Consider the following 227,837-nt stretch of genomic DNA (forward strand, 5'->3'; position numbering starts at 1 on the left):
CACTGGGATTAAGGCCAGAAAATGAATGTTGGGTCACAGGAAGGGAGCTCTGCGGGAAAACAATTAGCAAGCAGGCAGCCCAATTAGTACTCTTACTGTTAATCATTAAGGACCCAGGTTCCTGACGTTCTCTCTCCCTCTTCTTTCTCTTTTGCTTTCACTCTCTCTTTATCTTTCTTTCTCTCTTGCTTTGTCTTTCTTTCTCTTTCTGTCTCTTTCTCTTTCACTCTTTCTCTCTCTCACCGTTCTGGGTCTGAGAATCTGTAAAAACGAGCCCCCCAGCTCCTCCTGGCTGCTAACTCTGATTAATATCACTTCAGCACACTGTAATTTCAGAGGAAAGTGCTGCTGTTCATGTCAAAATCTTTCACAAAACCATGTGTATTGTCTGGACTCCGGCTCTGCTGCGTGTTTTGGAAAAAGAGTGAAGCTTATGATCAAGAAAATTGCCTTAAAAAGACTAAAGTATTCTTTTTTTAAAAGAATATCTATATATTTTTAGCATTTGACAGTTTAAACAGGCACGTTGGCCTTGCAGACAGCAGAAGTATTTAAAAGCTCTTAATTTTAAATGCATATTTGGCACATTTAGGAAACATCTGCCTTGTAATACTCAGCTTGACAAAGAGAGAAAATAGCTTTTACCAACCTGTAACAGTAGGTGGCGCACTGATCATATAACAGGAGTGTGAATTCCCAGGAGCAGTTTAGTGAACAGAATCCTCTGGAATTCTCAGGAGCAGTTTAGTGAACAGAATCCTCTGGAATTCCCAGGAGCAGTTTAGTGAACAGAATCCTCGGGGGCTTCAGCGCTCCTTTCAAGAACTGAGGGCTGGTTCCACTCATGGACCCTTTCCATTCTTAATTCCACTTTCATTTTACCCAGTGGAAAGATCTCTTGATGTCGCTCTGCTTTCCTAGCAGAAAGGTCAAATACAAAACTGGTGCAAAGAATGAAATCTAAATCCCTGGTAGTGATTCGAGCCTGGCAGGAATTTCTTGCTTCGAGTGATCAGTATTTCGAAAGTATTCAGCAAGTGAGAATAATTTGTATTAGTTGTTTATTAGAGCAATATGCAAGGCAGAGGAATTAGGATTTCAAACACAAGCTGAACCATAATCTTTTACTATGGGTCAGTGTTTCCAAGATTGTGGGATGAGGTGGAAATATCTGCACCCATTGCTCATTAATACAAAGGCTATTAGTGCCTCCGTGCTGTTAATTTAGGGTTCGACAGCTGTGTGTTACACCAGTGGAATCAACATTCCTCCAGGCAGCACTGTTGACATGACAAGGTGTTCGGTTCATTAGAGATGTTTACAAATCTGTCTCTGACAAATGAATAGCATTTTTAGAAATCATTTTACTGTACATTCTGTGTTTTTTGTATATGATATTGAAATGATTTGTGTTCCGCGTGTTGTAAAGGTTGTCATGATGTTTTAAACACAACAGCGTTTGGCAGACTACAGGAGCTGGAAAACACGTTGACAGTAGAAATGTAGAAACATGAATTTTTTAACACTTACTGCTGAGATTGATTTTCCTGATACACAAGTAATTACCAGTGCAATTTATTACCGGTACATAGCCCTAAATTGGAACATCAGAAAATAAATCAAGCTACTACTGTAGAATCTCCTTGGGGTTTTTTTTTTCATTTAACTCAGACAGGAGGGGGTGTAGCGTAACGGTTAGAGCTGTGGATTGGGAGCCTGCAGATAGATTTGAGTTTCGGTGCCAAACACTTGGCCTCCTGGTGCCCCGGTCCCATCCAGCAGGGAGACTTTTTCGTTCAAGAAACAGGATGTTGCATCTCAGCTGGAACAATTCTGCTACATAAAATAAATAACTGCAGTAGGGGGTCTTAGAAGTGAAAAGAAATATAGCAACGATATCAATGAGAGGACTGTGCCGGGCTGTCCAAGACAAATACATTCCTTCGACTCCTCTCTCAGTATTCCACTAACGTTGCTCTTCACTAGAATCTTGTAAGACTTTGATGTGGAAGTCCTCCTGTATCCCACGCTGCTCTGCACAGCCGGAGGTTTTGCATCCTCCCCCATATCCCTCAGGAAGTGAAACTGAGGTGGCGTGTCTCTGATTGAGGCAGGGCAGATTCAATCAAATAGGGAGGCATTGAGCTCGGCTCAGTATGAGGATCTGTCACAAACGCAGTACTTACCCTTATTGTGTCAGTTAGCAGTAGGTTAACGTTTTAATTTTGCACATTATATAAGTTAGTATAATTGACCATGTCTATTAGATAGCTTGTGAGGTTCTATCACCCAAGGTGTGCTCTTCTAGACAGCTGTACATATCTTTAAAGAACAGTTCACATGGGCGCTCTAATGGGAAACGTCTGCCTTTGAACACAGACCAACTCGCAGTGTTTGCTTTTGTTACAGTTTGTTTGAGATTGAAATTCCTGTAGAGTTTTAAATTCCTGAGATATGGATCACTTCCTTGAAGATGGTCCGATTGTTGCTGTTTTAGGTGTATTTATTCCGAGCATTCACCAGGTATCAATACCCTGACTTTCTTGCCTGTCTGGATAAAGCACAGAACTGTGAGCCCTTGCGTGGCATCACCTGAGTTTTGCCTGAGCGGTTCAATGCATATAGTGTTGTCACATTGGACATTATCCGTAATTTAATAATATATTACTAATCATTTCTCTGTACTGCGGTCATCCTTGCTTTCCTTTTACTGATCAGGTCCGATGCACAGTAAGAAACACTGTTTGGTCAGGCCTGACCAGTGCTGATCTGATCTCAGAAGCTAAGCAGTGTCAGGCCTGGTTATGTATTGGCTGTCCAGTTGTGATTGCTTTTCTTTACCTGCCGGGAGGATAAAACAAGCAATTGATTTTCCAGCTCTGTCAATCCAACGCTTTCTGTGAGACCCAGTTCCACCCCCATCGCTGTATTTAAGAAAGCATTCTCGGTGCCCGGATAATATTTATTCCGGCTGTTGGTTTTCCGTTCTGGCTCCTCTGCAGTTCGCAGGTCCTGTGTGAGGCTGTGCTGCCTAATCACACGCTTATCCAGGTCCAAGGAAAACAGAGTAACTCTGAACTCGGAGTCATTCAAGGAGAAAGAGCTCCCTCCCCGTCTCTCGCTGCCATTTTCAGAATTAGTATGTTTAGTCTCTGGTTCTGCAACAAACAAGTCTGTGTTTGACGTTGAGTATTCATTAAAGCACAGAGACTCTCATACTGCTGAGTGCAGTGGACTCAAGGACATGGATGAGAATCGGGCTCCACCTTATTCAACTTAATCTCGCATGACGGCATTAGCATTTTAGGTAAAATCTCTTACTGTTTTTTTTTTTTTTATTTCACGTTATACTGCACTCCTCCTCGTATTATATTGCAGATTCATGAACTCTAGCTTCTAAACCACAGTAAGCACTCCTCGGTTTCACCGTGACTCAGTGGCTGCACTGCAGGATTCAGACCCTGCTTGATCTCCTGGCTCCCAGCCTCTCAGCTCTAGCCTTCAGAGTCTGACTCAGCTGGGGTTAAAATTTAGGATCGCAAGGTCACTGCTCCACACAACAGATCTCCGCATATTGGATCATGTCATGTTTCTAAAGCATGTCATATATATTGTAGGGACGCGTTTGGAGCTAGCCAGCTTCATTAGCATCTGGCCAGCCTGTTTGTTGTTCTGGATTTTTCGGGATGGGGGGGTGGGGGTGCCAGGAATCAGCTGGGGAAACACACCCCCCACCCAGGACGTCCTGGCAAACCTTGCCCCCTCCCCGGAATGTGACTTGAGTGAGGGCAGGGAGTGCCAGGCAGAGACAGGAATGCTCTTTCCTCAATCAGTTTATTAATGAGTAATCCAGAACCACAATGATTAGGGGTGAATCTTCTTAAATGAACTTCTTGCATTCTGTGTTTTTAGTTTTTATATTTAAGGTTTATTTTTGTATCTGCACATTGCGTGCATGCAAACGTGTGGGAATCAATATCAACCTTTAATAGAGCAGTTGGCCCAAACGTTCCCCAAACTTTTCTTGCTTTCTTATGGTTTTATGCTTTTTATTTCCACAAACTGTGCAACGGTTTGGCATAAAGACCAAGTCCATGAAGAGTGGTGCTGTTTTGCACTCAGTATTGCTGTCATTAATAAATCTATTACATCTGGATCTCCGATAGATCAGCACCCTTTAACCAGGATTATCTTTATTTGACAATATTAATATGTGAGGCACAGTGGTTTCTGCAGATCCAGACAGATATTCTTTATTAATAGAAGGCTCTGGAATTGGTTTTAACTGGATCAGCCCGTCAGTAATTAACTTGGGAGGAGACAGTTTGAGTTGATTCAGACGTCTTGTCTAAAAGCATCTCAAAGAACTGACTGTGCCTCTGATGACGATGGAAAATGAATTCTCAAACTGGAACAACCAACAAACCACCAACATTTCTACACTCCAGTTTCCGAATGGCGTCCCCTGCACGGGTCATGTGACTTCCACTAACACTCTCTGAATCCATGTGTTTTTAATGGTCGCAACTGTCAAAAAGGTATTAAAAGGTGATTGCGCAGGCAGTTGGAATCCATTAGTCCGCAGTTCTGTCTGGCAGGGTTCCAGGGCTTGACTTGCTGTTTATTTATCACAGCGGGACTTTGTTGGAGCCAACCCAAGCCAAGCTACTGTGCTGGAATGAGGGGCTTCTCACAACAGCCAGGAGACTTGCAAAGCATGAAGCAAAATATTTACTGAATGCAGAGCTGGGGCAGGTTTATGTAGCTGTATTTCAGACAGGGATGCTCATGTAAGCACTGGAGTCCATGGCTGTGCGTTGTTGCTGTGGCAGTCAGTTCTGTGAAGCAGGCTGTAGAGAAAAGTTATTGTGCCCCCCAACCATACTGGGGGTCCAGTGATTAGAGAAAAGGGCTTGCTACCAGGAGGTTCCCGGCTCAGCCACCGACTCACTGTGTGTGTCCCTGAGCAAGTCACTTAACCTTGTGCTCCGTCCTTTGGATGGGACGTAAAACAAACAAGGTCCTATTGGAAGTGACTCTGCAGCAGCAGTAGTTGTTGATGCATAGTTCACCCCCTAGTCTCTGTAAGACTTTTAAAAACAGACAGCTGTAAAACAAAGATGCTTTTTAAAATTTTGACAGGGGGCAGCTGAGCGGCCGCCGTAAAAGGCTTTGAACGTCCAGCACGGTCTGCACAAACGCCCGCTGACCACAGCAATACCATGGGTGTGTGTGTGACAGGACACTCTGCTTGACCCTGGGGCAGTGGTCACTTGGAGGGCTGTCACGTTTTGGGACAGGGGAAGAGTTGAAAGAACAAGTGTCTTTGCAATCAAAAAATTAGACCCCTGACAGCCAGTAGGAGATCTCGAAAGCACAAGCCTGGGTCTGGTCTGTGAATCCGGTGCTGTAACATATGAAGTGCAATCGGCTCCATCCTGAAGGAGGTGAGACATTAAACCCAGGTCCTGCCAGCTCTGTAACAGCATGCCTTTTGATACAAGGCTTCATTTCGGGCATGCAGTGCGTGTCGTGATTTACATGCATAGTCTATGTGCCATGTGGCTGTGCCATGTTTATAGCACTGTTTGATCTTTGTGATTCATGGCAAATAAAAAAAAAATATTTATATATTTAACTGTTATTTTTATTGTGTAGAATTATATGAGCTTTACACTATATAGCTCAAAGCAGGGAAATGAAACCATCTTGTGATTGCAGGAGAATTTCAGAGCTCCCAGCCAGGAGCGCTAGCAGCTCCAATATCTGCCAAGTCCATCTGAAAGTAATGAATTCCATACGTCCAGCTTCATAGAGAGCAGGCTGTGTCTCTGAAGCAGCTCCTATGAAACTTATGTTGCATTAGAAACCGGTTGATGAAATAGATCTAAGAATATTTTTGGCCACTTATATTTATTCCAACCCCAGTCCACTAAATACACAATAATCTAAGACTGGTTATAGTTCAAGCCAGGCTGTAACACAAATAATGTGTGTCCATCTCAGATCTCACTGGCTCTCCTGGGTCAGACGCCTATATCCAAATCGACTTCCAGGGCAGTACAGGGTTACAATGCAAGATTCATATTTAAATACAGTATAGTTTACAGTAAGTACAAATAATACTACTAAAATAAGAACTAGGATGCAACAAGTTAGGATTACAACAAGTTATATCTACAATGACATAGGTAGGTCAAAAGTGCAAGTCTAGTGTAATTGCACTGAAAAGCCATTCAGAGTTTTAAGGAGTGTTTTGGGGCCCTGGCTGGAACAAAGACACAAGCTGTGTGGGACTTGAAGGACTGGGGCTTTGCAAACCACAAGACCCAGTTGCTAGGATGCCACCTGGAAAGGGCTAGCAGTGCCCCAGTCACAATTGGAATGTTGCCTTAGAGGAGTCATTCTTGTGTCTCCATGACAATAGAACATGTGCTCACCTCATTGTTCTTGGGGCTCCACTTGTCTCTGCTAACCACCGTCCTGATAATGCGCCACTAATCTGAGTCTTAACTGGCAGCCTGGTTAATACTTTTCCAATAAATGCCTTTGCACTTTCAGGCGTGTTGAAAGAGGGACGGTGCTGGGTGTTGTGGACGCGCGTTTTCAGTTCTGTTGCTAAAGAAATTCAAAGCAAACAAACCAAAAACTGCCGTCTTTGTCGACAGAAGTGGGCATTAAAATGATATTATTCATTTAGTGGTTTATTTCGTTTTGTAGAACCCTGTCAATTGAGAACCGAGGTGGTAAAGTGGTAAAGCTTTAAATATAGCTTTGTGTCATGGCTCATTTACCCCAGATGGGTGAAAGTGAAGTACAAGACACTATTATGTGATTTCCACAGTTGGGCCACAGATGAGGGATAAAGTTACAGCCGCACGTGTGGCGATTATAACTGGGGTACCGAACTGACCCTGATGGAACTAATCTTTAGGGTGGGTGTTTTAAATAATGCCCTCCTTGATCTCTTCAGTATCTGCTTGTGCTGGCTGCGGGTTCATTCAATTATTGCTTCCTACTTCTTTACCAGAGCTTTCACAGATCTGTGGCAGAACAGCCTGTGTGTTGTACAGCAGTCACAGGTGGGGGGGGGGGGGGGGGGTGACTAAGACAGTTTTAATATTGGCGCTCACCTCACTGTAGAGTCACATTCCTTCCACTAGAGGGAACCATTTCTCAGACTGGCATCTCTGTACAGTAGTCTGCACATTGAAAGAAGCTTATTACTGTGCACACAGTACAGTACTTACTGCTGTATACAAGGAATTCCATGCACAGTGGGGTTCGTAAGGGATTTAATCGAAACAAGTGAAGTGGTGTTGTGTATTGACAGCGTCCGCTCAGCATGATCGGTCACCCTGTCTTGCTTCGCACAAACCCGGCTTGGCACCTGAACTCTTCCCAGGATGCACCAGTGTCCAGTGGGATCTGTGTGTGATTAGTCGTGTCTTCAAAGGGGACGTCAACACTGCTCTTATTGTCCGAAGGCACATTCCAGGATACAAATCACCGGGCTGCTCTTCTCGTTTACTGCAATCCTCTTTCTATTTATTTTGATTTTCTTTTAGAAGCAGCAAGTTTTCCAAGAGAGAGAGTCCCAGGGAGGGAGTGAAGACCGTCGCGATAAAACTAAAACCACATTTACAATTATTATTGTGTATTGGAGCACCATCTAAAATAACACTATTTAATAAAAAAACACTTCATCTCTCTCTCTCTCTCTCTCTCTCTGGACAATTACTCAAACACAGTCACACACTGGTGCTGAAAGGATAAACAAACCATCACACGGAGCTCAATAGACTTTTTTAAAAGCTGTGACAAGAAGCGACATTCCTCACTTTAGGAGAAAGGGAATTGTAAGAGCGAAAGGCTGACAAAACTAAATAACATTCCGCCCCCAATCCATACCCCAGCTTGTTCGTGGGTTGATGAGATTGTGGGTTGTTTGCACCTGTGCAGATCCCGTTTTTAAGGGCTGAATATTTTACAATCCTGTAGTTTTGTTTTGGGGATAGTATCGCATGTTTTTTTTCTCTGAGTAGGTTTGCACTATGGTCTCCTTTCCAGGTTTAGTTTTGAGTTTCACGAAGCCCAAGGGCATTGTACTTCAATACAAAAAGATGAGGGGGGCTTATAGAATTACTGAAAAAGCTCTGTGTGTGAGACAGTGAGTGAGTGAGCGAGTGAGCGAGCGCCACACAGAGGCTGCCTGCACTGCTCCAGCTCACTCTCATAAACAAAGGATCTGCAGTGTCGTGAGCAGAACGCTGGACACATTGCAAGCAAGAAATATACATACACTGAAGGGAGAAACGCTGTGCAAAACTAGTTTTAAGATCTGCATTAATAGCTGACATTTCTCCAACAATAAACAAGCGGTTCTTCAGTTTCCACACAAACTGATCCAGCTGGTCAGGTGTCCCCCCCCTTCTTGAGGCCATGAAAATAAGTATGAACCTCTGACCCAATACACTTCAAAAGCACCCAGTCATCAATTCCAGGGTAGAAACTCAAGAGAGGCCGTAATCCGCAGAGCGCTTTTCAAGGAATGAAATCAAGTCTTCAGAAAGCAAATATATGTGTTTATATGTTTTCAGCCCAACCGTTTTAAAAGTTGATTTTGTGTTGCATTAAACTGCGGGTTCCTTCAGTTCATGAGAGGAACCCCTTCAGTTCACAAGAGGATCTGCTGTGCAAGTTATAATCAGGCTCGTAAGAAAACACAGCCCATATGGTTCCTGCATTATTATTAGACGGGGTCCACACGCTGTGAGAGAGGGAACCTCCTGCTGACTTTGAGCCACAGCAGCTCTGGGGTACGGTCCTGCTTTTAAAACAATACAAATACAAAACCACTACTGTATATTTTCAGCTTTTATTTATTTATCTGTTTATAATTTATCATTTAAAATTCAACATGTAATGTTGTCATACTGCAGTCATAATCACCTAAGACACTGCCCTCTAGTGTATAATGCAGTTAATGACACTGATATTTGCATGCTGACTGTGTGCTCATAGTATACTTAGCATACTATAAATGTATTTATAATAGTATGCATCAATGGATTACCTGAATATTCAAAAAACTATCACTAGACAATGGTGATAGTTTTTTTTTTTTTTTTGCATATTCCATATTCGTGCCAAACTCGTAATTACTCATCATTAACTTTTTTACATTCTTGGAAAAATAATGAGAAAGGTCCCCCCCCCCCCAAAAAAAAAAGAAAAGTGTTGTGCCTCCTAAACCCAGGCACCCTCTAGACCTCTGGAGCCTCGCTGCTCTGGTGAAGTGGTGAAGGAGCTGCACCACCCCCCCGACCCTGCCATTTCACAGCATTCCTGAGCCCGGCACACAGAGAAGCTCATTGTGTGTGCAGAGAGAGAGCACACTGTGAGAGCACACACTCGCAGACCCGTCGGGATCACCTTCGGATGCCACGCATGGAAGCTGGAATTTTTTTTTTTTTTCCTCCTGCGACGCCAGCTTTTGGAAACTGGCCACTGTAAACACAGGCTGGCTACCAAACCCGGTCATTTCAAAGAAAGGGTATTTTTTTTTTGGAGGGGTAGGGGGTTAGAATTAGAAGGAAGGATGAGAGGGTTGTACCCTCTGCTCAATGGACCTGTATTTCTGCTGTTTAAAAAAAAAAATCCTCTCTGTCGATCTTCCTTTTTAAAAAAGTCTTTAAATAGCTGCCAAAGATAGATAGGGTAGCTTAGTGTGGGGGTGCAGGGCAAGGAGCCAGGATCTGGAAGTGCAATTCTTTATAATTCCCTTCTGTACATGGGGAGCCAGTACTGGTCCTGGGAGGCCACTGACACACTAGTTTCGTTGGACTGTTTGGTTAACCATTGGATTAATTGATACTAGATTGACATTTAATTTTTATTTGATTCAGTTAATCAGTATATATGAATGGTCAAGTACATGCCAAGCAGTTTGATTGAAATCAACTACTAATCAATAATCAACTTGATCAGATTAGAATATTGATCATTTTTAGTATTACAGCTAAACTAGTTTCTCTCGCTCTCTCTCTCTCTCTCTCTTTCTCTCTCTCTCGTTCTCTCTCTCTCTCTCTCTATATATATATATATACACACACTTCTTTTCTTTATAAGAATGCTAACTGAGTAATGCCTAGTTTGGCACTGTTTAATATATGTTGCAGCTAAACAGCCAAATTTGATAATTTGCTGAATAACTTGCACATTCGAAGACTGTCTGAACATCTAATTGAATTGCGCCTGTGTCTGTGAGCAGCACTGTGAAGTTTTTAATCTTTGTGACAATGGCGTGGAATACAGGTCCCAGCTTGATTCATTGTTTGAGAGGAATAGGTGTTCGGTTAGCAGACACACACAGGGCTGCACGACTGGGATCTACTGTTGAGTGAGAGGCTGAGGTAGCAGCAGCGTTTCTGTACAGCGCTCTGCTCTTGGTGGTTGGTGGTTTGTATCCACTGTGTCTCATCTCCTCACTTCTATTGTGCACACCTCACCCGGAGTGTTTGCAGCTAATTTATACAATGCAAATAGATAGCAGCCTTTAAGAATCTGGACAGACGGCCCAGTGTTTGAAGTACTGCATGAACTGAGAAAGAACATTGGCAGTTTTGCACATGTCTTGAGCGCTGTGAAGGCTGGAGATGAGTGGAAAGCGTCCAGTGGCAGCGTGGGGAGCCCTGCTTGGCTCCGCAGCTCCGCTCCTGCGCTGGTGGAAGAAGAGACTTATTGTTCCCCAGCTCTCCGGTTACCCCAGGAAGCAGGACGGCCGCGGACATCAATAACTCTCCTCTGAGAACCCAGGGAAACCGCAGGGCTGAGTTATTGAGGGCTTTTAATAAGCCCACCCGACAGCGAAGCTACATCAGTGCCAGTCAATGAGGAACAGCTGTGCAGTATAAGACAGGACCCTCATTAGAAATGTATACAGTTTAATACCCAAGAAGAAGGAGAACTCTTACCATGATCCACTATGCCTTTACCATGTGTACAGGGAAAGGGGGGGTTATTGTAATCCTTATCATGATGTATTGCGCAATTACGATATAGTATAGGGCCAGGTAGACTGAGATTAGTACTAATGTGTGAAACCAGCTTTTCATTACTATTATTTTTTTTATATTGATTTTCTTTTAGCATGCTGTCTCTATACAGGCCTCCCCACTTTGTTTGTTTCCTAAAGCGTGGCCCATGCTGCCGTGTGACGTCATGAGGGGCTGCTTGCTGTGTTAATTCTCTGTGGAGCTGAAGCGCAGAGTGAGAGTCAGAAGGGCCAGTCTGTATCTGAGAAAGCTGCAAGAATGCTTGGCCACTCCCCCCTCCAGAATGTCATGGAAGGCCTGCCTCTTGATTGGCTCCTGGTAGAGTTCTGCTCCTGTGCCTCTGCTTTCAATTAGAACGCATTATTACACTCGCATGTGTAAACTGCTGCTCCTCTGGCACACTGCAAGCTCTGTGGCTGGAATTAAAGGGCCAGTGTCCGATATTAACGTGTATCTATAAGTACATAAATTCAGCTATGAAGGCATTCGTGTTAGTTATAGACGGTATTTTGTGTTAAGTTTGTTGCGTTCCTATAAATATTAAAGCCAAGTTTGAAACACAGTAACACAGACAACGGCCAAGGACAAACCTGTGAACAGCATGAGTTTGCATGTATTGTTTGGACTCCTCTCTTAAATCTATGCTGATAATCCCTTGCCCTGTGAGTAAGTGGGCATGTTTCTGAATCAGGCTTCTCTCTCCTTATGTTGTGTGAAAGTGAAGCAGGGTGCCGAGTTTAGAAGTCAATTTCCACCCCGCCATTAACACAAGCAATATGAGTGGAGTGACGCTGCAGACGTTGATAAGAGAGAGAGACTGTTGATTTGAAAGAAAATTACAGTGAGTCAAAATAGATCCAAGCTTATCCCGAAATGACAGTTTCCCTCACCTCCTCCTCTCCCACCTTCTCTGTGCAGCTGGGTCATTACGCCCCTCCCAAGACTCTACTAGGACTGCCTGGATTCCTGAATGAACAAACTGCCTGTTGTGAATCCGTCGCTCCCTCTAATCCAGTCTAACAGCAGGGTGTGGTGTGGTGGTGGGGGGGGGGGGGGGGTTAGGGGCTCATCAGCTACTCAGAACCTGAACCAAAAAACAGAAATATTGCAAACATGAACAGCTCAGGAATAACCGCTTGTATCAGGCGTGTCAAACTCAGCTCCTGAAGGGCCGCAGTGTCTTCTGGCTTTCGTTCCACCCCGAGCTCGCAATTACTTAATGGGTCTGATTATTCGATTAATTTGACTCATTTTATCACTTCTCTAGGCCTCAAAATGTTTTATAGCTAGTGTACCTTGAATCAAATACATTTTTTAAATCATCAACTGGAAAAAAAAACCTTGGAACAAATATTTAATTAGATCAATTAAGCCAGAAGGCCCTGCGGCCCTCAAGGACTGGAGTTTGACACCCCTGGCTTAGATTTCACTTTGAGAGGAATTTCTCATTCATTTAGAGTGGTGAGCAGCAAAGCAATGAAAGCCAAGGGTTTACAATGACAACCTTTACAATGAAAACCGGGCATTGTGCTGGTGCTTCTGATTCAGTTTGCACCACTCATCCGTTTTATGGCTTACAAATACAGTTGTGCAAACTTGAGAGTTGTTCTGCATCCTCACTTATTCAACTCTTTAAAAAAAAAAAAAAAAAAAAAAGAAAGAAACTGATAGTTTGTAATCCTGCCGAGTCTGAATCTGTTTGCAATTCGGAGAGCTGTAAATAACATCATGCTAGTAGCAAAGACTTTACAAAACAGCCTTTCTGATTAGCATCAATCCCCATCCCATTGCTGGTTTTATTGCATGAGTAGTTTTCTCAGATCAGTACAGATGTTGCACAGATTCCATGCAGAACGTACTGCACATTCCTAAGAGGTTTTTAACAATGAGAGAAGCGTTCCTCTTTCTCGCAGACAGTGGCACATTGTTAACTGCAGTTCCCGCAATTCCTCCCTGTTGACTCGTTGACATTTATGGAGCTCGCTGCTGTAACCACCTCATAATGTATTTCCTTGCCCAGTTGGAATCTCGTCAGTGGTTTAATCAGACATGTTAATGGGGATGCAACTACAAAACAAAACCAAATGTCCTTGCTTTTCCACAGCACTGCAGAGACTGCCGTTCTGAAAGCGTGTTTATTTAATTGAGAAGAATGACAGATAAAGATCTTGAGATATCCTGCTGTGGCAACTAAAAGAGAGACAGAGAGCAATGCAAGGAATATACTCAGATCACACGCAGTAGTGTGCAAATTAATTAGAACACCTCAAGATGTATATCCTTTGTATAACTACCTGCATGAAAATCTCTGGGTGTGAGAATTTCAATTTTCGCTCAGTAATCAGTAGAAACAATAGGTACTCGTGTGTGAAAATGTCAGACCATTTTGTGTTTTAATTGAGGCATCTTGAACAACTTCTAAAAATTCTCATCCATTTTACCATTTGTGGCTCTGTGTTCCTTTTACTATTTTGAATTAATTACACGTGTGGCCTATTAAAGTCATCGATTAAATTAGACTCACTAATTTGTTTCATGTTGCACAATTCAAAACTACAGAAGCAGCGGGGTGCTCTAATCAGTCTGCACACTGCTGTGCATTATTTAACTTCTTCTGATTTGAGGATTGGTGATTACAAAGCTGTGGAGGGCGATATAATCAGGAGCTGTTAAAACCAGGGCCTGGTTTTCTACGCGGATCCAAGGCTGTATGGACAATGCTGGCGATTCCTGAGTGAAGCAATGGCAGCTGATTAAGTGGAGGTACATCGTTACCATGGAGAGCAGGGCTCTCAGTGGAGGAATGTGCTGCACAATGCTGGCATTGAGAGTGCAGGGGAATGTGGGCTGCAGGGGTGAGCGTCTCTGCTCTCCTCACTGAGCAGGAGAGGGGTGAGGGGTCAGTGCGGAGGGACATGCCTTGAAAAAGACATGGCAGTGGACGAGCCTGTAGTCAACATTCCAGCCATCTACATATAGACATGGAGCACCTGTCTGCTCCCTGCAGCAGGGCAGCGATTCAGGAGCCTTTAATCCTGATTAAAAAGGCAAACCGGATGCTTGGTTATATAGTCCCAATATTATTATTATTATTATTATTATTATTATTATTATTATTATTATTATTATTATTTATTTCTTAGCAGACACCCTTATCCAGGGCGACTTACAATCGTAAGCAAATACAAACAGTGGAGTTCTACAGGTGCTGTTTGAAGAGGTGAGTCTTAAGGAGGTGCCGGAATGTGGTCAGGGACTGGGCAGTCCTGACATCTGTGGGAAGGTCATTCCACCACTGTGGAGCAAGGGTGGAGAAGGAGCGGGCTCTGGAGGCGGGGGAGCGTAGCGGAGGTAGAGCCCGAATAGTACGAATCAAAGGATGCTGTGATGAGGTTGTTTGATGCACTGGTGTGGAATGGGTTACCTAGCCATCCTGATGATGCTGAATCATTGGGATCCTTTAAGAACCCATCCTTGTTTTTTGATGTCAACCAGCTACAAGGAACCAGACAGGCATTAATGGGACGAATGGACTCCTCTCGTAAATGTTCTTACTGTCTTACGGCAGTCTGGCTCGGGTGCTATGTGGAGCATAGCGGTGGTGTTTAGTAAGGGGCTTGAGAGCAGTCTTGTGACTCGGCACAGAGAGAGGTTCAGGGAGAGTACAGAGAGGAGCATTGATCCAGCACTGCCTCTCACACACACAGCATCCCAGGAACCTCACTCTTCCAATCCAGGTCAATTCAATCTAGTCACTTATCAAGAGAGAAACAAACTTAAAAAAGGGTTCATTTACAAGGGAGTCCCGGCAACACAGCAGCATTTGGGACCAGTTACACAAACTTGGATAACTGTGTGTGTGTGTGTGTGTGGTAGGCAAATAAATAGTTAAGGGAATGGTCACGGCATAGCAACGCATTGTTCAAATGAGTGTGCTTGGAGAGAGACATCAAGAGTTACTGCCAGACGAGGGCCTCTATTCATCTACGGCTTTAGCCTAGCATTGTGACGACTCCAGAGATCCCAACAAAGGGGCCCATTCATCCCCCTCACCTGAATCGGCTTCATTAGGAGAGCGGGAATCAAACCCCCCATTCACTGCGGCAGGTATTGCATTTCACTGGATGGACGATCCCAAAGCTGGGGGCGATGCTTCAGAGTCCCTTTATCATAAGCGGGGATCCAAAAAACGATTTTCAAGCAGCCCCTTGCAAACCCGTGCCTGTTTTAGAACGTCGTCTTCATGACCTCTGCGTGGTGGTTCTGAAGACTGTATGATTTGGAGTTACAGAGCGGCTGTTGTAGTGCTCTGAATAGTCTTAAAAGCTGAATAAAGCCTGACTGTGACAGATGAGCTCTTGACACCTTTCAATCATATTCCTCACGGTGTTACAACTAGACATAGCTAATAGCATAACCATGCAGATTACTTATGCATCATTATTTACTGTATTTTAGAGGGGACCATTTTGCTCGCTAGTATAAAAAAAGAATTGACTTTTTATCTCATTCGTACACTTGATGTACCATGTAGTTATTCCTGGAGTTAAGCATCTAGCACTAAGACTGAACTCTCTATTGAAAATGTCTTCAGTCCCCCTGCACTCTACTGTCGTATGATTGTGCTGTATTATTAATTCCGGTGGAACATCTGCTTGCTGGAGTCTGTGAGCATGTTTGTTTGGATTTGCTGTCACCCACAAAGCTGTGTTGTTGTGGACGAACAAGGCTGTGTTTTTTAAAGCTCATGTTACCAGCAGTCGTAGGCGCTGCTGGCTCCCAGCACAGTGATCAGGACTGAGAGAGTTCCTGTCTGAGCTCCGCTGAGATGGTGCCTCCCTTACAAATCGTGGCAGATCATTCCACAACTTTGGGGCTCCAGAGCTGAACGCTGTGCCACCTGCCTTCTCTGTATCCATGGAATAGTTAGCAAACCTCATAGTAAATACACCAGCAAATATGTTTTCATACTTCTCATTTGTAAAAGCCCCAGTAGTGATATGACCAACTCGCGGCTGTGCAGGTGTGTGCTGCTTGTGAAAGCCTTAGACGAGTTGAATTAACAGATTGCCTGCACTGTGTGGACATACCGGTCTGAAATACTGCAAAGATGTTTTATCTTTCTGCCGACAGTAAGATTTCCAAACCGTTTCCAGTTTGTCCACAGCAGCTCCTGTTGTCTTGGGCTCGTCTCAAGTAATGAGAGTCTCGGCTAATCCGAAAAAGCTTTTTTTTTTTTTTTTTAATCAGTCATCAGCAGTAGCAACCTTTCTGCACACATTACAGTCCCTGTTGGAGTCTCACTCACCTACTTGGAAAGCTAGTTAGTGGGACCTGAGGCCCAGGGGGGTACTGCGCAGCTCTCAAGGAGAGCGTTATCAGTGCCTTGCCATCCTCTTCCACACTCTTGTAATGCGAGCTGTCGTCTGTCCGGTGCCCCCTTGCAGACCCCTTTGTTGTTACCCTGCGCTTTCTCTTCTGATGGGTTTAGCAGACGTTCTCTTTCTCACTCTCTCACATTGTTCTTTCACCCTGAGTCTGCTGTTTAATTGTATTTAACATACTGTTCCAGGATAGAGCAGCCACTATCAAGTTTTCTTATGGTGGATGAAGTGCTTTGAATTAGGTTCCTTGTACAACAAGAGGGGTGTTAAATTAAATTGGGGGGGGGGGGGGTATTGCAAATTGCAGGTTAGCTGGTGATTCTTTCAAAGGCAATCTGGGGCAGAGGAGCTGTACTCTATTAGTTCTAAGCAGTGGCACTTGTGCACATGAAAAACATTTTTACCTGAGCGCTCTTATTCTGAGAACTGTTGAACTTCCTGTAGAATGTGAATCTCCCTTGTACACCCCCCCCCCCCCACACCTTCTCAATCTATAACATCTGCTCCAGTCGCACCCGATCCCAGTCAATGAGGCCCTTTGTCAGGAGCCCCCCTCCCTTCTTCAAATGCATTTGATCGTTTATTTATTCCCGGTCTCTAAGGTGTACCACAGCAGCTTTCCATCTCTCTCTCTCCCTCTCTCACACACACTCGGACACACATATGTTGGTTTATAGAGGATTTTGCATTGATTCCCAATCTAAACTCCATCATTCAAGTTAAAGTTGGGGCGAAAGGAAATCCTGGTAACGCATTGAAAGTTTTCTTTAAAAAAACAAAATCCTTAAGTTACCTTGTGTTGATTTTTTTTTTTCGCTTTCCTTATTCCTAACCTTGTCCATTTATACACCCCAAACCGTGACCCTCAATTCTCACCGTTTCCTCTCTCGTCACGTTTAGATTTCTGCGTTTTTTTTTCCTTCACGTCACACACAGGCGCTCCGGCTCTGTCATGATTTTTCTTTTGCCAGTTCCCAGTATTAGCCCCCTGCTGCCTGACAAGACTCTTGTAAACGGAAGGAGCCCTTTCACTTTACCAGGTAAATTACCTGGTAAAGTGTGGTGCGTGGGGCCTCTGAAAAGCTTTATTTACATCAGCCTTGCTGTTTCAGATTCCTGACTGTCACTCTTATTTTTCAGTAGCTATTTCACTCCTCTCATTCTCGAAACAGTAGTATACAATCTCTCTCTCTCATTTTTTCTGCTGTTCTCTGGGAAGTCTGAAGTGCTTGAAATTGTAACTCAATCCACAGTAACACGCTGCGAGATCAGGCTGGACAGTCAAACCTAAGACGAACCAGGAGACACTGGGTGTGTGACATTTTTTTATTCCCTTAAAAATTCCAGTATAATCCTGCTGTTGCCAAAAGGCTTAAAAGCCCCACTTTAGCCTACTTCTCTCTCGCTCTCTCTCTGAGTTTGTTACCTGATATCACACTGACTGCTTTGCACAGATCCAGCCCTCTGCTCTCTCCAAAAAAAAAAGATTCAAGTGAAGCCAATGTTTCTGTAAAGCTGTAAAGAAAGCTAGCGTTGCGGTTGAGAAATCAGCTTTTTCGCTGGTCAGTTACAAAAAAACGTATCCACGCTTTAAACCTGCTTTTTGCAGCACCTTACACAATGGCAGGTTTAACCAGTGCAGGGCTGGAGAATTGCAAGTGATGGCAATGTCATTTCACCGCTCCGATGCAGTCTCACTGCCACGCTATTTTCCATCTGACTGTTAACTCCCCCATATTGAAACAAGGACAGTCTCCCCTAAACATTTAATAACCTGTCTAAACACCACACTGAAGTGCTGTTGATTTAAATAGGCCGTGACAAGAGGCTTTGGGTCTCAACATCTGGGTCCGCTGGCCTGTTAGCCAGCATGGCTGTGTGTGTGTCTGTGTGTGTGGGGGGGGGGGGGTCACATCTCACGTCTCTTAGTTGCAAACAGCCCAGAACTTCATTTAAAAAGCATTTTGTTGGTTTAACTTGCTGAAATGGGACTCGGCCTCAAAGACTATGCGATTGTCGGGGTTCGTGTGTATAAAGTTAGTACGGCCTTGGGATATTCAAAACAAACCGTGTGTTCACCCTTTCTGCATTACCCGTGTTCCGTGATGTCACTTCTTCCACTGTTCGCTCTCTCTCTCTCTCTCTCTCTCTCTCTCTCTCTCTCTCTCTGTCGCTCGCTCTCTCTCTTTCTCGTCCTCCTCTTGCGTTCTCTTTGATTACCTTTCCAGATACTCCCCTGGTACCCTTTGTGGAGCAGCGTGAGTGTGGTTCTCCAGGAGCTGTGAAAACAAAACGCTCAAACCGGCTGCCCTCCGTCCCAGCATACCTTCTCCTCCGTCCTCTGTTCCACGCTTACCCTGCTAGGGAAAAAACATTGAGACTAATGGTTCAGATTCCTCAGATTAGCCAAACCCATTTAGTACGCATCATTGCTTCGGAAAAGCTGTCTTTTAAAGTCCAAAAGCAGAGATTACTTCAGATGTGATTGAGGGGCGATTGCTGACAAGAAGTCTCCACCCAGTGGAAATTACCAGGGTAAATAAACAAACAAATACAATAAAAGACAGTGTAGAGAATGTCCAGTACCATATAAAGAGTGTAGAGACTCCCTCTATCTGACCCTCGATAGCTCACTGGCATGCTTCCCAGGTATCATTATAAAGGGGTTGAAAGCATTCTCCATTGTGCACACAGTCTTCATCTGTTATCAGCTGTCCTCACCTGCTTTCTGGAATTTCTTTGCTTTTTAATCTTTCTGATTAGCCCTCCCTTTGGACTGCGAGCCAGGAGATTCTTTTTTTTTTTTTAATTGCTTCTCGCTCATCGACTGTGTGGCTTTGAGACCCTGCTTTACTGAGGCAGTACTTCAGACACTGGCTTGTAAAAAGTTTTTGCACGACTTTTTTTTATGTATTGTGATCTTGCCTTGTTGCACCCAGTGACTGTCATTGTAGACACAAATTGTCTTCATCCTAAATTGTTACTTCTTACCTCGTATTGTATTCAAGTAGTATTTGCACTCACTGTAAACTACACTGTATTTAAATATTGTTTTTTGCATTGTAACCCTGCACTGCCCTGTAACACCTGTAAGTCGCCTTGGATAAAAGCGTCTGCCAAATAAACTCATTATAATAAACTAAAAATGGTGACTTGGGGTGGAGGAGGGGGTCCTGACGAAGGTGAGATCAGCAAGGGGGAGCCCGGCCCCTCTCCCCCACACTGCGCTGTTTAGTAAGCCGACGACACAGCTGAAGAAAGGGCCCTTATCCAATCTGGTGCCAGGGAGAGAGGGGCTTTCATGCAGCACTTCTCCCGCAACCAAAAAAAAAAAGAAAGGAAATACTCAAAATAAGCTGTGGGACTCGAATACTACATGTGTCACCCCTGGTAGCAGCTTAAAATAAGCAATGATACTGTTAGTGCATTTCTCAGTGCTTGAATCTGAATTGGCTTTTTCATGCACACCACTGAATCTGTGGGGAACACAACGTTATGGAATTGATAAGACGCACTGTAAATACTGTTGAGTTGCTGCTGTGTACTAGATTAACGATGTTATATATTAAGACCATGCTCCTGTGATGTCTCCCGTTTGAAGTGGGGTTGTTTTTAAAGGCTTCACGCAGGTGTACCTTGAAAGCTCGTTCTGCAGCAGGTGCTTCACGGGTGGTTTGTGGCAGTGAGAGAGCGGCTGTGCTCCCGTTCTGTCTCCATCTTCTAGATCTCACTGTCTGCATGGTGCTGCATCTCACAGTGCAGGTGAGGCAGGAGGTGCACCTGAGGAATGCACAAGGAACAGCCCACCTAAGCTGCACAGGTAAGTCTGCACAGGTAACACAGCACAGGTAAGTCTGCACAGCTAACACAGCACAAGTAAATCTGCCAGCTAACACAGCACAGGTAACTCTGCACAGGTAAATCTGCACAGGTAACTCTGCACAGCTAACAGCACCGGTAAATCTGCACAGGTAACACAGCACAGGTAAATCTGCACAGGTAACACAGCACAGGTAACACAGCACAGGTAAATCTGCACAGGTAACACAGCACAGGTAAATCTGCACAGGTAACACAGCACAGGTAAATCTGCCAGCTAACACAGCACAGGTAACACAGCACAGGTAAATCTGCACAGGTAACACAGCTCTGCAAAAAACAATCGCACAGAGCAGAAACGGCATTTACTATGTGTTTGTATTACAGCCAAGTAGTAAACATAAGATCTGCATGCATTGTAATATTATCTCACTATATATCCTACTTCAACTGTCCCCTGCGGCTAATGAATATTTTACTATTTAAGAGGGCCAAAGTTGCTAAGTGCAATTGCATTGAAAAGTGAAACTGCATTTACTGATTGGGTTCTGACTGTGAGGACAGGTACAGTGTTTAGCAGTGCAGCAATCTAGTGGCTTGGAAGTACTTGGCATGTATAATGCCGGGTTCGACACTGTGAAAGAAGGCTTTATACCTGGGGACTCCACACAGGCACGGCTGCAGTGGATCTCAGAGGAGACTTGACCCTCGTCTCCAGCAGCTACCCTCTGCACGGAAGATAAATGACCACAGGAGTTACAGTAGGTATACTCTTCACATCCTACTGAGGACCAGCCTGCACGGTTTCCTCATTGCCCTAACAAAGGAGGTACTTGTTTAATAGATCTAATTGGACAAGCAGATTCCGTAAAGAGGTTTATTTTAGGTCTAGACTATTTTGAAAGGCAGGTCCTGTCTTGTCTAATTTACTGTAGTCCTACCTTGTTGCTTAAAATGAATTTTTTAACACCTGGATTAGTTACATAAACAGTTCCCTGAATCCCTGTGTGTGTGTTTCTGCTGGAAAGTGCGAACTTAAAAATCCAATGTGACCTTCGTGTGGAACTCCTGTACACAACTGCAGTCGATTTTCCGCAACTTGGTATTCTGTTCTCGAGAGCTTTTCAACTTGCTTTTCTAGCTCCGTAGCTCTGATTTCAACTTGTTTGGAATAACATTGGGGATAATCAAATAAGCATGTGACTTATCTTGTGAGCCGCATCTCCCAGCCTTTGCAAGCAACGAGCAGTCGCTGTGTCTCCTAGGAGTCGCAGAACTCTCCCATGATTCCAAACCGCTTTCTATTGCCCCTGCTTTACGGGAGCCAGGTAGGGCAGTGCAGCAATGATAGTAAGCCTTCCATACCAACAAAACTAGCGAGTGCCAAATATTTTATCTGCAGTGTTGATGTTGGCAGAAATAAACGTGAGCAGATGAAGTTATGTAGCTTCTTGAATCTATGTCTTTGCACGGACAGGCTACCTCTGTGTGTGTGTGTGTGACAGCTACTCCTGGCTGATCACGAAGAAACCCAGCTTTACACCTGCACTGTGGGATTAGGAGCAGGGAAAGAATTCCGGTGTCGGCAAATCACTCCTTTCAAACACAGTGGCTGGGATTTGTTACTGGAGACCTTTTCAGGACACGATAGGAAGTGATTGCCACTCCAGCCTAAATAAATGAGATGCCTCTCGAAACGTTTGCCTGCTTCATATTTTATTGTCATAATAACAATAACGCACCCTTTAATAGGTTCATAACGTCACCAACCTGCTGCTCACTCTGCTATCCATTGTGAGCTTGTCTCTTTTTCTCTTGTGTGCCCCTCCCTCCCACTCTCTCCATAAACCTGCCACTTCAGAATGCCTGCCCTCCAGGCACGTCCCAACACTCTCCTGTCACTCTCGTTTTCTCAAACTGTTTGCCCCCGAGTCTAGGTATATTCAAACTCCTCAGTTCTGTTACTCATTGCGTGTGACAGCTGTTGTTGTGACTTTTTAAACATTTTACTGGATATTACAAAAGTGCAGTTACAACACTCTGCCACCTAGCTGCGCTGTGTGCTATGCAAATAAACCCATCTTGCTATAAATATTAACTAATTTTACTGTGGATACTAGATCACACAGGTTGCACCAAGTCCTGAGAAACAATAGGCATGCTTCACCTTGTCTCTTCCACTGGTCCCGAATGACTGCTGCAGTTACAGAAGTGTCTGGCCGCAGAAAAACTATATTAAGAGAAGGGAGCACCCACGCTACAAAAGACCTCTGTAGTATCGCAACTATTTTCGTCCAAGTTATGGCAGGCGTGGTGAGTACAGAGCTGCTCTTTTGAAATTGCTGCTTTCTGCCTGTTCTTTCTCTCTTATTTGCCAAAGTGGTTTTCTTTTCAGGGTTTGGGATTACAGAGTGCTAGCAGCCTGTGCCAACCATGTGCCGGCACGCTGTGTTTATGTGGCGGGTTTGCCATCGGACAGAAGAAAATAACAGCATGCCACATGAAAAGCGGTTTTGACATTCGTCTCGTTTGACAAACTAGTTTGTAAAACTTTTTAGAGGCTTGCAAAGTGTTCCTTTCACTGCAGCGACCTGGTCGTCAGCCAGGAGAATGATTTCTTTAAGGAACTTGCTACAAGGCCCATAGCTGCATTGTGTTTGTGATGTGCAATACTGTACATTAATCCATAGCTGCACTGTGGAGGCTTGGTTGTCCAGAGGTTAAAGAAAGGGGCTTGTTACCAGGAGGTTCAATCCCAGCTCAGTCACTGACGCACTGTGTGTGACCCTGAGCAAGTCACTGAACCTCCTTGTGTTCCGTCCGTAAAACCGAGGTCCTATTGGAAGTGCCTCTGCAGCAGCAGTTGTGATGCACAGTTAGCTCCCAAGTCTCTGTAAATTGGTTTGGATAAAAGCCTCTGCTAAATGACTAATTAATAATAATAATAATAATAATAATAATAATAATAATAATATATTGTATAATATTGGCCCTGGCACACTGCAAGCTGCAATGCATGGCCCTGTGTAATTGTGTAATGATGTGCCCTTGTGGCTAAGCTGTGTGATTATCAGCTTGGGCTGCAGTGCTGGGAATGGTTGCCTTGTGATGTCGTACAGCTCTGTGAATGTCGAGGCGGAGGTTGAGCCGGGTTAACTAGTGGAACTGTGGAATGGTCGTTTCTTTTTATGAATGAAAATGTTTCGAGCTGCCTGAGGAATGCAAGCTCTGTGCTGGGTTCATCTTGAATAAACAAAGCTGGATGCCAGATATTGTGCTGCAGTTACTAAAATATATATATATATATTTGCAGCTGATCTGTATATAGACTGGAGAAGTGGCTTAATATATGGATTTTATTAATTATACAGGGTCTTGTCTCCTGTGTGTGTATAGAGTAGCCCCATAGAACAGTTTGATATGGGCAGGGTAGTGACGTTTCACATGCTCATTAAGGCTACCCTATCACCCTTATCATGGACATCAATGGAAATCCATGATTTGTCGTAGCAAGAGGAAGGCAGTTGTGGTGCTGCATCGCCCCCTATTGACAGTGTTGGGGTTATTGCTAAACAGCACGGCGCCCCCTACAGGCAGTACTGGGAGTCGGTCCAGGCTGTCCCTCAACACCCCCACGCCCAGGTACTTTTTTTTGGCCCAAAAGAGAATATTTTCTAAACTGGTCCAGTGATGTCAAGCCAGCACCCTGGCGAGCCCCCTTCCAGGCGCGTCGTGTCGGGGGCAGCCTTCGCTGTTCTGACTTCTTGTGGGATGGCAACTACAAGTGATGGATCGTGTGATTTGGATGCAGTGTTCACGGCTGGTGCAACATTTGCAACGCGTTCATTCTCCATGCCATTCCAACCCTCCAGTCCACACTGGCACCTGTACCTACCAATCTGTGAGTGCTTCTGTTACATAGACACCTGCCTGCTAGACAGGACCCCACATATATACAGATAGAGGAATCTGCATTCCACTGGAGACGCACTGAACCAGCACTGTGAGACACTAGCCCAACATTACAAGATCGCCCCGATTTCCAGCACGGCTGAGATGACCTGGGGTCCTCCTCTTTAAGAAGAAGCAGCGACTCAAACCCGTTCTGTACCGGTGGCCACTTCAAGAACCTCACCCCTCACAAGAGGCAGCACCAGTTTACTGTCCGAGAGAGTCAGGAATTGTGGCAGCCTGCTCGGGGCTTGACAGCCCGTTGTGAATGCCCCAAACCTGATCCTCAGAGTTGGGATGAGAAGGAAGCAGTAAAGCCGTCCAGTCTCCAGCTTCTCTGCTATCAGCGCTGAGGCCTGGAATCTCCTCCAGCTCTCATTTATATAGACATCAGGCCACACTCTCCGCCTCTCAGCGACGGGAGGGGATGACGGACAGGTTCTGGCTCCGCCTACCTTCCACCTTCCACTCCTCCCCCCTCTATCCCCTGTGAGCCAATCAGGAGGGCTGGTTTTCTAGGTTATGTTGAAACTGTTAAATTGATCTTAAAATTTGCAACTTTTTTTTTTTTTTTAAGAAGGTTGACTGTTCATTTTTTTAGAAGCAGAGGCAGAGGATTTCTTAGAGAGAATGCTGTGTGTAAAGTATGTATGAGTTTGAACTAGATTGCTTAGTTTAGTTGAGTAAATTGTACCACAGGGCCAAACTCTAGATGCAAATATTTACCCCACTGAAAGCAACTGCACTGTTATAATGCCAGACCCCACCTGTGCAATAAAATCTCAGACTATAAACTACTTCAATCACTTTTTATATCACGCTAGACTCATTAAGGCTGTGGATTGAACTGGGTGGGAAATTCACCCTTGGACATACAACTATTACACTCCTAAAGTTTGGAAAGCAGTCTGTAAGCAAATCTAATAACTAGACGACCAAGAGGCATCTAGTGAAGGGCTTTTATCAATTTAGAAAACGTGTTTGAATGTGTTCTGATTTACACAACAGTATATGGACCAGATCGTTTCTGTTCCTGTATAGGGATAGCTTGTACAGGTTTCGGGTCTGGCTGTAATTATAAGGTATTTTAATCGTTGATTGCGTACTGTATTTTACAAGGCGTTTATTTATAGAGAAGGCAGCTCTACCGCCCTAAATTCACTTTAATAATCCGCCGTGTAATCTGTATCAAAGAGTACAACTTTAACATTTTAGAAATCACAGACTTTTGAATAATGAATCGCTCAGCGTTACAATACCGTTACTTTGTCATTAACCCAACTGGTTACATAAATAAAAACATTAAAAAAACGAATTTATTAACACAGTCCGATACGAATGTGGTGAGGTTTGACTAAACATAAGTGTTTTTCTCGGGGGGGGTGGGGGGGTAACATTTTCCAAAAATGTTACACAAATGATAAGCTATTATATTTTCACTCAAGTGTGAGCTGAAAAGTCTCTAAAAATGACAAGTTTACAGACGCGTAAAACGAGTTAACCTGTGAATTGTCTATGGTTCTGAGAAAGGCTATTGCAGAGATACGGGGTCCTGGGTCCCACACTCCCTCACAGCACTTAGAGCCCAAGTTAACAGAACTATCAAAACAAACAACTTTTTATATGTACATAGATCGATTTATATGTGATCGGTTGCATTTTTTTTTTAAACCAAAAACCAAACCGCTTCTCTCTTTTTCTCACCAACAGTACTGCTCACCAATTTTTTTTTTTTTTTTTCTCTCCAGGAAATTCAAAAGCAAGAAAAATCTAAGATACCGGTACCCATCAAATCCAACAAAGACATTTGACCAGACCGAACGAGAGATATTATGAAAAACATAATAAATATAAGCGAGTGTCTCTCAGGCAAGGTAATTGCCGCTAATTCCTCAACGTACATCAACTATATGCTATGCAATCCCACGAACATTTTTTTTTAAACAGAAACATTACAAACAGCTCTCTCTTTACAAACATCTATAGTATTAAATAATTTTGTATTATTATTATTTTGGAACGTATATTCAATAAATTCTAAACTAAACATTACAAAAAAATGCCATACAGTTTGGAACGATTTTTCAGCGCTGGAAAGACTTGTGTTTAAAATAATTTATTGTGTAAAAAATAAAATAAAAAAAACAAAGAAGATTTTAAAATACACTTGAATCTGATGCACGAGTTTTCTCTTCCCCTGCTAAGTGGATTCTACACCTTTGCAGCCGCAGACCCGGTCCCAGAACGGACCATCGCATTTGAAATGAACAAACCGCAGCCATTTACCAAAGACGCGCACAAGTTCTTATTGAGAAGAACCAAAACAGAATAATAATAATAAAAAGTTCTGAATCTCTGAAATGTATTCCTGTAAAAGAACAAGAACTTTTGAACGAAGTTTTGGGCAAGTTTGCAGAGACGGTCAGAGAGAGAGAAGGGGGGGTGCAAATTTTTTTGGGAGGGGGTACCCCCTCTGCGCTAGCTCTATGGATCGGAGAAGGAGGGGTCTGATATAATGGGGAGAGAAGGGAGACGGGGAGGGAGGTAAAGGCTCGGATTTCAGCTCGACTGGGGGGTAGGGGCTGGCTTCTATTCGGAGATATACGAAGACCATTGAAGGAGAGCAGACATAAAACCGAGGTGCCTGGGCGAGAGCGGACAGTACTGAGTTTCTGCTGGGGCCTGGTGCTGGATTCTCCCGTCGTCTTCTTGCGATTGACTGTATGAAGGCTCGGCAGTGACTGGGGGGAAAAAAAACACTCTTCTTTCGTCCTTTCTTCATTTCTTCCTCAAAGGCCCTGCGTGTCTAATATTTAGACATGTTCAGCTTTGTGGATTCAAGGACTGTTCTGCTTCTTGCAGCGACTCAGCTCTGTCTATTAGCAGTTGTCAAATGTCAGGACGTGGAAGTCCGTAAGTTGCATCTTATTTTAACTTTTTAACCGCAAAAGAAAAAAAAAAGTTTGGGGTTCCTTTTTTTTCTACTTTTTTTAAAAATGTAAATCTATCTTGCGGAAAACCTGGCAAACGGAGAAAAATAACCTTGGAGCCTGCTGCTGAGAAATGATGTGGTTCTCACACGTTTGTACGATAACTTTTCATGCACTTATTCCAGCAATTCTGTGTGCCAGAAATGCACTTGATAAAAGTTTCAGTGGTTGATGCATAGTTATTTTTTTAACTTTACTCGCATTAGAACTATGTATGTATTTATTTAGTTTGTTTGTACAGAGTTTGCTGAAGTTGAAAAAAAACTAACTATTATATTTAAAAAAGGAACACCTGTAACGATGGGGCTGGCTTATAAAATAATTGAAAATTATTTAGTTATCTACTGATAGGGTAACAACAAAATCTGTAGAAAGTAATCGCTACGCACTGGGGTGTCTGAAGGTATAGGTTATAGGGTTTAACCGCAGCAGTTTGAGTGCTTTCCTGTCTATTAGAAACTTCTGGAATGTTTGCTATACGTTTGATGAAAATGAACAGCTTTTAAAAAGTTGCCCCGGTTTACTAGCGTGCGGGGATACCCCAGTCTCTGCTCTGGGGCAGTTTCCAAGCGTCTCAGAGTATGATAAGTAGTTGCTAAGACGGCTCAGAGTGTTGGAAAGGAATGCGGGTATTAGAATCAGCGCGCTCCAGTGCGGGCAGGATTCCGATCTTATTAAAGTTCCATAGGCATTTTTTTTTGGTTCGTGGCGGATGCTGTACAGCTGGAGCAGAGTTGCTAGCTGAACGATAGACGAGCCTGCCCTGCAAACCCTTTGAATTCCAGAGCAGAGATTGATAGATGGGGAGGGGTAGGAGGTTGGAGTGCACGTTTGGAGACCACCTGCGGGTTTTTTACTATACATTCCGAAAGCGTTTGGACAGGCTCGTACTGCACACAACCCTCTTAAAAATAGACTTCAGACTAAAAAGCGATCCGGGCTGAAGGCCCTTTATGTGAGCGTTAAGTATTCAAGTGCAGCGGGGCAGATCGGGTCTTGTTGTGGAGTCGAGCATCGCCCTCAGCAGCGTGCCGGCTGTGCGAGGCTGTGTGGATAGGGATAAGTGGGTATAGCAGTATAAATGTTTTGTGATGTAAACATCATAAGCATGTGTTTGCACCGCTGCTCGGTGTGAGGGCACTGTTCCAGTTCTATGACTTAATTAATTGATTCATAATATTTCATTTTTTTAAATGCAGTGCTGAGAAGGAGCTGCTTGCGGTGGAGTCAGGCCAGCATTAATATTCCATATGCTTTTTTTTTTTTACTGTTTCCATCTGTTTTCTAGATTGAGAGAGAGAGGAGGGGAGAGAGGAATGTGAGCATTTTTTCTTTGTTTTTTTCCCCCTTTGAAATCCTTATACCGGTACGTCTAGACCTCGGCGTCGGTGTCATCATTTGGCTCGTCTTTTAGAGTAGAATAACGCCTGTAAGCTTAGGATTCCCCCCCTTTGCAGCGGCCCCTAGTCATAAGAATAAGCCTTTCTTCCTGAAAACTGCTGAAAGATATGTGCCGACGTGCAGAATTGTCGAGAGCTCAGCTGGTAGCGGTCACGTGACCCCAGGGTGCCAGGCTCAAAGGGCAACACGTCTTGATTGATAGATTGACAGGTGTGGCTCTTGGACCAGGTATAATAATAGTGATGGGTTGGTTCGTTTGAAATGTTTTGGTTTTTTTTTCTGAATTGTCAACTTCTGTTTTTTTGTGGGTTTATTTTTGTTCCACAGTAAAAACATGAAATACTCGTGAGTTATATGAAGTAAGTGCAGTATAAATGTAATATATTCATAAATCCGTGTGCCACGTGACGTGCACAGCGCACATTTCTCAGTAGTACAGCTCCCGGTCAAAGCTGCGCATTCTCCATTGTTCAACGCCTCTTGGCTGACAGTCTTGGGAGCGATGCTTTCCAGATGGGGTACAACGCGCCCCCTGTTTGTTTAAGCAGGTACCTGTGAATCGCGGCCTCAGTCCCGCTGAGAAAGAGCCCATTCATAAACCCGGAGGTCCGCTGGGTTACCCGAGGGTGACCTGGCCGCTAAGGTAAACAGCGGGACGGCAGGCTCCTCTTCTGTAGAATCAATACCAGTGCTGTAAGGGCTCAGGCGTTCTCCAGGCAGGAGAAGTTAAATATCCTTCATGCGATTCGCATTTCGTCGAGCTTTTTATATATTTAAATACTACCCTCCCATTTTTATTGGCAAGACTTCTGTCATGCACTTAAATTGCCCTTTCTTGATTTAGTTCCAGATTCAAATCGAATACCCCCAACAGTTCTAGGACTTTTATTGTAAATGTCAGTACTATTGCTATAAAACTATATAGCATTCACGCCTGTAAACTGTTATAGTTCCTTCGTTTAATAATCTGCAGTGTATCCTGTTTTGTAGTCTAGTTGCACGCGTTGTGTGTATATTTATACTCACTTTGTATATATAATTATAGTGAAAGGACAGTACAGCTTCTATTAGACCCAGACTGATGGTCCTTTGATGTGAATGAAAGGCTTGAGAGTAAGTAAACGAGTGCCGCCGTAGCCGACAACACTGCTCTCTGTGATAACAAAAAAAAACAAAACAAAAAAAAAACACAAGCACCAGAGACAGCTGGCATCTTCAAAGTTGCGTATGCAGCTTCCTGATCCCGCTATCGGTGCAATGGGGAAAAGCAACACGATACAAATACGGGGCAATACTGCCTCCGCGCGGCAGGCTTTAAAATTGCATCCTTTCAAAAATCCAGATATTAAACGCTTTTTTTAATTTAGTTTATTGCTTTTTTAAGGGGGGGGGGGGGGGGGGGTACTTTTTGCATTTATTGTTTTCTTTCAGGATTTTTTTTTCCTATTTACAAAACTAGGAGACAGGGATGGGAAAGGAGGAGGGGAAAGTGGGAAGAATCATAACTGTTATTTTTCTAGCTGTCTGACTGGTGATGATGATGACACACACACATATATATATATATATATATATATATATATATATATATATATATATATATATATCAGAAAGATGATGCTAACGCCATGACCTCTCTTTTTCACCCCCTCAAACCCGTGTGCTTGTCGCGCCTCGCCAGCTGGCAGCTGCACGCAGGACGGGCAGAGCTATAGCGATAAGGATGTGTGGAAGCCCGAGCCGTGTCGAATCTGTGTGTGTGACACCGGGACCATCCTCTGCGACGAGATCATCTGCGAGGACATTAAAGACTGCCCTAACCCCGAAATACCTTTCGGAGAATGCTGCCCCATCTGCCCCGCCGGCGAGACCTCCCCCGGTGGTCGTAATTTATTTATTTACTATCCATAAATAAATTACTGTCGTTTTCTGTTGTATAAATAAACACCCGTGGATGACCGGACTCCAAACTCACGAGTCCTGACAATCCACGGCGTTGTATACAAACTAAGAAACCAAAAAGACACTTCTAACTTCACTTTATACACGCATTGGTTTATTATTATTATTATTATTATTATTATGACAGTCTTGGATTCATAGTACAGTTCTCAATTGGCCTTGGATATAATTGTTATTTATTTATTTACCAGACGCCTTTATCCAAGGTGACTTCCAGGTGTTACAGGACAGTACAGGGTTACAATGCAAGCTTCATATTTTAAATACAGTGTGTTGGCAGAATCATATAGGACTGTGCGCATGTGGGATCTATTATGGAAACGCCTGGGTTTAAGACGTGGGCCAGTTTCTTCCCACAGCGGTGTCTGGTGCTTTAGACAGAATACCTCGGGCCTGATTTAAGAGAGGAAAATACAAAGAAATGAAACACATGTTGGGCTCGAGGGACATTTCTGCGCATGCATTTCCATGTGCCCAATAAGAGAACGCGACTCCGGTATCCGTGCATTGGCGCAGGCCCCCAGTATTGATGGCATGGCCCGGGGAATTCGTGCTTTAAGACACTCCTTTGCAGAATTGTTAATTATTCTGCGCTGAAAGAATGCGGGCGAATTCAAAAGGTTCCAGAGACGTTTTAATATATTTATTAGTTTTACTTTAAAGCCAAAGACGATGTATAAAGGAGCTCACAGTGAACTCTAGAATTAGAAGTGGTCTTTTTAAACCCTTTCCGACACCAGTTTTATTATTATTATTATTATTATTATTATTATTATTATTATTATTATTATTATTATTATTATTATATAAAGAATGCCTTGACATTGTGACCGTCAGTCCCTTTATATAAACGGTCTGTAGAATATTCCCTAGAAATCTAAATGAACTTGGACGGTCTTTGCGAGCCTGCAGAAACCACCCCAAGCATTCCTGTCGCTTTTTTTTTTTTTTAACCAACAGGCTCAAACTGGTGTACGGAACGGGTGAACTGAAAGCATTCATTTAAGTGTACACTCTAATGCAATTTACTGTTTACTGCACGCACGCTAGCTCATGCTTTCAACTTGCTTTATAAAATGTATTATTACTAGATATTGTCTTTTGCATATTCTCCTCACACATGCTAGCAATTCTGTTACCTGCTTCAATAACAACCCCTTTCTGTCTTATTCAGACAGTGGCTGGCGTATTATTATTATTATTTTTATTATATTATCATTTGACACTATTTGTTCAAGCCTCATAGCCTGCTTTGCACAGCCGCTGCTAGCAGGACGTGCACCCCATCAAAGATAACGCAGCTCCGCATCTCCATGGCTACCGCTGGGCTCGCTCTTCAGGGTAGATGGGTCCCCACCTCTAATTCAGTTAGTTTGTATTGAGGCCCCAGTCACTCCTTCCCTCTCTTCTGTCCTCGATTAGGTTGTTCCTGTCCTGTCTCTTAGGTAGTCGACGTGTTAACGGGTGATTTGTGTCTTTACTCTGCTTTTAAAAAAACAGGCGAGCGTTATTAACTTAATCTGTGTGTTTTGTTTTTGTTTTTTTCCCCGACTACAGAGCAACCTGGTCGTAAGGTGAGATGATTTGAACGGTTTTTTGGTTTACTTTAAATCTTCTAAGTGTTTATATTACAATAAGGAATCATACAACAACAAGATTATTATTATTATTATTATTATTATTATTATTATTATTATTATTATTATTATTATTATTATTATTATTACATGTTCTTATGTAGTAGTAGTATTTGGTATTATAAATAAATCAAGGAAATTAGTTAAAACTGTAACCTTTTTTTTCTGCTACAGGGACAGAAGGGTGAACCAGGAGATATAACCGATGTAAGTGTGTTTTTCAATCTGGAACAATTCATAAATACACCAGTTTTAAAAAACAGACCAAGAATCAACAATGCAGCTGTAGAACTCCTCTCCCCAATGAGCTCATTTGCAAATGCAGGATCCCTAGCAGTGCGCACCTTTCTATATTTTGTCTACACAAACTATAATAAGCATCACTGTAAACACCAGATATATTTCTAAGACCTGGCTGAAGCTCTAGATGGACCCCCACCGCCTCTCTTTACTGTGTGAGAGACCCGCTCCTCCTTTCTCATTAGCTCTTTTTATTTGGCTCTGCAGGTTGTGGGACCGAGAGGACCAGGAGGCCCAATGGTACGAGTATTTTCAATCATTTCGTCCTTTTTTTAATACATTTTTGTTTCAGCTTTTCCAGCCTCGAGGCTGAACCCCAGTGCCTGATGCTTTTCTCGTTATTATCTTTACAGGGACCTCCAGGAGAACAAGGACCAAGAGGCGAGAGAGGAGACAAAGGTGACAAAGTGAGTATTAAAAACCATCGAAGCTGTCAAAAAAAAAAAATATATATATATATTAAACTGGGATTCTAATGACTGGCAATCTACATGGCCACTGCATCCCTGTAATACAACAGTGGATTCACAGTAGTAGATAAACTCTTTGCAAGCCTTATAAGCAAGGTGAGCAAGGTACCAATGACCCTCCGAAACATGAGCATGAGAACTCATCACATCCAAACTGTTCTTTAGTTATTTCCTGTCTGACTGATTTGCATGGTCTGATTCAGAGCGTGACTGCCGCTGCTGCTTTCCTAACCCCTCTCCCTCTCCTCCTCCTCCTCCTCCTCCTCCTCCTCTCCAGGGCGGTCCCGGCCCTCGTGGCAGAGATGGTGAACCCGGCACCCCTGGGAACCCCGGACCCCCTGGACCACCCGGACCCAACGGTCCCCCTGGCCTTGGCGGAGTAAGTACTGACCCACACCCAGCAGAGAGCCTCCGCAGGCAGTGTGACTGCCTGGAGCGAGGCTGGCGAGGGCAGGAGAGCCCCGTGAGCCGCAGCGCTCCAGTCCACAGACATGCTGTAGGAAACAGTGGATCCTCATCACCTGCTCTTCTGCTGTTATTAGTGAGACACCACAGACTGGGGTTCATACCTAAACCGGACTGGAGCTTAAAGATCTCAAACATTAAAATGCGTGCTTGTAGCCACCTGGTGGTAATATATTTAAATTGCACTATTACATTATTAGCAGCTGTTTTTTTTTTTTTTTTTCAATAATGTGCAAACTCATACCCAAGTCCCAAATAGGATACTGTGGGACTGCCAATAGTTTGGCAGTAGCACCCACTGCCTTCCTGTCCCATGACGGTGCAGGCTAGCATTGTAAACAGCAACGGTTGCTGTGGAGACGTCCTCTGACCTAACGTTGACATCTTCCTCCCCTTCTCTCCTGCAGAACTTTGCTGCTCAGATGGCAGGAGGTTTTGATGAGAAAGCTGGTGGTGCTCAAATGGGCGTGATGCAAGGACCAATGGTAAGATCATCCCTATCACAGACTGCTGCCCTCTACAGGAAGGGAGGGGAGTCTCTCCGTTTTAAACTGGCCAGCTGGAAGCCCAAAGCCTTGCGTCTGAGTTTGTTAAGCCAGGAGAGTTTCATGTGATGCCAACAGCGCATCCCGGGGAACTGACAGCCCCTTCTGCACAGTGAAGCTTGTTTGTGTTCAAACAGATATTTAATATTTGGACTCAGTGTTGCTCTCAGTAAACACTGAATTAGCCACACAAAGTAGCAGTTTACTCCAGTTAACCCTCATGTGTTAGTCTTGAAAAGAGGCCAGTGGGCCCTGTTCCAGCAGCAGCTTTCAGTGCTGAGAATGCCTTTGTCCAAACCAGGCTTGGCAGCCACTAAATGGGAAGGCCTGATGACTTAACCCATATCTGCCTGCCACTCCTCGGCTGTATTGGGTTTGCAGTTCAGGGATCTGTGGTGAAAGAGGCTTCCCAGTCAGCCATGCCCAGCACTGCATTGTTTCTTTAAGAGAGCACCAGAAAAAAAACAATAAACACTTTGCAGACAGATCTGCAAAGGATGTCTCATAAAGATTCTAATGCAGTGAAATTATATTTCCCGTATCCTTGCTTCCTTGGCTAATGCACACTTGTTTGGACAGACCCTGTGGATTGTAGGATACAGGTTCTGCGGAAGGAGTCGATGTAGCACAGTATTGCTCTTTGTCTCTAACCTGGATTCTTGTTTTGTTTTTTAGGGCCCCATGGGTCCCCGAGGGCCACCCGGCCCCACTGGCGCTCCTGTAAGTACTTCCATTCTTTACAAAACAAAAAGCCACACATCTTTGTATTCAGAGTACACGTCTGAGGAGTGTGCTAAAAAAGCAATGGATGTAAAATGCTGAATTATTTGTATGAGAAACAGCTGCTATTGTGTTGTATTTCAAACACATGCAGTCTAAACAAAGCTTACATACCACTTCGAGATCGTCCCGACCCAACGTGTTATTTTGACCCTTTTATCTTGTGTGTGGTTTAGACAGTCCCTGGCAGTTTTTAGTTTCAGAATAGTCACTGGAGGGCATGTCATTACAGCGTTCCACACTGAAATAGGGGCTTGTTTGACTTGATAAAAAAAAAACCTTGCTGATAATCTTCTAAAGAAGCCTGGGTAGGTCACACACATGCACACTGCTTCATTAAACTGGCACAGCCCAGGTTGTTTGACCGCTGGAGATCCCAGCTTGCTGGCCTCTGCCTGTGCTTGGGGAGCTGACGAGTGTAACGGTTTGTCTCCTGTCTGTGGATTTCAGGGCCCACAAGGTTTCCAAGGCAACCCCGGAGAGCCTGGTGAACCCGGAGCTGCTGTGAGTATCAAAGCCGCGGCTCTGAGCCGCTGAAATAAAGACGAAATGACAGGAGCTCTAGTGAAGCGAGCCATTGCAATCGTGTCATGTGCAAATCAATTAGGAATTGGCAGGGAAAGGAATGGCCGTATTAAAATACCAGTCTAACAGCTGGAGGTGGCACAGGATTCATGTACCTGTAAATCCCTATTGCAGTGCTAATCTCACCAGACACTGCCAAGTTGTATGAACAATTACACAACATGCAATATTTATTATGACTGTGCTTTATGTAAGTGCAACATTTACTAATACTGCATCAGAATAACTAGCTAACAAACTGCATACATTTAAAACGGCTAATATGAAATGAGATAGAGCCGTACAGTAACACAGATGCAATGTTCTGCAGCTCATGAATTCTACAGTGGAATCCCAGTGCAGAGTGATATAGTGTTCCTGACAGTGACTGCCCCCTGCTGGCAATGCCCTCTTACAACAAATTTGTTTTTCTTTAGGGCCCCCTTGGTCCCCGTGGCCCCCCTGGACCTTCTGGCAAACCTGGTGAAGATGTGAGTACCTTCCTTGGCATGATTATGATCAACATTGTCATGTAGCTTGTTTCTTTAAAGAGCCATGCAAACTGAACCTGCAGTTCTACCATTTGGCCACCAGGTGGCACATTTGCTATGAAGTTTTCAGAGAAACCGCATTTGCTTCATTTGTCCACCAAGTGGTGCTATGCTCTAAATTTTTTCAAACCGATTACAATTAAAGTGATTAATTACAATGGGCAGGAGATACGATTCTGGGTTATATTTTGCATGCTCCTCCCTAGTAAAATGTTTGGAATATAATCTTCCAGTACTAGCCAGGACTGCATAAAGTGTTTCAGTGTCTGACATGTGAGTTTTCTCTCTCTCTCATTCAGGGTGAAGCTGGCAAGCCTGGCAAATCTGGAGAGCGTGGCTCACCTGGCCCCCAGGTAACGATCTCAACAGTTCAACCATTCCTGATGACTCTTCTTCTTAAACATTCATTATTATTATTATTATTATTATTATTATTGATGCTGAAACTCACCCTCTACCTTCTTTCTCTTTCCTCCCCCAGGGTGCACGTGGTTTCCCAGGAACCCCTGGACTCCCCGGGATCAAAGGTCACAGAGTGAGTGTTTCCGGACGGCCGTTTTGGATGTGTTATTGCATTGCTCAGCGTTTGCAGATCTGTGCACTCCAGCCAAAGCAAACCTCTTGCTAACCCTCTCTCTGTGTGTCTCTCTCTCTCCTCTGCAGGGTTACCCAGGTCTAGACGGGGCGAAGGGAGAGGCTGGAGCTGCAGGCTCAAAGGTAGGAAGAGCACAGTCACTTATACCCATTAGTGATCTTCTTTTTTCTTTTCTCCATTATGCATGAGTCCTTCCTTGCCCTGTCTCTCACACTCTCTCTCCCTCTCCCTCTCCCCTCCTGCAGGGTGAAGCTGGTTCTCCTGGTGAGAATGGAGCTCCCGGTCCCATGGTGAGTAAAAAGATCATTTCAGTACCAGTCCTGCCAGGCCTGGCTTCAGAAAGTCGGGTCTCCTGCTTCATGAACCCGCCTCTCGTTGGGAGCCAATAGGAATCGGCACAAACCAATAGGAAGTCTTACCGGAGTGGAATACTGCCACCCAGTGCAGTGCATTGGTATTGCAGTGTTGATAAGTTGACGGTTTTTCTTTTAGAACTTGGACCGCTGTCTAGTGGTCTTTTAGAAGAAGACAGTATTCAAACCCAACAGATCTGTAGTAACGTGTGTTTCTCTCTCCTCTTCTTTCAGGGTCCACGCGGTCTTCCCGGCGAGAGAGGGCGTAATGGACCTTCTGGTGCTGCTGTGAGTGTCTCACTGTCCCATTCTCCACTCCTCCACTCCCCTCTCCCCTCTCCCCTCCTCATACTCCCCTCCCCACACTCCTCCCCTCACCTCCCTACAGTCCTCCCATCCCCTCCCCATACTCCTCCCATCCCCTCCCCATACTCTCCTCTCCCCTCCCCATTCTCCACTCCCCTCTCCCCTCCCCATTCTCCACTCCCCTCTCCCCTCCCCATTCTCCCCTCTCCCCTCCCCATTCTCCACTCCCCTCTCCCCTCCCCATTCTCCACTCCCCTCTCCCCTCCCCATTCTCCACTCCTCCACTTCCCTCTCCCATCATCAACGTCTCCCCACTCCTCTCCCCATTCTCCCCTCCCCATCCTCGAGTAACCTGGCACAGCCGATCCGATCAGAACAGACTCTCCCCTCCCCCAGACAGACAGATAGATCTCCCCACTCCTCAGAGAGATGAGACCTGGGCAGCGTCAAAGCTCCCAGTCACTTTGACTAACCACTGAGCCACACGACTGTGGCAAATACAGGTTACACATACACAAAGCTGTCAGTCATCTACACAGCCCTGTAGTTTTAAAAAGCGCTTTTCATTTGGCTGTGTGTCTGCATTAAATTGGATGCAAGCTAAGCCCTTAAACAGCATTATATCAGAATCCCAGCAGCCAGTGTGCAGGGTGCAGCAGAAACCAGGAAGGAAGCAGCTGTGCTGAATGCAAGGAGTTCTGGTTGTAGTTGTAGTTTTTAGTTTACTTCCTGGCCCAGTGTAGACTACAGTTCTGCATCACGCAATATTCAGCGTTTATAACGTGCAACCTAATTTAACTGTGTGTCTCTGCCTCCCCCTACAGGGTGCTCGTGGTAACGACGGTCTGCCTGGTCCCGCTGGTCCTCCCGTAAGTATAAAAATAAAAATAACGAAATTAAAACCGTGAATGCATTACCAGCCATCGATAAATACAACATGTGCAGATTATTATCCCAAAGGATTCACTCCATACCGAAGGACTGCAGATCTTAGAGAATCACATTAAACCTTGCATTGTTCAAGTTCGGCATTTGCTGTTGTATTGCGACATGAATGCAACGTGCCGGTACAGTTAGTGCTCTTAGCTGTAGATAGATACATTTTACTGCAGTGTGTTTCAGCTTTTATTGTGTGTCTTATACACTAAGTATCAACTATGTCAACACTGCAAACCTGTATACAGGTCTAGCAAAGATAACTCCTTTGAAAATGTAAGTTCCTTTGCTGATGCATGAAAGAATGCCACAGTGAATGTTCAGAGTGGGAGCCCCTGCCTCATTTCTCTCTCCCCCCCCCCCTCTCTCTCTCTCTCTCTCAGGGCCCCGTGGGTCCCGCTGGTGCCCCTGGCTTCCCCGGATCTCCAGGTTCTAAGGTATGTGTCAGCTCAGGCAGAGCCAGCCAGCCAGCCTGCAGCGCTGCAGAGAGGGAGCGGGCAGAGCCAATGACATCCCCCTGAGAGCTTTCACTGTCTAGCCACAGCGACCCAGGGAAGGGACAGAAAGGGAAGCACATATTCAAAGGGGCACATGCTGAGAAGGAATGGCTGATTCGGAGAGAGATAAGCTGTTGTAGGATGACTAGCCAGAGGCTGCTGTTTTTTTTTTTTTTGTGCAGAAGAGTCTGCTGAATTAAGTTGCGGAGCTGCATTCTTTCGGCCGATCTTGGTGGTTGTTTTTCAGAGTTTTCAGAGAGGCAGTGAAGGGAGGGGTGGGGTTGAGAAGTAAGATGCAGTGTGAAAGTTTGTTAGGGGCTTTTGAGTTGACGAGAGTGAGGAAAGGTTTTTCTTGGAGAAAGGGGTAAAAATAAAGATATGTGTATCACCCTCTGGAATTAACTAATTTTTGCTTCATAAATAAATAATGTCACGTTAACATTCCAGAAAATGACTCACCGCTTTGTACTTCCCCATGTACTTAATGAAAAACTGAGAAAGATCAAACGTGACATTTTGAAATCTAACATGAAATAATGCACTACTATTATGACTTCCGGTAGACTTCTTTTTGCGATATCATTTTGTAGTTTCTTGGATTACATGATATGTAATAAAATATCAAAATTTTGTTTATATATATATATATATATATTTTTGTTTTAATGATGTCTCAATCCTAAAATTGTGATACTAAATGTTTGGCTGTCGCTGTAGCCCTAAAGTTCAGTTCTCTATTCTGAAAAAAGCCCTGTCAGGTGTGTGTGTGTTTGTGTGTGTGTGTGTGTGTGTGTGTGTGTGTGTGTGTGTGTTCAGTACTAATTGGTTGTGATGTTTGGCTCCAGGAATCTTTTAATTAAGAGCTTGTTAAGTTTACAGGGAATCTCAGGTCAGGGGTGGGAGGGGAAGGGATTAACCGGCTGTTTCTCTCTCCTAATTCCACAAGTTTTCAGCTGGGAAACTTAGATACCAATTCAGGTTGAGTTCCAGCCATTACCATGGTGACCAGACAGCCCAGAGGTCTAAAGAAAAAAAGAAAAAAAAAACACAAAACAATCAAATGAAACAGGACAAGAGCTTTTTGTAAGAGCGAGCGGGGAGTCATCGAGGGGACAAAAGAGCTGCCATGTGACTTCTTTGTTTCCGGATAATCAGTAATAGCTGCCCCCTTGTTCCTCCTGAATGTACTTATTCAGGTTGCTCCCCCCCTCCCCCCTCACGTCTTCCACCAATGAGAAGCAGTGACAGAGCAGCCAATCCGTACGAAGCTCAGAGGAATGAAAGAGGCGGACAGCGGGCACTATTGGCCGAGCCAGTTGGTTCAAGTGTTTCATTGGTGGCTCAAATTAAAAGGAAATCGCCAGCTAACCGCTCGGCCCCATAGCTCTCCACCTGCGAAAAACGTTTCTTGGTCATGTGATCTCGGTGATGTCACACACACAAACAAACTAAAACCCTGCAAAGGAATTCCATTCACATACTTTTATAGGCAGTCTGCCCCAAGTTGAGGCAATGACCTTTCCCGTGGGCTCTGATTGGCTGGCCATGTTATGACTTCAGAGTGGGCGTGACCTACAGAATCATAATATTTAGATGAGTTGCTGAGTGTATTGGCACCGATCCCTTATTGCAGGTCTGGGGCCAATTATACACTTGGCTGAAAGTACTGCACTTTTGGGACAGCCCCTTCCTAACCACATGCCCAGCCTCTCACATGTATAAGTGTCTGAGGAAATATGTATGGCTATTAATCAGAATTGAATTGGTTTCCATGGCATAAAACAGGTGTTACTGAATAAGTCCAGTTAATTAATTGGCTTAAAAATACAATGAGAAATGAAAATAATACAAGCGGTGCCTAATTTAACCTGATGACTTGATGAATGTAGGCTTGACTGTTCTACTTAATTTAACAACAGATGATTTACTATTATACTTAATTCAACAAGCAGAGACACTAGCCAGGCACTGGAGGCGATCTTGAACAACAGCAGCACCTAATCCCTTTTCCTCTGGACCGCTGACAGCGCCTCATTGCCAGCGAACACCACAGTGTGTGATCCGAGCCTGCATGCTCCTGCTTCTGTGCCTGGATGAATGAAGTGATGACTAACCCCCTGCGTGTGTCTCTCTCTCTCTCTTTCTCTCTCGCCCCCTGCAGGGTGAAGCTGGTCCCACAGGTGCACGTGGTCCCGAGGGAGCTCAGGGCCCAAGAGGCGAGTCTGGTACCCCCGGCTCTCCGGGCCCCTCCGGCGCTTCTGTGAGTCTCTTAAAGGACAAGATATCTGCATCTTCATCGCTGTGACGTTCCGGCTTTTCCTCTGACTCTGTGTGTCTCTCTTCCCTCTTTAGGGTAACCCCGGTACTGATGGGATCCCCGGAGCTAAAGGTTCAGCTGTAAGTATTATTAATGAGTCATTTAGCGACTTACAGAGACCAGGGGGTGAACTGTGCATCAACAACAGCTGCTGCAGAGTCACTTGCAATAGGACCTATTGAGTTGCAATACTACTAATAGAATACAATATGAAATAGCAACAATTTAGGGTTACAGCAAGTTCTGTCTACAGTGACACAGCAGTGCAATAATGCATTAGCTGAGGATCCAGTAACATGGTGCTGAGGTTCAGGCAAGGCCAGTGCAGAGTAGAAAGGGGTAGATCAAGAAGCGTTTGTTTAAAATTGTGAGAAAAAAAGGTAGCAGTAATTTTAGCTGTAATCAAAGGTAGCTGTAATTTTAAATCACAATGGCTTTGGAAGAAAGTAATGAAAAAGGTCCCAGCCAGTGCAACACAAAGGAATTTAAGAAATCCAATCCGCCATAAGCGATTGCATTCGCTCTGGGAATCTGAATAAGTGGCTCCCTGACTCTTAAACAGGGGAGCAGCAGCTGCCTGGGCTGGATGTGTCCAGGCAAGTCATACCTTCCAGGGAATTAGCAACCGTAGGCAAAGGCTGTATCAGCAGTGGCGTGTGCTGCCACCTTCAGGCCAGGACTGGAACTGTGAAAGAGATTGTGACTGGTGAATAATTGTGTCTCTGCTTCCCTCTATAGGGTGCTCCTGGTATTGCTGGTGCTCCCGGCTTCCCTGGTCCACGTGGACCCCCAGGACCTCAGGGTGCAACTGGGCCTCTCGGGCCAAAAGGTCAACAGGTAGGTAACCCCCCAAAACTGTGCCAGAGCCCCCTCTGAACTATTCTCACTCGGGACTGATTGCTTGTCATTGCACTCCACTGTGTTGCGCCACTGAAGACATGCAATACTCTTATAAACTAAATAGATAAGAGAGTAGATGTACTGAACAGAAGAGAGAAGCAGATGTAACAGCTGCACCCGCAACATGGGATCTTTTCATAAAGAATCACAGGAAGGTTATACATTGAAATACAGATCCAAGTACGCCGGCATTATCCTCCAATTGCTTCGGTGTATCACACAGCTGAACCCTTCATCTTCTAGATGCATCAGAGGAAATGGTCACATAGAAACAGGGTCACTTCAGAACTCTGGTGTGGAGCTCCATGGTAACACCCGTCTCTCTCTCTCTCTCTCTCTCTCTCTCTCTCTCTCTCTCTCTCTCTCTCTCTCTCTCTCTCTCTCCCTCTCTCTCTCTCGCAGGGTGACCCCGGTATTCCAGGATTCAAGGGTGAACATGGTCCCAAAGGCGAGCACGTAAGTACACCTGCACTCCTTTTACTGTCTCCTCGGAAGGGCTGGGTGGATTGAGAAGAAACATAAGATTTCACATCCCCTCCCCAAGAAATAATTCAGCAGAAATGATGCAATTTCAATATGTAGCCACAAGGTGGGGGTCATGTGTTTCTAAGCACAGTTGGTGCCGCCTAATCAGTATCATGATAATCAGGGTTTCTGCTTAAATGGGAGACGGTTCTTCCCCATGCTATTTATGTTGTCTAATTGGGACGTCACTTCGTTTAATTGGGATATAGTATTTTCAAATGATGAACAGAGATCGCTTTTCAGAGCAAGACAGGTTCGCGTAGAGCAGTGCAGGGAGTACGTGATTACACTGTGACTTGCCTAAATTACTTAAACCATGTTGATCTCTTGAAGAAGAAGGAGTCTCCTGTGGTTTCTCAGGCTGCTGTTGCAAAGAAAGTTGGCTTGTCAACATCGCAGGTGTCTCACCTTGTGATAAGATGTTTCATCAGTTTTCATTTCATGTAAAAATAAAAAACAGCGATTTAATTTTATTTAGCATTAAAAAAAAAAAAAAAAATTGGGACAGCCGCTTATTCGGGGTATTTTTACTTCTCCTGAGGCGTCCCGATAAAGAAGCGCCGACTAGATCTCGTTTAAAGAACATGACACTCCCAAATTCTGAGAAGCCAAGTTTACAGCGATTGACCACACGGTGGTGCTGTGCACTACATTGAAATCCAGTTAGAATTAATCGTGCAAGCAAAACAATTAAATGGGAAATTAAGAGATCCCTGACCGGATCTCTATTACACCTAGAATTTAATTAACAGGATGTTGGCGTCGGGTGGTGGTTGTGTTTGTTTGTGACTAATCAGGCTTTGTTCTGGACGCCCCACACAGGGCCCTGCTGGTCCTCAAGGTGCCCCCGGCCCGGCTGGAGAGGAAGGAAAGAGAGGCGCCCGAGGAGAGCCTGGCGCTGCTGGCCCACTCGGACCCCCCGGAGAGAGAGTGAGTTAAACTGAACACTGACACCAGAACCAGAGCTAGGAACACAGGATTCAGAGCACAGCTAAACTGAGCTGGACTCCCAGCTGGAACACAGGATTCAGAGCACAGCTAAACTGAGCTGGACTCCCAGCTGGAACACAGGATTCAGAGCACAGCTAAACTGAGCTGGACTCCCAGCTGGAACACAGGCTTCAGAGCACAGCTAAACTGAGCTGGACTCCCAGCTGGAACACAGGCTTCAGAGCACAGCTAAACTGAGCTGGACTCCCAGCTGGAACACAGGCTTCAGAGCACAGCTAAACTGAGCTGAACTCCCAGCTGGAACACAGGCTTCAGAGCACAGCTAAACTGGGCTGCACTGCCAGCTGGAACTATAGCTTTAAACTCAGTAATATCTATTGAGAACTACAGCTTAAAAGCCAAGCCCCTGGTTTTTCACTAGACTACAATACTGTATCATTCTCTCATATCAACTTCAAACACTTGATCCTAATTGAGAATCTGTATAAAACAGAACAGAGTCCTCCCTGTTAGAGTTTTATGTTGGTTTACCAATGCTAATCTCTCTCTATCCTTGTTGCTAGGGTGCTCCCGGTAACCGTGGTTTCCCAGGTCAAGATGGTCTTGCAGGTCCCAAGGTAAGTGTCGCCATGGCAACTTGTAGAACATTTCTAATCCAGGATTGCACCCAAACTTTCTTATTGGAAATACTATAAAGTGCAATTACAACCCTTGGCCACCGGGTGGCATGTGCGCTACTCTAGAATACATCCCTAAGACGCAGTTACAGCATGTGACCACCAGGTGGTGGTCATGTTGAACAATAATAATTTAAATCAGCAATTATAAATACGTAAGAGGGGATGACAATGTACAATTTATCATAAAATATAATTCTTTTTTTATGTACATATCCTTACCCTTTGTGGTACGTACTTGGAGAATGTGTCTCTATCCTAACAGAAAGCTCTCATTCTGCACACAGAGTGCATCAGGATGATGAGAGCTGATCAGAACCAATGTGCCGCAGAGCCTGGTGTGTGCAGTGACTGACTCCCTCTCTCCCTCTCCCTCCCTCCCTCTCTCTCACAGGGTGCCCCTGGCGAGCGTGGTCAGCCCGGTGTTGGCGGTCCCAAAGGTGCCAACGGTGATCCCGGCCGCCCCGGAGAGCCTGGCCTGCCCGGTGCCAGAGTAAGTACCCACCTGTATACTTGGTGGTCCGGTGGTTAAAGAAAGGGGCTTGATACCAGGAGGTTCAAATCGCAGCTCAGCCACTAACTCACTGTGTGTGTGACCCTGAGCAAGTCACTTCACCTCCTTGTGCTCCGTCCTTCAGATGAGACGTAAAACAAACAAGGTCCTATTGGAAGCTGGATTCAGAAGTCCTCTCCGATTCCTCCTTTACCGGTGTCTCTGCAGTGAATTGGGTGGCTGATGGCTGGGGCGGGTTTAGCTAGTTGAGATCCGGATGGCGTGGGAGATGATCCAGACCTCACCAGTCAAGCCAAAGCAATGGATCCCTTGGACTGCAGCTTGCTAACCTCTTTTTCTCTGTGCTCTGCCTGTAGGGTCTTACTGGTCGCCCTGGTGATGCTGGTCCTCAAGGCAAAGGTGGTCCATCTGTAAGTATTCTCTTTCTAATGGACATACGAGATATGTAAACATATACACCTGTTAGATTAGTCAAAAACTAACATGGAAATGCATTTACGTGCATGCCTACTCTAGGAGTCAAAACAACATGAATACACACTAATCCTCTTAATGTAAAAGATACCATGAATTCACCCCTAAGAATCAGCAAGCAAAACTGAGCTACAGTAAACCTGTATTGGGGGTTTATAAAGCTGCAGGATAGGGAGCCAGCCATCTCTGAGTGGTGAGAGCCAGCTTACTCACACTTAAATGCGCAGTGCCATGAACACACAGACAGAGACAGACACACATCTATATATATCTCTGCTTGATTGTGATTGTGTTCTGATCTCTCTCTCGCTCTCTCCCTGCCCGCCTATAGGGTGCCGCTGGTGAGGATGGTAGACCAGGACCCCCCGGCCCCCAGGGTGCCCGCGGTCAGCCTGGTGTTATGGGATTCCCCGGACCTAAAGGAGCCAACGTAAGTGTGCCACTTCGACCCACCTGTGCTGAAGATTGTTAATACTGTACTGATAGTATTGCAACAGATTAATAAAACAAAACTGCTTGTAAGCTTTGTTGAAACGATGTGGTTTAACTCCTCTCTGTGTCCTTTCTGTTTCTGTCCAGGGTGAGCCCGGAAAGGCTGGCGAGAAGGGATTGGTTGGCCCTCCAGGTCTAAGAGTAAGTCATTAACCTGTTTTTACACGAAGACTGCGCATTCAGAGCGCACATTACCCTGTGCAAACACCGGGGGGCACTGTTCACTATGTGAAAAAACAGTGAGCTGCGAAACTAGCTGAGGATTGAAAAGCCCTGACACTGCGAGATGAGAAGAAAGCAGAAAGCTAATGAAGAGGCACATTCCATACTGTGCCATGAGAGAAAGCATCCCTTCTAAAAACTAACCATAGCCAAGTGCATTGAATCCTAGCATGGTAAAGCATAGGCAATCATTGTAAAGAATAGCGAGGTATGGTAAAGCATATTAATAAACATGGTACGCTATGGGAAATGCATAAGGCATGGTAAAAACTGCAAAAATACCATGTTTTTACTACAAACTTCCAGACATTAGAACAGGAGCGACTGCAGCTAGCAAACTCATCAGGGCCTTCCATATCTGCTTACACTTGCTCACAGCCAGCACGTCACTACTGCAGTCTGTAATGCTTCGTATTCAGCTGTGGCTGTTGAAGGAGTCTGTGATGACAGTGCACACTGGTACTACTCCCTGTGAACCCTAGCTAGCGAGGGAGGGAGGAGAGGCTCAGTGGTGAACAGGGCCGTGTCTCCTTTGCTCTCGTCTCTTGCCCAGGACTCACGGATCTTTGTCTTCTTGCACGCAGGGTCTGTCTGGTAAAGATGGTGAGACCGGAGCTGCAGGACCCCCAGGCCCGTCTGTAAGTATCCTCCTCACTCTGCAGATTTCATTACACAGTCATTTTATTACAAGGGCAACGAGAAAGAGGTCATCGAAATCCCACGTGTGAGAACCGGTGTCGTCTTTTGATATTTAAGAGGGTTTCAAGCCAGTGCAGAACAGCAGTGAGTCAGTTTAAATATGGGACCTGTTTCTGATAAAGATGCATTTGAAAAGCGCCCATGCATTGAGCAGTTGAACTGAACTGTAATATATAATAATATGTTTTAATATGCCAGACCTGTTGTGAAACTAAGATGTTTCATTCCATATTGTTCTATGTTCAATTATTTAAAAAAAAACACCTATGAAATAATTAACCATTACTTGTTTATACAGTTTTGTCAAATAAACTAAACTGAATTTACGATGACAGTCATCGTATTTTAAATGATATAGTGCATTGGACTGACAATTGTGGGAGCAATTCCAGCCCTGTCCACTAGATTGTGCTCACACTAATGCTGCTCTACAGTGATGACGGTGAAGGTCATGTGAATCCATGTCCCTTTTCTCTCATTAGGGCCCAGCTGGCGAGAGAGGAGAGCAAGGTCCCCCAGGTCCTTCCGGATTCCAGGTGAGTGTTTTAATAACCAGATATCCTTTAATTGCACTCAGTGGTGTATTTTAACACACTCTTTGTCCTGCACCCAAACTGATGGAAGCCTTTTCCTCTCCTGTCTGATTGCAGGGTCTGCCCGGACCTCCCGGCCCCCCAGGTGAAGGTGGCAAGCCAGGTGACCAGGTGAGTGACCAGCCCTGGAGCAGCTGAAGAGCCAGCCCAGCCTCGCTCACATAGTGGTTAATATAGAGAGATATATCTAGGGATAGGGTTGATCGAGACACATCTGGATCTGAAGCCTACTAAAGCTTAACAGTGTAGCTAGCATCTGATGCATTTTATTGGACCACTATCATATGTTTTAATAAGATTAGTTCTTATTTTTCCATGTATTTGAGGACAACAGTGCAGAATTAAAAAAAAAACAGAAAAAAACCCTTTGCTGTTTTAATATTGCATTGGATATTTGTAGAGTTTGTAGGTTCCTGATTCCTGAGACTGCAGTCGGTGACACAGTGCAGTACCTGTATTAAACTGGACCTCTCTCTCTCTCTCTCTCTCTCTCTCTCTCTCTCTCTCTCTCTCTCTCTCTCGCTCTCTCTCTCTCTCCAGGGTGTTCCCGGAGAAGCTGGTGCTGCAGGCAGAGCTGGTCCCAGAGTGAGTTTCCTCCGAGCCTCCTGCCTCCTCATTCACTCCCCATCACACGCCATAGCCAGCAGCTTCCACTGAGAGCAAAAGACATCTCCTTTAATACGCAGCCAGTCCATGTGCTGGGAACTGTACCAGAGCCTCTCGAGATACAAGCTTCTACAGACACTTTATAATGCACTAGAGGCTCTTTATAAAAAAAGCAGCAGGCATGCCATGAGAATGGGGCTGTGCTTAAACCTTACCTTAAGCAGGGGGTTTGCTTGTTACCCAAGTATAAGGAAACATTGAGTTAAAAAAAAACATTCTAAGAAACCGCAGTTACACCACACGTCCATCAGATGGCACTGTGTGCTATGGCGGGGGACTATTGTAAGTGAAGGGACAGTGAATTAAAATAAGACAAATGTTTCCAGCTTCAGTATCATAAGTGACTCCTACATGTGCATACACACCAGCATTGCTCCTGACTAACCCCCTCTCCCCTTCTCTCTCCTGGGCAGGGTGAGCGTGGTTTCCCTGGCGAGCGTGGATCTCCAGGTGCTCAGGGTCTTCAGGGACCCCGAGGTTTGCCAGGAACTCCTGGAACTGACGGTCCCAAGGTGGGTACCCCCTGTCCCCATCTCCTTCGCCATGCAGTGGCATTCAACAAACACCCCTACAAACTGGACTGGGAGAGCCACTCTGATAGATCACCTAGCTGATGGAGGCATTCTTCTCCATCTCCTTCAACTTCTCATTATTATTATTATTATTATTATTATTATTATTATTATTATTATTATTATTATTATTCCATACTGTTATATGTCATTTAAAAGTCTTCAGCTCAAAGGGATTGATGTCCTCTCAGTGTCTGAGCAGTATTGTAAAACTTGTTGCAATGCCCTCTGTGTTCTTGTCTGCAGGGTGCGACCGGCCCATCTGGTGCACTAGGAGCCCAGGGACCCCCCGGCCTGCAGGGAATGCCCGGTGAGAGAGGCGCTTCTGGGATTGCCGGCGCCAAGGGTGACAGAGTGAGTACCCCAGGCACACCTGATACCCGCTATGGGGGCATTATCAGCAACCAGCGTGCCCGCTAACACAGCCCGGGAACTCATACGTTTTATCCCAAAACCAAACAGCAGCACAAAAAGAAGTTCACAAAACAAAGCAAAATTATAATGGCAGTAAGACCCCCATGTACTGGCACGACAGCGCCCCCACGTGGACAGCGTAATAATAACAACAGGAGTTAACGAATGAGTCGTTGTTAGTAGTTCTGTGCAAGGTGACCTGGCTGGGCTCTGTTCGGTGTTAACCCTTGCTTTGCTCCTCTCTCTCTCTGACAGGGTGACGTTGGTGAGAAGGGACCCGAGGGAGCTTCCGGTAAAGATGGTTCACGAGTGAGTATCCGCCTGCTGACAATGCAGGCCGACGCTGCACTTTCATACCCAGTGCTATTGAACTGATCGCTCACCGAGTTTCTCTCCCTCTCTCAGGGTCTGACCGGTCCAATTGGTCCCCCCGGCCCAGCTGGTCCTAATGGCGAGAAGGTAAGAACAGAAACAGAAATCCAGCAATAAATATATATATATATATATATATATATACATACATACACTGCTGTGCAAAAGTCTTAGACACATTGAGGAGTTGCAGTATATATCGATCAACGAGCATCAACAATTTACTCAAAGCCTCCACTAGTGTTTTCCACTATTATAACAATTCTGACTGTTATTAAAACAGCATAGTTTGGGTGAGAAGACACCAAGCTTGTCATTTAGCAATCTTTAATTCACATTGATCAGAAGAATCTTCAAAAACTTGTGATCCCAACAACTCAAAGTAAACTATACATGAGCAGCTAATATGAAGTGTTGTAGTAGCTAATCCATCCCATTTAGCTAGTGGTTCTCAACAGAGGGCGGGCGTGCCCCCCATAGCAATCCAAGGGGGGGGCACGAGAAGCGTCACAGCATTATATATACATAGAGATAGATAGATATACATACATCTCGTAGTCCTTGATAAATCATTTGATACCAGCAGCACAGCCCCTAATAGTGCATGCCCAAACAAAATATTAGAAACTGAGCAGCTAGTGTGGTATGATAAATATTCACACCCACAGTACACATAACTCCCACTGCCCACACCCACTCACTCACACCCTTACTTGTAACAGTGCCTGGTAGTCTGCTGTGCCACGATTGCCCTCTTCATGACCACTGGTCCAAGCTGAAGGGCTAACAGCCCCACTCCTCCCTCCAGGGGTTTCGTCCTTGTCCTTAATGACAATGTGCAGGGTGATGCTTGCATCCACATGTCAACCTTGACAGCTCTATCAGCCAATGACAGCCCCTCTCCACAAGCTGCTGTTGCACAGAGTGATGAGTATATAATACATGCTGACCTGCTGCTTCTTCTTCTCCTCCTCCTCCAGGGTGAATCTGGTCCCTCTGGTCCTCCCGGAGCTGCTGGAACCCGCGGTGCTCCTGTAAGATTTACTGTCTGTTTTTATACAACCGGTACAATGTATTTACAAAAAAAAAAGAAGTGTTTTTGTCTACATTTCAAGATACTTCTTTTAAAAAAAAAAAAAGACTACGCATTGGCCTAGTGACTCCCTGGTTCCTGAAGCAAATCCTGAGACTCGAGTAGAACCTCAAGCCTGGAATAAGCTGATGAACAGGGGATGGAACTGATGCTGTAGGTTGCAGCACGGTGCTGTTTTCGATTTAAGTTCAATTCGCTTAAAATAATAGAATAACATTTACAGTCGTTGTTTGGGAAGCTAACTTTTCTAGATCTTCTTTTTTTTTTACTGAAAGTCCAAGGCCTTGCAGTTGTGGGAAAGCCTGAGTCTTGAGTATGACCTCTTCCCTTTCTCCTTTAGGGTGACCGTGGTGAGAATGGTCCCCCTGGCCCTGCTGGATTTGCTGGTCCCCCTGTAAGTATCTTTCTGTGAAACACACTTAAGGTTCAGTCTTTTAAAAACTGAAGACAGCCGGAATCAAGTCTTCTCATGTAGTCAAGGCAGCCTTGTCAAAACCCTTCAGTTATCTTTGACTCTGCAGATAACATTCATAAATACCAGATTTGCATTCAGTTAGAGTCCCAGATAAAAAGAAATTAAATAGCATTTCCTGTACCAGGCTTGGCTCTGTACTATGAGAGTGATGCACTTGATGCAATGATGTTTACGGGTAGCAAGCAGAACGTCAAGTAACATTATCATCTAGCTCAAATAGACGATACTGCCTATAAGCAGTTTACTGTTATTATCTTGCCTGGAAGGTTGGAGTGGATGGCTCAGCTCTGTCTCTCTTTCCCCCCTGCAGGGTGCTGATGGTCAGCCTGGTGCTAAAGGAGAGCAAGGAGAAGGTGGACAGAAGGGAGATGCAGGTGCCCCCGGCCCACAGGGTCCTTCTGGAGCTCCTGGCCCACAGGTAAGAGCTCAAGACCCTCGCACAAGCACAGAGTGCCATGCGGTCTTAAAGGAGAGCCGTGGTTTCACACTGGAGTGGGCGCTGAGGGCTGTGTAACAGTACAGTAGCAAACTGCAATGTGACGTCAAGGGATCTCCCTGTTCAGGACTATTGCTGTAACCGAATCAGTGGTCTTACCTGTTCTGTTCTGTTCTGTTTAGGGCCCAACTGGCGTGTCCGGACCTAAAGGTGCCCGTGGTGCCCAGGGACCTCCTGTAAGTATTTTATAAAGAAATGATGCACACAATAGCTAGCTGAAAATACTTCCACTCTTGTAGTAAAAAATACATTTGAGATGTCTGCAGCTGCAGATCAGCAAGCCGCTTGCAAGATCTATCTTTATGGGTGGTTGTGCGCTGGTAATGAATATGATCTCAAGAATGTGATGCATCAGTCCACATGCAGCCGTTTGGAGAGGGGCTGGTCTCTTTGTGGACTGCTCTAAAAAGGAATCTAGCTCTTAGTTAAGTGAGAATTGTTGCAGCACCGTTCTGAAGCAGCATGGTAGCTCAATGCTACCGTAAGCGGTTTCAGGACCAAGGACAGAGCTGTGGACCTGCTACAGCTTGGCAGACTGTGAGCGGAATTGTAACTCTTAATATTTCAGTACAAATAGTTGCTTTTTAAACAGATACGGTAAGTAGCTGTACGTTCTCTAACAGTGTCTGTTTCCTCTCGTTCCCACTATAGGGTGCAACTGGTTTCCCTGGTGCTGCTGGCAGAGTTGGTCCTCCCGGCCCCAACGTAAGAAAACATTTCTGATCCGGGTTCGAACGGGGTACAGCTCAGTCATTTCAGGGTTCAGTCCCTTTGGACGCAAACCAGAATGGCCTACAAATGAGTAGAAAGAAAATACCACACAGCTCTCCTTGAGAGAGAGAAGAGATAGGGACACCAAGCAGAATACACATTATAGACTCAGAGTGGAGTTGGTTTAGCCACTCTGTCCCCATTCTAAAACTGGGGATTGGGATGGTAGGATGATTTATACTGTACAGTGTTGACCTGACATTTGAAAGCAAGCATACCTGTCATATGGTACTATCTAAATAGAGCTGATAGACTTGGAGACTTGTGCACAGGGACTTGTGTATTATACGCATATCCTAGTCCTGGTTTGTAAAGGCGTAGCTCAGTGGGTTTAAGCATGTTCCAAGGCTGTGGTTCAATGGCAGGTCCTCATGTCTCTGGTTCCTCTCCCCCACCGCAGGGTAACCCCGGACCCGCTGGTCCTGCTGGATCTGCTGGTAAAGATGGCCCCAAGGGCGTGCGTGGCGACGCGGGTCCCCCCGGTCGTGCTGGAGATGCTGGTCTGCAGGGTGCCGCTGGACCCCCTGGAGAGAAGGGCGAGCCTGGCGAGGATGGTCCCCCTGTGAGTACCCCCCAAAACAACCCCCCTGTCCTCTTGCACTGCCCCAGCCCCGGTCTGTACCTGACCACTCTCTCTCTGTGTCTCTCCTGTGCAGGGTCCCGATGGCCCCTCCGGTCCTCAGGGTCTGGCTGGCAATCGTGGTATTGTTGGTCTTCCCGGACAGCGTGGTGAGAGAGGCTTCCCCGGACTTCCCGGCCCATCTGTGAGTATCCCGAAACCCAGTGGGGTGTAGGAGCAACATCACACCCACAGTACAGGGACAGCACCACAACCTGACCACAACAACCACCACCACAATAATAATAGTCCTCTAGAGCAGTCCATGTTTGGCCTCCAGTTAGCTCACACATAACGTACATCTGTACTGCCACAGCAGTCCAGTTATTCCATTAATTGACCGCGTGAAGAAGATGACTTTGATATGACAGTATGCATAAGGACTTGGCGTTTTCTATCTCAGGAACAGCAGCTCTGGCGAGTTTTTACATTATAGAGGGTAAGCTTATTTTATAATGTGTAAACTGCACAATAAAAGGGTTTGTATAAAAATCTATAAGAGTGTGCAGATGAATAATCAAATCCAAGCTCAGCCTTAGTGGAAAACACACTCGCTTCTGACCAGCTGTAAAACTGTGGCGTTAGGACTCCCATCCACCGATGAGAAGCTGTGTGTCAGCTAGGCTAGGCCAGGTGCACATGTGTATAACATGCTCCTCTCTGATATCTTAGGGTGAACCTGGCAAACAAGGAGCTCCTGGTGGTGCTGGAGACCGGGGACCCCCTGGACCTGTCGGACCCCCAGGTCTGTCTGGACCTTCCGGAGAACCTGGCAGAGAGGTGAGTACAGAGACCCCGGCCGCTTCGACACACTGTGCTCTGTCTGAGACTGCAGCGGCACTGTAGTACAGTAGAGATATGCTGCTGCTGACTGTAGTTACAGAAATGTGCAGTAATACTATACAAAATACATCTGTCTGAGTGGGAATGCATGGCTTGACTGTAGCTATGAACATTACACTGTCTGACTGTAGCTATGAACATTACACTGTCTGACTGTAGCTATGAACATTACAGTGTCTGACTGTAGCTATGAACATTACACTGTCTGACTGTAGCTATGAACATTACAGTGTCTGACTGTAGCTATGAACATTACACTGTCTGACTGTAGCTATGAACATTACACTGTCTGACTGTAGCTATGAACATTACACTGTCTGACTGTAGCTATGAACATTACACTGTCTGACTGTAACTATGAACATTACACTGTCTGACTGTAGCTCCGTAAAACTGAACAGTCTAACTTCTGTACTTGCAAAAATATATTTTGAGTGTAGCTACGAAAATGCATGTCCTGACTGTAGCTGCATAGTAACACCATGACTGACTGTAACAATGAAAATATGTTGTCTGACTGTAGCTACCAACACACACACTGGGTCTGCCTGAATAGCTACAAACACACAGTGTCTGTCTGGAGCTTGAATCGCACACACTGTGTCTCACTGTAGCTGTAAACATACACTGTCTGGCTGTAGCTCTGTACTAACTGTTGCTACAAAAACACATTGTCTTTGCTTTGACTGTTTACTCTGAATGTACAGCAGGAGTAAACATACACTGCGTGTAGCTGTATACTCTGACGGTAGCTTCAGTCGAAAACCCTCTCTCTAAAAGCCTGACTGTAGCTACAAACATATACTCTGACTGTTGCTACACACATACATTGTCTGACTGTAGCTTCAATCGCGCACACTGTGTCTAACTGCAGCTGTATACTTTGACTGTTTACTCTGACTGTAGCTGTACACTGCGTCCGACTGTAGCTTCAATCACACACTGACTGAAGTTGTACGTTGTCTGGCTGTAGCTACAAACATACAAACTGTAGCGTCAGAAATACTAACTTCAATCGCACACACGGTGTCTGACTGTAGTTACAAATACTCTGACTGTAGTTACAAATACTCTGACTGTAGTTACAAATACTCTGACTGTAGCTGTACACTGTCTGACTGTAGTTGTACACTGTCTGACTGTAGTTACAAATACTCTGACTGTAGCTGTACACTGTCTGACTGTAGTTGTACACTGTCTGACTGTAGTTACAAATACTCTGACTGTAGCTGTATACTGTCTGACTGTAGTTACAAATACTCTGACTGTAGCTGTACACTGTCTGACTGTAGCTACAAATACTCTGACTGTAGTTGTATACTGTCTGACTGTAGTTACAAATACTCTGACTGTAGCTGTACACTGTCTGACTGTAGTTGTATACTGTCTGACTGTAGTTACAAATACTCTGACTGTAGTTGTATACTATCTGACTGTAGTTACAAATACTCTGACTGTAGTTGTATACTGTCTGACTGTAGTTACAGACATAAAGACATAAAGTCTGATTGTAGCTGTATACCAAATGCACGCACTGCTTATTTCAAAATAGATTTGCATACTCTGTGGTGTAATATTTCTAATGTTGCCCCTTTTCTCCTTACAGGGCAACCCTGGATCGGATGGTCCTCCAGGTAGAGATGGTTCCGCTGGCATCAAGGTGAGCTTCCCAGCTTGGGGTGTGGGGGAGATCTGCCCTAACTGCAGCTAGAGACCATGGTTTAACTTGCTGGACACTCCACAGGCATAGATCACAGACACTAGTACAAGGACATTGGGATGATAATGCCTGCATTACAGTAACTCAATTAAAATACAATCCTGATTTTTAATGGTTTGTAGTTTTTAGCGAGGTTGCCTGTGTGCAGTGCACAGGGCTGGGTGGGTGTGGTCTGCAGGGGTCTTGACGGTGTGCTTTGTCTCCCCCTACAGGGTGACCGTGGTCAGACAGGCCCAGCTGGTGCTCCCGGTGCCCCTGGCGCCCCAGGATCCCCCGGACCCGTTGGCCCAACTGGCAAACAAGGAGACAGAGGAGAGTCTGTGAGTGCCACCCTTAACCACGCCATCGCTGTGGCACAGGATGTCATACGCTGTGCATTGAAAACTACAGCAGAGGATTTTGTAACCGGTTCTCTTTCCTTTACTCCAGGGCGCACAAGGACCTGCTGGACCTCCTGGCCCCGCTGGCGCTAGAGGAATGGCTGTAAGTGTCACCTTCCTAGACAGAGATCCATCTGTCTGTGGTATCTAGCTCTGTATAAGAATACTGTACCACTTTGTGAGCTGACGGGAGTGTGTGTCTTTGCCTCAGGGACCCCAAGGACCCCGTGGAGACAAGGGTGAGGCCGGAGAGACTGGAGAGAGAGGACAGAAGGGTCACCGTGGCTTCACTGGCCTGCAGGGTCTTCCCGGACCTCCAGTAAGTCACCCCCTTTCGCTGCCGTCCGCAGGGCGTGCTTCTGAAACATTCAGGTATCGTCATGCTCCACTGCCTGCTGTGAGTGACCCCCCCTCCCCCGTCTCTCTCTGTCTCTCTCTCTGCCTCTCTTCGTAGGGTACTGCTGGAGACCAAGGTGCTGCTGGTCCTGCTGGCCCAACTGGTGCAAGAGTGAGTACCGACCTGCGCGTTCCCAATTGACGTCGTATTGATGGGCAAGCTGAGATAGGGGCAAGGTGTAATGCACAACACACATAAATACAACACATGTTAAACGGGTGAAATGGTAGGCGAGAGGATGTAACTGCAGTAAGCAATCTCAGCACAACCCAGTCTTTCACCGAAGGAAAAAAACAAGCATCAGGAACAGGGCATTAAACAGTAAAACAGCAAACCTCGTCAAGCAAGCTCTGCAATGATGTCCTTGGTTCACACGCACACACGCCACACGTGGACTGGGCTCTCTGTTCCACTACCCATACTGGTGTACCGGGCTCTTAGACCCAGATAAGCCTCCGGCGATTAACCTTTTGTTTTTGCCCCCTTCTCTAGGGCCCACCCGGCCCCGTCGGTCCCCATGGTAAGGACGGTTCTAACGGCCAGCCAGGTCCTATTGGCCCACCTGGTCCTCGTGGTCGTTCTGGAGAAGTTGGCCCAGCTGTAAGTACCCCTCTATAAAACTCTTGTACAAGAAAGTCCTATTCACAGTGTCTCTTACAACAGGAGGTGTGCCCCCCTGCTTTCCTGACGTCTCTTCCCCCTTCTCCCCTGCAGGGTCCCCCTGGTAATGCCGGACCCCCTGGCCCACCTGGTCCTCCCGGCCCCGGAATCGACATGTCCGCCTTCGCCGGGCTTGCCGCTCCTGAGAAAGCCCCGGATCCCATGAGGTACATGCGGGCCGACGAGGCCTCCAGCTCCCTGAGGCAGCACGACGCCGAGGTCGACGCCACCCTCAAATCCCTCAACAACCAGATCGAAAACATCCGCAGCCCCGAGGGCTCCAAGAAGAACCCAGCCCGTACCTGCAGAGACCTGAAACTGTGCCACCCCGACTGGAAGAGCGGTGAGAAACGCTCTCCCAATCACATTGCTGTCTGCACTGTCAGTGCTATTGCCTGTGAAGTTCCTACTGGAAATCCAACCCCTTGAGTGAATCTCGCTTCTCACTATAATCGTTAACATTAATCAGTGATTTTAGCAGACGCTTTTATCCAAAGAGACTAGGCCGTGAACTATGCATCACAACTGCTGCTGCTGCAGAGTCACTTACAATAAGACCTTGGTTTTACGCCTCATCGAAAGGATGAGATTGTGGTTAGCCTATGTTTTAATTGCACTGACTATACCTGTAGCACTATAACCACGGTCAGATTGGGGTTACTGTTATAATAAGGGATCTTGGTGCAGTTACGGTACAGTAGATGTGCAGTGAAACTGAAGCTAGCAGGGAACCTCCTTGTTATGGAGTCCTATTCCGAGCCCTTGTCCCTCCCTCTCCGCTCTGCAGGAGACTACTGGATCGATCCCAACCAGGGCTGCGCGGTCGATGCCATCAAGGTGTTCTGCAACATGGAGAGCGGGGAGACCTGCGTGTACCCCAACCCAGCCAGCATCCCCCGCAAGAACTGGTGGACCAGCAAGAGCGCGGACCGCAAACACGTCTGGTTCGGAGAGACCATGAATGGAGGATTCCATGTAAGTGCCTCGTTTGACTTGCTGCTTAAACTGTCTCAATCACAGAGGTGTCCCCAGGTCCTAGTAAAATAACTGCCTTCAATAATTACAGATATACAGTTGTTTCATTGACATTACAAGCTCCTAGCGTGACACCTTGCTGAAGCTTCAGTCAAGGTTGGAGAGCGAATGGGTCACACACACACATAGCATGATCCTGTCTCTCTGCTAGAAGCATTCTGAATACATGTGAGCCCGGAATGAGCATCACCCACCCTGACCATCTCTCTGTCTCCTCCTGCAGTTCAGCTATGGTGATGACAGCCTGGCCCCCAACACTGCCAGCATCCAGATGACGTTCCTGAGACTGCTGTCCACAGAGGCTTCCCAGAACCTCACCTACCACTGCAAGAACAGCATCGCCTACATGGACCAGAGCGCCGGCAACCTGAAGAAGGCCGTCCTGCTGCAGGGCTCCAACGATGTGGAGATCAGAGCCGAGGGGAACAGCCGCTTCACCTACAACGTGCTGGAGGACGGCTGCACGGTGAGTCAACAGCGCTGGGGGGATCAGCCCGGGCTGTGTGAGCCCAGGAGCAAGAACAGCCCTGTGCAGTGCAACACTTCTGTCTTCAAATACCAGCTTTTAATTTGGTCTTTAATAATAATACTAATAAAATACATTTGCAAGATGATACTTCTTGCACACCACATTATCAGTACGCAGAAACCTAGTGAAGTCGGCTCTGTTTGCGGGAGCTGTCCTCTGAAGTGTCTGGTACCACGTGCTCTTAGTTCCTGAGTCGGCCAGCATGTAATTCACAACGAACACATTTGCAGCTAGATAGCTGTTCTTGTTTCTTGCACAGGAGAGCTCTGTGAACAGATTCCAGCCCCACAGCTTTTAACACGCTTGTTTTCTCCTCTTGCAGAAACACACTGACCGATGGGGCAAGACGGTAATCGAGTACAAATCCCAGAAGACGTCCCGCCTGCCCATTGTGGACATTGCACCTCTAGATATCGGAGGGTCAGACCAGGAATTTGGCGTCGACATTGGCCCAGTCTGCTACTTGTAAAATAACTTAATAAGAAGCAAGAAAAAGTTCAAACAAAACTCACTCACACTCAAAAAGAAAGCAAAACAATCTAATTTTTTTTTTTTTTTTTAACGGACGTTTAAGTACTTTCCAGTCACTCCTAGGACTTCTGCACTGAATGGCTCCACGAAATCCCACCCGCGATCCTCACAGCTTCCAGACTTCCCAACACCGGGGCTGGGCAGACGACCTACGAACAAACGCTAACGAGCAAAAAAAAAAAAAAAAAAAACTAAAAAAAACTTGGTGTTATTTATTTATTGTCTTCCTGTAAGATTCAAAGGGGTGAGAGGTGTGTTATGAAATGGTTTGTTAAGAAGTAGCCCCCTCTCTAGAAACCCGCCATATCAGTGTCCCTCGTCCCGCCCCCACCCCCCCCCCCCCGTCCGAGCAAGTGCAGGCGTTCCTACTGAGAGCAACGTCACAGTGTGTATCTGCAGAAGTGCTGTGTGTTATAATAAAACAATGGTGCTATTGTTGTAAAACGGTCTGTAATTTTTCAACAATTGATATAAAAAATGTTTTTTTGGAAAGTACATTTCGATCTGGGCTTTGTTTAATATATATATTTTTTTCCAAATATTTTTTTTTTCAGTGCGTTCGCCATCCTTTTACCTGTCCTTTTTTTTTATAAATTCGCCTCTTCAGTACCTTTTTAAAAGACAACAGGAAGTGTAGGTCCTTCCATATATATATAGTATATATATATATATGTGTGTGTGTGTCTGTGTGTGTATATATAATATATATGTGTGTATATATATATATATATATATATATAAATACATCTGCAAACTTGCTTCTTCCTTGGTTGAATTTGTTTTCTCTCTTCTTTTTGAAAGCTACCTCACACTAAGTTACCTTGAAGCACAAACCCCCAGGCTGTGTGTGTGTGTGACTCCTGAGCTTGGTGGGTTTGTTAATGACTTTCCCACTCATCAGAAGGTGCTACACGCTCTCGGACCCCCTCCTCACCTCCTCCCCACTCACACCACCGCGCACCTCCCCTCCCCTCCCCTCCCCTCTCCTCTCCTCTCCTCTCCTCTCCTCTCCTCCCCTCCCCTCTCCTCCCCTCTCCTCTCCTCCCAGGCCCGTAGCATCGCGTCAGGTCGCCCAGTGGCTGAGCAATGAGTTGAGAAGCATTCCACCCCTGCTGCTGTGCAATCACGGTTTTCTGAGCATGCTGAAGACAGAGTCTTTGGATGGATAAGATATCCCTCGGGCTGCAATCAGGTGCCTCTGTGTGCGTGCGTGTGTTTGGTGGTGGTGATAGTTTTTAATTAATGTAAATTGGAAAAAATAAATAAATCAACAGGCGAGTTGGGTGTCGGCCATTCAAAAGCTCCACCCGTAAAAGGTGTGTCAGAGAACTCTCTCTCTTCGTCTTTATTTCCTTTCTTTTTTGTTTGAATATCCCTGATTTTACTTTTTGATGATTTATGTGCATTACCGGTTTGTTTAACATTTTTTTTTTTTTTTTTTTTTTGTATAAAGGGGGGAGAACGATAAGAGGTAGATTTTGGGGGGCAAATGACAATTTTATTTTCATTTTTTTTTTTTTTTTTTGAGAAAAAAAAGTAAGTAAAGCGGAAATGAAATCCTGTACTATTTTGTATATGTAAAATAGCTGTTTTTAAATATTTGCAATACTGGTTTTGAGCATGGTAGAGTAGAACTTGACACAGTACCCGTCTTCACTGACTTAGCCTCTTCTTGTGAAGTGATTCTGTCACTGTAATTTTCTGTTGTTATTTTTCCTCTCCAGTCCCACCCCTCCCCTCCTTAGCAATAAAAGGTAGAAGCTTTTCTATAAACAAAAAAAAAAAAAGTTTGTTTTGATTTGATTTCATTTGTAATTTTTCCTGACCTATGATGATGTAATCTCTGTTGAATGATGTTTAATCTGGGGTATTTTCTTGACAGAAACCCCCCTCCCAAAATAAAAAAAAAACAACACCGAATAAAAATTAATTAAACAAAAAAAAAAAAAACACAAACCAACATCAGAAGTATCTCTATTCCTGGTTCTTGTTGTCTTAAAGCAGGTTACGCCCGCGGGAGAGAGGGCTGATCCTCAGGGTGGCGCTTTAGCACCGAGGGTCCCCTGGCTGTGAGCTGGCCTGGGACAAGAGAGGGGCACGGCTCTACCGAGCTGGGAATCCCAAAATCTGGGTCAAAAAGTGGAAAAGCATAATAGCTGCCTGGAAGTTTTCTAGAAGTGGGCTCAGCTTCTCGGAGATTTTTTTGACTAACGGCTGCAGTTGCGAATCAAATTTATTTTTTTTAAAGTCTTGAGAAATATCAACCCGCTGTCGAGTCAAGATAATTAGATAAATGTGAGCTGTCAAAAATATAATCACGTCACCCTTAAAATAATAACATCAATAAATAAATAAAATAAAAACACCGTCAAGCACATTAAGAAACTAACAAATGTATTTTATTTTATCAAAGGTTATTTTACAGTGAAGCAATAACTCTGAAGAGCAGGTTTAGAATCATTTTTACAAGAGTATATATAGAAACATAAATGAGATCAAGGAGCAGAACCTCATCAGAGATGCAGCCACCTTGAAGCTCTCTGAAACACACCCTGTTTAGTGGCTCCATCTCTGCTTAACTATGTACAGACAACTGCAGCATTACCAGGTCCTTATGCAACACAAATAACTACGACATACAGTCGTGTGCCAATGTATCAGAACACCTCCAGTCATTGATATCCTCTATATACCTGCCTGCATGAAAACCTCTGGGTGCGAGAATTTCAATTTCCACTCGGCCATATAGAATTAATAATAGGCACTCGTGTGAAAATGTTAGACCGCTTAATCAGGCGTCTTAAATACACTTCTAAGAAGTCTCCTGCGTTTCACCACGTGTGGCTCTGTGTTCCTTTTCTCTTATTGTTTTTAATTGCACGGGTGGCCTATTAAAGTCATCAATTCAATTAGACAATCACAAATTTGCCTATTTTGACATTTTCCAAGATTCTCAGTTCCAGTGGTTTGATTTCATCCGCACAGCCAATCAAAACCAGGGTGCTCCGATACATTTGCACACTAATAAATACTTTTTTGTGTTGCTAAATATATCTTAAACTTCTCATAGACATTAATTAAATTCACAAGGTCCCTGTATAGTTGGAGGCTTTAAATAAATCAATTTCTCTAATATATCAACTCCTGAACAAATATGAACCCTTTCTGGTTCATCCAGCACCAGCTTTTAATACAAAAAAAACTATAACAGAGAGGTCAAAACCAACTCAACAACCCCTCCCACTAAAATATGAATGAAGATAAAACAAACTAGGAAGCATAAGGCATTCGTGACGTAGACAGCCCTTCTTCTCAACCGAAATGATCTGGTTGCAAGTTTTGCTTTCTTTACAGCAAGAGGAGAGGGAGAGATGACTCGACTCTCACCATAACAGCGACCTCAACCCTTTCCTTCATTTAAAGCCTCAAAAAATATTAATCCGTTTGCGGCTAGATGTCTAGGTTGTTTACAAGCGTGTATGAAAAGCACGGTCTGCAGAGTCGCTGGGTGAGTGTTTTTAGTCTGTACTGGGTGTACTGGGTGTACTGGTTTTCCGTGCTCACAACGCCCCGAGCTGCAGGACCAGTGCTCGGTGCACAGTGGAGTTGGAGCCGCAGTCGATGTACCGATAAGATTCCAGGGAGTTCTGCGCAGAGCGGACCATGTAGGAGGTCTTCACCGAGGTCCTGGAGCGAGAGAGAGAGAGAGCGAGAGAGAGAGAGAGAGAGCGAGAGAGAGAGAGAGAGAGAGAGAGAGAGAGAGAGAGAGAGAGCGAGAGAGAGAGGCCCGTCACACACACACACACACAGTCAGGTACAGCCGTTTCACTTTAAAAACACGACAAGAAAGATATGCTAGCTGTTCCTGCATTGTCTAGTTACTGCTTTTAGAAAGACTGGACCATTTAAACAAACGTGCATTTAAAACTACTAAGAGAAGGGAGAACTGCAGCCGTGAATCTAGAGACCCTCTAGAGCTGTGGCCAAAGGGTTTGCATCCCCCTACAGAATGAACTCATTCCGCTTCGTAAGAGTCCAATGAAAGCTGCTGAATAACATTAACATACTGAATTACAGACCGCCGCTTTGTAGTTTTCCCAGATACTTTAAATTTCTAGGCGATGCTAAACGTTTGGCTGTAGCTCTAGATGCAAAAGGGTATGTTTGCTGTCCGGACCCCCCTCCACGATATCCCCGTGGCCAGCGATCAGGCAGGAGAAGGAAATGACTGGAAGCAGCAGACAGGACTTACTGCATGAAGACCACGATGTTGTGCACCTTGATGGTTGCCATGGTGCAGAAAGTGCTGTGAAGGGACGACAAAAGCAGCTTTTAAAATCCTGATCCGAGTACCCCCTTGATCCACTCCTGGTTTTACTAGGAGTGTAATCAAACACACCTGAGCTTGTTACCTGTACACACTGTGGCTAATGAAGCTCCTAGAAACCCTATCGATATCAATCTGCCCTCACCCTGATCTCACAGCATCACACAGCCTGCTAATCTCAGCAGTCCTAGGCTAGCAGAGCAAAGTGCACTGTGCTTTATCAGCAGTTTACCGGCTCCAAGCAGCAATAAAACTGCAAAAATAGAACGATTCTTCACTTACTAGACGTAGGACAGGCTGCCGCTGATCTCCATGGCGACGGTGAAATTCACCTGAACAGCAAACAGAAAGGAGAGGAGAGAGAGGTCATGGAGAGGGCCAGCTCAGCAGGGCTGGGATTACACCCACACAGAGGGAGGTTTAGAACCAGATCAGCTGCAGCGAAACCTAGGGGGAGGGGATTTTTAACAGAACCATGCCTCGGCTGTCACATCAGCGACGCGCGCACCTGTACGCCTTCAATGCGAGGCGAAGGAAAAAGCAGTGCCTTCTTTTTATTGTTATTTAGTCACCTGGCGGACGCTTTTATCCAAAGCGACTTGCAGAGACTTGGGGTTGAACTGCGCATCTCAACTGCTGCTGCTGCTGCAGAGTGGCTTACAACAGGCCCTCGGTTTTGACAGCGTGCCAGGGGGAGGGGTTACCTGTCTCTGGCTGAGGGGCTGGATCTGCAGCACGTTGCTGAGCTGCTGGGTCCCGATCACGGTCTTCATGTAGAGGACCTGGCTGGTCAGGCTGTCCACTGACACGGTGTAGAAGTTTGGGTTGCTGATGTTCAGGGTGCTCTGCAAACAGGAGGAGGAGAAGCTGAAATGAGTGTGGCACCCTCACCGACCCTGCTCGCCCCAAACCCTGACCCATCACCCCCAACGCTGACCCTGCTCACCCCCAAACCCTGACCCATCACCCCCAACGCTGACCCATCACCCCCAACCCTGACCCATCACCCCCCCAAACCTGACTTATCTCCCCCAACCCTGACCCAATCACCCCCAACCCATCACCCCTAAGCCTGACCCATCACCCCCAACCCTGACCCATCACCCCCCCATACCTGGCCCAATCACCCCCAACCCTGACCCATCACCCCCTGCAACCCTGACCCAATCACCCCCGACCCTGACCCATCGCCCCTGACCCCTGACCCTGACCCACACTCTCACCGTCATGTTGATGAAGACCTTGCTGTTGTTGCGGTCGAATTGCACCGTCACCACCTTGATGCCGTCGTCGCTGACCAGCACTGACCGGGGGAAGAGGAAGAACGCCACAAGCGCCGAGGCCAGCAGGCACAGGACCACCGAGAGGACCACGTAGAGCTTCCTGCAAGCAGCAGGGGGAGCCAGAGAGAGAGAGAGCGCGCTTAGCCCAAGCAACGTGTGTGCGCGTATGTGTGCGTGTGTGCGTGTGTCTGAGATTCCTGAAGACTGGTTTTGTTTTTCAGATATTGCGTGCGTGTCTGTGTGTGCTAGTGTGCGTGCGTGCGTCTGTGTGTGCGTGCCTGCGTGACTGGATAATGCTGCTTGCACCTGTTTAGTGTTTCTGGGGTCAGAGCAGAGCTCCAGAGCTCGAACCCTTACGCCCGCACTCACGTTCTCTGCGGCCGCAGTCTCTGATCGCTGTAGGGGATCAATGCGACCAACTCGTTCACCTGCCCTGTGGGAAGAGAACCAAAAAAAAAAAAACTTAACGCAGGGATGGAAATAAGACTCCCATTGCACAGCAGTGAGATCCACTCCTGGTTTTGCTTTGAGTTTAATAAGACACGCCTGAGCTTGTTACCTCTACACTGGGGCTAATGAAGCTTGTAGTAAAACCTGGAATGGGTGGAACTGCTGTGCAATAGGAGTCTTATTTTCATGTCTGTTATAAGACATGGGGTCTGTATCTCTGATCTGTTAAATTAAGATGATCAAGTTCATCTAACTGATCCCAAAATAACACCCTGTCCCACTGCTCTGGTCTCGTTTATTTTGCTTAGCTTTCCATAAGGCAGTCCCAAATCAATGCCTGTATTCTCTCAGTTACCAAGCTGGTCCAAATACTAAAATATATTAAGAGAGAGATATATACAAATGATGGATATTTCCAATCCATGTTTCAGCTGGCCCTGTTAAAAGGGCATCGCCAAAATAAACGTGTCCATGCAACTTAAACCCCCACAGAAACGGCTTGATGCCGAGACGCCAGCTAGGCAGTCCGGCGTGTCAGCGTCGGGCTCCCCGCACTCACCGGTGGGGATCCGGCCGGTGCCCTGGCAGGTGGGACACGTGATGCTGTCCCTCCCGGTGAACTCCACATACGGGAACTGCGCGATGTCGTCCTGCCTGTCCTGTCCGTCCAGCGAATCGTCGTCTTTGTCCCCCTCCGTGCGGCTGCTCTCCGCCAGGGGCCGGAACACTCCGTGGGACTGACACGATCCCATGGCGGGACGCTGCACCATTTAAACAGCCGGCTGCTGCTCCTGCAAGGAAAACATTACCGCTATGGCCAAAAGGTTTTGCATGACGCATCTATATGAATAATGTTACGCTGACGTGACATTTCGAAATCTAACATGACTGTACTGCTATTGTAGTTTCCGTGAGATACCACTGTGTAGTTTCTTAGATTGCATGACGTTAAATAAAATATCGAAATTATGTTCATATAGGTCTTAAAAAGAAAAACTACAACTATGCATGCAGTGGTCTGTAGCTTGCTGCTACTGAATTTAAACGAGTTGTTTTAAGACACGATAACTGCCCTTGTTCTTGTGAGCGGTGCTATACAGTTACCTCCTTGCACAGTACAGATCTAGTTGCAGAGACGCGGTCTCGATTCAGCACGATGTGTTCTGTGCTTGCTGCATCCCCCCCGTTCCGTTCAGACTCTTGAAGCGGCGAGGTATCTCTCATAATCCGTCACTTCGCTTATTGACTGCGCGGATGGTGCAGACAGTCCCCTCGCTGTATGTTTACCAGCGCTGCGTATTCTTCTGGAACGTCGCTTCCGAAGCTTGGGGAGCGGCGGAGGCGGAGTCACCTCTCTCACGTGACAGGGGTCTCTGTGCTCGCTTTCCACGCCTCCTGTGCGTTTCAAAGCAGCGCTCGCTGGCTGTGCTCTTTTCTGCCATTACCCGCATTAGAATGACTGCACCTTATTCGTGTTGTTGTGCGTGTGTGTGGCAGGAAAAGCTCCAGCCTGCATCAAAAGAGCAAACAAAAAAGCACAGTAGGAGCTTCTCAGAGTCTGCAGCCTGCGCTGTAGAGTATTGGACGTGCGTGTGTCTATACCAGTTGTGCCCAGCAGGGGTCAGCATTGTCCTTCGTTTCGCCTTTCTATCTTCAGGGGGCAGAGAAAGCCGGCAGGGGTGTAGCATTCTGTGCGCGTCTGTGTGTGTGTGTGTCTGTGTGTGTGTGTATCAGTGTGTGTGCACTGTGCGCGTCTGTGTGCGCGTCTGTGAGTGTGTGTAGTGTGTGTGTGTGCACTGTGCGCGTCTGTGTGTGTGTGTGTGTGCACTGTGCGGGTCTGTGTGTGTGTGTGCACTGTGCGCGTCTGTGTGTGTGTAGTGTGTGTGTATCAGTGTGTGTGCACTGTGCGCGTCTGTGAGTGTGTGTAGTGTGTGTGTGTGTGCACTGTGCGCGTCTGTGAGTGTGTGTAGTGTGTGTGTGTGCACTGTGCGCGTCTGTGTGTGTGTGTGCACTGTGCGCGTCTGTGTGTGTGTGTAGTGTGTGTGTGTGCACTGTGCGCTTCTGTGTGTGTGTGTAGTGTGTGTGTGTGCACTGTGCGCTTCTGTGTGTGTGTGTGCACTGTGCGCGTCTGTGAGTGTGTGTAGTGTGTGTGTGTGCACTGTGCGCGTCTGTGAGTGTGTGTAGTGTGTGTGTGTGCACTGTGCGCTTCTGTGTGTGTGTGTGCACTGTGCGCGTCTGTGAGTGTGTGTAGTGTGTGTGTGTGCACTGTGCGCTTCTGTGTGTGTGTGTGCACTGTGCGCGTCTGTGAGTGTGTGTAGTGTGTGTGTGTGCACTGTGCGCGTCTGTGTGTGTGTGTGCACTGTGCGCGTCTGTGTGTGTGTAGTGTGTGTGTATCAGTGTGTGTGCACTGTGCGCGTCTGTGAGTGTGTGTGTGTGTGTGTGTGCACTGTGCGCGTCTGTGTGTGTGTAGTGTGTGTGTATCAGTGTGTGTGCACTGTGCGCGTCTGTGAGTGTGTGTGTGTGTGTGTGTGCACTGTGCGCGTCTGTGAGTGTGTGTAGTGTGTGTGTGTGCACTGTGCGCGTCTGTGAGTGTGTGTGTCAGTGTCAGTGCAAGAATGCATTGCGTCGGCTTTCCAGAGAGTCACGAGCGCTTCGAGAGACGTGGCTGTCTTCTCATTCAGTAAGCAAGCCTGGACAGGAACGTTTTATTGATTGTTTATCTATGTCTTTTACTGTGAAAGATAATTTAAAAACAGGGGGACCGGATTCACAGCATAAACTGTACGAATCTGTGGCGCTGGTACTTTCACATGTGTTAGCTGTTAGTAAAGCAGTGACGCAGCTAGCTACCGTAAGGCAAAGGCAGGTCAATCCATTAGGAAGAAAATAAAACGATCTCTAAAGTATTGCATGATTTTTTTTTCTTTCCACTTGTCCATTTGACCTCCTCTGTGTATTTACAGTACCTCGCGCAGGTCAACAGCAGGAAGGACGTCACAGGTGACCGTGTCGGGTTTCTGATTGAGTTAGTAGTGTCAGCTATACTTAAAAAATATATATATATATATATATATATATATATATATATATATATATATATATATAATACGGTGTCTGTCTATCTATCTATCTATCTATCTATTTATTTGTTTGATGCTGTAACTTTTTAAGACTTGTGTGGTAGAAAGTTCGTGAGGTATTAAAAGCTACCGTCAAATAATATAATTGAACCGGATCCGCACCACCGTGCCAGTACTAAAGTGACATGAGAGAGAGAGAGAGAGAGAGAGAGAGAGAGAGAGAGAGAGAGAGAGAGAGAGAGAGAGAGAGAGAGAGAGAGAGAGAGAGAGAGAGAGAGAGAGAGAGAGAGAGAGAGAGAGAGAGAGAGAGAGAGAGAGAGAGAGAGAGAGAGAGAGAGAGAGAAGAATGACATGGATCAACACTAACAATCGAGGAAGAGCGGAATGCAATGAAGATAAACTAGGGAGGGAGAGCGATAAACAAGAAAAAACTCGTTCTGCTGTGAGAGGAAAACGATCGTTTTTTTTTTTTTTTTAAAAGAGGGGAGAGATACTGAAGAGAAACGGTTCAATCTATAGCTAAAGAATATTCATTTGAAAAGTCGGTCTGTAGTGCTCACAGCGCGAAAGATCAAACGTTATCAATAAACGGAGTTATTTTGGGTTGACATTGACAAGAAGGTACCGCAAGAACTTTTAAACGGTTGAGAAATAGAATTAAATAAATAAGACTTGGATTCAGAAAGTTGCCAGGGATTTAAGAAATCAAGAAGTAAACGTGGATTGAAACAGGAGCACAGTGCGGGAGACGAGAGACTCTGCATTACCAGAGGATCCAGAGAAACAGCACTGGGACTCAGATAACTGACTGAGGTAAATATGTGAATGCTGTTTCTGCAGAAGGATTATTATTATTATTATTATTATTATTATTATTATTATTATTATTATTATTATTATTATTATTATTATTATTTGGCAGCTGTCCTGTATGTAGGTCCATGTATCAGCGAAGGAAACGACAGCTGCTCAGTTTTAAAATATATAATGTTGGTGGTTTTATTTCATGTGGATTTTTCATGAAGTTGAATTTTAAGCTCAGCGATTGCGGCTCTACTGAATAATTACCTGGTATTTATTATTACTTAATGCTTTATGCCGAACAGCGTATGGACAGCTATGGAAACAGACGGTGTGCAGTACAACGCAGCTCGGGTTCAATAGCACAACCATGGCAATGATCATTGCAAACAGAATTGATAATTATCAGTGAATCCCTTTAATGCGCGTCATGCGCTTAATTCCATCTCAGCAATGACATAACTGTTATTTTTACAGCATAATCTGTGCAGCAAAGCCTTCTCACTGTATAATCATTACACCCACGCACCGTACAGCTGTCTGCTATTATTATTATTATTATTATTATTAGTTTATTTGGCAGACTGCCTCCAGGTGTTACAGGGCAGTGCAGGGTTACGATGCAAGCTCAATATTTAAATACAGTGTAGTTTACAGTAGATATTACATTGTTTGTTACCGTGTGTTAAAGATGCAGGATTGCCATTTAACAGATGTGTAGCAGCTGAAGGCTTGCTCCTAACTGATCGGCAGTGTCCCTGCATTGTTTAATCTTTGCAATGCATTTTTCTTAACTTTGCTGAACGGGTTTTAGAAGCAGGGGGAAGCAGGTGGCGTTTCTGTGGATTCTTTTCTGGCAGAGGTTCTGGAGCTCTACAAACGGCAGTGAAGACACAGAGAAATCATCCAAATCCTAATCACATTGAGAAGTCTGCATTGCACATGAATGGTATCGCAGCACAGCCCGTGGGAGCCCATCTGGGTTGCATCAGCCAGCTATTTTTAGTGGGATAGCGGTGATGTCCAGGCTGTGGTTCCCCGGCGCTGTAAAATGCCCTCAATAAAACCCAGCTGCGGACAGGATATAGTTTGACCACACTGCCCCCCCCCCCCCCCGTGTTAGATTTAAACTGTATACAGGTCAGGAGGGGCTCTTGAGAAAGCAAACACAGTTTGAGAGGACTCAGACGCTCAGACTTGAACGCATTTATATTGTATAAACTGTGTGCGCTGTGTGTTTGATTTGAGCCCAAGTGAGTGTTTCCGGCGTGCGTTTTAAACAGTACAGAAATAAACAGAGCCAGGACAGTCGGTTCAGGCCAGGGCTGGACAGCTCAGCTCTTCCTCAGGGGGGCGCCAGAGGGGTCTTTTTAAATGTCCACAAGTGGGACGTGTCCCCGGTTTAATCCCTCATCTGTTTAACAGTCAGAATTGGAGCTGGTGTGGCTGCACGCATGAGACAACCGAAGAACCAAAAACAGAAAGGTTGGGTTACAGTTTTTTCCACGCGCTGATTAGCTAAACATTAACAAAGCACGCATCTGCACGGAGCTGCACAGCTCCATTTGGCCGTAATCTGAGAATACGCGGGCACTTGTAAAAATGTAAATATTTCAGTTTACATATTTCAGTTCTATCAGGACGTTTCGGACTACAAACCTTCAGCTGGATGGAAGAAACGTGTGTGTGTTTGTGTGTGTGTGTGTGTGTGTCTGTGTCTCTGTGTGTTGGTGTGTGTGTGTGTCTCTGTGTGTTGGTGTGTGTGTCTGTGTCTACCCCCATCGCTATCATCTCACTGAAGGGTTACCCCCATCGCTATCATCTCACTGAAGGGTTACCCCCATCGCTATCATCTCATTGAAGGGTTACCCCGCTTCTGATTCCTGCTTGTCAGTGTGCTGATGGAGAACAATTGAAATCAATTTTCACAGCTGATTCTTTCCATTACATTGGGTAATGATGTGTTTCATCCACCAGCATCAGCAGCTTAAAACGACGCAGCCACAATGCTGGAACTGAAACCTTACCAGCTCCTGGAAGATCATTTTTCACTGGGGGGGGGGGGGGGGTGCTATACAGTCACATCGTTGAAATATTGATTTGTGAAACAGGTAGACTGAAGAGCCATGAGATGTTTTGTTGCTGTACAGTAGAATGGATGGTTTATTTTTTTTCAGACCCCATGTATGCACTGGCTTGCTTTGCATGGATGTGGGGTTCAGTGGTTCACACGATCGCTCGGGTAATTATAATTAAGAGGTCGGATCAGGGCAGGACTTTTGTTAAAGAGTTAGCGATGAGAAAAACAATCCAACAACACACACACACACACGCACAAAAACAAAAAAAAGAAATAGTATTGTTGTTTTTACTGAGGTGTCCGGGCCTGTGGCTCCGAGGGGAAGCAGTGGCTGGCTAGCATCATTGTCCCTGAAAACATTCTCACAAGCCGTGGGATGTCAGACAATGGGAAATATTTTTAGATGCTGGAAGAGTGGAAGAGGCCGTTTCCTGAGGAACTGCTGCGGTTCACAACTTCTTGAAAAACAACCTGATGTCTTTTTACAGAAGTCGGGGCAACTAATCTGGTTCAATCTGCTCAAAGCAAACACAGACACAAAAAGAAAACCAGAACATGCTGTTTCAGAATGAAAAAACCCTCAATAAGACTCCTGTTGCATAGCGGTTTCACCCATTCCAGGTTTTAATACGAGCTTGATTAGTGTGTACAGGTAACAAGCTCAGTGTGTGTCTTATTAAGCTCCTAGTAATACCAGGAATGGATCAAACTGCTATGCAACAGGAGTTTGCATCCCTGGATTTCATTTGAATCAGCTACTGCCTTTATCTGTGTATCTCGCCTTCAGAAAGGTCAGGTTATTAACACTTTTGAGTGTGAGGGTTGGGACTGTGAAAGATGCCAGCGTGGAGCGCTCTGTTATCTGCTTCCTCACACGCTATCTAGTCCAGTACGTGAGGGAGCCTGGACCTCGTGACCCCGCTCTGACCTCTCCCTGTGAATGGTTTCCCCCCCTGGTCCATGGCAGCTCTGTTTGACGTTTGCAGTCTGCTATTGTGCGTTACCGGACGGACAAGCTCAGCACATTTAGGAAACGTGTCTGGCTGCTGTTCATATAAAACTCAGCTTTATTTATAACATTTCCATTTGACTTGACTCACTCGGAGTTGTGTGTGTGTGTGTTTGTAATTTGACTTTGAAATGCTGTGCGTTTTGTTTGTATCTCCTTGAGCTGATCAGGGTTTTCCTGAGCTGCCCGCAGGGGTGATTTGACTGCATCATTTTGCTAATCAAATGTTAAACCAAGTCATGTGAGGCTCAACCTGAGCAGAAGAAAAAAGATTTGTTTAAAAAAACAGGATGTTGGATCCCAGCATGGTCGTCAATGTTTTGTTTCCAGCTCTAGTTTTTGCATGATGAGTTCAAAAAGATGTACAGCTATTTCCCTTGCATGGTGCAATGTGCCGGACAAAGAAAATGCCATCCAAATGCACTGGAGCACAACAGCATGCCGAATGTCATCTTACAGGAGGCTGTGTGGTGCTTAAAGAAAAGGGCTTGTAACCAGAAGGTCCCCGGTTCAAATCCCAGCTCACTCACTGTGTGTGACCCTGAGCAAGTCACTTAACCTCCTTGTGCTCCGTCTTTCGGGTGAGACGTAGTTGTAAGTGACTCTGCAGCTGATGCATAGTTCACACACCCTCTGTAAGCCACCTTGGATAAAGGCGTCTGCTAAATAAACAAATCATATTAAGAAGTTAGATACTTTTAGTTAGCGCTGAGCTGAATTTAACCCTTATCATTGTTCTCGGCTGGCGTCACATTTACAAGACCAGTCACGTCTGCAATAAAATCAAGTGTGTGTGTGTTTTAACCCACGTTGATCCACTCCTGGTTTTACTAGGAGTTTGATAACACACCTGAGCTTGTTACCTGTACACACTGTGACTATTCAAGCTGGTAGTAAAACCTGGAACGGGTGAAACGCTGCGTGCCCCGCTTGGTGTTAATAAATGCAGGTGGATACTGCTGCTCTGGTGAACAGTCCTGATCTGGCTCGCTTCTACAGATTCAAAGAAAGCGATTGAGGCAAACCACAGCAGGGCTTCTCAGATAATAGGGTTATAATGTGTTAAAGAAAAGGGCTTTGATACCAGGAGGTTCAAATCCTGGCTCAGCCACTGACTCCCTGTGTGTGACCCTGAGCAAGTCACTGAACCTCCTTGTGCTCCGTCCTTCGGATGAAACAAACGAGCTCCTATTGGAAGTGACTTAATACGTTCCTTAGGAATGAATCAAAAGAAACTAAAGAAAACCTTTTTTTTCCCTTCTTGTGTGGCTCCCCTGAGCGCGGCAGGCTCTTGCTGTATAACAAAGCACAGAGTTGGCTCTGGTCACTGGGAAAGTGCTATTTGTGACTTGGCCACAGTGTGTTCACAGACTCAAGCTTCAACTCCAAGCATGCAAAGTTTATAACAACAGGGTTGATGCAGTTCACATGGCTTCCTTCACAGGCCTGACTGAGGTCCCCCAGGCTCTGGGTATCTGTATTTATCCAGTGCGGAGTAAAATCTGGTGTCTGTGTGATTGTCGCTGGGAATGTTGCTTCAGCAAGACCCTGAGCTGAAACAGAAACAGGCTTTGTAACCCAAGACAGCTGAAACCAGGGCAGAAGGACATTGCGATTAAGGGATGCACGGACTGCAAGCTGATTGCTTACAGATGTTAGAGGTGTGGTGCTCATATAGACTCTATGCTTCAGAATAACTGGAGTAGTAAAACCTGGAATGGATGAAACTGCTATGCAACAGGAGTCTTATTTCCGTCCTTGTTGCTAGTGAACCTGGCCCTTTTTCTTGTCTGGTTTAAGCTGGTGTCCTGATCTGTCGTGGTGCTTGTTTCAGAGTTTACTGATGCACAAGCCTGCCGTCTCTGGGAGCGCCACTTAGCTGCACCATGGAGAGAGGACAGCTGCTGTGGATTCTGTTGTTGCCGCTGGTAACAGAGGTAGGGGGAAGTGACGCAGAAACCTGAACAAAATCCATGATGCCCACCCTGTAGTTGCAATTGTCGAAAAACATTACAAACCTTTAGGAAACATGTCAAAGCATAGGGAAGCATTGCAAAGTTCAGCTTTATGGTTAACAAATATTAAAGATTACAAATCATGGTAAATGCATAGGAAAACTGCAAAATTACTGTACAAATTGACTTTTATTAAAACATTAACAAAGTCTAGAATACAGTACTGCTTTTTCGTAATTACACATTGTTACACAGTATTAGTGGCTGGGTGTATGATTCCAGTCAAACTCCCACCAGGTGAAATAAAAGCGTCTCTTCTTGCTGTTCCAGCAGGTTCCTGCGGGGGCGCTGGTGTCCTTGGAGCCACTGTCAGCCGTGTCTGCCACCCCCCAGTCTGTGGTGCCCATGGGGGTGTCGAGGGCACAGATCCTGTCTGCCCAGTTCGAGTGCTACCTGAAGATCCTCAGGGACCCCCCCTACCGGGGAGACGGTAACGACCCCCCCCCCCAACCCCCCCCTCCCGAGTCCCGCTGGGCTGCCCCCCCCAGGGCTAGTGTTAGCAGAAGAGTTTCTCAGTGCATGTTCTCAGTGAAGTAGCGTTATTATGGGGAGGTCTTCGAGCAACACCCCTGTTAAATTGAGTCCGTCCTGGCTGTGTGAAGCTGCCAGTCTCTGCTGGGTGATTTCACAGGGAGGTGTTCTGCAGCGCACCCTACTGGCCAGGCACCCCTTGATCTCAAAGCAGACACCTGCTGGGCTCCAGGGGGCGCTGTGGAGCTCCTGGGTGTAAAGAGGTGATTGGCTTGTGGAATGAAGGACTCTGTCCTGAGCTGGCATTCTAAACCGATTTGGGGAGGGGGTGTGTGAAATAGTTTCCATACTGAACGAGCGCTCCCTGTCCCAGGACCCTACTGTAACCGCACGTGGGACGGCTGGATGTGCTGGGAGGACACCCCGCCCGGGAACAAGGCTGTCCAGTTCTGCCCTCAATACTTCCAGGACTTCGATCCCTTGGGTGAGTGATGTCCTCATCGCGATTGTAATGAATCTTGTGAAGTGAATCTCTTACTGTTATCAATGCGATTTTGCCCGCAGACTGTATACTGTGCATGAGTTTTAATGAAAGCCTTGGGGAGCAGAATTCCACACTTCCAGATCGCTGGTTTATATCATGACTTTCAGGGTTGGAAATAAGACTCTTGTTGCATGGCAAAACTCCAGGTTTTACTACCAGCTTGATTAGCCCACAGTGTGTCTAGCTAACAGGCTCAGGTGGGTCTTATTATTAAACTCCTAGTAAAACCAGGCGTGGATCACACCGCTATGGAGCGGGAGTCTTATTTCCATCCCTGTGAGCTGGTTGTGACTGTGTTTTTTTCGCTGTGCTTGCAGAAAAGGTGACGAAGGTTTGTAATGAAGACGGACAGTGGTTTCGTCACCCGGAGAGTAACCGCACCTGGTCCAATTACACCCTGTGTTCTGCCTTCACCAGGGCCAAACTCAAGGCAAGACCACCCCCCCCCCAGCCCCCCCCCCAGAACCCTGAATGAAATAGCTTTAACAGATATGCAGGGATCTACTATAAAACCACTCAACCAAAAAACGAAATCAATTCAATGACACGTTTCAAAGATATTAAAAAAATACTTCTAGTCGAAACGTTCCAGGGATGGTAATAGGACTCCTATTGCAGAGCAGTTTCACCCATTCCAGGTTTTACTAGGAGCTTGATCACCCCACAGTGTGTATAGCTAATAACAAGCTCAGGTGTTTCTTATTGAACTCCTAGCAAAACCAGGACCGGATCAAATCACTGCTGTGCAATGGGAGTGTTACGTTTCGTTTGGTGTTGCCACATTTAAAATCTGGTTTGAATCGTGATTAGGATGTAATATTGAGCTCAGATTCCCGCGTACTGTACCTGGTCAGTAGACTTCTGTAAGCCAGTAGTCTTCAGGGTTTCCTGCATGTCAGACAGTGGAGAATCGAGGGAGTCTCTTCAGTCTGCAGTGTGGTGAATGCCTCTTCAGTCCCAGCAGTTCTGCTAATGCAGTCTCTTCTCTTTTTGAGCAGATGGCATACAGCAAGTACTACCTGGCCATTACCGGACACTGCCTCTCTCTGGTATCCCTCTTCATCTCGCTCTGCATCTTCTTCTACTTCAAGTGAGTGTGTTTTAAAATTATTATTATTATTATTATTATTATTATTATTATTATTATTATTATTATTATTATTATTATTGTTGTTGTTGTTTTCCTTGGCAGGAGTTTGAGTTGCCAGCGCATCTCTCTTCACAAGAACCTGTTCCTGTCCTTCATCCTCGACTCCATCGTCACCATCATCTGCCTTTCTGCCGTGGCTAATAACCACGAGCACGAGACTCACAACACAGTACGGGCTTCCTGTTTACAGTCTCGCTGTCTTCCTGTGCCGGGCTCGACAGCACTGAAAGAGTTAAACACTGCAGCACTGAAAGAGTTAAACACTCCAGCACTGAAAGAGTTAAACACTCCAGCACTGAAAGAGTTCAACACTAAGCCAGCGATGCTAGCTGCCTGGTTTGCTTGTGTGTAAAGTGTGGCTCCTCCTGTCTCTGCAGGCCGGCTGTAAGGTGCTGCAGTTTCTGTATCTCTACACCATGGGCTGTAACTACTTCTGGATGCTGTGTGAGGGGATCTACCTGCACACCCTCATCATCGTGGCCGTGTTCGTGGAGGAGCAGCAGATGTGCTGGTACTATATCCTGGGCTGGGGTGAGTGCACGCCACGCTGTACACAGAAAACACAGAACACAAACCGTTGCAAAGGTCAAATCACATTTAAAGCCTCCCAAAGCCTACATCTTGAATGTGTGCTGCAGTCCTGTGATGCACACAGAACACGTCCCACAGCTGGTCTGTCTGCGAGTGTTGTATCGGACAGCCCTGCACATTTAAAACACTCCTGGATGAATGAAGCCACTCCTGTGATACAGCCTGGTTTCAGCCTGGCTGTAGCGGTGCTCCCTGCGTCTGTAAATCAGGAACACGGGAGGTTCTGGAATTAACGCAGCTGTTTCCCTCTGTGTGTCCCAGGATTCCCTCTGATCCCAGCCGTCATCCATGCAGTGGCCAGACTGCTTTTCTTCAATGACAAGTAAGAACGATCACCTGTGAAACAAGACTGCTCAAAACACACACACACACACACTCACGCATGCACACTGTCACACACACACACACACACACACACACACTATAATAATCATTAAAAAAAGAAGGTTCTTTCTCTCTCTCTCTCTCTCTCTCTCTCTCTCTCTCTCTCTCTCTCTCTCTCTCTCTCTCTCTCTCTCTCTCTCTCCCTCCACAGCTGCTGGATCAGCGCTGCCACTCATCTCCTGTACATCATCCACGGACCGATCTGCGTGGCCCTGTTGGTAAGCACCAGCACGTTACCACAGAGTCCAAGGGGAGGGGAGGGCTGTTGTACAGAGAAGCGGGTTCATGTCAGACACACAGAGCAGGGAGAGAGGCACTGAACGGTCAAATACACCTGCAGTGATGTGAATCTCACCATCAAAACGGGGCACACCTTGATCCAGTTAGAATGAACTGTGCGCAGGGTTTGGTGCGCAACAGGCTCCTGCTTTTCATAGTGTTCTCGATTTTTTAATATTTTCAATGCTAATAAGAGATTAGATTCATTTGCATGCAGTATTTGTGTAGATGTTCGTTTTAAACGGCACACATTTGATGAAAGATACCCTACATTGTTTGTTTTAATAACATGCTGTAGATTATTCTGCTGTATAGGAATCTAGTCGCATGTGTAAACGTGTATATAAAGTATTTATCTTGTCCCGATTCGGTTTTCCTGAATGACAGCTTGATGCTCCCCTGGGGGCTGTCTGCTCACTAGCAGAGCAGCAAACCTGCACCCCCATTCCTCACTGCAGTGAGTTGATTACTGCACCCCCATTCCTCGTTGCAGTGCGTTGATCACTGCACCCCCATTCCCCACTGCAGTGCGTTGATCACTGCACCCCCATTCCCCGCTGCAGTGCGTTGATCACTGCACCCCCATTCCTCGTTGCAGTGCGTTGATCACTGCCTCTCTCCCCCTCTCTGCAGGTGAACCTGTTTTTCCTGCTCAATATCGTGCGGGTCCTCATCACCAAGCTCAAGGTCACTCACCAGGCTGAGTCCAGCACTTACATGAAGGCTGTGCGAGCCACGCTCATCCTGGTACCCCTGCTGGGGATCCAGTTCGTCCTGTTGCCATGGAAACCGGAGTGGCGACTGGCCGAGGAGATCTACGAGTACATCATGCACATCTTCATGCACTACCAGGTACGCAGCGGCCTGGAGAGAGACAGGGGGTCGTCCTCAATACCGTTTACCATACCCTTACCAATGTAGTGCCCATGTCTGTATCCCATCATGCAACGCTGGCACGAGAAACGGAATCCAGCTCCACGAATAAGTAAATAAAGTAGATGTTCTCATTTCATTTGGGCATCACAGGGTTAAACGCGTTTCGTTGTTTGCAACAGATTACATTGACCTCTGTATTCGACAGGCACGTGGAAGTCGTTTTCAAACTGCTCCATTTAAAAGACTAACTAAACCTGTGTGCGTTTTCGAAGCTGTTCTATGTTGTTGTTGAATGAATGTCAAACTTTTGAACCGGTTTTGTGTGTCTCTTCAGGGCCTGCTGGTCGCCACTATCTTCTGCTTCTGTAACGGAGAGGTAAGCTGTGCCAGCTGCACGTGTTTCTCAACATGTTTGAGTTTGATCCAAAGCTATTTACAGAGACTAGGGGGTGAACTATGCATCACAACTGCTTCCAATAGGAGCGTGTTTGTTTTACGTCTTATCTGAAGGACGGAGCACAAGGAGGTGAAGTGACTTGCTCAGGGTCACGCACAGGGAGTCAGTGGCTGAGCCAGGATTTGAACCTCCTGGTATCAAGCCTCTCTCTCACCCCATCTCCCCCGCACAGGTCCAGGCAGCTCTGAAGAGGGAGTGGCTGCATTATAAAGATCAGTGCAGTGGAAGGCTGATGAGCAATGACTTGCACTCCAGCTACCACACCTCATCCGTGGTGGAGCTGAGCAGGAGCCACGGCACCAAACACAGCACCAACGGCAAGAACTGTCCCGCGGGGGAGAGCGTGGCACTGAAACCTGACAGGACCCTCACCTGACCGCGCAGCCCCGCCCCCACTGTACCCTCGCACTGAGCACGGAGAGACTCAAGCTATCCGTCCACTTTGAAGATGTCCCCTTGGACTTTTCTTCTGTTGCATCGGCAAAATGGCTTATACTGTATATGGGCACTTCAGCACCTGGGTGGAAATCTCAGCGTTGCATTGTGTAGCAATGTCTTTGACAGATATTTGATCCGGTTTTGCATTGATGCAGTGTCTTTATATATATATATATATATATATATATATATATATATATATATATATATATATATATATATATATATATATATATATCCTTTGCACTGGTAGTTAAGCCCCCTGCGTTGCTGCACTGAGTGCCACACAGATTAGTGATGCACTGAAATGCTTTGAAAGGCTGTGCAGAATCTCCCTGGATCTCCAGCGTCTTGTGAACTGAGGGCAGTGGAGCGCGTGTTCTCTAGTGAGGTTAGGGACAATGGCTGTGCACATCTGTGACAAAACATTCCAGCGATGGGAATAAACACGCTATATATATATATATATATATATGTTAAGGATGATATTGATGTTGTTGATGCTATATTATTTTTTATTGTCTGTATTAATTGTTACTTGAAGATTGCACTATAGAAAACTGTCGTAATAATATTTATGATAAATAAAATGAATTCATGGCAGCGTTCAGTCTTCTGAGATGATTTCGTCTGGTGCATTTCGGTCTGTGTCTGTTAGTGATTGTGGGAGAAAAAACTAGATGACTGTGTCTCAAGATTCCCTGCCTCAAGATGGCTTCCCATGTACCCGCATGGACCTCTCAGGACAACATTTCCCATCATCCTCCTGCTCACATGTGCAACAGAGATGGATTTACCAGTGAGCAGGAGGATGATGGGAAATGTAGTCCTGAGAGGTCCACGCGGGTACTTTTGAAGCCGTCTTGAGGTTCAGGCAGTATTAACTTGCGATTAAATACTAATAAAATGCCATGTGACTTCAGATTCTATGCGTGGAATAAACCAGGAACATAGAAATGCACATGCATTGAGTCAGACCCCCCTTCTCAGCATGGCAGTGAAGTGGAAACTCAAACTGTTCTCATCACACTGGAGTCTTGATGTCCCTGTGGTCCTTCGCTATAATTTAATCAGCTAAATGAGGGATGAGTTCTCATCCGTCGTTTTACAAAAAAAAAAAAAACATTTTTGCTTCCCAGTGGAGTGTTCTAATGGCCGCCTCTTCATTCGATTCCAGCCCTCGGATTTCTTTGCCGGACTCTTTTGCTCTCTCTCTCTCTCTCTCTCTCTCCCCCACAGACCCCTGCTAGTTTCTTGCTCCTCCTTGGAATACATTTGCTGGCCAGATGTGCATTGCATGAAGTAGGGTATGATTGAAAACAGGACACCACACAGTGCATGCAGTGCAGCCTCATCTTAATATATAAAGAAAGTTTGTGTGTCTGTCTGTTCCTTTCTGCATTCGGACCCTGCAGGAGCCAGTGCAACCAAACTCTGCATGGCCACCAGCGTGGAAGGCAGTGGGTTGAGTAGCTCAGTGGTTAGAGTGCTGGGCTGCAGCGTGGAAGGCAGTGGGTTTGAGTAGCTCAGTGGTTAGAGTGCTGGGCTGCAGCGTGGAAGGCAGTGGGTTTGAGTAGCTCAGTGGTTTGAGTGCTGGGCTGCAGCGTGGAAGGCAGTGGGTTTGAGTAGCTCAGTGGTTCGAGTGCTGGGCTGCAGCGTGGAAGGCAGTGGGTTTGAGTAGCTCAGTGGTTAGAGTGCTGGGCTGCAGCGTGGAAGGCAGTGGGTTGAGTAGCTCAGTGGTTTGAGTGCTGGGCTGCAGCGTGGAAGGCAGTGGGTTTGAGTAGCTCAGTGGTTAGAGTGCTGGGCTGCAGCGTGGAAGGCAGTGGGTTTGAGTAGCTCAGTGGTTTGAGTGCTGGGCTGCAGCGTGGAAGGCAGTGGGTTTGAGTAGCTCAGTGGTTAGAGTGCGGGGCTGCAGCGTGGAAGGCAGTGGGTTTGAGTAGCTCAGTGGTTGCACTGTATATGTCTCTGTATCTCTCAGTATCTCTGGCTCAGTGCCTCTCATTCCCTCTCTCCTTGTGAAATATTTTTCCCACAGCGTGGCCCGGCATCCACAGCCCTCGTTTCCTGTCCCGGGCATTGTTCCCCTTCCCAGAGGGCCGAGTGGCGGCACTGGGCCTGTTCTCCATGGGAGTGCCTTCCTGCGTTGCAAAGTCTTTCCTTCAGAACTGCCTCATGGACCCTGCAGGGACCCTGTCAGCCACTCACCGGTCCGCACCCTGCCCTGCAGCCGTTATCCAGCTGCTGCTGTTTATAGATACGCTCGCTTTTCTATTTCTACTGGGGCTTTGAGCTGTAAACAGCTTGTTCAGTGATTTTTTGTTTACTGTTATTAACAAATATATTGTCCTGGTGTTACCAAATATTGCTTCCCCCGAATATTTGTACCCCCCCCCCCATGGGGAACAAACATTTGTTCCCGCCTACATGTTTTTTTTTTTTTTATTCCTATCTTTATGTAAATGCTGCATGTACAATGCTAGTAAATGCGAGCTATGTTTGCAGGCTGTTACTGTGTATTATTGTAAGTGAGACTGGAGCTGTCGGAGGGGGGGCTGGGTGGTTTAGGGTTAGGGAAAGAGGTCTTAAAATTCAGGTTTTAGTTGCAAATGCATGGATATAGACCAACATGGAAAGATTACTTTGTCGCAGAAAAAAATAAATAAAAGGGGCTACAAATATTCTTGAATATTGGTTCCTAGGGGGGATAGGTGTGATCAAAATGCACTCAAGGTTTGTCAGAAGGCGTGTGTGTGTTTGAGTTTACAGTCACGCTATGTCAGTCCGCTGCTGGAATTTACAGCAAACACTCCCCCCTACCGGCGAGTTTCCGAACTGAACTGAAATAAAAAAAGTGTAACTGAGGTACAACCAATCGGGACAGCGGAACAGAAGAGCGGTTATTACGGGTAAAGCGTGTACAAACTCTCTAGAAACAGTCTTCAAAGGGGTAGGACAGTGTTCGTATTACAATTATAGAATTGACCATCAATTAATATCGTGCGTTTATAAATGTAATATTGCTGTTCTAAGATTACGGGACTGGTTTTGCGGTTTAATCTGCATGGATTTGTTAGCAGACCATTAAAAAAAACGGGATATTTAGTGTCCTGGGAAAGGATATTGAAATCCTGGGACATCTTCCTCAAAACCGGAAACGATCCATGAAAAACAGGGACAGCTGGGAAGACTATTGATTAAGGTACTGTGCTGTGTGTTCGAAAATATTGAAAATTAAGGCGCAATTAAAAAATACAGTCTTATTTATTAATCTATTAATTTTTTAGACCATAAAAATTAAAACGAACAGCAAAAAAAAATTTTGAGGTCCCACCGAGATTTGAACTCGGATCGCTGGATTCAAAGTCCAGAGTGCTAACCATTACACCATGGGACCGGGTACCTGCTACCGCGCTGCAAAGTACACTTAAAAACCAACGCACCTTCGGTACATGCATTTAAAACTGCTGCAGCGAAACACATCCGTGTCTAAAAAACGTAGATAAATAGACATTACGCAATGCTTCCCAACGACATGCGGGTAATCAACTGCACAACAACACGAACACACACAATGCGCATCCCAGTTTTCCCCCCCGTTTTTGACTGCAGTGGAAGCGATACAAATAAAACATATATATATATATATATATATATATATATATATATATATATATATATGAATTCGCCTACATCAGTCTCACGGCAGGACCTGAAAGTAAAACCGAGGCCTACGTCATTAAAGCCAACACTTCCTCGCTGTGAATGTATGTTTGCCGCTGTAGACTTCACCTTCCAGGTTATAAAAACTAAATACTTGCTTGTGCACCCGTACTGCTTCCTAAAATGAATATATTATAGGCAGTCGTGCGATAGTTTTTTGGTTTTGTTTTAATTCCAGCGGCGTGTTACAGTAACGCAATTGCACAGGCTGCAGGGCTGCAGACTCGTGTTCAGGCACATCCGGGGTTTCGAATACCTCACCGGTCCCGCCCATTGATAGGGCCGATTGGTCTACATTGCTGCCAATCAAAGAGCTCCAGTGCCATCACGTGATGTACAGTTGTGTGCAAATGTATCGGAACACTTGAAGATCAGTAATTGATATCATTTATAAGCATAAACCCCCGGGTGTGAGAATAACACATAGACAATATGCACTTGTGAGTAAAAAAATATTCGACCACTTTGCGCTGTATGTGTTCCTTTTCTCTTACCGTTTCAAATCAGTTCCATGTTGTGGCCTATTAAACAAGTCGTGAAATAAATTAGACAGTCGCTGATCTGCCTGTTTTCTAAGATTTTCAGTTCCGGTGGTTTGATTTCATCCGCGCAACAAATCAAAACCACAGAAGCAGTGTGGTGCTCTGATACAGAAGCAATGGGGTGCTCTGATACAGAAGCAATGGGGTGCTCTGATACAGAAGCAATGGGGTGCTCTGATACAGGAGCAATGGGGTGCTCTGATACAGAAGCAATGGGGTGCTCTGATACAGGAGCAATGGGGTGCTCTGATACAGAAGCAATGGGGTGCTCTGATACAGAAGCAGTGGGGTGCTCTGATACAGAAGCAATGGGGTGCTCTGATACAGGAGCATTGGGGTGCTCCGATACAGAAGCAATGGGGTGCTCCGATACAGAAGCAACGGGGTGCTCTGATACAGGAGCAATGGGGTGCTCTGACACAGAAGCAATGGGGTGCTCTGATACAGAAGCAATGGGATGCTCTGATACAGAAGCAGTGGGGTGCTCTAATACAGAAGCAGTGGGATGCTCTGATACAGAAGCAGTGGGGTGCTCTAATACAGAAGCAGTGGGGTGCTCTGATACAGAAGCAATGGGGTGCTCTGATACAGGAGCAATGGGGTGCTCTGACACAGAAGCAATGGGGTGTTCTGATACAGAAGCACACCGCTGCATTACAAGGAAGAGATCTGTCTGAATTATACAAGTTAACCAATGCGACACGTGTAATTCATAAGCACGTTATGACGGCAGATTACACTGTACCGCACGACGCGAGGTGACGTCATCTCCTATTTCTAGCACGGGAAGAGCGAGGGCACAGCTACCTTAGTCTAGGGCGCCGTCTAGTGGAAGCTGCGGAGTGTGACAGACCTTGAGGGAGTGCAGCTGCTTTCTTTCAGTGCAAAGACCTATATCTGCTGGATCACAGCGTCGTTTATATATAAAACACTATATATAAAATAAACAGAACATCAAATTCACAACGATCAGAAAAGTTTTAAAACGCTTCCGATTCTAATTGGGCAGGCTTCGGAACTGTCCCAATCTCTAGCCAAGTCATTGGCTAACAGGCTACCTGCCTTTTCTGTGTTCAACCAATGACAGAGCTATGCCTCAATACGACGTGTTCTTTGTTTTGATTGGCCGAGGAAGCTCGCGTAGCGTAACGTACTGTGGAAGAAGTCAGAAAGTCCAGTCAGGGTAATGTTGTGTTTATTTGTATTTAAATTATTTGATCTTATTCATCCGCATTGCATAATAGATACACGTTTTCCAAAACATTTAGAAATAAATCAGTTATATAGCGCTGTCATTAATTTCGTGTTTTAGTTTTGACATGTACTATCCATCTCGGCATGTTTTTAATGGGATATTTCCCTGAAGAAAAAAAAAGGTGTATTTGTTTATGGTCTCAATCTGTCTTATTTAGTTAAAACAAGTTATTCTGTTAATTTGAACGTGTGTTTTAATTTTGTTTTTATTTTTTTTTATTCAAATATATACCGGTTGCGAGTCGTCTTATCAAAGCCGAATTCTAACATGACGGTACATAATTCCAATATAGATCGACTCCTGTATCTTGTATGTGGACCAGCATGGCTGTTCGTGTGTTAGGGTTACTGTGAAAGACACCATGCAGCCAAATCCTACAGAAAAGACATGAGGGGAGCCCAGGCCAGCAGCCAATCACACGGGAGCATGTTCAGTCGTGGATGTGAGGCACGGCGTTGTGAATGCATGATAGTATTACAAACACAGCGTATAAAACACGTTTCCTGCTGTTTACCATTCATCATGGCGCATTTCTCATGCTTGAATTATACGTCCAGTGACGGTGGGAGGCGAGCACTGCCAGCACAGACCAGACCTGCAGCGCCGGGGCAGCCCTGCAGGGGGCAGCAGAGTGGAACTATGACTGACAGTTTTGCATGGCCAAGAATCTTATGATTAAGACATTCATTAAAAAAAATACTGTATATGAGCATAATTTAGATCATTTATTTAACATCATGTAAGCAAAGAAACTACAAAATGATATCGCCAAAAAAAAAAAGCCATTGTTGTAAATATTACGGTATTTCATGTTAGATTTCGAAATCTCCCAAGTTGTTTGTTAAGTATCTGGGAAAGCTAAAAAGCGGTGGTGTGTAATTCAATATGTTAACGTCACGTTATTCAACAGCTTTCATTCGGCTTTATGAAGCAAAATGACTAGCCTGTCCTTAAACGAGGACAATGGCACTTAATGGGTTAACTAACTTGTCCTCATAATCAGTTATTTTTTTTGCCCTGCAGGGTCATGTTGAGGGTCCAGGCTTCTCTCGCCTGCTGGAAAGTTCATCTGCAAGTAAACTCCGAGATCAGAAAACAGTTTGAACTCTCAGTACAGAGTGCGGGTGTCTATCTACCCTTGTGCTGCAGCCCCTGGGTGTGTTAACTGCCAGTTAAGGATCGGATCATTGTAAGTCTATTCTAACTGCAGTGGTTAAATAAAGGGGCTTGATACCAGGAGGTTCAAATCCCAGCTCAGCCACTGACTCCCTGCGTGTGACCCTGAGCGAGTCACTGAACCTCCTTGTGCTCCGTCCTTCAGATGAGACGTAAAACAAACGAGGTTCTGGAAGTGACTCTGCAGCAGCAGCAGCAGTTGTGATGCATAGTTCACCCCCTAGTCTGTGTAAGTCACTTTGGATAAAAGCATTTTCTAAATGACTAATTAATAATAATAATAATAATAATAATAATAATAATAATAATAATAATTAGCACTGCTCTTTTCTTCACCGCAGAGCTAGTACGCCCGCATTTAAGAGTTTGTCCGGATGGATTTTGAAGAGGAGCCCCCTCCAAAAGAATGGGGGCTGGATCCCTTTTTCTTTATGTTTGCCAAACTTTATATCAAAGACATTCTGGAACTGAAACCGTCCAAACTAGGTCGAAAAATTCATTTCTATAAATCGCATCCAGTAACCAAAGTGGAAATCCTGGGAGCTGTGGTCTTCAAGCAGGAACGGGAGAAGTTCACTTGCTATGGAGTGGACGACAGCACTGGAGTCATTAAGTGCTTTTGCTGGAAAAACAGCCGGCAGAATAAGGCTTCCGACTCGGGTCAGTCCATCGGGGGCTTGCCCATGGCCAGACAGCAGCAGGAGCTGCAGGAGCGCTCCACCCTGGAGCTCGGGGACCTAATCCGTGCCAGAGGACGCGTGAAAACTTACAGGGAGCAGATGGAAGTCTCGGCTTTTTCCTACTGCAAAGTGGACGACCCGACGCTTGAAGTTCAGATCTCCTGGATGAGGGAGGTTCCGCGGCTCTACAGGAAGTATTACGACAAGCCCTGCCTGGGTTCAAGCGCTGGGAAGAGACCGGGCGACACAGGCTCGGACGGACCTCTGACCTTGAGCAAGCTGGTGGCTTTGATGGTGGAGCAGCTCAGGGAGTTCCTGAGGGAAAGCAAAGTGTCCACGTTTAGTCTACAGGATCTGGAGACCGTGGACTCTCTGGTGTCGGTGGCCTGCCGCCCTCTTGAGAGCACCCCCACGGAGGAGGAAGCCGAAATAGCCGCCTCTAACGCGAAGCGAGTGCGCCACGTTTTCACGCACGCCGCTCAGAAACTGGAAGAAGAGGGTCTGGCCTTCGTGAAAAAATGCTACCCGGTGAAAGTCTACCAGGTCACAGTGAAGGACCAGGAACTTCTGAGAGTGACTCGGCAGATCATTCTCGCAGACTGCAAGCTGCCTCACAACGCTGACCAGGGCTGTCACTTCCTCTCTGTTTTCAGGAGCGTGACCGAACGGTTCCGGTCCGTGAACAAGGCCGCGCTGCGCCAGGTCCTCGACGCTCTGGAGCTGAGCAGTGACATCGTCAGCTCCACAGGCAGCCACTACGTGGCTTTCTGAGGATCCCTGCTTTGTAGAAACCCAGGAGCTGCGCGCGGGTGTGCTGGCTTCCCAATGCTTGTGGTTCTGAAACTCCAGCCTCTAGTCGATGCATTAGCAGAAAGGTTTTGGGATGCCCTCTTATGGGTGGAAGATATTCTCAAGGATTGTTACAAAAACCAGCAACAAACCTTTTCATACTGGATAAGCTTCGATGGGTTGAACGACCTCCTCTTGTTACTAAACTTTCTCGTGTTCAGTGTAAGCCCCAATCTGGTGTTTTCCAGACCAGTTTTGAGACAGAGAGAGGCAGTCCAGCACACTAAAGGCTCGTCCCTTGCATCGTTTGGTGCTGTGTCGCAGGTGATTGTATTTGAGCGACTCACGTTCATTCTTCCCTCGCTCGCCTTCACAGAAAGCTTGGCAAACCGGAATTTCCAGTGTGTTCCGGTATGGACAAGTATCTCCTTTCTCTGTAAATAACATGAAACGTTTGTATTCAGTTTGACTGCACCCATAAAGATCAGGGGACACATTCAATAAATATCATGTCACTGTAATATCATACACCACTGTGTCATGTAACACTCTGAATTCCACCATTTGAATTGCTTCCTTATTTTAGTGGTGCTGGTACTTTACACTTCAACACTTCAAGTGCACAGTGATCGTGGGAGCAGTGGAAATGCCACAGGACTAAAGCTAATGAGGGGAGAGGGAGAAATGCACAGTCAGCTTTGCCATGTCCCCTCCAGATCCCTCACAATGCGGCTGCTGATCTGCTTATTTTTCGGGCATCGCTTTGAACATCATTGTGAGATGTTGCAGCCTCAGGGTATTTAAATCAACTTATCTTGCCAAAAAAAAAAAAAAAAAACGAAAATCTGTCTTTGTAAGCTCTTAACCTGTTTAGTCTACTGATTCCTAACCCTAACGTAATTACCCTCCGCCCCACACACCCACACACATAGATACTGACACACACACACGCGTCAGAAACACACAGATACTGACACACACGCACACACACGCTCCTGACCAGTATTGTTCTGTTTGTTTACACTGAGCTCCTCAGCCAGACCATCAAAACCTGTTTTCATTTTTTTTCTTTTTTCAAATATTTGTGTTCATTGTCCAGAGCTCTTTCCAAAAGAACCTGGGTCCCTCCCTCCTCTCCGGTTACATAACCCCCCCTCTGTTTGTCTCGGCTCTCTCAGCCCCATGAAACTCCAGAGAGCTTTTAGGAGGCTGACTGTTCAGGCACGTTGCTTTGAAGCGGTGCTGAAATTAAAAAGGGTGCAAACAGAATGCTTGCTTTCACTGTGGGTTTTTTTTTGCTGTGTTGCAACACATAAGACCTGTATTCCTTGCACAGCACTTTATACAGTAGTTACCAGATTCATAAAGAGAATTTTATTCTGTTTTTTTATTCAATTTGCAACCTTTTTTCAGTTCCGTTTGCTGAGTTTTATTCAGTTTTTCCCACAGCTGCCATGCTTTCTGTGTCACGCTGTCGTCTGCACAGCACATTCTAAACAGGCGGAGCCAGCGGAACTCGGAACTCCGCGCTCCGTGATGCAATAAAGGTGTCTGCTGGGGGCCAATAGGTACAGAATGGCCTTCAAAAACAAAAAAAAAAAACAACTTGTTTTTATTGCATTGATCCATTTTCCGATTTCCTGACAACCCCGGGCAGCACAAACACATGTCCAGGCCACCTGAAGGTCTGATAAAAACGAATGACACACGGAGGCAGAGTGGAAGTTATTAAGTTAGTGTGGAGTGAACGATCACTTAGCGAGCTGCTGAAACCCAGGGTGCATCTTCCCTCTCGCTCTGCTGTGCAAATGGATTTCTTTTGGATTAAGTCGATCAGCCTGCACGTGTCCTGGGAGGGCAGCCCATTACTGAGAAAGGGTTGAAAACAACAGAAAGTGACCCCAGTGGTGAACGGACTCATTTAAAAGCGCAGAATCTAGTCGTTTTTTTTTTGTAAATGTTCCTGGAGATCTTACTGCTTCACCTGGTAGGATGTTCCATGCAGTGTTTCCCCTCTTGTTCTTCTCTGAGCTCAGTGTGAAAGTGGTGTCTACCATTTTACCTTCTCTTTACGTTTGCATTACTTCAGTTTGCTTTTACCATGCTGTGCCCCAGTAAAGGGCGACCTGCCACCCAACGCCAACCCCTCCGCCTGCAGCCCAGCTTCGTTGACTCATCAGAAGAGATAATGTTGCACAAGGCAGAGTTATTTCTGGGCTGTGGCGCTGCAGCGTGACAAGCACTGTGCCTTATTTTTCTAATGCTGCCATAAACGTGGCACTTAACGTGGAGTCTGAAGCCAGTGCTGTAACTCAATTAAAGGTTAACTTCGAATCAAGAGCTGGTTAGTTTAGAAAGAACAGACATTAGGGGAATGACCGGAGGTGATGAGAGCCAGCATATATATATATATATATATATATATATATATATATATATAGGTTAGATGGTCATTTTTTTCCCCCTGAACCTTCTAATGCCCCCCCACCCCCAGGATAAATTCCCAGTTTGAGAACCACTGCCTTAGAGGAGCAGACTTTGCATTGGACACAAAAGCAGGTTGCTGGACACGCAAGGAAAAGCCGCCTGTATTCCAGCACCGATGCAGCCCCTGCTTCAGTTAACCCGACAATCCCGCAAATAGCCCTGGCCTGTGCTGAACCCTGGCACATTCGAAAAGCAGCCACAACTGCAGCTTGTTCAGAGCGTTATTACACAGAGACATCGGGGCTCTGTACAGACGAGTGTGTGTGTGTGTGTGTGTGTGTGTGTGTGTGTGTGTGAGAGAGAGAGAGAGAGTGGGAGTGCTTTGTATTAAGCAGTTGCTGTCATCATGAGAACATTTTGTCATAGTCCTTGAAAGATCCCCCCCCCCCCCCCCCACACCCACACTTTTTACCTGTGAAAGCAAGACGCACATTCTTCTAAATGAATCATTCACCATGTTTACTGAGTGTGAAGATGCTTTGCTGTGTATTTGACATGGGGAACACAAGAGGACGCTTTTCCAAGGCGATATTTGAGGTCTCATTGCGTTAAACTAGGCACAGACACACACACACACACGTGTACAGCTTATGTGTGGAGTGCGGGCTGGCTGATCTGGTGTACAGGGAATCAGTTTTAGCAAGGGGAGAAGAGCCTTCTCTGCAGGGAAACGGGGAATGGGGCTGAGGGATCTCTACAAGCAAGTACTGTACGGCTATGTGCAGTATTTTATTAACTCTCTTTAAAGTAATGACGCACAGACTCAGGTTGTTTACTGAGCCAGCATACCAATGACGTCATGACACACCCCCGAATTCTACTGGTGGGGCGTTTCTTGCGTCGTTGTATTGGCGCGCACAGCAGCCAATTGGAACTCGATTTTAAAGACATCTGGCCAATAAGCGACTGAGAGGCGGATAGCTACTCAAAGCTGGATTGGCTGAACGAGGGTGTGGTTAACCCGGGAGACTACGCAGTACACGGAGGGTCGAGTAGAAATTGAGTCCGGGGCTGCAAGCAGACCCGAGCTGGTCAGCTGAACTGGAGACCAGTTTGCTAGCGTAGTTTAGCTTAGCTTAGCATTGGAGAGGCATTTTGACACACGGTTTTGTTTTTTTTTGCGGCTTGTCAGTTCCACCAAAAAATACATATCGAAGTTACAAATAAAATGTATATATATATATGTAAAAATAAATCGTTGTTTTTGAGGTAGTTCAGTACTAGTAGCGACCCTTCTGTCGCTTTCTCTGGTTCTGTATTATTACCAGGCTGTCGGCGTTTGACAGGCTCTATATACTGTGTGACAGCAACAGTAACGTGTCATTTGCGATTGGTTTATCCGCAGAAATATATTGGCATACCTCCAACGTTAAAAACGTACTTTTAAAGTAACAAAAAACAAAAAAAATCTATGTGCATTCACTGTATTTACTGTTTACTGTTTACTGTTACTATTTACTGTTTTAGTTCATAAACTGTTGCACAAGAAGACGATTAACACCCGACAGAATCGTTTTGAAAATCGCGACCAAAAAAAATAAATACAAGACACAGGAAGCAGAACTCAAGACGAGGACGAGGGATTGCGTTTGAGGATCAACTCCATATATACTTCAAGAGAAGGTCATGCTTGTAATCCAGGTCAGTTGCTTTATTTAATAAATCACAACCTGCGCGCTGATGCACACAGCATTAAGACTTGTATTTCAAAGTGTCCTGTGCCGTGTGCGTGTGTGTGTTGATGTTTAAATTATCTGACAACTTCAAAGCTAAACAACGCTGCGTTCATTATGATCCGGACCCAGTGCCAAAGTTAGTCGGAAACAGTGTCTGCGCGGTTCAGTCACAAAAAAAACTAAACTAAACAAACATAGTCGATACTAAGTTTTATTTTGCCCAGCAATATATATATATATATTTGTAAGTACTGTTACAAAACCTAAGTGAAAGCTAAATCTCTCTCTCTCTCTCTCTCTCTCTCTCTGTCTGTCTGAATATTAGGTCCTATCTCGTTCGTATTGATTCCAAAGTGATCGGTTTTACTGGTGTGCATTACTTCGTAGTGTAGGCGACGTACCACGAACTTGTTGGCTGTTCAGTTTGTTTATGTTGTTGCGAGGCAGTCTTGACCGCGTGCTACCCAGTCCTGGAAGCCCCCCTGTCACTTGGGGGAAGCTGTGCATTGCGTTTCACAGCAGACCCTGCCTGGACTGGAGAGAACAGTTTCACCACATGCATGAGAATGGCCTGACGAATAAGGAACGAGGTTCACAGCCGCCCCTGTTGTGGGCACAATCCGAAGACCGGCTGTCTGTCAAACCTGTCCAGGTAATCTGTCCCTATACCCAGGTAATCTGTCCCTATGCCCAGGTAATCTGTCCTTGCATGCAGGTAATAGTCTCTTGTTTGCGATGCGTCTTTGCTGTCGTCCGTACGTGCGCGTGGCACGCTTTGCAGTTTTCCATGCAGCAGATCCAATGAAGTGCATCATGGTCATGCTCATCCAGGCTCTAATTGTTAGTCTAAAGCCGTGGCGATGGGGGATGTGTTACAGATAGTGGATTCCTTGACACACAGGAGTCTTTTATGGGTTAATCAGGCCTGCTGATAAATGCGAGCCTTGTTTATTTATAGCCACTTGAAGGGGAGTTTCGTTGTTATTTGAAAGGGGCTTCGTCGGAGCCTGGAGGCTATTGGATAAGGCAGAACCACCCCTCCGGCTTTGCACGCTCTAGAAACAGAATGTACTGACCTGGAATGCAGAGCAGCATCTGCACCGGCTCGCCGCATCCTCATCATTTTTGACATAGCTCTGAAGCTCCCTGTCTAGAACCAAAACGTCCTTCAATCCTGGAAAGCCTCCAGCATTCACCTTCCTCTTAACACCCCCCCCCCAGTAATAAAGCAAAGCGAAAGCATGGTAAAGCACAGGACCGGTAAGCATTGGAAGGGATAGCGAGGTGTGGTCTTCTCCTAATGCGATCAAACTAGTTCAGGACGTTCTTGAGCACGCGCTCTTGGGAGAGAGAGTCTGGGTGCGTCAGTGGGCGTCTGGTCGTTCGTTCTCGCTGCCCACACCAAGCCCTTCACTTGTATAGAGAACTTCTTCAGTTCAATGGCAATGAAGCTTGGGTTAGTACCTGCTCTGAGGTATTGAGAGTATTGGAAACTGGGTATATGCATTATATATATAAGCTTGAACGGTCACACTTTTTAATTGTAGAGCACTATTTTTTCATAATGCTGATCTCTGTACTGTTCCATACACAGGATGTTCTGCATGCCAATAGCAAACACCCAACCTTCTCTGCAATCATAATGCATGAAGGATATATATAATGTGTGCTAATGCTTCTGAATTTCTATTTCAAATTCAGAAACGTGAGAACATTGAAAGGCTTAACACTTGCACATACCTACAGTTGCTAAGCAAGTTCTGTAGTTAGGGTGGGGTAGGTGGGGTGTAATGGGCTTTGCTCTGGAGCAGAGGTTTAGTAAATCTGTCTGGAAGGTTGTTTACACAGTTCTTGCAGACGTGTGTCTCTGTATGTATCGCTCTCTCTCTCTCTGTCTCTCTCTCTCTCTTGCTCTCTCTCTCTCTCTCTCTCTCTCTCTCGCTCTCTCTCTCTCTCTCTCTCTCTCACTCTGAACATGAGCTTGTCTTAAGAGGGGCCCGTTGTGAGGTATGGAAGTCGTCTGGACAGTCAAATGCGTGCGATTGTTAGTCTTCAAGCCTGCAGTGTTCAGAAACATGTCTTCCGTGGTTCGGTTCTCTGAACTTGAAGCATTTCTTTCTTATTTAGGGACTGTTTGAATGGAGGGAGGAGTGGGTCAAACAGCAGCGTTCAGTGTCTCTCTGAACTGTGAGTTTGTGGTTTTAGAAACTGCTCGCTTTTTAATCCTGAAACTGTCCCCCAAGAGTTAACAGTACAGTACGATGTGCAGGGAGGCTTGGTGCTCCAGCGGTTAAAGAAAAGGGGCTTTGATACCAGGAGGTTCAAATCCCGGCTCAGCCACTGACTCCCTGTGTGTGTGACCCTGAGCAAGTCACTGAACCTCCTTGTGCTCCGTTCTTCAGATGAGACGTAAAACAAACGAGGTCCTCTTGGAAGTGAATAATAATAATAAATAAAATAATAATAATGATCAGATGGATGTGAAAATGTGCACATCGAAGATAGAAGGCTCTTCAGTACCGCACAGAATAGCCAGTCCTGTCCTGGTGCTTGAGTGAGGATTGTGTGCATGTCTAGTGGTTTTCTGCAGTCATATCTTCACCCTGACTAATATTCGCTATTCCATATTGAGCAGCTTAATCGACCACAGAGTTGTAGGCTCAAGGGGATTTTTTTTTTTGTAAACGTATTTTGCAATGCTGGACTTCTGTGCAAAAATCCTGTTTAAAGGTTATAATGTGCGTAATTAGAATCGAAGTGGCTGACTGGCTGTTTCTCATACAGTTCAGTAACTACATTTGTTTGACTGTGAAAACAGTACCGTGGGGTGGGGTGGGGTGGGGTGGGGTGGGGTGGGGGTTGTGTGTCTGTGCTGCTACACTTATGGGAATGCAGACTGTGTGAATCCTGTAAGTCTGGGTGTCTTTCTGTACTGTACGGAGTAAAAAACTGTGTTAAAGATCAGACAGCGACCATACTGCCTCCGTCCCTCCCTCCCTCCCCCCCTAACCCTAACCCTTAGGCTAAGCTCCCACCCAATCCCTCAGCTCTAACCACTACACCACACAGATTCTAAAAACATCTTCAAACTTCTCCAACAGAGATGCACTGAAAGCATGTTTTTTGCCAGAGCACAACATAACTTTTCAGCGGCCACGAGGCAATTTGTTTTTGTCGGAATGTGGTTTTAAAAAAAAAAATTCCATATGGAAACAAACTTCCTAATTTTGGACAGTGAGCTATCCAGAGCTACTGCAGAGTAAGAGGCCTCTCACGCCCAGGATCGTCTCTCCCAGTCTCTCCCCAAACTCGCCCCTAACACGCTGGCTGTCTTCTGCTGAAGCCCGCTTGCGTCGCTAACTGCGCGATCGCATTTTTGGCACAAGCGCTCTGCCCCACTGCAGGGGGAGCGCTTTGTTAAAACGGGATTCTGAGCTGCCGTGGCTGCTGCACTGTAAAGATGGCAAGTGGAAGCCACATCAGAAGGGCTGGAATCGGGCGTGTCAGACTCAGCCCCTGGAGAGGGACGCCGTGTCTTCTGGCTTTCGTTCCACCCAGAGCTCTCCGTTACTTAACAGGTCTGATTATTTGATTTTAATTGGACTCATTTTAACACCTCTCTCCAGGCCTCAAAATGTTTCATAGGTAGTGTGCCTGGAATCAAATGCATTGTTGCAATCAGCTGTAAAAGACCTTGAACAAATAAAAAGATCAATTATGTTAATTGAGGACTTAAGTTGCCATGAAAACCAGAAGACCCTGCGGTCCTCGGACTGGAGTCTGACACTCCTGGGCTAGATGAAGAGAATAATAATAATAATAATAATAATAATAATAATAATAATAATAATAATAATAATAATAGTGACCATGTCTTCTGAAGTCAAAGACAATGTCTTGAATTTGGTTTTGCTTTTTGAAGTCTTGAGTCTACAGTAAGGTTTTTTTGTGTGTGTGTATAAGTTATTTTATCTTTGCAGAATTCCTCTGTGTGGAATGCTGCGTGTAAAATGATTTATGACCTGAGAGTATTTTGCATCTCTGTTTCAACACCGTGTTCAGCTGAAATAGTGATTTTTAAAAAAGATAGATAAATAGGAAAAATGTATGACCTGCGATACCAGTTTAGTAAAATCCCGTGTTAAAGATCAGGCATGATCCCCTGCTCTTGCACGAGTTTTGGTTTCTAAGAATTAAGTTTATTTTTTTACTTTTAATAACAGTGTGAATTATACGCATGTTTTCCAGCAAGGCTAATTTAAAATGAAAAAAAAAAAAAAATGTTTTTGAAATTTGGAAACGATATTTAAACATGAAAAACCTGTGTTGCTCCCGGCGCTAGTTATCACCATCCCCAAGGTAGCTGCAAAACCATCAATAAGTCTGGTATTATAATATATCTCTATGTCTCACACAGATACAGCAACATTTTAGAAGGACACTGCAGTCCATTCAGCCTGGGACTAGAGTAATTCTTTTAACTCTGAGCTGCTAACTTGTTTCCCTTGCTGGGACACACGTAGATGAAGTGTTTATTTGTGATGGAGGCACGTCTGGGAATTCATGTTTAAATTAAACAAATGAGTGAAGGCTGGAGAGCTTGTGTTGCTAATTGAGCTGCTCAACCTCGAACCACAGGCTAGATCTCAGCAGCTCCAGGGCGCTGGGTTTCGTTTTGCTGCATGTTTACTGGAATAGCATGCTAAATGATTGGGGACGCTGCCAAAGAGCCACTTCCACAGAATTATTGATCCTGAGGTATTGCATCTCCGTCGCTCAGCAGCACTATAAATTAGAGTGGAGCGCTACGAAACTGCGGGATTAAGGAACCTCGTGTGTGGTTTGCTGAGCTGGTGGTCTCAGACTGCTAATAGTCACACACAGTGAGTCAGCGGCTGAGCTGGGATTGAACCGGGGACCTCCTGGACCACCGGACCCCCAAGCCTCCAAGAATTAAAGAAAAGACGAAGCACAGATCTTAATGGGGTCTTGTCGAGCCTCTCCGTGCACGCTTAGTTACCCTCAAAAACACAGTGCCCTAAGACCCCCATTAGGAATCTCAGTGTGTCACAATGCCTTCTTCATCCTGCCTTCAGTAACGTCACAGCAGAGTCAGGGAGTTCAAGGCCTGTCCTGCTCTGTGCAGTGTGTGTCTGTGTGTTCAGGTTCTGAACACGCTCTCCCTCGGAGTTTGTTTTGTTCTCTCTTTTTCTCCAAAGTGTTGTTGTTTGTTTGTTTTGTTTTTTTTCCAAGGAATCTCTGGGATGAGTTAATGGACAGATCGCTGGCTGTTTATCACGCGATCAGACCACATGTGCAGTCTCCTCTGCCCCGGCTTGCCTGAAACCACGTGCTTTACGTGCCACACCACATGAGTTTTTACTTACATCTGGATGCAGTCTTACCCAGTGGTGATGCAGAAATTGGGAGTGTCCGATTGTCCGGACATTTTTGCGTTATTTCACTCAATGTAAGTTGGTCATTTGTGATATGCTTTACAGCGACACCAACACTTCGTTTGCTTCTGGCAAGCTTGTCCATACAGCACAGTGCCCACCCAGTCCAGTCCAGTCTTTTTTTTTTATATATTTCTGCTGTATTTGGTTTTACGGTATGCCGTGTGTAGTGGGGTTCGTGCACAGAGAACATCATCCAGCAATCGCGTGCCCCGAGACTTCATTACTGTGCGCGAGGGTGCCCGATTAGACAGCGTCACGAATGGTAAATGGATTCATATGGATTTTGCAGACGTTTATTAAACCTGGAGTTTGTTTTTTGGAAACGGTGCTCTTGAAGAGGCTTTTAGAATAGGTTGGTGCGGTTCAGAGCCCTGTGCTCTACGCTGTGTCTGACCAGTACCTCAATCAGCACAAACCAAATGAACCAAATGAAAAGGATTAAGAGAACACAGGGGAATAAGTATACTGCTGAGACAGCAGGTTCTCAAGGGCTTTTTAGTTCTGCAGTCTGAAGATATGTATATCATGTTACAGCTCTGGCCAAAAGTTTTGCATCATCACCCTATAGAATGAACTCCTTTTTGCTATTACGGCTTCTGCTTTATAATTTTATAGTGTCTTCGGATTTACATGACGGTACGTACGTATATGGAAATATATTGGGTCACAAGCGCAATGGGTTCAGTGCTAGTCTCCCCTTGGCCCCGATTGAAACCTCCTTGCAGCGTCACGGGTTATGATAGCTCTGAACTCTGCCTCTCTTGTGATTTGGAGAACACTCCAGCTGTTGAAGTTCTGTGTAGTATTGCTTTGTGTGGCGGGAGGTTTAGCCACGCTGCTGTTGAAACAGATAGCTGTTGAAATAGTGTTGGAAATATGTAATGAATGCAACTTGCTTGCATTCCGTGGCTGATAACGCTGTTTGGTAGCAGTTAAACCACACTGAGGCGTGCGCCTGTACGCTGCGAGACCCGACGCCCTTTCATTTATTCATTCTTTCTTTCTTTCTTTCTTTCTTTCTTGTTGGCTCCATTCCAAATTGAATGGGGGGGGGGGGGGGGAGAAAAGTTGCTCTGTTCAGTTTTAAAATATTCATCTCAGCCTCCGCATTAGTAAGAGAACCCGCGGTTCCTGGCCCTTCCGTTTTGGAACGTCGGAACAGCGATTTGTCGTTGTGTGGAATGGACCCGAACAATCGGCAAGGTTCCGGAGTTCTAAAGGTTAAAATTGAGGGCACAGCAACCTTAAGGGAAGGGTATGCTCTCTGTAATCTGAGTGCAGGTGTGGGGGTGTGGGGGTGTGGGGGTGTTCTTCAACACTAATTCATGTGTAACTCCCCCCACTCCCTACGATCTGAAATTCCAGCTTTATAACATTAATACCTCAGCTGTATTTGAATTCTTATTTTTTTTTGTGGAGTAAATGGCTTGATGTGTGTTTGAGATTGTGTCTGAGCCCTCTCTGTGTGTGAGATGTGGTCACACTGAGTTGCTCATGCATACACGATGCCTCTTCCCTTTCCTGTTTCATGCACTATTTAAAGATCTCAAGGTGGCTTTATTCTTGGAAACGGACCGGCAGTGCTCGTGAAGTGTTCGGTTTTCAGCATGGTGAGAAACGATGAGCTCTGCACCCGATTGGTAGAACGAAGACAAATTATTGGAAACTTCCAAGGAGTGCAGCGTTTGGTTTCCTTTTGAAGGCTTATCTTTTTGATACGATCCTTTTTATGAATTCTGTTATACAGTATGAAGGAACTGGAACTTGTTTTCAAGCAGCGTTTGTTTGGCTGTGCATCCCAACACTGCAAGAGATCAAAGCAGCCAAGGAGGGAAAAGCATTCCCAGGGATGGGACCTGTCTCTTGTGGCTCCTTGCTCTTTTCAGTAGCAGATCTCCGCTCTGAGCCATCACGGGGCAGGGCAAGCGGGCTTGTCCACTCCGCTGTGTAACTGTATCTCTTTTGCTGTGCGTCTATTAATATCCAGGGCAGCTTGTGCTGCATTCCTGTCCGCGTCCTGGAGACGGGGCGCAGGCTGCTGTGGATGTTTTTCAGGAAGATATTTTCTCCCCTTGTAAAAGTTTCCCCACTGTATTTTTGCATCCCCCCCCCCCCACATTGCTTTTCCTATGGTTATGCATTTATCATAGTGTTATCCTGGTTTGCTTTGTATATTAATAAGCTTTTACCAGGCGTTGCTGTTCTTTTTATAGAGCTTACCCAGGCCTTGCCAGCCTTTCACTGTGCTTCATTACACTTTGCTGTGCTTTTACTCTGGGCACACTGACTTTAAGCACATCTGCTTGCATCTCACACAGGACCCGATGCCTGTATGCCTGTATGGCATCAGTATCAGGGGTTGCCTCTATATTATAGATGGCGTTATGCAGGGTCTGCAATGTTTTTCTGTCACAGCTAAAGGAGGGTTGCGCTAGTACAGTGTGTCTATGAGCAACAAGCTCAGGTGCGTCTTCTTATTAACTCGTAGTGTGACCAGGAATGCAACTGTTATGCAACGGGAGTCTTATTTCCTTCCCTGACTTTGCCCTGTGGCCAGTCTGTAGAGCTGGAGGGGCAGGTTTCCCGTGCTGTATCCCTTGACTGTGGTGCTGTATCACAAATAAATATCTCGGCTTGTGAAACCTGATATTCCTGTAGTCCCAGCAAACTCAGTTTGGCACGATACCTGCAAGTGCGTATGCAGCAGCAGCAGCAGCAGCAGTACTACGCTAGAGGTAACGAGAGAGGTTTGAAAACCTCTGTGGAAAAATAATTATTTTGATCAGTGCAGTCGATGCAGTTTGAATGGAAAATTGGCTCATTTTATTTTTATTTTTTTCCAGCCTGCATGAAACCAGTGGAAATTTGCTAGGCTTGTCAAAAAAACAACCATCAGTCGGATTTCTGATAAAGGTGGGCAAAGTCCGAGGGGTGAAGTTCTTTTTTACAGCACTGTAAAAAAAAAATCTCCTTGGAGCTCTGCCAGGCTCGCCGTGTGAAAATGCAGAGCTGCAGGCTGCTGAGCCCCCAAACCGCCCCTAGCATGCCTCTAAAAGGCGGCCAGCGAAATCGGTTTCAAATTGCTGGAAGAACATTTACTATTGATCTGAGCAGTTCTGCTTGCAGTGTTAGATACAGAAGCCTTGTGTTGGTGATTTTTTTAGGGATGGAAATAAGGCTCCTTTTGCATAGCAGTTTGATTCATTCCTGGTTTTACTAGGAGTTGTGACCTATACACTGTGGCTAATCAAGCTTGTAGTAAAACCTGGAGTGGGGGAAACTGCTGTGTAATAGGAGTCTTATATCCATCCCTGGTGATTTTTATGAGGAAAGTGGAAAGTATATTTATCACTTTATAATTGAGCAACTCCAAAGAGGATTTCTCATTTTCTTCCTTTTTGAGGGATAAGTCTGCAGCAGTGACGGGTTATCAATGTAATTTGGAGAGCGCTGTACCTTGGGAAGCAGCGCAGTGGGAATTAAAAAAAAAACAGATTGCCTCTTTGTTTTATTTTTTTGTTTATACAGTTTTAAAAAAAAAATGTAACGCGTATAACCCTGTTTGTTTTTTTGTCTTATTTCCAAGGTATTTTTGCTTTCCAGTGTTTGAAAGCAAATAGCGAGCATTGCACGGACTGTGCGAGAACAGACGAGAAATAGCTTGGTAATAAAAACCGGCTGAACATTTTGTTTGGGGGAAAAAGAAACAATTTGAGCAAATATAAAGGGATGAAGTGTCCCTGAGCGTTCTGAAGAATCTGATTTGTTGGACAGGTGCTGTGCAGTACAGATTGTTTTTGTGTGGAAGCCTTGTACTTCACCTGCTCTGCGGACATCACTGCATGTTTAAAAAGAGATTTTTTTTTTCCAGTCTTTAATTAGCCAGGCACTTTTTTTTTTCGATATTTTTGCTTCCAAGCCAACACTTTCATACATTTTCAACTCCATGCATTTACCATCATTTTGAGTTTTGCCTTTTAATTTTATCCACCCTTCTGCCTGTGCATTTTCCAGAGCTTTCGGTTTGCTTCGCTGTAATTTGCTGTAACCGTAAATAACTCTCCTCTCTCTTCCTCGGCCCTTTCACCTCTGTGGTGGTTGAACATTAACCAGAGCCAGCTCAGCTATCGGAGAGTCCCAGTGCTGAGCAAACAGCAAGGATGTCACACGAATAAGCAATCTGCTTACTGCTGCAAGGGAAAACTGAAAAACACAGAGCGAGCGACTGTGTGTGTGTGTGCTGGGCACTCGTGCCAGGATTACTGTAAATAAAAAAGGACAAACAGCGGGGCAATGCACTGAGTATTGACCTGCAATACCTGGGTGTCCGGAGCCTTTTATAAAGGTAGGAGAAGCCGGTGGACGGTAGTGTTTCTAATCAGTTCTCTTACACAACCCAATTCCTGTGGTTTGGGAGCCCTTGATAGACAGACTTTGATAAACTCGCTGTCTGTCTCTGTTGGTTGTGAAATACAGAAACAAGGTCCGATTGCTCTGATAACAGAACTCGCTTCTTTTAGGGTCTCTGAACATTTTAAAAAGTTTGGCTGTGGGTTTGGCTGTTGCATTGTTTCCAGTGTGGAGTAGTGGGTAGGGCTCTGGACTCTTGAGCGGAGGATCGTGGGTTCAATCCCAGGTGGGGCACACTGCTGCTGTACCCTTGAGCAAGGTACTTTACCTAGATTGCTCCAGTAAAAACCCAACTGTATAAATGGGTAATTGTATGTAAAAATAATGTGATATCTTGTAACAATTGCAAGTCGCCCTGGATAAGGGTGTCTGCTAAGAAATTAATAATAATAATAATAATAATAATAATAATAATAATAATAATAACACAATCGTGGTTTCAAAATGAAATTGCAGATCAAAACCACTTATTGTTTCCTTTCTATTCTTATCTAATCTTATTCAGTGTACAAAAAGGGAGAAACAAAAAGTTCCCTTTTCAACATGTGATTTTACACAGAATCGGAATCTCTGAACAAATAACCCATAAGACTGTGTTTCTATTTTAATGAATGGCGCTAACACAGCCAAATGGATTGCTTTGCTGTTTTAACTTGCTGAGCACACTGATGCAGTTTTGTGAAAGCAACTGTAAAACAGGGATGCTCTATTCATTTTACCGTTTCCAAACAGGACAAAACCTGAAGGCTGAAAGCTGGGACAGTGTTTGCGTGGACCTCCAGAGTGACTCGCTCGTATGGTCTTTTACATATTTAAAGGTAGCAGCTGGTTCTTTCAGAGTCGGGTTACTGTATTGCAACATGTTGTGCTGAATTAATCATTTCTTCTGTGCCTCGGGACTGAAAAACAAGTGGTTTTGTGAGCAATACCCCTGATTTTTTAATTTTATAATATACAACAGCAAAACCAATTAAAAAATCAACGGTAAACGTGGTTCCAGGAAGGCGATTTCAAAAGCGAGTTCTCATTGTGACTTGAAGTGCTCCCGGACGCACACATCCCTCACAATAGCTAATACCAGTGACCTTTTTAAACTCCAGTGGGATGCAGCCCTGTGCTGTACCAGCCCCCTGCCCTGCAGACAGCACACCGTGGGCAGCAGGAAGGATCCCAGTACAGGGCGAATGGAAACTGCTTGCTTGCTCTCTGTACGGTTCCCAGCCAACGCTTCTAGTTTGTCACTGGTGTTTTCTTGCAGTATTTCCAAAAAAAAATCCCAGACAACCACATTCACAGAACAATAAGGGCTTGGTGACAGTGGCTGTAATTCAGCTGGTTTTGAGAGTAAATCGGGAGCTTATTTTAATGAATGATGATTTTTTTTTTTATTACAATTTTTGTTTCTGTCCCTTTTTATTTTTTTCTATGGTGTTTTGAAATCACCCAGTATTTTTGTTTATTTTTAATTACATTTTTTTTATTTGGGGAACATACGTATAAAACTAGTATTTCTAGTAGTATAGGAAAGAGAACTCCACTCTCAACACTGCAGAGCGCTCTAGCAGTATAGGAAAGAGAACTCCACTCTCAACACTACAGAGCGCTCTAGTAGTATAGGAAAGAGAACTCCACTCTCAGCACTGCAGAGCGCTCTAGCAGTATAGGAAAGAGAACTCCACTCTCAACACTGCAGAGCACTCTAGTAGTATAGGAAAGAGAACTCCACTCTCAGCACTGCAGAGCGCTCTAGCAGTATAGGAAAGAGAACTCCACTCTCAACACTGCAGAGCGCTCTAGCAGTATAGGAAAGAGAACTCCACTCTCAACACTGCAGAGCGCTCTAGCAGTATAGGAAAGAAAACTCCACTCTCAGCACTGCAGAGCGCTCTAGTAGTATAGGAAAGAGAACTCCACTCTCAACACTGCAGAGTGCTGTAGCAGTATAGGAAAGAGAACTCCACTCTCAACACTGCAGAGCGCTCTAGTAGTATAGAAAAGAGAACTCCACTCTCAACACTGCAGAGCGCTCTAGCAGTATAGGAAAGAGAACTCCACTCTCCACACTGCAGAGCGCTCTAGCAGTATAGGAAAGAGAACTCCACTCTCAACACTGCAGAGCGCTCTAGTAGTATAGGAAAGAGAACTCCACTCAACACTAATCTAGTGTACTGTAGTTGAAGCTGAAGTTCATTCCAAATTGAAATTGCAAGGTTTTAGTCCTGGGCAAGTTGAGGTTTAAAATATTACTGCTATTGAGTTAGCCTAGGGTGTTCTTTCTGTAAAGTTCCCAAGTGCTGGAGGATTCAATAAGCTTCCTTGCCAAGCTGTTTTTCTGCAGTGGTTCCAGCAGGATTGTGTTTGTGGCTGTGCACACACATTGGACTTGAATGGAAGGCAGATCTCTCCCTCCCTTGTTTAGTGCTGCAGTGTACCGATGCGCACGATAAAAACGTGTCCTGATTTCTTTTTTTTTAAAGCCGTGGCGTCCCGCTACGATCCGGAGTCCTCTGGTATTCCTTTACTGTGTTCTTTCCACGGCTTATCTTCCCTTGCGCTCGGCTGTATCAGAACGCTGACCTTTGTGATGTTTGTATTGCGTAGAGGTTAAAGGACTGGGCTGAGCGCCTTCAATGTGAAAACCTGCTCGCCACTGCATCGCTCTGCTCGCCACATGGCTCCTACTTGCAGCGGTAGGGTGTTATAGACTTCATGCTTCAGCTGTGTAAGCAAGACCTGAAATATAAAAAAGGGGGATTTTATCACGCTGATTTTAATAACTGTTTTAGAGGTAACACATCTTGAACTGGTCATTTTAAACATCACATAGGTCACTGGGTAGTTCTTTTGAATATTAAGTCAGAATTTTAAAGCTGCAACGTAGGGAAAAAAACAAAAAAACAGCAACTATTGGGTCACAAAAAGAGCTGTTTGTTGTTGAAGCTAATTAAGTGGCATTGAAATCTCTCTTGGTTTATCGTGTTACCTGAACCCCTGGATGGAATTAAAGCCTTATTAAGCACAGCAGGGTGTGCGGTATATTGTTCTTGATGTCGCACTGCTAAGTAATAGTGAGTGGGCGACACAGACGGCATTTGCAGGTACTGAGCACTCTGCAGCTCTGTTGCATACCAAAAAAAAAAAACATGTATTCATTTTACAATGCAGGTGATTTGTAAAGGAAATAGTTCTGGTACACCTGGAGCAGCAGCTGTGTCCATGAAGGATAATGGAGAAGCAGAACGAGTCGGCATTGAGACGAAGTCCAAGGCTATTCGCACACAAAAAAAGAAAATCCTTTCACCCACCCACAGCTTTGAACTCTGAACTCTCTCCCCAATAACCATTCATACAGTAGAATGGCACAGAGCACTGCGGCAAAGTGCTCAGCCCCTCAGCGTGTGTGTGTGTGTGTTTTGTTTTGTTGTTGGCTTCAAGTACCATTTTCACTGCTCCCCTCATCATTGCGTGGGTGAGCTCTTCCTTTCTAATATAATGCCGTGGTGTTTAGGTCTCTGCCAGCGAGTCTGTAAAGGGACTTCATACAGTGAAGTACAGTCCACTGTCAACAGGGTCTAACCGTCCATTAACCAAATCTGTGAAACTTGCTGTCTGCTGGGCTGGGCTCGTTTTTTTAAATAACTTTCACCTGGGAAAGACTATCGGTAGCTGTTTCCTTTGAGAAGCTGAATGCTGGTACAGCGTGCAGGGTGGATATGCAAGAGGCCAGAGCAGCCTGGGGGTAGTGCAGCGTTTGGAAAGCAGCCTGAAGTTTGAGAAGGGATGAAGTGCCGTTGGCTGAAAGAGTGTCCAGCAGTTGCTTTTAATGCTGTGACAGTTTCATCTTCTATCAAGGAGGGTAACATTATTATTTCTTATTTAGTCTCCTGCTAATGTACTGTATTTTACACCCGGAAATGTACACCTTTGTGAAAGCAAAACCACCTTTTTTTTTTTTAAAATAATGTTACTGGTAACAAAACATCATGGGGCAGGACAGAGCACTTGGAAAGAGTGGAGATTAGATAAAGGGGCATTCAGAACAGAAAATAGGAGGCACTTTTTTTTTACACAGAGAATTGTGAGGGTCTGGAACCAACTCCCCAGTAATGTTGTTGAAGCTGACACCCTGGGATCCTTCAAGAAGCTGCTTGATGAGATTCTGGGATCAATAAGCTACTAACAACCAAACGAGCAAGATTATTATTATTATTATTATTATTATTATTATTATTATTATTTATTAGCAGACGCCCTTATCCAGGGCGACTTACAATCGTAAGCAAATACATTTTAAGAATCACAGTACAAGTAATAATACAAGATGGGCTGAATGGCCTCCTCTCGTTTGTAAACCTTTCTTATGTTCAGTCCGTCCCTCCCTAATTCTCTCTCTCTCTCTCTCTCCGCAGCCATGGAAGCAATGGCAGTGAGTACCTCGGTTAGCCCAGCGGACGAGTTTGACCGCAATGTGCCGCGGATCTGCGGGGTGTGTGGAGACAAGGCCACTGGCTTTCACTTCAATGCCATGACCTGCGAGGGCTGCAAGGGCTTCTTCAGGTAGGCCCAGGGCACAGAGGAGAGGCCGTCCAGATCTGCGGGAAAATATGCAAAAACCTGCTGGGTTAGATACATGTGTCTGTGGTGTGTTCTGCGGGGCGTGTTCTTGGGTGTTTTAGTACTTGTGTTAATAAGGGCTTCTAAAAACGCAACTCAAGTGAGCATAATCATATCAGACAATTAGGGAAGTACTTCCAGTTTGTTATGTCAAGCACTGTTGTCAGCTAAATCTTTCTGAAACTGTCGAACCAAAAAACATCACATGAGATTTCTTATCGGGACGCGCTTTCAAAGCCTCTACTCTTTAATCAGTCCCTACTTCTTTTTTCAAGGAGTCCAAAACATCTGTTTAACAGAAGTAGAACACGAACAGGTACGTTTTATATATTTTAGGTCACTTCAGCGGTCTGTTTATGTTCATTTAGGATGACGACGTAGCTCCAGGATATGGTGAATCTGTGGAAGACTCTGAATTCCGCGATTTCCGAGGAATTCCGCTCTCTGCAGATTTGGACTGGTTCAAGCAGCCATTTTTTAATATATATATTTTTTTGCTTCATGTCTGTAATTGGGTCTGATCCTGCACTGCTAACGTCAAACCCTGATGCAGATGCCAAGGGTAGGGAGGAAAGGTGAAGCTTGCTGTATTCCTGACCGACCGGCTGAACTTTGTGTTCAAATCTGTTTTGTCGTTTTTTTCTTCCTGTGGATAAGCAGACTGTGTGCAACAGTTATGAAACGTGCTGGCTTCGGCTCAGCTGGCATAAGAAGTCGTGGGCACAGCAGTTCTGAAGTCATCGAGTGCATGAACCCGGTCTCGATTTTGCAGTGTCTTGCTCCCTGTCTGGGTCTTTTGCTTGTTAAATCCAGTAAGTCTCACCGGCCCCCTTGCACCCCTGTCTCCTCCCTCCAGGCGCAGTATGAAGCGGAAGGCCATGTTCACCTGCCCCTTCAGCGGCAGCTGCACCATCACCAAGGACAACCGCCGGCACTGCCAGGCGTGCCGTCTGAAGCGCTGCGTGGAGATCGGAATGATGAAGGAGTGTGAGTGCCTGACCCCTGACCCCCGTGACCCCCCCCCAGTCCGTTCCAAATGACTTGATTGAGCCTCATCCCAGATCTTAAATCACTCAGTTATTAAATGATTTTTTTTTTTTTTTTTTTACTATACTTAACAGTACCTCTCTGTTCTTTTTTTTACAATGCTTACCCATGCTTTCACTGTGCTTTATTCCACTTTGCAGTGCTTTTCGTATAGTTCACTTTTATAAGGGCGTGCGCCCCCTGCCTGCTCACTGTTACTGTGTCCAGATGCAGCTCTTCATCTGAGCACAGAGTTTATTCTGCGGTTGCTTGGCTCCAGTTTTAACAGCAGGCTTGGGAACAGGGTTACAGCAGTTTGGTCGTTGTGTGTGTGTTTTTTTTAAATATATAACTAAGACACTCTCATTGAATGATGTTTCCTGGACTACATGTATAAAAATCTTTCCCTGTATTTAGCGGTGTGGTCACCTCGCTCACGCTGTTCCTGGCACTGTTTTATAAACACACTGCCGCACTGATAACCCTGGAGGGGAGGAGGGGGCAGGGTAAGGGGTCCTCCACTGCAGCCGTGCACAGAGACCTCCGACTGGGGTGTTAATAATAATAATTAATAATAATAATAATAATAATAATATTATTATTATTATTATTATTATTATTATTATTATTATTATTATTAATACAGCTCAATGTTTTTGCTACTGTTAAACATGCAGGCCAAGTAGAGGTGTTAGGGTTGGTGTTTATAAAGCAGAAAGTATATCGTGTAAGCCAATTTGTTTGGTATTTTATATTTCTATTAATTAAATGCATGCACACGGAGAGAGATTATATATAATGTGTGTGTGTGACAGTGCATTGAAATGTTTTAAGTGCGATCTCGCAGTTCTGCGTCAGGCCAGTGAGGCATCGCAGTTCGATCCCTGAGCAGTTCGTTAATCAGAAAGCTCAAGTGAAGGTCGTTTTGAAAAGGCACGCTTTGTCTCCTGTTCTCTGGAGCTGTGCTGCGCTTCGCTCCGAGGCTGCCTGCTTGAACTTTGCACTCTTGTGTTCTGTTCTCTGGAGTTGTGTGTTTCCCGAGGGGGTCACACTGAGATGTGTTTGTTTGCCTCGTCGATGCCGGAGTCCTCGGGACCGGGGACCGGGTTATTTTGGAATAACAAGGAATTATTTCTCAAAGCAAAAAACAACAACAAACAACAAACAGCATGGCAATTAGTTTAGCAAGGGAATGGAAAGCCGCGTGCTGCGTCTCGGACGCACATGCTGTAGCTGGAGGTCATTCTTCACTTGTTTGTTTTTCCATTTTGCCAGATCAGTGTCAGAAGTCTTATCAACTAGAGCTGACCTGCAAACACAACTGTGTCGACCCAGAAAAACACAGACACACACACACACACACACACTCACTCACTCACTCACTCACTCACTCACTCACTCACTCACTCACTCACTCACTCACTCACTCACTCACTCACTCACACACACACACACACACACACACAGACACTATCACACACACACACACACACACACTCACTCACTCACTCGCACACACACACACAGACACTCACTCGCACACACACACACACACAAGTAAAAAAATACTAAAATAAACGTAATGATATACAGGAACCCACAGCTATATAAAGTGTTCTCCTCTATCCTTGAAGCCCCCCCCCCCCCCCCCCCCTCTCTCTCTCTCTCTCTCTCTCTCTCTCTCTCTCTCTGCTTGTTTTCTTTATCTCTGGTAGCTCGGTTCCTCGTGTGTTGCTGTGTCTAGACGTGTTGGATGATGAAATCATTGTTTCCAGCTGTTGGGGGGGGGGGGGGGGATCTGTATGATGCATTTAAGAAACAGAATAGTGGAATCGATGACTCGGAGCGTTAGTCTCTTCTTTACAGACCTGGAAAGAAAGAGTTCCTCACAGTGTCACTTGCGCAGCGCACTGCTTTCTAATCCTCCTGCGTGGGTTTGGCTGTGCTTTTTCATGTTCCTGTCTTTTCACTTTGCTGCCTTTTTTTGTATTGATATTGAAAGGCGTGGCGGAATGCAGGGAAGTTAGCTTCTGTTTTAAAAGTATTTAAACTATAGGAAAGTCACATTATATCTGGTTTGGGGTCTTCGGAATACGCAGCAAACCGCAGCATCCTCACACAGCCCGATTTGCCCTCAGAGTGAGTTTGACCTACAGCAGTGACTGGGCACCAGGGAGTAGCGAGGCCTTTTGAAATCGGCTGCATATCCCCCCCAAAAAAAACAGACCAGTGGTATCATTGCTAGTGCTAACAAGACTAAATGTGTATGTGTGTTGTTTTTTTTTTGTAAACCTTTGCTTGGCACGCCTACAACGGGGGTGTACTGCAGGACGGATTAGCAGAGCAGGCAGGCGCGGTGCCCCGCGGATATGAGGTTGCTATTACACAGGGCAGAGCTGCGGGTGCCAGTTCTTTTTTGGGGAGAGGAAGGCAGGGTGCCAAGCCAGGAGAGAGACAGGGGCCTGGCTGTCGCACTGATCAGCGGTTCCTGTTGCTCGGACCTGACGTGATGCCAATGGGACCGGGCGGCATTGATGAATGAACACCACAAAAAACAAACGCAGACATCGGCAGCAATGCACTCTGTGTCTGAACATCACCTTCAGCTAAACCATTAGCTCTGCGCCGCGGAGACAGCAGTGAAACAGAGGCCTCCCAGCCAAGGTTTTCAAATCAACCTGCTAGGACTAGCAGGGATGGAAATGGGTCTCCCGCTGCATAGCAGTTCGGTCCACTCCTGGTTTTCCTCAGAGTTTTAGTAAGACGCATCTGAGCTTGTGCCCTATACATACTGCGGCTGATCAAGCTTGTGGGTGAAACGGCTTTGCATTGGGAGTCTTGGTCACTGAATAGGGTTACTGGTCGACTTTTCTTCTGTTTTTTTTGTTTGTAGCTTCTTTGTTGATCAGTAGATAGATCAGTCTTGGTCCAATTGCGGTAGCGGCACATTTTAATAAGCGGTCCCAAAAATAAAATCAAGCTAGCCCTTTGCTTACCTGTTTGTTCAAACTAACGAGCCTGGGTCACAGTGACTCAAAGCCTGGCCCTGGTCTCCAGGACAACGATGCTGGAGGAGGAGTGAAACTGCAGGAGAGCACCTTCTCGTTATCCAGGGTGTCGTTTGACATGCTGCTCAGCAGCTGGTTACTCATTGCCCTTTTGAGTCCAATTATAAAAAGCTGATTGGAGTTGAGTCACCGCTGTGGTGGTCGTGCTGGGGTTGAGCAATGCCTTCTGGGATTCGGTGCAAGCAACAGGCTGCTCCCTGGGACGCGTTTGCGTGCTGCTCTTGTGTCTGTTAGACCTTTGTCTGGTTCCGTCTGCATCAGTCAGACATGCTGGTTTAAATGACTACCTAAACCGCATCGATGTCGGACCTTTTTCTGTCGTCCCCGTCCGTGCTTGATTTTTTTTTGTTTTGCTGCTCGTCTCCTGCAACACTTCCCAAGGGATGGGAGTAAGACTCCCATTGCGTAGCAGTTTGACCCAGTCCTGGTTTTGCTATGGCTAATCAAGCTCGTAGTAAAACCCGGAATGGGTGACACTGCACTGCAATAAGAGTCTTATTATCATACCTGGTCTGGAGCTTTACATCTAGAGGAGCCATCACTCCGCTGAGATTAGGGGCTGTCAGAATAAAGATTTACGAAGCCCAGCGTATATCTCTCTGTCTCTCTCTCTCTCTGCCTCTCTCTCTCTCTCTCTCTCTCTCTCTCTCTCTCAGCCTCTCCTCTCCTCTAAGTAATGCCGGTGCCTTCACTGTCTCTCTCTCAGTTATCCTGACGGACGCGGAGGTCCAGCGGAAGAAGGACCTGATCCTGAAGCGCAAGGAAGAGGAGTCCCTGAGAGAGGCCCAGCGAGAGGCCCTGCAGCCCAGGCTGACTGAGGAGCAGTCCAGGGTCATCGCCCTGCTGCTGGAGGCGCACCACAAGACCTACGACGACTCGTACTCCGACTTCCAGCAGTTCAGGGTGAGCCTCTCCACCGCACGTCACAGTTCCTCCCTCATAAAAGTACACCACAGTATCTTTTCAGAGCAATTGTGCTTTTTCCCCATGATTTATGCTGTGCATTTGCCATAGTTTATCCTAGTTTACCATTTTTTTTTATTTGTATGCTTTACCATACCTCTCTGTGCTTTACCATTCTTTCACTGTGCATTATTACACTTTGCTATGCTTTTACTATGGGACACTTCTTTTACACAGGTTCGCTCTGTTGCAGTGGGTGTGTGTGTGTGTGTGTGTGTGTCAGTCTCTGACGGCTCCTCTCTCCCTGTGTTCCAGCCCCCAGTGCGCCAGGGCCCCATCACACGCAGTGTGACCCGCGCCTCTTCAGTGTACTCTGTCCAGAACCTGTCCTCTGAGGACTCCTCCGACTCCTTCAACCCACCCTCAGGTGAGCCAGAGCAGGAACAACCCACTGCAGTAGCAGGAGGAGGAGGATGAGGATGAGGAGGAGGAGGATGAGGATGAGGAGGAGGAGGATGAGGATGAGGAGGAGGAGGAGGATGATGAGGAGGATGATGATGATGAGGAGGAGGAGGAGGAGGAGGAGGAGGATGATGATGAGGAGGAGGAGGAGGATGATGATGATGATGATGAGGAGGAGGATGATGATGATGAGGAGGAGGATGATGAGGAGGAGGAGGATGAGGAGGAGGATGATGATGATGATGAGGAGGAGGATGATGATGATGATGAGGAGGAGGATGATGAGGAGGAGGATGATGATGATGATGATGAGGAGGAGGATGATGAGGAGGAGGATGATGATGATGATGATGAGGAGGAGGATGATGATGATGATGAGGAGGAGGATGATGATGAGGAGGATTAGGAGGATGATGAGGATGATGAGGAGGAGGAGGATGATGAGGATGAGGATCAGGATGAGGATGATGGATGATCCAGTGCTCCAGGGTTTGTGAATTCCAGGTTCGGCAATGTTGACGTGAAATAATGTGCATATACTGTACTTATTGATTTGTGCGCTGATGAAGGCTCTAGCTGAAAGAAAGTCTACTTCATTTTTATGTACTTTAGTGTGTGAGGACCCTTCACAGCCCTTCCTGTCACCAGGTGGAATGAGAGTGTGCTTTAGTAACGGGGTGTGTGTGTGTATGTGTGCGCCTCTCTTCTGCAGACCCCATGGACTCGAAGCTGTTGAATTTCAGCAGCCTCCTGATGAGTCAGTCCAGCAGCGGCTCGGACTCCAGCCTGAACTCTCAGAGCGCCTCCATGCTGCCGCACCTTGCAGACCTGGTCAGCTACAGCATCCAGAAGGTCATCGGCTTCGCGAAGATGGTTCCCGGCTTCAAGTGAGTCCGCCTCCCCTTCCTGCAGGCTCTGCTGCTGTGTTCAGAACCAGAGAGCGGAGGAACGTGCATGCTAAGTCCTTGTCTTTTTTCTTTTCTTCTCGGTGACCACAGAGAGCTGACAGCTGACGACCAGATTGCCCTGCTCAAGTCGAGTGCCATAGAGATCATCATGCTGCGCTCGAACCAGTCCTTCAACCTGGACGACATGTCCTGGACCTGTGGGAGCCAGGACTTCAAGTACCAGGTCAAAGACGTCGAGCAGGGTGAGGGGCTCCGAGACCAGGGGGCAGGGAAGTCTAACCAGCGGGTAGCACACTGCTGCTGGGGAGTGTGGAGTGTGTTTTTTTCCAGTGCCTCCTTTGTAATTATGCCTGTGTAGCTTCGATGGGTCCATTAATTGAAACTCTGATACAACAGGAATGGAAGTAAGACTCTGATTGCATAGCAGTTTTCATCCGTTCCAGGTTTTGCTACTTGATTAGCCAAGGTGTGTATAGGTAACAAGCTCAGGCGAGTCTTAGCAAACTCCAGGAATGGATCAAACTGCTATGCAGCAGGAGTCTTCTTCCCATCCCTGATGTAATGTGAATCTGTACTGACCGCTGCACCTCTCCCCTCCCCCCCAGCTGGTCATACTGTGGAACTCCTGGAGCCGCTGGTCAAGTTCCAGGTGGGACTGAAGAAGCTCTGTATGCATGAAGAGGAGCATGTGCTGCTAATGGCAATCTGCCTGCTGTCCCCTGGTAAGAGACTAGAGCAGGGAGGCAGGGCTCAGTCAGCACCCAGTGCAGAGACACCCCCAGTGGGGGCTTGAGCAGCCTGGCCCACCCCTGGAGATGCAGGACCTGGTTCCTTCACATTCTGGAGAGATTGCTTCTAGCATAGTCGTTCTGTAAGAACCAAAACAACCCAGGTGTGTGTGCGTGCGTGCGTGAGAACGTTTTGCATCCCCCCCTACAGAATGAATTCCTTTCCTAACGTCGAATGAAACCTGCTGAATAATGTTAACATATTGAATTGCACACCGTTATGTGGTTTTCCCAGATACTTAACGAAAAACTGACATTTGGAAAAATGTGACATTTTGAAATCTAACATGAAATACTGTACTACTATCATGGCTTCCGGTAGACTTAAATAAAAGCGCTACAATTGTACAGTAGGTGATACAAAACTTTTGGCCATAGCTGTGTCTCCCTTGTTAACGCTGCCCCCCCCCCGTGTGCACCCCTTGTTAACGCTGCCCCCCCCCGTGTGTGTTTCAGACCGGCCCGGGGTGCAGGAGAGGGCTCGGATCGAGGCTTTCCAGGACCGGATCTCGGACGTCCTGCAGGCTTACATCCGCGTGCGTCACCCCGGCGGCCGCCTCCTCTACGCCAAGATGATCCAGAAGCTGGCGGACCTGCGCAGCCTGAACGAGGAGCATTCCAAGCAGTACCGCAGCATCTCCTTCCAGCCCGAGCACAGCATGCAGCTCACCCCCCTGGTGCTGGAGGTGTTCGGCAATGAGGTGTCCTAGAGCCCCAGGGCCTGGGGGGGAGGGCCGGGGGCGGTGGGGGGGTCCCTGTGTCTGCTGCAATCAGCACCGGTATTTCTAATCCACGTTTTAAGAACCTGCTGTCGTTTTGGGGGAGACCTAGGAAGGGCTTGAGTTTAGGGACACTTGACTGATTTGATGTCCGTTCCGTTACACCCTCCCTCCCTCCCTCCTTCAGTCTAATGCTGCCTGTACTATCACTACCCCCCTCCACGGAACCCCTTGCTTGTGTTTCAGTTGCAGATCTTGTTCAGTATTGTCAAGTTGTCCTCATAAGGAGGGCAGAGGCTGCATGGTCCTGTGCTATGTGCACATTGTACTGTACTGCAGAGGGGGGGTGCTGTACTGGGTTAGTCTCTTTCAGAATGTACTCTCACCGCACTGGGGCCTTTTGGTCACTCGTTTAGCACACAGAAAGGGGTGACAAGTTTTTATTTTTTTTTAAAGCATGAAGATTTAGTACCCTTTGCAGACCGCATTGGAGTATGAAATTTAGTGTTGCTCGTTTGAACACTAAAGGCCTGTGATGAGTAAAACAAAGTGCCACTACAGTAAAGTGCCAAATCTCTGATCACCGTGGACAATTATTTAACTATAGCAGAGCTGTAACTTAAAAAGCCTCTTAAAGTGACACGGTGGTTGGTTTTGAAGTTTTTGCAGGAATCGCAATGGAAGAGCAGCTTGTGCTTGAGCTTATCTTGGGTTCAGTTGGAAACCTTGCAAGCCTGGTCCGTCCCTCCCTCCTTCCGGCACTCCGTCTGAGTAACTAAATTACAACAAACTCCCCCCGAAACATCCCGCCTCGCCCCCTCTCCCTCTCTCGACCTCCCCGTTCAGTTTGATCTACCGTGGACCACTTGCAGGCTAAGAAATTCAAGCTGCATCAGAATGTGCCATTACAGCATAGAAACCAAAACTTCTCTCGAATGTGGTTTGTAGTCCACAGTCTCACTCTCACAGGTGTTTTTAAGAATGTTTGTTCCACGCTAATTTTACTATCAAGGTAAAAACTCTGAGACGGTGTAAAGTTTGTCTGTTTGACTTGGTTTCTTGTAGTTTTCTCCTTTTAAAGTATTCTGATCTGCGTTTTTAAAATGTTATGGATAATTAAATGTAATTTAATTTGAATCTGGGTTCAGATTTCAGGGTTTCTTGTGTAGGCGACCCTTCTTTACACAGGCGTGTGAACACGCTCAGGGTCTCTGTGTGTACCATATAAATTAGCTGGGAACAAATCTTCAATGGGCAGAATGATTCATTTTACGTACAGAGAATTGTGAAAAATGGCATATATATATTCTAGACATATTAACTATTTCTATTATGTTAAAGATTTTAAAAAAAATGTAATCATATATATGTATAAATATATCCCTCCTTCTGTTTTTTTAAAGTTTGTATATTGTGATCTGTGAAGTGTCTCTCAGTAGCTGAAATCTGCACTCATATCCTTGCTGAATAGAAAAGGTCTGACTGCTCAAATCTGAGGGTTTAAACTACCAGCTGCTGGACTCTGGTGACCTGGTCAAACATTCAGAAACTCTAGTCCTGCTTTTTTCAGAATTGTTTTTTATTGTAAAGTTATTTTTTTAAGCGAGCGGATAAAGGTGACAGGAGTTGCAGCTATCGTTGCCCAGCTAGATCTGAAGTGACTCTCCTCCTCATCGCTAGCTTTACTATGAGAAGAGGTGTTCAGTATCTACCACAGTGGTTCATTCAACGCCCCCTCGGGGTTAACCAAAGTATTTCTGGTTTGATTGGAACAAACCCCTGAACTGGAACACACCACTGCTCTGCCACGTCCTGGGGAGAGCCCCGCGGGTATTGTAGGGGTCTACGGTGTTTTTTGTTCACTCGCTTTAGTCCTGCTTGTTTTTATTCTGCAGCTCTCCACACAAGCATGTGTACAGGACAAGCCAAAAAAAAAGAGGAAAAAAAAAAGATTATGTAGGTCCTTTCTTAAAATAAAATGCGCTTCTCTGTCTGGTCCATAGCATAAATCCAGGACCCCATCTCCATTACCAGTATCCTGTCGATGGTTTGATTCAGGTGTGGCTGTGCTGCCACTGCAGTGCCTGGGTTAGGGATATATATATATTTTTGGGTGGGGTAATGGTGCCATCTTGTGGTATTTAGCTGTAAATACATATATTGATATATTTTTTAAAAATCCTACCTCACACAGTCAGAGTAATATGAATAAGTTCCCACGGTAAAGAATAGGAAAGTGTTTCTTCAGATGACACTTTGCAGTAATGCTTCTTTTTCTTATGCAATGCGCATATATATATGCGCATATACCGCTCTTCAATACGGACCAGCAGCGAGGCTTTCAAATGAATGGAGATTTCGAAAAGAATCCGATACAGAGGCATACGATTTGGATTGGCGTGTCTGTTCATGTATAGATTTTTCTTGGCAGTGCGCTTTATATGCCGGAGGATTAGAAATGATATCACGAGGATGCTGCATTGTGTTTTAAACATACAAACACAAAATGTAACCGTCATCACCAAAGTAGTACATTTAATAATATAAAAATAATAATAAAGAAGGAAAAAAATAATAGGGGTACCTTTTATTGGTTTGGCAGGGAATTAACACTAGACTTGTTTGTCTGTCTGTCTGTCTGTTTATCAGTCTGTCTCAACACTCTAACAGTTCCATGCTGGCTTGATGCATGATAAGGGTTAATAATATTGTTGTTTATTATTATCCTTGTGTTTCATTTTATTATTACGTTTTTTCCTTCTTAAAATTATTTTGTGTTTTTTTGATTTCTGTACATTGGATGCAAATGCAAACCGTAAATAAATGCATATACTGTTTCTGGAAAAGAGTGGTGATTGTGTATGCTTGTTTTTTTTGTTTTGTTTTATTTATTCGTTTAATTAAAATCAAATCCTAGTGTCGTTGTGACATTTTGTTTGGAAACTCGCATTCATTTGTGATCAGCTGGCTTGCACGACCTTGAACCGATTCAGTGCTGGTAAACTGTAATGCCGTCGTTGTTCCACAGGGCGGCAGTGTTGCCTAACTTGTGTTGACAATCGCGTTCAGATCACAAGTGCAGCGTTTGCCACTGACGAAGTCGTCTTTGGGGAAATAGAAAGAGCGCCACATAGTTTTGAGTTATGAACCCCATGGGTGGCGTTTCTCAAGTACAGTGTGAAATGTAGACCCTTTTTTTCCCTTCTCTTCCCTCCTAATTTGAACCAGCTATTCATTTCACTGAAGGGTCCCCCGGTATATAAGATTTTCACAGCGCACAGTTCATGTAAACACAGTGAAATGTTTTCTCAAGAGCAGACTGACGTGTACTTCGTGCATTAAAGCAGGGACACAAGTGGGAAACCGCCAGGTCTCTCTTCAAATTATAAAAACAAAACTGTATTAAAACAAATATATACATATTGGTTGGTTGCTTTTTATTGCAATGTGTTAAAAAAATATATCATTAATATTGTATAAGGTTTCTTAACTTGTTATTAAAAGGTTATACAGTCATATATGCTTCATGACCGCACAAGAAACTGTGAGCTAAAAATTGACGTGACTCTAAGTGGTGACGTCATCGTGGAAACCTCCTCTCCCCTCTCCCCCCCCCTCTCTCCCCTCCTCCCCCCCTCCTCCCCTCCTCCCCCCCTCTCCCCTCCTCCCCCCCTCTCCCCTCCTCTCCCCTCCTCTCCCCTCTCCCCTCCTCTCTCCCCTCCTCTCCCCTCTCCCCCTCTCCTCCTCTCCCTTCCTCTCCCCTCTCCCCCCCTCCAGGTCGGGACAGGTCGAGAGTGTTTGACACGGTCAACGACAAACCGCCTCGCACGCTGTGTTGCGCATCCCGAGTTACTTTGCATCGCTAATCACGTCTCTTTCCACACGTGTGTTATTAATCAAGCCTAATTGCGAACAGAAATTAACTTTACAGCCGCTTCATGTGGATTCAATTAAGCGCCCTGCTGTCACATGCCCGGGGGGGGGGGGGTGCTGACTAACCCCGCTCCTTGTGTCTCGTTTTTAATTTTTTTTTAGATTTACGCCCCCTTTCCTCTACGTCGCATTAGTTGTCACAGTCCTGTGAATCTGGACATGACCGTCTAGCGGGCTCTCCGAGACAACGTCTTTATTATTAAGGTAAGAGAAAATAAACCAGCGGACGCGTACCGGTCACTGTCCGGGCTGTCGAATTACACCCGGATCCTGCCGTGCAACCGGCTCACTAATTCAAGCTGTCACCCCTGTGTAAACCCGGGAGTGTTACTCATACAGAGCGTGTGGTTCACAAACAATGACTTTACTCAGGATGTTGATTATGAGTGAGTGTAATCACGCTGTCAGCCGTTCTGCCTTTTAAAACATGTTAACTAATATATATAATTGTATTAATATAGATAAATACACATTAATTTATGAGAATGTATCAAATATAACTTACAAGCTGTATATCTAGTTAATAATAATAATAATAATGTTAGTCAGTACAGTACATTGCAGTGTGTAGTGCAGTGTTGCATGCAGTACATTGCAGTGTGTAGTGCAGTGTTGCATGCAGTGCAGTGCAGTGCAGTGCAGTACAGTGCAGTGTGTAGTGCAGTGTTGCATGTAGTACAGTGCAGTACAGTGCAGTGTGTAGTGCAGTGTTGCATGTAGTACAGTGCAGTACAGTGCAGTGCAGTACAGTGCATGCCACGCTCATGGTTTAAGTGGGTGTTTTTCCGGGACACACAGCAGCTAATCCTGCAGCAGCATTGAGCATCTCCGTGCTCACTGGTCACTTTTAAAGGGTCCTTCGTGGATGGCCAGATTTCTTTTGCATGACTGATCGGGTCATGCTGTTCAAGGAGAGCCAGGGCTGCTGCGGCAAAAAAAGAACGAAGTCGAAGTTCTTGGACCACAAGAACCCCCCGGGTGCCTTTACTGAGCTGGTGTAGTTCAGCCCAGTCTACAGGTCACTTCAGATAAGAGAGCCTGCGGAATGACTAATTCATGATAATAATAATAATAGTCATGCTTTTACCATCGTAGCGATTGGTGTAACTTACCCCTGTGCTCCACCATGCTTTTCCCAGTGCTTTTACTATGCTTTCCTGTGCTGTATTTCCTATGCTTTTACCCGGGTATCCCCCCAGTGCTGTAATACTTCTAGCAGGCTGATTCGGGGGTAAGGAAACTGGACCGTCCCAGCGCAGAGATCTGAGATCCTAATGCTATCCTATCACAGTAACGACCATTCAGAGCAAGGCGTGCTTCAGACTCCCCTCGCAAACACGCACGAAACCAAGGGGCTGCGGTTTCAGCATGCCAGTGATACCAGGGGAGGGCAGGAGTGTTTGCAGAGACAACAGGCTAAATGCACGCTGAAGACACAGGGAGCAGTCAGCAGAGAAAGACAAGAGCAATCTTATCAGCACATCAGTACGGTTAGTGAGAGAGAGAGAGAGACAGTTAATTGTCAGCTGAGGGAGAGGGAGAGGGAGAAGGGGCTGGTTGTTGAGATAAGCAGGATCCTTGTAATAGGCAGGGCAAGCCGTTGGGGAGGGAAGGGGTTTGGAGCGGATGGGCTGTCTTCCAGCACCTCTTGTCCCCCCCACTTTCTTGGCATCAGGTCTAATTATTTGATTAATTGGACACATTAGCACTTCTCTCCAGGCCTCAACATGTTTTTATAGGGTAGTGTACCTTGAATCATCAAGTGCATTTTTTTAAAATCCATCAACTGCAAAAGACCTTGGGGGGTGGGGGGGAGGGGAAATTTGTTGATCTGTACAACTGAAAAAATAATTTGATCAATGAAGTGCCTCTCTGCTCTTCTCTCTTATCTCTCAGAGCCTTGCACAGCGGCTCACCTCCATCTCCAAACCACCAAGCCCAACAGAAACGGCTCAACCGAAGGGACCGCTCCCTGTTATCAGCGTGAGCCTGCGCGCTGCGGGGGGATTCTAGGAATTCTCCGTCTCACTGGAGTCTTACTCTTAATGTTCCAGACAGCGGATACCAGCGACGGCACGCGTGTCCTGATAGACTCTCAAAACGCTTGTGTTGTGTTATTTGATTTGTTCGGTGTTGCAGGTTATCAGATTGCCAGTGCTATCCGCTTGCTGGGGCGAGAGATAGTCAGGCGCACTGTAAAAGCACAGAGACCTGATGCTTGGGGTCTTTTTTAAAAAACAGCTTTTATTAGAAACAGTTATTAGAGTTCTGTGTTAATAAAACAAACAGAGCCTTTGCTGTTGATGCCCGTGGCTCTCAGAGACCCCCTCCCTCTCCAGAGTGTTTGTCTCTGATGTAAACAGGCTCTGAGAGCCACTTGTATATTCTCCAGAGCTTAGTTTTCACTGCCGGATCCTGGAAGGCATTTCAGCTTCACTGTTGACCTTAAGTCTTTTTTATTTGTACGTATTTCTGTCTTGAACTGGTCTGAGTCTGAGGACTGACTAATTGACTCATTTTAAACTGCTATGTGATTTGTGCCTTTTACTGGTGCTGTGCAGAGACTGGTTGGTCTCTGGTGAAAAAAAGTTAGCATATGTTTTTATTTTTTTATTTTCTCAAATAAAAACTATTTTTAGATCGTCTGGAACTGGAACTCCTTCGAGGTAAAGATTCCGGAGAGAATGCCACAGGTTCTGTTCTGGAATCCCCGAAGCGCACTGACACTTTCCAGGCCACAGGTGGTGCTGTTGCTCAGCGCACGTGGCTGCTTCATTTTTATCTGTTAGTCGTGTATCAGGGAACATCTGGTGTCGGTCCTATTTTTTTAAATTTTTTATTGTGGTTTTCACATTAAGTACTAAACTAACGTGCAAACAGTAACACAGTAAATAGATAATTACACAAACGCATACAGCTGTAACGTGTGTGAATGCATAAGACTTCAGGCTACTTCCCAGCACTGGTTGTGAGCAAGGGGAAGGCTGTAGGGATTTGCTGGGTAACGATCGTACACGGCTCTCCACCACGAAGAGCTTGCTTTCATCACTTTCGATAACGCGTGCATATTAACAGTACAGCCAACAGCGTTTCATTCCATGGCGTTTCATTATCCAACCAAAAACCCAGTTGGAAGCAGTCAGCATGTTCTTAAGGTTTGTTTTTATTGGAACGCCTGCAGTACCTCTTTTTATAGCTTCAAAAAGCAAACAGCTAGTCGCTTGGTTTCCGCGACACAAAAGCAAGGATATATCCGAGAAGCCGGCCGACCCTTTGTTTCAAGAAAAGGAAAACTTTCCATTCAAGTGGAGAAAGTCTCCCCCTCTCTCTCTCTCTCTGTCTTTGAGAAAATAATAGAAAAAGGCACGCATTGCACAAACAGAATATTTCCTGAGAGGAAACGGGTTGTTTTAAATGTATGCCCCCCCCCCCCCCCCCTTTGCTTGGTTGCTTTGTAAGAAGTCCTCACAGGGGGAGAGTTGCGCTCATGTTCTGAGCTCAGAGTGCTAGGGCAGGGCAGGCTGGATCACACAGCTGGATCACAGGGCTGGATTGCACAGGCTGGGAGCAGCAGCTGGCACAGGGTAGAAAAGCTGCTCAAATAATTCAGTAAAGTCTTGCCCTTCCATTCATTTATCTCACAAGGACCTAGAATGTTAGGGTTGAGACGTCCTTTAAAACATATATAATATATATAATCAACATCGTTTTGATCTTTTTTCTTTTATTTAGCAAAGAAACTTCAAAATGATATCGCAAGTCTACCGGCAGCCATCATAGTAGTCCAGTAGTATTTCATATTAGATCTCTAAAATGTCACATTTTTTCATTTGTCAAGTGTGTGTGTGTAATGTAGAGGGGCGGCTCTCTCTATCAGCTGTAGATGCAAGAGGGGCCTGCTAGCCACAGTTTTCTCTCTCTCTCCCTCTCTCTCCTCTCTCTCTCTCTCTCTCTCTCTCCCCTTCCTTTCCTCTCCTCCCTCTCCCTCTCTCTCTCTCTCGTCCTCTCTGTCTCTCTCTCTTTCTCTCCCTCTCCCTCTCCCTCTCCTCTCTCCCTCTCCCTCTCTCTCTCTCGCCCTCTCACTCTCTCTCTCTCCCCCCTTCCTTTCCTCTCCTCTCTCTCTTTCTCTCCCTCTTTCTTTCTTTCTTTCTTTCCTCTCCTCTCCTCTCCCGGTTTTCTGTGAGTGTCTTGGAGCCGGGCCAGGCTGGATATTTTTATCCAGGCTGTCGCAGCGAGCACAAGTCAGACCGTGGGAATGCGGTGAAGCAGTTCTGTGGTATTTTTAATGTTTGTTATAAAATATTTCCACACGGGACCATGACCAAACCCAGAGGAGAGGACAGCTCACCAGGATCACATTACAACACACAAACTGTCCCGGGACCCTTTTAACACACTTTAATATAATCGAGACAGCTTCGGGTCTCTTTTCAAACGGTTCGTTTGGTAAAGGCAATGGATTTGTCCAACTGTGCTCAGACCTGGTCAGGGCATTCTTAAGCACAGTGCTATTGAATGTATTAGCCTGGGAGTGCATGTACTCACTCTGTACCCTTCCGTATGTCAAACTTTCAAGGCGCAGGCAAACGTGTTCTGTGCAGAGATGCCCAGTCGATTACACATGCCTGTCCGTTTCTAGGGGCTGTGCAGAATTGTGGTTTGGAGGTTTGAAGGTTGACCGCACATCGGAACACCCCTCGGCTTTAACCCTTGACAGAGCCAGGGTTTGCTTATCACAGGAGAGCAGGAGCGAGCGAACGCTGTTCCTTAAAAGAGAAGCAGGTCGCCTCGGCTCACCCGTGTTTACCCTGAACCACACTGCTGGTGTCCAGCCAGCCCGCCCTGCGCTTCCCCTTGGCAGAACCAGGTGAGCGTGGAGGAGCCTGATTAGCTGGAATAGTGGAATTTCTTTTTTTTATGGGAAAATCTGGAAGTTTACTACGAGCGAGTCTTAAAATCGGGAGGAATTCGTGTGTGTGTGTTTTCATCCTAAATGCTTCCATATGTTTCCAGCTGGGAAGGGGAGAGGCTGGGGAGTGTGGCAGCTGGCTCTGGCGTTGTGATACGAGAGGGGAGGGGAGGGGAGGGGAGGGGAATTCACTGTAGGCCACGGTGTCGTGTCATTGACGCAGATAATAAACAAATGTAATTAAAATCAAATGACTCCGCCAGGTCAAACCCAACTGCCCTGTCTGCTCCTCATTATAACAAACTGAATTGTATTATTTTCTGGGTTGCATGTGATTCTGGAACTTGCATTCGATCAGAGACCCGGACTTGTACTCTCATATAATACCAACATTGGCAAATACTGACTATACAGCTAACCCTGCTCACTGTGACTGCTGGACTATACAGCTAACCCTGCTCACTGTGACTGCTGGACTATACAGCTAACCCTGCTCGCTGTGACTGGACTGTACAGCTAACCCTGCTCACTGTGACTGGACTATACAGCTAACCCTGCTCACTGTGACTGCTGGACTATACAGCTAACCCTGCTCACTGTGACTGCTGGACTATACAGCTAACCCTGCTCACTGTGACTGCTGGACTATACAGCTAACCCTTCTCACTGTGACTGGACTGTACAGCTAACCCTGCTCACTGTGACTGGACTATACAGCTAACCCTGCTCACTGTGACTGGACTATACAGCTAACCCTGCTCACTGTGACTGGACTGTACAGCTAACCCTGCTCACTGTGACTGGACTATACAGCTAACCCTGCTCACTGTGACTGGACTGTACAGCTAACCCTGCTCACTGTGACTGGACTATACAGCTAACCCTGCTCACTGTGACTGCTGGACTATACAGCTAACCCTGCTCACTGTGACTGGACTATACAGCTAACCCTGCTCACTGTGACTGTACACTTTATCACATGTCTTTTGCAGAGTGTAAAGCATTTGGGATGTGTTCAAATGAAGGGCCCAATATGTACAGATCTTTGTATTGTTTTGCATTGCACTGTATTGTATTGTATTGTATTGTATTGTATTGTATTGCACTGTATTGTATTGTATTGTGTTGCTATCCCTGCACTGCGCAGAAAAGAAAGACTGCATTCTGTGTTTTATTTTTCAGGACTCACGGCGTGGAAAGAGACGGAAGAAGGGACAGCCACGTGGACAGGGTCTGTATGGGAGCACCCAGGCGAGGCAGCCCGGCAGGTGAGTTTCTGAGCGGATGCGTTCTCTCTCTCTCTCTCTCTCTTTCTCTCTCCATGCCCTGTTTGATTTGACCTCCTGATTGCGATCGGGACACCCCCTCGCCCCGCTCCCCACTGCTTCTGGTAACAGCTGGCTCCTCACTCAGGACACCTGCGCTCGTGGCCTCGTGTGACACTCTGTGGTCGAGGTGACCTACTTTCATGTAGTAGCTGTGGTCTCGTGAGAGAGTCACGAGGATGACAAGGCTATGGGTGGGGGGTGGGGGGGTGGGGGGGTGGGGGGGGGGGGGGGGTGCTGACAGGTCCTGAATCGGAGTCTCTGATCGACGTGTATAATGAAGTGGGGAAACTCGCTGTATTGGTGTTGTGAGCGCCAGTAACTCACCCCATGTGCCGGGCTGTGTTTGCGTCGTGTGCTGCTGAGCTGAGTTGCTCTGTATCTGCTTATGCTAACCAGCCTGGCTGCTGCGCACAGTGGTTAAGGTGCTCGTTTGGGGAGAGCGAGGTTGCTGGCCTGTAGACTGAGCTGTAGTCTGGTCCTTCTTCCACAGCGAAGGAGAGATAGTCTGTCGTGTGTGTGTGTCAGGGCTGTTTCTAAACCGCGGTCAGAGCTGGGTTACTCTGTCCCCAGAGATCTCTCTGATCGGATCTCGTTGGCTTCAAGTATTTCAAGTGAAAGTGATAAGAAGGGCAAGCGGAACACAGCCAGTCACACAAACTCCCAAAAATAGCTTGTGGGTTTTTTTTTTTTTTTTGCGGTTTGTTTATTTTTATACAAGATAGTTTAGTCTTTAAAATAAATATTTAGCTTTCGTTTCCTTTTGAGGGTAAAAAAAATAAAATAAGATCTTGATTGGCCAAACTTTTAAAAGTAAAGTTTCCTGATATTGAGTCTTTTAGAAGGTTCCATTATCTACAGTTTCACCCATTCCAGGTTTTACTACAAGCTTGATTAGCCCCAGTGTCCAGACAAACAAGGTCAAATGTGTTCTAAAGTAAAACCAGGAATGGATCACACTGCTATGCAATGGGTGTTCTTTCCTCCCTAAGGTTGCTGTGAGGCAGTGTGAGTTTGCCTCCCTCTGCAGCTCTGTCTGAGTGGAGGCAGCACTGTGTGAGGGTGATTCGAGGCAGGGAGAGTCTGTGTTGTGAGGCTGCCTGCCTCTCTCTCCGAGTCCCAGAGGAAGGCTGCTTGGCCAGGAGAGACTGGGAGGAAGTGTGTGGGGGGGAGATAGGAATCCTGGAATAGGAAAAAACTACTCGGGCTGTGATTTTCAGCGCAGCGCAAACACAATCGCCAGCAGACCTCCGTCGCTCGCGCCAGAAAAAACTTTCTGTTTTAGTGAAATGAAAAAAGTCAACTCTGTTTGTGTTTAAAACAAAGGGCCGGATTTACTGAGCTTTTTACTTCACCAAACATAATGTTGCAAATTTAAAATGAGAAACAACCGGGTGAGTTTTATTGCAATGTGCTAATTGCCGGAAACTTCAGCATTTTCAGTTAGCATTGCAAAAGCACCGCCCAGAGTCTCTTAGCCTCGGTTTGGGTTTTAATACTGTGTATAGTTCTGAATCACCTAGAATTTAAAGAATTGAGACATTTTTAATTTCGACCTTTTATTTAACATCAAAGAAATCTCAAAAGTCTACCGGAAGCCATAATAGTAGTACAGTATTTCGTGTTAGATTTCCGTGGAGTCACTGCCTGCAGTGTTGAGGTGTTGGTGGGAGTATGGGGGGCCGGGGGTGTGAGAAAGCAGCCAGTCTCGCAGCCGTGCGAGTTGGGGAGAGAGAGTCAGTGAACCGCAGGGCGTGATGTGCACACACAGAGCTGCTTCTCACACACAGCTTGCTCTTCCACCTCCTGCAGGTGTACCCTGGCAGCGCCTCTCCTGTATGAGACCTCAAACCACAGCGATCGACAGATAAACACAGCGACACTGTAAACAGGCACAACACTGAACACACACACACACACACACACACACACACTTGGGTATTCCCACCTGAAAAGGTATGAAATAACTTTCTGAAGCACGCTGTTGACAGTCCAGTTTGTTTACAATAGCATTTTTTTTGTTGTTGCCCCCAAACGGTGCGTTTCTGAAGCTGTTGTTTGTCTGTTATGAAGACCAGCGCGGTATTAAGCCGGTGGCTTGTGCTCTCTAGCTGAATATACAATGATTTCGCCTCCTGTAATCTGTCCGTCGCAGCACAGCACTTTGCAATACAATGTCGTGCTGGATCATGAAAGCCGGTTGCTGCAGCCTCTCACGAGAGGAGACTTCAAGTTTATATAACAAGGCTGCCTCGGATGCACAGGTGCTGAGCCGTATCTCACCGCGAGCTTGCTGAGCACTCGCAGTGTGGTTTGATCTCCCCTGATCGGCACAGCCCCGTTTCACAGTAAAAACCCTTGTGTCTCTCTGAACTCCGGGGTGCGAATCCTGGGGGGGGTGGGGGGGGGTGGGGGGGATGGGACGTTGCTGCACCTGTTAGTACGATCACTATCACACTCTAGACCACCAGCTTAACCCCTCGGCGACTGGAGAACTTTGAGTGCGTTGCCTGCAGTGTCAGGGCTTTCTAGCACACACAAAAGCAGTAGCTGCTGTTTGCTAGTGGTAGTGGAACTCTAAAGCAATAGGCTGGGTTTGATCATTGAAGGTGAGCTGGTGTATTGATTGAATCTATAAGAAACCGTACGAAGGGAACCAGACAAACGTTTCGCTCCGTGCCGCCTTCTTCAGTGAACTGCTGTCTCAGCTCCGTGCCTGACCAGCTCCCCAGCACGACGCTGGTGGCGTCGCGCACTGGCTCTCAAGCCCCAGGTTACTGGTGACTGCAGGCTGCTATACTGGTCCTGAGAAGGGATCATATGAAGCAGCAGCAGTGAGACGGGCTGAATGACCAAGTAACTGGACACTTCGAATGTCTCTGTCTGGACATCCCTGTAACCAACTCCAGTGGATCCGTCCAGCAATAAATCTCTTCCCAGGTGTGTCAATAAAACTCCTGTTGCGTAGCAGTGCCACCCATTCCAGGTTTTTCTACAAGCTTGATCAGCCACAGCGGGGTTGCGTCCGAGTTTAAACTCCTAGTAAACCAGGAATGGGTGAAGCTGCTATGCAGCGGGAGTCTTATTTCCATCCCTGCTTCAAATACTTTGAAACACGGTTCTTGTGTGTCAAGGCGCTCCAGGGATTTGAAGCATGTTAAAGGCAGTGTGTGTCTGTTTGTTTTAAGGGAATGGTGCAGTGTGCAGTTATAGATGATTCAAGAGGTGAAGGGGTTGAGGACGGCTAGGTGCCAGGAATGTTACAAGCGCTCCCCCACTGAGCTCATCTTCAGATAATTAAAAAAGAAAACGGGAAGTGATCAAACCTGTTCCAGCTCTCCTGACTTCCACTGCTTCTGCGGTCTCTTATTTTGTTGTTTCATTATTTATTCTGCTGGGACATCAGCACCATTCCTAATTAAATCCATGCCTCCCTCCCTCCCCCTCCTGCTGTGAATAACTCCAGCCGCCCCCCCCACCCCCCTTCCATCTCTGTGAAATGTTTCCTGTATGTTTTGGAGTCGTTCTCCCCCTCTGGGAGAATCTCATTCCCTCGTTCATTCATCCAGCTGCTCTGTCTTTTCACAAAGTCGCATTCTTCACAGGACGATACTGGCAACCGCGGAACAATGTAATCCAGCCTGGCACTGGCTTAGTGAGGGTGTGTGTGATAGTGAGAGAGTGCGTGCGAGCGGGGGTGTGTGCAGGGGGGGGGGGGGGGGAATCAACAGCTGCAGAAAATGGATGGGACCCCCCCCCCCATCCTTCTGCCCATTCATCCCAACCCTTGCTCCCTCCCTTTTTACCATCGCTATTTATAGTTACAGACAGACCAAATAGCGACAAGGACATGTGGGGCTTAGAAACCAAGATCTTGTGTTCCTGAACGGCGCTGGCTTGTTTTCATGTGACCGGGGGAGAGAGGGGTAGCAGGGTCTGTCATCGGTCCTGTTTGTCTGGTCGCACGCTCTCCGCATGTGGACCAGTTTAGAGCAATCCCAAACGAGCCTGCCACCTCCTGACCTCCTGAAGCACTTTCCACTCAGGTCAACCCTTAACCTTTAACCTCCTTTTTAAAATCAACAGTATAATTATATTATTGATTTACTTTTTCTAAGATTTCTCCTGAACTGCGTTGGATGCTGTACTAGAAACCTGTTTATGAAAGTCACTCCATCTGCATTGGAAGGAATGAAACATATTGGGGTCGCTCTGCACTTGTGAGCTGGGTGGCTGTGTAAAATCATTTGCATGTATATGAAGATGATGATAATCAGATCGCCTGTCAATCAGGAGTCTGAGTGTAGTAAATCCTCATCATGTTACAGCTCTGGTCAAAAGTTTTGCATCACCCTATAGGATGAACTCATTGTGCTTCATAAAGTCGAATGAAACCTACATTTCAGAATCTAACATGAAATACTGTATTGCTGTTATGGCTTCCGGTAGACTTGTTTGCGATATCGTTTTCTTCGATTACATGATGTTGAGTAAAAGATCTCGGTTATGTTCATGTAGTTTCTGGATCCTAAAATTCGAGTTCTGCATCACCTGTTGAACGTGTTTAGGAGAGAGGGGGTCTCAGAGCCCAGATTGCCTGTGATAGAGCGTGCAACACCCAAACCCTGGCGGCAGTGTGGAGTAGTGGTTAGGGCTCTGGACTCTTGACCGGAGGGTTGTGGGTTCAATCCCAGGTGGGGGACACTGCTGCTGTACCCTTGAGCAAGGTACTTTACCTAGATTGCTCCAGTAAAAACCCAACTGTATAAATGGGTAATTGTATGTAAAAATAATGTGATATCTTGTAACAATTGTAAGTCGCCCTGGATAAGGGCGTCTGCTAAAAAATAAATAATAATAATAATAATAACAGCAGCTCACTTTGATCGGACAGGTTAATAGAGAACAGCGAGGGGATCAGCGAAAAAAAAAAATAATTCAAGTGTAGAGAAACGTTCAGTGTTATCATACTTCTGTCTTTTTTTTTAGTTTATTATTAGAAAGTGAGATCAGAAAAAAATAAATGACAAATGCTTGTCCAAGTCCTGGTCATAGTGGATTGAGCTAAAAACTTTGTCAAGCATCCACAACATAGCCAGGTAACCCATTCCACACCCTCACCACTCTCTGTGTGAAGAAGTGTCTCCCATCCTCTGAGGGTTCAATTGTGTCGAAACTTGGTACGGACATTCCTTGGCGCATTTTCTCTGAGGAGTCTCAGAATCTGGGTCGCAGGTCGGACCCCTTGCGTTCTGTAAGCCCCCTGGGGTTCCAAGAAGATATAGCCATTGTTTATTCTCTCTTGACTATTGGGAAGCGATGGCGCCTCTTTAAGACTGTCACATGACTCCTGTCTTTCCCTGCATTCCAATTCTGTGCCTGCCAAGAAAGAGAGAGAGAAATATTGGAAGGGATCAGAAATATTTCCCAGTGAATTCCTTCTCTGTGAAAATAGACGATAATAGAATAAAAATGTGTATCCAATTGTGTGTGTGGTTTTGTTTTTTTTAGGTCAGTCCTGAACTCATTTTTAGCAATAGTCTGTCATCATTTTTTTTACTGTTATGTTGATTAGCACTGAGGAGGGGGAATGACAAACAAACGGTCTGAATATTAAACGAGAGAATCGCAGTCCTGTCTTGAGTTTGCAGCTCTCTGTTCTTTGAAGGAGGCTCGGGGGTCCAGTGGTTCAAGATAGGAGCTTGGTCCCAGGAGGTTCAAATCCCAGCCATCGACTCCCTGTGCGTGTCCCTGAGCAAGTCACTGAACCTCCTTGTGCTCCGTCCTTCAGATGAGACGTAAAACAAACAAGCTCCTATTGGAAGTGACTCTGCAGCATGTTGGTCTCTTTGGATAAAAGCCTCTGCTAAATGACCTAATTAATAAAGACTGCAGTGTATTCACCTTGATCTGCAGAACCTTTTAAAAGCGGCATTGCATTTCGGTTATTATTTTTTTCCTATTTTCGTGATTTATATTACCCTTGAAGGAGTTCTTCCCAGTAGTCGTGACTCACTCTGACTGGAAACAAGCAAACCTGGTACGCAGAGTTACAATGTGCAGGACCGCCACACAGAGGAAAAAAACACTTCAGAAGAGTCCGAGCAGTTCACATTTGACATTACAAATTGTTATTTATTTTTCAGATTCAAGCTTTTCACTTTAAATTCTTAAAACACACACGCACGCACACGCACGCACGCACACGCACGCACACACACACACACACGCACACGCACGCACACACACCAGTGATTAGCTGTTCAATGACTTTCTCTGGTGATGCTCGTTCTAGAGGTTGTTAAAAGCAGTTCAAACCTCACGTGGGAGTCGGGGATCTTGCTCCCAGACCCTGGTTATCAGAAAGCAGCTCTCTGTTTTTTTGCTTGCAAGTTTTCCAGTAATTTTACCTGCAATGATTCGGGATGGAAATAAGACTCCCGTTGCATAGCAGTTGGATCCACTCCTGGTTTCACACTGAGTTTGATAAGACACACCAGAGCTTGTTACCTTTGAGCAAGCTGGTAGTAAAACCTGGAATGGGTGAAAATGCTGTGCAATAGGAGTCTTATTTCCATCGTCGTTGTTGTTGTTATCATCATCCTCATTATCATAATTAAAAATTCCCACTTTGTCATAGATCTCCACCAGCTTAAATTTAAAAAAATATACTTTTTTTGCAATTTGTTTTACATAGACTTTAAGGTTGAAGACTCATCGGGTAGCTCTTTTCAAGCTGCATTTCAGCTGTTTACCAGTTTATGCGCTGGCAGATGAAGCGGGTTCAAGCGGCGCAGCACAGCGCCTCCTGCACTTCACACTGGGGTACTGCTGGCTCTGAAAAAGTCTCGGTCAGTGATTTTTAATTGTATTTAAAGTCGTTGTGGTGTATATACAGAGCAGGGGCCGTCCTGTGTTTCTTTTCTTTTTTTTTTTTAATATTTTTTTTCGCTTCCTGCCATTGTCTTGCACAGACTGCCTCCGGGCACTTTTGAGACGGTCCCTCCCCCTTTCCCTCTGTGCTCTGCTTCTCTGACAGCCAGACGTGCTTCAGTGATAGACGAGAGCAACTGTGCGCTTTCCTAACTAACGCCTGGGACATGAAAAGAAGCTTTTAACAACTTGCCGGGTTGCCCTTAAACTGGATGTTGAAGCTAAGAGCTGGTAAGACCCTCGCGGCTTTTCTGTTTATCTTTCTTTGACTGTTTTTTTTTAGTTTGCTCATTTAAAAGCCGGCAGGCAGTCCGTTTGCAAGAGCTCCACAGTTTACTCTTGAGTGAGAAACTTTCTATCTGTAAAATAAAAGTAGGCTAGAAATATTAAACCGATGCTAAGTTTTGGTGGCTGAGAGGGCTAGCTGACAAACTGGTGCCCCCCCCCCCCCCCCCCCCCCTTCCTCCTTATTTCTTTTTCATTCTTTCTTTTCTTTTCCATCATTCCTTCCTTCCTTCCTTTCCTGACCTACACAAGCCCACCGGGTGGTTGAGATATCTATCAAGTGGGATCATGGGTGGATTTTCAATTATTATTTTTTTTTTACAAAACCTGCATCCCTTAAAACTCGGTTTTCCTGTCTGCTGCTCAATGCTGTTAAGCGTAGCGTCCCGGTGAAGCTGCACAAACACTTGCTTTTGTGGGAACTTTGGGAGCAAATTGAAAACAGACATACCCACCCAAAATCCTGTGCAGCCGGGAGGGGAAAACACTACTACTTATTATTATTATTATTATTATTATTATTATTATTATTATTATTATTATTATTATTATTATTATTATTATTATTCCAGGAGCCCCCGATCGATCTGTTTTAGTGTTTTGTGTTCTTGCAGGTTAACCCTTGCATGGAAAGGGGATCTATGATGTTTAAGGGCACGGTGCAGCGTGGGGTCTGTGCTGCTCAGTTTGTGACTCTCTCTTTTTTTTCTTACTTTTTGAATTGTTTTGAACCACCTGAGGAAGGCGGAAGAGAAGCTGCCTGTGTGTGTGTTTGTGCCGCTGCAGGAAGGGTTTTAGATCTCAGGCTAGGACGCTGTGCTGCACTTTTAAAAGTGTATCTGCTGCTTTTGAACACTCAAAGAAGAGTAACGTACACATTTATCATCATGGTGAACTCCAAGTTATATTATATTGCACCTCGCCCCCCCCCCGACCCATAGCCAGACTTTTTGCATCGCTGCGTGTGTAACTGTGTTCAGTTTCCTATCTGTCCTGTTCTTTATAATGCATGCATGTTTTTTTCAATCTTGAAACTTTTTGTACCCCAGAGAGTTCTCGTGAATGATTCGTATTTATTTTTTTTTTTAAATAAATAAAAAATGTGGCAGAATTGTATATCAATAAAATACAACCCCTTCCTCTCCATGTATAGTTCATTTATTTAGGTGATCTTGTATTTTGCTCTCGGGGGTCTGTCTCTTTGTATCTGTGGTTGTGCTGGAATGTACTGCAACTAAATATGTGTGTGTGTGTGAGTGAGTGAAGTTATCAGTTGTTAAAGGTGTTTGGATTGCTTTTTCCTGTATTTAATTTTTTTTTTTAAATGTCAGATCCACTCCTCATCTGATCACTGCCTAGCTGAAGTTATCATTTTTCGAGGTGTCTTTTTTTCGCCCCTTTCTCCCTGGCTTAAGGAAACGTGCAACTGCAGCAGCATGTGGGTGGGAGTGTAACTCTGATCAGCAGGGCAGTACAGGGAGTCTGGTCTCTGTCTGTGGGACTGAGCTCCACGCTGGAGCTCCGCTCAGGAGCCTGGTCTCTGTGGGACTGAGCTCCACGCTGGAGCTCCGCTCAGGAGCCTGGTCTCTGTGTCTGTGGGACTGAGCTCCACGCTGGAGCTCCGCTCAGGAGTCTGGTCTCTGTGTCTGTGGGATTGAGCTCCACGCTGGAGCTCCGCTCAGGAGCCTGGTCTCTGTGGGACTGAGCTCCACGCTGGAGCTCCGCTCAGGAGCCTGGTCTCTGTGGGACTGAGCTCCACGCTGGAGCTCCGCTCAGGAGTCTGGTCTCTGTGTCTGTGGGACTGAGCTCCACGCTGGAGCTCCGCTCAGGTGTCTGTCTCTTTCCTGCTGGGAGATAAGCCTTGAGCTTCCTGGCCTCAGTCTCAGCCTCTCTCTGTCTCTCCCTCCCCCCATCTCGGACGTGATACAGTCCTAGAAGGACTTGGCAGAGTTAGCCCAAGCCAGTACTTTAAGTGCAGCACAGAAACCATGACCAGAGGACACCGACAGAATTAGTGGAGATGGGTAGGAGACACAGAGTGTGGTGAGGGGATGGAATGGGTTACCAAGGGTTACCGAGCCACGTTGTTGATGCTGAATCACTTGGATCGCTAGAAGACCCGACTTGACCAAGTTTTGAGATCGCTGAGCTACTGGGAACCGGACAAGCGCTGATGGGCTGAATGGCCTCCTCTCTTTCTTGTTCTTCTCTCTCTCTCCCTCCCTCTCCCTCTCTCTCTCTCTCTGTCTCTGATCTGTTTTCGATTGGAAGCTCTAGATGGAGCACTTCCTCCCCTGGCAGGAAGCGGTGATTTCCGGTTACCACGGCGACTGACCTGACCTGAAAGGAAGCCTGTCTACAGAGAGGCATATTTAGAGCTTGTTTTTATTGTGTGTGTGTGTGTGGTGTGTTTTTTTTTTTTTTTTTACTTTTACAGATGTAGCTTTTTATGCTCACCGTAGCCCCCCCCCCCTCTATAAATACTCATTCTACATGACAGCCTTGACCAGATTTGTCCCCAATAGCGCTGTGCTGGCAGTGTAACGGCCGTGGCAACACAGAGCACCAGTGGCTGGAGGCTGCAGTGCCACTGCAATGTATTCACATCATCCCAGAGATGGGCCCCACTGCACTTCCTAAACAGAGAGAGGGAGAGTGTGCATTCGTTTCCCAGGAAAGTTTTCTCCCTGACCCCAGAACGCTAGATCAGAATTCTCCTCTTTCTTTTTTTTTAGCGGACTTGGTGGAGACGACGCCCTCCAGTGGCAGGACAGGGTCCCTGTTGCCTCGGACCTCATCGTTGCGCCGCAGAGGGTGTAGTTTTATAATCGTTTCTGAGTCGCTGCTTTTCCAAATGCTTGTTCTGCGTGAGGATGAAGTAAAAACTGGCCCGCGCTCCACGTCGCGTGCGTGCGTGTGCGTGTGCGTGTGTGTGTGTCTGTCGTGCACCCCAGTGACGCTCTGCTCATTGTGAACGTGGCAGAAGCAGAGTATTCACAGTTTCCATCACGACCCCGTCTGTCTGTCTCTGCTCTGTCCCGTGGTGGGCAGGCTGGTGGTGCTGCAGCTGCTGCTGTTTTCGATGGAAAATGAATCGATCGGATTCACAACACCTGCCTTTGTTTTTGTGGTGCTAAATACACAGCTTGAACAGAGCTTCACAGAAATACATCGCAATGCATTTTCCTTCTTATGTGGTTTTCTCTCTTTTCTTTTTCTTGGGGGGGGGGGGGGTCGTTTTCATCACAGCGGCGGTTGGAAGGACGATAATTTGAGCAAAAACTGCAATGCAAGTTGCACTGGAGAGTCTGGTGATAGACGCAGGGTATTGTAATGGGACAGATTGGTCCGTGTCGGGCTTTACTATGGGAGTAACTGCAGCAGACACACACTGTAGTGAGGAGAGCACTGGGTCCTGGCTCTCTGTGTTTGAATGGGTCCTGGCTCTGTGTGTGACTGGGTCCTGGCTCTGTGTGTGTGAATGGGTCCTGGCTCTGTGTTTGAATGGGTCCTGGCTCTGTGTTTGAATGGGTCCTGACTCTCTGTGTTTGAATGGGTCCTGACTCTCTGTGTTTGAATGGGTCCTGGCTCTCTGTGTTTGAATGGGTCCTGGCTCTCTGTGTTTGAATGGGTCCTGGCTCTCTGTGTTTGAATGGGTCCTGGCTCTGTGTTTGAATGGGTCCTGGCTCTCTGTGTTTGAATGGGTCCTGGCTCTCTGTGTTTGAATGGGTCCTGGCTCTGTGTGTGACTGGGTCCTGGCTCTGTGTGTGACTGGGTCCTGGCTCTGTGTGTGACTGGGTCCTGGCTCTGTGTTTGAATGGGTCCTGGCTCTGTGTTTGAATGGGTCCTGACTCTCTGTGTTTGAATGGGTCCTGACTCTCTGTGTTTGAATGGGTCCTGGCTCTCTGTGTTTGAATGGGTCCTGGCTCTGTGTGTTTGAATGGGTCCTGGCTCTCTGTGATTGAATGGGTCCTGGCTCTCTGTGTTTGAATGGGTCCTGCCTCTGTGTTTGAATGGGTCCTGGCTCTCTGTGTGTGACTGGGTCCTGGCTCTGTGTTTGAATGGATCCTGGCTCTCTGTGTTTGAATGGGTCCTGGCTCTGTGTTTGAATGGGTCCTGGCTCTGTGTGTGTGAATGGGTCCTGGCTCTGTGTTTGAATGGGTCCTGGCTCTCTGTGTGTGACTGGGTCCTGGCTCTGTGTTTGAATGGATCCTGGCTCTCTGTGTTTGAATGGGTCCTGGCTCTGTGTTTGAATGGGTCCTGGCTCTCTGTGTTTGAATGGGTCCTGGCTCTCTCTGTGTGTTTGAATGGGTCCTGGCTCTCTGTGTTTGAATGGGTCCTGGCTCTGTGTTTGAATGGGTCCTGGCTCTCTGTGTTTGAATGGGTCCTGGCTCTCTGTGTTTGAATGGGTCCTGACTCTCTGTGTTTGAATGGGTCCTGGCTCTCTGTGTGACTGGGTCCTGGCTCTGTGTTTGAATGGATCCTGGCTCTCTGTGTTTGAATGGGTCCTGGCTCTCTGTGTTTGAATGGGTCCTGGCTCCCTGTGTTTGAATGGGTCCTGGCTCTCTGTGTTTGAATGGGTCCTGGCTCTGTGTGTTTGAATGGGTCCTGGCTCTGTGTTTGAATGGGTCCTGGCTCTCTGTGTGACTGGGTCCTGGCTCTGTGTTTGAATGGATCCTGGCTCTCTGTGTTTGAATGGGTCCTGGCTCTCTCTGTGTGTTTGAATGGGTCCTGGCTCTCTGTGTTTGAATGGGTCCTGGCTCTGTGTTTGAATGGGTCCTGGCTCTCTGTGTTTGAATGGGTCCTGGCTCTCTGTGTTTGAATGGGTCCTGGCTCTGTGTGTTTGAATGGGTCCTGGCTCTGTGTTTGAATGGGTCCTGGCTCTGTGTTTGAATGGGTCCTGGCTCTGTGTTTGAATGGGTCCTGGCTCCCTGTGTTTGAATGGGTCCTGGCTCTGTGTGTGTGAATGGGTCCTGGCTCTGTGTGTGTGAATGGGTCCTGGCTCTCTCTGTGTGTTTGAATGGGTCCTGGCTCTCTGTGTTTGAATGGGTCCTGGCTCTGTGTTTGAATGGGTCCTGGCTCTCTGTGTTTGAATGGGTCCTGGCTCTCTGTGTTTGAATGGGTCCTGACTCTCTGTGTTTGAATGGGTCCTGGCTCTCTGTGTGACTGGGTCCTGGCTCTGTGTTTGAATGGATCCTGGCTCTCTGTGTTTGAATGGGTCCTGGCTCTCTGTGTTTGAATGGGTCCTGGCTCTCTGTGTTTGAATGGGTCCTGGCTCTCTGTGTTTGAATGGGTCCTGGCTCTGTGTGTTTGAATGGGTCCTGGCTCTGTGTTTGAATGGGTCCTGGCTCTGTGTTTGAATGGGTCCTGGCTCTGTGTTTGAATGGGTCCTGGCTCCCTGTGTTTGAATGGGTCCTGGCTCTGTGTGTGTGAATGGGTCCTGGCTCTGTGTGTGTGAATGGGTCCTGGTGAGCTCCCCTGCTGTTTGTCTCGTCCCTGGTGATGGTGAATCAGTTCGGTCTGCAGCGTCGTTGGAAAACGATTGTGATGCCGCGCTGTGTCGCCGAGGAAACCCCGGAATGACGGTGTGTTCTGTCCCCGCCCACGGTCCCATCCTCCTGGCGAGCTGCCTGCCTGCCTGCCTCCCACCCAATCGGGCTTGTTGTTACTGAGAGGTGGGGGCGGACTGGTTTCACTCCTATCTTTAGCTCGGCCCGGCCAGGGTACCTTCCGGAAACCCCCGTCCCCCCCGTTTCTTTTATTTTCCGGTGTTTTTCGCTGAAACAGAAACTGAGAGACGGCAGCCGGGGCTGAAAGGCTGAAATCGATTCTAAAATCTCTTTGAAGAGGAACAGCCCAGGCCAGCCCCTGTTCACATGTTCACTTCCATCCTACACATTTAGCAGCACGGTAGTGCTTTATGAATACAGCCTTGCAGCTCTGCGCAGCGTGGGGCTGCAGCTGTTAGTCCCTCTGCGTCCCTGTCCTCACAGAGGACGCTGTGGACTCTCGTTCCCCTGTCCCAGTCTCTAAAGAGGCAGGGTGGGAGAGTGTGCTCAGAGGAGTTCATGGAAAGGGACCCTCATCTTTCACTCCTTGAAGAAGGGTTATACTAGGGCGGGCCGTTTTTGGAAGTTTAAAAGTCAGCCAAGTGTTAGACGTGTAGAATTTCCACTAAAACTTTAAACTGTTGTCAAAAATGTTGACAGCAGTGAGTGTACAGAGTGGGGCAGGTTATTTTTCACTCTGTGTTCCTTCACAGTCTTTTCCTTGTACAATTTAAATGCTGTACACACTGGGCTGTATTTTCAAAGCGTTTTACTCGTCTTTTTAATTAGATCCGAAACAACGAAGGGGATCCGAAATGTAGTCTCCAGCACTCTCAAGGCGATTGTGTCTTTATATATATATATATATATATGTACGATTGTGGTCAAAAGTTTACATACCCTCTAATTGCTTCAATGTTATTTCCCAATGTATTAAGTGTTATAAGTATTGTTTGTTACACTATACTTACACGGCAATGATACCTCTTGTGAGTGTGTTGAACTCCCATTCGCCTTACCAAGCGCTAGTTAAAAATCTGGTGAATTAAGGCACAGGGTATCAATATTTATGACTCCAGCTCTATGACAGCCAATGGGGTGAATTCAATTAATTCAACTGCATATCTTGCAAATGAGGGGATTTATATATATATATGTATTTGAAACTGTGAAAAATCACATTTGTGTAATTTCTGAAGGAAGTGGTTAGGGAGTTTTTTTTTTTTTTAATTTTTCCTGTTTTGGAAAGTCATTTTCATATTGTTCTTTTAAGAAGTGGAGCGCTGTTCTCTGTACCTCGAGGTGACTCGCTCGACACGCACTCGTATTTTCCAGTCAGTTAACGAGCGCCTGTGTCGTGGCTTCTGCTGACGCCCCCACATGCCCTCACGACAAGATAACAGGAAAAAAATATCTATACGTCTAAAAATCAAAACCTCTTTCGTCAGACTGGAGTGCAGCTGTGGGTTCGTGTCAGAACAGCGTGCCTGTAGACCAGGCTTTTGTTCCAGTGCACCATTTTGTCTTTCAAAGGAAAGAAATAAAAAAAATGAAGCTAATTCTACAGAAAAAAAAACAAAGGCTTGAGCCAAACCATTGCTGTTCTTCATCAGAATGTAGTTTTGGATTGCTACACTAGCGAGTTGCATAGCAGTGTGATCCATTCCTGGTTTTACTATGAGTTCAGTAAGACACACCTGAGCTTGTTACCTGCACACTCTGGCCAGTCAAAGTGGGGAATGTTTCATACAGTCAACGGCGACTATTAGGGGATTGCAAACGATCTGATAAGAATCAGTCGATTTCAGTGGGACGTTATCAAGCAAAATCATCCCATAGGAATGGGCCAGTAGGCACCTACTACCCTCCCAACCCCTAAATCTACCCCCTACCCTCTACCCCTAAACCTAATGTCTGCCACTAACCTAATCTCCCCCTAAACCTAATCTCTACCCTTAAACCAAACTGTTACTATTAAACTGTTACTATTATTTCAACACTGCTTTATAGCGCCCTCTAGTGGCTGCTACATCCGACGTCCATTACAGCTCTTGATCCGGACCTGCTCTACCTGTCGGGAGGCTAGGAGGTACCTATTGACCCATTCCTATGGGATGATTTTCCTTGATAACGTCCCGTTCAATCAGATCGGGTGGGCTTGCTACAGAGGACTTAGTCTCATTCAAAATAAATAAATACATAAATAAATACATTCTCTAGTTCAGGAATAAATCCGAGCCTGCTGTAGTTTTTAAAAGTTTGTTTCCACAGACTGTCTGAATATGTTTTTTTATAGCTGATTATGTCCAGAACTGAGCAGGCTGCCAGCAAGCAGGTTATCTGATTTCAAAAAACAATGTCTTAAGATACCCGAACGATAAGGTTTAGTAGAAATCCACTCGGCTAGTCTGTATGATTAAAGCATAGATAGGTTATTAATTTTTTATTTTTTTAATGGAAGTGAATTGGATTTAGCACACTTCTACTGAACTGCTTTGTGAAACCAGCCCCTGGGTTCTAATCTGGTTTGGTGGACTCAGCCTTTGCCCCAGTGGATGTTGGTCCACATTGCAAATCTTTTTCATTTTAAATGGGTCCAGTCTTTTATGCTTACCATATCGCATGTGGCTTTTTAATTATTTTTGTATTAAATGCAACCTCGTCCCTTGGACTGCGGTTCAGCCGGGGTTCTGGTTTTGTATCCCGTCCCCAGTCTCCGCTCCGACACGCCCATTTTCTTTCTCGAGGATCAGGCATCTGCCGCTTCCCTCTTGGTCCTTCCCGTCGGATTCCAGCGATCGCGGCAGAATTCCAAGATTCCTGAAATTCCGGCTCATTTCCTGAGGGGGAATTCCTGCAGATTGGCAGGGAGGCAGTCCGCATCGTGCCAGATGGAAGCTCTTTCCCCTCCTTTCACTCTCCCCCTGTCTCCCCCTCGCTCGCTCTCTCCCCCTGTCTCCCCCTCGCTCGCTCTCCCCCCCATCTCCCACTCGCTCGCTCTCCCCTCCCCCCCCCCCGGTCTCCCACTCGCTCGCTCTCTGTCTCCCTCTCTCTCCTCGTCTCTGTTCCTTTTCTCCTCTCTGTCTGTTTCTTAGGCAGTTTGTCTCTTACAAAAAGCTGAGTGTGAAATCTCATTGTAAAAGCAAAGCGAGGGTATGGCAAAGCACAGGCACTCCCGGTAAGCCTGGGGCAATAGGAGAAATTGTCCACTGAGTTAGTGTGACTGCGTGTGTGTGTGTGTGTGGAGCAGCATTATAGGGCAAGTGCAATCCTTGAATACCACGCTGTGTAACTGTGATACAAAGAGCTGGATTGTAAAGGGCATTGCATGCTATCACTGGGACAGAGCTTTGATCAGCTAGAGTGAGCCCAGTCTGTGTTCACCCCTGGGGCTGACGGACCCCACTGCTTCACTCGTCCCTCTCACAGTAATAGGATCCCCAAGGGGTGAGGGGGGCAGGAGCGGCTGCAGGCTTCCCCACACCCCTTCAGCTCTCCATCTTGCTCATCCAGTCAGCTTCCCCTTGCAGGATTCGGTTTTTCTGGCACTGTTCTTTTTAAGGTGAACTCGGATTGGAAAGACCGGGTGAGTCTGTGTCTCTCTGTGGCGCGAGGTAAAGATGTTTCTGTATTTGTTCTGTAGTAGCTGTGGTAATGTTATGTCATGCAGACACTTGTTGATTTATATATATATATAACGCGCTGATGACTCAAGCAACTGCTCTGTAGCTTCACATGAGAAGTGAGGAGGTGGAAAGGTCACCAGAAGTTTTTGTATCACTTGGGATACATCAGCCTGCTGTATGAAGAGTTTACCTAATAGACATTGCATAGGTACAGGCAAACACATTGCAAACACTCACTGATATACAGACACACACTGAGACGCTCACAGACACAGAGACACACACACACACAGTGACAAACTCACACACACTGAGACGCACACACTCAGAAACACACACTGAAACACACACACAGTGCCACACACACACACACTGAGAGACACACACAGTGACAAACACACACACTTACAGACACACATTGAGACTCGCACACGCTCACAGACACAAAATGAGATGCACACATGCAGAACAGACACACAGGCACTCACTCACACACACACACACACACACAGGCCTACGGAAATGTAATTTGACCATCTAAAGGTAAGCGAAAGCGTGTGTGCGTGCCTGCTTCTGAGAAGTCTTCGCTGGTGTTTGCACCTCAGATAGGAAGCCACAGCAGTGAACAGGAGGGTTTCAAGGTACTGAAAGCACAGGAAGTGGCGCAACCTGAGAGCAGAGCGGAGGGGCGAGTCACAGCTCTCTGTCCCGGACCCCTTTGTAACAAAACCACAAAGCAACAAACCAGCACGTCCAGCTCGAAATGCTTTTAATTCAGCTCTTCAGTTATTTCTTCTCGTTGGTATGAGGTGTGGATAGAATCTGGGTTAGTTGTAGTAGTGAGAGATGGAGAGTTGAAAAGATTTTCTAGAGTCTAAACTGTTTTTTTTTTAAATGCACTCAAAGGTCAGGAGTATTTATGCACATGCATTGGCAGAGTTTTTGTATAGCACACAGGGATGGGACTTCTGTTGCACAGCAGTGTCACCCATTCCAGGTTTGAATACGAGCTTGATCAGCCCCAGTGTGTCTAGCGAACAAGCTCAGGTGTGTCTCATTAAACTCCTAGTAAAACCAGGAATGGATCAAACTGGCTATGCAATGGGAGTCTTGCTTCCATCCCCGGCACAGCACAGTATAGTATTGAATATTTAAGTCATGCAGGATGGTGCCAGGCTGAAGCCAGTGTTTTGTTTTTTTGTCTATCGCCTTTTATGGGATGTTTTTAAAAATCTAGTAATTCAAGGTAATTGTCTCCACGATGTTTGGAGCTGGCTTGACCAGTGCCTCCTGTCTCCTCTGCTGCATGCAGTTCATCTGCACAAACCCTTTGAAACAGCCCATTAGTGACGCAGTAGGTTCCTTCACAAGCTGGTGCACGATGCTGTCATGTTTCTGACATCGGTAATGTGTTTACAGTATTGGTTTTGAACGACCTGCTTGGCTATAAATAATTATGAACATTTATTTTTCACGGGAACTGTGTGTGTGTGCGTGCCTGTATCAGATGCAACTGTAAACGAGTTATCTGCTGTGTAAACTCGACACACTATTTGCTTTGTTTCCGTGATTTGAAATAAGTCGCTGCTATCGGCAAACAAGATATCGGTTTGATTGCTTGAGAATGCAGGCGCTTCACTGCTTTGAAACATTATACCGAATTGAAGTGCTTGACTCAACGGCATGAGAATCGATTCAGAGCCCTGTCGGCACTAGTTTATGAGGAGGACCTTTTTATTTTCTTTATAGTAATGTGTGAATCTAAAACTGGCAATGTAACTCCTGTCTGTTTTATAGCAATGCGATTGACTTCATGCGTCCGGAGCCGGAGACCTTCTCCGTGGAAGTCCAGAGTCGCACCTGTAAACAAGGCTGATTCACGCATTTGTCTTCCAGAGTTTTACTGTATTTGAAGTTTGAAATTTTACCTAACTGGACTTTTTTATGTAATTTCCCAGTTTGGCTGCAGAAACAGAACAGCAAAACGCGTAGGAAATGCTTATAAAACCTGTCGAGGAGGAGGGAAAGAAAATATGTAAACTCGCGGCTTTGTATTTCACCAGGTGGAGCAGCAAACCCAAATTCTCAAGCGAGGGAAATCCTCTCGAGTGTCTGATTGGCTGCGAAACTCACCAATCCGGTCCCCCGCTGAGGAACAATGCAGGTTTTCTGTTTGAAAGGAGCCGTGTGATGTCATCAGGGCTATTTTTGGTGAGCGCCGCCCAGTTTGCTATTTTTGGTCTCGTAGTGGGGCCGGTTTAGCTCTAACGCACCCAGTTCCTATACACCTCTCTCTCTCTCTCTCTCTCTCTCTCTCTCTCTCTCTCTCTCTCTCTCTATTATTGAGGTTCTGGGTGGATTGCGTTACTTGGATGTTTGAGAAAGGAGTTAGTTTAGATTAGACAGCAGAGAAGCCGTGGAGAAACTGCGCACAGTTGAACCATACAAGCTAAACAAAACAACCACATAAAGAAGTGTGGCATTAGGAAACACAAAACTAACTTTTGCATATTTAAAATTTTGTGTCGTTCTTAAAGGAATACAAAAGCTGCTTGGCGTAGTTTTTTCTGCAAACGAAGAGCACTATTGACTGTATTTTCCTGCTCGCTTGTAGGCATGAACAATAAAAAACGATTGAATAGAATTGCAACCGCAGCTTCTAACAGGAGAACTCGCGCAGGATAAACATTTTTCTTTCGTGCAACTTTCGCCTCGCTGTGATGCAACAGTCTGTCGCGGACGATAAACAAAAATCGCTTCCTTCCTGCAGCTCCTCTATTTAGATTTGCAGGTTAAATCGCGGTGATCTGTTTACTATAAACCGATAGAAAAAAAGACAATCTGCAACAGCAAAAGTAACCGGGCAGCCTTTTTAGTCGCGTTAAGGGATCTGGGGTTGTTTTATTCCGAGCTCTGTGCAAAGTTAAATGGATTTCGCTTTGAGTTTCAAGTGTGAAAAAGGAGCATTTTTTTAACCTGCCTCTCATACTGGAGTGTAAATACCAATATCCAGAAACGACCGTTTGAGTAGCCGGCTGCATTGCTATAGGGAACATTGCTGTGTCGACACAGGTTTGTAAACAAATAAAAAAAAATATATATTATAATGTTTATTTACGTAACTTAAGAGCACCTGCTGTGAGTCCCATTTTTCTTGTTTTACTTTTTAAAAAGTTGAGCGCTGGCCTGTTTTTTTTTTTTTTTTTTTTTTTTTTTTTTGGAAGAGCACGTTAATGTTTTACTGTCACTGCATTTAATGTAAGCTTAACCCGTGAAATGTGATGTTGGTGGTTTGGATTTTAAAAAAAATGCTATTATAAGGCATTTGAAAATGATCTGCAGTGAAGATTGTATATAGCCTCTATATATTGATTTTATTTTTGTATAAACTGTGTGTGTGTGTGTGTGTGTGTGAGACCCGACACTGTTCAAGTGCACACCACATAACCCGTGCCAGGCCCGCTCCAGATGTTGAATAGCATTTACGAGTCGGCTTCGATTTTCTTCGCAGATGGAATTACGGCAAGCGGACGGACTCTAGGCGCAGATCCAGACGAGCACGCCTCCACGGCGACGACAGGTAGGATAGAGAACCTCTTCATTTATTAAAAACGTCTCCGGTGTTGTTAGGATCGCCAACACAAGGACTGCCGGTCATAGAACCACAACACGTCATAGAACCACAACGACGGTGCCGCGTCATAGAACCACCGAAGGGGGGATTCTGTCCCTCGTTTAGACCCCTCATGCTATTAATGCATGCATTCGTTAATGTGACGCCAAAAAAGTCCTGGAATATTTAATTACCCACGTTCTTGTCTAAGGGCAGTGCTACCATACCTTGAGAGAGTGCCGCTTACCCAGCACTATCAAAGGCATTTAAAAACGTCCCTACTAAATTGTGTTGAAATATATACAGGGTGATTCAAAAGTAAGTGTTTGAAAAGAGTTCTCCTGGCACTGGAGTTGGCGTGGGAGTGAAGCGATCTCTCTCACACACACACACACACACACAGAGACAGAGACAGCCCCCCTCTTGGTTCACAGAGACTGATGCTCTGCCTGTAAGCCGATGCATTTGTATTGATGGCTGGGTCCCACAGTGACAAAGAGGACCCAGGCCCTGGATCTGAGAGACCCAGATCGGGGATCCGGTTTCGGGCAGAGAGCCGTGTCGCCCTTCATGAACAATAAGGGTCCAGGAACGATGGCTCAGACTTTAGACCAATCTCACGTAATACTAATAGTAGTAATAGTATTTGTAATAATAATAATAATAATAATAATAATAATAATAATAATAGTATTTGTAGTAGTAATATCCGGGGCTGTGGAGGAGAGTGCTGCTCAGTCGTGCCGTACCTCCACTCCAGAGAAATGTATTTCAATTTTAAAAAGGTTCAAATGGCAATGATCAGGGGAGTAGTGAAAATGAAGCTGATGAAGGCCAGGGAGGGGATGGAAAGCCTGAGGGCTGCAGCGTTGCTGCTGAGCGGATCCGTGTCTAATTGAGAGGAGAGAGGGACACTGGCTGCATTGTTGCATTTCTCCGGGCGCAGCGTAATCGTATATCGTGATCCCTGCGCCAGTAAAGTGCCACTGGCTTGGGAGGCTTCACTAGCTTCTACGCCAGAACCTCCTTCTGTATCATTAAGTGTTTTTTTACTTCTGTAGTACTTCACGTATTTTTTGGTGAGTGTTTCGTTTCATCGTATTTTTTTTTTTTTAATTTTGGCCTAAAGGTTTGAGAACAATGAGTCTTGTAAGAGGCAGGGCTGACTGGATGAAAGTGGAGTGTGTGAGTGAGTGGTGTCTGGATATCTGTGTGTGTGTGGGGTGGGGGGGGTCTCTATGTGTGTGTGTGTGTGGGGGGGGGTCTCTGTATGTCTGTGTGTGTGTGCTTGTGCTTCTCCGTGTAAACAGACCACTCGCATATGAAGTGGAATTCTTTACATGAGTTAAAAAGCCACTTGAATCAGAAGAGGAAATGCACCCCCCAGCTTCCAAACACACTGCCGTTCTCTGGAATGAGACTCTGTGAGTCACTCACACTGAAATCAGAGCTGTGTTCCTGGAACTCCGAGGGGAGGGGAACCAGGAAAGGTTTCGGGGGTAACAATAGACATGCTGTTTTGGGGAGCTGGTGGGAAAATCACGTTTTCCTGTTCCTCGCAGTCAGCTGACAGCCGGTGCAGAGCTGTGTGCTCACAGTGAAACCTCGCAGAGAGCAGCACGAGGGAGAGTTAACTACACACTGCTCTTACTGGAGCTGAGGAGGGAGGAGGGAGAAGCATTTGAGGATTAGTAAGTCATTGGTACTGCACCCAGCCTAGGCTTACAGATCTTTCTTTGGAACAATTTTCTGCAATGCGTTTTTTTTTTTTTTTTAAATCCCTTACTAATTTATAATGCCACTACGTCTTTTGAATTATTGTCAGTTAGAAAGTTGTATAATATACAGCAGGTGTGTTTCACTGCGTAATGAAGATGCGTAGCATTTGCTTGTTTTTTTTATAATCGTAAAACCATTTTTGTCTGGTATTTCGTGTGCTTTACTACCCTTTCGTATGCTTGTCTAAAGAGTTTGCCTCCTCTGTGTCAGTGTCCGCTACAGGGTCATATTCTACACTAACTCATCTACAATATAGCAGTGTTCGCTGTTGATTGGATATGTTTGTAAAGACATACAAAAGCGAAGTTCATTGAGTTGAACCCTCAAGTGTAACTTCAGCCTGGAACAAACTGCACTGTGTGTGCTCTGCGTTGCTACGAAGCCTTCCTTAGCTCTGCAGGTCCTGTCATGCTGTGTTTGCTATTTAGCTGGCAGAATCAAGATCTCAATACTGGCTTCACTCTCAAAGCTAAACGTTACTGGCAGAGCCGTGTCGTGTGCATTGCACGTTGCAGAAATCAGCGTGCTGCAAAAGCAGTTGCGTGATGAACCGGAATATTGCCTCCCCCCTTGAAGGTGTTGTTGTTCGCTCCTGCCTTGGTCCCTTCAGGTGTCTTAGATTGTTTTTAGATTGAATCCACCTTATCAGGTGCATGGGGTGTGGCTTTGCTTTCTAGCTAGGCAGGTGAGTGCAGAGTGACCCTCAGACACACAGTGACGGTGCTCTTTGTTTTTCGAGCGCTGGCAGAGCCGATCCCGTGACTCGCACGTTCTCATGAGAAACGTAGAGCAGCTTGGCAGCAGTGCAGGGGAGCGGTGTTTCTCAGCCTCAGCAGATTGCGGTGGCGGGGAGAATGCTCTGGGAGTGTGGGAGTGTACAGCAAAGTTTAAAAATAGCACCGAAGTTACCCAGGTAGTTTTGCAGCTACAGGTTGCTACAGTACACACTTCCTTCCTTTCAGTCAGGGCTCAACGCGGCAGACAGACAGGTATTTTTTTTTTTCTTCCCAGTGTGATCCGTCTCCTTCTACCTCTGGTCAGGGCAGTTTTGAATCCACAAACGAGAGAATTCTCTGAAGTGCAGAAGCAGCTGTGGGTGTGGTGCAAATGAGACTTCCATTGCAGGGCAGTCCTGAGCCATTCCAGGCTTCACCGCGAGCTCGCTGTACAAACGGATGATGGGAGCCTCTCGCCAGGTCGGCATTTGCAAAACGTGATGCGACCCGTCTGGATTTGATTGATTGATTGATTGACAGCTCGCACTGAGGATGACATTCTGTGCCGTATCTCGCAGGAGCGTTTTGATAATGTGTGTTGCACGCAGTACAGTACAGCAGTGATCCTTGCTGACAGAGTACACAGTATTCGTCTGTAAGGCAGGGGCCTCTCTTTCAAGCACATCCTGTTTTGTTTTGGGTGTTTCTGCTTGATGCTCTGTGGAGTTTCCCAGCACAGAAGCTCGTAATTTGCCTCCCCTTATAAAAGTTCAACAGTGTATTTTTTTTTGCAGTTGCTGTACCAGAATTTTATCCTGGTTTGCCAAGTCTATTAATATGCTTTATCATACCACAGGTAAGCATTGTTTTTCTTACCATTTCCATCCCTGCAATCCTGGTTTTACTAGGAGTTTAATCAGACCCACCTGAGCTTGTTCCCTATACACACTGGGGGCTGATCAAGCTGGTAGTAAAACCTGGAATGGGTGACACTGCTGTGCAATAGGAGTCAAGTTTCCATCCCTGCATTGTCAGTGTGAGGGATTTCTCTGTGTCGTTCAGTGCCAGCCCATGCATGTATAACTAAAATGCAATTTGCATGATCTATAAATAGAAACAGACAAATGAAATGCAGTGCGTGTGGTCAGCTCGCTCTCAGTGCAACCTGCCACCGAGGGAAACAAGTCTCTGAGTAATTTCCAGCTTCCACGACAAACAGAAAGACACGATGTAACCCCTTCATATCTCCAGAAAGTCGCATACTGACATTCTGCCTTTTCTAACGGTGAGCGTGAGTCATCGCTTCGGATTAACGCCGCGAGGTTGAGAGGGGGTGTACGGTAATGTTACCCACAAAGAGAACTGCTACGTCTGTACTCAGAACGGGAGTCACAGTTTGAGGTTTGACAAATGAACTGTTGAACTTTTTTGTTTTCACGAAACAACAAAATCAGAAATGGTGTTTTAGGCAAACGGTTGTTATCGAGGCGCGTAGATGTTGGATTTAGTTTTAAAAGTTCCCACGCATAAACTGATTTATTTCTTTCTTTTTTTTAAATAAAAAAATATACATTTTACTCTCTCTTGTGCCATTTAACTCGTGGCAGTTAAAACAAAAAAAATAGTTTCTGTAAAACTGCACCCTAAGTGGAGGGTGACCCGTCTGGAACGCAGGTCACAGGGGTCACTCCGTCCTGCCGAGCTCGGAGCTGAACGGGACATCTGGACACCTGTCCTGTCAAACGGACACAGAGGGTTTAAAAGTGTTCCAGGACAGCTTGCTTGCAGTTTGCAGGGCTGGTATTTCTCTGTGGGCCAGTTTCACTGCATTTGCACTATGAATGTGTTCTCCCAAGATGCTTAAAAACTTCAGATGAATAATTCAGGGACCCTCCCCCCTGCCTCTGGAACAAAACCCAGCGCAGCCCTCCGTGTTATCGAACGGATTAGAGGCTACTAGGATCGTTCACAACTTTAAGTTTGGGAGTGGGGGAGGGAGGTACACTTTACTGGCCAGTCCAGGCTCGCAGTGCAGAGGGGAGGAAATGCCTTTCTGACCTGCTGGTAAAGATTTCTTCGAAGCACAAGAGGGGAGGATGAGAGAGAAACGTAGCCGTGCCGCAGGCAGTGTGTCACTTTACAACGCGCTTCTTCAAACGCAGCGTTTTCCATTTTATTTAATTATTTTGGTCTCCTGTGTGTATTTGCAAGCCAGTTGCGGTTTAGTTGCCTCCCTCTCCCTCTCCCTCTCCCTCTCTTCTGTTCTGTGGTTCCCTCATTGCTGGAGTTTGTTTTATGTGAGTTGTCGGTGTGGTAGAGCGTTACAGGGGCTGCCTCATTCCTGGCAGGGATTTATACACTCTCCCTGTCATTCCAGAGCTGTGAGCACACAGCCAAGCGTCTGGATTTCAGACTGTCCTATCTTACTTTTTATTTGTTTGTATTAGTCCTATAAATAGAGATCGCCTCGGGAGCTGGAAGGAGCAGAGAGAGATGGGGTAGTTGAAAACTACTTAACTCCTGCTTGTCTGATTTCTTTAATCTGCGATTTTAGTAAACTGATTAGATCGACAGATACAGCCCTGTGCGTGTGTGTGATGGCTCTGTTCCACGCTCCCTTGTAGCACCCTGCTTTGCGCCACCCCGCCCGTATTCAATGCTGGTGTAGAGGATAGATTTTAAGCCGTGCAGTAACACTAGATTCAGGTCATGCAATACTGAGACCAATGCCTCGGATTGCTGTGCCCCACACACACACACACACACACACACACACACGATTCCTCCAGTCCCGCGCTCTCTGGCTGCAGTGAATTCCTTCCTGCCCCTCAGGAATCCCTCCTCTCTCCTGTGGATCCCAGGCTGCTCTTGATTTATGGCTGCCCTTCAAAGCCTCCAGTTCAGTCTTCCACTTTTTTTCCATCAACTTAAATATTTTAACAGGACAGGCCCTTTTGAGAGGAGAGGAGGCCAGAGAGGGACCACATGGCAGGAGCAGGTCACATAGTCTACATGCAAGCAACTACACACAGTCTTTCTCATGCACACACACACACACACTAACTGCTTGTGTCTACAAACACAGCTAGCAGAACAGCAGTACTTGAGCACAGCTGTGTAATTGTTCCCTTGTGCAATTTATTTTCAGTAATTGTAGTCACCCAGCTCTGATAATCCTGTTGGACCGGCTCTGTGGGCTTCGCTGGCTCCCACAGAGCACACACACCTCTCTGCTCTGGTAAACTTGGCTGCGTTTATTTTTGGCAGACCTGGCTGTGTCGGGTTTCACCGGGCTGCTGCTCCCTCCACCAGCGCCTGCAAACTGGTGACAGCGACGAATGAAAAAGGCTCTGGGGATAGAAAAAAGAGCCCACGCTTAACACAAGCTGTACCCCACAGCCACTACGACAACTGAAAAAAAAAAAAATGAGAAAGAAAATCGAGGAATGTTTAACTTCCCCCCTCCAGGAATAAGCTGTCGGGTCTGATGATGACTGTATACCTGTGTGTGTGCGCACGCTGTGCAATTAACACAGACACGTCCCAGGAGGAGCGTTACCTAAAGGAAATTAAACTGGGTGGGTTATCAAGTGGTGTTTTTTTTTTTCCAGCAAAGCCCTCAATTGCTCTTAAGAGATTCTCAGATCGTTTCTTATTGCTCTGTAGAGTTTGCTGGGTGCTTGTTACTGGATCCTCAAATTGTCTTCATCCTAAATGGTTGCTTCTTACCTCGTATTGTATTCTAGCACTTACTGTAAACTGCACTATTTAATTTTTTTTGGCATTATAACACCTGTAAGTCACTTTGGATAAAGGCCAAATAAACACAATGATAATTGTGCATTGCTGGGTTTAAGGTGCAGTGCAATTTTCTACACTAGGTTTTATAAGTAACCCTAGATTTTCTAAAGACTTTTTAAAAGAACAATTTAATTGTGACTGGTTACGCAGTATTCTTTTCCATGCAAGTAGTCATTTGATCAATTAAATTAATTTAGAGATCCTTTGGCTCAAACACCTGAACACCCTGCAGCTCACCTGGACCAGAGCCGACCACTCCTGATTTAATTGAACAAACCATCAATTGATCAACAAACTTCTATTCTTCAGAAATGGATGATTTGAGGGCTCCCTGTCAAACCTGCTGGATTGCGGCTCACCAGGAGCAGGTAAGCCACCCTGGCTCTAGGTGTTCACCTCTGGGGGGTTTGGGATCGAACGGGGGTCACGAGTGAAGCCGCTGTGGAGGCGTGTGTGATTGTGCACCTCCCTGTCTGTGCGACGGTGCAGATTTTGAAAGCCTGTCTGGAGCTGCCAGTTTAGCTCCGGGGGTGAGCAGTTCTGAGAAGGGTAGATCTGTTGTTTTTTTTTTAAAACTCGCTTTAGTCAGAGGGGGAGGCCTTGTCTGCGAAAAGCCACAGCAGAGCAGATAAGCATGGAGCTGCGCCGTCGCCAAGGCAACGGCGGTAGACAAGGGAAGTTGGGGTATAAAAACAGACACTTCCTGTAGGCGGGGTCGGCCATCGTAGTGTGTGTCTGTTTTGGTAACTTTATTTCTGTACAGGATATTACAATTTGTTTCATCATTTGCGATTTTGTGTTTTCATTTTCAGTAAAGACATTCTCACTTTTTAAAATCTTAAAAAAATAAATGTCTTGCCTTGTTAATATGAGAAGGCGCTGCATTATATCTCCCTTCTTTTTTTCCTTCACGTACAAGGTGGAGCCGGGCTGAGCGTCTCTAGTTTCTTTTTGTGTCTCGCTGGTGGATTTTCTGTATGACCGAGGAGGAAGTCAGACCACTCGATTTAGACATGACAATTTGAGCAACTTTTATTCTAAAAAAAGGCTCTGCTGCTGTGGAGAAGTGAAACGGGAAGCTGCGATATGAAATCAAAAACAAAAGCCAAGCGTGCGGCTAAGGGCAGGCAGGAAATACACGACCCTGCCCAACGCTTCAGACAGACCTGTTGGGTCACCTCCCCCCTGCAGAATCGCTTGCTGCCACACAGCAGCCTGATAGGGTAGCAGACCAGTATGTACAGCAACCATGGTTCTGAACTCGTGGCGTGTCAGTATAACGCTCTGAAACCACTGCCTGCCGTTCCTTTGAAGCATAGGAGCATTGCCATTGCAGTGTCTGTCTGTCTGTCTGTCTGTCTGTCTGCATTGCTGTTAGAGATCCTGTGGCAGTCCACTCTGCTGCTCTGTAGCTGCAGTCCTGATGGATCAGTCGTTGGGGTTGGGGGGGTTGGGGGCTCTGGGCTCTCCTGCAACCTTGTTAAATTTGTTGTCCCAGGGCAGCTTTCTAAGGGAGATATCCAAATTAAGTTAATGTTAATATCTCAAGGTGATGCAAAACTTTTGGCCATAGCTGTACAGTCAAAATGCAATAAAATGTAATGGGTGTTAATGACAAGTAGTATACTGAAGTCTTACTGTACTATAATTACAGTTTCTCTTCTCTTATATATATATATATATATATATATATATATATATATATATATATATATATATATATATATATATATATAAAAATCATTTATTTTACCATTTAGATAGATAGGGGTCTGTGTGGCTCATTAAGGCGGCTCTGGTCAGTATGGCTCTTTTTAAAGCAGAGTTTATTTAATTTTGCGGCTGCAGTCTTTGTTTGAGCCCCTGTGCTGCGGTCGTGTTTCTCGGAGGAGCTGCACTCAGCCCCCCCCGCGGATGCAGTTGGATTCCACGTGTGCCTCTGTTGCGACACAGGCCTTGAGCAACACAGGATGTCCATTTATAGCTGCTGCTGCTGCTGCTGTGACCACAATCCCACACTGGACAGCATGCCATATGAATGGGGGGGTGGTGATCGAGCCCAGCCAAGTGCCAAGACCAGCTTTGATTTCCTTCTGTCTTCAACTTAACCCCGAACCACACCGGTCTCTAGCATTGGGTCCAGCCCTCGTCTCACAGAGGAGGAAAGCGCTGGGCTGCAGTGTGGAAGGCAGGGGGTTTGAGGAGTTCAGTGGTTAGATAAAGAAAGCGCTGGGCTGCAGTGTGGAAGGCAGGGGGTTTGAGGAGCTCAGTGGTTAGATAAAGAAAGCGCTGGGCTGCAGTGTGGAAGGCAGGGGGTTTGAGGAGCTCAGGGGTTAGATAAAGAAAGCGCTGGGCTGCAGTGTGGAAGGCAGGGGGTTTGAGGAGCTCAGTGGTTAGATAAAGAAAGCGCTGGGCTGCAGTGTGGAAGACAGCAGGTTTGAGTAGCTCAGGGGTTCGAGCGCTGGGCTGCAGTGTGGAAGGCAGCGGGTTTGAGTAGCTCAGGGGTTAGAGTTCTGGGCTGGGTGTGGAAAGTAAAGGACTTTGTTAGATTTTTCTTGTTGTTTTGTTGTTGTTGCTTGGAAAGGATTACTGATCAACAATGAAGGGAAACCTGAACTCTTACCACGGTCCGTTTATAAAAGAAATTCGATCCAGCTCCTGCTTCGCAGCACAATACCCAGCGCCTGCCCTGCAGTTTGCCCTTGGAAAACATGCAGCTTGATTCTGATCGCTGGTGCGTTGCTATGTATCCCGTTTCAGTGCCGATTCAAAAAGAAATCAAGAAATAGGTATAACCCATCACGGAGTTAGCCTTTCATCTCGGGACGCGTGACAGCAGCTGTCCCTCGCCCTGCATTTGGGATAGTGCTTGATTTGACAGCCACAGTGCACAGGGATACAACAGGGAGTACATATTGAAGCGTCTCCCAGGCCCTTGGAAATATCGTCTAGAATGTAAATACACATTTTAAATAGGAGCGAGATTTCTCTTTTTTTTCAATCCTTGGTTTTGTTCTGCTTTCCCTAAGACTGATGTAGCAGGCAGACCGTGCTACTGCTGCAGGGAGTAGCAGCTGTTTAGTTCACTTGGAAGCTCAGGTGACAGCCTGCAGCCGCATAACGGACTTAACCCATTGAGTGCCAGTGTCCTCCTATGAGGCTACTTCTGCATTTTTAACTGGCTTGATATCGCAAGTCTAGCGGAAGCCAGCGTAGTGGTACAGTATTTCACGTGACATTTCAAAATGTCACGTTTTTCAATTTGTCCGTTTTTTTTTTTTTTTCCGGCGAGTATATGGGGGAAAACTACAAAGCGGTATGTAATTCAATATGTTAACATTATTTCAGCAGGTTTCTGAAGCAAAACGAGTTCATTCTGTAGGGTGATGCAAAACTGTTTGGCCACAGCAGTCGTTCACGCAGCCCAGTGTCACACTGAGCGACTCTGCGGATCAGCGAGAAAGGCTTTGTCCTTCAATACACTGAAATCACCTGGGGGAGGAAAAACAACTAAACTGCCTGGTCTGTGAGAAATAAAATGGCTATTATTAGCTCAGAGCAGAAGCACGGGGAGTGGGTTTCTGAGATGCCTCTGTGTGTGTGTGTGTAGAATTATAAATTATACCTACAGGGCTCTGGGATTAAATTGGCCTTTTGTATTTCACTTGGTGCATTACCAGCCCCCTGGGCGTTAACAGGGAGCATTCCTGTTTGAATTGTGAATGAAAAACCGCTAGTACTGGTCCACTGTGCCCACTAGGCAAGAGGTCAGGGGTCACAGCAGCCCGTGGCTATGCAGAGATTGGTCTAACTCTTTAGAAGCAGGCGGCCTTTTGCATTCTTGCCGTGTGGCTTTTGGTGCATGTCATAAATTCAATGACGTTTCACCCTTTGAAAATGCCTTCCAAGACTTTTATTAACATGGCAGTGAATTTATAACAGCTTTTTAGTATTTTGATATTTTAGCACTAAACCAAATCATGTGTTTTAATAGTTAAGGCCGACATGGTGTTTATCTGTGTAAAAAAAATTAAATGTGTTTTTAAAGTCCCCCCCCCCTGATCTGGAAATTTAATTTTCAGACACCTGTGGCTTGCTGGATTTCCATACACTTTGCAAACAGTGAACTGCTTCCCCACAAGAGCAGAAGAGCCTGTTCTAAAAATACCTGCATCCAAAAACTAGCGTGTAGGGAAATGAGGCAGGGAGATAAGAGCATCTTCAGAGTGACACCGGCTTCAAATATAACATTAGGAGACACACAAGGGTAGTCTGATGTGCTGGCACTGGGTGCGTTAAGCGAGTGAGCAGCTCAGTGAATGAACCCACTTCACGGCACGCTCAGTCCCGCTCCCCCTGAACAGCTCAGAGCTGCAGAGCGGATTTCTCTCTCTCTCTCGCTGCAACGCATCACACGGGTGTCCACACCCTGACCTGCTTTTCACTGGCAACAAAAAACAGCCGGCGTCCTGTTCAGCCCGGGGATAATTAAAAGCACAAACGTCCCCCGTCTCCATCGCGCAAGCAGAAGAAAGACTTGCTTTCTTTTTTTTTTAATTAAAATTAAATTAGCCTGGGCAGGATCAGGATAGAATCCTCTCTCCAAATCCCAGCGGTTTCAAGTGCACAACCCTGGCTGCGTTCTCAGGATCAGTGCACTTGATATACCTCGGGCTCCAGCCTGCTTAATAAAAAAAGTATTAAAAAGAAGTAACAGCTCCATCTTCAAAGCTATCCATCCAATACAAATACACGACATCGGTTTAGACTGCAGCTCTAGCTCTGTGCGCGACCGGAGCCGTTCTCAGAATCCAGTCCAGTCAGCACTGAGCCACAGGCACCCCTTCGGTTACATCGCACCAATACCTGGATCCGCCAGCATGCCCAGGTTTCAGGTAGCACACCGAGTACCCAGGGCTTGACAATGATGGATCACACATTCCTGCATGGCAAAGCCTTCAAAAAAAAAGGTGCAAGGTATTTAGAGTTAGCTCAGTTCAGGGAAAGAGGCACATAGTTTAACAAGTCAGTCATAGTGTAGAGATGTGCACACGAGATTAAAACAAACAGTACAAACAGCCATCGCAGGGTACAATCACAGCGCAGGTGGCAGTGCAGAATCGCTGCACACCGCTTTAAGAGATCCAGCTATCCTCCAGGCTTCAGCAGGGCTCTGCTGTAGCTAAAGAGGTACGAACACAGCTCGGGAGGACCAATCCGGTTTATTGGATCTGAATTGATAGGGTGAGGGGTCGGGGGTCGTGGGGCGGGCGCTTGTAAACGCAGTGCTGTTCTCTTCTTTGACAGAGTCGCTAGGCCCCCCGGGACGCGGTCCATGGAAGCACATGGGAGCTGTGTAGAAGCGTGGAGCGATAACCTGGCATGTTGAGAATGTGGAACGTTTGTGAGTTTCAGATTTCAGTTCTATTGGGGGGCGAATGGGGTCACCTGCAGCTCTCTGTATAGCAGTGCAATACAGAAATATTTTAGGCATCGCGGCTAAGCGCCTGTGTGTTTCTCAGGGGTGTCAAGTTTAGCTTTTGTTTGGAGGGGTTTTTGGCAATGCTGAATAACATCAAGCTTCGAACTGAATAACACGTTTACTGTTACATTGAAGAGACACCTGAGCTGGAGTTAACACAGGTGCACAGCCATTTGCATACTTCAAAAAAAAAAAAAGAAACTAAAAACACTATTGTGTCCGATCTTTAAATAAATATCTTGGAATGCTGAACTGTGAGTTTCTACAGCAGCTATAGCTTTTTTTTTTCCAGTGGAAAGTAGTAATCGTCAGTTTGGGTAATTTCAGTGGTTTAGTTAAATGGTGATGTCACAACAGGGGCTTTTTGTACAGCATAGAGACGTACAAAGGAAACGATGCAGCGTGTGCGTGACCTACATTGTGTGGACTTGACACACTGCGCTATGAGAAGGGAGCACTGTCATTAATTCAAGTTGCTGTTACCTAGCTGCTGTTTTTCAGCGTGAAAAATTTGCCTAGAAGAAAACTTTTTGATGCACAACCAAACTTATCACGGGCCGCCTATCCAGAAAACTAACCCAATGTGTATACACATTACTAAAGAATAAAACAAATTAAGATGGTGCGCTGCTTTTTATGCAAAAAAATTAGAAAAAGCAACTCAAAGTATTTATAAAAAAAATAATTACACAGAATTTACGATATATTCATAAGTGAAATGGAATTAACACAGTGGGCTGCAGGTCCCTGCATTACAGCATGGAATTTGGAAGTCTATAGTAATTCTAAATGCAAGGCGTGTGTGTGTGTGTGTTCAGTGGTGCACTCTAATGAAAGCTGGACTGTAAAATCACCAAGTTTTTCCAAACTTTCTCAGCGCTGGCCATCTGTTTTGCTTTTCTTAGCCTGACAGGAGAGAATTCCCCAATGCGGTAATTACACAGAGGAAATTACAGGACCTCTCCGCAGCCAAGAATCCCTCTGCTGCATTCGGTGTGTGTCGCGGAGCGCCTTCGGGGCTGGGAGCTGCTGCTGCTGAAGAGACTCAAAATCATCACTCTTATTGGAATAGCAAGACAATCCAACCCTGAGCAGTTCAGATTGCGTCTCCCGCGCGGGAGGACCTGCTGATCAGGGGATTACATCTGCAGTGGGGGGTTAGTCAGGGTCAGTGGGATATCGCCTGGCCCGATCTGCTATTTCAGTCTCACACAGGATTTCTCTGTGCCACCCTGGGAAGGACTGCCCAGGTTTCAGTTTCAACCAAGAAGTATTTTTTTTTTTTTTTTTTTTTTTTTTTTAAGGCAGATGTTCCTGCCTGTAGGATTTTTACTGGCATTTGAAAGTGCAGCGGATTCCCTTGATTTGCCACTATAGCAGCACAAAACGCATTCTTAATAAAATCGCCTTTCACTCGCACAGTTTCAAACTTTGAGAAATGTTTATAAAAAGAGTTTGTGTGAACTCTATGGAGTACGAGAAGTTACCCTGCCAAAAAAACTTTTTGGGGAAGAAAGAAAAAACAAAACAAAACACATGCGTTCTAAAAATAGATCTAGACAGGAACCTGAACACGGTACACTTGTGCACACAGTGACTGAAGTGACTAAAGGTATGCGCGTGTGGCTGCGATAGGAAGGCACAGCTCAGTATATAGCTCAGAAACGATAAGTATTTTGTTGTCGGGCAGGATGCAATGCTTACCGGACCAGTACTACCAGTAAAACCAGTGTGCGGTTGGAATGTACTGGGGTGCTATGCATGCCTACATGTGGGGGTAAGAATTAGAGGAACGCTTAAAGAATGTAACCATCTTGCTGGCGTTGTCTTGCATCTCTGAAAAGGTATTTTATCAGCACGTGCAGTTGGTTTGCACACAAAGCCTTTCCATTGTACAAGCTATCTCCTCCCATCTCCTACAGCAACACCTGCACGGTACAGCCAGATTAGCCTCTGCCTTTGACTTCTGTCACCGGTGAATGATTTTTGGTGACCCCCCCCCCCTCTCAGCAGAAAGTGGCGTAATCCACATGAGAACAAACACACGCAGCCATACCATTTCGGCTGGATTTGAGGGGGGGTTATGTGTGTTGCCAGGGAAGCAGTACTGAGGTGCTCTTGAGTTTTGCGAACCTGACCAGGCGGTGTCATTGTTTCTCCCAGCACAACACACTGGTGTGGTTACCTTGGTAACGAGCTGCTGGGTAGACGTGACTCAGCTCTGGGTGATGTCACTGCGTCTCTCTCTCACCACACCCCGGTACTGACCTGGCTCTCAGTATTGAAGTTGAGAAATAAACCCCCAAAAAATACAAATTACAAAATACAAGAAAAAAGCAGAAGAATACTCATTATACAGTCTGGAGTGTTTCCTGTTTCCTTAAACTTGAATACAGCTTGGACAATATGACCCTGCTTTCTGGCTTTTTAAGAAGCAGCTGGTGTGATAAGAGTTTATATGGGGATGTGTCATCGATGGGAGTGAATGGAGTCAACACAGCCCCTTCCATTAAATTACCAGTTGTTTTTTTATTTTACCGTTAGACAGACAAGGTCAAATTCCCAAAGGTTCCTGTTTCGTTGTGGAGTCCAGCTCTGTTCTGGTCTGGCAGCTCTCCCTTTAATCCGGCACACCTCGTTGCATTCGAATGCAGCAATTCAAATTTCCTTTTCTCCTCTACCGTAACCTTGGTTAAAAAAAAACAAACAAAAAAAAACACACAACTCTAAATTTAGCAGCGTGGTTTTTTTTTTTTTTTTTTAAACTGTGAAAAGGCGGCTTGTGGCTTAAAAAGAGTTTGACTGCTGGGCTTCGACATCACTTTCTTTCTCTCTCCTCTTATTGTCTCTCTCTCTCTCTCATTTTTGGACCAGCGCCAGTTAACCCTCCTGAAGGAAGTCTGCATCGTGTTAACCTGGGAGACAGAAAGCAGGAGAAGGGAAGAGGGGAGAAGAGAAAGAGGGAGGGGTAGAAAGAAAGAGGGAGGAGGAGGAGGAGGAGGAGGAAAGATAAGATGACTTAAGAACACACCTTTTCATTTAAAATTAAAAACGGTTTACAAAAAGCGACCAAAACGCGTTAATAGGGGCCGGTCCCGGCACCGCGAGAACTCTGGAGAGACTCTGGGCCGTATTCATAGTGTAGGCTCGGTGGTCCAGTGGTTAGAGAAAGGGACTTGTTACCAGGAGGTTCAATCTCAGCCACTGACTCCCTGTGTGCGACCCTGAGCAAGTCACTTCACCTCCTTGTGCTCCGTCCTTCAGATGAGACGTAAAACAAACAAGGTCCTATTGGAAGTGACTCTGCAGCAGCAGTTGATGCATAGTTCACCTCTTAGTCTCTGTTTGGATAAAAGTGTCTGCTAAATAATAATATTTATTCCAGCAGCAGTACTGACCGTGTTTTGTTTTCCCAGCGGATACGAGCCCCCCTGCTTCCCTGGCAGTCCCTCAGGCCGCCCCCATGGACCTGCGAGTGGGTCAGCGGCTGGTCAAGCCCGACTCGGACACAGCCATGCTGACCCCCGTCCCTCACCACCACCACCACCACCCCCTCCTCATCGGAACCTACCCCGGCCCACCACCCTGCACACAGATCTCCCAGCAGCAGCTGCATCAGCACATCAGGGTAATGCACTGCAGAGTGGGTGTGTGTATGTGTGTGGAGAGATAGATATCTATATCTCTCTATCCCAAATCAATCACCATTTAGTATTTTCATTTTTAGAAAACTGTTTGTGGGACCTCTATGGAGTTGGAGAAGTTGCCCTGCCATAGTCTGCATTATAAAATAGACACATTAGATAGGAAACTTAACACGGTACAATTATACAAGCAGGGACTCAAGGGGATAGATAGATGTACAGACAGATAGATACAGAAGAAAAGCACACTGAAGCCTCACTATTAATTAACCCTGACCCTGGCTTTAGCTGTAAAGTTTTGTCTCGTGCCTTCTTCAGCTAGCCTGGTATGAATAGCCAGGCAGATTTATAACCACTTACTGCTGCAAGGGATCCGACTGCAGGAGATCCCGATTCTGATTTTCCTCCCCCCTCTTCTGCAGTTTAACATGGAGCAGCGACGCCGGGAACAGGAGCAGGAGCAGCAAAAGGAACTGCAGCAGCTGTGGCACAAGGAGAAGAACAAACAGAGTAAGGCACAGCGCCCCCTGCAGCCGGGGATGACCCGAACACTTCATTCCTTACTGACGAGCTTTACTGTAGAATCTGTTCGTAGATATTTAAATAATTAGTAGTAAATAAAAATAGTGACTGAAGGGGTTATGAATTGAGTTTTTTGGATTTTGGAGGAGTACTGCGGGAGATCTTCTCAGATCTAGTTCCTGGTGGTATAGTTTTAAACAGAGGCTTGGAAAGTAACCCAACACCTTGTATTGGAGACTGATTTGATGCAGAAGCCTGTGTCTGGGTACTGCGTTTCACCAGCCATGGGGCAGATTAACAGGAGGTGAAGGTTAAATCGTAATAATAAATGAAAGGGGTGCGCTGCCAGTGGTGTGTGCCTCATCCCGTCTATTGACTTCATTCTTCTCATCAAGCTGCTTCCCTTTATGTGCCAAAAACCCAAACCTGTTATTTGAGAAGTAACAGACGGTGTTCGTGTTAAGGGATTTCCCAGTGCAGCCTGTATTTAGACAAACAACAAGATTGAGAGAGAGAGAGAGAAGGACTCGGTTTAGTTGTTGCAGATCTTTCCCTCCAGCTCTGTGATTGAGTGTTCTACCTCGGTTCTGGTTTGGGTTCAGCTCGACCCAGCTGGAGGCAGAACCCCCCCCCCCCCCCCCCGTGAATCCGGGTTAGAAAGGAGCAGCAGGGAAGCGAGACACTTCTGATTGAAGAAGCAGTCTCTGTTATGTGATCTGGGAGTCGCAGCTTCTGCTTTCTACCAAAAATAAATATCACTGAAGAAGTAGATATCAGGGCTGCTTGCGAGCCACAAGCCTATATAACAAACAAAACAAGCTGTCATTGTATTAGTTTTATTTCAGGGTGGCTCATATATAGGTTTGTGTTTTATGACCCAACGTTGATGAAAAGCAAACATTTGAAAATGTGCATTGAAAATCTGCAAGGAAGGTGAGACCAGCTGATAGCGTGCCAGGCAAACAAACAGAGTCAATATTGAGCTGGACCTTTTAAAAGAAGGTGATTCATCGAACCGCCACTGAAACCCTCCTTCTGAATGAGTCACACTGGCAACAATATTAAAAGAAAAAAAAAACAGTGAGCAGGGTTAGCTGTATAGTCCAGCAGTCACAGTGAGCAGGGTTAGCTGTATAGTCCAGTCACAGTGAGCAGGGTTAGCTGTATAGTCCAGCGTTGCCCCTCTGCTTGTTTCTGATCAAGCCCTCCGATTTCCTCCAGGGGGTTTGAATCATGCCTCCCTCTGCAATGCCAGGTGTGTGGGAGGTTCCTGAATGAGAGTTTGTCAAGTTCACTTCCTTTTCCACTCCCGAGCACCAGGAGACCCTTGAACTGTTACAAACATGTGGGAGAGGTTCCGGAGCGACCTGGCAGCTGTCAGGACCACCACGGGGGTCCTTCAGCACTGAGAGCACTAATCCTGTCCAATCAGAGCGGTTCGTATCCGAGGCTGCTCTGAGCCGCAGGGTCGACTCATTGCTGACTGGCCCTGTGCATGCTGAGTTTTAGGTTTGATTTTGTGTTTTTCACTCGTTGCTGATTGTGCTGATGTTGTTCGCTGTGGTGGTCGGAGCCTCTTGCCAGGTCATCATTGGAAATGAGAATTTGTTCTCGGTTGACTCGTCCGGATTAATAAAAGGTTTTGATTGATTGATTGATTATTGCATTGGCATTTCTGAACTTGCTGCTGAATTGGGAGCGTGCAAAAGCAGCTTTTAAAAACGAACATGGTTCTGGTTTAGGGTCTTGCGTGGCTGTAGCCGTGATTCACTGCCGTCACTGTTCACCTCCACATACAAGAACAAAAAATCGACAGTATTCTAGATGCTTTGATTGGTGAACAACACGGAACACGACTTGAGCGGCTGAACTCGGGACCACGCCAACACAAACTCACATCTAAATGTGTCCGTCTGTTGATTGGCAGGTGCCGTGGCCAGTTCTGTGGTCAAACAGAAGCTGCAGGAAGTGATCCGCAAGAAGCAGCAGGCCGCCCTGGAGCGTACCAACTCCAACCCGCTGAGCGGCACCCCCGTGGCGTACAGGTGGGACGATCCTCGCACACACACACGCACTTTCGGGAGACGGAGATACACACAGTGTGCCTTGACCACTGTGCAGTGTCCCTGCTCCAGAATAACGCTCGGCTTCCATAGAAGTCAATATTTGCATTTTTACTTCTAAACAGCCCGGTTTTGTATCCCCCCCCCCCCCCCTCTCTCTAGGGCTCTGGCTCCAGACCCTGAGGTCCCCCCTCCCTCGTTGATGGTGCCCCCCCCTGCCCACCAGAGCACCGAGCCTCCAGAGGACCTCCCTCTGCGACGAACAGGTACCCCCCCCCTGCACCCCACTTCGAAGCCCCATATAGAATATCATTTCCTTTAGTTTAAAAAGTAAAAAGTAAACTACTATGCTATTAAGAGAAGTGATGGCTGTGCAGCGTTTGCATTAAATACCTGCCGTTTGGACACACTCCCTGGCCGCTCATTCTAACCTGGCCTCAGCTGACAGCATCATCTCGTTTCAGCGTCGGAGCCCAATCTGAAGGTGAAGAACAAACTGAAGAAGCACCTGGGAGCGAGGAAGAGCCCCCTGACCCGCAAGGAGAGCGCCCCAGCGACCCTGAAACAGAGAGCCCCCGACACCATGGGTATGTACCCCTCTTTACCGCCCGCACAGAGACACCCCCAGACACCATGGGTACCTGCCTCTCCACAAACCAAAGAAAAATCCCACATCAAAACTTCAGATACCCAGGAACTCCCAAAGCAATGCGATTCCCTACTCCGGAGGTGTGGACTAGCGCACTGAGTTTGTTTTATTCTGTCTGTTTTTTCCCCCACACAGATTCTTCCCCCAGCAGCAGCAGCACTCCAGTATCGGGATGTAGCTCCCCCAACGACAGCATTCCCACAGAGAACGGAACCCTGCCCCTCAGCACGGGGGTCCCACACGAGGTACGAGGCGCCCCCAGACTCACAGCCCCGACCCTCAATCCCAGTCCGAGTCCTGGGGCTCTCCTGCGCCCTCAGTAACTAACCCAGTTCAACCTCCACCATCAGTCCCCACTGGAACTTGTTAGCAGAAGCAACACTTATAACAGCGCTTCCCATCCTTGGTCCTGGGGACCCCCTGTGTCTGCTGGTTTTCATTCCAACTGAGCTCTCAATTACTTTAATCAAACCTTTAATTTAATAATTTGCTTAATTAGACCTTTAATTGTTCTCAGCTCCTAACAATTTGCAGATTAAGTTACTTGCTCAGTTTCACAGCAAACTTGATATCAACGAGTTTAAGAGCTGAAAACAATTAAAGTGGCCTAATTAAGCTTATCGTTAGTTCAAGTGAGGGTTTAATTAAGTAATTGAGAACTCAGCTGGAATGAAAACCAGCAGACACAGGGGGTCCCCAGCACCACAGACTTGGAATAAATCGCAGGCAGGGTAGATCTCACACATTTAGTGTCAACGGCAAAGCATTCAAAACCATAACAGGTCCTATGTGAGCAGATGAAGCGTGTTAATAATATCCTAGGAGTACCGAGCATGCCAAAATAATTACAAATCAAAGTGGAGAGTGCGCCCCCTGCTGGCCATGGCAGACGGTGATGCAAGAGAGAGAGAGTTGTCCAAGTCACCAGCCAGGCTGGAATAAGTCAGCACTCCTGCAAACTCTTACTGCCTTTCAGCGAAGGGACTGCAACTTGCTGCACCTCAGTGTATCGCTATTGTCTAGCATACATCATTATTCTTATAAAATCAACAGGACGGTCTGTTTGGAGAGATCTTTGGTGAATCGATGGAGAGAGTGTTAACTGGTTCTCTCTCTCTCTCAGCGTATCTTGTTCCAGGATGGCAGCCTGGCTCAGTTTGCCCTGGCAAACCCCTCCGCCCTGCCCACCATCACCTTGGGACTGCCAGCCAACGCCAAGGTGAGCCCCCCCCCTCCCCTCCCTGTTCCTCCCTCTCTACCCCCTCTCCCTCCATCAGTGCACTCTCTCTCCCCTGGTTCTGGTTCCACTCTCCTTGTGGTTTCTCTTGCAGGGCGACTCTGACCCCTCGGGTCTGGGCTCTCTGAAGCCGGGCCGGTTCTCTGTCCTGAGCGGGCCGGTCCTGGCCGGGGCTGCCCCGCATGTGTACCTCCCCGTGGGGCTGGATGAGAACGGGGCTCCCATGGTCATCCTGGAGCCCAGCGGCCTGGTGCACACGCCCCTGCTGTCAGGTGAGAGGGACACAGAAAGAGACGCACACAAATCACACTGCTCTCTCAAGCACATAGAAATTAACACTGCTGTCAGACACAAATACACACAAACTCCTTTCAAAACACACACAGTGCTGTCTCTCTCGAATTGCCGCTTGCACCACAGGTCAGATTCACCAAGCACTAACGCCAGTGCAAACTCACAGCACTGTTGCAGAAACAGCCAGCGTTCATTCATGGAGCGCCGCGTCTCTCAGCCCTCTGTGCCTCCTCACTTCCCTGCTGCTGGTCCTGTTGGGCTCGCCTGAGACTGAATCGAACGAGACAAAAACAGAAAAACATCCGGCTCTACTGATAGGAGCCAGATGTGAGAAACAAGACTGGGAAGTGGAACAGCACTGCCACCTCCTGTTTGCATCAGGAATCACACGCTGATCTGTTTAAATAATCCCTTCACAGTGCTTTCAATATGGTCTTCGTAAATCTGGCAGGGCAGTTTGGGATGGGAACATTGATCAGCATATCAGCCCCCATGTCCTGTATTTTAATTAGGGGGGGGGGGGGGGGGGTTTATATATGAAACAAATGGAGTAACTGCATTTTTCACACAAAGCAGCATGTAGCCAAAGTACAAGTCTGTGTGTCTGAGCGACTATCCGCACACGTGGTCTTACCTTGGGCAGTTCAGGGTCATTTCCAGTGGTAGCCCAGCAGACACTGCAGGTTCTTCTCAGTATTGACCGGTCTCTCTCTCTCTCTCTCTCTCTCTCCTCAGTTCCAGGGCTGGGGGCGGTCCCGCTGCAGTATGCCCCCCCGATGGGGCCACACAAGCCGCTGAGCCGCACGCGCTCAGAGCCGCTACCCCAGACCCCCCGATCTCTACAGCAGCACCTCCTGCAACAGGGCCAGCACAGCCAGCTCCTGGAGAGGCTGAAGCAGCAGACACACCTCGGAAAGGTACCTCCTCCCCCCAGACACCTAGCCCCCTACCCCCTACCACTCCCCCCAAACACCTAGCATCCTACCACTCCCCCCAGACACCTAGCATCCTAACCCCTATACCTCCCCTCCAAACACCTACCCCTGGAGTTGAAGTAGCAGACACATCTGGGAAAGGTACCCCTACCCATCTGTGTGTGTGTTCAATCCATTTCTCTGGTATTGTGTGTGACCCCTGTGCCTCCCTCCGTCCCAGGCTGGGTGTCAGTGTGTGTGTATGAGATCTCTTCTCCGGCTTGTGTGTGACCCCTGTCTCCCCCTGCAGCTCATGTCCAAGTCCAGCGAGAAGCCTCGTCTGCGGCAGATCCCCTCGGAGGACATGGACTCGGAGGAGTGCTGGCCGGGCGACGCCCCCACGAGAGCGAGGGCGGAGTCACTGCGGGAGGCGGAGTCAGGAGGGGGCGAGGCCAGAGAGGAGAGGGGCGAGAGGGATCCGCAGCAGATCTACCTACAGCAGCAGGAGGAGCTCATCCTTCACCAGGTAAGAGCAGCGGCTTGGTCTTCTATGCAATACTGCAGGATCAAAACAACATGAAGAAGTCAGAGTTTGAACAAGCCAGAGAGAGAGCAGGAGTGCAGCAGAGAGCTGTAGGTGCAGTACCTGAGCAGAAACACTAGCGTGCAGCAGAGAGCTGTAGGTGCAGTACCTGAGCAGAAACACTAGAGCTGTGGCCAAAAAAGTTTTGCATCACGTAGAATTTTAGGATCGAGGCACAATAAAAAAATACATAAAGCCTCTGAATATAATTGATATTTTAATAAATCATCATGTTACCAAAAGAAAACAAATATTGCAAAAGTCTACGGCAAGCTATAATAGTAGTACAGTATTTCATGTAAGATTTAGAAATGTAATTTATTATTATTATTATTTTTTTTTAAATGTCAGTTTGTTATGTGCAAAACTATGAAGTGGCAAGTACCTGATCAGAAACACTAGAGTGCAGCAGAGAGCTGTCGGTGCAGTACCTGATCAGAAACACTAGAGTGCAGCAGAGAGCTGTCGGTGCAGTACCTGATCAGAAACACTAGAGTGCAGCAGAGAGCTGTCGGTGCAGTACCTGATCAGAAACACTAGAGGGCAGCAGAGAGCTGTCGGTGCAGTACCTGATCAGAAACACTAGAGTGCAGCAGAGAGCTGTCGGTGCAGTACCTGATCAGAAACACTAGAGGGCAGCAGAGAGCTGTAGTAATCCGTTCAACACAAAGGCCAGAAACACTAAGTGCAGAGAGCTGTAGGTGCAGTACCTGAGCAGAACCACTAGAGGGCAGCACATCTCCATCTCCAGTACAGCAGTCTATCTGTGTGGCGGGGATTCTGTTTACAGGGCCACCGTCATTCTCCCCCCTCACAGCAGTGAAATCTGCAGGAGCTGGTGCTGTGTATTGAGGCTCTCCCTCCCCTCCCCTCCCCTCCCTCTCACAGCAGTCCTATCTCTGGGAGCAGCAGAAGCAGCTGCAGGCTCTGCGCAGACACACGGCTCAGATGGAGACACTGGCTGTTCCCATGGTGCTCGGCCCTCACCGCCCGCTGTCCCGCGCCCAGTCCTCGCCCGCTGCTGCCGCCGCCGTGTCACTTCCGGACAAGAGCATCGCGCTTCCTGCACAGGACACGCCCACCAAGCCTCGCTTCACTACAGGTAACCCCACCCCGGTGTGCATTTACTGTGAGCTGCCCGTTACACATTATTAAGAGAGTCATTTAGCAGACGCTTTTATCCAAAGCGACTTACAGAGACCAGGGGGTGAGCTATGCAGCACAACTGCTGCTGCAGAGTCACTTCCAACAAGACCTTCTTTGTTTTAAGTCTCATCCGAAGGACGGAGCACAAGGAGGTGAAGTGACTTGCTCAGGGTCGCACACAGGGAGTCAGTGGCTGAGCTGGGAATGTCTTGGTAACAAACCCCTTTCTCTAACCACTGGACCCCCAAACCTCCGCGCTGTGCATTTCAAGTCTGATTTAACGTGGACCTGCCCGTCACACCTCCATCCATCTTTCTTTCTTCCGTTCTGGATTCTGGCACCTGTCGTTGAGATGAGAGGGGGTTCAAAGCTCTATAAACCGGGAATGCAGGACGAGCCGGCTCTCTCGCAGAGCCGTCCGGGACGCCCTCTCGCAGAGCCGTCCGGGACGCCCTCTCGCAGAGCGCGGGGCTGCTGGTTCACTCCCAGTGTGACCAGGCGGAGGTTGGGAGTGAACTCTGCGAACGAGCCGGGCTCGTCTGCATTCCTGATTCTAGAGCTTTAAGCTCGTCTCCCCTACAGGAAGACAGAGTCAGCCATGGCAGCGAATCACACAACACGGCCCGTTACCTCAGCCTCCGTCCCGTCACATGAGGGGGGAGGGGTGACCTGGCTCTCAGGACACTGCAGCCCATCGCTGAGGTGAAGGTGGGGAGAGGGGAACGGCCGGGGTTGTGTGATGCAGTGCTGTTACAGATTCTGTCCCCTGGTTGGAGAGATGAGGTTAAAAGCTATAGAAATGACCAGAGCCTGGCTCTCGCACACTGGTTAAGACCTTTGCTAGCGGTGCGCGGGGTCACCTGCATGCGCCCAGCCTCCACACTGACCGGGGGGGGGGGGGGGGGGGTTGGTGATAAATATATTTTTGTAACGTATAAACTGTTCCATTTCTGCATGTGTTGTCGCAAATACAATAGATAATATAAATACCAAACATGGTCCACTTTAAAGTGAAAACAGAAATAAATATTACATTGGAAAAATGACGTTTAGGGTTAAAAAGGTGAGGTACTCACAGTGTCCGTCTGTCTGTCTGCAGGCCTCGTGTACGACTCTCAGATGCTGAAGCACCAGTGCACATGCGGAGACAACAGCACGCACCCAGAGCATGCTGGGAGAATCCAGAGCATCTGGTCACGTCTGCAGGAGAGGGGGCTGAGGACCCGGTGCGAGGTACGGAACCCCGATCACGGGCACTGTGGGTTAGCGGTGTGGGCAGCAGTGGCACTGGTCAGGCTGGTGCCCACTGTGGCTGTTCCGTCATTTATGTGAAAAAGTCGCGCGTTAATATCATACTTGAGGAGCGTGGATGTGCTGTGGAGGCTTTGTAGTAAATACATCTAGTGTCAGTATTAGAATAAAAAATAAATACAATTCTGTTGCTAATTCTTACATAACTTTGACCACACACAAAAAAAATTGAATGTTATATAAAACGCTGATCATAACACTTTAGTGCTCTAAAGATGGAACGTTCAAAAGTTAGAGGAGAGGGGTTAGAACGTCAAAAGTTAGATTATTGCATTTCTACAAGAATGTTGTTACACAATACATAATAAAAAACTCATGATATTACACAACTGCATTCAGTTGTCCTAGCATCAGAAAGCACATGACCAAATATTTTATTTCAAGCACTCGCTCCTGTAGTAAATAGATCTAAAGAAAAAAGTTGGTTAGCCAGCAACGAGCTGCCAAAAATACTTGACCATAATTACCTTCTACTCTGTGTGTGTGTGGAGCCAGTAATGCCATCCCTTTCATGGTCTGCTCTTGGTCGCTCCGTCACGCTAATTTCTCCGATGTCTCTCAGGTTACACCCTCGTTTCTCTACGTCCTCCACTACAGTTGGAAGTGACGGTAATCTTTGTCGGATTTATCACAAGTCATTTTTGTTTGGCGACGCACACAATTCGTTTTTCCATTTTGTTCAGGGAACTGCAGGAATTATTGGTGTCTTCCTCAAGTGATTCTAATTGGTCGACGTCATTTAAAAAAAAAAAAAACATATCAAAGGATTACAAAAATAAATAAATAAAATTTGGTGCCTCAGCATTGTGCATACGGTTACAGACTCTGTGTGCAGGGTGCAATAGGGAATGCACACGCTTGTTAAATTAATTGACGCGTTTTAAACGCAGGACGGAACGGATCCAGTAGGGTAAAGCCCTTCAGCAGCGCGGTCCTGCAGCAGAAGCAGTGTGGAAGTAGAGCAGCCCTTTGACAAAGAGAGAGGGAAAAAAAAAAAAAAAAATTAAACCCAAAATAGAATATTTCAGCGGATAAATGGGTTTTATATTAAATAAATACATAAAATAAATTTTAAAAATTAAATTAAAAAAGATGATTAAGTAATTAAACCCTAATGTAATAATATATTCTGTGTGTAATTATATATATATGTATATATTATATAATTATATATATAGTTTGAGAAAGGAAAACTGCTGTGTACCAAAATGATCAATAAGAAAAAAGAAAGAAAAAGGATATTTGAGGTACTTAATTGACTTGTAATCAATTCTACCTTTATCAGGACGTCTGACACTACAAGCCCTTCATCGGCTGAATACAAAAAACAAAATATGAGAGAATTGCTAAAAAAAAAAAAAAAAAAAAAGAGAAACAAGAGCAGAGAGCGCTGCGAGGAGTGCAGTACCTGAATAGAATGGGTAGGGGGCAGCAGTGAGAGAGCTGTGAGGAGTGCAGTACCTGAATAGAATGGGTAGGGGGCAGCAGTGAGAGAGCTGTGAGGAGTGCAGTACCTGAATAGAATGGGTAGGGGGCAGCAGTGAGAGAGAGCTGTGAGGAGTGCAGTACCTGAATAGAATGGGTAGGGGGCAGCAGTGAGAGAGAGCTGTGAGGAGTGCAGTACCTGAATAGAATGGGTAGGGGGCAGCAGTGAGAGAGAGCTGTGAGGAGTGCAGTACCTGAATAGAATGGGTAGGGGGCAGCAGTGAGAGAGCTGTGAGGAGTGCAGTACCTGAATAGAATGGGTAGGGGGCAGCAGTGAGAGAGAGCTGCAAGGAGTGCAGTACCTGAATAGAATGGGTAGGGGGCAGCAGTGAGAGAGCTGTGAGGAGTGCAGTACCTGAATAGAATGGGTAGGGGGCAGCAGTGAGAGAGAGCTGCAAGGAGTGCAGTACCTGAATAGAATGGGTAGGGGGCAGCAGTGAGAGAGCTGTGAGGAGTGCAGTACCTGAATAGAATGGGTAGGGGGCAGCAGTGAGAGAGCTGCGAGGAGTGCAGTACCTGAATAGAATGGGTAGGGGGCAGCAGTGAGAGAGAGCTGTGAGGAGTGCAGTACCTGAATAGAATGGGTAGGGGGCAGCAGTGAGAGAGCTGTGAGGAGTGCAGTACCTGAATAGAATGGGTAGGGGGCAGCAGTGAGAGAGAGCTGCGAGGAGTGCAGTACCTGAATAGAATGGGTAGGGGGCAGCAGTGAGAGAGCTGTGAGGAGTGCAGTACCTGAATAGAATGGGTAGGGGGCAGCAGTGAGAGAGCTGCGAGGAGTGCAGTACCTGAATAGAATGGGTAGGGGGCAGCAGTGAGAGAGCTGTGAGGAGTGCAGTACCTGAATAGAATGGGTAGGGGGCAGCAGTGAGAGAGAGCTGCGAGGAGTGCAGTACCTGAATAGAATGGGTAGGGGGCAGCAGTGAGAGAGCTGTCAGGAGTGCAGTACCTGAATAGAATGGGTAGGGGGCAGCAGTGAGAGAGAGCTGTGAGGAGTGCAGTACCTGAATAGAATGGGTAGGGGGCAGCAGTGAGAGAGCTGTGAGGAGTGCAGTACCTGAATAGAATGGGTAGGGGGCAGCAGTGAGAGAGAGCTGTGAGGAGTGCAGTACCTGAATAGAATGGGTAGGGGGCAGCAGTGAGAGAGAGCTGTAGAGTGCAGTACCTGAGTAGCATGGTTGGGGGCAGCAGACAACTATTCAGACCCAACCATTCAGAGCCAGTCCTCTAGACCAATCAGAAGTCACATTTCACAACATGTCCTCAACCAATCAGAAGTCACCATACAGCCTAGCCTTTCCTCCAATCAGAAGCCACTTCATAGTCTATCCTGTCAGCCAATCCAAAGCCACCATTCACAGTCCATCCTCTCCACCAATCAGAAGCAACCACTCTAGACCAATCAGAAGCTGCCATTCATCTATCCTCTTGACCAATCAGAAGCCACATTTCAGAACATGTCCTCTCAACCAATCAGAAGTCACCATACAGCCTAGCCTTTCCTCCAATCAGAAGCCACTTCATTGTCTATCCTGTCAGCCAATCCAAAGCCACCATTCACAGTCCATCCTCTCCACCAATCAGAAGCAACCACTCTAGACCAATCAGAAGCTGCCATTCATCTATCCTCTTGACCAATCAGAAGCCACATTTCAGAACATGTCCTCTCAACCAATCAGAAGTCACCACAGCCTAGCCTCTTGCCCAATCAGAAGACACCAGTCATAGCCTTCCCTTTCCTCCAATCAGAAGACACCTTTCACAGCCTATCCTGTCAGCCAATCCAAAGCCACCATTCACAGTCCATCCTCTCCACCAATCAGAAACAACCACTCACAGCCCACTCTCTCCACCAATCCCAAACAACTTCCTGCATGCTCTCAACCAATCAAAAGCCATCCATTCTTACACCCTCCCACTTGACCAATCAGAACTTGCTATTTTTTAATCCCGCCCTCTCAACCAATCGGGAACTACCGTAAATTATATCGACCAATCAAAAATCCCTATTTTCATACACCATCCCCCCTCGACCAATCAAATAACTACCATCCACAAAACCCTCCCCTCGACCAATCCCGTTCAAGCGCTCTCGACCAATCCCGTTCAAGCACTCTCGACCAATCCCGTTCAAGCACTCTCGACCAATCCCGTTCAAGCACTCTCGACCAATCCCGTTCAAGCATGCACACTCTCTCACCCAATCAACAAACAGTCACGCACACTCTCTCACCCAATCAACAAACAGTCACGCACACTCTCACCCAATCAGCAGGCAGTCACAACCAAACATGCTCTCACACAGTCAGTCACCATTCACAACACAAACACACAAAAAAAATAAATTAAAAAAAATAAAGCCATACTCACCATCCCGGCCATTCCAGAGCTTCTGTTCCCGTGTCAGGAGCGGAATCCGAGGATCCAAACTTTAACCGCCAGCGTCCGGCTCTGCGTTGACCGGTCCAGACCGCACACGCGCTCATCTCCACAGCGTCCGGCTCTGCGTTGACCGGTCCAGACCGCACACGCGCTCATCTCCACAGCGTCTGGCTCAGCGTTGACCGGTCCGGACCGCACACGCGCTCATCTCCACAGCGTCCGGCTCAGCGTTGACCGGTCCGGTCTGCACACGCGCTCATCTCCACAGCGTCCAGCTCAGCGTTGACCGCCTCTCCCTCTATCTGAGATACTAAACACTGAAGTGAATAAAAAGACAGCCGGCCGCGTGTAACCCCCTCTCCCCCTTCCCCTCTCAGAGTATCCGGGGCAGGAAGGCCACGCTGGAGGAGCTGCAGTCCGTGCACTCTGAGCGCCACGTCCTCCTGTACGGCACCAACCCGCTCAACCGCCTCAAACTGGACAACCGCAAGCTGGCCGGTAAGTCACCGGGGCTGCCCTGTCCCTGCATCCCTGCATATAGCTAACCAGTCTAGCAGCCCAGACGCACAGCAGGTACATCGCTATACAGACACTTCCCTGCTCACCCCAGTCCAGTCTTCTCTGTCCTGCATACAGGGCTGGCGATGGTGTCTCTCTATCCAGTTGGTTCTTCCTAGACCCAGAATAGGTAGATAACAGTACATCTCTTCAGACTGGGGACAGGGTCTCCTGCGAAACAAGTGTGCCGTGCCTGCTCCAGTCTGAAAAACAAAATGGAATTGATGATGTGGTAATTATACCAGGCAGACACACACACACACACACACACGTATTTATTTGGCTTCTTGTTTTTTTTTCCCCCCAGGAATCTTGTCTCAGCGGATGTTTGTGATGTTGCCATGTGGAGGGGTTGGGGTGAGTCTTCCCTCTCTCTCTCTTTGTTCCTGCTATCATCCCCTCATATTCCAGCGAGCAGGATCAGTGTCGATGAATCCCAGCTCTGACTTCCCAAACCAGACTGATTTTCATCACACAATTTACTGCATACTAAAAAAATATATAAATCTAGGTTGGGTATAGGGATAAGCAAGGGGTAAAGAAATCAGAGAAGTATGCAACAATAGGACATGATAAATCAAAGCAGAAAAACAAAAAAGGAGAAGATGGGGTAACTTTATAAAAGGAAGGGGTGCTCTGGTTGTACTTTGGGGGCAGGGTACTGAACAGCTGGCATTGCATGGACCTTCCCAGTGCTTTGAGTGGCGGTCTCCTCAGGAACTCTGATGCTATTGCTGCGAGGATACAGGAGGGGTGCAGGCTGATTTTGGGGCTGAATGCGACACGTCTTGCTCAAGTCTTAAATCGATAGAGAAAAAGAAGACAGACAGTGCGTCTGTACGGTGTTGATAAGAGCTTCATCTGTGTGGATTTCCTGCCTCTGCTTTTCCTGGTGATGCGAGCTGATTGAAACAGCATGCCGACGATGACAACGATGAAAGAGATTTCCTCCGCGCTGCCAAACCCCCAACAATGTGAGGTTTCGCAAGAAGAAACAGACAAAAAAAAAAAAAAAGACAAAAAAATCACACGGGAACACGGCGCCCTTTCAGACGCGGCTCCCTGGAAATCGGTCTGCATCCTTCAAGGGGATCTGGGGGCGACTGGGGTGTTCAGTTCCGGACAAAAGTTTTGCAATCACCCCATAAAATTGACTCATTTTGCTTCGTAAAAGGTCAAAACGAAATCTGCTTAATATTACGTGAACATATTGAATTCTAATATGCTGGACTATTACGGCCTCCGGTACCCTTGCAATATAAATTTTGTAGTTGCAAGGATTACATGATGATCAATGAAATATGTTAAAATGGTCTCAATCCTAAAATTCTAGGCGATGCAAATTGTAGCTGTACAACTAGCTTTGCTGAAGGTCACACACACACACACACACAGAGTCCAGGCATCCCAGATTTACTGCAGACTTTCTATTCCTGCAATACTCACTGTATTTGAGGTTGCGTTGACCCGGGCAGGCGTGTTAATTGTTGCGTCTCCAAGACTCTGCTGTGTTTTCTGATTGGCTGGTCGCTGTGTTTTCTGATTTCCTGATTGGCTGCCCTCGTGTCCCTGCAGGTTGACAACGACACGATCTGGAACGAGATGCACACGTCAGCAGCTGCACGCTTAGCAGCGGGGAGTGTGACCGAACTGGCCTTCAGAGTGGCCAAGGGGGAGCTCAAGGTGAGAGAGAGCGAGAGAGAATACAGAGTGGAGCCTCATATCCATGAGAGGCTACAGCCAGCTGGAATTTCTTTGCATCATATAGAAATGCCTCATTTAAAAAAAAAAAAAAAAAAAGTCATGCAGTTTCCTTGTTTTAACAAATTATAAATGCAGTTTGCAGACAAAAGTATTGGCGCATAATACTTTAATACCATCGTTCAAGGGAACAGGATTCAGAAATTCGGATTGCGGGTTTTGCTATTCCAGAGTTCTTTGATTCTGTTGCAGTTTCCTCTGTTGCAGCTCAGTTCGCAAGGAGTGCTTTTCTCAAAACGTGAATCCAACTCCTTTGTCTTGATCTGCTGTGTTGCCAAAAACCTTCAACAGATGTTGGAAATAATTGCCTCTCTGGTTATTGACTTTATAATGCAGCTTAATTACTGTGCAACGGTTTTCAAATCAGTAGATAGATTTAATGAGTTCTATTATATTTTCAGACTTAATGTAAAAGATTCCAATACTTTTGTCCTGAAAAATATATATATTATATTTGTTTGTTCATAATCTTCCTTATTATAAAATTGCATACTTTGAACCAAGTAAAAAGGAAGAAAAAAATAAAAATCCCCAGCGATTATCAGCAAAGAAAAAAAAGCCTACATAAAGTGCTCAGAGAAGTTATCCAGTTCAATTTGAAGATGCTTTCTCGTTATTATTGATTGGGACTGAAATGCGTTAATTGAAAATAAGTTTTAAAAAAAGAAAAAGAGGTGGGGGTGGGGGCAGGAAATCTCATCTTGCAATGAAAGGTTTAACAGGTTTCTACGATGTTGTGCGTTCACAGATTTCAAACTGTGCGTATGTTTTAGCTTTACTGGGCTTGTTTGTATCTGGAATATCTCAAGAGAGCTCAAAAGCAAGCCACAAAGACATGAGTGAGTCTCAACGGGGCTGACGGACCACCCTGGATGAATGAACCATCCTTAAGGGTGCAGAAAATATAAACCGTGTTCACAGCGCTGTAACGGGGCATAACGTTTTTAAAAAGGTTTTGTGTAAACTCCACGGCCGAACATATATTTTAAAAAGTGCTCAGTTGTTCTTCAGTGCTGCGAGAGAGCGGGCTGGAAATGTCCGATCCACGCTCCACTCTGGTAAGATAGGAGCACATTGTGGGCGTCTGACCTCCTGCATCGCACAGCACCCTATACGATATTCTTTACATACATGCTGTCCAATGGGTCAGGAATCATGCGCTAGATAGAGCATGCATTACAGTGATCCTGTCTCAATCAGGGGGCCACTTCACTCTCTACTTCACATGTAAATTTAATCAAAGAGGCAACCGATATTAAACCATGATCCCTGTGAGCCAGGACTTCAAGACACAGATATACAGCTCTGGCCAAAATTAGAATGAACTCATTTTGCTTCATCAAGTCTAATTAAACCTGCTGAAGAATGTTATGTTAACATTACTGAATTTCATACCACTTTGTAGTTGTTTTACCCCCTATAGACCCTTCAAAAAAAAAAAAAAAAAATTGAAAAGTGTGCCATTTCTAAATCAAAACATGAAATACTGTACTACTATTATGGCTTCCGGTAGACTTTTACATGATAAATGAAAGATCTAAATATGTTCACACAGTTGAAATGAAGTCTCGGTCTTAATTCTAGGTGTTGCAAAACCTTTGGCCATAGTTGTAGATTTATAAAGGGCGAGATCGTTTGGAGTTGTACACACCTGCAGTGCCTGCTCCCCAGGCTGCCCTGGGCTCTTGTGTCCGCCAGCGAGTCGGGCTGGCAGTCGCTGGGAGCTCCCAGCCACAGGCACTCGCTCACCACTCCCACGAGAAAGCAGCGTCCTGGCACAGCCCACGCATGCACAGCTGCCAGAGAAAGACAAGAAAGGAAAAGGCATTTTCTCACACTTGTCATGCTTCCAGACTTTTGGGTTTGAAAATTGGGCTTTCTATACGCTCAGTTTAAATGCTAAAAACTGAAAAAGTGATCAGGGTGACCTGTAAACAAAGTGAACTTCACTGTATAGTAACCAGGACTCATTTTTCTCTCTCCAGAACGGTTTTGCAATCGTGAGACCCCCCGGCCACCACGCTGACTCTTCAAATGCAATGTGAGTCTCGGGTCTGTACTAAAACGAGAGAGAGAGAGAGAGAGAGAGAGAGAGAGAGAGATGCAGATTTGTAGAAACGTTAGTTTTAGTATTTCAGTACTGTTTTTATAGATGCAATACAAAATCTTTGTCATTGGAATTTACCAAGTTTTTTAGTATTACTTTATATTTTTCTGGTATGCCAGGAGGTGTTCTGCATGTACTTTTCTAACCTGTTTATTAATGTAGGTAGGTAGACCCCAACAGAAGGGGGTACGCTGCATGCTAGCCCTGCTCAGCAGCCATCAGAATGATGTGCAAGATGTGGCAGAGAGGGAAAGAGATAGAGAGGGAGGGAAATAGAGGAGGGAAAGAGAGAGAGAGAGAGAGAGAGCTGCTACCAGATCCTCTGCTCACCTGCCCCTGCGCTCCAGATCTTTAATCCAGAGCATGTGTGCGTTTCAAGTTCCAACGAGAGCCACATGTTTAGCAATGATGTCAGTATCACTCTGCTTTAAATGGATATTTATGGGATGATAATGAAGGCGGGGGCGGGGGGGGGCAGGGTTTGGGAGAGCTATGATTTATGTCTCTCTTTTTGCTGACTCCGCTGTCTTGTTTCTTCTCCTCCCCCCCCCATATCTCACAGGGGGTTCTGCTTCTTCAATTCGGTTGCCATCGCAGCCAGGCAGCTCCAGCAGAGACTGAACGCCAGCAAGATTCTCATTGTGGACTGGGTGAGGAAGCACAGACAGCTACTGAACACACGACCAATACCAAACCTACTGAACACACTACAGCCCTGAGAATCCACAGCATCCAATACCAAACCTACTGTACACACTGCAGCCCCGAGGCAATGCACAGCATCCAATACCAAACCTACTGAACACACCGCAGCCCCGAGGCAATGCACAGCATCCAATACCAAACCTACTGAACACACCGCAGCCCCGAGGCAATGCACAGCATCCAATACCAAACCTACTGAACACACCGCAGCCCCGAGGCAATGCACAGCATCCAATACCAAACCTACTGAACACACTGCAGCCCCGAGGCAATGCACAGCATCCAATACCAAACCTACTGAACACACTGCAGCCCTGAGAATCCACAGCATTCAATACCAAACCTACTGAACACACTACAGCCCCGAGGCAATGCACAGCATCCAATACCAAACCTACTGAACACACTGCAGCCCCGAGGCAATGCACAGCATCCAATACCAAACCTACTGAACACACTGCAGCCCCGAGGCAATGCACAGCATCCAATACCAAACCTACTGAACACACTGCAGCCCCGAGGCAATGCACAGCATCCAATACCAAACCTACTGAACACACTGCAGCCCCGAGGCAATGCACAGCATCCAATACCAAACCTACTGAACACACTGCAGCCCCGAGGCAATGCACAGCATCCAATACCAAACCTACTGAACACACTGCAGCCCCGAGGCAATGCACAGCATCCAATACCAAACCTACTGAACACACTGCAGCCCCGAGGCAATGCACAGCATCCAATACCAAACCTACTGAACACACTGCAGCCCCGAGGCAATGCACAGCATCCAATACCAAACCTACTGAACACACTGCAGCCCCGAGGCAATGCACAGCATCCAATACCAAACCTACTGAACACACTGCAGCCCCGAGGCAATGCACAGCATCCAATACCAAACCTACTGAACACACTGCAGCCCTGAGAATCCACAGCATCCAATACCAAACCTACTGAACACACTGCAGCCCCGAGGCATTGCACAGCATCCAATACCAAACCTACTGAACACACTGCAGCCCCGAGGCAATGCACAGCATCCAATACCAAACCTACTGAACACACTGCAGCCCCGAGGCAATGCACAGCATCCAATACCAAACCTACTGAACACACTGCAGCCCCGAGGCAATGCACAGCATCCAATACCAAACCTACTGAACACACTGCAGCCCCGAGGCAATGCACAGCATCCAATACCAAACCTACTGAACACACTGCAGCCCCGAGGCAATGCACAGCATCCAATACCAAACCTACTGAACACACTGCAGCCCTGAGAATCCACAGCATCCAATACCAAACCTACTGAACACACTGCAGCCCAGCACTCCACCCACGGAGCTATGCACTCGCGCCTTCCACACTGCTGCCCAGCACTCTAACCACTGAGCTACTCAAACCCACTTCCAGTATTCAGTCTTTTTAATCGTCACAAAAACCACCAGAGAATTCTGCAGCAATCCAATGCAACTGTCTGAGTAGTGAGTGAGTGAGTATGTATGTATGTATGTATGTATGTATGTCGGACTCTCAGGTGTCCAATGGTTTCACTTTGGAAAGGTAGTGTTGCTGATCTCCATCCTCTCCCATGTGCGTTTTCCAGGATGTTCACCATGGCAACGGAACCCAGGAAGTGTTCTACAGTGACCCCAGCGTTCTGTACATCTCCCTCCATCGCTACGACGACGGGAACTTCTTCCCAGGCAGCGGGGGTCCGAGCGAGGTGAGCGAGACCCTCCAAGTAGCAAACGGAACCCAAACCCAGGCGCAGCACTGCACAGAAACGGGCTGGATCCCTGTGTCCACACACGTACTCTCTGAATGGAGTTCCATGGGCTGGGGAGCTGCTGTATCACTGCATGGGGCTGTAGGAATGATAAATCAGCATTGATGTTACAAGACTCTGATTAAAACACACCACACACACACACACAACGCTTCGGTTCCAACTTTGATTGTGTGTCTCCTTTTGTTTCTTTAAATTTTTTTTTAAAAAAAGCCATCATACCAAAAGGATAAAAAGAAAGTCCGGAAGCAGAGATCTGGCAGTGTGGAGGGGCGCTCATCTGTTTTGAGTTTGCCCGAGCATCCTGCCCATGTGGATTTCAAAGCCGTGCCAAGGTTTCCTGTAACGCACTGGCCGCCCCCACAGATTAGTGGGTGCCTTTTATTAGGACCCCTGTATTAAATAACCCCAAATTGATTTCTCATTGGGCTGACGGGAGAGGGGGCTGCTGGTTTGATGTGGGCTGGGTGAATGCAGGTGGCAGCCCCTCGTCTGCTGCTTCTGCCCCGCGAGAGTGTGGATGCCATGTGGCCACTCTGCTCCCTTCCGGGCCCTGCTCAGCTGGGAAGGGGCTGTGAGGAAACAGCAAGTGGAGCGTTCTGCTTGCCTGGCTCCATGGCGTCCCTGTGGAAGGGTGTTGACCCGTCTCTCGCTCTTCTCTTCCAGGTTGGGACGGGGCCCGGGACAGGTTTCAATGTGAATGTTGCATGGACTGGCGGATTTGACCCCCCCATGGGAGATGCAGAATACCTGGCTGCGTTCAGGTAAGATCATCCATTCACACGTAGGAGAAGCATTGAGAAGTGGTTTTGGAAAAATAAAATTAAAAAAAAAACCCTCTACCACATCCTCCAGACCCATAGCTCTCATTGTTTAATACTTGGCAGGAGTCGCAGAGCTACGGCAAACAATTTAAAAGCTATTTTTAAATCTGTATGCAAGAGAAATGGGATGAGAATGGGCCTTTGTTGTCGGTGGCTCGCTGCCAGTCCCTGACCTTGAAGGGAAGCGTGTTTAATGGATTACATTTCAAATGTAAACCGTTCTTGCTGCGGACCTAAAAAGGACGCCAGCGTCCTGCCAGCAACTTTCAGAAGAACCTTAAAATCTGTGCGGCTGTGGGTCTGGCGATGCACTGGACCGATCCAAAACTGAGCCTGGGTTCAGAACCAAAGACCCAGTCCATAATGTTCTATAGAGGCAAACCAAGCTGGATCGAGTGATCTTCAATGGCAATGCAGACGGGCAGTGTCAATGGCATGATCCTGGCAATGCTAGCACAAGGGCAGCCACAATGAAACGAGGCTGGCAAGGCCAGTGCCATCGGGACCGCGCAGTGTGGAACCGGATCTAACCCACTGCCTGCGGAACTGCATGTAATCCAAGGACGACGTGACAGCTAATGGTTCTGCTGGGACACCAACTGGGATTAGGACAGGATCCCAGTGGAATTTTTTTCAAGCATTTACGTACCGGGGGTTCCTTTTTATTTTTATTTCTTGGCCCCCCCCCCCCCCCAATCCTAACGCCATCCAAAAGTAGAATTATCCAACCAGCTGCTTCCCCAATAGAGAACACATTGGCACAGAGCTGGCATGGACTCGATTTACCACCCAAGGGACAGACTATTGAAGCGAAGCCAAGCTCAAAAAAAAAAAGAAAAAAAAAGGACCCGCTCCATCTGTAAACAATAACAGCGTTCGCTGCAAGCCCCCCCCCCCCCCTGAAATAGATGTGAAATGGGACCTCCCCCTGCCCGCTTTATGGCAGTTCTTGAGATGTTCCACTTGGCGCGGGGTGGTTTATTGGTCTAGGAGGGGGGTGGGGGTTGCTGCAGAGAATCCAGAGCAGGATAATTAAGCCTAATAGATTTCAGATGGGCCTCTATGGAACTGACAATGACGTGAGAAGACGACAAGCCTTAAATGGGAACCAGACGTGAGTCGGGCGCTTTGAACTGAGCCGAGGGGGAATCAAACTGAATGCGTGGTAAATCACAGGCAGGAGGCAAAAGAAAAAGAAAGAAAAAGGAAAAAAATAAAAAAGCACGCCATCCCCCTCTAGAACAGCACGGCAAACGCAAGAGCTTCTGATGGTGTATTACACCTATACAAGCACAGAGGGAGGGGGGCCCCCAAAAGATGTTAGGACAAACTTGGACTTTTATTATTATTATTAATTGTAAAAACTGTTTTTGGCTAGATCTTGAGCAGCAGTCGTTGAATTGTGATTGTGACGTATGGGTAGGGAGACAGACAGAGAGGTAAATCAGGATTCAGAGTGATCTGGAACACAAATAAAATATAGATCTAGATTATGCATGGGTGGTAAAAATCTAAATGCAAGCAATACACAGTGCAGCACTGAAGACATTTAAAAATAAAAAAAAAATAATAACAAACTGTTTCGTTTTAACTGTGTTGGCCAGTGGCTAGTTTTAACTGTACTGTACTTCACTGCATCCTTGCTAGAATACCTTCTCGCTGGCAACAGTAAACTGATCAGGTTCCAGACCTTGGTGGCTGTTCCAGAGGGCTCCTCTGGTCTCTAAAAGCCCCTCCTGACCCCTGTGCTTGTCTTGCAGGACCGTGGTGATGCCCATTGCCCAGGAGTTCTCCCCTGACGTGGTGCTCGTCTCCTCGGGGTTTGACGCTGCAGACGGACACCCCCCTCCACTCGGGGGGTATAAGGTGTCGGCCAAATGTGAGTCCGCTCACTGGGGTACATGGCGGACCCCCTGCTGCTTGTGACCCTGCAGAGCAGATGCATGCTGTGTTGGTCAGCGTGATGCTGAGCTTCTGTGTGTGTGTGTGTTTATTGCAAACCCGCAACTCCAGTGTTCTCTGTGCGATTGCAAACCTGCCAGGGTTTCCTCAGTGTGATCTTCTGAATCCGTGTCTCTCGTGTTCAGCGAGCGATCGTGAGTCAGCTGTGCGATTCTGACCCCTCTCTCTCTCTCTCTCTCAGGTTTCGGGTTCCTGACCCGGCAGCTCATGGGGCTGGCGGGGGGGCGGCTGGTCCTGGCGCTGGAGGGGGGGCACGACCTGACTGCGATCTGCGACGCGTCGGAGGCCTGCGTGAGCGCGCTGCTCGGGAACGAGGTGAGGGGACCGGGCGGGACGTTGGATTTAGGACGGTCTTGTTAGTAAATTTGACACCTGCTTGTTGCAGCCCGAGGGGTGGTCTTTTAAAAACACAGGCTTCTAATGCAGCAGCTCAGCTCCAGAGGGAAAGGACTTTGTGGCTCCTTCAGTTTGGTAATCCACATTATTAACACACACACACACACACACACACACACACACACACACACACACACACACACACACACACACACACACACACACTGCAATTCAACAGTAGTCAGTCCTTTGCACTTATGCCTTGTGGAGATAGTCAGTTCTTTTAGGTCTCTTGGAACAATGTTCCTCATTTTGATATTCTTTTGTTGTGGGTCTGGATTGAGGGGTGCATGCTTGTTAGGGTTTGGTGCTGATCGGAGGGGGGGGGGCAGTGTGCTGGTGCTGATCGGAGGGGGGGGTAGTGTGCTGGTGCTGATCGGGGGCTGTCTGTTTCAGATGGAGCCGCTCTCCGAGGACGTGCTCCGGAGGAGACCCAGCGCCAACGGGACACGATCCCTGGAGACAGTGCTGCAAGTTCAGAGTGAGTCCCCGTCCCGTCCCCCGATGGGCCTCTCCTCCGTCACGTCTTTCCATTCATCCCTTATGCATTTTCTTTCTTCTCCCCACCATCTTCCTTTCTCCTCCCCTGAATTCCTGCTTTACATTTTTGTGTTCATCCCACCCCCTCCCTTCCTTTTTAGTTTTTGATCCTCTCCTCCTAGTTCGTCGTTTCTTCTTTTGATTCGGGGGGGGGGGGGGGGGGGGGAGTGTAATTCCGTGTGGAAGGGGGAGCAGCAGTGTTGACAGTCATCTTCAAAAGGCTCGCTGGCACTGAGCCGGGTTCCACACTTTAATAAAATAAAAAGCTGCAAGGATTTTAGTTACTGCTGAAAAAAAAAAAAAAAAAAAAATAAAAAATTAAAACAGTTAGAAATAATACACACTTGTCATAACTGATGTGTGTGTCAAAAAAAAAAAAATACCATTCATCTCTTATTTCAAGTGATCACCCACATTTTACAGTATGTTTGCACTTTCCTGTGGTTAAACTATGCCTTTACAATAGTTTATCCTGGTTTGTCTTGTTTTAATATGCTTTACCAGACCTCTCTGTGCTTTACAATGCTTCCCTATGCTTTACCAGACCTCTCTGTGCTTTACAATGCTTCCCTGTGCTTTACCATGCCTCTCTGTGCTTTACAATGCTTCCCTATGCTTTACCAGACCTCTCTGTGCTTTACAATGCTTCCCTATGCTTTACCAGACCTCTCTGTGCTTTACAAGGCGTTTCTCTCCTTCACCATGCTGTCACTGTGCTTTATTCCACGTTGCTGTGCTTGCACTGTGGGAATCTTTTCTGTGGGCATCTCTGATTGGAAGGAGGTGTGCGAGTGAGAGCAGGAATGGGACCGTCCCGTACCTGTCTGGTTCAGGGAGAGGGGCTGCGGGGGTTGACGTTGTCCTGTTCTGTCTTGCAGGTAAATACTGGAAGTCTGTCCAGCGCTTCGGCCCCACGGCGGGATACTCGGTCCTGGAGGCTCAGAAACACGACCAGGAGGAGACGGACACTGTCACTGCGCTCGCCTCCCTGTCCGTGGGGGTCACTCCTGGGGTCACCACAGACAAGAGGTCAGTCAGAGTTGAACAGCGTTGCCTGCCTATGGATATAAAGACAAACACACACACTATTGCATTGAAATAGTAATAGGGGAGAAGTGCAGTGGTCAATACTGAACCAGTCACATTACATCAGGGATGGGAATCATTAATAAAACTCACCTGAGCTTGTTCCCTATACACTGGGGCTAATCAAGTTTGTAGTAAAACCTGGAATGGGTGAAACTGCTGTGCAACAGGAGTCTTATTTCCAACCCTGTACAAAATACACCAACATCAAAATTACACCAGCCTGAGTAACTAGAATAGGAAAACCCTTCAGAGCTCATTTTGAAAGATTGAGTAGAACAGATCAGTCTGCAGCATTGAAAAGAGAGAGTGAAGCCCAGATGAGATTCAGATAAAGCAGCACTGACCTCCACAGCCTCTTTATTAATGACTGTATCCTCCCCTCCGCTCGTTAGTGCAATCACAGGCTTGCTCTCTGATTTGCTAACTGACGGTCGCTCCCCTCTCGCAGGCTTCAAGATGAACCCATGGATGAGCAGGACTCCCTCTAGAGCACAGCGACCTGTGACCTACGAACCCCCCACCCCACCCCCCGGTGCTGGGATCCTCTCCACTGAACAGGACAGCGAACACGGCCTGCACGCCCACAGTGCCTCCACTGCTCCCCTTCCTTCCACCGGAGTGATGACCTCGCCCCTCCGGGAACCTGCCTCGCCTTTCCAGGACCAAAGAAAACATTCCTGCTTTTTATAAGAAAAAAGAAAAAACAGGAAAGCCTTGGATCAGGAGATCACCTCGAATCTCTGGTGGCATCACAAACCTCAATTACTTTTCTTAAAGAAACAGGGTGTACAATGATGTCAAAGAACCTTTTTTTAAATGAAAGCACATTCCTCTACCTGATAAACAGAGATGCTGAAGCAGCGAGACTTCTCGTTTTCTTACCTTTTATCGTCTTAGCGAAGCGGACGTCTGTGCGGACAATCCTCCAGATTCCAGCCAGTCTTCAATGAACCTCGATCCCCTCCTGCCTTGTTATTGATCACCCCCCCGGCCACGGACTGGACGGCATTCGTTTTGCCTTGTATAGCGCCACATAGCGGTCATAAATGGATCTAACACTTTTAGTGAAGTTTGCTACGATATAGGTGGGTAGAAAATTGGTTTAGTTTTTGACCAACCTTTTTGATCACTTTTTTTTTTTTTTTTTACTGTGGATTTTTGTTTTATTATTAAAACCACTAAAAACAAAAACGAACACAAGAAGAAAATAAAACTACCCCAGAAGGTATCAATCTGTGGTCTGTTAAAATTGCACTATGCATTCAGAAATGTGAACGACGCAACCCTTGGAACAGAATTCTTAAATTTGACTTTGATCATTTGTTTTAAGTTTTTTTTTTTCTCTTTATTTATTTCTTTTGTTTTTAAAACATGGACATTTTATCCTTTCCTATCAAAAGACAATTGAGTTTTGCCAGATTTAGGCCACGTTGAAGACCAAAGACTTTGCAATGACATTCCATTGGGATCCGAGACACACACGCACAGCGTCTCATGTACTGAACTGTAACTAAGCTGGCCTGTGCTTTTTGAAGCATCATTAGGTATAAACTGTGGCGCTTCACGGATCTCCTTCTAACAAGAATTAGATTAGGGTCAGCTTGCTCCGTCACGTTGGCCACTCCCAACAGAAACCGAGCACTCGCCCCCCCCCCAGTCTTCAAAAACACACGAATAATGAACCATCCAAAATCAACAGCACCTACAGCTGTTCCACAGCCGTCTGTCCCCGAGGCTGGGAGCAATGGCCAGTGTGTGGAAGCCGCCAACGCGCTTTCTAATAATCTGTTCCGGGTGCACGACCCCAGTAGATTCATGAGAGAACGAAGCCGTTAGATCCAGGCTTGTTAAAGCCGAATACCCAGGGCCACGTAACCGCGTGCCTTCCCCAAATCGCTCCAGCGCTGCCTGCCGCTCGCCCAGTCCGATGCAGCGAGTGGAGACCGAAAGTGTGTCTTAAACCCCATCCAGGGAAGAGCTGCAAAAACCGAAATATTGGATTACATTGAAAAAGTAACATGCAAAAGCTTTTATTAATAGAAATCATTCCAAATTTATCATTGATTGTATAAAAAAAATAAAACAGTATTTTAACCTGTGGATAAGTAAACCTACTGTATTGTATAGTTTGAAAATCTTAATAACGTTGCGTTATCATGTTGTGTTTGGGGGTTTTTTCCATCCTAAATTCCAATTCCAGCTGTAACGAAAGGAAACAAAAGTAATAAAAAAGTCAATTTCCAGTAGGACTTTGAAACCAGTAACCCATCGCACAGCGGGATCACTCACCAGTAACTCAACAGGACAGGAAGCCTTCATATTGTGTTGCTTAACCTTACCTCTCACAAGCACTTAACTCATGGTTTTAAAAAAAATAAAAAATTACGCTACAATGCACAAATCGGAACACTCTGTGTGTTCTAGTTCTGGTTCTGGTTCCGCTCCGGCATTCTGTCCTGGCTGGGGTTCAGTTGACCTGTGAATAACATTCGATCAAAAGACCCAGCTAACGCAGCTGTAGCGTCCTGTAGACGGGGGAACAAGCCCGGACGCTCCGAATGTCCGTCTGTTTACTGCGCAACGAAGCGACGCGTGAATGAAGCATGGAGGCTGAAAGTATTAGTCTTTCTATGCAATATTTCTAGGGCATGACCACCCTTGTTATAGGACCATTAATGTCTTTTCTACTGTTTTTTTTAAAACAACGCCTGTGACCAAAACCCTTAACACCCACGGTGCCTCGTCTGGCTCCATTCCAGCTGCGTCCTCCACAAACTGGAGGAGAACAGCTGGATTCTTAAATATGATATAGATTTTATTTTATTTTTTGTTCTGTATGTAAATACGAGAATGACAATGTTTGTTTCATCCTGAATTAAAAAGGGGAAAAAAAAAATGGATTAAAAAAGTGAGTCTCTTCTTATTTCAGTTGTCCTTCAGTTGCGTGCTGTAATATTGTTATTTCAGTCCCTGATTTTTTCTCCCTGGTTCAAGATAATGTGCTGCAGGAACACGAAGGCGAGTATCAAAGCTTCACAGCCTCCCTCTGCTCTGTGCTGGTGAAACGGAGGGAGGGAGGCTCTTCTCCCTGCTTCACAGCCTCCCTCTGCTCTGTGCTGGTGAAACGGAGGGAGGGAGGCTCTTCTCCCTGCTTTGCAGCCTCCCTCTGCTCTGTGCTGGTGAAACGGAGGGAGGGAGGCTCTTCTCCCTGCTTCGCAGCCTCCCTCTGCTCTGTGCTGGTGAAACAGAGGAAGGGAGGCTCTTTTATTTGCCTAACAGACAGCAAAGTGGTATTGTTGTGTAATATTAATGAAAGCACTGCAACTTCCAGACTGAACCCCACCCCCTTTCAAAAGGTATGCTGCTGTTTGAAAGCATTGCTGGGAAGCACAGCAAGACGATCCCTCCGCTCTCTCCTGCAATCTGCAAGTCATTTACTGTGTGTTTGGATTCAAAAACGAGAAGGCATGTTGCAGCTATTTGAGCAAACGTTTAATTTGAAGTTGAAATGTTTCCTTTGTGGTTTTTTTTTTCTTTAAGTATTTCAGGCGTGCAGAATCTCATCTGCTTCGGACGAGCTGCCGAGGTTTCCTGGGATTTGGGATCCTGGATAACAGTCGCTCCCAAGCAAGTTTCCTATTCTCTAAAGCCGATGTGCTGAATCTGTAATGCCATAGAAAGGCAAGTCCCTCTGTTCTGTGCTTGTGGAGCTCAGAGAGGCTGTCCTGCTCTCTCCACAGCCTCCCTCTGCTCTGTGCTTGTGGAGCGCAGAGAGGCTCTGCTAGTCTCTCCACAGCAGGACTCTGTCAGGGACGCACACGCCCCGGGACCCCCCTGGCAGTGCGGGGCGAGGCGGGCCGGGCCGGGCCGGAGGGTTCCCTCTGAAGCCGGTGTCGTGTCTCTGCAAGGAAGCAGGGTCCACTGAGACGTCTCTGCAGCTCACCGGAGACGGGCCTGCCCACCAAGGGAGAGGGTCCGGGTGCGAGCCTGCTCTTCTCTAGCGCGGCCGCTGGACCAGAGCACATGGTGCAGGAGGAGCAGACCCTGGGCGTGCTAACGGGCGGTCAGTACCCTGCAGATGCAGTTTCACATGCTGTCCTGAACGTACGCCCCTTTCCAGTATGAACCTCTGTCTGTTCCACCAGCAGAACAGAGGGAAGCTTAACTCTTAAGGGGAGTGCGTTCGCTTGCAACAGCAATGCATTCAGGACAGCATGTGAAACTGCATCCGCTCGGTACTGACCGCACGTTAGCACTCCCAGGGTCTGCTCCTCCTGCACCATGTGCTCTGGTCCAGCGGCCGCGCTAGAGAAGAGCAGGCTCGCACCCGGACCCTCTCCCTTGGTGGGCAGGCCCGTCTCCGGTGAGCTGCAGAGACGTCTCAGTGGACCCTGCTTCCCTGCAGAGACACAACACCGGCTTCAGAGGGAACCCTCCGGCCCGGCCCGACCCGCCTCGCCCCGCACTGCCAGGGGGGTCCCGGGGCGTGTGCGTCCCTGACAGAGTCCTGCTGTGGAGAGACTAGCAGAGCCTCTCTGAGCTCCACAAGCACAGAGCAGAGGGAGGCTGTGGAGAGAGCAGGACAGCCTCTCTGAGCTCCACAAGCACAGAGCAGAGGGAGGCTGTGGAGAGAGCAGGACAGCCTCCCTTCCCGTTTGGCCCAGGCTACCATGTGTTTTAAACACTCAGGTCAAGTGGGGGCGCTACGCAGTCAGGAGTCCAGGTGCAGTCCTGGCTGACCCCGCCCCTTCCAGGTACCCCCTGACCCAGGCCACGCCCATTCCACTGAGCAGCAAGATGGCGTCGAGAGCAATTGGGCGTGCTGGACTCCAAGCAGATACTGAAACAGAGTTTATTCGACGTTTTTAGTGTTTTTTCCGGCTCAAAATAAGCATTCAGAGATCTACACGCTTAGTTCTCTAGTCTAAGACCTGTTCTGTAGCCGTTTAAAAAAAAAAAAACAACAGCAATGAGAAAAAGGAGACATTTGTCAGGAGACGGCGTCGAACAGAAAACAAAAAGGTAAGTTAAACACCTTAACGTTTTAAACTATCTTTATAGAGAAACGCTGCCTGAACTGGTTGCAATGCAAGGTGTACTCGTGTGTTTAAGTTATGGCTGTATATTTGTTTGAATTTCTAGGTTTCAACAAAGCACGTGTAACACACGTGTTGGGTAGACACGTGCAAACACCTGCCTTCAAGCATTCCCCTTAACTTTTAACAAACTTTTTAATTTGGCATAAGATTTGTTTGCAATAGCTGGTCTATTACACTTTTTTGTTTTATTAAAGCACTGTGCTCAAGATAAGGTTTTTTTTAAAAAAAAAAGTTTTGTTGCAACAGGTAATGCTTGATCTTGTCTTAACGTTTTAAAATATTAAATACGCTTTTTAAAAAAAATAAAAAGTCGTATATTTAAAAGAACGACGTTATAAAATGTAGCAATTAATGAAAAAATAGACTTGCATATTCCAGCACAATTTTAATTCATAGATATAGCTTAAAATGTTGCTTTAGAAAAAATATTATATATAATATATATATAGTATATAAACCCACCTTTGTTGTTTTTAAAACCAGTGTATGCATTTTAGTTGCTAGAATGAGTTGCATTTGTATTTTCTCCTCGAGTAGAAAGTGTACCTCGATGCTGTTCTCACACGCAGGGTGGCGGCGGTAGTTCTGCAGGACCTGCACACCGGGAGCTTCCACGGGAACCGGCTGTGTCGCAAGCACCGCGCGTTAACGTGTTGCTCACAACCGCCCTCTATTTATACCATTTGCCTTAATTGGTCAGGTGTGCAATTAGTGCATTTGCAGGGCACGGTGTGTGTGGGCTGTGTGAGAGACTGACCTCAGTCCAGTTGTTAGTATCTCGCTGTAGATGATCTGTTAAGGATAGTGACACCTAGTTATTTTATTATCATGTTAAAAGCATAATAGTGGAAAGAGGTATGAAGTGTGGATAACAGCATTTATTAAAGCAAGCTTATGCTGTGTAGGCGATGTATTTAATCCCAACGTTAATGATGCATAATATCGTTCTAGCATGACCTAACACAGCTTTTCCTTCATGTGTAAACAATGCGGACTCCTGCACCGTGTTGTGCCTTATTCGTGTTTGTCTTTGTTCGATTAAACACTGCACAGATTAAACAGCTATTCTGTGTTTGCGTTTTGTGTTCCAGGTCCCAGGGAATGGTGGTGATGTGGTCGCTTTGTTCCAGCTGGAGAGCCGTTGCTCTTGCGTGTTGTGTAAACGCACGCCTGGCATTGATGCGCACACTGCATGTCATAACCCCGCTGTGTATTTGATGTTCATTCACAGTGCCCAGCCTGTGCTACTTTTGTGCAATGAATGCAAATAAAGCCTTTCCTGTTTCTATCTGTGTTGTTTTTTTAATAGTACTGTTTATCTGACCAGTCAAGCCTCCATCCACCCGGCATGGTCTGTTTGATACTTCATGGATTAAACCTCTTTTATGCTGGGTTGTTTTTCACACACCAAATGCTATATAGTTTTTTTCCTAGCAAAGGGGGGAGAGGGGGAAGCCAACACTGGGAGGTGGTACTTTGACAGCAAGGACATAACCAGCCCACTTGTGTCCTCTTTCAGTTTGTTCAGAGCCCTGTCCTGCTCTATACTGCTGTGGAGGGAATCCACTGCGGGGTATGAGAGCTCTACCAGTGGTAATGCAGCAAACAAAAACATTGAAAAAAAACACATACAAGTGCATTTAAATGTCAAGCCTTTATTACGTACAATGCACACAGATTTATACAATGCATTACAAGGCAGTTATATAAGCACAAGAAGATGTAAATAACAAGCTTTTAAAGTCTGCAATTGAATAAATCAGATGTTTGTTTTTTTAACTGTTAAAACGTGAACTGGTGGTTTCACAGACTGCCGATTACTTAAGGGAAAGTTAAACAGTCCAGGGCACAAGATCCCGTCACTCATCCAGCTTACATGAAAAAAAAGAAATCGCCAACTCAAGTTAACAAATCGAACGCTACACAGCGTACTGAAGCACAGATACTGGTTTACACAACACACGCAGCACATGCGTCTGGTTGAAACGCTGGCTTTCCAGAGGAAAAAGTCACAAGAACGGTTTCTATGACTCATCCAACAAGACTGCCTTTAAACGAGGCAGAACCGCAGATCTAATGATGTGCATCAGTGCTGGGGACCGGAGTCGAGCTGTCCTGAAAAACAAACAAGAAACGAGATGTTAGTAAAGACAGAAGATACAGCAGGACACACCCACACTGACACACACAGTGCTTTCAACCTCCGGCTCAAGTGGTGTTTGCAAGCCATTGTCAAAAACAAATAGGATCCATAACTTTAAAGCCGGTACTGCAAAATAGTACTAGTATTTATTTTTTTACTGCCAACGTATATTATTTACTGGGTTACAAAAAATAATTACTGTTGTGCATTGTGAACCTGATCAAATATCCACAACAGTGCTCACCTGCGGATGCGCGCTTCATGTGCCACCATACAGATGCAGCCCGGGGTGATGGGGTGATGGGGTGATGGGGTGCCGGGGATAAACCATTGCCCTTAAGCACTACACTCGGTATCCATGCATTCCGTCCTGTTGCAGGGTCCCCTGGATCAGAAAAAAAAGTATTTGTTAGTTTCGCGCATGTCCCTGTGGAACCCCTCCCTCAAATCCTGGTTCAGAAACAACTTACTTTTCAAATAACTATAAAAACCTGATTTATTTATACAGCGCCTTTCACACACAGTGTCCCCAAAGCGCTTTAGAATACAAGCCTTTGTGAAGGACGTCAATCTGAAAATAACGCTACCGATTTCAATCACGAGTTCGGATATAGTACACTGCGAGTCTAGAAAAAGCTAAACTTTTTCTACTGTTTAAAAAAAAAAAAAAAAACTGAAATACCAAAATATGTGTTTGTATTAGTATTTTCCAGTATTGACGCACATTAACCGGAGACGGCAGAGATTATGAGAAACCTCACTCACAGTCACCTAGATGGCATCTACGAAACATTCCGATAGAATGACTAGCTTTGGGGGGAAAAAAATCGCAATCTTGTAAATTAGACATTTAAAAGCAGGGTTTCTATTGCTTACACAGAGAGCAGCAGACAGGATGTGGGTGCGTGTTCCCTGGGATAAGTGCTTAAGTGTGTGTGAAGATAAAAACACGACTCACCCTCCTGAGAACCGGGTCTTCATGCTTCCCTCACAGCATCTGCAAAATAATGCAAGGGGCAGAACTCGGCAACAGTACAGCCTTTGTCTGCGGTTTATTTAAACCGTCATCTGACCACGTTATTAATCTCATACTGTACTTCCATCAATTTCACGGTGCAGTGCCGCACAGGAGTAATATTATTTTGCATATTTGAAATATTAAATTAAGTTGGGCACAGGTGTAGAAAGACGGGCCAGCTGTCAGAATTTGAATGCGGAGTTTATGATTTCAATCAGGTCTTAATTCAAACACACACCTAACTTAACACGAGGGTTACGAGCATGAAAGAATCGCATTTATTGCAACTCGTTTCGTTTGGTTGAAAACTTACTGTGCTCTTCAGTGTCACCATCAAAACTAGATGTTTTTGCATTGGCCCGTCTTTCTGCACCAGTAAACAGCGTGACCCGTCTTTCTGCACCTGTGCCGGGGTGTAGGTGTAGAGCGACCGGCCAGCTGAGAGAATTGTATGATTTAAATTGTATTCGTACATCTAACTGAATTTATAAATGACTGAATCAAGAAAAAAAGATAGCATGCAAAAGAATCCGATGCACAAAGGAGGTCTGAAATAAATCACAACACACGTTTTACCTTTTCAACGTAAAGTCCAAACGAAGTTAACATTCACTGAAAAAAAGACAGCTCAACGTTCTTCTAAAGTAAATATATATATCTGTGGGTTTCATTATGAAAACTTAACTTTCTGCACACTGAAATTATATCATGCGGCATCATGAATTGTAATGCACAATTTTTCTGTAGGGCGAAAAACTGGCTAGGATTAATTACAGAAATGCATACAAAATGAATACCCCCACATCCTCAGTTTCTGTACTAATTCCTTTAAAAAAAACTTAAAAACTTACCGGTAAATTGACATGCCGCCAGGTGTCGAGAACAAACACAGGCAGGCTGTATCCAAACTCTGGCCTCGGCAAAATAAACCAGGACCCCCGATGGGGAAGCTAACGACACGCTCGTCCCGTGGCCTATCTTCTTAGAAATCCCAGTTTAAACACGAACGCGCTCTCCAGATTCAGATCAAGTTGCTCTCGCCGCCATCTCGCCGCCCGCTACCTGGGAGGGGGCGGGGCCACGAGACACCTCGATACACCTGTGGATCGGCGCCGCGGTGCAATTCAGCACACCTGAGAGCAAACTCTCTAAAAATGTGACAGCACGCTGTGTTCATCGGGCGAATGTGGCTCACGGCTCAATTGCACAACGCTTATTTAGAGCAGAAGGAAAACAAACATGGTTTGTTACATTTTAAACACTAAACAATTCATATTACATGTCGTCTGTCGCTTTACGCTGAACTAGTGCAAGACTCTTTTTTTTTGTTAATGGGAAGCATGCCCCCTGGTGGTCATATGTATCAAATGCAGTTCATTTATGTTTGTTTTTTTCTTTAAAAGGTGTAGTCGCCTCCTAAAGGCGGTGACATTAATGACCCGTTCGCTTTATTGTATTCTGCACTATGACTTGCGGACCGACACTGGAAGAGAGGGCTGGAAATCTGTTGTCTTTCTGGGCAAGCAGATCAGATCCACAAACGGAGACACGGGGTTGCAGGCAAACACAGGTTATTTTTTATTACCACAAGCAGATGCAGGGAGCACAGCCTGCAGTCCTCTGAGAGGAGAGGCTAGAGCAGCCCTCCAGAGAGAAGCACACAGACTCACACGAAGCTCCCCCAGACACTGCAGGCTTATACAGAACAGCACACTCGTGAAAAGGAACAGAAAACTGGCAGAGGTACAAAACCAAGCAGGCTGATTTAAAAAACAAAACAAAAAAAAGCTTTTAAATGCTTAAGGCGGCTTATGAACCTGTAATTGAACATAGCAGTACACAAGTCAAACATTTTTCCATTTCTGTTTTGCATCCTGAGTTATACCAGAGCTGCACTATATATAACCTCTTACAGCTGCAAGTATAGCAGTGTGGCACGCAGGTCACAGGGGGGGTAAGGGAGGGCTTGTGTCTCTGCACTGCATGCAATCCAGAAGAGGGACGTTGTTCCTGAAGGCTCTGAACTCCTCTTATTTTCGTAACTCTAGTTTGGTTGCATTACGGGTGGACTCTCCTTTCACAGAGAGCACTGAGGATTATAAGGTGTAGGGTTATAGCAGCGCTCATGTAAACGGAGCACGCAACACGATCAGGAAACTCGTAAATAACTCAAGCAGGTCTTATTAGAAACACTTTTACAATGCAGATCGCAAACACCACCTGATTAAGATGCCAGTAAGCTGGGTTGAAGGGTTTGGGGCAGCGAGCGGTTCGAGTGAGTCCAGGCAGCCTTTGCTGGAGCATTACAAAGTGGTTTAAGTTACAATACAGACTGCAGAAAACAAGAAGTTATTGCAACATAATGTACTTGTTAGAGTGTGGCTGCAGAACGCTATGATGTCAAGTACGGATGAGCAAAAAATAAAAACAGGTTTGCCATAAAGGTGTTATTGCTTGTCTTGACTAGCAGATCTATAGAGTACAGCAGAATGACAGAAACAAAATGCCATGCAATATACTACCTATATACTAAACATTATAGTGTAATATAGACTGTTTATTTTAGTTTGCAGTCTGCACTCAGTGTGTGAGAGATATCACCATCACTGTTTTTTTTTTTTTGTGTCTAAAAAGTTTTCTACTTTTGCTTTCATTTGTCTCACAGCTTGTATAACATTATATAACATTCTCTTCCTCCCCCCCCCCTTTATGTTTTTAATTAAAATACCCAAATCGCAGTCAAAGGCAACCAGTGACACCTTGAAAGGGAGGACAAAATGCAATTCATTATTTAAAAAAAAAAAAAATTGCTGATCCGCACGCAAGCCAAAGCGAGCGAGCACCAACCCTAACCCTAAAATGTGTTTTGTTCTGTCTCTCACACTGAACATTGCTTCTGCTTGTGCACCACATGATCACTGTTCTAGTTCTCGGGTGCTTTCGCGTTGCAGTGAGTCAGTCCGCAGGGTATCCAGGTCAGGGATATGAAACGCAGGGCTGGAAAGGACCGGCCGGATTCCAGTTTGGGTTAGCATACAGTTCCAGTGATACCGAGTCGTTGAAGCTGAACTCTCCATTTGCTCGCAGATTAAAAGATGCCTTTGTATATATAAATAGCTTAGTAAATCAACTTTTTTTTTCTTTCTTTAATTTATTTTTTTTATTTGTTAGCATAATAAAAAGTCAAAAGTCAAATTTTCTCCCCCTTCTCCCTCTCCCAAGTTCAGCAGACTGCTCTGCCTTTGAAAGTGGTCCCGGGAGCCCCTCTGCAAAGCTGATTCAAGGGACGTCTTCTTGGTGAGGAGTCAGGAATCTGATCAGCTGGTGTATCTGGTACTAGTGCTTTAACACCAAAGATTTTTAAAACTCTTCTGTTTTAACCAATCAGAAGGAAAGGGTTCTATTTACAGGTTAACCAATCCGAGTGAAGGGAAGAGGCTTCTTAACCCTCCCGCCTGCATGGTTTGTTGCCGTGGAGTCGAGGCAAGCGTCCATAGAAACAGAACCCTCAGTCGTGTTCTGGAGTTGCGGGCACATCTCTCTCTCTCTCTCTCTCTCTCTCTCTCTCTCTCTCTCTCTCTCTCTCTCTCTCTCTCTCTCTCTCTCTCTCTCTCCCGATTATTTTCATCCATCCATCTATCCATTTTATCTGGGGTTGGACGGAAATTATTCTACACCAGGAAAATCTTCATCATCATCATCATCATCAAAGCTTGAGATTTTACACTAATATTAAACTGTTCGCTTCTGTACAAGATTATGTACAATATATTTTTTATTATGATGTTTTTTTTATTTTTTTATTCAAAGTTTGTCCCTTGCTCAGAGGCAGATGGTAACGGTCTCCTCTTGAAAGACGATTCCAGCTGCTGACTGTCAGTCCCTAGAAGGAAAGAACAAGCATGCTGTTAGTCATTCGTTGCTGACCACATGGGTGACCCAGACATACAGCAAGTCAGACAGTGCTTGAGCAGCTACAAACCCTGGGAGGAGTACAGGTAACGAGACAGGAGACACAACAGCAGTGTGAGCTTTGAAGCTCAGAGAGGATTCACTTTGTACAGAAGTAGCACTTGTCTATGCAGAAGTCAGCTTCCTCACAACTGGATGAGTGGCTGCCAAGATATAGCTAAAAAAAACAACCGTGTAATACAGGTACAGAACCTACAGCCGGCAGGATACCCCCCCCCCCCCCGGCAAGTTTGAAGCTAGTTTAAAATCCTAGAAATTATAACACTATACATTATAATAATAATAAACAACAACAACAACACAAGTTTAACAAACACATTTTTGAGCCTCTGGTTTTTCCAGCATGTGTCTAATTACGGCATGTCTTTTCCACCCTGCTGTCTTTCTCCATGCAAGTCAGCACAGGACAGGGCAGTAAATCTGTGTGTGGTTTGCACAGTCACATGGATACAATTATACTATAAAGCCCAAATTGCAAGGAATGGGTCGTTTCTCCAGATGGAGGATTTAACAGGCAGGCTCCGCTCGCGCCCAGGCTTTGCTTATTACCGGAGATGCTGAAGAATGCGCCCCGCTGTTTCTGTGCGCGCCCCAGTGACTCTAGTGGGGTGGCAGGTTTGATTCGTCATGGTAGGGGGCTAGTTTTCAAAAGCACCATTTGTAATGTTCTTGAAATGGCGTGCCTACTTTTAAAACCCCCTAAACTGAGATCTAATATGGGCCACCGTGCCTTCGTATATCAAGCATCTCATCTTGGGAATTCACTGCCTTCGAACATAAAAACAGCCTCTTCCCAACAGCTTTTAAAAACCACGCAGAAATATTTATTTTAAAATCTGACCAGGGTTGCAAACCCTGTCAATACTGACTATGACCAGGATCATGTACTGCAAATTTGAATGGTTTTATTTTTTTATTTTTTTACTGCTTCTATGAACTGTTTCTGTCCTGTTTGAATCTTTTTTTTTGGCATTGATTTGAAATAATGTTGTTTCTGCTGACTTCTCCAGCCAGGACCCCCTTGTAAACGAGACGTATATCTCAGGGGTTCTATCCTGGTCAAATAAAATACATTGGGCAAAAAAAAAAAAAAAATGACATTGAAAGAGATTTGATCTGCAACGTATTGCATTTGCTCATGAATTTATCCTGCTTTACCACGATTCAAATAGTCTTATTTTTTACAATGCTTTACTGTGCTGTGAATTAACATGCTTGTACTATGCTTCGGTACGTTCTTACCATGACATAACACAGTACATTACTATGAGGGAGGTAAACAACAGAACATTATAATCAGTGAGACAACCCACTAACATCTTTACATACAGACACATAAATAAAAGTGGCTACATCTAGCATATTCCACCACAAAATGCTTTAAATTATTTTTTTCTACAAAAACCTGATATTCATTTGACCACAAACCACATCACAGCTGTTTTTCTCAGTTTGTTTCCCCTATTTGTGATCTGGAAAGCTGTTGTAATCAGAGATACGTCTGTAAGGCAGCAAGCAGACATTTCGCTATTACAGTTTGTAAACTTCAAACACGGGGGACAAAAAAAAAAAAAACTTTTCCAAATCACCCATCGCACAAAAATAGCTGGTCTGACTAGAAGATAGGGTGCAGGGAGGAACATGTGCTTTTCATGTCTGGAAATTCTTTCAAAATTTAATTAAGAAATTTCAATATGCTGAAAAATAAAACTATAATTTGTACCATATTGCAGAAAAACTTTTTTTTTTTTTAAATCTCTCGGATTAACAGGGTACCTCCTCCAATTCCTCATCAATGAAAGGAGGGCGAAGCACGCTTCGGTACAGTGGAGCATGCGTTATTGATTTCAGACATCCTTACACAGTGCAGAGGGTGTGCTGTGTAGCGTGCATCCTTACACAGTGCAGAGGGTGTGCTGTGCACCGTGCATCCTTACACAGTGCAGAGGGTGTGCTGTGCACCGTGCATCCTTACACAGTGCAGAGGGTGTGCTGTGCACCGTGCATCCTTACACAGTGCAGAGGGTGTGCTGTGCACCGTGCATCCTTACACAGTGCAGAGGGTGTGCTGTGCACCGTGCATCCTTACACAGTGCAGAGGGTGTGCTGTGCACCGTGCATCCTTACACAGTGCAGAGGGTGTGCTGTGCACCGTGCATCCTTACACAGTGCAGAGGGTGTGCTGTGCACCGTGCATCCTTACACAGTGCAGAGGGTGTGCTGTGCACCGTGCACCCTTACACAGTGCAGAGGGTGTGCTGTGCACCGTGCACCCTTACACAGTGCAGAGGGTGTGCTGTGCACCGTGCACCCTTACACAGTGCAGAGGGTGTGCTGTGCACCGTGCATCCTTACACAGTGCAGAGGGTGTGCTGTGCACCGTGCATCCTTACACAGTGCAGAGGGTGTGCTGTGCACCGTGCATCCTTACACAGTGCAGAGGGTGTGCTGTGCACCGTGCATCCTTACACAGTGCAGAGGGTGTGCTGTGCACCGTGCATCCTTACACAGTGCAGAGGGTGTGCTGTGCACCGTGCACCCTTACACAGTGCAGAGGGTGTGCTGTGCACCGTGCATCCTTACACAGTGCAGAGGGTGTGCTGTGCACCGTGCATCCTTACACAGTGCAGAGGGTGTGCTGTGCACCGTGCATCCTTACACAGTGCAGAGGGTGTGCTGTGCACCGTGCATCCTTACACAGTGCAGAGGGTGTGCTGTGCACCGTGCATCCTTACACAGTGCAGAGGGTGTGCTGTGCACCGTGCATCCTTACACAGTGCAGAGGGTGTGCTGTGCACCGTGCACCCTTACACAGTGCAGAGGGTGTGCTGTGTACCGTGCACCCTTACACAGTGCAGAGGGTGTGCTGTGCACCGTGCATCCTTACACAGTGCAGAGGGTGTGCTGTGCACCGTGCATCCTTACACAGTGCAGAGGGTGTGCTGTCCTTACACACAACACTATGTCTAATTAAAAGGATTATAAAGAAGGGAGGTCACCCAAACGCCTGCATCCTGCGTTTCTGGACAGTAAACAGAAAATATAATATATTGTTGCATCGCGGCCAGGCCAAATCTAATCCTGCATCCAATAAATTACGAAGGCGCGGCGGTCTTTCGAAAACACGCAAACCGTTCCAGACAATGGAAAAATAACTGCGGTTTCAACCACTGTAAAGCTAGGGTTATGTGCACCGTCTACAAGACTTTGCCACAACCCATGTACAAGTTCACCATGGTACATGTGCGATGGTCATTTTGCAGGTATGCTTTACCACGGTCCTTGTCTGTGCCTCGCCATTCTTTCACAGTACTGTGCCGTGCTTTTCCCATGGCGTGCCGCATGTAAACTATCTGCATTATCTTCTCTGTGCGTTGCTGTCACCTTGGTATTTGACTGGGAAACTATTCTGAGTGGGGAGGAGAATGACTGCTTCATGTTCGTGTTCTGTGCTGATAATTTCTCAAAATGCCCTTTCCCCGGAAAAACACTTAATTAGATTAGCTCCCCGGGCCTGGACTGTGGAAAAACCAGCGCAGATATTTCACAAGCTGTCTCTGTCATGAGGGGGAGAGCGAGAGAGCTTGTGCCTGACTGACAGACCGGGCACGCACTGCACAGTTGAGAAACACACACAGAGAGACACACTCTCACACAGAGAAACACACACACACACACACAAATAGAAACACACACACAGAGGCAGACAGACACTCACAAACACAAAGAGAAACACACCAACCTGTTGCCTGTGGCCTGCACACACCTCGCTAATGTCTCACAACTGTTTCTAATCTTGAGGTTCCTGCCTGTCTGGGCTCTCAGTGGATCCTGATTGCAAGAAACTGGATATCAGATCCTGTCGTTGCTTAACTAGCAGCACCAAGCTCAAAGAGCTTCTAAAACTCATTGGAATGCTCTCAGATTAAAAGAACATTTTTTCCTCCTAAATTTTACCATTTAAATGACATACTTTTTTTTTTTTTTTTTGAAAATGTTTTTTTTTTACTTTTTTTTTTAGACTAAATATTGCATAAATGGATGTTCTTAAATTTTAATTTTTTTTTGCATTTATTAAGAGTTTTGAAAATAGCTCTGTATAGCACATTGAGCATATAATCCACAAGTTCACAAGCACATAGTAACAGTATTATTTATTATCACCTATTTATGCTTCTTCCATAACTATTAAACAATAGAATGCTAAAGTTAAAACAGCAAAAGGAAACCTACAATTCAACGACAAATGTTTCGACTATAAATCTTTATCAATGTTTTTATTGATCTAATAACCATATACTGTGACACTCGAAACCCCAGTCCCCATTCTGCAAAGAGGGTTAATGGTGATGAGTTGTGTGCAAACAAGGCACTGAACCCCAAGACTCACTCCCAGAACATTAAACATCTCCAAACACTGAGAAATAGCAGAAGGAAGCTTTGATTAGATGAACGTTTCAGCGAGTGTCTCTCGACACGAAAGCCTTAAAAAACAAAACAAAGCACACACTTCTTGTTGAGACCTTTGCAATGGCAAATTTAGAAATACTGAAAGAAACGCAGCAAATTCAATGCCGAGGGCTTCCTTCTCAATGCCCGAGTAAAACGACTGGAACGGTATAAAAAACATGCCAGAAAAAAAGAAGCAGTTCAGTTATTGTTTGTTCTTTCTAGTTTTATAATGCTACAGCGACTGTGTTTATAATGCTACAGTGACTGTGTTTATAATGCTACAGTGACTGTGTTTATAATGCTACAGTGACTGTGTTTATAATGCTAAAGCGACTGTGTTTATAATGCTACAGCGACTGTGTTTATAATGCTACAGTGACTGTGTTTATAATGCTAAAGTGACTGTGTTTATAATGCTACAGCGACTGTGTTTATAATGCTACAGTGACTGTGTTTATAATGCTACAGTGACTGTGTTTATAATGCTACAGTGACTGTGTTTATAATGCTACAGTGACTGTGTTTATAATGCTAAAGCGACTGTGTTTATAATGCTACAGTGACTGTGTTTATAATGCTACAGTGACTGTGTTTATAATGCTAAAGTGACTGTGTTTATAATGCTACAGTGACTGTGTTTATAATGCTACAGTGACTGTGTTTATAATGCTAAAGTGACTGTGTTTATAATGCTAAAGTGACTGTGTTTATAATGCTACAGTGACTGTGTTTATAATGCTACAGTGACTGTGTTTATAATGCTACAGTGACTGTGTTTATAATGCTACAGTGACTGTGTTTATAATACTACAGTGACTGTGTTTATAATGCTACAGTGACTGTGTTTATAATGCTAAAGTGACTGTGTTTATAATGCTAAAGCGACTGTGTTTATAATGCTACAGTGACTGTGTTTATAATGCTACAGTGACTGTGTTTATAATGCTACCGTGACTGTGTTCATAAAGCTAGTGATTGTGTTTCTCACTGAAAATGGGTCACTTGCACAGTTTAAGCTTTGTTATTAACGAGGCACAATGTGGAATGAACGAGTGACATTTACACTATTACTATATTACAGTATTATATTGTACCGGGTATCAATTCATAAGAATTTGAGGTCACTATTTAAAAATGGATTATTTGAAAACATCACCAGTTCCTGATAGTTACTCTGAGTTAAGTTAAAATGATCACAAAATGGGCAAAAGTCAAATTATACAACACAACAGTATTTTAAAAAATGTGTGTCTAAAATGTGTGTTTTTTTTTGGTTTTTTTTGGACATCACAAATAAACTTTTAAAAATCTAACTATTATTATTATTAATATTATTTTTTTTACTGTCCATTGCAGAAGACAAGCGTTTAACAAACTGAAGATGGTTAAGCGGACACAAAAAGGTGAGTGCAATGCAGTAAAAACCTGGTGTTTTATTAAAAAAATGTGCATCCTGTAAGGGGCTGAGAGGTAATGCAATGGTGACGCAATAGAATAAGTGAGCTGTTCACTTCGTGATGGATTCATTAACTGGGTGAATACTGGTGTATTTCTGGAAATAAACACCACTGAGTTTATAAGGTCTTAATTCCATTTGTTTTTTATAAAGCAAATCTAAAATTTAACAACGTTCATGTATCAATAGTAGTACAAACAAGGAAATAATAGATTCATATAATTTTCTGTTACTCTGCTTCTTAATAAATAAACTCCTGGTAGTTCCTGGTAGGCGCTCGGCTTTGTTTTGCGTTCTCATTTTTGTAACTTTCGCGCATTCAGGCTCTTTGTATTAGCATGTTACCAATAAAAGCAGCATAGAATTGGTTTGTTACACCGTTAGAACAATATTTTAAAATAATAATAATAATAATAATAATAATAATAATAATAATAATAATAAGTACTATTTGAGATAAATGTTCTCAACAGATCCTACCATTACAATTCCACAAAACTATAATACACACTTCAGTATATTCTTCTGTAGATTATTATTATTATTATTATTATTATTATTATTATTATTATTATTATTATTAGCACATGTATTTTAAAAATAATGTACCTTTAGAATAAGTAAAGTATTTGTTTTTTGTGGTTTTGATTGTTATGTCTTCTGCTTTACTTTCAAACAAACAGAAATAGAATGCCAAGGATTTCAGGAAAACTGAACAAATAAACAGGGGAGGAAGAATAATAAAGGGGAGAGGGGAAGTCTTGGAGCAGTGACTGCCTGCTGATCTTCTGTGTCAGCTTCAGCGTAACAGAAAATTCTCCTGCATGATACTGTAACTGACATGAAGGAAAGAAAGAAAGAAAGAAAGAAAGAACGAACGAATGAACTTGCTCTAGTACTGTAGCAACGAAAGAAAGAATAAAATAAACACTAACACACCAAATCAGTTCTACAATAACAAGTATCGACGCCATCACAGAGAGACAGAGCCCACAGAAATGACCTCCAATGAAAGCAGCGGAGTCGCCCTTTCACTGCAGTGCACTGCACTGAGAGTCAAGACTATGAGAAACTTAGTCAAGCAGACATACAGTTCAGCTAGCGCCTGACTTAGAATACCGACTGAGTGTTTCACAGCTATGGATGATGCACTGTACTGGCACTGCACTGTAAGGTAAAACTACAACTAATCCAACACTGGAGGAAACGCTTGCCCACTGGACTTTGTGAAGTCCTGGGTGGCGGATGCACTGCGCTGTACTGTACCTGGCTGGCTGGCTGGCTAGTGCGAGGCAGACATGGACCAGGCTCCCTCCATCCTCCACACGGAGAAGGCGTAGCTGAGCCGCTCGTGGGCCAGGTAGTTGCAGCTGGCCAGCTTGCTGTCCATCTCGTCGCTCTGCAGCACCTGGTACAGGAAGTCGATGTAGCGAGAGGCCAGCTTGAGGATCTGGATCTTGCTGAGCTTGTCGGAGGGCAGGGTGGGGATGATCTTGCGCAGGGAGGCGAAGGCGTCGTTCAGGGACTGGGTGCGCTGCCGCTCCCGCACGTTGGCGATCACGCGCTGGGTGTGCAGGTCTTCGAAGGACTGCGGGGGCCCCGTGTCCACGGGGCTCTTCTTGGGGCGCTTGGGCCCCGCCGGGATGGGATTGGGGCTCCCTCCGTCCTCGCTGTCCTTCTTGGTGTGCGGGATCCTCTTCCTGCCGCCGCACTTCTTCTGCAGCTCGTCCTCGCTGACAACCAGACCCCCCTCCGGGGAGTCGGGGCAGGCCAGGTCCTCTCTCATACTGCAGGGGGCCGTGGAATCCAATCTGCCTGCTCCTGAAATCACTACCGTGTAAAATAACAATGACAATTAATAATAATGATAATGATAACACTTAGCACTGCTGCAGCCCAAACTGAACCTCTACTCCCTGAGCATATCCGTTTATCCAGACAGTACTGGAATAGATGAAAGGGGGTGGGGGACGCAAATGCTTGGGGAATTAAAACAAGATCCGTCTTCCCTCTTCAGTCCTCAAAGTGTCAAGAGCAGCCTCAGGTCTCCTGCTCAACTTCACAAAACATCTGGATGTTCTGGAGCCACTTTCACAAGATCTCCAGCTCTTATTAGCTGGGGGAGGAGCCTCGGAACCCATTCATCTCCGCCTCCCATTGGCCGAGCCCCGGTCGTGGGAGTGGACAGCCTGAGCGTGTCGGCCAATCAGTGGCGGAACTGGAGTTTGTACAGAAGTTGTCTGAAGTTTATAGGTTCCAGATTTTTTTATGCCCCCTTCTTTGTTTAGAAACATTTAGAAAGTTTAGAAGAAAGGTGGTACCTCTCTCTCTCTCGGACTGGTTAACCCTGTCATTCCCAGTTCAAAGATAAATGCTTTGGGGGAAGTTGTCGGAAATGTTTTGAATGTTCAGTGTGGCGTGTGGGGTGAAGGGGCAGTTATTGTGTTTATATTATATCCGAGCCTCCCTATACGAGTACCCTGAAATTACAAGTCAGACGGCACAAGCAAACCCTGGAGATATGATAAAGTAGAAAAAATAATGTGCACTGTACTTTCACATGTGTTCACTTAACTGCCTTTTTGAAGATATTTATAGAAGTGACACGTACGAAACACACATATGTGCCTCCCTGCCCCCTAGGCTGACACTTATCATTGAGTATCTAAGTGCAGAAACCTGCCATCCCAAAATGGATGGGTTTAGGGTTAGCATTGCTTTACAATGGATTCACTTTACCCCCCCCAACAGCGTCACTTTAAAACGCTCCTTCAGGAAGGTAAGGCCTTAAATCATCTGCTTTTGAATTAAAAAACTCTGATAGGTTGTATACAGAAGTATTTTATCACGTCAGTACCTAGACAGGCATGAAAAACCTGGATGAATGGATCCTTATTAAATGACTGCATGGATTATAACCACCATCGCAGGTATGGTAAAAAAAAAAAAAAACTTATTTTAAATAAAACATCTTTTAAGACACAAAGGCAAGTAAGCCTTCACTCACGCACACAGACAAACACACACAGGATGGTTCAGTTAAGGATTTGACCAGGCGACCCTTTGGCCCAGAGGTGAGAGGTGAGAGGGGAGAGGTGCCACCAGTTCCCTTCCGGCTCTGGCCCTTCCAGGGAGCCCCAGTGTGCGCGCGCGGATCAACTGTTATTTCTGCCTGATTGTCAGTAATTTCAGTCTACAGCTTCATGTAAACAAATTACATGGCACTCTCTGCACGGTTTAGGAAGAATGAAAGCAATTAAAATTGCGGTTCTGAGGAGCAGCTGGGGTTTGGTGCAATAAACATACTGAGGGTGGCCTGGTGGCTAGAGCAGGGGCCTGGAAGGCAGGTTCCCTTGGAGCTCGTGATTCTTCCATACATATATAACAGCACAAATCTACATCTAATAAAATATTTCATTTGATATATTTATATTACATAGATAGATAGAAAGCTAGACAGCAAGCTAGATAGATTGAAAGAGATAGATAGATACACTGCCCGGTAGATTAAAGCTAAAATATACTGACCAGCGAAACTAACTAACTGAATGAACGACTGACTGACTGTGAGAGTGCTGGAGGCTTTGCTTGTGTGATTCTGCAGAGCTGGTTTGGCACGGCACGTCTTGGGCAACGCTCCAAGGTGGGCGTGGCACGGAATCTTTTCGAAATACATGTGTGCCGCAATGGGGTTGCCATAGCAACGCAGGGACATCCAAGACTTGCATGTGAAATGTGCTTCTAGAACCCAGCTGCACATCGTCATCGCATATATCTCTATGCATGTATATATTATATACACTATATGCCCGCCGGTCACGATGTTTTAATTTCAGTTTTAGAAATTTTCAAAACAGTTTGTGTGAACTCTATCGAGTTTGAGAAGTTGCCCTGCCCCCAAAAAATAAATAAATAAATAAATAAATAAATAAACATTATGCATTATAAAACAGATATATAGATAGGAAATGTAACATGGTTCAATTATACACACAGTGACTGTGGGGGAGATATATATACACACACATCACTCTACACAACACACTAAGTTTGCTTCATAAAGTCGAACGAAATCTGCTGAATAATGTCACGCTAACATATTGAATTACACACCACCACTTTGTATTTATCCCAGAAAAGAAACTGACAAATTGAAAGCGACATTTCAAAATCTAACATGGAATGGTAGACTTTTGCGATATCACTTTGTAGTTTTTTTTTATACATGATGTTAAACAAAATATCTAAATTATGTTCATATAGATTTTTTTTTTTTGATTTTTTTAAATGAATCCCAATCCTAAAATTCTAGGTAATGCAAAACCTTAAGAATAATGAAACAGTCTAGCTAACTGTAATGTGACATTGTTTCTATCTGATACACACATTTCAGGTAACGTTGTATCACTGAATCAAATCAATATCAGGATTTACAATATGGTAAAAAAAAAAAAAAAAATCCTAAAAGGACATAAGAGCAGGGAGCGGCTTGTGTTCGATCCTCACCACGTCCTGTCTGAGTCGAAGCTCTGGTTTGCAGTCTGGCCCAGCCTGCATTGTTTTTGGCTGAGTGCTGTCAGTGTTGAGGTGGAGATAGTCCTCAGTACAGCCCTGCTGAGCTGCTGGGAAGCCACAGGGCTGACCAGACATCCCCCTCACTCACTCACGCGTACCCTGACGTCTCAACTGCCAGCCTGCACAGGCGCCAGAAGCCAAGGAGAGACAGTGGCAGGACGGCACCCAACAGGGATGGAAATAAGACTGCCATTGTATAGCAGTTTAATCCACTCCTGATTTTACTATGAGTTTAATAAGACACACCTGAGCTTGTTACTTATACACTAGTGCTAATCAAGCTGATAGTAAAACCTGGAATTGGGTGGAACTGCTGTGCAATAGGAGCCTTATTTCCGACCCTGCACAAGCCCTTTCACAGCACAGACGCTTCTCCTAAAATCGCAAGTAGTTTTCATTTTGACAGCCCTGCTTGAAAGACTAACACAGCGGCGGTGGAGTGACGATCTCGATGAAACTTTCCCCCCCCCCGTGTCTCCAGAAGGAGGCAGAGCGCCCCCTGTGTTTGGACCGCACTGTGCGCTCAGACTGTCGCTCAGTATAAACATTTCCAGCCTGCAGGTTTTTGGAATGTTCTCGCATGCGACTGTCTCCGAGTTTCATATACAGAAGATATTTGACTGCCTTGAGGTTTCTGCGCTGAAACAGCTATGTAAGCAACGGCTTACAATAATAATGTTTTCCATAAGGTAGCTGTCATAAAAAAATAAAAAAATAATAAAGGTTCTGTACAACACACATAAACATACATAAAGCATCGAGCACGCCAGGCTGGCATCGGCGTACTTCAAAAAGACTCTGAGAGGATGTACGCGGACAGGCTGAGGTTTTAAAGAAAGCGGTCTGTCTCTGTCTCTCCGTCTGTCTGTCTGTCTGTCTGCGCAGATCCCTGGTTTGGAAGCAGTTAAAAGACGGCATTGTTCATTTAAAAAAAAAAAAGGGTAAGCGCTCACCTAGCGTGCCATTGTCATGGAAACCCTGAGGAATGTTTAACAGGAAAAACATGGAAGGCCCTCGCTACGAAGAAACAGAACCAGATGCGCTGGTGTCGAGATGCCTTTGATCTCCGCAACGGGCCCTGATTGATGTTGCACATTTCATTTCCTTGTCAAAAAAAATAAAAAAAATAAAATGACATAATGTTTGGGTAACGCTGGTTTTTTTTTTTTTTTTACCCCTTCTTCTCTGCTGCTTCTCTCTAAAGACAGGGCGCCGCGAGAACGCCAAACAGATGAGCGCTTGCAGAAAGAAAATAAAATGATCTGCCTTCGAGTGCCAAGTTCGTCCATCTACCGTCCCATATCTAAATCTCTCAATCACACATTTAGAGATATTGAGAGACCTTGCAAGCGCTGGTCCTCAGTGGATACAGCATGGATAGAAATAAGACTCCTATTGCATAGCAGTTTCCCCCATTCCAGGTTTTGCTATGAGCTTGGCCACAGTGTGTACAGGTAACATGCTCAGGTGTGTCAAAGTGTTAAGTGAGCAGCTCAGAGCAGCTCAGTGAACGAACCCACTTCACGGCACGCTCAGTCCCGCTCCCCCTGAGCAGCTCAGAGCTGCAGAGCGGATTTCATCCGTGATCCGAGTGAGAGGAAAAACTCTCGCTCTGAGCCGCTCCGTTACTGAACACACCCAATGGGTTCTGGAATGAGTGAAACTGCTATGCAATAGGAGTCTTATTTCTATTCTTGATGTACATTATTTATTTCCCATGTCGTTTATTTAAGGGATGGAGAAGGAGAGGGAGAGAGAGAGGGATCTACGTCACTACAGGCATTACTGTGAAGGGATCCTGTGTCCTTCCTCTCTGACCCGCGACTGATAAAATACAAACCGCAGACAATCCAACACACACGTGGAGCCCGTCTCTTTCTCTCTCTTACACCCCGAAGCACCATCCCCAGATATTCCAGTGAATCATCGATAAATCACATGCCATTTCATAGGGACAGTCCCATTCCAATTGCACTTTGAAATAACGTCTGCAGTGCTTCACTCAAATTCATTCAGGATCTGTGGTTAGGTTATCCGTGCGACTGTAGAATTATCTGGAGGACAGTTACAAAACAGATACAGCAGCAGCTATTCAGATGGCACTCCTATAAGATAGATGAACGAGACTGCTTAAAATCGAGACAAAAAGTTATAAACATGCAGATGTGTATATCTCTCATTGAATCCTTTTTTTTGTGCATCTCCAGATAATTCATTAAAAAATGCAATAAAAACTATACACCGACAATAAAAGCTAACTATTCTTCACTCAAAGCTTTAACAATTAGAATAAAAAAAAAATGAAAAGCATGAATGAAGTTGCCTCTATCGCCTTCCTTTTACTGCCTGACAGACAGCAGATCCCTGCGTGTGTCACTTTCAATCCAATCACACTGCGCTCAGCTCAGCTCAGATCCTGCAGTTTACACCTTAACATGTGGGCAGACAGGTACAGCACTCACACATCGACGGTACAGTGCAGTTTGAGATTTCCAAAGCGACTGCAAGGCAGCGAGGAACAGCAGGACCTGAAAATGACCTGCGAGTGGAAGACAGATTTGAAGAGTCGCAATGCAATGTATACAGTTTATAGTTTAAATCTAATTAGAATCAAAGGCAACCAGTAATACCCTAAAGGAGAGTAGATAATTGGGCTTTCTGCGCATTCCTGTAATGTATAGGTAGTGTGTATGTTCCATACTGCTACCACCCCCCCCCCCCCCCAACCCTGTATCCTGGGGTTACTAGGAGCCACATCTGGCATCCATTTCTCTCTGGTCAAGCGGCACTTCCTGTTTGATATATTTACTCAAGAGGAAGCTGTGTTGTTGAAGGCGGTGGAAAAGGGGGGCTGTGACAGACTGACAGGGATTGGGGGGTCTGGGGAGCACCGCAGCCCCACTCCCTGCTCTCAGGACCAGCGGCCCTGGACAGTCAAACACAGACCGGCAGGGTCCTTGCACCACCACACTACACAGCCCCCCCCCCCCCCCCCGGGGCATGGCGATTCAGACACAGCGTTTATTCGATTTGTATACTATAGTATATTTTCTTCACAAAGCAACATCTGGGATCTCTGACCTGCAGTCAAAACTGAAGTGTATTGCAATAGACCCGCGATACAGTGGTGTCTTTTTTTAATGCATCGACTGCCAACTGATTGCATTGCAAGTTATAATAAAAAGGCATATTTTCTACAAAAGGAATACCTCACCAATCCTATTAAAATGCACACCTTTGTGGTTAAATGAAACAATGAAGAGAAATGTACGATTCAGGGCAGTCTGCACTCCAGCACTCAATCAGCAGAGTGCCTGTGAACCGTCCCAGTGTCAGTGCATTGTAAACAGGCTCAAACAGTTGTTTTGCGTGCTAACCTGTGTTATTTCTCTGCCCCCTTATCTCCCTTTATTAGGCAGTAATTTATAATAATATTTGGCATGCAAGCTTCCCCCAAAAAGTTTGCTCCTTTCATGTGAAACTGAGCCGCTATCCTGCCTTGGATCCGATTACAGTGTTTAAGCTGAGGGCTTGTATCAGAGGCCTGCTCTGAGCTCCTTAGGGAGCTGCAGCCCCACACCCCCCCGAAAACCAGCGCTTGCTGTTAACCCCTTCAGAGCTGGAGATTTGTCACACAGTATGCCAACTGCCCTTGTGAAGAAATGACTGCGGTGTGCCATGGTAAAATCACAGCAAAGTGTAGCAAAACCCAGAGATCAAGAGCAGGCAAGAATCACAGATGAATGTCTGGTGAAACCCAGCAATCCAGGACTTGTACAGCACTGTATTTATAACGTGTGCTGGGTGGGTGTGACTGAGTTTTGCATGTATTTGTGACTTTTACTCTTGACCACTCTGGGAAAACAGAATGTAATCTATTCAACGGGTTACCTATCTAGTAAATAAAAAGGTTACATAAACTAAAAGTACTAACTAACTGTCAGAGATTAAAGAATAGACCTGATTCAACACCAGGTGATGTAGGAGTTACTTTTCCCCTTGCACTGGAGCACAACCTCTGAACGCCTGTCCCTTTAAAGTTAAATATGTCCTAATAAAGTGGCCTGCCCCCCTCTGAGGCGTTATTTGTTACCGTCCATTGTTATGGGACTTCATTAAGATGCAAAGAGATCTGATATCTCCACAAACGACCGGGTCAACTGGTGAGTGCAAAAAGAAAGAACCAATATTAATAAGTGACTAACGACCGACTGCCCTTTAGGAATTAACACCAGGAAACTTTTGAACCAGAGAGTGTCTGCAATTTGAAAGCCACAGCTACAGCAGAGGGAATGGTATACAGCACAGGGGAGCAGGGTACAGCACAGGGGAGCAGGGTACAGCACAGGGGAGCGGGGTACAGCACAGGGGAGCAGGGTACAGCACAGGGGAGCAGGGTACAGCACAGGGGAGCAGGGTACAGCACAGGGGAGCAGGGTACAGCACAGGGGCACGGGGTACAGCACAGGGGAGCGGGGTACAGCACAGGGGAGCGGGGTACAGCACAGGGGAGCGGGGTACAGCACAGGGGAGCAGGGTACAACACAGGGGAGCAGGGTACAGCACAGGGGAGCGGGGTACAACGTAGGGAGAAGCATCGAGAAGGCACATTTATTTAAAATCTGCCTTTTATTTTTATTAAAAAATGCAGCGTGCTGGAAGGGAGTGCTGAACACAGAAGGGATATTACAACTATTACTGCTGCTGGTGTTATCGAACAGATACTGTGCGGCGCTGGGAGATAGCCGTTTATATGACTCTGACATGTGTTTCAGTTTGTAAATAAAACACTAAATTGCACTGGATATTGCTTAAATATCTGTGGGCTTTGTTCTGTTTTTGCGGAAGTCTTTCGAGAATCATTTTGAAGCTGCTTTTCAAAAGGCTTTTAATGTTGAAACGAGCATCTGGTTCTCTACCGATTCAAGATGTTTCAGCTGTGTGTGTGTGTGTGTGTGTGTGTGTGTGTGTGTGTGTGTGTGTGTGTGTGTGTGTGTGTGTGTGTGTGTGTGTGTGTGTTTTCTTTTTGCAAATTCTTTTAAGCCAAATACCAAATAGCTAAAAGGCTGAGAGAGCTTTTATAAACCTATGAACGGGGAACAATGCACAGTGTTTGCAGACAGAACTCATGCACGTTAATGTTTAGAAAGGGTGCTGCAGTCCGTCTCACTCTCAGCCTCAGCACCAGAACATCATGTAAATGCAAGGATGGAAATAAAACTCCCGTTGCACAGCAGTTGGATCCATTCCTGGTTTTACTAGGAGTTTAAGCAGATGCACTTGAGCTTGTTACCTAGACACACTGGGGCTAATCAAGCTCGTAGTAAAACCTGGAACGGGTGAAACCACTATGCTTATTTCCATCCCTGTAAATATATCCACAAAATGCTGTTTTATTTAAATAAAATCAAGCAGGTTTAATATAAATCTGCAATGGATTCTTTTTTAAAAAGGCTTTAATGGCAGAGAGTTGGCTAGTGCTCCCTCGTTTTAACGCATTGGTCAGGAACCCCGGGTTATGAGACTGTACATTCTGCTGAATATATCCAGCTTCATAATGAGGATGAAAAAGTCCAAGTGAACAGGAAGCAACTGCCAACCGAGCTCCGCGTATAAGTGATCCTTTAAAACATGCCCCGGTGTTCTGCTTGGCTGCTCTGTACCTTTAAACAGGCTTGCCGCAAGCGGGGCTCCGTGACCTACTGAATGACATCACAGAATTGTCTTACGTGTCGGATTTCAAACAAAAACCTGCTGGCAATCAAATCCTGCTCTGGCTGCGGCCCAGTCGCCAAGAGCGGGTTATAAAAGACGTGTCATTATGTCTTCACAAGGAACTTGGTTTTTTTTTCCCCCAGTTAGAGGGCACGTGTCATTAGAGCGAGGGGGTCTTCATTGATCAATCTGGCCAATCCCTGTATTATTATTATGTTCTCCTTTTCTTTGCTTGCCTGTAACTCTGCTGCCACATCAATGATTTCGTTTTCCAAGTGCAAGGAAACGTGTGCCGTACACGGGAGAAAGTGCTCCCGTTACTTCATTACTTTTGAGATTGCTTCTCGTGAAAGAGCAGCAACTCATGGAGCCTTGGGACGGGAAGCACCTGCCAACCGAGCGCCTCCTATACGTAATCTAGCGAAGTGGACAAGCATTCAGACAAACTGCATTTTTAAAAAAACAACAACAAAAAAAAAAACATAAGGAATAATGATTGCTTAGGATCCTGTTCACAAAACATTAAGCTCTGTTTTAAGGAGTATTTTGTTAAGCCCATTTTGATTCATTAAATTAATTTGCAAGAGTCCAGCAACCTGTTAGTTTATTCTCAATTTTAAGAAAAAGCAGAGTTTAACCTAAGAGAATGTTTATCTAAACGTTTACCATAGTAGAAGCATAGCAAAGTGGAATGAATCACAGTGAAAGCCTTGTAAAGAATAGCGAGGTATGGTAAAGCATATTAATAAACACGGCAAACCAGGGTACACTATGGGAAATGAGATACTGTAGGTACTGGCAGGGCGAGCCACTGGGTTTTGCTCGGACTCCCCCCCCGCCCGCTCGAGAGTGGCGTCTCGCTCTCTGCTGGAGCCCCCTGCCTGCCGCTCTGCTGGGCCCCCCACACAGCCCGTCTCTCAGAACCCCCCCTGCTCCCAGACCACCCCTGCCATATAAAACCCAATCCATGCAATTATTTCCTTCCTGGCTCTGGAGAGAAAGGGCAGCGCGTGTAATTAGAAATAAAATTACCCCTTTCTCTTCAAATGACTCGGTCGAAAGTGCTTCAAAAGAGACTCCGAGGGGTAGCGCGGAGGAACTGAGCCCAGCCCTGTGATCTGAACACAGCTCTATGCAGGGTGCAGCCAGCGCAGTGTCCTTGGGTGTCCTGAGTTTACATGATGTGGGTGATTGCTGGTCCTGCACGGGAGCTAAAGCAAACACTAGCGAGCCCTACCCACCAGTCCACCTGCCTCCCTGCCATTGAAACCACTGCATAACTCCAGCGACTGCCATTCATTGATTTATGCTGGTGATCAAACGTTTACAGCCAAAGCATTTTATTGGTGCGTTGATTGCATTTTTTAATTTTTTTTTATTTTTACAATTATTATTTTCAATATTGCATGGTGCACTGATTTCTGCATGCTATTTGAATTTTAAAAGCCTCTTAGAATTACCCAGCTAATACAGCCCAATAAAAAATAAAAAAATCTGCTTGTTAAAAATGTGTCTTGCATCTGTGACTATTTTATTGTACAGAACCTGGTGACTACTTTTTTCTACCTGGGCCGTCTCAGCTGAGCAGAATTCAATATTACTTACAGTGCAGACTGGACAGGTCATCTGGAATGGTTTACATTAGAGGTGCCTCTCTCTGGCTTGCATGTCATTTACATTTTCTGTGTGCCTATTCGGATGTGTTCAAAAAACCTAATTAAAAACTTCATCACAAAAAAAAAAAGAAAAAAACCCAGAGTCTGCTCTGTGGAGGCTGGCAGGCTTTCCTGCGCGGGTTTCTCCTGCACAGACAAAACAGCAGCCTGCAGATACAGCCTCACTTTATTAGAGGAGAGAAACTAGGCTCATTTTTTTATGGAACAGTAAAAGGCAGTTATTTCAGCGTTTCGAAACATTATTGAAACGCTCTCAAAACGAGAGCGACGGATGATTGAATAATTACGCTCACTTCAAAGCACAGGTTATTACCCGGAGCGGTCTGCTGCCCGCAGCGCCAGTGTGTTTTATGTGGACTGGGAAATGCTAAATCCTTTTGATTATAAATCCTTGTGTAAACTTGAGTCTGCCTCTGTCCTAACCTCTGCCCTTTTTGTTTTAACCGAAACTAAAAACACAAAAAAAATCTTAAATTATAAAAAAAGAAAGAAAAAAAAGAAAAGCAACATGGCCTATCAGTCTCTGAGCAGAGCTGCACCCAAACCAATGGAAGAGGCAGCACTGAAAGTCGTCTTGGTATTAAACTTACTGCACAGTACGTGGTGTTTAAAAGACTGCACTGTACTGTGGCAGTACAGCACACAGAACCCGTAAGAAGGCAGGGTAAATGAATTACGAGATGCATCTTCCATATGTGCTGGAGTTACATGTGAATTTGAATGTCTGATGCTTTATAAAATACAGAACGTCTCCATACCGGGTGACTCTATCGCTGTACAGGTGTGCTAAAAGGGAACTCTTCATTTTTGTCTGCGAAAAAGACAATTCTGTGTCAACAGGAATGAACCCATATAAAATCAGCTAAGCGGGGAAGCACAGTCTAGTGGTTTTGAAGCTCCCTGTTCCAGGAATCGACTCCCACATTCTCTCGAACTATCCTGCATTTAAACCAGTTTGGAACTGGACTCGTGTTGGGTGTTTTTTAATGGGATTCAAGCAGGTCGTTGATAATGCCTGTTTTTTCAATTCCAATCCCATTTTAAAATCAATTCCCCTTTCCAATTCCCATTCCCTTTTAATCAATGCCAACACTTCACTGATCAAAATGGCAATTCGCAGTATTCTGTAAAAAACGAGTTTCTCACAGGCAGACAAATCGACGTCGCTGCATGTTAGCCAATTCAACTGGCTTCAAATGAAAGCAGTCGAACAATCTCAGCAATGACTATGTCTCTAAAATATAAATTCCTTCGAAAGAACTGGAAATGGAATCGACAATTTATTCTAATTGGAATTGAAAAAAAGCACTTGAGCCGAAACTCTGGATTCAAGTGCTCACAGATTCAGAAGCATTCATTCCTCCAAGCCTCGCTGAGCTGGACATTCGAAAGGCACAAGTACAGAAGGACTGATTCCCTGTGCATATAAAGGTGTTTTACACAGGACGGGGAGATGAGGGAGAGAGAGAAGCTGTTTTTTTTTTACCTCTAGAGCTTGTTGTTTCCTCCCCTCCCCAGATGCATCAGTCCCCTGCAGACTGCGTCTGTCACACCGACACTTTTCATCAGCCCCTAATTCAACACCAATCTGGAAAAGAAACATTAAAAAAAAAAACATATAATTTGCAGGCAGACTAAACTGCATGATAGCAATTACATGTTGTACTGTAGCAGATGTTGAATTTGCTTTAGGGGGGAGTGTATGTACCCCCTAACGCGGTCATTATCTCATCATAACGCCCCGGCCTGCTTGCTGCTGTAGCGGCCAGCAACTCCGCTCCAAGGACCCCTGTCTAGTCTCAAAGCTTTTGATTTCCAGCGTGCATGTTTTTTTTTGTTTGTTTTTTTGTGTGTGAAAAGGAAATTAAAATAGCTGGCATTGTTACAAAACTGATGAAAAACAACTGCAAATTGAAGTACTAGTATGCTGAAGTCCTTCTAAGTTGCCCTTATTTTAACATTAATAAGTTTACCATGTTTTCTTCTCCCCCCCATGCTTCTCCCATTGTTATACTATGCATTTACTATTTTTTAGTAAATAGTTTTTAGTTTTTTTTTTAATATGCTTTACCAGACCTCTCTGTGCTTTACAATGCTTCCCTATGCTTTGCCAGACCTCTCTGTGCTTTACAATGCTTCCCTATGCTTTACCAGACCTCTCTGTGCTTTACAATGCTTCCCTATGCTTTACCAGACCTCTCTGTGCTTTACAATGCTTCCCTATGCTTTACCAGACCTCTCTGTACTTTACAATGCTTCCCTATGCTTTACCAGACCTCTCTGTGCTTTACAATGCTTCCCTGTGCTTTACCAGACCTCTCTGTGCTTTACAATGCTTCCCTATGCTTTACCAGACCTCTCTGTGCTTTACAATGCTTCCCTATGCTTTACCAGACCTCTCTGTGCTTTACAATGCTTCCCTATGCTTTACCAGACCTCTCTTGTGCTTTACAATGCTTCCCTATGCTTTACCATCCCTACAAAATGTATTTTGTAGTATGAAAAAGCTTTGAAAACAACAACGAATCTGGCATACATCCTAAACCACGGTACAGGGATGAAAGTAAAACTCTATTGCACAGCAGTGTCACCATTTCCAGGTTTTACAACTACAAGCTTGATCAGCCACAGTGCATAGCTAACGAGCTCAGGCGTGTCTTATTAAACTCACAGTAAAAACCAGGAATGGATCTCACTGCTATGCAATGGGGGTCTCATTCCCATTGCTGTAAGATATTAACAGAGGCTCTGTAACAGAACGCCGGAATGCAGAGATCTGAATTCCGGAATTAGTGCAGACAGTTCCGAGGCACGGAGAGCATTGTGATGTCAGCGCTGGACAGCGTAGGGTTGGACGGAGAGCTGAGCTGCATTTAATTTGAGGCGAGCGCCACGCCTGCTCTTGGACCGCACTTCAGAGGCAAAGCCCCAGAGGAGGTTAACCCCAGCTGGGCAGAAGCAAGGCGTAAACACCAGCAAGAAACTGGGGCCATTAGCGGCCCTGTCACGGCTGTGCCTGCTGGAGGGATGCATTTCAATGCTGCAGATCGTATGGAACAGGGGATTCAAACAGAACAGCTCTTATTCGTTTGTTCCACAGATTTTTGTATTTCTTTTTGAAAGATAAGATTGTGACTCAAGCCCACATGTTGATGACTGCACAGCACGGACGCATCTCACCCGTAAAGAGCTGGCTTTTTACTTCCCTCTCTTTTTCCCTACAGTCCAATACGATCTGATGAATAGATAGAAGGTGGTCACGGTTTGGGGTTTTTTTGTAACACTTCATTACCACAAGCTGTGCTGGTAGCAGAAGATCAACACGTCACCCAAATACCTCGTAAAAACAAACAAGAAAAAAAACAAACACAAACGTTTTATTGAATACTGGTGAGCCAGCGTTTCAGGGTAACCTCAGCAACCCGCTTACCCATCACGAGGACTGGAGATGATTGCCGGCCGACCTTGAGTGACGGGCGTTACTAAGCAGCTGAACCCTGGAGGCGAGGACGCAAGGACCCAGCCTGGGGAGACTCTGCCTGGACTCACGGGGTGTCTGACCAGCAGGGGGGGTCTGCAGAGTGATGGGGTGACTTCCCTCCTCAACCCCCAGGGAGCGCGAGGACCAAACCAGCTCATCCTGCGGGCCCCCAACTTGGTGAGACCAGGATTCTATCCAGCAGGCTCCGGATTGCATGACTGCACTGCACTCTGAAGAAGAAAAAAAATGAACAGCATTGTTATTAAAAAAAAAATGAACTATTGACTTGGTTAAAATGCAGAGGATATCTGAACCTGTTTATGAAACCTCTGTGCAGGATTAGGACACTTCACCCTGCCGTCGTTTTCTTGATCCAGTGTAACCACTACATATACAACTCTGTGCATTTTATTTTAATATTTTTATTAACGTGGGGAACATATGGGGACCTTTGCTACCACGGTAACTTCAAAATAGCCTCCCCCCTCCCTTCCCCCTCCTCCCTCCTTTCCATGGTAGTTGAAAGGTTGACTTAATTAGGGGAAAATAAACTTTGAAAATATACAACAGCATTTTTTTACGCTATATCCAAGCCCTCCCCCCCCCTCCCTCCCTCCCTCCCTCGACTTGTGCTGGACCCCATGTGGGGGAAATGAAGGAGAAGCTCTGTGGTCTCTTTGAAGGAGAAGCTTTCTTCCTGCTTCCCACTCTGGGCTCCCGCACCCCAACTCTAACAAACACACACACACACACACAGACACGCACACACGCGCACACACACACACAGACTCGCTCACACACAGACACACAGAGACACACACACACACACACTCGCTCACACACAGACACACACACACAGACACGCACACGCACACACTCACACTCTCCTGATTGCGCCCCTTCCTCCGATCACTACAATGTATATATACGTGCTGGTATTTATTTATTTGATCCTCTTTCTCAGTGGGTGTTCCCGGACCCCCCCACCAGCCCCCAGCCCTGGAACCCAGAGCCGCATTCCTACCAGATTATAATTGTGTTTGTGTTCACCGATCAGCTGCGGCGAGAGGAGCAATTATTTTAATTACAAGAAGATAATTGGAGGAGAGGGGTTGGGGGGTTGCATGTGTGTGTGGGGGTGGGGGGGAGGGGTATCCAGCCCCTGCCCCTCCACCCCAGGCCGGGGCAGCACTGTAATCCTTGTGTATCATGACAGAGACGTAACCTCACACCGACCTCCGAACCAGCTCTGATTGAAGCAGCTCTGGTGGGATTAGGAAGTGGATACTAAAAACTTCCCGCTAACAAGGAGACCAGGTGCCCAGGGCGGCCTGTTTTAGGGCAGGATGGGGGGGTAGATCCCAGTGTTTTGTCTAAGGTCACTGGAATCCAAACTCAACAGGTCAGGGCAATTTCATGTTCGAAAAGTCAAAACAGTAACCTTTCTCTTTTTTTTCTTATCACTCCCCCAGTGCTGCTACTGCTCCCTATTACTGACCGTGCCTCATTCAAGAGACAGGGACTTTTTACACTCTTCCCAATCAAGTACAATGCTAGATAACATTTTGCGTTGGTGAGAAGTATGTTTGAAAGTTTTCTCAATCGTAGTATATATATATATATATATATATATATATATGAGAGAGAGAGAGAGAGAGACTTATGAAGCTTGTTACGCTGTGATAATACCAGCTCTGTTAATCAAAGCATCAAGCATTTTGTTTAAATATTTGTGATTCTTTGTCATGCTCTATACAAATAGCTTACTGTATTGACAAACCAAACTATACAAACTGAACTGACCTTAACGACTTTATGACAGTGACTTTTCGGCAAATTGATTCCAACATATTTTAACTAAAACAATTGTCGACTTTTATAAAATAAAAAGCCTTAAAAATAAAAAAACAGGATCTTAAAAAATAATTATATATATATATATATATATATATATATATATATATATATATATATATATATATATATATATATATATCAGTAACCGCTGGAGAAAATCGCTGTTGTTGACATCTGGAATTTTAACCAATTTCAGACAATTCAGTTAAACTTCCACAGTAATAATTATTTTCATAATTACACAAGGTCGTGCAGTTATGGAAAAAAATGTCTTTAAATGCCATTCCACTGTTATCAAGATTAACTGAACGTTTTTTCCATGAGACGTCAACTTTACATCAATTTCAATAGTTCAAAATATCCAGTTAGTAATATACAGAATTCCATTGTAACTTTGAGACAACAGCGACCCCTGCGGGAATGAATTATAAACGTCACAACTTCACACAGTTGTGTGTGTGTGTGTGTGTGTGTGTGTGTGTGTGTGTGTGTAATGAAATGATTTTACGAACCGGTATTCGTGGTATTACCGTACCCTGTAACAACTATGTACTTTGTTTTTTCCCCAATAGAAATCACATTTCGCCGAGTGATGTAATACATAAATAAATAAATAAATAAATAAATAAATTAAACGTGTTACTCGTCGTAATTCCAGATAACAACATGAATATCGTAAACATTTTTTTTTAATAACTATAAATTACCTCACAACGACTCAAATAACGACCCAAACTAACCTGTGTACAAGGACGCCGAAAGTTTAAATACTGTGATGACACGTGCGCTGCTTACCCGAGCCGCTGTGACTTGGACTGAACCATTTCAACACAGAAATGAGGGGGGGGGGTAGGAGGTTGCGTGTTCATTTTATCATGTTTTATGTTCACCGGCTACCTCTACTCGTACAATATTCATTTACCTCATACTCGCTTTCTCTTGTACTTACGTTATCTTGGAATATTGCATATTACTGTACTTTTAAAAGCGAAACATTTTTTTCTTCTTCTCGCTTACAGTGTACCTGGCTAGATTTCCCTGTAGTCCCGTGGTTGACTTGAGGCAGAAAGTTCAAATCCATTCGAAGAACCGTCTCGCTCGCGCGCAAGTTTTTTTAAAAATCTGAAAATTCCAAACAAGAACGCCGCGTCCGTTAGGACTTACGTCAGCATTATTTGCAGTTATATATAAAAAAATAAAACTTTCAACACAGCTAAAAAAAAGTCCAAAACGTACTGAAATAATTGAATATATATATGTGTGTGTGTGTGTGTATGTGTGTACAAAATGACACAAGTCTAAATGATAAAATATTTTAATTTTCTTTAATACGTTGTTACATACACAAGTACTTTTTTTTTTTTTTTTTACCACCAAAAGCAAACATACTAATTGTACTAGGAAACGAAAAAAAAGATCTGTTTTTAAAAACATGTAGATTAAAAGCGGTTTCTCAAAAAAAAATACCCACTTACTTTCATATTAGTTTATTATTTATCATCAGTTAAAACATGAACATGCGCGCATCGTAAGGTAAAGATGAACAGCGGCTGACAATTCATATCGACTTTACATGTGAAATTCACCTATGTAGCATAAACAGCGTTAGACTGAGAGAGGGCTGGGAGCCAGGAGATTGAGTCGGGTTCGAGTCCCATACAAAGCGCCATCACTAATTCACTGACTGCCTGTGTGAGGTGGGGTAGCCTAACGGTTAGAGCCGAGGGACTGGGTTTAAATGCCACTGTTCAGCCACTCGTGGTGGTGTCCAAGGTGTAATATCTAATATAAACATGCCCGTGTCCCGAAACAGGCGCTGCATCAAACTGTGCAAAGGGAATGATCCCGCAATATTAAACATTATATTTTAAAGTGCTCTGTTACGAACAGGTCTGTGTAAATTCACTCCGCTCATTCCGAATGGGAGACCTGGCTCCCCCTAGTGGACAGCAGGGATTACTGCAGCAGTGCGTTTCAATGCTGTAATACAGTGCAAAACAGCACAGGAAAAAGTCAAATTAGTGCCGGCTGCAAAACAGAAATAATATATCTTTCTTTTTTATTTATTTATTTAAGTGCTGACGTCAGACCCAAAAGGATTCCATTTTTTCAACATGATCTTGGCATTGACCCTTGACCCCCAGCCCCTGTTTGTTTTTCAATGCCCTTGCAGTTTTTCTCCTCCGTTTAGCGTTTGTTAATTTAAAGCACACGGGACAGAGACAATATACACTGGGTGCATTCGGCTCTGCGCAGAGAGAGCGAGAGAGTGTGTGAGAGAGTGAGAGAGATTGCATGAGTGCACCTAAATCCTGACGCGTAAACCAACTAGCCACTCTGTCCTCAAAAAAAAAGGACAAAGCGAGAAACGACCTTCCGTCTTTGCAAACTGCCTCGCAGTCACTGATGAACTGGAACACGAACGGACGGTTTTAATTTTTAATCCTCCTCCTCCTCTTCCTCTTCTCTGCTCCGTCCATCCGTCCGCTCACAACAGTAAAAAAAATCCACCGAGCCGGTAATGCATTTGAACAAAAACAATGACAGCATTTGAAACGGGGATGGGAACAAGACTCCTGCTGCACAGCAGTTTCACCCACTCCAGGTTTTACTCTGAGCTTGATCAGCCCCGGTGTTTCTAGCTCACAAGCTCAGGTGTGTCTGATTAAACTCGTAGTGAAACCAGGAATGGATCACACTGCTGTGCAGCGGGAGCCTCGTTTCCCCTCCCTGAACAACGCTACAAACGGCATGTGTTTCCAGTAATGATGTTGTTCTTGGAGGTGCTGTTAATGCAAAGGGAGTCTGCAGCGGTGCTGCACTGAGTCCCTCTCTCTCGGCTCTCAGAGGGGCACAGTGCAGCGGCTGGCGGGGGGGGGGCGGGGCGCAGTGCAGCGGCAGGGGGGGGGGGCTGGGCGGGGCTCAGAAGTCACTGAGGATGCTGATGTCAGCGAACTCCCTGCGGTACCGGTACGAACACAGAGCCAGCAGGAAGGACCACTTGAGAGAGATGAAGCTCCACACAGACGACAGGTACAGGCTCCTCGGGTCTGTAAAGGCTGGAGAGAGAGAGGAGGGGGAGAGGAGAGAGGAGAGGAGAGAGGGGGGGAGAGAGAGGAGAGAGATAGGGGGAGAGGAGAGATAGGGGGAGAGGAGAGATAGGGGGAGAGGAGAGAGGGGGGGGAGGAGAGAGGGGGGGAGAGAGGAGAGAGATAGGTGGAGAGGACAGAGAGGGGGAGAGGAGGGGGGAGAGGAGAGGGGGAGGAGAGAGAGGGGGGGAGGAGAGAGGAGAGGAGAGAGAGAGGGGGGAAGGAGAGAGGAGAGAGTGGAGAGAGAGAGGGATCAATCCTCAGTGCCTGATTACAAGGGAGCACCTCACACGGCGAGACTTGGTCCCCTTTCCTTCCATCTATATTATAAATCATTTGATCTGCTTCTTTGCACAGTTTCTTAACAGATTCAGTCTTCTCTATGTTGCTGTGTTAATGTGAACGGGGTATTACTCTGTGTGTGTGTCTAAAGACTTGTAGCGAAGGGAGCTCTGTGATTGGTTAATAAGACACCTCTACTAGGAGGACTGCAAGCAAAGGGAGCACTCGGATTGGTTGACTCACACTGGTGCTGGGTGATGGCGAGGGTGAGGAAGGTGATGAAGGCCACGAGAGCCAGCGCGGAGAAGAGCACTCCCATGACGAGGAAGAAGCGCAGCCCCTTGAGCCACGTCCGCCAGAAATCCTGAACATACATGATGTGAGTGATGAGAGTCCAGAGCGCCAGCACACCTGCAGGAGAGGAGAGGAGAGGAGAGGGGAGAGGAGGGGAGAGGGAGAGAGGAGAGGGGAGGAGAGGAGGGGAGAGAGGAGAGGGGAGGAGAGGAGGGGAGAGGAGGGGAGAGGAGAGGAGGAGAGAGGAGAGGAGGGGAGAGGAGGAGAGGAGGGGAGGGGAGAGGAGAGGAGAGGAGGAGAGAGGGGAGGAGAGGGGAGAGGAGAGGAGGAGAGGGGAGGAGAGGAGAGAAGGGGAGAGGAGGGGAGAGGAGGGGAGAGGAGAGAGGAGAGGAGGGGAGAGGAGGAGAGAGGAGGGGAGGAGAGGGGAGGAGAGGAGAGGAGAGGAGGAGAGAGGAAGAGAGGAGAGGGGAGGAGAGAGGGGAGAAGGGGAGAGGAGAGAGGAGGGGAGGGGAGAGGAGAGGGGTGGGGAGGGAGAGAGGAGTGCAGAGGAGAGGAGAGGAGAGGAGGAGAGAGGAGGAGAGAGGAAGGGAGGAGAGGAGAGAAGGGGAGAGGAGAGAGGAGGGGAGGGGAGAGTGGTGGGGAGGGAGAGAGGAGGGGAGAGGAGAGGAGAGGAGGAGAGAGGGAGAGAGGAGAGGGGAGGAGAGGAGAGAAGGGGAGAGGAGAGGGGAGGAGAGGGGTGGGGAGGGAGAGAGGAGTGCAGAGGAGAGGAGAGGATGAGAGGAGAGGAGAGGAGGAGAGGGGAGGAGAGAAGGGGAGAGGAGAGGGGAGAGGAAAGAGGGAGAGGAGAGGTGAGGAGGAGTGGAGGAGAGATGGAGAGATGGAGAGGAGAGGGGGGAGGGGAGGGGAGAGGAGAGGAGAGGAGGGGAGGGGAGAGGAGAGGGGAGAGAGGAGAGGAGGAGAGGAGGGGATGGGAGGGGAGAGGAGGGGAGGGGAGGGGAGAGGAGAGGGGAGGAGAGCAATTCAATATGTTAACGCAACATTATTCAGCAGGTTTCATTCGACTTTATGAAGCAACATGAGTTCATTTTACAGGGTGATACAGGGTCACAGCTGCAGACATCAGGGCTGCACAATCAGATTCCTCACTTCTCGTATGGAGCTCTGACCAGGCTGTCGATCGGGCTGATTCACCATTCAGAGTGACAGGAGTGAAGGAACAGCTGCTTGGGTTTGTGTGGATCGCTGTTCTGCACAGAGTCTAAGAGAAGCAGCGATCATCACAAACCCAAGCTGCTGTTTCTCTAGTTGTTTTGCTCCGGTTGGTAAATGAGCTCAGTCAACAGCAATGACTCTCACCTGATTTCAGTGGAGCGCTCCACCTGAATATCCTCGTCTGCCTCAGGTTATTTGTTTAGTTGCTGTACGAGCCAGCACACTCAAGCAGGAAGGGCAATTCTAAAACTTTTTTTTCTCTTCTTCCACTCGATTGACTCAGCTTATTAAAGTGCTGTGTCAGCATGACTCTGCAGAGAAAAGCACGCTCTATCTCTCTCTCTCTCTCACTCACTCAGGACTGCTCTTAATCAGCTATTTTTTTCGTTCTGAATCACGAGAACACATTTTCTCTCTCTCTCTCTCTCTCTCTCTCTGTAACAAAACAGGAACCGCGACCTCCGACAGGCCGGGTCACTTCACGTGCCACTCTAACAAAACAAAAAAAATCCACTGTCATTGTTTTTCACGCAGTGTTGAAATTTGCCAAGTCATGTGAGCTGTAGGGGGGGTGGGGGGTCCTTACTTGACTCAGCAAAAAATAAAACCTGACTTGTTTCAGACGTATGCGAGGGGTCACTGTTTAAACTTCAGGGGGGGGGTTACTGGACTGTGTTCTCAATTCTATCCCCACTTTTTCCCATAAATGTGCGTCTCCCCCTGTCCTGGTTACTGTGCAGCACTTAAAAGCATTGGTGAGGAGATCACTTTGTTTTTAGCTCCGAGTCTGTGCACCAGCCGAGAGGGAATAAAAAACAAACAAAAAAAAGACAGGCAGAAACGCTGTGCAGCCCGCATGCTTTGAATCTTGAGGACGGACGGACAGACAGACACCTCCTCTGCATCCCGCTCTCCAGGGAACAGCCTGCCTCACCGCCACTGCTAACAGACACACAAAAAGACTGAAGAAAAAAAACAACAACCTCCAAGTGGAATTCCCCTGAGCGAAAGAAATCTATTTGTTCTTTCAGGAAGGTTTTTTGAAAAATAGGACGCGGGTTTTACTTTCTGTTTGTTACGAACATCCAATCCAGTCGCGTTCCATCATTCTTCATAATGTAGTTATTCAGGGATGGGAATAAGAAAAAAGACTCACAGTAAAACCAGGAGTGGATCACACTGCTATGCAATGGGAGTCTTATTTCCATCCCAGTTATACACCTTTTTTTATTATTATTATTATTTGTTTATTTAGCAGACGCCTTTATCCAATGCACTCACAGAGACTAGGGTGTGTGAACTATGCATCAGCTGCAGAGTCACTTACAACTACGTCTCACCCGAAAGACGGAGCACAAGGAGGTTAAGTGACTTGCTCAGGGTCACACAGTGAGTCAGTGGCTGAGCTGGGATTTGAAGTGTGGACCTCCTGGTTACAAGCCCACTGGACCACTGAGCCTCTTATAACATTTCTTAAGCAACCTAAGATTATGAAATGTTATAAGAAAAAAAGAAAATAGAAATCAAGTAGTATTATTATTATTATTATTATTATTATTATTATTATTATTATTATTATTAATATTTGTAGGTTTCCGTGCACAGCACAATTGCATTTTAACTCCAGCCAGCTTTCTGGACAGGATGTGCATCCTTCTTTAATATACAGTGATGTCTTGTATATATTTCACAGGAAGCAGATGAACACAAAATAAATCGTTTAACATGATCTGCTTTCCCTTCATAAAGTTTAAAGTTTGACAGGCAGGCCAACGAATATAAAAATATCACGCAGCGGCGACTCCAAACTGAACTGAGGAACTTTCAAAACCGATTAAAACAAAACAGGCTTTACAAACAACTCTGAGGCACAAAAGTGGGGCAAGTTTTTTTTTTTTTTGATGATGTCGAAAGAGCCGCCCCTGTCGACAGTACAGAGCTACGGCGGCCCTAAACCCTGAGTTATATAACAGTGTGCTTCAGAAACAAGATTTTATATTATTATAGATCTAAAATAAACTGCAGCCACCACCACGCCACAGAATGCATTTACACAACGTATTCACAGCAACATTAACACATACATATATATACTTTTTATATATGATGTCACAATATATAGAACACCATTACATCATGTAAGAATAAATCATGAATTTGAATGTAAACAATAACAAGTAGTTGTCATGCCGTCAAAAACCTATAAATACCTCCAATGTTTGGATTCAAACACAGGCTCCCTTGAGAAAGATATGTACAACATATCGAAACGTTGGGCAGCTGGCTCTTTGAGCTAATATATATTATTAATTTCTTAGCAGACGCCCTTATCCAGGACAATTACCCATTTATATATATTTAGGTTTTTTTTACTGGAGCAATCTAGGTAAAGTACCTTGCTCAAGGGTACAGCAGCAGTGTCCCCCACCTGGGATTGAACCCACAACCCTCCAGTCAAGAGTCCAGAGCCCTAACCACTACGCCACACTGCTGCCCTCTATCTATCTATCTATATCTATATCTATATTAATAATAATAACAGTGATAGTGATAGTGATGAAGATGATGATGGTGAAGCGCGTTTACCTGACAGCCCCCCCATCGCCGCTGTCCACGGCTGTTTGAACGCGATATTCCAAACGAGGAACGCGGAGACCCCCATCAGCACACCGACGCTGGCATAGCCTATACTGATGTGTGTCTTATTGAACCCCATTAAAAAAACAAAAACAACAGCAAAACAACTGGGAAGAAAACAGGCTAGGATATTAATATACAATACACACAGATCGATCTATATGTGAAACACACACACACACTGGCGAAGAGAAGCGGCGCTACGCGTTATGCAATAGATATGAAAGCATAACAACATAAAGCAAGTATTTTTTAACGCCTGCACCTATCTCATGTTTACACCCAGTCAGCTACCAGCGACACCTGTCGAAAAGAGCTAGATCCTGTAGTGCCGGCATCTGCGTGTCTGCTCTTATGACAGAGACCCCTAGCGCCCCGGAGGCGGTATTGCACGCTAGAGGGCTTAGTTTATTTTTATGAGAAATGAGCAGTTTGTTATTTAAATGCGTTATTAAAGAAACCATTTCTCACGGTTTTCAGAACTTTCGTTTTAACGGGTTGTGAGCATAAGGGATATTGTGAACAGAATCTTGCTTGCTTGAACCAAAGTCATTGTATTTATCTTGCTCTTAATTGTATTATTACTTGTACTGTGATACTTGAAATGCATTTGCTTACGATTGTAAGTCGCCCTGGATAAGGGCGTCTGCTAATAAATAAATAATAATAATAATAATAATAATAATAATAATAATAATAATAATAATAATAATAATAATCTTAGCGCAGCTTCCTAGACTGGGATTGCTTTTTGACTGTATAATCCGACTAGGGCTGCCACCTGTCCGGGTTTGACCGGGACGGTCCGGGATTTGGCATCTGTGTTCGGGTGTCAGGAATTAACAAACCCGGACGCCCTGGTGCCCGGTTTTAAATGAAACGCATAAGAAACGCCAAGCTGCCTTTAATATTGTCTTTGCCACACCGTATAACGGGACATTTTTAAATAGTCTTTATTGGTGGTTCGGATTGGATTGCCAGTAATACTTCCACCAATGAGAATGCGGCACACAGTGTGCGATCCCGCCCCTCGCAGAGACTAGGGGTATGCAGCGCAGGTTCAAGAAGCGCTGGGCATGGGGAAGAATGTTTCAGATGTCAAAGTGAATATGAGAATGAGTGATACTGGAATGTCAATTTACTTAAAAAAAAAAAAAATGAAAAGCATACAGGACATTTCTGGAATTTATGATGCGATCAGAAACTCTGAGGCAGTGTAAACTGCGCCTGTTACTATGGTACTGAACCTGTAGGACTGTTCAGTTTTAGGTTAAGCAGTTTTGTGTTGTTTTTCGTTTGTTTGTTTCTTTATATACAGGGGTTAATTAAGTAGCGGCCATTTGTTTATGTTAGAAAGTCTGTCACAATGGTGAACATTTCCTTTGGACTGTTACTGTCGATATGTGAAGATACTAATATTAAGACACACACCGCGCAGGTCTCGCAAACTAATATGTCGACCCTAACCAATATGTTCAAATAAACTAGTTATGCACCGTGTAAAATAAAAAATAAAAGATTTTACCAATGCTTGCTAGTCTATTAACCAG

The 227,837-nt window shown here is 45.9% G+C and overlaps 8 protein-coding genes, 5 long non-coding RNA genes and 1 other non-coding gene across 35 annotated transcripts; 6 read left to right on the top strand and 8 right to left on the bottom strand.

Annotated features, from left to right (window-relative positions):
- The first annotated feature begins 26,832 nt into the window (after positions 1-26,832).
- LOC117962559 (collagen alpha-1(II) chain) lies at positions 26,833-60,021 on the top strand. Of its 2 annotated transcripts, XM_059013367.1 has the most exons (54): positions 26,833-27,124; positions 30,284-30,484; positions 32,122-32,138; positions 32,376-32,408; positions 32,709-32,741; positions 32,855-32,908; positions 33,249-33,350; positions 33,844-33,921; positions 34,657-34,701; positions 35,212-35,265; positions 35,763-35,816; positions 36,176-36,229; positions 36,358-36,411; positions 36,540-36,593; positions 36,717-36,761; positions 37,059-37,112; positions 37,955-37,999; positions 38,450-38,503; positions 40,725-40,823; positions 40,916-40,960; positions 41,619-41,717; positions 42,183-42,236; positions 43,128-43,235; positions 43,820-43,873; positions 44,328-44,426; positions 44,804-44,857; positions 45,253-45,351; positions 45,501-45,554; positions 46,220-46,273; positions 46,817-46,870; positions 46,985-47,038; positions 47,468-47,512; positions 48,007-48,105; positions 48,412-48,519; positions 48,835-48,888; positions 48,985-49,038; positions 49,932-49,985; positions 50,385-50,438; positions 50,830-50,937; positions 51,138-51,191; positions 51,667-51,720; positions 52,187-52,348; positions 52,443-52,550; positions 53,078-53,185; positions 54,855-54,908; positions 55,181-55,288; positions 55,398-55,451; positions 55,560-55,667; positions 55,803-55,856; positions 56,238-56,345; positions 56,460-56,748; positions 57,193-57,380; positions 57,664-57,906; positions 58,292-60,021. In XM_059013367.1, exons 1-54 carry the CDS (start codon positions 27,031-27,033, stop codon positions 58,436-58,438), a joined length of 4,467 nt encoding a protein of 1,488 aa, XP_058869350.1. In that variant the 5' UTR covers positions 26,833-27,030; the 3' UTR covers positions 58,439-60,021. The 2 variants fall into 2 exon arrangements, with proteins under 2 accessions (XP_058869350.1, XP_058869351.1); XM_059013368.1 differs by lacking the exon at positions 30,284-30,484.
- A 901-nt stretch (positions 60,022-60,922) lies between these two features.
- LOC117967053 (transmembrane protein 106C-like) lies at positions 60,923-65,945 on the bottom strand. The gene is made up of 8 exons (XM_034914157.2): positions 65,665-65,945; positions 65,120-65,351; positions 64,480-64,543; positions 64,051-64,210; positions 63,532-63,672; positions 63,110-63,159; positions 62,753-62,806; positions 60,923-62,187 (listed from the first exon to the last, which is right to left on the bottom strand). Exons 2-8 carry the CDS (start codon positions 65,328-65,330, stop codon positions 62,061-62,063), a joined length of 807 nt encoding a protein of 268 aa, XP_034770048.2. The 5' UTR covers positions 65,331-65,351; positions 65,665-65,945; the 3' UTR covers positions 60,923-62,060.
- A 1,154-nt stretch (positions 65,946-67,099) lies between these two features.
- On the top strand, positions 67,100-81,231 carry LOC117966983 (calcitonin gene-related peptide type 1 receptor-like). Of its 5 annotated transcripts, none has more exons than XM_059013390.1 (13): positions 67,100-67,240; positions 73,365-73,467; positions 73,816-73,975; positions 74,390-74,500; positions 74,878-74,990; positions 75,559-75,650; positions 75,753-75,879; positions 76,088-76,241; positions 76,563-76,623; positions 76,837-76,903; positions 77,598-77,816; positions 78,175-78,216; positions 80,771-81,230. In XM_059013390.1, exons 2-13 carry the CDS (start codon positions 73,417-73,419, stop codon positions 80,987-80,989), a joined length of 1,416 nt encoding a protein of 471 aa, XP_058869373.1. In that variant the 5' UTR covers positions 67,100-67,240; positions 73,365-73,416; the 3' UTR covers positions 80,990-81,230. The 5 variants fall into 5 exon arrangements, with proteins under 5 accessions (XP_058869373.1, XP_058869374.1, XP_058869372.1 ...); XM_059013391.1 differs by lacking the exon at positions 67,100-67,240 and adding an exon at positions 67,945-68,453 and having other exon boundaries at positions 73,819-73,975; positions 80,771-81,231; XM_059013389.1 differs by lacking the exon at positions 67,100-67,240 and adding an exon at positions 67,945-68,453 and having other exon boundaries at positions 73,299-73,467.
- A 442-nt stretch (positions 81,232-81,673) lies between these two features.
- LOC117967013 (CST complex subunit STN1-like) lies at positions 81,674-87,741 on the top strand. Of its 4 annotated transcripts, XM_034914088.2 has the most exons (4): positions 84,063-84,180; positions 85,276-85,441; positions 85,574-85,657; positions 85,770-87,741. In XM_034914088.2, exon 4 carries the CDS (start codon positions 85,803-85,805, stop codon positions 86,877-86,879), a length of 1,077 nt encoding a protein of 358 aa, XP_034769979.2. In that variant the 5' UTR covers positions 84,063-84,180; positions 85,276-85,441; positions 85,574-85,657; positions 85,770-85,802; the 3' UTR covers positions 86,880-87,741. The 4 variants fall into 4 exon arrangements, with proteins under 4 accessions (XP_058869380.1, XP_034769979.2, XP_058869379.1 ...); XM_059013397.1 differs by lacking the exon at positions 84,063-84,180 and adding an exon at positions 81,674-81,934 and having other exon boundaries at positions 85,276-85,657; XM_059013396.1 differs by having other exon boundaries at positions 85,276-85,657.
- trnaq-uug (transfer RNA glutamine (anticodon UUG)) lies at positions 82,058-82,129 on the bottom strand. Its single transcript has one exon. It is a non-coding gene; the product is annotated as a tRNA-Gln (tRNA).
- Positions 87,742-90,308: 2,567 nt separating the features above from the next.
- On the top strand, positions 90,309-116,263 carry LOC117401064 (vitamin D3 receptor A-like). 2 transcript variants are annotated; one of them, XM_059013393.1, is made up of 9 exons: positions 90,309-91,025; positions 105,339-105,486; positions 106,400-106,530; positions 110,344-110,540; positions 110,856-110,967; positions 111,715-111,889; positions 112,001-112,152; positions 112,516-112,632; positions 113,155-116,263. In XM_059013393.1, the coding sequence occupies exons 2-9, from the start codon at positions 105,341-105,343 to the stop codon at positions 113,406-113,408; spliced, it is 1,284 nt and encodes a 427-aa protein (XP_058869376.1). In that variant the 5' UTR covers positions 90,309-91,025; positions 105,339-105,340; the 3' UTR covers positions 113,409-116,263. The 2 variants fall into 2 exon arrangements, with proteins under 2 accessions (XP_058869376.1, XP_058869377.1); XM_059013394.1 differs by lacking the exon at positions 90,309-91,025 and adding an exon at positions 91,600-91,712.
- A 1,192-nt stretch (positions 116,264-117,455) lies between these two features.
- Positions 117,456-184,542, top strand: LOC131696628 (histone deacetylase 7-like). 11 transcript variants are annotated; one of them, XM_059013377.1, is made up of 28 exons: positions 123,512-123,527; positions 142,041-142,188; positions 143,489-143,557; positions 155,194-155,290; positions 158,785-158,996; positions 159,435-159,522; positions 161,462-161,579; positions 161,760-161,863; positions 162,062-162,184; positions 162,382-162,491; positions 163,370-163,465; positions 163,578-163,755; positions 164,513-164,694; positions 165,002-165,217; positions 166,163-166,376; positions 167,520-167,653; positions 171,973-172,093; positions 172,461-172,510; positions 173,729-173,836; positions 175,900-175,955; positions 176,584-176,671; positions 178,336-178,455; positions 179,185-179,282; positions 181,103-181,221; positions 181,486-181,619; positions 182,097-182,181; positions 183,119-183,269; positions 183,778-184,542. In XM_059013377.1, exons 4-28 carry the CDS (start codon positions 155,269-155,271, stop codon positions 183,815-183,817), a joined length of 2,967 nt encoding a protein of 988 aa, XP_058869360.1. In that variant the 5' UTR covers positions 123,512-123,527; positions 142,041-142,188; positions 143,489-143,557; positions 155,194-155,268; the 3' UTR covers positions 183,818-184,542. The 11 variants fall into 11 exon arrangements, with proteins under 11 accessions (XP_058869355.1, XP_058869360.1, XP_058869356.1 ...); XM_059013375.1 differs by lacking the exon at positions 123,512-123,527 and adding an exon at positions 130,625-130,748; XM_059013372.1 differs by lacking the exons at positions 142,041-142,188; positions 155,194-155,290 and adding an exon at positions 117,456-117,554 and having other exon boundaries at positions 123,442-123,527.
- LOC117967075 (uncharacterized) lies at positions 157,878-162,127 on the bottom strand. Its single transcript, XR_004661845.2, has 3 exons — positions 161,991-162,127; positions 159,373-159,494; positions 157,878-158,283 (listed from the first exon to the last, which is right to left on the bottom strand). It is a non-coding gene; the product is annotated as an uncharacterized LOC117967075 (long non-coding RNA).
- On the bottom strand, positions 168,515-173,740 carry LOC131720922 (uncharacterized). Its single transcript, XR_009319765.1, has 3 exons — positions 173,600-173,740; positions 171,584-172,356; positions 168,515-168,698 (listed from the first exon to the last, which is right to left on the bottom strand). It is a non-coding gene; the product is annotated as an uncharacterized LOC131720922 (long non-coding RNA).
- Positions 183,214-183,782, bottom strand: LOC131720923 (uncharacterized). Its single transcript, XR_009319766.1, has 3 exons — positions 183,674-183,782; positions 183,420-183,513; positions 183,214-183,298 (listed from the first exon to the last, which is right to left on the bottom strand). It is a non-coding gene; the product is annotated as an uncharacterized LOC131720923 (long non-coding RNA).
- On the bottom strand, positions 183,931-185,710 carry LOC131720920 (uncharacterized). The gene is made up of 3 exons (XR_009319763.1): positions 185,445-185,710; positions 184,212-185,307; positions 183,931-184,006 (listed from the first exon to the last, which is right to left on the bottom strand). It is a non-coding gene; the product is annotated as an uncharacterized LOC131720920 (long non-coding RNA).
- Positions 185,711-187,890: 2,180 nt separating this feature from the next.
- On the top strand, positions 187,891-189,714 carry LOC131720921 (uncharacterized). The gene is made up of 2 exons (XR_009319764.1): positions 187,891-188,351; positions 189,520-189,714. It is a non-coding gene; the product is annotated as an uncharacterized LOC131720921 (long non-coding RNA).
- A 353-nt stretch (positions 189,715-190,067) lies between these two features.
- On the bottom strand, positions 190,068-217,398 carry LOC117400927 (twist-related protein 2-like). 3 transcript variants are annotated; one of them, XR_009319762.1, is made up of 6 exons: positions 216,866-217,398; positions 214,922-215,023; positions 192,441-195,472; positions 191,530-191,568; positions 190,816-190,956; positions 190,068-190,543 (listed from the first exon to the last, which is right to left on the bottom strand). XR_009319762.1 is itself a non-coding variant. In XM_059013402.1 (6 exons), exon 1 carries the CDS (start codon positions 203,253-203,255, stop codon positions 202,752-202,754), a length of 504 nt encoding a protein of 167 aa, XP_058869385.1. In that variant the 5' UTR covers positions 203,256-203,563; the 3' UTR covers positions 190,068-190,543; positions 190,816-190,956; positions 191,530-191,568; positions 192,166-192,201; positions 192,441-195,472; positions 202,736-202,751. The 3 variants fall into 3 exon arrangements, 2 of the variants coding, with proteins under 2 accessions (XP_058869385.1, XP_033857177.2); XM_059013402.1 differs by lacking the exons at positions 214,922-215,023; positions 216,866-217,398 and adding exons at positions 192,166-192,201; positions 202,736-203,563; XM_034001286.3 differs by lacking the exons at positions 214,922-215,023; positions 216,866-217,398 and adding an exon at positions 202,736-203,563.
- Positions 217,399-220,244: 2,846 nt separating this feature from the next.
- LOC131720919 (heme transporter hrg1-A-like) lies at positions 220,245-226,613 on the bottom strand. Its single transcript, XM_059013403.1, has 3 exons — positions 226,237-226,613; positions 222,388-222,555; positions 220,245-221,832 (listed from the first exon to the last, which is right to left on the bottom strand). Exons 1-3 carry the CDS (start codon positions 226,364-226,366, stop codon positions 221,696-221,698), a joined length of 435 nt encoding a protein of 144 aa, XP_058869386.1. The 5' UTR covers positions 226,367-226,613; the 3' UTR covers positions 220,245-221,695.
- Positions 226,614-227,837: the final 1,224 nt, after the last annotated feature.

The sequence above is a fragment of the Acipenser ruthenus genome, chromosome 45 (assembly GCF_902713425.1).
Source record: "Acipenser ruthenus chromosome 45, fAciRut3.2 maternal haplotype, whole genome shotgun sequence".
Taxonomy (NCBI): domain Eukaryota; kingdom Metazoa; phylum Chordata; class Actinopteri; order Acipenseriformes; family Acipenseridae; genus Acipenser; species Acipenser ruthenus.

Coding starts and splice junctions, on each gene's coding strand:
- LOC117962559 (XM_059013367.1), top strand. CDS start 27,031: ATGTTCAGCTTTGTGGATTCAAGGACTGTTCTGCTTCTTGCAGCGACT. Junction 35,817..36,175: donor CTGGCAAACCTGGTGAAGAT/GTGAGTACCTTC, acceptor TCTCTCATTCAG/GGTGAAGCTGGCAAGCCTGG. Junction 36,230..36,357: donor GTGGCTCACCTGGCCCCCAG/GTAACGATCTCA, acceptor TTCCTCCCCCAG/GGTGCACGTGGTTTCCCAGG.
- LOC117967053 (XM_034914157.2), bottom strand. CDS start 65,330: ATGGTGCAGCGTCCCGCCATGGGATCGTGTCAGTCCCACGGAGTGTTC. Junction 64,544..65,119: donor CACCGGCCGGATCCCCACCG/GTGAGTGCGGGG, acceptor CTCTTCCCACAG/GGCAGGTGAACGAGTTGGTC. Junction 62,807..63,109: donor GGCAGCCTGTCCTACGTCTA/GTAAGTGAAGAA, acceptor GTCCCTTCACAG/CACTTTCTGCACCATGGCAA.
- LOC117966983 (XM_059013390.1), top strand. CDS start 73,417: ATGGAGAGAGGACAGCTGCTGTGGATTCTGTTGTTGCCGCTGGTAACA. Junction 75,880..76,087: donor AGCACGAGACTCACAACACA/GTACGGGCTTCC, acceptor CTGTCTCTGCAG/GCCGGCTGTAAGGTGCTGCA. Junction 77,817..78,174: donor ACATCTTCATGCACTACCAG/GTACGCAGCGGC, acceptor GTGTCTCTTCAG/GGCCTGCTGGTCGCCACTAT.
- LOC117967013 (XM_059013397.1), top strand. CDS start 85,803: ATGGATTTTGAAGAGGAGCCCCCTCCAAAAGAATGGGGGCTGGATCCC.
- LOC117401064 (XM_059013393.1), top strand. CDS start 105,341: ATGGAAGCAATGGCAGTGAGTACCTCGGTTAGCCCAGCGGACGAGTTT. Junction 110,541..110,855: donor CCGACTTCCAGCAGTTCAGG/GTGAGCCTCTCC, acceptor CCTGTGTTCCAG/CCCCCAGTGCGCCAGGGCCC. Junction 112,633..113,154: donor AATCTGCCTGCTGTCCCCTG/GTAAGAGACTAG, acceptor TGTGTGTTTCAG/ACCGGCCCGGGGTGCAGGAG.
- LOC131696628 (XM_059013372.1), top strand. CDS start 123,497: ATGGGAGCACCCAGGCGAGGCAGCCCGGCAG. Junction 173,837..175,899: donor TGGCCAAGGGGGAGCTCAAG/GTGAGAGAGAGC, acceptor TTCTCTCTCCAG/AACGGTTTTGCAATCGTGAG. Junction 182,182..183,118: donor GACAGTGCTGCAAGTTCAGA/GTGAGTCCCCGT, acceptor TCTGTCTTGCAG/GTAAATACTGGAAGTCTGTC.
- LOC117400927 (XM_034001286.3), bottom strand. CDS start 203,255: ATGAGAGAGGACCTGGCCTGCCCCGACTCCCCGGAGGGGGGTCTGGTT.
- LOC131720919 (XM_059013403.1), bottom strand. CDS start 226,366: ATGGGGTTCAATAAGACACACATCAGTATAGGCTATGCCAGCGTCGGT. Junction 222,556..226,236: donor GGCGATGGGGGGGCTGTCAG/GTAAACGCGCTT, acceptor CCTCTCCTGCAG/GTGTGCTGGCGCTCTGGACT. Junction 221,833..222,387: donor CGCCATCACCCAGCACCAGT/GTGAGTCAACCA, acceptor CTCTCTCTCCAG/CCTTTACAGACCCGAGGAGC.